The sequence below is a fragment of the Chelonoidis abingdonii genome, chromosome 1 (assembly GCF_003597395.2).
Source record: "Chelonoidis abingdonii isolate Lonesome George chromosome 1, CheloAbing_2.0, whole genome shotgun sequence".
NCBI classification, from domain to species: Eukaryota; Metazoa; Chordata; order Testudines; family Testudinidae; genus Chelonoidis; species Chelonoidis abingdonii.
The window spans coordinates 203,348,988-203,637,345 of NC_133769.1; the positions used below are offsets into that span (position 1 = coordinate 203,348,988).

A 288,358-nucleotide genomic window follows, 5' to 3' on the forward strand; every position below is an offset into this window, starting at 1 on the left:
ATGGTGGGGCTGCTGGAGGGTGCTGAGCACCCACTATTTTTTTTCCAGGGATGCTCAGCTCTGGAGTACCCACGGAGTCAGTGCCTATGCTGGTTGGACAGCCCTGGTGAGAACTGTGCTCTGTGTAGCAGCAGAATACATACAGCATGGGCAATAGCAGAACAAGCTTCCCTGCTCTGCCCTGCCAATTTGACCCAGTACTGACTTGGAAAGGCCACTCCTAGGGGTCCATGTCTATTCAGCTCTTGACCACTCTGCAGAGATTCTCAACAAGAGTGTGTCACAAGGCAGGACTCCTCCCCAGCTTGCTCTTAGACAGTTTCATTGTTCATGCTTAAACAAACAGTGGCTCAGTTCACATGGTACATCTCAGGCTCTCACTGCCTCCCCTGCCTGGAGACTCAAGCAGTCCTGCAGCTTCCTAGTGCTCACTTCTGATGTACTGGTTCTCTCTGACCCTTTATAGCCCCAGATGCAGTCTCCATCCCCTTAACTGGCCTACCTGAGAGCACAGGGATGCTGTACCTCCTTCCATTACAGGGGCCAGTGACTATTACTGCTAATTGTGGGGCCTGTTAAATGAAATGAACACATCTCCACTAGGAACGGCGGGAGATCTTCATGAAGTATGGCCTTTGTTAAGCCAGGATGTGGATTTTGTTTGCCAGAATGATTTTTTTTTTTAAATCAGTTTTTGCTGTTTACAGATTGACAGGACAGGATGTTTGTTACAAAACATGTCTGCAGTTTGTCTGCCATCCCTGGATAATTTGCCTGATCACTTCAAAGGGTGGATTGGAATTTCTGGATCAGCACCACATGGACTTTGAATGCATTTATGCCAGCACTGCTTGGCCTATTACTTTTGTGTGTTTGCTCTTCAGGAACACCCATGGTAAACTGAGTTTCTCTCTGATTTGTCCTTTACTTCTTAGCGATGGGGCTGAATCAGAGCCCCCGAACTGAACCCCCTGTATTTTTGAGGGACAAGGTGGGGAAGGTAGTATCTTTTATCCAATCAACTTCTGTTGGGTTTTTGCATGATATATGGATCTGAGTCAGAACTTCACCAGCTAGTGCTCATCTCTAATTGATTTTAAAATTGCCTGGTTCCTCTTGGTGGTTCCATTTATAGAGATGGGCTTTACTACTGCAAACAAGCCAATGAACAAATTTATTTGTCATTTCTATTGATTCTGGGGAGGTGAAAATATGTCTGCACTTGAATGTATGCAAACATTTAACAAGCAGAACGCCACTAAGAGAAATGTTCTGATTGTCACCTGGATTGCTTTGTGCCTTTAGTCTGTGCAATTTGTGCTAGTTCTGGTTCCACCAGAGAAAATCACAAATCTTAGGTAGAGGCGGCTCTAGGTTTTTGCTGCCCCAAACACAGCAGGCAGGCTGCCTTTGGTGGCTTGCCTGCGGGAGGTCCGCCGAATCTGTGGGACCAGCGGCCCCTCTGCAGACATGCTGCCGAAGGCAACCTGCCTGCTGCCCTCGCGGTGACCGGCAGAGCGCTCCCCGCGGCTTGCCGCCCCAGGCACCTGCTTGGCGTGCTGGTGCCTGGAGCCGCCCCTGATCTCAGGGTCACCACATCAGACTTGATGGGATCCCACCCCACCCACATTGTCACAGCATTAAAACAGTCCTTAGAAACCTGCAGCCATGCAGACCAAGGATCACAGACTGCTGATTTCCCTGACCTCCAGACGTTAGGATCTGAAAGAGCTGGAGGCAACTACTGGGCAGTAATGTTCTGAATGTTGTCAGTGAAACAGGAATTGTGCTGCTTGCAAAGTACTTTAGAAGGCCTGTACAATGCTGAGCCATGGCATCTGATGCATAGCTGTGGCAACTGCCCTGTATAATCTTGCCAGAGAATTTATCCTATTTGCCTTAAGCCTGGAATTATAATCAGGTCTTGACTTCTTCAGAGCCTCCTTGCTCTGGGTTTTCAAAACCTGAAAATAAACCCTGAGACCCATTACCTTAGCACAAGGACTCTGCTGTATGGAGGGGAGTTTTTATAACCCTTTCCCATTTGGAAGTTTTTGATGGATTTTGATACTTTTGACCCACTCCCTTACTTCTTGAAATGTTACCCTGCATTGGCTTCCATGGTTCTGCCCTCTGGTGGTTCTCCTCCAACCTGTCTGATCATTCTTTCAGAGTTTCATTTTGTAGGTCATCCACTTCTCTTCTTCCTGTTTTCTGAAAGTGCCCCTAGAGGCTCCATCCTTGCCCCCCATCCTCCTTATCCTATTTCTAGGTGCTCCTAGCCACAAGCATGTCTTTAGCAACCACCCTTATACTGATAGCTCACCACTTCTGAGATGGATTTCTGAGTTATCTCCTTTCATCTGTTCTCAGCCTGTCTTCTGACATATCTGCAAGGATGTCCAGGCATTGTCTTAAACTCAGCCAGGGCCGGCTCCAGGCACCAGTGCAGCAAGCAGGTGCTTGGGGTGGCCAATACCAGTGGCCAATGCCAGATGCTTCAGAGACAATGAATAGAACAGGTAATCATCAAATGATCCACCACCTTTACTCTCTCCCTTCTTTTTCTGTCTCTGTGTACAGTGACATTATGCTCCCAGTCACTCAGGCCAATGATCTGGATGTCATCTTTACTTGGCCCTTTCACTGGACCCACATATTCATGCCTTTGTTACACATCATCTCTAAAATCTGACCTTTCCTCTCTATCCACACAGTCAAAACTCTCCTCCAAGTCCTCATCACTTCACATCTTGACTACTGAAACCACCTCTTTTCTGGACTAGATTACTGAACCTTGCTGGCTTCAACTCTGATCAGAATCCTGCTGCCAAAAGAATTTTCTTTGCTTGTCACTCTGACCACACTAATGCCCTCTTTGTTTCCCTTCACCCATTCCCCCTTCAACACTACATTACATACAACCTGTGTATCTTTTACCACATCACAATTTACACACACACCCCGATACCCTAAGTTGACCTACACACCTGTCATGACGTTGACCTTGCCAGCATTCACCGTCCTCCAGTCAGCCGCTCCCTCTGGGTTTTCTCCCATGCTGCCCAATGTGCATGGGGAAACTCCTTGATAAAATCCAAACAGCCACTAACTTCCTCATCCCTTCTTAAGACTCACCTGTCATGATGCCTACAATATCTGGCCTGCTGACCATGGCTAGGCAGAGCTAAGATGTGACCACTTTTCTCTTCCCCTTCTTTCCATGTCCTACTCCCTTCCTCTGTACTTTCCCAGAGGCTTGTTTGTTACTTTAAAAAAGTAACAAAATTGTGCCAGTTCTGCACTACGTTTGTTTGCATGTTTGCTGTATCCCCATCCACCTATCCTTTATCTCTGTGTTTCTTTAGATTGTAAGGCCTTCAGGGTGAGTTTTATCTCTTTTCTCTGTTCATACTGCATCTGGCACCATGGGGCATCCATCCTTATTGGGCCTTTTGCATGCTACTATAATACAAACATTTACCTTTAATAATAATGGAAGGACCAGAGTCTAGAAAACTTGTTCACTTAGTCTCAACCTCTAATTTCTTTTATGGTGCCCATTACCTTGCTCTCTCAGGCCCCAGTTTTGCCATGCTCACACTGCACAGAGTTAAAAATTACACAGATTACTCACAGTGTATAAAGTTATATACGAGCGTAAATCAGCATGTCAGTGCTGCCTCTCAATGATAAAGCACACACTCAAAGATATATAGTGTTATTCTGTCTCTTCCTTCGGACAGCAAGGCCTGGACTTAGTTTATTAGGATGCTTATTGTGGGAAGTCTAGGCCAAAAAGTGGCTTTTGCTTTTTGCTCTGCAGGCTCAGAGGTGCCTAGTCACTCTGCCTGTAAAATCCATATGGTCTCAATTATATCCCTGCTTTTTTCGCACTGAGTTTGTACTTCCCCCATTCCCGAATTAAAAGTTGTTTCATTGCATCAATCATCACTTGCTTTATTTTCAGCCCAAACGTATAGCAATGCTCAGATAGGCCACAAGGTGGCACTACATCACAACGGGCCACTTGTCTCTTCCGCATGTACAGAAGTAAAACAAAATCAGAGAAAAGTGTAGAGAAGGGGGACAGGATCCGTGGTTGAGATGTTCAAAGCAGTGTGGGAGAGTGAGCCACATGTTTTCCATTCATTTTAACAGAAGTTGCATGACTACATCCCCTTTGCTGCTGTGGAAACTGTTTAGCTAAATCCCTTGGCACTGCTTTGAATATCTCAACCACCATCATTCAGTACACTAGATTGAGATGGGTTTACCAACAAGGTCAATTAACTTTTTACTTAGTTCTATCCGAAAAAAGAAGCACGTGTTTATTCTTACTAGAGCCACCACTAAAACATTTCATTCATTCCCCTAGTTAGTTCGGTGTCACAGTTTATCCGATTTGGAGGCTCATGAACTATAGCTGGATCTGTGCAGCATGGTAGAGATCTGTCTGACTCGCAGTTGCAGTTTTCCATTCAGTGCTGGCACTAGTTACTAGTTCTTACAATGACCTTCTCAACTTAAACTCAGCAAGCCAGCTCCACGTGAACCAGGAAAATATCTGCTAAGCTCACAGACGACAAGCAAACTTTGCAAACACTTCTCCCAACTTTATTGATTTGCCAGCATGCCAAACAGCATTCAGATTCCCAGCACATAGCTCAGCTCTGTTTGAGAGGTTGGGCTTCCATTAAATTTAATTGCTGACAATTACTTATATTTGCTTCATTTCAGTTACTGTTGCTTTGTCAGTGCCACAATGCTTAAACTTCCAGTGGCTGATGATCAAGCCTTCGAAAGTGTAGTATAAGGATAACTCATGATATTTTAGATGTCTCTACTAGAACCTTTTGTCCAAAATGACCACAAAATGCTTCATAACTAGGCACTCAGAGTATTAGTGGAATGGGTAGTGGCCAACTGAGTGCCACACAGGGTGGAGAGAGGGGAAATTCTGATACCATAGCAAACCTTTGCTAGTGACATGGGTTTTTTTTTAATGTCCATACAGTGCAGGGAAGACCTCTGTTTTAAAGTCTCAGGCACCTTTTATTCACATAGTAAACAGCATGGCTCACAATGTATCTATTGCAAATAGATGAAGGACTGAGACAACAGTGCTAGGATTTGACCCTGATAGTCAAAGAAATCTCGATATTTCAAAGCAGATGCATAGAACCTTGAGTCATTCTTTATCTAACTAGATATTTACATGCCCCCCCACCCCACCCCGACGCTACAACCACTGTAGCATCTTGGTACATAACCATCATTAGTGCACACAGCCCCATGACACTCCTGTGAGGGAGGGAGGTATTAGTGCTCTAGTTTCACAGATGGGGAAATGAGGACCAGAGAGAGGTTAAATGATTTGCCCAAAGTCACCCTGAAAGACTACAGCAAAACTGGAAATTGAACTGAGGTCTCCTGAGTTCCAAGACACTGCCTTAACCACAAGACCATCTTTCCTCCATCTCAGCTGGGCTGATGCCTCATTTTCAGGGGAAGGAGCAGTGGTGGTGCTGTGCTTGTGCAATCATATCTTTTGGGGAAACACTGCTGAAATGAGGGGGATGAGAAGAAAAGAATAAAATCAGGTATAATATCAGGTAGCTGCCTAGGGTCCTTTGGGATCACCAGTTCTTGTCAACCAATAGCACAATAGTTTCCATATATCTGGGTTTAGGGTGACCAGATGTCCCAGTTTTATAGCGACAGTCCTGGTTTTTGGGTCTTTTTCTTATATAGGTTCCTATTCCTCCCCGCCTTCCTTCCGATTTTTCACATTTGCTGTCTGGTCACCCTATCTGGGCTGCTCTCTCTCTCTATATATATATAAACACAGACACACAGAGGTTTTAGCTCACTCACCATTTTAATCTTAGTAACTCCCCAATCTGAATGTATATTTCATGTGGTGTTTAACATGTGTAACAGCTTAGTATATGTTATTGTGAAATGACAAATCTATTGTATTAAGCACGTTGTGGAAACTGCTGTACCTTCCCAGAGTTAACAATGACTGCCCTCTAGTGGTGCAATTACCAACCACTTGTCTTTCTGCCTACAGGACTACATGGCACACTTCCTTCAGCAGTGTGTACTGTACACATACATAGCCCCCCTAACAGGGGTATCAATGGCAGCGTAGAAATGACACACAGCTTAGGCAAGTAGAGAAAAGATGCGCCTGAAGGGTGTAGGTACATCCTGGAGTACATACCCGACACAGCTCTCGACTCCCTCAAGCTGCACCTTCCTTTCTATGTTGCTATTTTTAGCAATGTAATGTCCTGCTGTTAGAGCTTCTCCTCTCAGCAGGGGAAGACTCTGGCAGCTCCCCACCGCTGGAGCCTTAACCTGCTGCCTCCTCTCTGTCAGAGCCTTTCACTGACACGCAGCTACATACTGCAGTGTGGATGCGGTGTGCTTTTCCCTGGAGTGCCTAGCACATGACGCGCTGCCACAAGCAGTGTGTAGTGTGGGTGTCATCTCAGAGGTTTGCTAGTGTAGTTTCTTAGTGTAGCAACCGCGAGCTGAGTTCACAGCAGGATAAAATAATGACTTCAGAGAGGAGGAGGAGGAGGGATGGTGACATTTTAAATGAAAACTGTAGCTCTGTAGTCTGCCCTGAGGAGTTAGTAAAGTTAATAACCACGTTAGGCACAAACACAGGAGAGCACGCTGGTGAGAGATTCACACAGCATAAATTGCTGCTTGAATGAAGAACAAGCAGGTCATGTTGCTTCATCAGGCCTTTATTACTCCAGCATCTTCAGTCCATGTGTACCAAACGTTTTGCCCTTCGATGCACGTGTTCAGCGCCTGCTGAAGTCAAGTAGTTCAAGAGTTTTTCAGTGGGAGACAAAAGCTTCTAAGGGCAGAATGTCTAAAGTTTAACGTCTTTGAAGTCTTAAGCAATGTTATTGCACTCTCACTTTGTTATTTCACACACTGGGTCTGTCTTCCCTCATCCTCTGTCTTCTCCTCCCCATTGCCCCCTGGCTTCTATGCTAGGTGTCTTCTCTGCCCTTTATGTTGTTTCTCTTTTTCTGGAGAGTTTCTCTAGCTTCTCGCCCGAAATCTGTAGTTTCTCACCTTTTCACTTCTTCCCACCCCTGTCTCCCCTTCCTGACGTCACAGTGTTTCCTTTAGAGCCTGATCCAAAGCCCACTAAGTCTGTGGGAGTTTTTCCATTGCCTCTAGTGGGTTTGGATCAGGTCCTTTGTTAGGGGACCCAGGTGGTCTGCAACTGACCTATAAAAGTGCATGCAGAGAGCACAGCTGCAGAAAGGGGAGAAACTGAACTCCTTTCTTTCCCTTTCAGCAAGGGCTCTCGCATATTGGAGTGTACATGCGAGTAAAGGATTTGCTACTTGGACCAAGATGTTGTTATGTTCACAGCATACACATGGAGAAGCTAGCTAAAATCATAAATACTCTTGCTGGCAGTTGCAACATTACACTACTGTGTTTCTTAGAATTCAGAATGATAACACACAAGAACCCCAAAACAGAGGGACACCAAGTAGGCTGTTCCCTAAAGCAGAGAGGCACAATTCACCCCACCTTACTATCCACTGTCTGTCTGCAGATAGGTTTCACTATAGAGCTTCCGAGTCTGAAAGCTCCCCCCTCTTAGAGTGATAGCTTACAATTCCAGTACAATCCTCAATACACCACATATCTATAATGGTTGAACTAAAACAAAAAACCCTTGAACATTGGGGATGAGATATACTTGGCCCCTTTCCTATTTTACTAATTCTGTTATGTTGCTTCAAAAAGAGGCACCTAAGAAATTAAGCTATCCTAACTTACCCTGGCATGGTTACGGGGAGTAGAAGGGAAAGTTGACGGCAGAAGAATACGAGGCAACAAAAGAAGATCTCAGATGGATGATGTGATGTCCTGGGCAGATCAAAAGGGCTATTCATCCACAAAGAGATTAGCAGTAGATCACAGTGAATGGCCTACCATGATTGCAAACCTCCAGTAATGGAGATACCACAAAAGAAGGAACAACCTAGGTCAAATTCTAGAGGCAAGTCCAATCTCCTACAGTGGGAGATGCATATGTGTAGCGGAAGGCAATATTTAACACTGTGTGACTTGCTTCTTTCTAAAGTAATGCAGCTTCTTCAAAAATATTGCCTCTAGAGCTCTTTTCTCTCAGAATTGAGGTATCAGGAAGTCATAGATTTTAAGGCCAGAGTGGACCATAATGATCCTCCAGGTTGACCTCCTGCATTGGACAGACCATCAGTACAAGTTCTATTTAACTTCTCTATAGAGGGGCCAATGCAGGGGACTGGGGTGTGGTAATATCCTAAGCTTTTATTTCCTCAAGGCCTGGGTTCATGGAGGTAACAAAACACCTCATTAAATCACTCTGCACACAAGCAGGGAAGAGTAATTCACTCATCTATACAATAGACTCAGGCAATTGCTCAGCAAGACCTGAGTCAGATGTTTGGTACCTGAACCAAATACCTGAGGAAGGTGGAGTGAAAGGAGGCATGTGCTGGAGGGAGATACACAGTTACTAAACTAGAGCGAAACAAGATCTAAAGCAAGAGATGGAAGTTATTAAAGCAAGTGGGAAATGCTGATGAGGGAAATTCTTCTTCTATTCAGTCACCGGACTTCATAGCAAATGAACCTTCTTTACCATCAGTGAAGGAAAATTTACTGGTGTGTTTTGAAGTGGCAGATGTTGAAGTAAGGTTCTAAAGTGGGAGGTGAGCTAATGAGATGGTTAACCCCTATTCAAGCTGGTCACGGATATTGAATCTTTCCTTTATGTTGTGCGTGGATAAATGTGAAAGCAAGAAAAAGGTGTGCGTGTGTGTGCCAGTGATAATTGGACAAGGGTAGGGGAAAGATAATGATTCCAAAGAACTGAAAAGTACTAGAAAAATCTGCACTTAAAGCCACATAACCATGGTCAATGCAATAATCAGGTCCCTGGATCTATGTAGTTTCTAATGATGAGTAATTGCCAGTAATTGAGAGACTGGATCATACAATTGTACAATTTGCATGGGCTGTGATACACAGAACACTGTAAGGGCCCAGTCCCGAGAGGTACTGTGTCCCAATCAGGGCCGGCTCCAGGGATTTTGCCGCCCCAAGCAGCCAAAAAAAAAAAAATAAGCCGTGATTGCGATCTGCGGCAATTCAGCGGGAGGTCCTTCGCTCCGAGCCGGCGTGAGGGACCCTGCGCTGAATTGCCGCCGAATACCTGAAAGTGCCGCCCCACTCCCGAGTTGCCGCCCCAAGCATCTGCTTGATAAGCTGGTGCCTGGAGCTGGCCCTGGTCCCAATATAAAATGCTGAGCACACACTTAAGTCCTCTTGGCTTCAGTGGGAGTTGAAGGTCCTCAGCGCCTTGTAGGATCTTACCTTGTAGTGACACAAAGGAGAATATAACCCACTGGATAGTTTTGCTATAATGGTTTATGATGAGCTGTTTATTTTATCAGGGATATAAAACAAAATGAAGGGGAGTGGGGTTCTCATCAGTTATTTACTGCCCTGTTCATGCACTCCTAGGAGCAATTAGCCTTTAGACACTGGGCTTTTCATTGCATCTTGGCCACAGTGATTCATAAGTCTACATTCTATTTTTCCCTTTCTTTCCTGATGTTACTTTACTTTTCTAGTCAGAAAACAGATGTGGGAAGTAAAGGATGCAGAAAAAATATTTTTTGTTTAAACAGGTCAAATGTAAGAAAAGCAAGATCCTGAGCCAAATCCTGCTTCCCTTACTCACATGATTAGCCACCCCATTGAAGCCAGGCATCCAGGATTTGAAAGGTGAACAGGATTTGACCTTTTATGTGCTTATAATTATTATAGCAAACAGGGCTTAAAAACATTGCACAGTCCAGGGTCGCACCCAGGAATGACACAAGAGAAACCTCTCCTTCAGTCTTTTTACCTTACCTGCTGTAGTCAAAGCAATAGCAGTTGGTGACATCGGCCACTGCAGATGGAGGACCTGAATGAATGACTGACCTCCCAATCATGCAATGTGATTCACTGAATCAAAGTCTGGTATCATCCTGGCCACTGAACGTATGGGTATACATGGTAGGGCAAGGCCTGGACAAATTTTTGGCCCAAAGACCCTAAAATCTGACCAACATGTCCTGAAGAGTCATAGCTCAGTCACCCGTTAAGAGACAGGAAGTAATGGAGACAGACAGCACTTCTGACAACAAAGATTGCCTCCTGGGCATTTCTGGAGAACATCTCCCCTTTAAGAACTGTGCACTCACTATGTTTCATTGCTTTTCACCCATAGCTTTCTTCCGTCTCAATAATGCTTAATAAGACTTTGGGGCAATAGGAAGCAGAAAATCAGACATGACTCTGCAATGAAATATAGCGGCAAAATGCCAGTGCAATTATGGATTGCCCATGGAGAAGCATCAAATTACAAAGCAGGGAATTGATAGTCCTGGATTATCGCCACCCTGCCTATCCTCTCTTGTATGCTGTTTGGATGTTGACTCCTCCCTCTGTTCTCTGTTCTCACTTCATTGCCTGTGTGTTAAATTTTCCAAGAACCACCTTTGGTGGTTTCTCCCAAGCTGCCACTAAGCATGGGAGGAGCTCCGTGTAAACATCCTCAATGCCACCGTGTTATCTCTTATCTCCTCTGCTGTGATGCTGTGACGAAGTGGGAATGTTCTTAATGTTTCCTCTGAATACTGTAGGGGTGCCTCAGTTTCCCCTATGCATTTCTTAAGGATCTTGGTGGGCGGATCAGGGTGTATAATGGTTGCAGAGCCAATGGTTGCAACAATGGTTGCAGAGCCCCTGTGATACTATGTGCACAGAGAATGGCTGACACTCTGTTTCCTGGCAACTAATGGCCTAGGCCCCTCCCCTACAAAGATGCCAACTGAAGGTGTTGGAAAACAAAGAAATCAGGTGATCTCCTGGCCCAAGAAAGAGACAAAGGCCAGAGAGGAGGGGCTGGAGAGAGTCAGTTTGGGGCTGGCTGGGGATGTGGAGTGAATGCAGATGTGGGTGTCTGGCTCTCTGCTGCCCAAAATGGACCTGGCTGAGGGGTCCTGTTCTCTGTACCTACAAGCTCTGTTTTAGACCGTGTTCCTGTCATCTAATAAACTTCTCTTTTACTGGCTGGCTAAGAGTCATGTCTGACTGTGAAGCAGGGGTGCAGGACCTTCTGGCTTCCCCAGGACTCTGCCAGATGCCTGCAAGACACTGAACAGTGGGTAGGGAAGCTGGTGTGGTGAGACCATTGTGACCATTGTGCTAACCAGTATCGTCTTTTTGTTACCTTGTGTTCCTCCCATCTCTTCCTCATACCCACCTGCTCTCTATAGAATTACTCTTAGATTGTAAACTCTTTGGGGCAGGAGTCATCTTTTTATTGCCTGTTAGTACAGCAGCAATGGGGCCGCCATCATTCCCACAATACAAGTAATACACCATAATAATAATAATAGTCCCCCTTTGAGTAGTTTTGGTGAGACTACAGGTGAAATATGGCATGCGCTTCTGGGCATCCCAACGCCACAAATGTCCTGGGGAGGAAACTAGACTTGCACAGAAGGAATGCCAGGTCTCCTCTATGAGAGATATTAGTATTCCAGGGAAAACTGGTTGAGATTTGGCAGTTAGGAGGCATTGGCCATCATCGCTTGTGCCTGCGCAAAATGGGCAAATTTCCCCTCATGCAGAGGGACAGCACAAGGCCAATGCACCATTTCAGCCCTCAAAGTAGCTTTTCAGTGCTACGTAGGCTGTGTGGTGATCCTCCGCGCAGGAGTGAGCATCATCCCCTATTGTTAACCATGGTCTCCCGTGTTCAGCAGGGAGGTAGGCTGTGCGGGGCATGCATGGAGCATAGCTTCCCAGCCAACATGCTCAACCTCCAGGGTGCACCTTGGGACCCTGCCTCATGAGCTACACAGGGAATATGGGATCCTATTTCAGTCACAGCATGCTAACCTGTAGATTCCACAAGACAAGGGCTGTATTTCTTCTGTTTGTGTAGCACTGAGCATAACAATGGCACTCCATACTCAGAGAATTATAAGATGGTGAAATAGCCTCCAAAAGAAAAGTCACAGATGCTCCCTCACTAAGTTGGGACACTTAAAACTACATTGGACAGAAGCACTTTTAACTGCGTGATAGGAAGCAGTCCTGTGTGGCATTATATGGGCCATATGACGTGATATAAGTTGTCCATCTCTATTTTTTTTTATGACTCTTTGTTTTGTGAAGCCCTGAAATTGAGCATAACCCTCTCACAGCTTCAAAAGCACGTTGTGTTTGAAAACACTATATTAGCTTTTCTTTCTAATTTGTTTTATCCTCCTCTTGCAAACCCAAACAATTCCTAGACAGTGACTCGCAATGACTAATGCAGTCTGGGAGACTTCTAGGTGTCCCTGTAACTTAAAACCAGAAAACAAGCTCCCTAATTCAGTAGCTAGACATTCCATTGAAGACCTGTAGCTTCTGAGTTTTTATTTTCCTTCTCCTCAGGGTTAAACACGCTTTTATCTACAGCTCGTCTCCCTCCCACACAAAGGGATAATGTCAGATCTGCAGTAGTTTAAGACAAGCTGTAATTCAAACATTCTTTGGCTACAGTGCTGCCTACATTCTAAGTTCTACTGCACTGGGGAGCTCCCGGACATAGTTAAAAAAATGAAATGTGCTGTGATCTTGCAGTAAAGAAGGGTGGGAAACCATAGTTTAGGCATGTTCCCAAATCATTCTACAGCTCTGCAAGACCCCAAACCTGTCACATAAAGCGAGAGGAAGTTTAAAATACAGTTTGGGCCCATTTACACTGCCATGGCTTAGCCTTGTTAGGAAACCAGGGTGTCACAAGCCAGTCTTCCACCATGGTAGAAATGATAGTGTTAATGGAACCTTACAACGTAAACTCTGTGAATAAGGGCCTCTCTATGCACAAGAGGATTTTACTGAGTTTGTAGCCAGGTGTGTGTCCTCATCAGCCATGGTTATAATGTGATTTTTAACTATTTGGGTATACCGGGATGTTTCATGCCTGCTCACGAGAAGGGTTATAACTTGATGTCCAGGCTCAAACCAACTGTAACACCAGCATCAGCCTCCAAACTTGCCAACGTGTGAGACAAACCAGGGAAATGTGTGACCAAAATTTGGCGCACATCTGTGCTTTGTTGTGTGTTGTCTCCATGGCTGACAGGGTTTAATGGCTTCTAACCTGTGTTTAAGGAAGTTTTTTCTCACTGCTTGAATTAAACTGCAAAACTGGTTCATTATTTGATGCATACAGTGAGGAAACCTCCTTAACAATAGGCTTTATAATTATAAGCCATTAAAATCTGTCATTCACAGTGTGACATGCAACCAAATGCAACAGTTCATTTGTCCACCATGTCATTCCTCCTCTCACGAACAGCCACTTCTGTCCTTTGTCTCCATCACTTTCCCCACTTGGCACCCTCTCCCAGTTCTTTACCCTCTTCCTGCCCTTCCCAAATCAGCCAAAGGCTGAAGACCAGAGTGCTCTTACTCCACTCCCAAAATAAGGTATCAGGGAACTACCTGGAGCTATCAGGGAACAGCAAGAGTGGAGTATTCTGGTGGCAATGGCTCCTCTTGAAGCTCTCACCTTCCTTCTTATCTGTCCAGACAGCAAGCTCATCTTGGGAGGTGGAAGGCATAGGCATCTCCTCAGAGTCCTTCGCAGCTCCACACTTCCTTGGGAGATAGCTGGGCAGCAGATGGTGGCTTGCAATGTCTCCTTCCATGTGCATGAAGAGGGAAGGTGCTGCCAACACACACCTGGGACCTGCACATAGTGATGTCACCTCCACAACCACACAAGCCCAGGGCATGCTCCTTGGACAATGTCTCTTCCTTCCACCCCCACACCAGTTGGCAGCCATTGTGGACTATTGTCCAAGCTGCTTCAGTCCAGTTTACATTGTCAACTTTAGCAATACTGCAGGACTGGGAGTCTCAAGGGGCTCCAAAGTGAAACTTATTGTGAAATGTGTTATGGTTGAAAGCTCTGGTTTGGATCCCCCTAGACTTGTCTAGCAAGGCCACTCTCACCCCCTCCTATCAACCTAAGCAAGCTGAGAGTGCCACTCTATTAGCCTCAGTATTGTTTTCAAGAACTAAGACAAATATTTTCACTGAACGTGCCCTTGATATAACAGTGTTTGCTAAATGGTGTTTGTTGCCTCCCTGCTTGGCATATTTAAGCGAGAAACCAAATGAATAGATTCTCGGTACCTCACCCATTTTTCTACAAGTGCACTCACTACGGTTGTGTGGCTTTTCCCAGGCAAAGGAGGAAAATTTTTGTGGGGGACCTGTGCTGAAATAGCAGCAGCCCAATACTGGCTGACATGTGTTTGTGCTGGGGAAAGTGCTGCTATGGGGTCATACTGAACTGAGTTACCAGTAATTCTGTCAGACGAGCATGTCAGAGCAAGCTTCCATAGAACATGGTTCTGTCTGGAGTGTGGCTTATATGGTTACTGTGGCCAGTAAGAGAGTTTAACCATCTGGAATTTGGAAACAGTTTTCACTTAGTTCATGTTTCTGACCATAATTTTACAGGGATTACATGAATCATCACATGAGGGACTGTGTGGTGTCTGACAAGGTGTAATATAGCAGAACAGATTCTCTTTATATTGGCTTGTTCTGTAGATCTCATTGACAGCATAAACGAAGGCAAATCTGATATATACTGTACTGCACCTTGCTGTATGGAAAGACGTATAAGTGGCTTAATTTGTATTATATGATATAGTGTACTCATAAATTTAGAGTGAAGCTACAAAAACATATTTTAAAATATATGCACAAATGGAAGATTTAAGATTGAACTTTCAGTCTTAGCTCTGTTGATCCACTTGATTCCCTGACATTAATGTTTCATTAATGCTGGTCGTAGGCATAAAATTTCATTTATTTTTTTTAAATTGCCAATGCCCCTTGTGAGTTACTTTATCTAGAACTATTTGTTTTGCTGCTTCCTGAATTAAAGTACTGCTCAGCAGAGCCAGACCGAATGCATCCTACTAAGCCAAATGAAGTGGTGGAAGAGATAAAATACTGTCGAAACACCTACTGAAGACAGCAAGTCTCTTCTGAAACAGGGAAAATTTACTGTAATGTTTTGTATTTGAAGAAAATCTAGAGTGGGAGAGAAGATATAGGACCTCTTGGAAAGTTCTGATTTAATTAAGAAGCCAGAAACTTAATTCAATTGTTAGGTCTCCGCAGCACTTAAAGTTCTATTTTGAAGACTCAAGAGGCCTAATAGGTCTTGTGCTGGCCTTCTCTAGAAGGGTATGGAATTTAAAAAAAAAAAAAAAAGAGTAAGCATGTCAGCATATGACTGGCAAACTATAAGGAAAATCTTTCTGAAATTGTGACTGATACCTTGCCAATGGCCTTTCACTATTGGAGTTATAGGCTATTCCCTTCCTAATAAAAGAACAAACCAATACAGTGTGCATACTTGTCAAACATTTTATTTGTCATTCACACTAATTATAATATTGAATTTACAGAAGAAACTGTGGTACAAAGAAAGAAAGCAAGTCTCCATTAGAACTAAGTTAGCAGTCCAGCTGCTCGGCATGCTAGTCATCATGAATTGTCCTGTAGCACTGGACACTGCCTTCCCTATGTACAGTAAGTGTCTACTTTGACATGGTATCTAGAGACATCTTGTAGTGGGGGAAATCTACTCCATTTTCTTTTCCTATCTGGTTAAAAAAACAACAGCAACAAATAAACCACCAGTGCTTAAAAGTTTCCCCTTCTGAAAAAGTTCAGGGTGACAGTGTTGAAGGAAAATGTGACCATTCCAGTACATGCAACATCTGTTTTGTAAACATATCCAGTAAATGCTGAACAAATATACTCTGATGCTGTTCTGATAGGATCACATTTCCTATTGCGTTTTCTATCAGATTTACCATACAGTCATTTCAGACTGAAAGTTTCTTTTTTTAAATGAAGTCATAACTGTCACAGCCAGAAAACCACAAAGAACCCACAGGTTTTTGCACATTCATTTCTTCCCTACAAAAAAAATAAAATAAAATAAAAAAGTGAAGTGTGTTTGACAGAGACCATGCTATAACTGTTTATAAAAGTGAATAAAATGTAGTTAATTTTGAAGCCTAAAATAACTAAGTTGAAAAGAAACAAGCTTCACTTTAGTATTTTGCCAACACAAGGATTTCATTAAAAACACAGAAAAATTTTAAAAATGCAGAGTAATTACAAGCACTAACAATATTTTGCTATGTAGCTTTTAAGTCTATTTACAATAAATACAAGTCTGTTGATGCAACTCTTCTATAGTAAGGAGAAAAAAATGCCAAGTGATCAGTACTGACCAAGCTAAATTAAGAAAAAATGTTATGATGCAGGTAAATAAGAAAGTATTTTGCTCAAATAAAAAATAATCTATTATTTCTGAATTTTCAAACAAATCAATGAAAAAGATCACTCAAAATATAATAATGTATGTTTCAAGGACACAGGTAAACCAGGACACATATCAACTGTCTCAGACTGTGGGCCACTTTCTGGAAATTGCTTGTCTCCTTTCCAAAAAATGATTTATCATAATTATGCATAAAATCCTCAGTAGCAGTAAGACAGGATGGGCCTGACTGCCACTTACATGAAGGACTGCTCTGCTGTATAACGGGGGGACTTAGAGTACGTAGAAATGTAATTTATAGAGCAGTGGAAAGGGGCCGTCATGCAAATGAGAGTCAAGTCCTATATTTACTCAAGTCTAAGAGTAATTTGACTGCTAAGCCGGGTTGTTTCAAACATGGTTACAAATTATATTTTGCAAAAGGAACATTCAAACCCAACCCTTGGGGGAAAATATGAATAATTGTCTATTTTAGTGGGATTAGAATCCTGAACTGTCTGCAGGGGCAGAACAGTTTGTAGGGAAATGGAATTGTCCTTTTAGGTTTAATTCCACAACGGGAATGATAAAACTGAATTAATCTGAGAGGCACGAATACAGGAAATGTCTTGCTTAAACTTCTTTCTTTTACCTGCTAAGTGCTTTTGTACAGTCTCAAAGATATGCCACATATATTGTCCTCATCATTTGTTGATGATCAAGACAATTCCTTAAAAACAAAGTATGTGGCTACTGGGCATGAAGGGGGGGGATGGTTTTCAAAAGACAGATGTGGTTTGTTTTCTGGCCAATTTATGATTTTTCACGAGGACTTGTGTGGATTCCAGTCTAAGCAGTGAAGGAGGACTTTTTTCAAGGTCACTGGAGACAAGAGACACTGACTATGCAAAGTGTCACAAAGGCAAGTTAAAGTTCAGTATGGACACTGTACTTTCAAAATATACTTTAACACTTTGTGTCTTCCACTTCTTTTGTTCTTAGCAAATTTAATATATAATTATGCTGAACTAAAAGGACAATGCCAATTTACTTATTTTAAATAATAAGAAAACAACTTTGAGCTTCCACTGATATCCTTTGAAACATTCCCCCATTTTCTGCATGAGAATAACCTTATTGACCATGTTAGATGCTTCAATCTGTAACTTGTTTTATTCCAAAGTGCTTCTGCATCTGACCAAAACAAAGAAGCAAAACCTAACATATATATATATATTTATATAAAGAAAACTCAAAAAAAATTGTTTTAAATAAGTCCAGCTGTTTTGCTGCCTGCAGCCAAGGATCTTTGTAATTCAAATCCTTTAAAAAAAAATTTTAAACATCGAACACTGATCTGAAGTCCTGCTTTCAAATACTCTTCTGAGTTGACCTGCAATTGTTTCACTAATTTAAGAGGTACATTAAATAACAATCAGATCATTTTGAATGCACACATGTCAACATCAGCAGTTTGTAATTAACGAGTAGTACAACAAATGCATTCAGACCAAACCCTCTAATAAAATAGTGCCTTAAAATTTACAGTGACATCTGATATGTTTGTGCTGTTAACGATGGGCAACAGTGATGATTCCATAATAGCAGATTAGTACTCTTATAATGCATTTAAAATTTTCTACAGGACAGAATATTCTGTGCACCAGTTTTGAATATTCTTTTTCCTTCAGAACTATATGACTACAAAACTTTTAAACTCCACTTGTTTGATATTCTGCTTTCCAGTTGAGTCTGATAGCACTTTTCAGCTCCATTTACTTGTGATTTCTTAATTTCTTTATTTTTAGTACACTGGTATGTAGAGTATTGTGCTGGAAACATTGGATGAAATCCTGACCCCATTTAAGTCAATGGCAAATCTCCAATTGACTTAAATGGCACCAGGATTTCACGCGTGGAATGCCAGCTACATGCTAGATTCTGTCCTTGAATGAGTACTTGACTCCTACTAAAGTCAATAAGAAGCCCAAACAAGATCAATAGCAGAATATGGCCCTAAATATTTGGTTGCCCAGAGATGCTTGATACCATTATGTCTGCTTTACAAATTATATACTTCCATACTGCTGATCCTTCAAGTGACCGTTGGTGCTGAAAGACCAGCAGAGGAAAAGAATGACTTTATAGGGTTTCAAGTGGCAAATTAAATAAATGGAGCAAAATGTAAACAATATGGCTAGATAACTAGACAACACATTACCCATCGTTATCTCAGCCTTTTTTCAATGTTATAAATTTAACTTTGGCTGCTACCAAAAAAAAAAGAGCATATTTAAATAATAATAGTATCAAAAAATAAGAAAAGTCTAAACATCAAGCATAAATATTGAGGAGATCATAATAGTACAGTAGTTGAAAATGACCTAAGGCTGTAGCCATTGCATTACACAAAGTCCAAAAGAAAGAAAGTTAAATTACCTCATTGAAAAGGGGCTGATTCTTTCAGCTGACAAAGCAATAAAGAAGCAAGCATGATTTTTTTTTAAAAAATGAATTTTTTTTGCAATATATAAGGTGCCAAAAAAGAAATAAAAGAAGTTAGATGCAAAGCAGGATGAGTTGCATCCTTAAAAAATTAATAATAATAAAAAAAATCCATATTCTTTGGAATATATAACTTGGTAAAAAAAAGTCAATGTCCAAGATATAAAACTTCTCATTCACAGCATTGCTAAATCAGAAGCATTCACAGTTTCCCTCTGGGAATCTTCCTATACTTCCTTATAACTAACACGTCCATATGATTAAGTATACTCACTAAAATTGTGTTAGATTTAAGTCTTAAAATTAGAAGTGAACTAAAGCACTTTTTAGGACTTTGGAGACCTCCAAAATCAAGGATGTTTGGAGGCCATTGGTCTGAAAACAGCCTGGGTGTCTATCTACCCACCTTCCCTATCTCTAGACCAGCTTAAATGTTCTCCTTTCCAGAAGTTCAGCCCTTGAAAAAGGCTACTTTTCTGGAATGACATCCCTTCACTGATTGGCTAACACCATGACATCATTCCTGAAGTACTGACTTTTGGATCGTTTGCTTATGAAAGTGATGTATAAACATGGCAGTGCCCACAGGCAAGAAAGGTATTTATGGGATACCTATGGGCATCAGCAGATAAAAAGCACTTTAGTCCTGGCCCATCTCTACTTATAATTAATTCAATATGGTCGCCATACTGCTTCTTCCAGCCTTGCTGTGGTGACCATGTTGGTAGGGGAGTTGCTGTGACTACCTTCTGCCTCCACCACATCGCTTTGGTTTGGAAGATTGGGGTTGAGGAGAGTAGACCCTGTGGAAGCATTAGTGCAAGGAGGGAGGATACGTGGGGGTGACCGATCTCCCCCAGACATCATGGAGAACTGGTATGACCCTGCTGATGTTCCATAATAGAGATGGTAAGAAGGTGAGCTGGTCTGAAATGGGCTACCTTGAGACTGAGAAGAGCCAGGATATGGAGGAGGGAGATAAGTGTGATATCTTGTGGCTGTGGTCATAGCAGACATACCAATTCCTATTCCTGAACTGACAGGCGTTGGGGTGTAGGTGAATGCTCCAGGATAGTGCATACGAGGATCAGAAATTGAAGGAAGAGTAGAGAACGGGCGATCAATTCCCACCCTGGGATCACTGAATGCTGTTAGGTCAGAAGCACCTAGTTTTTGAGAGAAGAAAAACAAACCAATTTTAAATGGAAGGAACAAGATTTTAATGAGTCAAGAAAGGACAATGCTTTCTCATGGTGGATCAGTGATAGGGTATTGGTAACACTGACTATCTGAAACATTTGAATTCATTTCAGTAAAGGGGCAATTAAGAGGATTGCCCATGCCTTATAGGTTTATATTTGTTTTTTTGTTCTCATAGCACTTACAGCCTATGCAACATTTCCAGCTTCAGAGTGCTCTATAAACATTAACAAAATAGTCATCACAGTGCCTATGTGAAGCAGAAACATAATAGTAACAAGTAGTTTTGGAGAGGGGGAAACCGAGACACCAAAGCTAAGTAATTTGCCAAGGACCACACATTGGCAGAGATGGGACATTGAATGCAGGTGTTGCAGGTTTTCAGTCCAGTGCTCAGTCTCTTGTTGTAACTGCCTTATCTGTCTGTCTTAAAGATGGAAAGCTCCTTGGAGCAGATTCTGTTTTTAGGTATACATATGTGAGTTCCGCACACTACTACTAATAATAGTGGTCCATGTTGTCTATCAGCCTTACTGAAGTTAAGAAAAATCAGGTCTCTTTAAGGTGTATGAAGTTGGACACTGAAAAATGGAATGTCCTGAAATCACGACTGACTTTTGAAAATCTTGGCTTTAAGAAGTCAATAAAATGACATCTATTGCAGATTTGTTTCCAAGCAGGATACTTTGGGATTAAAAGATTGAACTGTTTTTTTTAATGGAAATGTTTCACACCTGACTGAGCTGAACATCTGATATAACAGCTAAACTCTGCTCCCATTGGTTTGACACATATGAAAGTGGGCTCTCCCACACTATCGCCTCCTCCAAAGGGATTAAATAACCTGAACAGATAATGGCCTCCTTAAAAGGGTCTTCATCCTGACTCAAATGAATGGAAGCTGTCAGTCACCTGAGGTGGCAGCTATCAAAATAACAATAATAAGAAAACTTTCCCAAAAACAACTCTTTTCAGACAAGAGGTGGAGTCTATATGAAAGGAGAGTGTGTACAGAAGGAAGCATTAGTATGTGGAAGAAGGAAAACAAAGCGGTCTGCTCTGACTGGATTGAAAGGTAGAGCAGATATACTACAGTGTCAGGTTCTGAACGTTTGTCATAGCCGGATTTCTTCAATGAGTTTCTAAACCTTTCTTAGTTCCTTAGAGTATTTTTGTGTGCAAGTGTGAATTTTACTGGGGGAGTTACAATGATACAAAGAGATATTTTATGTTAATATGGAAGAGTATTTAAAATATAAATAATATCCCACAAACAAAAAACTTAATTACAAACAAGTTAAGGTTGCTTGAAGGCAAAACGCACCCAACTAGACCCATGAAAGCAAGGAAATTGCAAGTGAAAGAAGCACTCAGTTATCACACTAACTCTGGTCACTGACAGATTCTGCATCTCAACAGGGAAACCACTTCCACCTCCAATAGATACAGAAACAAATGACACCCCCCAAATTCATCTGATGTGCTATAATGTAAAACCTTCTCACAGCTTCCCACAAAAAATATCTCATCATACAGTAACCTAGTGTGCGTATTTCTATAGTAACTATAAGTGAATTTCCTTGTGGTCAGAGTTAAGGTTTTGTAATACGGTCTGAGTGAGATGAACTCAGGGCATGTGGTGTATTTCTTTATCTGTTGGAGTTGGAAGTGATTTTCCTGTCAGTGATAATGTTACGCTGGAGTGGTAAGGGAAGATGAAAGAGTGTTGCCTTTACATAGACACCTATATGCATGTATGAACCGGAAAAAAATGGGGGCAAAAATATGTCTTTAAAAAAAAGAGTTTAAATTAGTTATCCTACCATCTTTAACACACACACACACACACACACAATCTGTATGTTAAAGGTGGTCAAAATGTTTGGTTCCAAAACAATTTTCAACCAAAAAATGTTTTTTCATTGGTAAATAAAATCTTTCCTGAACAATTTTAGTTCTGTCTGAAAATTTCTGGTTAGTCAGCAAATGATTTTTTTCCCATTTTTTCTTTTTTCTTTCTCACTTTTTTTATTTTGCTCGTGGATAAGGGGGCGGTGGGAGGAAAAAAAGGAGAGAAAAAGGGAGAAAAAACAAAAATAACCAAAATGTTTCATTGCTTTGGTTTTAGCTTGTCAATGAAAAACCAAACAAAAACATTTCACAGAAGATTTTTTTTAAAATAAAGTTTTAATTGTCTACAAAAATCCATTAGCAATTTCCAGCCTGCTCTAATATCTAGCTGTCCCCTAATCTTAACAAAATAACCTACTTCTACTAAGAAGCCCAGATAAGGATAGGTGAGTGATTAAAAAGTGCATCTTTGAAAACAGTATTTTTAAGCAGGTACAACCCACTACAAGTCCAACAGCAGCATAGACTATAGGCCACTCAAGGGGTCCCATTGAGGTCAGAAAGATCTCTAGCTACTCCAGCAAGGCCAAAATTTGCTGCCATGGAGTAAAGTGTAGAATTCATGATGGTGAACACCCAAATGTTGATTCAAGATGTGGGGTTTAATGTCAGTAGATGGACTGTGGTAAATGATACAAAACCAAGTGGTAAGTGTTCATTTAGAGATACCATTTTTATGTTGGCCTGTAAAGTTCTGCAGTGCAATTCAACAAAGACATAACATAATACAGTAAAACACAACACTTAAAATGTCAAAAACCCACCATCCTCTCTTCAGCTGTAAGCCCCTAATCTGCTGTGATCTGTTCTGAATTTAGAGTGAGGAAGGAAGCAGAGATGAAACATCCGCAGCATTCATTTCTTGGCAGATATTGCAGCTCTCCAGCTATCTAAACTATTTGTATAGTTCTGCATATCTCCTATTTCAAAGCAGCTAAAATTAATTTCTCTTTTGGTTTTTGACAGTGACATTCTGGATTTCCCCATCACCTAGCTAAAGCCAAGTAAACACTTGAAAATTTTTTCTTGCAGACTCAAAATGTATTTCATCCCAATTTGAGTAAAAAGGTACCAACATGCTAAGAAGCTCCAACCACTGGTATCACTGTGGTTTGGAAACAGCCACATGGCTATGGTGGTACCTGTTTAGTGTGAATAACTTTTAGGTACTTACTTGAGAGTCGGCTTGAGAGCTCCGCAGTGAGGGATGTCATGCCACTAGCTCTCCCAGGTGAAATTGGAGTGGCAGGGTGCACTGAGGGAGTGGCGATTGATCCCAAGTACTGGTAGGACTGATCATAGGACCATGGAGGAGATGGCTGTACTTGCCTTGTATCTGCAAAGAAAAAGAAGAGTTGTGAGGTTATTTTTAGTCTCTAAACACCATGATCAAACATAGGAACTGAACCAAATGGTTTATACAGAAACTTATCATTACAATTCACTTCAAACATTCCCCTTTATTAAGACACCCTCAGATGAATCGCTTTTTAAAATGTTATTTGTGCTGCTGTGATTTTTGATCAGATGAAGCTTTTTGATAATTCACATTGATGGTGATCAGGGAAAAGCGGATTAAACTTCCCAAGGTGAAAGTGTCAATGCACAAACTGTTCATGGTTGAGATACCTTAGTATTTCAGTCAGGCAGTGTTGTTGCTACTGTGCCACAAAAGTAAGACTCGCATGCCACTGAGTAGAAGACAGCTATACTAAACTGTGACAATTTAGACTGGGATTTTCAAAGGATCCTAAGGGAGTTAGGTGCCCAGTTCAAAAGGATGTGGGTATCTAATGCCCTCAAGCTTACTTGAAAATTCCAGTCTTAGTTCTGTGACAATTAATTTTGTTAGAGATAGTGATTACAGAAGGTCTGTTACTAGAGAAGAATGCAACTACTAGAGCTGGATGAACTTCAGAATTAGGAGTTCTTGTGCAAACCTCTTGGAACTGAAAAATTGGGAAAACAGGATATTTCATTATTTTTGGTGCTTCTAGGTGAAATCTGGAAATGCAAACAGTTTATTTTTTTAAATAGAGACAAAAGATAACCAATTATTTTTTAGCCTCAGAACTAGTTTGGCTTAAGTTTGGGGTCAAAGGTTTGCAGCAGGGATGAGAGGTAGTATTTATATTTGTCCAAAGCAGTGTGTCCATAGTACGAACCACCTCTTTTTGCCACATGCGTCTGATGAAGTCGGTATTCACCCACGAAAGCTCATGCTCCAAAACGTCTGTTAGTCTATAAGGTGCCACAGGATTCTTTGCTGTTTTTGCCACATGAGCATCCACATCTGGAACTGGCATTTTCCCCATCTGCACAAGCTGCCTTTTTACTTTCAGAAAAAAACACAAAGCAAGAATGGAAATTGTCTCTTTTTCCCACAAATCTGTGGTTTCTCACTAGTTTTCCCAGCTATGAGAATTTTCTCCTACTGCTCAAACTGACTAATTGTCTCTTTGAAAGAAGCAAATATCAGAGCGGCAAAAAGCTGATACTATGCACAGAATGGATACCAGCATGGAAAGAAATGCTCAAGTTCAAGGTGAAGGACTTTGAGCTTCCATAAGAAACCACATTTGAAGGTTTGTTGAGAATTATGGAGATGAGATTTAAATTTTGTTTCTTTCATTTGTTTGGAAGTGGAGATTTATCCAAAAGCAGAGTGGAGTAACCTGGCCTTTTAAAAAATTACTTGTACGACCACTTGCAGATTAAACCTACTAAATCAATCTAGTCCCATTGATTTCAATATGTTTATTCACCTGAGTACCAGGATAATTGGATCCTGGAAGGACCAATTCTAGCAGGGAAACTGTATAGTTCAGTCTTTTTGCCCATTCAGCCTTGGTGAATCTGCTGAGACTGCTATCCCAGAAGCCAATTTTTTTTACCTATTTTATCTGAAGGGTTTTCTAATACCCACACCACTGCAGAAGAAGGTCCTAGTGAGTTTCCTGGACTCTCTGCTTTTCTTCTTTCCTTGGAGGGAGGACGCTCCACTTCATTTGTATTTGCTTCTGTTTTCCTTCACCACCAGTTATGGTAGGAAAACTATTTCAAAGAGGGAAGGATCTTGTAGCATGCCCTAAAAGTGGTCATACTCTGAATTATTCTAATCTGCCCTGGAAGTTTGTTTCACAGCGGAACCCCCACAACTCAGCATACTTATCTCCTGGTCTCACGTGCTCTGTCTTGGCCTGTAGGTATTGAAGAAAAGTGAGGAAGGATCTCTACCTATGGGATTGACATGTGACTGCCTTTGGGAAGGAGCTGCAGCTATCTCTCATCATTCTCTGGCTCTTCATGGAGAGGAACGATGGGAGGCATTGTCACACCACCTATTCCAGTTATGCCATGTAGATGGGTCAGCACCACCTTCTCACTGATTGTGTCTAAAACTGAAGGAGTTGGCAGTTTGAACACTGAGATATGAACTCTACCCTTCTTTTAATGCCAGTATGACTACCTCAGTACTGTGCCCTGGCCAGAAACCCAAGAGTGGTGTATTTTGTGATGCAGGCACATGTCCATTAGCAACTGGACAGAGGCTACCAATATATTGGATCTAGCTCATTCAAGATCCACTGTCAATTACTATTGACCTGAGATGGATTTGAAGCAGTGACCAAGAGATGAAAGGCTCTGTATCCCGTTACTAACCCCATAACCCATCTAAGTTTTCCTCAGGTAAAAAAAAATATAAGTGCCAAAAATCAACCTTATATTTTGTTACATGAATTCCCAAACACATAATTTTCATTAGTACTTGTCCTAGAATGGCCTTAAAAATGAAGAGCTCTGATTGGTTAACAAATTGCATACCATTCTATAATGCTAATACAGCATAACCACCGTACTGGGTTAGAAACTCACTGACCCCATCTGCCTCTTCCTTCAGTCATTTACTACCAAATAAAGCAATGAAAATATCACTGGAAAATTCTGTAGGGTTTTTTTTTGCTGGGAGGGGGGTGGGGGTGCGGGGAAGGGTAGACTTCTGTCACTGTTTCAGCATTTAGGGCTTCGTTCAACTCCCACGGTCAATGGGAGCATTTCCACTGACTTCAAAGGGAGCTGGAAATATTTCTGATATCCTTCTTCAGCTATCTTAACTTAAACTGGAACCACAAACTGCCACAGTTTAAAGAAATACACCCCCCCCCCAACTCACCATTCTCTTCCCAATCAGAGTAAAGATTTAAATGTTTCAAAATGTAGCAACCTGGGGTGGGGAAATTGGTATGTTGGGGAGAGGTGTTGGGGGGCGGGTGTGTGAGAGAGAGAGAGAGAGAGAGAAGTTAAATATATGAAAACCTGCTTTAAAAAAATCTGAGTTTCTTCCCAAACCACAGTGTCTCCAAAAGAATCTGCAGAGAGAGCTAGAGGTACTCCAGTTTAAGTTGAAAATAATAGGGGCTTTAGGGGATTTGGGGTCTTAAAGCCAAATAGGATTGCAGAATTATTTAAAAGGAGAGCAAAACAGCATGAAGTCAGTGGAGCTGCAGTTGTTTACACCAATCTGAAGATCTGGGCCCAATTCTTCCTGCATTTCTTCTATTAGCATGTACTTTCATTTCTGCTTTTCATCATAGGAGAAAATATATTTTAAAAAATGAAAACAGTTACTAATTGCAATAAAACACTCCAGGGCAATAATTACAGCACAGTAATTCACACCTTGTTGTGTAGTCACTAGCTCTCGGCTTCCTGCCTACCATCTTTCATGGACCATCTTTCATGCCTTGTCATGTTGCAGTGTCATGAAAAAGTTGTGGTGTTTGGCTTTTTAGAAAACACCCTTGTAATGAAACAGTGCCAATATTGTTTAATGGTTAATAAAATAAGCTTTGGTAAAAGACTCAGGTAAGAGGGTTAAAATCTCTTTCCTTCCATGTTGCTTCTTGGGGTCTCATATATAGCATTTTTCTAATGATTGTTGCAGTGGAAAATCAAAGCCTAATTTGCAGAAGGTTGGCACCTTCACAGAATGTTGGTAGTAATTCTGCCTTCTGACCTGAGATTTCACTGTCAATAGTATGTCAGCAGGTGGCGCTGGAGAACTTTTTGCACTGCCCTCATAACTGTTAGCACATATTCCAGCTAATATGTGCTTGGCACCAAATAATTGCACTACAGAAGTATCATGCTTCAACAGTGGTGATTTTCCAGTACTCTCTGACCCACGATTGCAAACGGTAGTAAGTTTGGCTTTGAGCCCACATGCAAAATGCCATGCAACTATCCCAAGAACTGTCTAAGCTATTTATATAATACTTGTAACGCTCTTTAGTCCAGTACAACCCACAACACCTCTGGTGCAGTTTCTTTAAGTACAACTGTACTCTGAAAAGTGACTGCGTAAACGTAGTGCCTTCTTACTTAGCAGATCTGTTCCCTGTGGGTATTCACTCTCATTTGCTGACTTTAGGGACTTTTTCTCCTTTTTTACTGTTTGTTAGCACTGCAGAACAAGAGTGAGCAAATACCTGCCAGGCAATGGAGTTGCACAGCTATAAATCAAGGCAAAATTTGGCCTACAGAACCTTTATTAATGGCGAGGATGCATGAGGAGGACAGAATTCAGTTTGGCTTCAGAGCCCAAAGTGATTTTGTGGGACAGTCATTAAAAAACCTCCCAAATAGCTTTTTATCTGTAAACTGAGCACACATGACATAGAAATCAGTGAGACACAACAAACCCAGAGCTCCATGATGCCGTTTCTATAGAAGCACTTTTCAGAGCAGACTTACACTTCAAAATGCACAGCAAAATAAAGCCAGATGCTGGCTGGTGTAAATCAGCACAGTTCCACAGACTTCAATAGTACTGTGCCAATTTACCCAAGCTGAGATTTTGGCCCCTTTGTTGTGGTTGAGGGTGGGGTCTGTTTTATTCACCCACTCATTTCTAAGGTAAAAAAAGATCTTACAATCTGAAACTTCTTAATCATTGTGGTATAAAACTAATTCCTTAAAGAGATTGGAAGTTTTAAGTTTAAATGGTCAATCAGATATGGAAATCAGATAGCAGGTACCACTGTGCCTATGAGAATGAAGAGAACTTGCTTAATGATTATGTGAATTTCTGTCTTGTCTGTGTTTGGAAGGACACAATCTGCCTTTGGAGCGGCTTTGTGCCACCATAGTACAGAGTGAGACAGCAACTCAGTGTGTCATTGTAGATCAGACATTACAGTCTGATCTTAGCCAAGTGGAGCAATGTGAGCCAAATCTCACTATGACATAGTGTGTTTACTGGAAGCTTCAGCAAGGAGCTGCAGGATGTGAGTCAGTACTTTATGGTGCGAGTCAGGATTGAGAATGATGCATCAGTAATCAGCAAGGTAATAGGTACCCCCTAGACTAGATTTGGGTGCATTTTACCTGGACACCCCTGGCTAAACTAGGGTAATTCCAAAGGCACCACGGGAAAATAATGTTTCATTCCCACAAACAATACATACCTAGCTAAAAAGTCTTATTATCTTGACATCTTGCCTTCCAGAAATGATTTTACAGCACAGGGTCAATGGGTAAAAGGGAGTCACCCACAAGTATATACAAGTCGCAAGTAGTTGCTTAGCCAGATATCTGTATCAGTTAAAATTCCATAATAACATGAGTCAGTTGCCGGGATAGCATGCTGCAGACAAAATGTGAAACAGCCTCTGCAGTTGCCAGCCATTTCTCTCAAGTTACAAAAATGTCTGTCAGTCACATGCAAAAATTTCTACCAGTCACATAATGTCAAGCTTTGCAACTCCTCCACCATCCTGGCTAACACCTTAACGGGAACAAAAGATGGGATGAAGGAAGGGTGGGATCCCATCTCAATGGCTGAGCAGGGGCTCCCCCCTACTAAACTATATCCCCTAAGTCCTGAACCCACCGAGCTGGATTCCACCACGTGAGGGTCATCCTGTCCTCATTACCCGGCCCGCCTACTGTAATCATGGCTATGTGTAACCCATTATATGAGCGATGTACCCTCACTGCTCCCCTACTGTATCTTGACCTCACCCACCATACACCCCGCATTGGGGACATTACAGACTGTATATATTATATGCTAACCAATAACCAAATACCAACGTCCCCTATACTCTGTATGTTACCCCCGATGACTAATAACTGACGCATCAAACTCTGTGTATCATCTTTATTTAAATATTCTCTAATGAACATTTAAATGTCATCCCAGAGGGAGATAAGAAATGACTAGGGCCATCAACTACTTTACAAAGCTTCACTGACTCCAGTATTCATTTGCTTTTTCCCCACTGCCTGCATGATTTGCCAAACTTTCCAAAGGGAAGCCGTTCTCATAATGCAAATTTCCCTCTCTGCCAGTGTGAGTAAGTCAGGAATGGTCTTGATTAGACACATTCATTCAGAGAGGTTTCTTGCCAAACAGGGGCAATGGGCTGAGAAGAGGGAAGTTTTAGGCCTCAGGAAAAAAATGAAGACATTTTGCAAAGTTCTTTTCATTTTTTTTCTCTCATCCTCTTTCCTTTTACTCTCCCTTATTTCTCCATAATCTTTCACATGCCTTTCTCCGCTTCATCCACTGCTACCCTCATCATCTCCCATCTTCCGTTTACTCCTTCCAACCCCAGGTGCGCAAAGGACAGACTGGGGCCCTACAATCTTGCATTGATTTGACCTGATCTCCCATCCTGCAGCATAACCAACATGGCTCCATCACTCTCTCCCTTTCCTACCAACGTGGGGCCCAACAACTCACAAAGACAAGCCCTAAATCCCAGCCTACAGCAGCACTTTGGAAAGCTGTGTCACCTATCAGCAGCTGAAAGGATTAGTCAGTTGCTTTGAGAAGGTGGCACTTTCCAAAGGGCAAGGTCATCGCTGGCAGCAGCAGACACACAAGGCAAACATTCTAATGCTTCTCAGTGCTGGAAGATGAGGAACTGGAAAATTACAGAGCAAACTGTAAAAATTCCCCCCTCTGCTATTTCGTTATTCAGGGTGCTTCCCCTGAGCATGACACATGGTGGAAACTACTACGCTGCTCTGCCACACCACAGAGCCATTTCCCAGTGTAACAGCTGAGGAGATGTTTGGGATTCATGGAAGTGGGCACAAATTTTAGGGACAGGACTTTTAAAGCCACATAAGGGCTTGAAAATTGGAAATGAACGGGAATTGGACATCCAAATCCCCACTGCAGCTTTGAAAACCTCACTCTACATTTGCAATGGTTGACAATGGGTCTTTCGGCTGAGAATTCCAGTGACTGCCACCACTCCATTGTCTTTACATGCTTAAGGTTGAGCTGCCTGTTCCACATCAACTTCACTGCCTTCCTCCATGGGAGCCCGCTTTATATGCACTTCACAGCACACTGTTGGCTTGAAATCTCTGATTGTGTGGAGCCCCCAAATTACCTCATACCTTCCACTATATGAACCAGTGTAAATGAAGGCCACATCGGGCTATGGTGCACATCATGTTTTCATGGCACTGCCAAAACTACTCATTCTCCATAAAAGGCACCTTCAGCACTGGCCTCATACCCCAATATTTACTTTTATTTCAGTGCTTCTGAGGTTTTGTGAAATGTTCAAACTGTTCAAGGCGTCTGAGCCTCGTCTCCCATGGGACCATGACATGCATGCAGCTCCACACAATTCCTGCAATAGCATCAATTCTTAGGTTTTAGAGCAGAGTATGGGCTAGAGTGGCAACCTTTCAAAAGGTTGCACCCTATTAATTTACTTTTACTGTGTTTTTTGTGGAATTCCCTACGCTTATTATTAATTATCATTGTTATTAATATTGTTATTGCCACAGTTGCCAAAATATGCTGGTTGTTCTACAGCTATGTAAGAAGATACAGTCTCTACAAAGTGGGCATCCTATAATGTGAGAGACAAAAAAGAAACACATATTGTGGAGGATGAGACACAACAGGCCAAGAGGCTGAGGTGATGGCTGGAAGTTCCAGTGTTAGTTCTGCTTTTTATTTATTTTCTGTGTATCATCAGTCCCCAGCTTCCCCTCTATGGAGCACTAATTTGTCAGTTGGCTATTTTCTTTTAGGCATTGCCGCAGAAATGAGTCTTTAGGAGGCAAATCCCGCAGTGCCTCTCACTGCTGGGAATCATAATCCTCCAGTTTTTAATCCCCCCCACCACTGCAATTTTGCAAAATAACACATGAACAATTTCGACTACTTCTTCTTTAAAAATGGGTGGGACTGGGGATGTCACTGGGTGGCTGGCCCCAGTAAATGAAGTAGGTCCAGAGCCCTGTGCCAGAGCAAGTTCTCCTATTTGGCTGATTAAGACCAGCATTGCAGCTGGAGGCTGAAAAGGATCAAGGAACGACCCAGTAAAGTCCATGAAGGAAGTTAGGAAATAGAGTCCCAGTGAGTCAGAGCAGACTGGTTCAGTCAGAGGCAGGTGAGAGCTGTCAGAGGGACTGGAGAATGTCCCAGAAGGAAGCAGAAGGTGTTTCTAAAGTCAAGGAAAGCAGCAAGGGGGGATTGCTGACTGGTGTCTTCAAGCCAGAGAGTCAGGGCTGGAAAGGGCTGAAGGCAGGAAGAGCAGCAGAGGGAGATGCCTGCTGGCTCTGAGCCAGAGCCAAGGGCCAGAGAGGGCTCAAGGCAGGGGTACAGTGGAGGGACTTACCCGCTGACATCTCCAGGGCTGGAGAGCTGGGCCCAGAGTCACCATGAGAGGTGATGCTCCACTGCTAGGATGCTCCCAGCATAGAGGCTGAGGGGGTTACCACTAGGAAAAGCAGGGATGCATCCCAGGACAGGAAAGGACTAGGCTGAGTGCTGGGGTGTGGTGAGGGAAGCTGGGGCTGTGGTGAGGAATGCCAGGGTTGTATGTTGCTCTTACAGTTTGGACTATGCTGGAGGACTGCTGGTTTATGGTGCTGGGACAGGTTCTGTTATGATTTAGTGGCACAGTACTTTTGGAATACATGAACTCCACACAGGCTATGTATATATTTGGGCAAATGCTTTGGACTATTTCTGGGGACTTAGAAGAGGTGGAAACTAAGGGCAGGTGCACTTGCCACATGAGGGTGCTCTGGTAAGGCTGCCCTCTTACAGAAGGGAAAAAACAAGCACTCCCTAACATTTTGTTTTAACTTGTTTCACTGTATTCCAGGCCATGCCAGCAAGTGAATGCTGCAAAATAGCAAAAATGCCAAGAGGATACCAAAGGCAATGGAAGAAAGTACTTGTTGAAGGGATCTCCCCACCCTCTACATTCTTCTACACTGCAGCTTAGGGCCTCCCTAATGAACTGTCCAAGCTAGAAGCCGAGAACAGCTTGCATGCTGCATTGTACTGCCAAATAAATACATAAATAATAATGAGAGAATGTTTATGAAATAGTGATTGTCTGGGGTCCCCCGGGAATCTTCTGCAGTTCTTCTTGCTAACCTGATACCAACACTGGGAGGCGCAACAGAGCAAGCACCGAACTGTGAAAACTGTGATTTCACAATCAATGTGTGTGCTGTTCTAGCAGGTTAGTACATAAGCTGCTCAGATGAAATATAAACCATCTCTCCCACTGAGTAAGCACACTCTTCCTGGGCTGGCGTCACTGTTGCTTTGAAGAACACGACTGTGTTATGTGCAAGCGGCAGAGTCTCGCAGTGCCAGCGACACACAGAAATCAGAAAGCTGAGTTTTGTAAATTAAGGACGCATTGTTTTTTGTTTTCTGAGGTATGACTCACCCTGGAGAGTTATTTATTTATTTATTCATTCAAAAAACTATTCCTTCTATGCACCCCACCATCTTCCTCACTCTCCAAAAAAGAATATTAACAATGAGTGAAATCAAAGAATTCAACCCTGACCTCCATTTTTTTGGCCTCTTGTGAAAGGCACTCAAGCAGACTCTGGCATGTTGCAGTTTCCCCCCCTCCCTGTCCCCAAATTCTCTCCTAGAGCATAAAAAGAATTGCTAGAAAATCACAGCTCTAAGAGTCGGGAGTCAAAGAATACCTTGGCTACCCTGACAGTTTCACACAAGCTATTGCTGTACTCTTTGTAATAAGACATGGCATATAACTGACCCTTATTATTAATTATTATTATTATTATTATTATTATTATTATTATTATTTGTAGTACTGTAGCTCTTAGGAGCCCCAATCATACACCAGGCCCCCAGTGGGCTAAGCACTGTACAAACATTACTATTGGCCCCACCTTGCAGCTCCACTGCTTCAAACATCTGTTTATCTAGGCACTGGTATGTTCCTCATCATTGTAGAATTTTAGCACCTCACACATGTTCATGAATTTACCCTCACACCACACCCATGAGGAGGGACAATATTATTATAATCCTCAGTTTTACAGATAGGGAATTGGAGCACAAAGATAGCAAGACTCTAGTTCAGCAAAGCACATAAGTGGGTGCTTAAATGCTTTGCTGAATCAAAGCTTAAGCTCAGTCTGTAGCAGCGCCATCTAGCTAGAGTACTGGTTCTGTGCCCTAACCACAATACCATCCTGTCTTCTAGTGACTACTACAATACTTTTCTTGCACAAGAGAGGGGAGATTCAAGGAATTCACCAATTGCCTTCTGGTGCCAGTCCATGGGGAATGGCGGAGGAGGAATAGAGGAGTGATTAGCAGAAGTGGTGTTGCTCTGATTTCCTACTTCCAACATGCCGTGCGGGCTCTCAGAAGCCCTGGGCTAAGGGTCACTGGAAACGTAATTTGCCAGTGCCAGACCACTAAGACATCTTCTTGAAAGGTCAGAGAAGGATTTGGGCCCTTGTGTTCGAAAGAACAGTCATGAAGACATACAGCCTGGTTTTAATTCCTGTGGAATTGCCTCCTATTTCTATACATATGTTTGAAGACCATTCAATTTGAGGTTGGACATTCCTTAGAGGAATTATTCCCCTTGGAAATAAAGAGTAGCAAGGAACCAAGTAACCTCAACAAGTCTATACAGACTGCTGTGGGACACAGTGACAAATGAATGACTACAACACGGCATCAGGTGTCTCACAGGTAGCTCCTGAAGATGTGAACTAATTACCCCATATTAAAATTCTCTAGCCCACAGATAAGCAAAGACCCCTTCCCAATCCCATCTTTCATATCTTCAGCACGTCTCTCTCCCTCTTTCTCCACATGAAAGCTGCATAAGAAAAAACTTGCTCTCTGGAGTTTGCAGTCATTTTATCCACCACAAAACTCTGACCTTGATGTGTACTAATTAGGATTGAAATAGACTAATAACACAGGTTGGCAAGGTGGAGCTTTGTCAGTATAAAAGAGGCCTTTGAAGATAACAGCCATTTACACTTTCATGATCTCATCCCTAGTGCTCAGAAGAGAGAACATAAACTAATAATGTGGAACTCATCTAGGGGCATTCTACACACAGCAGCAGAATATCATGCCCCCCTCCCAACTTTTATTCAGGATAGCAAATTAAATCTGCCTGGATTCTTTTAAATTCCAACACAGATTATGATTAAAAAAACCTTTTGTTAACAAGCAGACCTCTGATGATCTAAAGATGCACTGGTTCATTTTATTGACTTGGAGAAAGTAAATGACATATCAAATGCAACCTTCATACTTTAATAGATGAAGTCACCTTGAGAAAAATGATACCTAGCACAGTAGTATGAAACCGCTCTCCAGAGTATAGCTTTGATTTACAAGGTGAAGTAAAGTCTCCATCATGTGAACATATATTTTTAAAGTTACTTTGGCTTAGAGTGTACCGTGGGCTTTTTAAAGTAGATGACCATGAAACTGTTGCTCATTAAAGTACTAAATGAAGTGGGTGACTTGTGAAGAAAACAATAGCTCTTGAAAACAGTATTAAAGTCTCTGCTTTTCTAAACACTGAGCTAATGATTTACATCAAACTGGTTTACAGAAGATCTGCAAAGCTGAAATGAAAAATGAGTTAAGCCCAGAAAAATGTGCTGAAAGCCTCAACTAACTGGGCTGTGGGACACATTCAACCCATAAATACATTTAACATACCTTTTAAGAAATGCTTTCCTCTCTCTGTGAAATCCTCTGGCACTTCCTGTTTAGTTGAGGAATGCATCTTACTGTAACATTGTGGATATCAGAAATTCCATGCAGCTCTATGGCACCAGTGAAGTCACAGAAAGCTGTATCTTGTGATTCTTTAGGCAATCAGAAAATGCCAGAGGATTTCATTTAGAGCAAGAAAGTAGTAAAAGAAAGGTAAGCGAAAATGTAATGGCCTCCCCTCCACCCCTAGGTCATATAAGTGGGGGTATCAGCACTAGTATCTAGGTTTATTTCAAAGTTAATACTAACTTTGCAATTCACTTTTCAATGCTACATTGACTAATTTCAGATCAGGACAAATCTAAATCTGAAGGAGAAGAGACATAAGCCGTAAACTTTGAAGTCCAATTGTGGGATTCTCAAAAGCACCATGGAGTTTACACTCCTAAGTCACTTTTTGAAAATCCCATCCAAAGTGACAAACTGAACCACGTGCACAAGTCTTTGTAGGACTGGAGCCATTGGCCAGTATCTGCAAAGTTAAGTGCCTAAAGTTAGGCGCCTAAATATGTGGCCCGAGTTTCAAAAGTGCAGACCACTCTCGGCTCCTCCTGGCTCCCAGTCACTTGCTGTCATTTCATCTCTTAGCAATTTGATGTCAGTGGGAGCTGTGGGGGCTCAGCACCTTTCAAAAACAGGCCATTTAATATAAGTGATGAAATATGGATTTGTGCTCCTAACTGTAGGTCCCTCCATTTAAAAAGAATGGCCTTCATTTCCATTTTGTGCCCAGGTGGTATTACAATAGACTAGAAAATGAAAATAAATGTACATATAGCTGGAACTACACAGTATAATGAATATTGTAACATAATATAAAACAATGTTAATCTTAATATCTGATTACTATTTACTAAAAAATGTTACAAAATGGCACATATGAAGACATGAATAATTAACACTAGTAATTAACAAGGAGCCAGAACTTTGCCAGTCTGAGGATATCATTTTTTTTCCATAGCTCAGCATGAATAAGGAAAACTATTGTATGTTCTGCATTAAACCACTGATAAAGTAACCACAACTCTTTTCAAAACAACTTGGAAATGCTCCTCCCGCCTCCATGTTTCAGGAAGATGAATTGCACTTCCTGTGTCTCAAATTATGTCATCTGACTAGACTTTCTGCTGGAAAAGATCAGTAATATAATAGCTCTTATCATACTCATGGATACTTACACACCGGCAGCTATATCTAAAACTTGACTGATCCCAGTTAAGCCCCCCTGAACTCATTGAAGCCAGTGGTTTTGCCGGGGTAAGGAGTGCACAATAAGGTCATTGGAAAATGATTGCTTAACTCTTTAAGAAATCACCTCAAAACTGAAGGAATCTTGATATGCAGTTTCCTGCTTTATTTAAAACGGTATGTCAAGACTGGTAAACCCCAAATTTGACCTACTGTACATTTTTGTTAATGCCTGTGTGGAAAGTCCAGGAACTGTGTGTGTTTAGTTTTAAAAATAAATACTTCAAAGCTCATTATTTCTAATGGGGGGAAATAATGGCAGTGGCTGAGCACTCATATGTAACCTGGTCTGTGTGTACAATGGAACAAAAAACAATTTCAATCAGAAAATGTATTTCATTTTCAAGACTCCTAAGAGTTCTTATAAACAACAGTAAGAACAAAACTGATCAAAGCTATTCTGACTGTCTTTTTAAAATGACCTAAAACTGCAAAGTGACAGCAAGAAGCCAATTTAAATTCCTTTAAAAGAAAATGCCATATTTTACATATTTTGCGAACATGATCCCAAAATGATGAGTTAGCTACCCTTGTATTAGTCTCTCTTGCAAGTGAATTAAATACAAAATAGCTTGCTCCCACCCCATCCTCACATGCTCCTTTAGCCAGTCTGAACCTATAGATAAGCTGATGATGAGACACTAAAAGGCAAAAGCAGACAATTACCTAGGCAAATGTTTGAAGGATTTGGGCCCTGGAGCAAAATGCTGTTTACTCAAGACTGAAAGCGCCATTTATACTTAGCACAACCAAGTCTGTCTGAACTCTGTCGTTCTGGATAGTGGCCACCAGTGGACTCGGAGCAAGGTTTATAGGTGTGAGATAACATCACACTCCTGTCTGTGTTTCATTGCCTCAGGGCTTTTGCAGTATTTTTAAACAAGAAAATGCAAGCACCAACAAAAGCATATTATAACATCTGTCTTTATGTTCACTTCTTGCACTGGTTAATCATTTATTTTTATGCTGCAGATCATCCTGTCAAGATTCAGAGCCAGATCCTCAGGTGATGTAAATCTGCGTAGCTCTCTTGAAGTCAGTGGAGCGATGCCAGTTTACATCAGCTGACAATCTGCTCCATAGTTTTCACTTAATTTCATCTCTTTCAAATCTTACTGCAAACCAATACGGTTTCCAATACATACATCTTTCTTCTTTTCCTTTAAAAACCCCTTGGAAACATACATATTGGTCAGTTTGTGGAAAGAGTGCAGAGAGATTAGTAAAAGGGAAGGTAGGGAGAGATAAGGGACTTTGCAGCATACGGGCCACCCCTTCCCTCTCCACTTCTCTCCACACTTCATATACACATTCATCTCTGCATGGTTATTATCATTGATGATATGGACAGAAAATGGAGGAGTCAGGGCATAAATGGAGGGGATAAAAAGATGGTAGGAAAATTGTTGCGCAGATGAGCAATCTTCCATCTGTATTATGACCCAGCACCATAATATCTGAGAGTTGCATATTAGTGGCTGTGTCTTCACAACATGCTTATGAGGTAGGGAAATGCTTTTGTCCCTATTTTACAGATGAAAACTGAGACAAAGAGAGATTAAGTAACTTGAACAAGACCTCACAGGAAGGTTGTTGCAGAATTAGAAACGAAACCCATATCCCTTTAATTCCAAACAAGTGCTTTAACCCCAAGATCATTCTTCCTCTCCACCCTCCTGGTGGAGGAAACATTCCCATTAACATACCTGACAGAAAATAAACCTTGATGGACCATGGGCCACAATTCCCTTTTCCTCCACATCTGAAAGACCTTGAAAAGAAAAGTACAGCAGAAAAGGCATGTATCGGCACAGGGTTAGGACCAATAACAGGAAAAGAACAGAGCCAGAGAACAAATCAGAACCTGACTCTGACATAACATTTTAATATGCAGGACAAGGACTAGCCAATAGCAGAGTTTCTGAAGGTCACAAGTCTATCTATGGTTATGTCTACACTACAGACACTACAGCAGCACAGCTACAGCATTGCAGCTGTAGCCCTATAATGCCATTAAATTGCTACAGCGATGGAAGGGGTTTTGCCATTGCTGTAATTAATTCAGCCTCTCAGGAGACAGTAGCAAGGTCTATGGAAGTATTCTTACATCGACCTAGCAGTGTTTATACCAAGGTTTAAGTCCACTTGATAGCTCTGGCAGGGGTGTGAGTGATGTAGCGAGGTTGACCTATGTTTTAGGCATAGGCCAGGCCTAAGATACCTGAACAGGAGAACTGGGGCAGGGAGGGGACAAGAGAACAGAGAACCAAAGATTGATGGAAGATGAGTTGATGGCAAAGGGAAGCTTGGATTGCACTTGCCTATGTTTGTGCCACCTCTGTGTCAACAAATTGACAGCCTTGGGGACTGGAGTACTCTAACATCACACCCCAAGCACTAAATTCTCAAGAAATGGAAGGAGCAGCAGCAGCAGAAACACAAGACAAAGCCATGGGAAGATACTGATAATACTAAAGCAGCAGAAGGTATGTTTTCAGTGATTGTGTGACAAACTAGATGCATGTCTCCCATGTCCAATCCACCAGCACAGTCCTATAAAATTGCCCTTAGAGGATAGCCGTCCCTTATGTTTTACTGCAGGATTAAGCTATTTTTGTTTTATAAATCCATTTTCCCTTAATTTTTTTTTAAAGGATGCTGCATCAGAGGATCAGGAACGTGTCTTTTAAAGAGACAGCATTTCCTCAGTCTCCCCTCTATTCCCCCCCCTCTCCAAATGTGAAAAATAAGTAATAAGACAGACTTTGCTGGAGATGTGTCTAACAAGGCCTTCATTGTTTCAGACAGGTGTGAGACTGGAACTGATTCAGAACCAACAACCCCAGTCTCAGAGCCAGCTCTGTGAGCTGAAAACATGCACCAACCATCCAGTAATACCACTGCAGCCAGCCAGAGACTCAACAATTTAAGGCTTAACACACACACAACATAAATCAGACGAGGATGTACCAGCCAACCGTCAGCTTCTTGGGCAGATGCCTGCAGACTGTCTGTGCAGATCAGACCCTGCCTGTTTGGGTTATTAGAAACATTTTTTTTTGTCATATAAAGAGAGGCTGGGTGGAGCAGCTAGCACAGACACATTTATGTTTGCCCTATCTTGTTCCAACAGCCCTCGTACGTATGCTGTTTGTGAGGTAGTACTTCTTGTAAAGTTGCTTTATTCAAAGCACAGGAGGGAAAGAATTACATCTTAGGGAAATGTTTAATGTCTAGAACTCACACGTACATGCTACTCTCTCAAAGAAAATTATTCCCTGTCCATGGGCTTTTATGAGGCTCTGAACATGACCAAACAAGCACAAGAATTAACACAGTTGCTTACTCTCATATACATTTCCTCCACTTTTCTAGGAAAATCAGATTTTACTCTCTCATCTCCATCTCCTGATACCTGCTTTGAACTTGTCCCTAATCTGCATTTGGCTATAATTTTGTTCACTCTCAGGACAGGTCAGAGCAATAATTTAGACTCTGGGACTAAGGAACCTCTCGGTTATGCTTGGTTATCCACAGTCTCATAAACCTCCCAAAGAATTATTCCTCCTGCTGGTTTTGGAGGTGCCAAGAACGCAGAGCTGTAATAAAGGTGTGATATACAGGAGTGCTGATGAGAGACTCAGCTTTGATTCCTGGCCCCAATCAGATGGACAAGATAGAAAATTTCACTCAGCATTCTCTGCTATACTACTTGCTTTCTGGAAAATGATGGAACCCCGTGGCCACCTCCTCCAGGTTCTTTTCCAGATTCAGGTGGCTTCATTTGCTCTATTTTTAGTGATAAGATTCCATTTATTTCTGATGCCATGTGACAAAGGTGTGACACACAGAAGTGCTAGTAACAGACCGGTCTTTATCTCTTGTCATGTCACATGTGCCAGTCCTGCCTCTCTGCACCCTTCAGTGGCTGTGTCCAGTGTTTGAAACCCTGACTCGCTAATGGCTGTTGTTTGGAACAGCAACAGCAGCTCTAGATCTCGACAGCCATTTTTGGCTGCCCCAGACTTCGCAGCCCTTACCTTCTAGTGACTGCTCGCTGATAATGTAGTCAGGGCTCTGTGCACCCCTCAGAAGCCAGGACTGGGCTCTGAAGTCCTGATTTCTTTGTGGCTACAACAACCCCTCTGAATGACTCTTCTATCCCAGGGCAGCTAACTAAGCCATGCACGGCTCTCTTTGCGATTCCTCTGCTTCTGTAACACTTATTGTCAGTGCTCACTTTCCCTTGTAGAGTGAAAGTCAACAGGCTGGCTGCTGCTCCCCCAATTCAGAGTCGATTCATAGCCTCTCCAATAATAGATCAAGGCACTCACAGCTGTGGAGCTGTGGCCATTTTCCTGTCACACACACCTGTTTGGTTTTATGCTTTTGGCTGGACAGTTTGAGCCACAGCTGCGAGTGGCCTTTGAAGGGTAGAGTCTCCTGAGTGGAATCAACATGATAGTCTGGCACAAGCAGCGAGGTATGCACTTAAAATAATAAAGAAGCTGAAAGTGAGTTTACAGAAGTATTTGGGGGGCGGGGGAATGCCAACATGCTAATAATCAACGCATGTTTATATGCAAGGCAGGCAAATATAGTTTGCAAGTCCTGATTTGCAATCTTTACCTGACTATCTTCTTTATGCTCATTAATAAAGTTTTCACTTTTATAATGTATATAGCAGCTGCAGACATTTCTAGGTGATATTGTTGTTCATAAACTATGTAATATAGGGCCCAAATATGCTAATACTGTTGCTTGTAAATTTGCACATGTGTATAGTCTCATTGATGTCAAACAGACTGTTCCTCTGAGTAAAATTACTCATATGCATATGTGTGTGCAGTCATTGGGCATATTTTGTAATCAGGATGTTTAAAATAAAATATGCTGTATTTCAATACCTTTGTACATGGAGTTCCTGAGTAACTCAGAGGGACAACTGAAATCAGCTTAAATGGTATGTTAGCCTAGCTTTAAACCATATTATACAAATAAATAATCACTTTGTCAAAGTGTTGCTATTTCTACAATTCTGCTTGACAAAACAATATACTAAAGAAAAGAGGAGCTTATAACAACTTCTCTGAATACTGAACAACTTAGCAGTGAATAAAACAAAGATCAAATGACATTTGATTAGATTTTATTTTTGATCTTCAAGAAATTAAGAGAATCTATAACTGATCAAGTCGCCTCTAAAAGTTTTCATGATTATGAATGATCAAAAGAGCAAACAATTTAAATTACTGTGGCCCGAATTTTCAAAAGTGAGTGGTGATCCATTTCCATTGCTGGATGCTCATCTGAAAATCTTGAAGTGTCTTATTTTTCAGAAGGTGGGTGATCTGCAGTTTCTGAAAACCAGGCCCCTTTAAGGTGTCTCAGGATGGTCATCCAAAAATGGAGGCAACCCAAATCACTACTCACTAGTGAAAATCTCAGCCGATCGATAAAAATTAAGAAATCTCTGAAACAGAGACAGAAAGAAAACACTTGTTAGAAATGTCAACTTTCTTTGTTAGTGTAGATTTCACACAATGTCTCTGAGTACGTTTCCCACTACATCAATTCTTATATTTGAGATGTGTTAATGGAGAAAGAATGGTCATATTGCGACAATAATCTTGTTCAGTCCATAATATGCTCTTCTTCATACAATTTACTGTTTTTCATGATTTATCCAATCACATTTTGTTTTGTATGTAATCAAGCCCCTCTTTCCTTATGCACCACATGTATGGGATGCATAGGGAGCCTCTAAAGACAGGCAGACTCCAATGGTTTGGGTGGCTGCAGTGGTGTGCCTATTTATAGCTATGCTAAGTGCTCAATGTGTATTTGTTATGCTATTCATGGAGAGAGTTCTGTAAGCCCCTCAGGACCATGACAGTAACTCTGTCCACACAGCCTCTTGTAAAGGCCACACCTGCTAATGTGACAAGGGAAATGTGCACTTTATATTTTATTTTAAGAGAAAAAATCTAGTGCATAATCTCCTCCCTTAAAGAAAGCAGAAATAGTGAAACTCTTATCTGCAACAGGAAAGTAGAATGAGCAGTCCAGATTGTTTCACGGCAAGAATCTCTGTATGAACAGATTCATTATATTTGCACATTGCAGATCTGAAATTCACCCTCATGCAGAGGGCCAACACAAGCCCCGCCATGCTATTTAAACCCTAGTGTGTGTAGGTGAGGGCTCATGGGTGAAAAGGAGGGTGCTGCACTTCTGTGTGCTATAGATTGGGGAGCAGTCATGCCAGCTCAAATAGTCTTGTATGGAGGCAGAACTGTGGGGGTGAACCTGGGAGGGGTCATTGGATCCATGATTATGTGGATTTAGCATGTAACCCGTATCCATACTCTGCACTCTATTGAATATTTGTATAAAATATGCCTTTTGAGGTATCATTTGGAAATTTAGAATTTGCTGGTCATTATTGTCCTGATAAAATGTGTGGGGCAATGTCGTATATGAAGTTATAAGATTCCACATAATCATGTTCTTAATACATGTTCCAAACTGAGGCTGTCAAACAGGCCTGTCTCAAGCAAAGGAATATGTGCTCTGCTTAATTTGCATTTCAGCACTAAACAGAGTCATTAAGCAGGAAGGGAAATAAAGGGCGCTCAAACAAGTGAAGAAAAAGCAGCAGGGAACATGCTTCCCTATACACTCTTTGTCTCCTGAATGTCAGCTGGAAATGTTTTTCAAGAGGGGAACTGACACTATAAAAAGGAAGGACAAACACCCCCACAGCACTCCCCATCTCTCTGCCCATCACCGTCACAGCACCTGAAGAACGAAGGCAGTAGCACTGGACTGGGGGAAGGGTCCTGACCTAAGAAGTTTGGTCTGTAAGCCTGCTGAGAGCATGTGGTGAGAAAACTTTGTTTTGAGTTTAACAATAGTTTGGTATATTTTTCTTATAACCATTTCTGACTTTTATGCCTCATTATCTGTACTCACTTAAAATCTCTCTCTTTGTAGTTAATAAATTTGTTTCATTGCTTTATCTAATCTAGTGTGTTTAAACCAAAGTGTCTGGGAAACTCCATTTGTGGTGGCAAATTCTGTGCATATTATTTCTATTAAAGCAATAATGGACTTTATATAAGCTTGTATTGTCCAGAACAGGCCTCGGCAGCACAGGGCATAAATGTCTGGGGGAAAACCTAGTACTGGAGGTGTGTTGGGGTCACCCTGCAGTATAACCAAGGCTAGTAAGAGCCAAGGTGTGTCTGTCTGGCTGCGGCGCACACACAGACATAGCTGGGAGTGACTTGCATGATGGAGGCTGTTTGTGAGCTGTCCAGGCTGGAGGCTACAGCCACAAAGCATTGTAAAGGGCACCCCGGGTTAGAGGGCAGGGTTGATCCTTAATCCGGATTGCACCCTGTTTTGTCACATATGGCTTGGGGGGCAGTCATGCCAGCTCAGACAGTCTTGTCTGGCGGTGGAGTTGTGGGGGTGAACCTGGGAGGGGTCCTTGGATCCGTGACTATGTGGATTTAGCGGTGTGGATCTCACACACCGTGGATGTGTAGACTGTGGTTGCTACTCCAGCTAATAGGAATTGTAGCCTCCTGAGCTACCTGTAGGTGGGTTGACTTTGTCCCCGGGCTAGTCTTGTTTGTATATAGAGAGGGGAGAATTTCACTCAGGGTAAAGTCATCATGGGAAATATCTGACTTCTGCTGGACTCATTTACAGTCAAAAGAAAGACATATCTAAAACTTACAATTAAAACAATATTCGCATCATTTTATCTTTATTTTAATGTAATTATAACATTTAGAGATGTTTGTGATTTGCATGGCACAGCTGCTGAGCATTTCAGCAATTTGGAGAATATCTACACAGTACAACCTGGAAAAAAAATCAGTTGCAGAATCAAATTGGTATCTTCTGGCACATGAGTGCCATCAGATGAATAATAAGCTAGTTTCAGCTGGTTTTATTTTTTAGGATCAGGAGCTCTTTTTTATTTTTTGTTTATTTTATTTACCATGCAAGGTAATTTGAGCTCTGGTATCAAACATGAAGTGTTCTGCCAAGAAGGGATTAAAAGGAGCAAATTCTATGGAAAGAAACTGGGTTTGTCAGTAAAAGACTAAGAGATTTTATTTACCAGAGTTTTGCAATCAGCACTTCTAATCTTCATCACAATTGGGCTATTCAAAGGCCAAGAACATGCTTCAAAGGCCATTAAAGAATAATCCAAAAACTAGTGGGTGTAGGACTTGAATGTGAAAATGTGATCAGATAGGCAACAGCTTGTGAGTGTCTGAAGTCCAGGATAGTCAGTGCACCTGCTTGTTAGGCAGGAAGGTATTTTCACTGTCAGCAAGTTCACTGTGTTAATGTGAAAGGTGAGAGTAGTGGGAGAAGGAGCTGTGCAAGAGCTCCAGAATCAGGTTGTCTAGTGAAAGAATACTAATTGCTCAGTGGCACAGTTGATCTGAATGGCAAATATGAAACTCAAATAAATAATAGCGTGACTTAAATAATTGCATTAAGGGCTCAACCTTGCATGGTACTGAGCACTGTTAACTCCCACTGAAGGCAACAGGGAGGAAGCGAAATCAGAACCTCTAAGTGCTCAGAATCTTGCAGGATCAAGCCAGAAATTATTTTGGCACTGTGGTAAAAGTGTAATGGTGTTAAGGAAGCATGAAATTAATCTAAATTATTTCAACTCTTCTCTTTTGAAAACTGAAGGCAACAGCAACTAGTGAGAGTGCGAACCAGTGCAATATCCCAGGCCAGATTCTGTTCTCAGCTGCACTGTAAGGTCAGGAGAACTCCTTGTGACTCTAGTTTTGTGATGGTGCAAATGAGAACAGTTTGGCTCAGTAAGCCTATAAATTACAAAAAAAAAAATTGTGATGTTAATTAAAGACTGAAACAAGGATATTTGTTCCTACCTGAAAATTGGATTTCTGTAAAAAGTCTTCACCAATCTGACATCATGCTTAGCTCCACCTTATCTTGGGATAGACCAGACAGAAAATTTTGTGGCCAGGTCTCAAGGGCCAGATTTTTTAAGCTATTTAGACACCTAAAGATGCAAATAGGTGGGGTTTTCAAAAATGCTTAGGTATCGAATTCCCACTAGGCTACTATCTGCATCTTTAAGTGCCTAAATAGCTTTTAAAATCTGGCCCTAAATGACTTGCCCAAAGACACACAGGAAGTCTGTTGCAGACCTGGAAACAAAATCCAGGTTTCTGCCTTTAACCCAAGACTATCATTCCTCCAGTCAGATTTGCTCTTTCTGCTAGGACCTTCCTGTGAACACAGGGAATGGAACAGATAAGAGAGAGCTTGGGTAGCAGAAGACCTTGCTAGGGGACTGAGAAGCCATTATTGCCTCGCCTATAATACCTTTGTATCTTTGGAATTTCAGAGCCATTGGAATATGAAGACAAATATCCTTTAAACCTACAAGCATCAGGAAATTGCCTGGCTTACCCCACACTATGATGGGCCTACCTCTCTCCATCAGAGTCTGCAGTTGATTAAATAGCTGAATCACTTCAAGTCCAGCACAGAACTTTTTTGGAATTGAAAATAAGGGGATAGAATATATTCCTGAGAAAGGCTTCTGCCATGGGGCTGGATGTACTCTCTGGACCCCTGCCAGTTGATGAAGAGCTTGTTTCATTGCTCTGCTCTTCCCCAGGTGAGAGAAGATGGAGGAGAGATAAGTCTATGCTGTAGAGCAGCGGTTCCCAAACCTTGGGACGTGTACCCCAAAAGTATGCAAGCCATCTCTGGCAGGTATGCAGGAGAAATTGTGTAAAAGTAGATTTTTATTGCACTTTCATAATAGGCTACTCACACGAAGCTTTAAAACTCTCTGGGAATTTGTTATATAAAATACGGTAGTTAATGTTCTTCAGGATGTATCAATGAGAACACAGACACGCCGAGACCCTGAGGTGCAGACCCCTCACCTCCAATCACTGTACAGAGTGGGTTCAGTTGCCCAGCAACTGTCCAGTCTAACTGAGCTCAGAACTTACTCAGGGTTCTGTTTTTTTTCAGTTGTATATGTCGTACTGTAACTATATCTGTATGTAACGGTGAAATATGGACAGGCGGTGAAAGACAGGTAGTGTTAAGAAGAACACACAAAGTATCAGTGATGAGAAGGATAGGGGTACATGAACAGCTGGTACATCTGTAAGGGGGTACACGGGCAGCGGGTAGACCTGAAGGGGGGTATGCAATAAGAAAAGTTTGGGAACGTCTGGTTACAGGGAAAGAGTGGAGCTGCATGAAGCACACTGAAATGATGATAGGCAGAACACATTGGACATCTGTGAGGAAAACGCACTAGTTTGAAATGAAGTTTTCCCTTTAACAGGCAAAGTGAGAGAGTTACACTTCTGGCATCAAAAACTCTTAGCTGGCTTTGGTTTATTCCAGCAGCTCTGGTGTTAGATAGCTGATTGAACCTGTATCTGAAATAAGATTTATTCAACGAGCTCCAGAATATTTGGCAATCTAAGTGGAAATAAGAAATGTCTGGGGAGTTCACAGAGATTTTATCTCATCCTGGAGATTTACAAAGCATAGTCCAGGGAATTCCCAAGCAGTTTAATGCCCATAAATAGGACTCCAATTTGTCATTGTTTTGACTGAATGAAAACATAGGGTGAGATTATTGGTCGGTAGCAGCAAAGCAGTGACCCGTCTGACAGAGCGAGACTTTTTAGGCCTTGTCTACACTACACAGTTTTGTAGTGGAGCTGTACACATTGAAATGCTCCTCTTGACGATGTAACTCCCCTACTACGCTGACATAATAAGCCCCAGGCCTCTCATCAATGTGGTTTTATGTCGGTAGAGTTGAGGCGATGCAGTGTCTAATCACACAAACCCAAACACCCTTGCCCCGCCTCCTGCCCCACCCCTTCCCCTTTCTCTGAGAGGGAGTTTGGATTCAGGAGAGGGATCAGGGCTGGGGCAGAAGTATAGGAGGAGGTGAGGGGTGTGGGGCTTTGGCTGGGAGGCGCTTACCTCAGGCAGCTCCTGATTGGTGGCGCAGCAGGGCTAAGGCAGGCTCCCTGCATGCCCTGCTCCTGTGCTGCTCCCAGAAGAGGCCAAGATGTCCCTCTACCAGAACGCTAATATAGCTACAGTGGTAGTATGCTTATCATGTCTTACAAGAGCTATTTTGTGACACAATAAATACATTTGATATTGAGGATTTGGTTCTTTTGTAGAACACCACTGTTCATTTTTTAAAAGACAAACTGCTGAGATGATTTATATCAATTTAACTGATCAGCACTTAAATGTGAGTCAAAGAAACACATTGTACTCTTGGAAAAAACAGATTTCTCTGTCTGACATTCACTAACACATTTAAAAGATAAGTGAAGAGATCATTCCTCTTAGGCCTGAAGAAATCTCTTTGCCCTATTCATGAAAATCTATAGAGTTGGATTTTGGCTGCCAGGCATACACAGGTATGTGCGCACACTACACACACAATCATGAGTCCATAAGGAAGACAGGGTGCATGGGACAAAAGTTTTCCAAACCTCTCTTGAATTGTCTCCAAAGCTGTGGAGAGGATGCTCTGCAAACCATCTGCAACAGGAATGATGGGAGAACGTTCTGGGGTTAGGAGTGAGGCAAAGGTCCATACCTTGGTTTTCAAATATCCTTTGACCCAGTGGCAATGGCAACTATATTTTCCTTCCACCAAAGCAGATTTGTCATGCTCCTAACAGGAATAATCTGTATCAAATGTATTTGAATATTGCTGCTTAGAATACTGTACAGGTGTAGGTATGGAGAGACATTGGTGTAGGAATGCAGGCAAATGTGTACACTTGTTCTTCCAGCCATTGCCTAAGGAAATCTGAATTTGATCCACACCCCTCATTATCCATTTCTTTTTTTAGATTATATAATTATCACAATCACAGATGCAAAGAAACCAGCATAAATGTACAATCAAAAATTGTTTGAAAATATAGTGCAGACATGTAATCGGTAATGTTAAGGTATGAGATCTCATGTTTAACCTTTTTTATATAGCTTTAGTGGTAGAAGTACAAAGTATGCAATTACATGACCTATGGGGTATAAATAATCATAATAAACTACTCAGATTAATACAAAAAAACATGATATTCCATTAATAAGCTATATACTCATTGTAAGCATCCACAATTAAAGGAAAATATATTAATCGAAAAAGAGGGAGCTGCAGAGTCACCCAGAGAGAACATATTTAGAAAAATAAAAGTATTTTTATATATTACACAGTGAAAAAACAATTCACTGTCCTGGTTTTGAGTGTCTGCCTGTCTGTCTGCAGTAAGATATCAGTCAATTCAAACTCTCTAAAGTGCCTTAAAAATTACATTTTACACTTAAGCCAAAGACATTCTCAGCAGCAAATGTCACTGACTGCCGGGCCATTCTGAAACCCTACCCTATGAACACTTCTAACACTGTTAACCTATTAGAGAAACAAGGTGGGATCAACACGGCTACAACAACACTGCAAACTACTAGCCTATGACCTATCAAGCTGATTTAAAAGTGGGGGGAAAAGTTTGGGACAGCATACAGTTGTAATAGGAGCAAAGCCATTTAAATTCCTTGTGCTTACACATAGCTCTTGATTCCACTACAGTGTTTCTTTAGTACATGGGAACCCTGATAAACAGGGCTATTTTCAGTGGAACAAGATTATGATAGTATGGACCTTGAAATGTCTCTTAAACAAAGCATACTGGGAGAAGACAAAAGGCTGGGTGGTAACAAGAAAATCTCAGTTTTAATGTTCCTTACTCATCCAAAGAGTAGATCTTTACATTAATAAAATAAGCACATAAATAAATAAAAGTCTTTGTTTTGTTTATAAACTGCAGCATTGGTTAAAAGTCTGTCAACATTTTTATTACGAATTCTTCTTTCCAGGGTCTTTAAACTTGGCCATAAAAATGTAGTCCCAGATGAAACTTAACATATTAGGTTACAATTTTTTTAAAAAAGCTCTGATTTTTTAAGGCTCTCAAGGTGTAAAAAGAACCAGAAGTGTGTTGTTGAAGATGATTATTTGCTTTTTCTAGACAGGAAAAATAGCTCTCTCTTATTTATTTTTCAAATTTATGGGTGATTAATAAATTGTGAGTTGGAAACACTGTTTTGGCTAATTTAAATTAACCAAAACTATGAAGTTCTTTCATTGGAAATATATGTAAATATATTTTACCCCTTAAAATGGCTTATGGTAGTTACTGTGCATTGGCTCAACTCTAATGGCCTCACAGGAGAAGATTCTTGGGTCAATGATCTACAAATTTAAAAATATTTATGTTGGCCCTGACAAGACAAATTGTAATGGAACCATATAATCCATATTTTTCAAACTTTCTAATTATGTATCCACCTACTCCAGTCAACATTATGAATCACAAGCTTACTAGTTATATATTTACTCACTAGTCCAGAATGACACCACAGGAAACTCAATCACAAAAGTATATTCTTAAATCATAGTAAAAGGCCATACCTAACCTTTCAAAAGCAACAATCTGGGCCCAGCTCACCCTGCTCTGCCTGTTTTTAGTTTCTTTTGTTTTCTCTGCACAAAAAGAGGGTGAGTTAAGGCTGAATAGTTATCTGGATTTTCAGCCTTAACTGAATTTCCTTGTTTTTGGGATGTTCGGTCAGGTCATTAACATTATAGGCTTAGTACTAGCACAAAGTAATCTTTCAACTTGAAACATGTGTGATGTGGTAACCGCTCTTCTCCCCCCACCAGCTTTTGTCGGTGAACTGGTATGGTTAGATCTTTCAAATGAACAGGTGTACTTTCTCCCTTCTTGTGATATGAAAGAAACATAAAACTTGATTATAGCAATTTATGATCTCCTAACTTGCATGGACTTGTATCCATGACACAAGCAGCTTTACGTTCAAATTCAAGACCTGGTAAAATAGGAAGTTAAAATTAACCTCAACCCCTTTATAGATGAAAATCTCAACAAATAAACAGTGGTTTAGTGGCATGGCAACCTGCCCCTTTAAATCTATAAACTAGCCCAAGATGTCTATTTTGAGTTAGTTGTTTTTTAAAAAAAGTCAGATTCTGATGAACAGAGGAGTAGCCTGTGATTCATACTGGGGTGAGTTAAAGCAAAGTTTAACAGTACCAATTAAAAGCCTGCACTATACCTTTCTCTTGTCTATAAAAAGCCTAATGCTCTCTTCATTCAATAGGTGGTTACATAAAGTATGTGAAGCTGCAAATATTTACACATCAGAAGAGTAATAATACGGAAGATGTCAGAGGTATTTCATTTCTGTTGGGCTATATTTTGCAATTTAATGATGTTATTTACAAAAAAAACACACCCTCAAAACCCTGGCTCCTTAAATGTAACATCGGAGCTCAGTCTGGAAATCAGACATTCTTCCGATTTTGAGAAATATATCAAAGCTCTGCTTCTCATTGACTTGAAAGCCTCTTTACACTGCTGGAATAGCTTGGCCTCAAAATGGGTGTAAACAAAAAGGAGTCTTTGCATAAATAGCCCTAAATTTTGACCGAAAGAGGCTTTAGCTTTAGCCTTATTTTACTGTTAGTGGCTACAAGTCTCACCAAGCTGTTCAAATTGTGGACAGGCTAATGTGCAATTTTCATGGCGGGGTTAAAAAACAACTAAACTGGTGATTTAGCATGAGAATATCAATGAGGAAACATTAGAAGTTCAATTGCGCTCATTTTCTGACCTATTCCTATAAATTCACAGGCTAAATGTATCAAAATTGTATTTTAAGAAGCAAAGCAATATACTAAATACATTTCCGGAAGTAGCAGCTGAATCCCTAGAGGAGTGTGAAAGAGTTATATTGCTCTGAAGTTGCACTGCTGAAGAGTTTTAAAACAGAACAAGAAAAGAGGGATACTTGACGTTAAACCTGATACTCTGCTACGCATATAGTGTTCCAAAGTAGTTGAAGAATGCAAGTCTGCTACTAATACCTCCACCCATGTAGCCATAATAATACATTCATTTTCTTTTATAGGCATATATCTGAAGGCAGAAGAAATCAAACTTACTTTGTTCTCCAAATCAGACTCTAAGCAAGGGTGACTGCCTAAAGCCGTTAGAGAAGTAAGACCAGATCCTCTGCTGGTGTAAATTGGAGCAGCTCCAGGAAGGACCTGTGTGGTCCATGAACTTTTCTGCATACTATTTTTTGCAATGCAATTCATGATAGCATATTGACTTAATTCAACAACTCACTTACTTCTCAATAGTGGCCAGACCCAGACCCCGTACGCACTGAAGTCAATGGGAGGTTTGCAAGTGACTTCAATGGGCCCACGATCAGGCCCGAGAAGATAAGGATACATAACGAACACTTTAGTTATGGAAGTAATACACTTTTCTACAAGCAGTGCAAAGAGTGCTGCACACTAACCCTGATTTTTAAAAATAGAACACTAAAGAAAAACTATTGATTTAAAACCACTATAACTAGTTCTACAGAGAACACCAAGGGAGAAGCTTGATCAAATCTATTTCATTCTGACTGGAAGGACAAAGTTCAATTCCATCAAGCAACGGCATTTGCTAAGATAAATACGGTCATTTACCTTAATTTTAGATGTGTTTAATTTTGCATCTGCATTTTTGACAATTTTGTAAAATGTACAGTAGTTATCAGGATAGTTATCCGATTCAATGCCCACTGAATTTCACCTGATTTAATGGATGCAAAGTAAGAAGTTTTAATTCAAATAAAAGCTATAGAATATCCTTTTATCACACGTTTGCTCTTTCTAGCAGTGCAAGTACTTAGTTCTAGATTGGTCTTCTCTGCTAAACAATGGGCTCAGAGAGCTTTTGCGTGTGAATGGTTTCTTAGGAAAACCACTGCAAGCTGTTGACAATGTCTCCTTCACACATGCATATAATTAACTGACTAAATATTCATCAGGGAATACAGCTACATATACAAAAAGATCCAAGAACATAGTTTTTTTTTTCCTAAGAAGGCTTGAAGAATTACAGTACCAAGACATCTGAGGATAACAGAATGAACTCTACTGTCCAGGTGAAAGTTGCTACAGTAGATGCATGTTCAAAAGGTGCTAGACTTTAAAAAAAAATATTGTCACTTGTTAGAAAAAAGCCCACAGCTTTGTAAGGTAAGCGAAGAAAATCTGTTCTATGTGCCTTTCTCACCCCTATCTTCCTCCCACTGTGTTTAATCAAAACTTCACAAGTGACCTTTGGAAATGGCATTGCCATTAGTGAGGTAAGATGGAGCAGGTAATATCTTTCATGGATCAACTTCTGTTGGTAAGAGGAACAAGCTTTTGAGCTACATAGAGCTCTTCCTCCGGTCCTGAAGAACTGCTTTTCATGTAGGCCTCCCTACCATCGTAGTTACTGTGCTGTCTTCCATGCATCTCCTGGTTACCAAAACAACATTGTGTCAGGGGGAAAAGCATCCTGAAGGGCCCTCTAGTACTGCAAAATGTGTTAAGACTCTGATGACCAACAGTGGTTCCTTCACTGTAGGGGAGGGTTTCAGGTACTTACCCTGAATCTGACTCTGAGGCTGAGGGTTAAAAGCAGTGGTGTGGCTCAAGGAAGCTCGTGGGTTAGGTGTGGGGGCTGGGTGATGTGGGCTGACCCTCATGGCTGTGCGACGCAACTGCTCCAGTTCACTCAGACGCTCTGAAAAGGACAAGCTCCCGGGCTTTGTCTGCTCATCTAGTTTCTGACGATGTCCTAGTGTGGGAGGGGGGGAAAAAGATCAGAAAATCTCACTGACATATGCCTTTTTTTTCCCGTGATCCATTGGCAATGTACCTAACGGGCTAGTGGCCATCTGAAATTCAGCAAAAACTATTTGCTCTGTATTAACAGGAGACACAATCAAGTCATGCACAATAATTGTATCACAAAGTGGTGTAACTCCTATGAAGTATGGACTACTCACAAAAAAAATCTGCTACAAGTCACAGTGCCCTATTATTGTATATAAAAAAGGAGCATTTGGTGTGGCGAGGGCCTTTAAAATACATATTTTCAGCTTTTCTGACCTAAACCTGTACCATAGTAGTTCCTCAAGCATTCAAACCTAGATTGTCATAATTCACTGCAATTAGACAAATATATGATACTACAGAAATAAAACTCCAACCCCAAACAAATAATGGTCTAGGATGCCTTAGGAACTGCTCTTTACAAATAAACAGGAAAGGAATACAAGAAACAGTGTTTAACAAATGGAAATTATGGGGAAACAAAGTGTCTTTTACTAATATCGGGAGTTTCCAAAACATTAAGGGTTGGACTGTCCCCTCCCCTGCTGTGCCCTGAAGAATATCTTCTTGCTAGGTAATTCTGATGTATTCATTGCTATCTTAAGTGGTGTAAGCCAGTGCACAGTATGCTCAGCCACCATCCCATGGAAGTTTCAGGGCCAGTGGCTATGGGGGAAGCCCTGGTGAGCCCTGCTCCAGCCTCCTCGTAAAACTTTGTGGGACTGCTGGTGGTGGGAGAATGAGGTTTGGAGAATGTGTGCTTGGGAGACAGCCTTTGGAGAAAGCAGAAAGCAGGGGAATGGCATAGATCCAGCACAGAACTTCCAAGATCTATTGGTTCAGGGTATGAAAGCCCTGTTCAGAGGCACAAGAGCACCATGAAAGGACAACATTGCTTCATCTCTTTCCCGCTTCCTGGGGTGAAGAGGAGTTCACTAGTTGCCTAAAAGTTTACACACTGTCACCACTTTCCATCCCATTTCTGTCCCTTTGCTTCCAGTTCTATATGATTAAGCTCACTGTCTACGTATCTCGTCATGAGAGCCCGACATCATGTTGTTGAATGGAAATGAAAGATTCCAGGTCACTTGTTTCAATGTGGCCCAGTTTGAGAGTGACCAACCCTGTTTGCCAGACAGCGTTTAAAATATAAACATATAGCTACCAATGTTGCACCTGAGACATATCACCAAATGAACAGAAAGTGATCTCTGAAAAGTTTTGTCTGTCCCCTACTGTATACACTCTTTCCCACAGCTCTAACACTTTAATCAAGACATAGGCATTTTTTTCATTCTAGAGGGGAAATGTACATTTAAAAGCAGTTCCCAGTAGCTGCAATTCTAAAATTAAATTCTATAACTCGCATTATGGTTCCAAATCTCACTGGCTCAGTTTTCTTCCTCCTACCAGATCCTTTGGCACAGCTTGCACTTTCTCAGATTCCACACTGCACTATAAATTATCCCAGGGAAAAAAAAATTAAAAAGACACAGTACAGAGTCGTGATTTTATCATTAAGAAGGCTTCAAGGGGAAAAAAAGAAAGAAAGACTTTCATCCAACACTTTAGTAGTTCAAACACAACTTTCTTTCATTTGCCAGCAATGCAAATCTGGATTCTGATTCAAGTCCTTAGCTTATGGCACTTGACTTGAATGCAAACACACTGAGTCACGCAAGCTGTGTACATATGTAAAAATGTCTCGTACATTCTGATTATATTAAACATGAGCCTGCTGGATTGAAGGTCCTGGGCCAGGATTCAGAGTCTATTGCCGTAATATACATTATTCTCAATCTGAAGTTCAAATCAATCAGTTTATGCTTTTAATTTAGTGCTCTGTGTAATGTTTTACCCCTTTAGCCTCTCTCCTTCTCTGTCAGGTGCTGCTCTCATGGCATCACATATTTCTCCTGTGGCATGGAAACTAAGGGCTTGTCTGTACAACCCCTAAGTACCTGGTGATCACTTGAGTAACCCCACTGAAGTTAGTGGGATGAGGGCTGGATAAAAGCTGGTGAGATGAGAGCTCCCCTTCCTGTTTCAATTTAATTTAAGCACTGTGAGAGTGCCCCTGCTCCAGTACCTAGGGTTCTTTAAACCCATTCACAAAATCCTCTCTCTAAGGCCAGGTCTACACTTAAAAATTAGATTGACCTAGCTACATCACTCCAGGCTGTGAAAAAATTGTGTGCCCTGGGGAGGGATAGCTCAGTGGTTTGAGCATTGGCCTGCTGCACTCAGGGTTGTGAATTCAATCCTTGAGGGGGCCATTTAGGGATTTGGGGTAAAAATCTGTCTGGGGATTGGTCCTGCTTTGAGCAGGGGTTTGGACTAGATGACCTCCTGAGGTCCCTTCCAACCCTAATATTCTATGATCAACCTAACCACCTGTGTAGACGTGGCTAGGTTGACAGAAGAATTCTTCCATTGGCCTGGAACCTCTCTGAGAGGTGGATTAACAACATTGACAGGACAAACCCTTTCCATCAATGTGTGATAATGGGAAACCTGTGGCCTAAGTTAGCAGTGCAGTTCAGTGTGAAAGCCTGGCAGCAGGAATCTCTGTGGCAAGAGCAACGGATTAGAAGGGGAGGATTCAAACTGGGACTTTTAAAATTCCATTGATGTAAATGTTATTTAGAAGAATTACGGGATCCCACTGGCTCCATCTTGAGGAAACTGTCATTTGTTTTGTGTGGCAGGTTTGTGACGCGAGCTACTGAGGTATCACTGGAAACGTCATTTCAGGTAAGTGCCACTTACTGCAAAAGTGGGTTGTTGTTGTTTTTTAATCAGCTGAGCTACTCAGCCTTTTTCTACTAGATGACCCTGGCAGGCAGCAGTATAAGAACTTTAACTTCACAAAAGCCTACAGTATCAGCATGCAGTATCAGAAAAATATAACTAATATAAATGGTTTCCCCAAGCTAGAAAAATGCATGGACTGAGCATTGCTAGAATGACGTGTCTATTTATTAGCTTTACTCTGAGCAGTTTCCACACATTGGTAATTGTATCCTCATATCATCTCTGTGAGGGAGGGATTTATTATTATCTCCATTTTATAGATGGGGGAATTGAGTCACAGAAAGAAGAATTGACTTGCCCACGGTCACAGAGTGAGTGGCAGACTCCTGACTCCTAATTTAGTGCTTAATCACAAAACCATCCTTCCTCTCCATGCGAGGGTGGAGAATGATGGAACAGGAATTCATTCACAAAACAGTCCCCTCACACTTTATAGCCCATGAAAATAGTGGCAGTATTGAGGTTAAAGGGAACAAAGGGAACCAGTCACAGCAGAGAGGCGGGGAGAAAATAACAGAGAGGTAATAATATTAAGGGTGAACATCAAAATGTTTAGGTGTTCTGCAGTTATAAAAGAATCATTTTGTGGCAGGTCACTTGCCAGACAGTGATTTGTTTTCCCCTAACATGGGTTAGTCAATTTAATAGTCTTCTTCTTGTTATCTTGTGGGCCAGATCCTCAGCTGCTATCAATTGGTGCAGTTCCATTGATTTTAATGGAGCTGAAGCTTTATAGCAGTTTAGGATTTGGCCCTGAGAATCTGATTCTCGTCTCACTCCAGCTTGTGTAAATCAGAAGTAACTCCACTGAAATCAGTGAGGTGGAAAACTGATGTAAGAAAGAGGAGAATTGGGCTCAGCGCTTGTAGTGCCAAATGATAGATTACACTTGACATTGGGGCCCAATCCTCCATTCTTTGCCTTCTCAAAACTCCCTCTGCTCTGTTGTGTCAAGTGTCCTTTGAACACAGAGAGGGAAGAAAGGGGTGGCAGGTTTTTTCCTGAACTGCAAGGTCATGCTATTAATGCAATATTTAGGACTCTATTTAGAATAAACAGGGCATCCAATCTGGTTGAAACACATTTTTTATATCCCTTTTAAATGTCATCTTCTTTGCACAGAATCTGAAATAAGGTGCATAGTGAAAACACTAACTTTCCTGATATTTTTATTGAAATACAACATGAAAGTCATTTTCTTCTTAATGGGGGAAAATGCACTTTTATAGGCTTTAAGAGACTGTAGAGCATTCAGCTTGGACTGAGTCCATCTGGCTGAAACACTGGATTTTGAAAATATCTTGGCAGCCCCCATTTTTCTGCACACTGAATGTTAATTGTAAATGTTTACTCATTTAGTGTTTAATATTGTGGCTGGCCATAGGGATACAATGTCAGCATTTCTAGCTGTCTCTTGAGGTGTGCAAAAAGAAATAAACTCCAGAATTATCTTCCTTTAAACTTATTTTATTATTTATTTCTTTAAACTTGTTCTATATTTATACTTACAGAATCAGGTGAAAAAAGAAGAGAAGATAACAAGATATAAAATATAAATATGTTTAGTCTTCCAGTCCAAAACCTCAAGCTACATTAACTCCTCTTTGAAATTGCATATTACTTTAAGAGTAGCCTTGGCAGAATTCAATTTTTATTTTTTAAATAATTCCGATGGACAATATCTATGTTTATTTTTAAGCACATTTTTCAATTTTTATCAATTAAAATTTTCACTATTGTGGTACATTGGAAGGGGGAAGGTCAGACAAGAATTATTTTATGACAGTAGACATTGAAATTCAAAAAGTTAAAGCTTCATAACCATTACAACACAAATTGTTAACACCACATGTCAAAATATGCAAAGTAAATATCCTTAAATCAAACTTTATAAGTTCTCAAGCAGCATTTTTCTTTCTTTGCCTACCTATACATTTCAGTGATCCTCAGTGGAATTGTTTCTCCATCAGTTTGTGTGCATACGGTGAAATCGACATTTACTGACATTGACCATTAAAAGGCTAATCCTTCCAAGCCAATTTATGAGTAAACAATATGACAATGATTTACAGAAGATAGATAGGAATATCCTTCAGTTTCATATCTCAGTTCCAATTATTGTTACAGTGACAAAAAAGTGGGTGGAGGAGGGAATCATGCATTCAATTTAGCACATGGCAGCAATAATGGTTGTGGTTTTTTTTTTAAGTACTATACATCCCTAATGTCCACCTTCCAGATGGTAGTAATATCAAGGTAGATACAGTTTTTTCCCAAACAGCTTTGCATTGTGTCTATAATTCTGACTAGATTCAGTTATGTCAGTTATCCATTATATCCAAACTGACCACAGTCCTGTGGGTGCTGGGAAGTGCATGAATAGGCTGGATATTACGTACGTGTGACATTCCCCTGAGCACTCACTGGCACCCAGATGGTCACCTAAAGTGGAATGTCTAGTGATGTCACCACAGAGTAAAGCCAAATACAAACTAACTGATACTGTGACATCATTCCTAGATGCATCTTTTTTGGCCATTCACATAGCCAACCTCATCCATCTGGGGTCCTTTTGGGAGGACAGCTTATTTTTGTGGGTATCTGCAAGCATTTATAGATATTAGACATTCCCACTATGATCCCTCTCTACTATGGGACTCAGACTTCACAACCTTAGCCGCCTTTTGGCAGCTCCTGAACTTGTCTGGGCATTTCTATTTCTCCACCCTGATAATCCAACTTGTACATGTGTTAAATTAGTTTTCCATGTTTTTTTTCCCCCATCCTCCTGTTTAAACCTATTCTGTTAAAAAAAAGTACATGTTGGGTGGACAAGTACTGTACAGCTGTGGTTCTCAACCAGGGGTCCGCGGCCCGGTGGGGGTCCATGAACCCTTTCAGGGGGGGCCGCGAAGCCTTGCGGCTGAAACCCAGTGCCCTGAGCCCCAGTGCTGAAGCTGGGAGTGGCACAGGGTTGAAGGCGGAATTCCTCCCCCCAGTGCTGGAAACAGCTCAAGGATGAAGCTGGCGGCCCCACTCAAACCAGGAGTGGCACAGGGCTAAGGCCAGCACCCCCGCCCTCAAGCCCCTGAAGCTGGGAGCAGGGCAGGGCTGAAGCTGGCAAACTCCCTCCTCCCCCCCCCCAACAAGCCAAGAGAAGCAGGGGGCTGAAGCCAGAAGCCCCAGCACCTACCTCCAAAGCTGGAAGCCCACACTTGGAGTCCCCCCCCCACAGCCCCTAGTTACCCCCTCCCTGCACCCCGAGCTACCCCGTTGCATGCACACAGGCCCTAGTTACCCCTCTCCCTGCACTCTGAGCGGTTTTGAAACTTTTTGAACTGAGTCCCCACTTGGAGTTACATTTTTTGGTTACGTCTCCACAGCCCAGACAGGCTGGGTGGCCTCCTGAGTGGAGGTGGTGCTCCCTCCCTAGATCCCGCCTTGCAGAGCTGGCTTGAGCCCTTGCCCCCCAAATAGAAGTAAAGATAGGTCTATGCCCAAGGGTCCCCCATCCCTCTCGACCAGCCCACAGCCCCTGCTGGGCCCTGGTGTTTTTATAGCATGTTGAGAGTGGCCTCAGCAAGAAAATGGTTGAGAGCCCTTGCTGTACAGCACTAACTGGTAGCTAGAATATATCCTACCTAAACCTTAACAAAAAGTGAATTTGTTTTGCTTCCCATTCCTCCACCAATGGTTCTACTGAATGGTGACATATATAGATATGGCTGCTGGCAGGCCAGGTGCCAGTTCATGCTAAGGTCCTCACGTCTCAACAGGACAATGACAGATACAGAGCTGGAATCTGACTGGCTCACTTGTGAGTTAATACTGATAAAATAGGTATCGGAATTATAAGAAAGTGTTTAGTATTAGACTTTACTGAATGCTTGTGAGTTGCTGCGTGCATTAATCTCACTTGTAATATCTGTGCTCCATTTGGTAATGTAATATTTGAGCAGTTGTATGGTGAGCCTCTGTGACTGTGTGAATTGCCGTCCAGGAGAGGGACACTAACTGGTTTGAAGAGCTGCTTTTCTACAGAAATTGTTACGCCATTCCCGAAAAAGAAGGCCCATCAATACCAGACAGGCTATAGCTGCATCTTACCCTCCCTACATGTTGATTGAGACACCAGCAACAAAAAGACTAAAGACTATTCTGCTCTTCTCCCCATGAGTCATGTAAGTGGACTTCTCCCATCAACTGAGTTTGCATATAACAGGAGGGGCATAAAACCCCCAAATCAAAGGTAGTTGGAGGGAGAGGCAAGGTATTTCTGGGGATAAGCAAGAGATCTCCAGCTGCTTAGCCTGGGTTAGCCCTAAAGGACAAATGGAGCTTGCTGGTTATAGAAACCTATATTACCTTTCGAAACCTAAGACAGTAACTCATTTGTGTGACTGTGTGTGCTTGCTTTAACCTTGTAAAAACCTCTCTAAATTTCCTTTTGCTATTTAATAAGTTTTCATATAGTTTACTGGAGGACTGGCTACAAGCATTGTCTCTGGTGTGAGACCTAAAGCGCGATTGACCTGGGGGTAAGGGACTGGTCCTTTGGGATTAGGAGTACCCTGAATATTGCTGTGATTCATGTTACACGGGGCCATCTATCACAGAGATACGCTCTCCTGGGTGGCAAGACAGACCAGAGTACCAAAGAGGACTGTCTGGGACTCCATGTTAAGGCTGTTAAAGTGCTTGAAGTTCTGCACTTGATGTAGTTGATTGGTGAAATCTAAGTTCAGAACTCACCAAAAAGTTGGAGTTTGTGCCCTGGTTTTTAACCATCTGCCCTGAGGCTGGTACTCATGCTTGTGCATCACTGTTGGGAGCAACACAAGGTTCATATGTGGAAATAGGCCAGCTCACTGAAGTAACAATAATGCAACAGAGCATAAGGAATGTTTTAAAGAAGAATCAGTTCATGGAAGTTACATTAGTTTGCAAAATTATACCCTCATCTTAATTTTTTTTACCACAACATATGTACTTTTAAAACAGCTAATCCCTGCCAAGGTTAGAACACGAGCAACACACTGCCAAAAGCCTCCTTTATTTCTTTATTGTTTGCATTTTTCCTCACAAAAACTGCCTTAAAAATATACTCCAGACATGGGGCTAAGGCCTGGTTCACACTTAAAAGTTAGGTCAACATGGCTACTGCACTCAGTGGTGTGAAAAATCCACACTCCTGAGCACAATAGCTATGCCAGTGTACCCCTAGTGGTGACATAGTGAGGTTGATGGAAGAATGCTACCATCACTCAGGGCGGCAGCATTCCTACACTGACAGAAAAACCACTTCCATTGCTGTAGGCTGCATCTACACTATAGGGTTATGCCAGCAGAGCTACAGAACTTTAGCTATGTAATGATAGTCCCTGGAGTGTAGATGTAGCCTAAGACATAATTGCCGGCAACATGAATAAATGAACAGGTGTGGAAACAAAACAAAAGTATAAAATGATAGCTCTGTCCAAAGTAAAAATCTGAAGAGACATTAGTTTCTAAGACCTGGCCTAAAATTAAAGTTAGTTAAGGAAAAATTCCCATTCCCACCTAACCCCAAATGTAGGCGCAGCTTTGTCGATGGAAGAGTCCCTCCATCAACCTAGCTACTGTTGTTTGGGGGAGGGATAGCTCAGTGGTTTGAGCATTAGCCTGCTAAACTTAGGGTTGTGAGTTCAGTCCTTGAGGGGGCCACTTAGGGAATCTTGGGCAAAAACTGCTCCTGTTAGTAAAGGCAGGGGGCTGGACTCAACGACCTTCCAGTTCTAGGAGATTGATATATCTCCAATTTTTTTGGGGGGGGGGAATGTGGCATTCCTCCCCCTACAGAAAAAGCCTTCCGTCAGCGTTGACTGCATCCACATTACGGGATTATGCCTGCATTGCTGTAATAACCATTGCTCATGCTCCGAGTCTAAGCCATGTTATGGAGAATTACAACAGGAAAAGTAAATTTCCTCACCTTAGATGTTTACCGTTCAAACTTGGACAACACATGAAAACATAATTCCCTGAAAAAATTAGCTACACTATTTGTTTGCCTTGAACAAAATATATATATATCTTTGCATTCATTGAGTACATGGAAAATAATTTAACTCACGATTGTTTTGCTGTGCAATAGTTCCGAATACCTGACTTTTCAGTGAAATGGTTTGAACATTTTCTTCTTTGACTTAACAGTCCCTCCACTGTAGTAATACTATGTAGTGCCCAAGCAAGATTCCAGCTCATTGAGAGCTCATAAATTTCTTGTGCTTCTGCCTAGTCTTTATTTTATATTTTTGCACCACTTTTATTTCCTTCATTTTCTTTGCAGCTGCACAGAGATATAGTAAGCTACTGTAAAGTATTTTGAAAGCAGGGCCTCTGAGTAGTTTCCAAACTGCACACAAGCAAGTTATTCTTTAAGCTTGTTTTCTTTGGCTTGGTGTTAGCAGCACAGAATGAGTCAAACAGTATTAACTTTCAACAGGGAAGTGATGTGGTCAACCAAAACTGTTCGCGGCTAGATTGTGAAGATAGGTAGAGCAGGTAACCAAGACCAGCCCATAATGCAATGGGTAGGCAGGAAAGGCAGGCAGATTCTTAGTAATTAAGTCAATGTTACAGCCTAAACTTTTCTGCCAGTTTGTGTTAAGGTTACACCGTAGGCTTACAGTTCCTGATCAGTCAGTCTTAGAAAACTGGTCAAATTAGTTCCTTGCCTCAAACTATTTACTTTGATGAAAAGTTTGATGCTGTACAAAGAAATGGGAGCACTTTCCGTCACTGGCTGGTTTAACTTCCCTCACATATCTCCTCTCCTCCGTTTGTACGTACTAATCCTCACCTGTTCAGGGCTAAGGAGAACAAACAAGTTGCTCTTTCTGTGATATGCAGGCTAATATTGTTTCAGACATCGACAGAGTGTGCTGTAGGACAGACAAATCTTTCTCAGTTACTTCACAGACAGAAGTACGCAGCCTCCTCTATACACCATTCTCGCTCTCTTAGAACATAGGAGTCAAACTCCTTTGGCTGAGGCCATTGCACAACCAACACGTGAACAGCCTGGTCCCCATGAAACACATTTTAACATTTGTTAAAACTCAACTGCTTCTTCATTTTGCCCATCATGGCTGATAGGCAAAAGGCAAGAATCTGAATCACCTCTGGAACAGAATCCTTTTCCAGGAACTTGTTCATTCCAGTGTATCAGAGAAGGATACAACGATGACAGCCTCCAGTGTTTCTGTGTGTGTCTACATGAAGGAAACAACTACAGCGTCTAATACCAGAAGACAAGTTTTGCTCTGACTCCAGCATAAAAGCATTTTTACTTCTGGAAATTAACCCCAATGTGAAAAACATGGCTGCTCACTGAGAAGCAACGACGTTGTGCAGACACAAAGCTATGCCTTCACCCTGAGAGCCTACCACTCTGTTAAACCCCATAACTAAGAAAACTTCTTACTAATCAGGACTCCAGAAAAGCTCTGCATTTACAGCAGATTGTTTTGAATAACACAGCGTGGTGTAGGAATATTTGACAATTTTTGCTTTTAAATTCCGGTTCTCAGGGGCACAACTCCCCACTCCTAGTCCCACTCTGGAAGTAAGTGACAGGGCCTGGAAAGCAGAAGAACCACAGGTATTCTGCTGCATGGAGATGGAGAGACGAAGTGGACTGTGGAGATGTCGTGTTACAGGACTTGGTGGAACTCCCTGGCACACACCACTGGACTCCGCTTCAGGGCAGCTCTCTCAACAGCAGTGCAGAAGGCATTTGGGGGAGGATGCAGAACAGGACAGAGGCAATGCCAGTAGGTCCACAAACTATATCGATCCATTGGCTAACCACCCTATGTGGTAGGTGCATAGAGAGTTTATGTGCTCCAGCCTGGAAACTGCAGTTAGTTGATTGCACAGCACATCCTAGGCTTGATTCCATTTCCCCCAACCCCCTGCAAGGCCTCTACAGAAGCTTGAACCTCTCATTGCCTGAGGCTTTAAATCAAGGATCAGAATATGGTCCTTAATGACAAAGGAAGACTAAGGAAAGACAAGACCGATAAAATCTGAAAGAGTTAAACTGCCCGGTCTTGTGAGTTGCTGAGCAACCTCACTCAACATTGATTTCAGTGGAAGTTGAGAGTATTCAGCACTCTATAGGAATGGTTCCTAAGTGACAAGGAACAATCAACACGTATATATCCAGCTGTCTACTTTGTGCTCTTTTTTCTGCCTGCTAAAGTTAATATATTATGTTAAATAAAATAACTTGATTAGGTTGCCTATTAAACACCTTTGCTTACGCACAAGTCTACTTGGTATTTCCCCATATTCCTATGGAACAGTCAGAAAGACGTACTTGTTCACCAGCCTTAACACTACAAGGTTCTCCTTGGATAAATGATGATCACCTCTCCTCTGTGCACTGCAGGGGTTTGGCAGTGCTGCAGAGTCATCTGGTGAGGAAGTGGAGAATTTACTGCTTTTTTAGGGAGGGATTTTCAAATGCACTTGCACTGGCCTAACTCTGCTCCAATTGACCTTATTGAAAGTTCTACCAAGACTTCAGTGGGAGCCAAGTTAGACCAATGTTGAACACATCTGAAGATCCCAGAATTCAAATACAAGTACAAATAAACACTTAAAAATATGTACTATGTCAATAAATGAGAACTATGGTTGTAAAAGCAAATACCCACTACAGAAATGAGATCAACAAGAATGAAAAGATTTAAGAGAAATTGAAAGATTTGGTGACTGTTTTAGATTGAAAATTGAACAGTTTGAAGAAAGATGAATCAAGTAGGATGAACTGATGATTACAGAAAATAACTGAAATAACTTTTATAACAAAATGTATTCTTACTGCAATTCCATCCCTATACTCCCTCAACTCTGCTATACATCTGACATCCTCTCATTTACTGCTCATGTAAGAATGGAACTTGTACTGTCAGCAAAACTAGAGACAAAGAGGTTGAGGTAATATCTTTTATTGGACCAACTTCTGTTGGTGAGAGAGACGAGCTTTTGAGCTTATACAGAGCTCTTCTTGAGGTCTGGGAAAAGGACTCAGGGTACGTCTACACTACTTGCTGGATCGGCGGGTAGTATTGATCTATCGGGGATCGATTTATTGCATCTAGTGTAGATGCGATAAAATCGATCCCCGATCGCTCTGCCATCGACTCTGGAACTCCACTGCGCTGAGAGGCAGAAGCAGAATTGACTGGGGAGCAGCAGTGGTCAACTCGCCACCGTCCTCACAGCCAGGGAAATCGACCTAAGATACGCCGACTTCAGCTATGCTATTTGCGTAGCTGAAGTTGTGTATCTTAGGTCAACCTTCCCCTCCTGCCCCCTCCCCCAGCCCAGTGTAGACCTAGCCTCAGAGTGCCACAGCTAAATACAAGCTGGAACAGATAAGGAGTAAACACATGTTGCAAGACACCATTCAAGGTGAAGTGGGCAGTTAACACTTCTACAGCTGCAGATTGTTGTAATGAGCCACAAATCATTTTGGTGTCTATCAGAGTTATGAATTTAAGCTCTCAGGCTCTTGAAGATGTTGTGCAAGTTTCCTTTCAGTGGTCAGATATGGAGTGATCATTTCATAACAAGTGTTCACCCATGGATGAAATGGTATTTCTGTCTTTTATCCTTTTTCTGTGTGAGTTCATTTGAGAGCGTAGTGATTGTTCTGTTTCATCTACATAGTTGTTGTTGGGGCATTTAATGAACTGAATGAGGTACATCACATGTTGTGATAGGCATGTGTATGACCCAAAGATCTTGAAAGGTGTGTTGTAGGGGGTATCGATCACTATTGCAATGGAGATATGTCTGCGGATTTTCCATCTGTTGTTATGCTAGATTCTGGTACTGCTTTGAGTTGGTGTCCTGGTCTGTGGGGAGTTTGCTTCTAATGATGAGCTTGGTGAGGTTGGAGGGCTGTTCAGGTTCCAGTGTGGGGTGTAGGGGACAACTATCAGTGGGCAGTCAGAGGTCTTTATCTCCTGTATTAAAGCGAGTTCTCCTGGGATATCTGCAATCTACCTTGCCTTCACCAAACAAGAGCATTCCACCAGAGGTTTTAAGTGTGTTAAGGTGTGTATCCCGGACTTTCTCCTTGGAGCATGTTCCGTAGTATCAGAGTGCCTGGACAGAAGATTTCTTGGTGTGTTTGGGGTGGTTACTTGATCGGTGAAGTAATCTGTGTGTTTCTTGTTTTATCTTCAAAGTACTTTACAAACAACAGTCGACTGATCCTCTCGTGAAGTAGGTGCTGCAATTAGCTACACCTAGGTATGTAGACGGGTAGAGCTTGTATATACTGAAGTTTTTTGCACAAGTGTATCTACAACAGCATGAATGTTGACTTACACTAGTACAACTTATCCCACAATAAGTTGCACTGCTGCAAGTCATGGCTTATACCAGTGTAGCATATCTACACTAGGGATTTGCTATAGTGAAGCTACATCAATTTACCTTCACTGGTGCAAAAAGCTCACTGTAAACAAAGTCTTGGTATTAATTTACCATTGTGCAGGTAACAAAAATATAAGACACAAAAGGGTTAAGAGATTTGCCTAAGATCACACATAGATGCACGGCTAAGGAAGGACTAGAACTCTGGAATTACTGTCTTTCAGGTCTGGTCTTTCCTATGGGGAGATTGACGCTGCTGCAGGAATCGATTTAGCAGGTCTAAGACCTGCTAAATTGATGGCAGAGCACTCTCCGGTTGCCCCCAGTACTTCAGCTCTTCGAGAAGAGTAAGGGAAGTTGACCAGAGAGTGTCTCCCATGGACACAGCACAGTGACGACATCAGGGTAAGTCAACCTAAGCTACGTTGACTCTAGCTACATTATTCATGTAATTCATGTTATTCATGTAACTTAGGTTGACTTACCCCATAGTGAAGAAAAGCCCTTAGTCTCATGCTCTTACCACTGGAACATGTCTTGTCTCACACCATGAGTCACTATACCTAGCTTACTCCTAAAATAAAATATTTTCTCAATGAAATGCAAACACACATGTCAGTGTAGCATTTATAAAGCTGTTTATATTAGTATAAAATAGGTGTCTATCACAAATGACAGCAGAAAAATACCCCACATTGAATAGATCTAAATTACCAGTCATATCACTTTGTTACGGTCTAAGAATAGATGGGCCTTGTCCCATGCCCTGAAAGTCAACAGACTTAGGCCCCACCAGCCTGGTGGAGAGTTTCAAAGTAAAGGGCTTTCCACTGAGAACACCCTGTCACTGGCCACAAGACATTCAAACCTTGAGACTATCATGAAGAGTGGCCTAGCACACCTCAACTGTTGCAGTATCACATAAGGAGAGGGGAGAAGAGGTCTCTTCAGGTAGCCAGGATCCAAACCACAAAGGCCCTTATAGATCAGTTTCAATACCGGAAACTGCACCTTCAATGAGAAGTCAGTTCAGACTTTGAAGAATTGACTTAATATTAACCTCTGAAGCTGCCACTGCCAAGCAGGTAGCCAGCAACATTCCGTACCAACAACGTCTTCCAGATGGTCCTAAAATGCAAGCCCTTGTAGAGCACGTTGCTATAATTCAGTGCCATCCTGTAAACACGTGTGTGTCATAGGCAGACCTATTTCCTCATAATTCAGATTCTTTTCAGAACATACTATCACTAGTCACAAACTGACAACACAATTTATTTCTTTTACCTCTCTTGCTCTCATTAAGTCCTACAGCAAAATGATTTTATTAACAAAATAATTTTAAAAATTAGAGGGTGGAATGGGCAGTATACATACTTGGGAGGGACAATTAGCATCTGCATGACATGAATTTTATCTTTTGTGCTAATATTTCCTTGCTGCTCTGGGAGAATGCAAAGCAATCCAAGCGATTGATAGATTGCTGGGAATGCCCTGCATTTTCCATCTGTTGAGATATCTTTTCTTTAGCATGCCATGTTTCCTTTTGTATATGCTCACATAGGGCAGTGTTTTATTCTGCTTAAAGCTGAACTTAGTCACTGTTCCTGAATGGTTTCTCCAACATGACTCACATACGGAAAAAAATGTAAAAAGAACACAAGTAATGAAATGTGTATTATATATATATGAAGACAACATACATATTAAGCTGTATAGTTGAGATTTGAGCTAGAATGTTTTGTAATTTCACACTGCTGCTGTACACTTCTATATGAAAATTATATAAGCTGTTTAAAAAAGTCTTTGTTGTGTACTCATAACTTAAACCCAGAAATCCTACTCCCCACTAAGTATTAATAATACAAGAAAATACATGAATACAGAATATGCACACATCAGTGCTCAATCATTTGTGTTCATTGCATTCTTTGTCTATACATGATTTATTTACATTGGAAGCTCTTAGGGGAAAAGTACCTTGGCCAAGATTTTTTAAAAGTGACCAGCAATGCTGGGTGCTGATCTTTAGAGGACAAATGATCTGTGTAGTGCTTAGCACACAACTGGCTCTATAGAAGTAATAAGATTCTGACTCACTGTCTCATTTTGTTGTCTAGCAAGCCAAAAATATCATTTAATTTGTTCATTTGAATTTTCTGCCAAATAATTTGTGAAATATTATAAATCTCCAGGTGAATGAAAGGGTCTGATAAGTAATTGGTGAAATCCTGGGGGGTACCATCATTTTATGATGGTGACACAGCCACTTATTCATATGTGATTTCTACATTACAGTTTGATACAAATCTTTTCTTAAAAATTAGTCTCAGTTCCAAAGAAGGAAAGAAAGGATTTGAAGGCATTTAACATTATTTTAGTTCATTGAGACAAAAAGGAAGACTTGAAAAATGTTTTGGCTTTCAGTCAAAGCTGTGTTTAATAGAAACCGAGTACAGACACAGAAGTCCCAAACTAATTTGTCTTAATTAATTTACTCTATAGAGTTCTAGGGAGTTAGTAGATTAATGCAATATAACTAGTAAAATAAGTTTTCACTTTTGGGACCTAAAGCTTTTATCTAATCCTCACTTGACAAAATCTAACATATTGTCAAGTCAGGTTGTACAATACAGTAGGTCCCAACGCAATGCAATAGTTTTTCCTTGTATACAAGCCCTAAAGCAAGGTTTAAAAATGGTAGTTGTATAAAAACCCAGTGAGATCATCCATCCCAGATGTGAATGCTCAGGGGACCATTTATGCACAGATCTCCCAGTTGCCCTGGGAAAGAGAGGCAGAGGTGATGACTTTCTGAGTTCCTAGGGGGTGCTCAACCCCTGCTCTGCCCCAGACCCTGCCCCCACTCCACCCCATCCCCCAAGTCTCTACCCCTATCCGCCTCTTTCCGCCCTGCGGAACAGATGATTGTGGAGGGTGAGAAGTGCTCGGAGAGAGTGAGAGGAGCTGATCCGCATGGCAGAGTGGGGGTGGGAGGGCTCGGGGGGAGGAGCAGATCCACAGAGCTGCTGATGGGTGCTGAGCACACACTATTTTTTTCCCATAGGTACTCCAGCCCTGGAACACCCACAAAGTCGGTGCCTATGAAGAGAGGTATCATCCAGTTGTGTGGCACTGCCCACTCTCCTCCAAGCCCTGTGGAAGGTGCTCTGTGGATCCAGGGTCTGTATGGAGTGGGGAACAGACTGCACAGGTCTAGGGAAGGAATGGACTGGCCAGACACACAATGTCTCCTCTCCAGCCCTGGGAAGAATTCCCAGAAAAGATACCTGGGAGAGAAGGAGGGGCAATCACCCAACGAAAAGGTCTCCATAAGAGGATCCTTGGAGAGTTCCTTCCTCAGAGGCACCTTCCACAGGTTTTTCCATGGAAAGGTATGATCTGATCCCTGATCTTTACAGCTGGGATTTAATCACTTACTAGCCTCCGGACAAGCTGCTATCTTGCACTTAAATACACTGACTGATCAAAGGTGGATCACAACTGATCAAAGGTGGAGAATGAATACTGGCCTCACTCTTCTTGTTAATGCTGCCAGCTGGCAATAGAATTGGATAATGTCTGTCTGGCCAGCCTCTTTGCCCTGGTCTGCACTACACAGTTAGGTCAACATAAGGCAGTTTATGTTGACCTAACCATGTCAGTGTAGACACTAGAGCCTTGCTCCCTAATACATGAGCCGAACTACACAGACATAATGAATCTGCCTTCACAAGAGGGATAGGGCTGATGTTGGTGTAGTTAGGGTTACTTACAGCAGCCTTTGGTTGTCATTCTTGCCAATTTCATGACTCCATGATGGAGCTGTGAAATTGACAAGAAAGTCCTCCACACTCTCAGCCCAGCTGCTGCTGTGCTCCTTGCTGAGAACCTGCTGGGAACCCGGGCAGCTGCCCCCCTCTCAGTGAGGAGCGGGCAGGCAAGAGCCAGATGGGTGTCCCACCCCAGGTGGGGAGCATGGAGCCGAGAGTGGGGGGGGGCACACTGGGTCTCCCAGCGGGGAGCAGGGAACAGAGAATGGGGAGGCAGCTGGCGTGGAGCTTTTCAGCACAGACCTGCCCTTTGTGACATTCTTCCTCAAGTTCTGCTCAGCAACCTACACCCCAGACTGCTCCTTGAGAGGAGTTCCTTCAGTTAATTATGTATGGCCAAAATTAATTGGGACAACCATATATTCATGCTGGATAAACATCTTTAACATTCAGCTTTTGCCCGGACAACTCAGCTTAAAAAAAAAAAAGTCTGGCATAAATCTACAAATCCTTTTGAATTTACACAGTGCCTTCAGCAGACAGCTCTACTAGGGAATCACTTCAGAGCTGTGAAGTTAAAACAATCCAAAAGGAGGAACAAAAAGAAGTCAAAGGAAGGAAAATTATTTTTAAGAGCAGCCATATGTCAGACAGCCTTAGGGCCATATTTAATTTCAGAATCATCATCATAATATTTCTATCAAGTTTCCAGGAGCAATTCTCTTGATCTAGATACTGCTAATGATTTTTCCCATGGACTTAGTTCATAGAAACGTAACTTGCTTTATGAGTCATAAAATCAGAGAAGATGGAGTTCAAAATGTGCTCTTAGGTCATCCTATCTACTTGCCAGTGTAGGATGTTTCCCTCTTATACAAAAGTCAAAAATAAGCATTTATGAAAAACTGGAAAATGAAAACTTTTAAAAAATAAATAAAGTAGTGGAGGAAGAGTTATGTCCTTTTGTGACTTGGCTCTATGCACTACAATAATTTTACAAGAAACACTGCATAGATATACATATCCAGAAAGGCAGAAAAAAAATTTAAAACCAGACACAATTCTGAACTAATTTGTACATGCAGTTACCACACATGGAAATCTGGTATTTACATATGCAAATTGACTAGTAAACAAATAATTGGCCATTTCCACGCTCCATCATTGTAATCAAGTACCCATAAAGTACATAATTGTGCAAGCATTTCAGGATCCACATCTGAGAAATCTGGTTTTGTACATATCTATGCAGACATGCACTCACAGTAGTACGTGGCATATTATTTACACCTTTACACATAACAAATACTTAATTAAAAAAAATCCAGGAGATAATGAATAATGCTTTTACATCCCTGGACATCTGTACTTTCCTACTTGACAAAAATAGCTTAAGATCACGTTACATGTTCTTGTTATACCTTTTGCCCATCCTCTGCACATAAATTAAGGAGGCAGACAGCTTTCATTATAAAGCCCTAATACGACACCTCTATAACTCTGCGTCAGACGTGTTTGACGAAATAATCACTGAAGACAAGAGAGCACATTTCTGCAAAGTTTGAAGACAGTTTGTTGACAGTTTGGGTTTTTTTAAGTTAAAGCTCATTAAAAATTATCCTGGTTTGAATTTTGACCTTTGTCTTAAATGTATTCTTAGCTCAAAAATGGCTTGCTGCTGCTTTTTTAAACTTTCCATACAGTGGAAAACTATATTTGATGACTATAAAGTAATTATATTGTAAGTATAAAACAAACAAAGTTAGTAACAATTTTTGTTGTTGATAGGTTTAGACCTAATTCTGCACCTATTGATTTCTATGGGAGTTAAGGGCCTAGTCTTGTTCCCATTAATGTTAGGGCTTGTCTACATTACCCACAGGATCAACGAGCAGCAATCAATCCAGTGGGGGTCAATTTATCACGTCTAATGAAGACACGATAAATCGACTGCCGAGTGCTCTCTTGTCGACTCTGGTACTCCACTGGAGTGAGAGGCTCAGGTGGAGTTGATGGGGGGGGGTGTCAGCTGTCGATTCACCATTGTGAAGACACCACGGTGAGTAGATCTAAGTACCTCAACTTCAACTACGTTATTCACGTAGTGGGAAATATTAGCCATTGATTTCTGTTGGAGCAGGACTGGGTTCTGTGTGTGAAAATGTTGCCTTCTGTTGATTGATTTCCACTTAAGGTATGTCTACACTTATGGCATGGGTATAAATAGCAGTATGGACAGTAAGGCACATCTTAGGCAAGCAGGGTGCCCTATACATATGAACCCTCAGAGTACATACACTCCGTGGCTCTCTAGCTGCCAAAGCAATACCTCCAAAGTCTACAGTGCTATTTTTTACACTGCCTCCTTGCTGCCAGAGCCTTTCCCTGCTGCTTCCCCACTGTCAAGAGAGTTTCACTGCCATGGGTAGCTACACACTGCAGTGACAAGTGTGGACACAGTCTGCCTTTCACTGTGACACATAACTACGTATACTCTGTGTGCTGCTGCAAGCATAGACAAGATCTTAGAAAGAACATCAAGGTATTTATACAAGAAGTAGTTCATAGAGGTATTCCTTGGGCTCAAGTGGTAGAGGCTTGTGGTTTTAGTCTTGAAGGATCGGGGTTCAAGGATCAACTGTGCAGGTGTGTGTTGATTTATTGTAAAGAGGGGATAACCTTTCCAAAGTTAATGTTGCAACCACAGCCCCATTATAAGGCTGATTTTGTGCTCTTGTAATTCTGAAGGCAGGTGAAAAAAAGAAAAGAAAACACCATAACAAGTTCCTCATGTTTTCAAATATTTAGGGTTAAAACTCATTGGTAACCAGAACAATTAAAATTTTGTATTAGGATTACTACCTTAACTCCGCCCCAGCAGAGGTGTCAGCCTGCTATTGTGAAAAGTAAAATATGAGAATTGACATTTTTCTGTCTGATCCTTGGGTACCAGACCAATGCTTGGGAGAGATTACCAGTCCTGAAAGCACTCTTAGTAGTGTGCCTGCCCAAGTGTTTCTAGCCCTGGCAGGCTGCAAAATACTGCACCTTAAAATCGTATTATTTTGATTACCATCTTGGGTTTTATTTCCCCCCTTAAAGTTCAACTTGATGTTTGCACCCAATATATCACAAGCCACTAGAGTTAGAGATGAGAGACACTGTCAAGTCAAATTTGACCCTCAATTTAAATGTCATAAAAATAGGTTTTTACAAAATACAAAACAAATTAAAAAAAGCCCATCCCTTAAGACAACCAGAAACAAGACCACGACTTTAAAGATTTCCAATAAAAATATAACCCCTTTCCCTACACACTTTTATTTAGGCCCCAATTCAGCAAATCCTTGCAGTAGGTATAGCACATTGGGCAAGGCTATTTGCGTGTCAATGAAAATGCAACCTTAGGCTATGTATGAGCGTATGTAAGGCTAAGCACCAGGGACAAGCCTCCAGAATGGGCACTGATATACCTCCCATGTTACCTGCAAGTGCACAGAGTTTGAAAAAAAAGTGTAAAGGAAAATGTGCATATCTGAGGGACTCTGGGGAAGGCGTGCTCATGAAGCAGTTAGCTATGTCCTGCAGACACTTATGCATGTATGTAATTTTACTCATGTCAATAAAGTTTGTACTGTTTCCTTTTTAAGTTGCAAACTGATTGTGAACTATTTATTTCTAAGCAGTGCTTCTTTTGATCTGGTCCAGGTCTGAACATAGCAAAGCTCTGACTTGGAACAGTGTGATTTTCAATCCCTGCAACACATGGCATGGAGTACAAGGAACCCCTTAAAATATGTTTATGCAGATAGCAGTAATGCAAGCTATTTTTTGCACAGATGACTGCATTTGATCTAATTGATTCAAGAAATCCAAAGCGCCATAATCACAGAGTGAGAGAGTATAGAAAAATAAGGTATGCTTCAGTACTGCCTCAATTGCCTGAATGTTATGAGACACTGAACAGAATTAGACAGTGGAAGGAATTTTCAGCCTAGTTAATAAAAATCAAGTGACATTACATGGTTTAGGAAAACCGAGGTTTACCCATAAGCCTGTTATAACGTATGCTCTGGGTAGCATCTCTTCACTGCATTGACTGGGGCTGGATTAGGCCCATATAGTCAAACACTTTGCTGCATGTTACTCAACTATCTAAAGAGTATTGCAGATATCAAATATATGTAACAGTTGCTGCAATTCAAGAAACTCTTGATTGGATATCAAACTACAGTACTTAGTAGCAAATGTTCTGTTCTTTTATATACAACAGATTATCTGGCAATAATGGGAGTTATGTGTCTCTATCAAAACAAAATTTGACCCTTTAGTACTATGTGCATAAAACTTCCTTGTGTGTATTACTCATCTTATATGTTTGACTTCCCTATGACAAATTGAAATTGCATACAAAAAGGCTTTTACATGTGTTTGAGTTGTGAAGATACATATGTAGCTTCAGTAGGGATGATTTCTTTACTTCCTCCCTTAAATGAAAAAGCTTATTAAATATTAACTATCATGCCAACTGAGCAATTGATCTAAACCAGCAGGCAGATCAGCAAAATGATATTGTTTCTTAGAACTCTATCAGACACATATTCAAAAAACCTAAGGCCGACCTGATATCTGTAAAATCTGAACATGGCCAGGTGACTGTGCATGCAGATCTGGTATTTGCATATACAAATACCTGTTTTGCATGCACAGTTGGTTGTTTTCTAGAGATATTTCTCAGGAACCATGTATACACCCATTCAAAAAAAAAAATCAAAACATCAGCACCACACAAAAGGAAAGGAAAGAAAAGAAAAGAAAAGAAAAGAAAAGAAAAGAAAAGAAAAGAAAAGGTCCTCTGTGTTTCAAAGGCTGGTCTCAAATCCTAAAAACCCAGGGACCTGATCTTCAATACATTAGTCTAGCTGCAAATGCTAATTTACACCTGCTGAGGATCTAGCCCATAATTGCAGGCAATTATTAAGAATAAAAGGCGGCTGAAAGCCTGAGAGTTTTCTAACCTACTATATTTATACATTTGAACCTCACTATTCTTCCAACACTCAGTAAATAACCCTGGCTTACAAGGATCACCCCCTAGTGGGTGTTCGTTTCTTTCTGTTCTCCTCTCCTGGGATGACTTCTCTTAAGCAACAGTTAGAACCTATGCCAAATGTGCAGAGGGAATAAAAGAAGGAAACCACAAACCTCAATTTACATCAGGGCATTTTGATAAAAAATATGAAAATTCTACATGAAGGTTAGTGACTGAGGTTAATTATTGCCCATGGTAATAAGCAGAGCACACGTTGCACAAGCATCTGATGACTGTACATCTGTTTTTTCCGAAAACTGTACTTGTGTGAAATTTGTGGATTTGTCCCTACAGATAGCAAATCTTTCATCTTCTATTCATACTTAATGCTTTAAAAAAAATTGGCAAGAACGACTGTCTGTGAAAATGTGTGCCCCAGTGGAGTAAATTCCATCTGTCTGTTTGAAGGGCTGTTTTTAACAATTACAGTTTTCCTAAGTTATAAACCAGCATGAGGCACAATAAACTATATACAAGAACATTGGTTGTCATCTTTCTGATTTTTTTTTTGCTTTTGTCTGCCAACTTTGAAAAGTTAGACTAACGGCATCTTGGGTTCTAAAGTTAAAAATCCTTTGACCATCTGAAAGTCAAAGTGACCAGAAAATGCTGCATAATGTACATCCTGTCCTCTTTTTACCCAATATCCCTTCGGTCTTATGTACTATACAAATCATACCTGAGTTTGTTGCCTTCAAGTGCAGAGCACTTCAAATACTTTTTTGAACAACAGAATACACTCGTGCAGAACTAAGCTCTAGAGAGGCATATTTAAAATCATTAGTGGATAGCCTTAGCTCAAAGTACATCCATTGCTCCCAATGAATCTTATATTTTTCTGCATTTAATTTGACAGGTGATGAACCCCTGTTCTAATATGGAATCTCACACCTGCATTACCATTGTTGCCAGATCACTTACTTCTGGGTTCTCGAGGTCCATCCACCGTTATCTTGATGGCTCTGTGATACGTGGCTACTTGCGGAGGATTTGTGAAGACTGTGATGGTTAGGGTGAAGCTCTTCCCTGCAACAGGAAAGCACATTACTCTCTTGCTGATAACTACAATACAACATGCACTGAGAAAATTTGTATCTGTCATTTTCAACAGCTCGAAAACACATCATATTTTATTCTCTATATATTATATATGTGCCCATACAGTGAAGCATTTCACATGCACTTCAGGGCAATCCAAGGCTGTGTATATTCCATACACGGCTACTGCTCCACGCATGTATAATGAATTGATTTACATTTAATGTTATTTATACTTCGTATAATACACAGTTTACAGCTGGACAGTTATATTTTAAATTATCCACACTACCACTTACAAATTATCTATGTTTGTTAAGGGTGTTAGTTCACAGAGCCCTATAAATGAAGGCTGAGTTCCAAAGCAGCCTAAGGAATCTGAACACACAATTCCCATTAAATCAAAGGGATGTTCAAGTTCTCTAGGAAGTGTTGAAAATCCCATGGTAGATGGTTCAAGCTAGTGTTAGATCAATTCTACAGAATAAACAAGAATCCTTTAAAATACAGAGAAATCTACTACCATAGCTCCAAGAAATTATAGACAAGATAAAAAAAGATCTGTATAGTTTGTCTGAAGGGAATTAAAGAGTTCCATGAAGACATAACAGAGATCTGATTGTTCTGGATTTCCTCCACTTCCTCCCCCTTGTTTTAAACCTGGACAAGAATATTTTATACAAACTCAGCTTTTTTATTTTATCCCTTTGTGGGTAAAAACTTGCTTCCTGGATTTCTATGGAAAGTTTTGCTAAGATATTATGATGGGTTTCATTATAATTCAAAGGGAAGACTTTTCAGATATAGTATGTGCATGCCATATTTCTGAGTTTTGAAAATTAGTCCTTTGGTGGTTCAAAGGGAGATAAGAAATTATGAGATATGCCCTCATGATTATAATGTATTTAAATATTTCTGCTTCTGTTTTGGTGCAAACTCCTTTTACTCTCATTTGTAAAATGGGGATACTACTCCTGCTTGCCTAGTGTCCTTCAGATTATTTAGTTATTGGATGTGTGGCATATTGACCATGTAAAGCACTGTATAAATATTAATTATTACTTTGGCATTTACAGAAATAAAAGGCTGACAACACTACCTGTAGCCAATTTTAGCAGAGTTCTCTGAATGTCATGGGGGACATGGATAATCATAGAATTTTCAAGAAACTCGGCCCTGATTTGGACAATGGGGAATTTCAGATAATTGAGGTTATACTTGCATAGGCATGTGTTGTACAAACTTTCCCACACACCTCTACAGAAAGCACCTCATTGCTGGTCTCCAGCATTCCTGTCAACCAAGTCTCAGGGTTCTTCTGATGAAAGCTTCCCATTGTTACAGTTTGCCTTGTTTACCTAGATGTAGGTATTCATCCACATGTGACGAGAATAAGATAGTTTCACTTTCAATAGTATCTGAACTCAGTTCTTATCTAGGTATCGGTATAGCCCTCAGCACTAATATCTGAGCATTTCATAATCTTTAATGGTTTCTATCCTCACAATGTCCCTGTGAATTAGGATGGAGCAGTAAAGCACAGGTTAAATAACGACTTGTTTACACAGTGGTGCAATGCGCTCTACAGGGGTGTGAATTCTAGAGCACACCAATGTGTTGTGCACTAACTGGCCCATGTAGATCCTGCTGACATGCACTAAAAGTTCCCTAGTGCATGCTAATTAGTTCCTTTCCAAACAGTAGTACATTAATGTGCCCTAGGGAACTTTCAGTGCACACCAGCAGGTTCTACACGGGCAGTTAGAGCACAGTGTGTTGATGTGCTTTAGAATTTGCACCCCTCTAGTCTGCATTGCTACAAGCCCTAAGTGTCTCAGCCAATGTCACACAAGTCCGTATCTGAGCTTGGAATTAAAACTCAATTCTTCTGCATTCCACTCCTGTGCCTTCCTAATACCCTTCCAACCTCTGCTGAAAAGTAGCTTCAGGTATCAAGAGGAGCTGTAAAGGTGGCATAAAGGGCACCTTTGATCCATGCCTCAAGACCGTTGACCCCTAGCTTGGGTCCACTCAGCCAGACTCAAGGCCAATGTGTTTTTGACATTTTCTAAATACCAAATTGTATGATAGATCATAACAATTATGTTGCCAATACTCAGACTTTTCTATGAAGGATCAAAAATAACTACTATTAAAAACTCCCCAAGAAAATTAACACCCAAAACATGAGATTTTAACTAAGATCAAAGGGACATAATCAAGCCAAAACATATCCTGCTTCTTTAAGAAAATATTTTACATACTGTTATTATAAATAGCACCTAAAATGCCCATAACTGAAAGAGATTAGAGAAAAATAATATTTTTCTATTTATTAATCTATTTCTAGCTATAATGTTTCCAGTTTATTTACTTGGGACATTTGATAGCACTTAATGGGGCATTTTCACTGTTTCCCTAACACACTCAATCAGTCCCCCTGTTGTTTCTGTAGGATTTTCACACAGCACAAGGAGCGAGAAAAATATTTTTAATGGTTAAATGTGATTGTAAAATCAAAAAAATTACCATAGAGAATCAGGGCCAGATGCAATATTTGTAACTGCTTTAAAGATATTCTTCAAAACTTACTAGATTTCAAAATGATGGTGCCTGTTGTGACACAATTTGGCAAAAGCAGGAAGACACCCGCTTACCTTTTACTGTTTATAGAAGTCTACTTATTAACCACATGCTGGTTAACCACAGGACTTACATAACCATATGCCTATGTGTCACTTACTGTTACTCTGTGATAATTCCACTGTAGTTCTCTGGCCATTTTGTTTAATTTGCATTTAGTTTTACTCATTACACTTGTATTAACTACATGTCTGGTTGATTCAGGTAAAATTAGCTAGAAATGTATCCAACCTAATTTTACGTGAATAAATTCATAGGATGATTGCACACCCAAACTTTCCCCTTCAATCTGTGCATTAGCATGCAGCCTAAATCTGTGATCTCATTTTTTCCTAGATACACATGTACCTATTACACAAAGAGATGTATACAAACACACATGATCTGTCAAAACTGGTTATTAATATCAGCTTAGTTTCTTGATAAATGAAAGTCAGATTTCCCCAGTACACAGCCCTTTGTTAGCTAATGGGAAGAGATGAGACCCCTGTTTTAAACTATCCACAAAGCACAAATGGAAAGACTATGCACAAATGGACTAGCAATCATGCACACACAATATGTGGTAATTAAAACTGGAAATTACTGTGCATATGTAGGTGTACTGGGTGAGAACAGTGAAATGATCTCCTATGAGGTCACAGAATATCAGGGTTGGAAGGGACCTCAGGTGGTCATTTAGTCCAACCCCCTGCTCAAAGCAGGACCAATCCCCAGGCAGATTTTTTTAACCCCAATTCCCTAAATGGCCCCCTCAAGGATTGAACTCACAACCCTGAGCTTAGCAGGCCAATGCTCAAACCACTGAGTGATCCCTCCCTCCAGCCCCCTTTCTTTAATACTGCTAATGAGCAAGATTTAGAGACTGCCACTCCCTCTGTAATTATCCATGGCAGCTCCTAACATTAAGGATGCGGAAGCTCTTGGTCCCAAGGATAAAACTTTCAGGAGCCTGGGGCTTTTTCAACAGCGGGCCCTTGGCTCTGGAATATACTCCCAGCAACAATAAAATAAGCCCAAATCTTGCATCTTTAAAAGGTACGGTACAAAATTCACTGTTTCAGTAAATCAGATCTGTCCCCAGTATTAGGGTAGCACAACTGCCTGGCTATGATTCACTTGAAAAAACAATTTAACACAGGGAAGAGAACTAGTTGTATTTCTGGACAGGCAATAAGTAACACTTAATTTTGTATATGGTGCCTAGATACTACGTTGATGGCTACATTAGAAACTACACAGGAATGCTCTCTAGAGCCACTGGTGATGAAAACATTAAAGGAAAAGATAGATTTAAAAAATCTTCTAAAAATCATAGCTTGATGGTCCAATGATAGTGCACTGCTCTGCCAGACAGGCATCTATACTTGTGTCCTGAGTTCAGTCATTTCCAGTCTGACAGGGACTGGAAATACAGTGAGAACCAGGGAAAAGTGAGACACTTGAAGTGCCGTCCCTGTGCACCTTCTGGATGATGCTTGACGTAGTGCTGAAGGGCTCTTCAGGGAGCTGCATTCCAGCCTCTTCAGCTGGAGAGGGGGTTGCTGTAATCTGAGGCCTCTGCAGCTTTTGAGAGGGAATGAAGTAAAGGTGGGAAAATAACGAATCCCAGACAACAACCTGGTAACATGCAAAGAGGTTTTGTGTATTGCATTAGTCATCCCTGAGAGATGTAATTAAAAGAACGAGATGGCTCTATGCATGGGAGGCATTTTTTAGAATGTGTGTGGATGCAAAGCAGCACACCCAGGCCAACTACAGAGAATGGCAAACAGAAAGTAGCACAGAAGACATGTGGCCCCCAGGGCTCACCAGATGTTTTTAAAGGATGGTTCTCTGTCTTCTCATGTGTGTTGTGGTTGTGGAAGAGAAATAAGTGGAGGAGACGAGAAAAGAATTTTAGAGATTACAAACCATATTATGAATGCCCCTTTCCATTTTTATTCAGTCTTTTCTCAGACAAAACTCCCAGCTCAATCCATTGGGGGGAGGGGGAGTGTCTGAATGAGGATTGGACAAAAATGTAGTAAAAGCTTCAGGATTGGGCCAATACAGTGCGGAAGGGAAAAAAAGGAAGAGAAGCTGGTGATATGGTTACAATAGCTATATGCTGCCTTAGGATTTCTTTTGTCACAGAATATTATTGGTTTTCTTAAGTAATTACAATGCATTATTTTAACAAACTGGAAAAGAAGCAAAAATGGGAAAGCAGCCAAGAATGTTTGCGCTGACAAGGCCAAGCAATATGGACGAAAAAATATGAAATGTAAAACAAAAATACACACTACAACACAGATGATATTATGCCTAATTTTATGATGTCTGAGAGAGGTTTCCACATTGTAGTAAGAGAAATTATGGTACAATAGTTTCTGCTACTACTTTTTCATACTTATGTGTTCATCTGATTTTATTAAACTGTGCTAAATGATTGTTGTTTTATATCTTTCAAAACTTCCCATGACACTTCCCTAGGTATCTGCCAAAGTGCCAATGTAAAGATGTCTACTATTTTTTTTTATAATGCGTGTGGCTGTATGTACATGCAATATATACACACATATGAACATGCGCGCACACTCCCCCCCCCCCACAACATTAACAACTATACATTAGGGAAACATTTTGCCACTCTTGATTGAGTAATAGCTTGCTACTTGAATAATCTCATTGAAATTGATGGGATGAGTAAGAGTAGAAGAACTGACCCTTAATTAGCTGTTGCTTAGTGCATGGTTTATTTTTTTTAAATGCTTCACCTAATTGTGTGACAGTCTAGAAAAAACTAAACAAGGTAAAATTCTGTCCTCAAATGTCTGTCATGTTCCTGTTGTCTTCAGTGGCAGTTTCATACAACTAAGGACACAACTTTGCCAATCGCATTTCATTCAGTGGGCATCTCATAGGAGAACAATTATAGTTAAAGTAGAAGATATTAAAGAGTTAACTTTTGTTAACCATTATCACAAAAATACCACACACAGCTATTATTTCAAGCACAAGAGAAACTACAGTAACTTCATATACTACCTTGTGGTACCTGTTGTCAAATACAGAATTTTTAATGGTGACCACTGCACTATAAGCCAAATTTGACAATGAGAGCACAATGGGTATGCCTGCAAAACAGTGTACAAATGATTATTTCCACCTAGAAACCAAATAACTGTGTGCACAAACAGGTAGTTGCATGTACAACAGGCCAGTTCTTTTTTCACATGAAATGTCAGATTTTGGAGATGCAGCTGTTGCACCCTTCCAGCCAAGTGATCCCATCAGCTTAACCTTATGGCCATATTCTGCAACATTTCTGCTGGATAATTCCAAGTGTCTCATTGCACAAAGTTCTTACGTCTACATTTACCCGTATAAGGTGAAATCCTGTCCCCAATTAAATCAATAGATGTTTTGCTATTGACTTCAGTAGGGTCAGAATTTCACCCATTTCACCCTTCCTTCTCTGCCCCAAATAAGAACCACAGAATTTAATCCACTGTGATAGGATTCTGAATCATCTGAATACTAATGGCTCAGAAACACAGATACTAGTAATTTGGGTGCAACTCAGCTACTGGCTTCCACTCCTTGCTTTCATTTCTATTCCCTGCAGCACTCCATAAAGTATGTCTACTCTGGAGCTGGAAGGTGTAGATTCCAGTTTACAGAGTCAGATCCATGCTAGTTCTGATCAAGTTAGGAGGCTAAAAATATAGTGTGGCTTAAGTAGTAATAGGGGCTAGCTGCCCTGAGTGTGCACCCAGGTCTCACATGGGAATGTACTTGGCAGGGGAGGCTAGCTCACTGCAGCTACACCCCTTATTTTAGTATGCTAGCTCAGAGCTAGCGTGGCTTTGTCTCCTTAAGTGGAATTTATATCTTCCAGCTTCTGTGTAGACATACCCATACACTGACCAACAATAGATGCAAGCTGTACTCTCACATTTCTCCGCCCATACACCCACCTTTTCTACAGTGAACAAATCAAATGCTTTCTGGATTTATAATTAATTTTCCTGCATTTTGAATTAGATGGATTTTCTCAACATTTTTCAGAATATGTGCGGTGGCAGGGAGAGGGAGTATTTGGATTGAAACAATCTTCACTTTATTATGTTGTGAATCATAAATAGGTGTGTTTACCTCACTCTGTTAGAAGCATGGTGTGTATATTAAGTCATTGAACTCCAAAAGTGAAATTAAGTGATACCAACCTTTTTTGGGTCCTAGAATCCAATCTACCTTAAAAAACATTACTCATATGGTAAAGATTTTCATTAATCCTATGTTTTAAGAGAGCCATCCCTCTACAAACAATTTTTTTTAAATGCACAATTTTGACATAAAATATTAAAACTAATAGATCCAGATCTTGGGGCCAGTCAGAGGCTGGTTCAGCCCCCAGAACAACTTAGAACAAATACAAAGGTCTAAAAACATGTCTGGCTCTCCACACCCCCTGGGGCTATTCTGGCAGACAGATATTGCTGGTGTACAACAGTGCTCTGGCCACAGCACCAGCCATGTCCCTGGTGCTACCACCGCTATACACTACCTGAGGAATCCTCTTACACTGGCGAATCCCCAGGTAGCTAGTTAAAATGGATTTTTTTTCCTTACCCTTTGCCCTGCAGTAGCAGAGTTGATAATCTGTCCTAGTGTGTGAATACCTCCTCTTTTCTTCAAAAAGAAGTAGACTAGTATCCCTGAGTAGTACACATTCCAACTAGCATAACTGAGGATGCTAGCATACTGACAATAAATGGGACATGGTGAACTCAAATATCAAATTTCTGTCTGAACACTTTTTTATGTATTACTGTAACAACTATTGCCTTAGGGTTTGATCCTGCAATTCTTGGAAGAGCAATCCTTGCTGACAAAAATGAGGATTACTCATGTAAGAGCTGCACGACTGGGCCCTCTGATTATGAACAGTGACAGATTTTCTCTCTATATACTTTTCAGTTGTTTACTTTTTCATGTAACAGTGTTTTATATAGAGTCAGTTTCATTTCTGCATTGATGGTTAGTTTCACTTCTCAGTCTCAGGCACTAGCATGAGGCCATCCTTCTCCTTCACTGCTTGGGGAGTCCCTATGTCCAAGTTTTCCCTGCCACTCTGAGAATGTGTGTCAATTGGTGCTGCTGTTCCATTGTTTGCCTGGCAGAGACTTGATAACCCTTTTCCCACTTAAGAATTGAGATTATTCATTTATCAGTTTTTAAATATTGATGTTTTAAATAAATGTGAATTCCATAAAGCTTAATTTCATTCTGATTTTTTTTTAAATGTAAATCTTGTTTATATTTTATGAATTTTGGAACAGGACAAGTGAATTGACTAAATCAATTGGTCTCTACATGACCAATGCACGATTTCCACACTTGTCAAGATACCAAATGGTGGTTGTTAGAAGACTCCGGCTGGCTCTACTATCACCATGTTCTTAGAGACCTCCCTCCTGCCATCCTGGTCTCAGACCCATAGACCTCATGCATAATCTCCTCCCTTTTGCTCAGTTATTTCCTGATACATGTCTTCCCTCGTGATTTGTCTGCATACTAACATCCTTAGTTATGCTAGCTGGATAAAGTCCACAGCCACTTATCAGGCAGGAGGCAGTGGGAGGAAAGAAGTATAACAGGAAGTAACGGAGCAAAAGGGAGATTATGCATGAGGTCTACAGATCTGGGACCAGGGCGGTAAGAAGGAGGTCTTTGAGATCATGGTGAGAGTAGAATAATTATCTTACACTGAATCACTGATTACCTATGGAGAATTACATCAACATCAGCAGTACTCTCCCCTGCAAAAAAACCAATATATCTGGAGATGACATCATGGCATTGGTCAAGTTCATAGGTCAGGTTTTATTGGGGGTACCTGCAGGAATTTGGCTAGCTGCGTATATTTGTTCATTGACATCTTTAATTTTATGTGTTTCAACTTTTAAACATTCCAGCAGTGAGGTGTAGTATAGTGTAGTGTACGTTGGAAAGAAGAATGATGTTGGAAACCAGAAAAAAAAAGAAAAGAAAAGAAATATATTTCATCCTGCCCTAAGAAACAGCAGATCCACTTTATAGGGAATGTTGTATGGGAATGCTTTGTTAGGCTGGAGGCCTGCAGATCAAGTTTTCCATGTGAATTAAAGCATTTGATAAAAGAGTTCTTAATGGAGAAGCCAAGCAGCCTTGAACTGTAAGTAGAGTGCTGCAGCGCCTCTATAAAATTTTTAGGAACATGGGTGGAGACAATAATTACAGTACAGGAAGAATGAGAAGCTGTTGGGTGCCCAACTTGGGTGGCACAGTGGCAGTACAAAGGGATTAGATGGCTTTATTGCTAAAATGTGATGTTTATTTCAAAAATATTATTGAGCACTGAAAGGCATATGTGGACTTCATAAATATTTGCATGTTACTAATGTTTGTAAAAGGAGTTGGGAGGGTTGAATTACAGAAGAGTGATTTTTTTCCCACAAAGATTAGCCTGACATATAGCACTTCATTTCTGCCATTCAGTAGCTAATTTACTGCTCAAGATACTGGCTTGGTCCTTTTGAGTTATGGCCACTTATGTATGCAGAAGTGCTGCTTTTTTAGACTCATCCATCATAATGTTTTACATTTACAAAGACCTTTTCACTGCAAAAGAGCCTCCCAGTACTTTACAAATATCCTGAAGTCACTTAGTCCACCAGTGAAATGCAGACATCTCTGGGGTGGAATGCAGCAGCTGTTTAGCAGAGAGCTGTGATGCTACACAACAGTATAAGGGGGGGAAAACCCACTGTAAAAAAATGAAATGGAGAGGAAAACTCAGGGAGGCAGAATAAAATTACAATGTGGCCTTATCCTTGGGATCATTAATTCTAATAATAGTATTTAAACCTTCTGTAACACTTCATAATTTCAAAATGTTAATGTGTTGTTACAACAGCTCTGGAGGTAGAGATTAGCATTCCCATTTTATAAGTGACCAGACACACTCTAAAAGGCTAAGTGATTTGCCAAAGGTCACAGAACAAGTCAATAGCAGCGGTAGAATAAGACCTCAGGAATTCCTGTCTCCCAGCCCTGTACATGCTAAAATATTGCTAGACTTGGAAACATTAGATTTTTATTGAGGAATACTGGTAAATGTTGATTTCACTGTACATATGCAAACAGATAAAAAATTCCATCTATAATAATCAAAATATACAGCTAAACAAAGTACAAAAAATGCTGCTGGAGAACTCATTAGACTTAGGATGGATATTGAATTAGGCTGGTTACAAATAGATTAGCAAATGAATGGTAAAAATAAGTATCATGTGTTGATTTAAGGATATTGACTTTTTATATTTTGACCCATGACGTTGACAATTTGCATTAACAGTCTATAAAGCTTTAACTTTTTGAATCACAACGTCTATTGCCATTAAATAATTGTCTGGCCCTCCCCCATAATTTCCCACTACTTTGAAAATTTAAATGGATACAGATCTTTAAAAGTAATTAAAAATAAACATTGCTTTGATCCATCAAAATTATATTAAAAAAAACAAAGAATTGAATTCTGCCAAGCCTAAATATTGCCTCTCTTTCAGAATCATGTTTGGAAAAACCTCAATTTTTCCATGTAAAAGATGGCATTTTCCACATCTCAGTATGACCTATTCTTGGCCTGGGGTGCTTATTGTGTAATAGCTTAAAGAGTACCAGTTATTGATTCACTTGCTGTAATCCTTACTGATTTTGTCTTGGCTCCTTGCCCTTTTGTCTGCACTGGTTTTCACTTTGGACAAATCCCAGTTCAACCACCTGTTCAGACAGATACTGCAAGATCTTAGTATTTTGGTAATTAGTTCCCAGCTGGGATTGGGCACACTTCTCACCCTGCAGAACAATGAAGCCAATGACCACCACATGGCTCCAGGCAGACACATGAACAAAGATGGTGTCAGTACACAGGCTTCAAAAGAGTGGCATGCTGAATATGGCTGGCAAATGGTACCTGTATGTTTGTCAGCACTAGTTGAATAAGTGAGTGACCTCCAGCCCAGATGACCCCAGAACAGTGGAATGTAGAAAGATGACCAGAGAGGTGAGTTCTGCAGTGAGTGGTGCAAGTATGGAACATCAACAGGAGGACTGTTTGCAATGAGTCATTTATCGTGGAAGTAGGACGCATCTACACTGGCATTACACTGATCTAACACCCGCTGATGCACAGCTCGGGGTAACTTGCATTAATGGATATCCAAGAACCATTGATACAGATACATTTCTGTATGAACACCAGGCACCTCCCACTAATAGAAAGTTCCTTAAAGGGACTTTCTAATGTAGCTAAGTCTTCAATAAGACTTCAAAGCATGGACATTACTATTTTAGCTTTTAGAGCTATGGTGCATAACCTGTCAATTATACATGGCCACCTATCAACGTGTTTCCTGCAGCTTCTCACCGAACTTCAGGAAACTGGACCGGAAACTCACTGCATGCACTTCCCTGTAGAGCTCTAGTAGCTTCATTCCTTCATTCCAGTAGCTGCTCCTCCCCACTTTCCCTTTGTAGGCCTCCAGGAGCTCCTTCTGCTCCCACTCCTGCCACCCAATGCCTCTCCCTTCCTTGCATAGTATTAGAAGCAACCCCTTGCCCACAAGGAGGGAGAAGAAGTACTACTGCTAGTTCACTAGGTGAGGCTAAAAACTAGAGGGCCTTATTTTCATCGACATGAAAGCCATTTTGGTACTTTCCCTAGCACAGTGGGGCCCAACCTGCTTGTCGTCTTTAGGTTTTACCACAATCTAAACATTAAATAACAATAATTTATACCACCTAAGCAGGGTAAAGCAGCTGTACTGTAAAGGAGAATCAGGCACAAAGTGCCTGAAGCTGGTAGCGTAAGAAACCAGAGCTGAGCTTCAGGCTACAATTGGCCTGGGAAGAGGCACCTTGAAGGCAATGGGTAAAACCCAGGCCCACTGGAGTCAATGACAGAACTCCCATTGATTACAATGGGGTCAGAATTTCACTCAGTGGCTCTAGGACAAGAAATGGTGGGGGATAGTAATAGAGTAATAGAGGAGCAGGAATAAGAGAAAAAGTGAGATGGAGAACACAGAAAAAGAGGAGAGACTTTAGTTAAAGAGATAGAGAACAAAAGGGAAAGATAAATGGTCTGAGAAGGAAAGTCGTAGTCAAAAAGAGAGAAAAAGGATTAAAAATAGGAGAAAAGAGAAGCAAAAATTTAAGATTAAACAAAATGTCTGTCCCGCCCTGCCATTTACTCTAAATGCTATATGAGGGGACATTACAAACTGACCTCAAATTGCTGAAGGCTTATGTAAGTTTATATGCACATTATATTACCGTGGCCCTCTGTATGTCAACAGTTGTGTGCCACTGATTTAGAACACCCTCAGTTCTTTTGTTAAGTACAAGAGAGTTGATGAGAGCTGCACACTTTAGAGTAGTCATTTGAAGTTCATTAAAGTGCCCTGAGGCCAGAGCATTAATTATTTTTCTCTTAATGATTTTATTTTGACTACAAATCAGCAGCTGTTCTTGATGTGACTTTTTTTCCCAGACAGTTTTGCTTGAGAAGATGTCTAAAAGAGGGCACACAAGAAAGAAAAGCAAACCAAACCAAACACAAAACAAAAAATGCTTAAAGGCAAACAGATTTCTTGAAACAATGTAACCTCTTCTTTCAGTGAGATACTTTGTTCTCCATAAACAGTATCCTACTAAGATGAACTTCTTTTACAATGGTACAAAATAAGAAAACTCTCAGAGAACAACACGCTATCTCATCATCGAGATCATCGTCATTATCTGAAGTTTAAAGCAAAATGTTCAAGCATGGCTTCATGCAACCAAAAAGTAGATGTATTATTATTGGAACTAGGCCAGTAGTTCAGCAGTTGGCATGATCGCTGTTTACAACCATAATGCTCCCGGAGACAGGAAGCTCTAAAAATCACTCTACCATTATTTTTCTCCTATTGACACTTTCTGATCGAAACTTCTTCTGCCCAGACCAAATTTAAGTAACCCAATAAAACGTCTGTCAGCTGGCAAAGACAGCAGGAGTCATGCTGAACCCTCCAGACCACATGATGTTTTCAATTCAAATATCCTCACTGAACTGTATCGTATACTTCCTTAACAATCAGCAATTCATACAGAAATGTCTACAGTTATATATTCAATGCAAACATAAGTCAGTTTTGGTTGTACAGTTTTACAAAGAATTCTCCCCTCTTCCCACTAAGTTTCCAATGAAAGCTTGCACCAAGAAAGTGACTTTGTCTAAAGGACTATGTTATTAATTAATATAATTTGCCTATCTTTCCCCACACTGATGGATCACCACTATTTGATTTGCAAAATCTATGATACATTATATAAATGCAGAGAGTTTTCATGTCAGATTTTGCCATGACACTTAATTTTACAGAGAAATCTAAAAGAATACTTCAATCCTACCTGAAATGATGAGCTGAAACTTGCTTATATTGTATTTCATCTCTGTGCTTACATATGTTACTCACATGGCATAGTATCATTCATAATACATATTTGTTAAGCACTAAGAACATGCTAGATGCTGTACAAAGTTAAAGACAGTCCCCGTCCTACAGAGTCCTGCTTTCTAATAATTTCTTTACTAACAACTTTTACTTTCCCAGTTTTAAAAGGTCAATGACTTTTGAGTAGCTCTCTACAAATAAACAAAGAGAACAAGAAAACCAGAAAAAATGTTTTAACCAATTGAAAAAACAAACAGTTTACAATAATATTAACAAATAGCTGCAGACAGCCTTGTGAATAAACACCCCCCCCCCCCATATCTCTCTTAGGGTGATATTCATTTTACTCATACAAAGCGTGAATAATCAAACTTAATGCAGGTGAAATATGCAAACAGTAGGAGGCAAAATTTACCCCCTCTAACCCAGACCCAGGGTCTGCATCTGTAGTCCAATATGCTGTGGTGACCACAACCTATGGGCTGGAGTAGTGGCCACAGCCCCTTTACCACTTGCAACAAGTCTTAGGGACACTGGATTGGCACACTCAAAATATCCCAAGGCTCCTCCCCAAGCTACCCTCCAGCACCACTTTCCACATGACACAGGGAAACACACCTTCTTTCAGTCACAACTCCCTGTACCCCCCCCCCCCAGCAGAGTCCCATTCTGTAGCATCAGTGGTGTGCTGGCCCTCCAGGCAGGCATAGCCATTTTGCCACTCCAAGCACGGCGGCACGCCTCAGGGGGTGCTCTGCCGCTTGCCAGCCCCGCGACTGCGCTGGACCTCCCACAGGCGTCCGTGCGGAGGGTCCGCCAGTCCCTGCAGAGGGTCTGCCAGTCCCACGGATCTGTGCCTGCGGATGCTCCACCGGAGCCGCGGGACCAGCGGACCCTCCACAGGCACGCCTGCGGGAGGTCCACCGGAGCCACCTGCCGCCCTCCTGGCAACCAGCAAAGCGCCCCCTGCGGCATGCCGCCCCAAGCACACGCTTGGTGTACTGGGGCCTGGAGCCGGCCCTGCATGCAGGGATGAATTTCACCCTTCAGAAAGTTAGTGATTGAGGATGATACTAACTTGACAGATCCGGAATCAGAAGTCCTTTATTAATACACAGATTGTGAACAACACAAGCAACAGATAGTGCTGGCTTTGTATCCTATTATCGAACCCCTGGACCATCACCTCCTCTGTCTGTCCTGCTGTTTATCACAATGTTGTGTTATACAACAATGTTATTTTTAGACTGCAACTTTTCTTTTTCAAATACACTGATGTTACTTTTCTTCTCTTTTGCTCTGATCAATTCTAATACAGTGAAATCTATATAAGAGGCCATCCTTCTCAGGAAACCTCCTGTTTCAAGAGACTCCCCTCCCCATATTTTAAAATCCCAATTAATTGTTATCCAAGGGTCTGATACAAAACCAACTGAAGTCAATGGGAGTCTTTCCATCAATGTCAACAGGTTTGGATCAGGCCCCAGGTAATTGCTTAAGACGAGTTTTACGGCTTTTTATAATCTGTTGAGTTCCAGTCTGCACTCTGAATACTATTATAATTTTAAATGAATTTAACTTTTAGTAACAGCAAAGTTTAACAAAAATGCCCTTAAATAATATGTCAGAAAATGAAGCTACATGGAATGCATCAAATTCTGCCATTAGAAGGTAAGTCAAAACCAAATGAACTCAGAATCTGGCCCAGTAACTTGTTAGCACATTTCTGTCATCTACATTCCAGTTTAAATTGAGCTTTCTTCCTCAAATTTATGTCTTGAAGAAAGAGACCTAAAACGAATATCTCTGATTATGTTTTGTAATATCCTCCAAGTGTTCTCATATAGGCTAGTGAAGTGAAAACCAGTGGCACAGACTTACATTTTCTTATGTTTCATAGAAATGAAAAATGGCATATTCTTATCTGCCAAATTATTTATGTGGTTCTGACCCTGTCAATTGCTGAATTTTTAAATTTCATTTTTATTTCTTTAAAAAAAACAATTAAAGAAGATCTTGCAATAAAACTAGTTATAATAATCATTAAACTCCAGAAAAATGTTTAAAGGTAAGATTGACAGCTTCTGCAGGTAAACCAAGATACATTCACATCAATTACTAATATATTAACCCATTCAAAGTAGTTTTCACCCAGAAAACAAAAAAAATGTTACCACCTACAAAGCAGACAGTTATTTGGCTAAATGATTCCATGTGGAATCAATGTAGTGTCCACCAGACCTTGAAACTTTCCCTCTCTAAAATAATTATTTCTTTTTAATTTTGGCCAATGAGCTTCCCGTGTGATATCTGGCTTTTTGTGTTAGCTTTATTTCATCATAATAAGCTTTATTAAGATAGCTACATACTTTGCATTGGTACAGAATAATGACATTTGAAAAATGAATGAAGGGAAAATTTGGGAGAAAAAAATTAAGGAAGATGTTTACCAGATTGTCAGGCAGAGAAGTTTAAAGTTTCTCAAGTCTTAAACTACATTGTTCTTTTAGAAATTACTTACTAAGGCCTACAAGCCAGACAGGCAGGTTTTCCCAGTGGCATTCTGAACTGAGGGTGAGGAATAGTAATCCTGGACATCAGCCAATTCCAATGCAAATCTGCTTTGTACTGGAGGGCAAGCCAAGTCTCCTAAATACAACATCCTGGTGTTTCTGAAGATCTGTGATATTCTCACCTTCCTGTGTTGGTATCGAGAAAATCAAGTATTTTTTTTTTAAATAATGAAGATCACATTGCATGCCCAGCAATAGTGATACAGGCCTGTTGCTTCACTATTAAATGTAAAATGAACATCGAAATGTAGCTCAGTTATTTGATTATCTTTCAGTCACTATTTGGCACACACTTGTGCATCAATGTGCACACAGGTCCAGATCCTCAAGTGGAGTAAACTAGTGTAATTCTATTAAAGTCAATGGAGCATTGTCAATTTACATAGATGAGAATCTGACCTATGATCTTAAACAAGGACTCATGAAATAACAGCTATAGTTACCTATATTTACAGTTAATGTCTCACATTCCTTTTACAGCACCGCTGAGGGTCAGAATTAAGGGTAATTGTTAAAATTAGTGAGAATGATTATTTTCTATCCTCTGAAAATGAGAAGTGGATTGTCAACATTTCTGTGAGGTTTTTAACAGTGATGTTTACACCTCCGACGAAAACTGACACATCATAAGAGAAAGTGAGGCATGAACTTGAATTGTCACAGTGTAAAGCCCTTCTTTGTTACATCAGAGTAGTGATTTCAAGTAATTCAAACCACACAAATGGTATCCACAATAACCATAACTGACTCAAGCTTCCAGTGGCAGTTCATGTATAACTGGCATCACATTACCACTGTTAGGAGCTGAATTTACCCAAGCTTAAATATTACACAGCAAACAGAGTTTCACTTGATTTTCCTACACTAAAGAATCAAAAGAAGCAATGTGCTTTGATGCAGCAGCTACCTTAATATTTAGGCTTTATGCACATGCAACAGAACATAACATCAGAAATCATGCACCCAAATGCAAACAAGCCACACCTTTGGAAAACAGTTCAGTGTTGTATGAGTAAACAAAAACATATATTAGTCATTCACTCAAAATTTGAATAGCTAATGGAGTTTATGAGATTAAACCTCCAAGACTGATTAGTAGCATTCAAGGTCCCCATATAACTTTTTTTATCTAAGATATCACAGCAAGCACAGTATTTTTTTTAAATAAAACTTCTAATTGTATGTAAATGATCGTTGTTATTAGCAGCCAAAAGGTATTAGCAAAGTAAATGGTTACAAAAATCTTCCCTACAAGGTTTTTCTTTTGGACAACTAGTGTTCTCCCTCAGCTATCAAATTTTGACCTTGAAAAATCACACAGACCACAGTTGTGATTTCTAGCTTCATTAGCATGGCCAGGAACCAAACTGCAAGTCTATTTTTATTAGCTTCTCAACCACTTTGCCAGCTATTCATTTGAATCTTCAAAATGTTTTCTAAACACTCATCTCTGAATCATAATGCAAATACCATTTACTGAAAAGGTGGAACCTTTAATATAATAAATGAACATGTTTAATGACTGATACATTTATGCATTACAGCATCTCTTATATTTTCAGTAAATGGATATAATTATCCCTGCATTACCCTATTATTATCCTTCCTTAGCATTACTAAGCTACATTTTCAACTGCAGTTTTTCCCCTCTACCAACTGGATTGTGAAGCTGACCCAAACAACTGGCTTTGAATAATATCAGGCTAATGAAGTTACAGGACATTTCAGGTCTGGTTGGATATTTTACACATAAAATGTATTTGCTTTCTGAATGTATGTCTCATCTTTAAATCTGTTCCAGGGGGTATGTTTTTCTCAAATTGTACATGGATTTTATATAAGAAAAAAAATCTACAAAATACGAGTTTCATTTCAAAAGCAAATAAATTCTGCTGTCTATAATTAGCGTAACTTCCTCATCAAAAGACTGATCGCACTCCCACTGTAATTATGAAGCTTTGCAAGGAACAGGAATGGGCCAGCTATGCAATCCTCCTGAAGTATGCTTATAACACCGTTCATGTTTATAGGAGTTATGCACACACATATCAGGAGGAGACTAGGTCACTCAGAGAGTACACAGATGAATAAAAAATGGAGGTGAGGAAGAACAATAAGCCAGAAAGGGCTCTGTCCAGTTCCAAAGAGACAACAGATCTCAAAACAACTAGTAAAATTAACCTACTTGACTGCATCAGATAATGTCAGTTTTCGTTTATAAATTTTACAACACTGAACTATCCTTAACTGACAATATAGTATTTAGTCAGCCAAATCTTATGTTTTGACTTCACATTAGGATAAGAACTTAACAGAAGAACAATATATTTGTAAGCATTTTATGAAAGCATACTGAATATGAAGTATTTTTTAGTGCCTTACCCTAAAACTGGAAGGCCATATTTTCAAATTTTCATCAACTTTTCTCTTATGAGCCTGATCCAGCCATCCTTACTCAGGCAAACAGACCCTATTCACATGAACAGTTCATGGGACTAATTACATGAGTTAGGAGAACAGTGTAAGACGAGTTCATAAAATTATCTCGTTATATAAACATGGCTGTTTACCATTTGGGTTTTCTATGATTATGGGCTTGAACTAAAGCCCACTGAAGTCAATTCCCATTGAAGCAGGCCCTGTATCATCTGTTCATGTATTAATGAATGAACTGTGTGTGTGCTAATACTATAATTTATGGATTTTAGCATCTTTTGGGGGTGGAATTATGTTCTATATCAATTTCAAATCTCAGTTGTTACATATAGCAATGACGCCTTATTATTCTTACTTGGAATTAAAAGTTACCAAAGAGATACAGAGGACCAGATCCTCAGCCAGTGAAGTCTTCCATTCTAGTCTATTCAGGTTCTTATACCATGCTCATCACTGTAGTATCTCAGTGCCCTACATTAATCAATGTAACTAACATCTGCCATGTCTCCTCCTCTACCCAGTGGGATAAGTGTGTGCAGTGGAGTGTTTTGTGGCGGAATTTATATGTAAAATATATATGTAAAAAACCTGTATGGATACCCCTCCCCCCACATACATATACACACATGTTGCTATATGGTTAAAGTCAGAGAAAGCAAGATCAAGGAAGCGCATGTTGCACTTGGAGCAGAAGATGGGGAAGGTCTGGAATGGTTCTGAGCGAGCTCATTCCACAGCCTGGGGGGAAGGACCCTGCACCCTCCCCCCGCCCCCCACACACACCCAGAACATTGACTCCTGCACAAACAAGTTTTATCCTTACCATAGAAAGATTTATTGTCCCTTAGGAGTGGAGTTATCAACCATTGTTTTGGACAATAGAGTCATGTTGATTTACATTAGCTGAAGCTGTGGCCCTTTTCACAAATTAATATAATCTGAAGTAGGGGCTATGTTCAGCCCTTAGTTACACCAATGAAATCATCTTGATTTCAGTGAAGCTGATGAGCTTGCACCATGTAACTAAGGGCACAATCAGGATAGTCTTTTGGATATGTTTTTAAACAAGAACACTGCTAGGAAGTGTAGGGCATAATGAGGATTGCCTTATGTAAAACAATAAAAATGTGTGCTCAGTTTCTGTACTGTGAGAGTCTGCACAAGCCAGATCTTGCAGGATTTTCCAGTGCCGAAGTTGGACAAATCTTGTGTTCAAATTGTCCCTAAGTAATTGAAACTTGACTCAAGTAGTAAACATAGTCAAAATATAGCTGTGAGCAAATACGTACCTCTTCCACTTCTACCCACAAATCTAAGGTCATTGAACCTTGCTGCTTGGTTTTTCATGGCAGCTGTGGCATTTCTGAGCTCTGCAGAGTAGTTTTCATCATTTCCAGCCATTACTGTGACCAGTGTCCCATCAGGGACATCACCTAAGGCCACCACCTGAAAGATTAAATAGAAGAATCCTCAGTCATCGTAAGTTAAATGTATCAGTAAATAACCTGATGAAAAGGGGAAAAGCAACAATTTATATAAACTAAAAAGCTACTTGGAATAAATAAGATATATTTCCAAATGTAGCTTACAGAGCCAGATACAAATATGTGTAACTATATATGTCTAAACCACCTAAATGCACATAAATATGTACAATACACATAACATGCATACATTTATATTTACTAATACACAAATAAATCAAAACTCAAAACAACAGGGCCTGATTCTGATCTCAATTACATCAGAGTAGGACCGGAATAACTCCAGCAAAGTCAATAGAATTACACTGGTATAAAATTAGTGCAAGAGCAAAACCAGGTCTATTGTCTCTTGGACATAACAGAATTGATTCCACACAGTGTCAATCCAGTTTTGTGCCATGTAATTTCATTGATTTCAATGCTGATAAACCAGTGCAAAGCTGTGGGAAATCAGATCCAAAATATACATTTGATCACTGTTCACAAAACCATTTCTTTTTTCCTTTTAGAAACAAGAAAGCAAGTTAATGAAATTAGAATGGTCCCAAACCTTTGTTAAAATTGTAATGTGAACTGATAAAACCCAAAACATTTAAATTGAAGGCTTAAGCTCTGTCACTAATGTTTCCATTGTGTTTCAGCAGTGCCAATATCTACAAAATATCACCTAATATTTAAGAACATACATGATTCTACATTTCTGACACAATGTGCTACATGACATTTAGATTTCTAGCTTCAACTTTCCTGATTTCTCTCAACTGTGTCACAGTGCTCATGTTCATTAACCATTTTAGTATTTAATTTCATCTTAAACTCTTGTGCAAGACCCAGTTCTGACCACGCTTAGACCAGTTGTACATCAGTGAAATAATAAAATAAAATAAAATGATAATAATAAAATCTAGCCCTTTTTAGTTTCCTCTTTTATAGATTTTAAGGGGAAGTAAGTAGTCCTGCTTCATGTCCTCAGAGGTACTGCTTGATTTTTTCTCTTCCTCTTAGCATTTTCTAGTTCATGTTCATGTAGTTCAAATGTCTCATTAATTTTCACAACCCATTTTATGTGTTTCTCTCACATCACACTGATATTTCTAAACAGGTCCACAGGTCCTATACCTATTCCCTTTATTATACTTATTTCTTACTCATAATAATTCCCATACCATTTCAAAAGTCTCTGATCTCCCCTTCCCTTACATAGGCTACACTCTGCACCTTAATGTTCTCCGATGTGTTCTAAACAGACTATAACCCTTATTCTTGATTCCACATATGGAGTTGTGCTTATTGTGTTGAAATTCCTTCTTTGTGCATATATTTCTACTTCCTCTTCCCCAGCCCTCTTCAGCAGCCCATGCTTTAGTTTTTTGTTCTCATCTGTACATAAATGCTGTATTATCACCACTATGTATTTCAAATCCTCCTGTTCTTGGCATGCAATGTTTTCTCTCTCCAGACTATTGTGTGATGTGGCAATTTGGCTCGCAAAATCCATAATCATGAACCACAATCATGATGTGCTTACCAAGTTTTTTTTATTTAAAGCCTGTCATAAAATAATTATTCTACATTTATTAAAGACTTCAGGTATAAGGAAGATCATCTAGGAAAACCCTGTTTTACATGAGTGAGTATTTGTGTGATGATTTAAGGAATTTTGAATGCGTATATTAAGTGGAGAACAAACCTTCATGAATTACTGAGATAATGCCCTTAAATTGAAAAAGAATATGTTTAAAATTCACCATATTTACAATTCACCAAAGACAACTTCTATGATAAGCTATTTGAAGAAACTGCTATAAAAATAATATAAAAACATGCGTGCGTACACACAAGAAAAAAGAAAAACTGGAATGAAAAGTCATAAACGATAGGCACTGACGAAATACAAACATTTACATTACAAAACAGACTAAACAAATAAGTAGGAACTTGCTGACTGGAGATATCTAGTATTTTATTTTACTGTTCAGCTTTTAAAAATATATCTTCAGAGAGCTGGGCAGAATATCAGCAAACCCATGCCACAGCCATCTAAACCTCCCAATCTTGGTCCATCAACAAACAAAATTGGTCTTTTTAAATTAGGATTCAGATGATTTCCTAGTATGTTGAATAATTAACCTATATTACAATTTGTTATTAAACTTCATCAATCATTGCAATTTACAATATTTAAATTCCTTATAACTTTCCTTTATTTTGAAAGAAAATCCTCGATGTTTTTGGTTTAAAATGGAATTCTGATTCTAAAGACTATATGCAATAAGTTATTTTTAAAAAAATCTATTTTATTTCATTGTGTGGAATGTAAGAACAGTGTATCAATCTGTAGAAATCTCTTGGTTTGTATGAATATTACCAAGTACCCTAAAAATCCCACTCCTATATTTGAGCATAGGATCTTGATGATTTGAACCGAACTCTGTGCAACTAGGTATTATGTGTTACCCAGTTTTCGCACGATATAGATTATTTTCAAGTGGATCGGAACACTTTCAAAAGGGACGATTTGGAAAACACACAGTAATCTTTACAATCAGATTGCGTTTGTTTTTTTAATCAGTCAAATAGGTCTCATTTCATTCCCCTGCAGTTCCCACTAGCCGGGGAGTTTTAGTGACGGTGAGCAGGGAGTGGAGTTGCAGAGCTAGTCAAAAAGCAGGTGGACACATACCATAGGATTTCAGAGGTTCACCAGGAAACGCTGTACCTTTGCTTGTATGTGTGTGTGGTTTAATGCTAGAAATGAATAATTTTGCCAGGTTAGAGCGTTTGACTCCCCTACTTTGCTCATAAATGTAGCAGGGGGGTAGTTATTTAAAACACAACGCGCGAGTTCCTAACAGAAAAGAAGCTGAGGGTAGGTTACCCCATCAATCTACCCTCCCTTCCCCGCCTCCAAGCCTGGCGGTTCACCTGGCTGAGCTCTCTCTCCATTCAAACATCTCATTACAAACGATCCGCTCAGAAACAGGAGCGCGGAACTGAGCCCTTTTAGCTGCTGAGCTGTCAGCTCTAGAAAGGACCAGACAGCAAAATTTCGGAGGCACTAGGGGAGAAAAGGTGGCTGAGTGGAAATACTATGCGCTCAGTCTACGTTTAGAAGGAGCGGGGCAGGCGTTGGGTATGAATCACATTATTGATTCATTCGCCTTCTAATACAGGGTAAGAGAAAAAGGTTTCAAACACGCCACGCTGGGCAGCCTGTGCCGAGGAGGGCATTGAAATAGGAGTGAATTCAAAAGTATCAGCCAGATTTCGAGACTTCGCTTCTCTAGCTCCCTTAGGGACCCAGAGGGGTTTTTTTTTTCAGTCTATTTTAAAGCAATAACTTTGCCTTGTAGTGTTATAGCGTCCCAGCTACTTAACTGCAGTTGTGTACAGGTTAGTATGGTTAATGGTATAAAAATTCATCAAAGTGCGTGAAGGGGGATTTGGTTTTCGGAACTGATCATTCCGACTTGATCTTCCTTTCTCCCACCTCTCCCCTCTCTTCCTAAACAAAACCTTTGGGAAGCAAAATAAACACTTGTGCTTATCCTAAAAGCCCTGTTCTGATACGTATTAAAGCTTTAAGAGCTCAACTGATTACCCCACATGATCAGTGGATACTGCTCTGATCTGGTTTGGCAGCGGTGAACTTGGTGGAAAGAAGCCTGTCCCGTGTGAAAGGAACAGGCTAATTCAAACTGTCCTACCCCCGATCTTAAATGTAACCATTAAAGGCTTTAGGGAGTAAAGGGGACTCATCCTTGGGGACAATTAAAAACGTTTGGTTGTTTTTTTCATGGTTGGAGACATATACATCAATGGGAGGGAGTTCAGCATTATAAACAATTTTTTTTATAGGCCAAAGTCTTTAAAAAAACAAAACGGGCAAGGGGGACTGAGTACTTGAATCCAAATAAGAGGCACTCGGACCATATAGACAAGAAAAGCTGTAGCAATTATATTCTAAATGTAAAAGCAGCAGAGAATTCTAAATGTAATCTACATTATTTACTCTTCTTGATTGTAAAAGACACACTGTACTGATTATCCAGGGAGGCAGACACAAAACTTTACCTCGATTTCAGCATATAGAACAAGCATATCTCTTAGATGGGTCCTGCTAAAGTTTTACACGTATGGGTTTTTGTTTCTTTGTTTTTGTTTTAAGAAAAAGGTCATACGTTTTCAGACAGGCTGGTAAGTGCACTACAGTAACTCCAAGTACGAATAAAATCAAAAGAGAAAAAGAGCTTTTAAACTTCTCTCTCTTCTCGGTTAATTTTAAACCACCACCCTCGGTGGAAAGTTGATGGTCTATGAAACCGCGAGATCATGCATCCTTTTTGTGCAAGAACTGCAGCATTCATAAATAAGTGGCCTTACGCGAGTGTTTCGAACTCCCATCAGAAGTTTTAGTGACTTCCATCAGAAGAAAAACCAGCACCTTTCATAGATGGAGCTGCCAAAGGTGGGCTTGAGTTAAAAAATAATCTGGAAAAACACTGATATATTTAACAACAAACGAATTATTTTCTAACTCGCTATTTGCTCAGAATAAACCGCTGCCTAAGCAAGGTACCAAAATAAAAAAGAGCTGACTTTTAAAAGGGGTGAGCACCTGCTACTCTACACAAATGGAGGCTTAGCACCTCTTAGTTTCCATTATTTAGGCGTCTTCAACACAGTGTAAGTGCGAAACTTTACACAGAACTTTGAACACTGTGGCCTGTAATACTTCATGGTTTTACAGACATATTAATCAAGAAGTACCCCAAACTGCGATGCTTTAAATGTGCCCTGTTCCCATTGTCGCGGGTTATTTCTATGTACAAAACACACTACCGTCCAGAAAGGGTCATTTTAGGCTATTGATACTTGTATCCACCCTGTGATTGATTGTGTTGCATCCTGTTACACAAGGTATGGAGACACACTCAGCTCCTTGTTCTTTGCTGTTTATAGAACCACTCCTTAATGGTATGTTTATGAATTATATGAGATGAAGAGACAGACCGGTTGGAGAGAGAGTCTCCAAAGCTAGTGTTCTGCCCCCACGCTTCTCTTCTCCCAGCTCTACAAAAAGTAACTCATGTTAGCAAATCAATAAACTAATACTGTTAAATAGGCGGGCCCGCTATACTCACCAGTGCACCCACATTGCATAAGGGGCAACACAGTGAATTCGGATACACAAAGCCGGTCCTTATAGCAACTCCGGCCTCCTTATGTGGGACTACGCCTAAAATACATCTCTAAACTCCACGAGCCCCACTAAAAGGGGGCCAGATTAACAGCCCCGCTCCGGGAAGGAGTTACATGAGATGCACGCTGCATTTCTAGTCTGACCGTGTGCATACCACAGGAGTTTGTATATTGTCCCGATTTCCCCCCGGCTCCCACTGATTCCCCCCCTCCGGTTTAATGCCTCCCTCAGAGAAGTGTTGAAAGGCCAAATACCTTGAAAGCAATCGGCAGCGTCTTGTTGCACCTCCAGTGCGTTGGGAGCACTGAGCAGAGGAAGTTGGGGCTGTCGGTGCGGACCAGTTCCCCGGGGTGATCCGCTAGCACCTCCACCATGCTGCGGTCTGCAGTTCTCAGCTTCCCCACCAGGGCGCCGCTGTTCTCCTGGCCGGCCAGCGGGAGCGCCTCGCTCATCTTCCCCGGACTCAGAGTGGTGGAGGGCGGCGTGAAGCGGCGGCTGGTGCTGGTATCTACGGGGATACGCATCACAACAAGCCTGTTGAGTGAAAAATCTCCCAAGAGTTCTTACAAAGCAGCGACACGAGTGTAACTCTTCAGCGATCAGCCCTCTGGAGACCAACATAAACGGATACAGGCTTAGCACTGGGGAGGGGGGGAGGGTATCGTTTCTATGCCTGGCTCCAAAGTTAATTTTTCTGAACAGTCTGAGGCAGCGAATAAACTGAGCTTTAACTCTTTGGCGTCCTCGGCCTGCGAAACAGAAGAGTTATTCCAATAATCGAAACAATCTTCCGCACGGGAGTGTACTGTGAAGGCTGCACAGTTAGTCTTTGGCTGGTACAAGAGTTATTAGAGGCAAAGCTCCCTCCAAAAATCCCGCACACCGAGGAAATGTTAGGCAGGGGAAAGCTAAGACATACGTTCAGACACTCAAGCAAAACCTGGGGCTTCCCAGAAGTTAATTCCCTATCAGTTTCTTCCAGGTGATTTTTCTAAAGTCCCAATAGAATACAAAATACATCAGTGTCTTCCATAGACAACAGCCGCTCTCTAAAATGGCGAAAATCGGCTTCAGTCTTCAAAGAGTACAATGCGCGAGCTACGATTGTCAAAGGTCAGCTGACTATAGCAATGTATATATACACAGACACACACATACTGTACTTCATCAAATATTTACAGTATAATCTGTAGAGAATTTAAACACAATAGAAATCCATTAATGGTCTCGGCAGGGTTTTTTTTTTAAGTAGCCTTGAAAATCAGCTCCAGTAGTTCGACTTGCGTTGCTCTAGAAGTACTCGTGTCATGATCTGTCAGTAATTTTGAAAAAATGTTCAGTGCATGGAATTCAATATAGATATAAATGCCTTTGGTACAAATTCTCTCCTAAGTCTTAGAAAGGTCGCAGCCGATCTCAAGCTCTGAGGCTAAAAAGTCCACACATGAAAACGTGGGTTTGGGGATGTTGGTCAAATTGTGGGTTCTCTCTGTGGTTTGGTGTGTGCAACAGCTCTCTTGCGCTCTCTCGCTCTCTCTCTCACACACACACTCTTCAGAAGTCAACTAACAATCTGCAGCAGTTTGGTGAGTCACTGCCAACTTTTTTTTTTTCTTGCAATCTCTGAGACAATCTTCCTCTAATTCGGCCACAGCAGCCAGCTGCTTGACAATATTTTAACCACAGCAGGTGGAACTCTGCTTTCGGAGACACGCTTTTTTCTCTTTTCGCCTCAACGAGATCGATACTGAAAGCTGGCAACCAAAAACTAATGCCTGCTTGCAAAGGACTGCGAGCGTCCCTTCCGAAAAGAAAGAGGAGCTGAAGCGCGCACACACACACACACACACAAAGAAAACAATGACAAAAGTTCACAGACGCGGTAGAAATTAAAATATCCAGCCCAGGAGATAGCTCTGAAAAAAGCCCATTTCCAAAGCTGAGACAGCTTGAAAGTCTTCACGTGATCACAGGAATCAAAGGGAAAGCGTCTTCATGGCTGCCTACTGAACACAGGCTACCCAGCTTTATGGCCTTCTGTGAGGAGCTGTTTGTTTGCTCATGCTGATCTGGAAAGCCTGGTCCTCCCACCTTCCTTGCGCCCTTCTGGCTCTATGAATGGAGATTGACTGGAAATGAATTTGCTTTTACTGTAAGAGTGCGGAGGAATGTCATTCCCTCAGCTCTTTTGCATATGAGGAGGACGCCGGCCAATCAGATCCCTTTCCGGTATCGGCCAGGGCGCGGCTCCAGTCCTGGAGCTCCTGGAATTGGCCCGGGCGCTGCCACCGGAGCTACTGTAAAGACCCCAAGCGTCAATGGGATGCCGCGGCCACCACAACACACACACAGAGGCAGAGACCATGTGCGGCTGCTGGTGCTCCTCAGACCCCCACCGCAAACACCGGCTGCTGGGGCAGCGGCAGTAGCCCTGTGCGCAATGCACTCAGCTCCCTAACTGTGGTTTGCTAATGCTAAAGGATATTGTATGAAGTGACACCAGCACCAAGAATGGCAGCTGACAAGCAACCCCCTAGCCTAAGCCAGCCCTTCAGAATCCTCCCCTCCCCAGGGTTTCACTGCAGTTTTATCTGAAAAGGCCACCTCTACTAGGCAATGGATGATTGGTGTGTTCCTGGGATGTCGATTAGGGCAGGGTTAACTGTACCTAATCAGTCTTGCGTTGAAAAATTACTCTCCCAGGCACCAAATATAATCACTTGAACTTTAGCACGACTGACTATATTGAAATGTGTAATGATATTTGCACCCACTTGCTCCAAAATACACAGTCTGGACAAACACAATTTTGCAAGGCTATGCCGCCCTCTGCCACCCCTACTTTAATCTGTCACTTCTTCCTCCCTCCCTCCCTCTACGGGTCCTTTCAGGTTTATACAATTTCAATGTCCTCCATACTCCTGAGCTTTTAACATGTGCACAACAGAAGCTGGTCCAATAAAAGGTATTACCTCACCCACCTTGTCTCTCTAGAATCTCTTTCATAGGGGAGGCCAGGACAATTGCAGTCTTTGGCAAATGGCCACTATAGATATGGCTGCAAATCACGTTTTAAAAAGGCATAAATCATGCTATTTCAGTCACAAAATATTCAGCCAGCAAGGGGTTATGGCAATTCAGGGGTGAATGGCACTACCTATGTTCCCCACCATGCCCTCCTGCTGTTACACAGTCCCAGAGATAAATGAGGTTTGAGTAACATTGTGGGCCCAGCAAACTATAGCTTGCACAAGCATTCACTTCCTTTTTTTTCTTTTTTTTTTTAACCACAGCAGAGTTTGTTCCAACTGTCCTTTCACCTGGCCTGCTTAGGATCTCCTATCACTCCTGAGAGCCCAGTGACTCCCCCAGTCTAGCAACAGCTAGGGGCCCCTACCCTGCCTCTCAAAACTACTATTATAGTCCCCTTTTGCCTCTCCCTCTCAGGATCTGCCCCTGCATGACCACTCTGGTAGTGCCATCGTCACAGCTCAAGTCATAGACCCAGCCAAAAAATACAGTTTCCTCTGCATCACTATGGTGGGGTTGGTGATCCAGTCACTTCTAAAACACAGCTCTCCAATTTTCAAACAGGGAGCACAGCACTGGCCACCCTGCATCCAGGGTATTTTCCTTTACAAGTCCTGCTTATTTTAGGACATGAAGGTAAGCAATGCTGTTAGACTGCCCATAGTCAAAATGGAAGTAGTGGGATTTCTGTTCATAGCATTTCACTCTGGACATTGATGGCATGGGTTTAGTTTGTTTTTTCTTCTGTTTTCTTTTTTTTTTTTTAAGCTGTTGCCCTTTGCCAAATACAAATCACTCCTGGCAGAGGATGCTGCAAAGCCCTGGCTGCCCTCCCTCATGACTATGTCCTGGCTAGCCTTGCCCCCCTGAAATTTCACACTCTTGTGAGCTAAATAAAACAGGGGTTACCAAGGCTGGCTTCTGCTGGTGCTTTTTCTACACTAGTGCTCCTCCTGCTGATAGGGCTGGGGGAGCTGAATTGGTAGCAAAGATGTGACATTTTGTGGGGGAAAATGCCAAGTATAGACAAGGCCAACATGAGCTAACACTTGGCAGAAACTGTTTGGCCCATACCCTCCTTGCCACCACCAGCATTTAAACAAGCCGTGCCCTAAAACTGTGCTAATCATTTAATGAAATTACATCTCTGGGCCATGCCAGAGCCAGCACTCCTTTGAGATAACAACCCTTCCTCTGCCTCCTTATCCTTCCCAGGAGATACCCCACTGGCCTTAGAGGCCACAAAGTTGTCCTCTGCTTCTTCCCTGAAGCTGCTCCTTTCCCCTCCACCCCCGTCTTTCTCTGTGTCACATCAAGGGCTATTTCCTTACCCTCCACCCCACGCCTGGCCTCAGCTGCAAGGGAGGGCCCAGCAGTTGCTCCCATACACAGGGATATATGCGGTATGGTGCAGGGGAGACTGCAGTTCAGAACAGGGATGAGGGCGAGCAGAAACAGCTGGTCCCCCAATGGCTGAGGGGAAGTGGGGGAGCAGGCACGTTCGTTAATACAAACCATTGCTAAAAGCTGTACTGTGGTAACGGGAGGGACAGGCCCTGCCTTTAACAGCAAAGAGGAAGCGAGCTGGAGGCTTGTGCCTTGAGTCTCTGAGCTGCCTACGGTTTATTGCGCAATGTGGGAGGAGGGAGCGGGGAACCACCAAGCCAACCCCCTAATACAAAAGCAAACAGCAAATAAACCCCAAGGAAGGGGGTGGCGCTGCACCGCCTCCCCCCGGCAGCAATGCGGAGCCGACAGTAGAGGGGGCCAGCAGCCTTTTTTCCTCAGCATTCTCCTGCAAAGCCGCAGGGCGCAGGCGGGGAACGAGCCCGGCTCTCCTTTGCCCTGTGCTATGGGACAAGCTGGCTCCGCATGTACAGGGAGCCGCAGCAGCTCAGCCCGCTCTGGTGCAAAACATGCCGGAGCTAGGCCAGGTCTTTCCCCACAGCTTCGCACGGGCTACACACACCCACAGAAAGGCTGCCCGAGACACACACAGCACCCTCTCCCCAGAGAAAGGCTGCCCGAGAGCAGATCCCGAGCAGAATAAAGGAGCCCGGGTGATGAACGCTGCCATGTATCTAGCGCTCGGCTGAGCCAGGCTCTGGGCGAAATGCCTCTTTCCCCAGTTCACATCTGCAAAGTGTGGCACTGCTGAGCGGGTAACTGGTAAAGCGCGATCCTCGCCTGGCGGCTCAGCTAGCCAGGGTGGGGGCCATTGCTGCGAGGGGTTCACTAGTTCCCCCCTCCAGCCCTAACAAGCCGGGAACCAGGGACAGGATCAGGTGGCGGCGCAAAACTGTTTGATCCCGGAGCACACAACTAAGAGCTCAGGGGTTCAACTCGCAGGACGCGTCCCTGGCAGCGCCCGCTCTGGGGGCGAGAAGACGTGGCTGGAAGAGGAACAACCGTGTTAGGCGTGTTTAGCCGCTCTCACAACCCCCCATTAGTCGTGTCCCCTGCGGCCAGCACCGCCAGGGCGATCTCGTTCCGCGCTGTCATTCCCTGCGCCAGCCAAGCCTGGGCTGCGCAAGAAGCGCAGGGCAACACACCCGTTCCCCACGTGAAAGCAGCTGTTATGATGGCGTGTGCCACCCAAGTTACAGAAAGGGGCACATTCCACACTCCGCACCCCGCCGGCTCAATCGCCAGCCGCTGTCCAGCTCGCAGTGCCCTTCTGTTCATGACAGAAGAGGGAAAAGTTCAACCGGGCTAACACTTCCCATTCAAACACAACCAGAGCCCAGGCGAGGAGCTTTACAAGGCTGGTGCTAGGAATATAATTTTTTTTTTAGCAAAAGGAAAAGCACTAAAGTTGCGCCGGATCTTGTTTACACAAAATGAAGCTAACATGGATTATTTCTCAGTGTAATTCTCCCAGAGACGTGAAATTCATGTCCTTTCTTAGCATGTTTGGGGGGGGGGGTTAATTCCTAATATGCCGCCTGTTTGGTTAGCCAATAATCCTCTGCAGAAGGCTTCCGATGGGTATTTAATTCAACAGAGATGAGCACAGCCTGTTATCTTTCAAATTCACTAGACATTTGTTTTAAATTTGCTCCGTTGTTGCATGTAGGAACATTCTCACACTTCATATTTTCATGATCCGGCTTCTTGTATACTGCACGGTGTCTCCCAGAAGCTGCATTTCCCCTTTACTGGGAGCTAAACGTTATTGGAAAGCAGAAGCTGCATACTCTCCCCGCGTTGCAAACACACTACCACCACATTTACGACGCGTCCTGAGCGGTATCTCCCGTTCCCTAACGAAAAGTTTCTTATCCATCATACAGACGCAGTTCTTTCTATACAAGGGAACAACTTTTTCATTTTAGAATGGCTTTTCGTCTCTCTATAGTTTCCAGTTTTTTTAGTAACATATATAGGTGATGCAATTTTAGTATTTCCCCCAGAACTAACAGGGTAGGATCTTGATAGGTGTTCGAAATGTGTTTACAACACAGTATCTTCACAGAACTTTCAGTGCCAAATATAAAATATATTCTTAAATAACAAAATGAATGAAGGATACATGGGTTACTAAATATACTTATTAAGCAATAATAAGGTCGAGGATTTAATCAAAAAGCTATTTAAAACCTCATCATTTAACAAGAACAGGTTTTGTGTGTTTTTTTTTAATTCTGCCACTTGTAGTATTAAATCATTGCAGTGAACTGTTCACTGTTCAACTTTCCCTTGTGCTAAATTATCTCAAGCCTAAATTACTTCTGATCTATTTCATTATAATTTCAGGAGCAATTAAAAAGGTAAGTGGGGATTTATAAAATACTATGTTTATTATATATGGGGTATATTAGTGGTGGAGAACTTTTTTATAGACACTGAATAGATAAGGAGAATAATTTCAGTGATGTAACATCTGCATATTTGTACAATACACACACCTACAGAATTCGATTGTTTTTTTGGATCAGATAGGATTCTTCAGTTTTAGTCAGGTGGTTGAGAGACATTTTAGTTTTAAAATTCATTAGTATACTGAGCTGAATTTCACTCATTAGTGATCCTTTCTTAATCTGAATTAGTCGGTTGAAATGGAAATGAAATAGAAACACAAAGGAAAATGGAAACACAAAATTTCCATGTTTAATAGAAGACATGGGAAATATTTCATCCTTTTAACCCTGCACCAATTAGCTGGCATTATCCATGTTGAAAAGAAATGTATTACTAACCCAAGAGTAATAATAAAGCATTTTTAATAGTTTGAAGCCAGGCTTTATATTAAAATAAGCTGTAACAAGGAGTCATATAAGACTGGAGTCGATGTGGTAAATACTATGATGGAGATAATTCATAAAGTTAAACTTGAATGTTGTATATTACATGTCTATCAGGGTTAAGGCAGTAGTAAGAATGTTTTAATCTTTTGGTTAATTTAATTTATCATCTTCGATTTTACTGATCTGTGCATGATGAACAGAGAAATATAATTTGAATCTACTGTATGGTGAAAATCTCTGGATGGACTCATTCTCTGTAAATACTCTGAAATAATAGAAGTTAATGAAATAAACAGGCTGAATGAATAAAATGACAGTTAGTAGTGAAATGATGGTTGTTATATATGAATGTAAATTATACATATATTAAGCAACATTTTTTGCTAAGATAATCTTTCTTAGTGTTCCAAAGGCTAAGAATTGTCATAAGATATTGTGAAGGTTACGCGTAAGAATCAGTTCAGAGCAGAAGTCACAACTTGTATTTTATTGATTAACAGTTAGCATACTGCACTGCTTATATTTGTATTTTAATATCAGTTTATTACAGCTGTAAACAAACCACATATGACTCTCTAGCTACTATGGGTTGTTTCTGTCATACAGGATTGCTAGACCACAAAGCACTGAGCTTTTTAAACTAATGCAGTTAAGCAAAAGCTTTGGAAATATGAGAAAGCAGATTTAGGAATGAATTTTAAACAATATAAATTGCTCAGGGAAAACTGAGCATGAATGCAATGCAAGTTACAGCTACTGCATGCAAATAGTCTAAGGGCAAACATGAAGAAAAATATACTTGTTCTGAATTGCTTAAATGCTTGTGTTTTTGAGCATATTTTACAGAGGAAAAGGAGCAAGGAAAAATATTGAGAAAAGAAAAAAGATGTAGACCTTAACAGAATTGGCCCATATAAAATAAAAGTACAATCTATCAAAAAAAAAAAAAAAAAAGGCTCAAGTCCCCAATCCTGCAAACACTTACACACCTGTGTAACTTTACTCTGGGGAGTGGTCCCTGTGAAATTAATGGGACTGCTCATATGAATAAAATTATACACATGCCTAATTGTTTGAAGGATTGGGGCCTAAAATAGAACTATTCTCTGGGTCAGCTATTGTCTGAATTGTTTAGCTTGTCTGTTAAGGTCCTGGTGCCAAAAACTTTTAATTGTGTGAGAAATCTTTGCTTCTACATGTGATATATTGAAGGACTGCTCATGTGAATAAAGATTTGTAGGATCAGGCCTTTACAACTGATCCTGCAAACACCTAATGCTAGGAATAGCAATTGTTATCATAAGTAGTCTGATTGAATTGGCTAAAAACAACTACTCTGTTATTTAACATATTAAAATATTTTTGTGCTGCTTGCCTTTGAGTTTTATGATTAAAAACAGCATTGAGAAAAGCAGTATTCTATAGTTATAGCCATATAATCCTCACTATATCCCACAATGGCCTTGTGTATACATTGAAATATATATATTTAATCAAAGTAAGTTAATGTGCAGGAGAGGCCATTGAGACAAAATGGGATGAGAGGTCTCCAATATGTGGAAGACATTTCCCTCTATATATTTAATTGGACTGGCTGGTGCTTATCCATTGTTATGCCTGGATTTTGGCTTGGAAGAAGGTAACTTGGCTGCAATTCAATCCAGGTAGGCTGAGGTTGTGTAGGTATGTTGGGGGCCAACTAGAGAAATGGCACAGTTGATATGAACTCTGGACATCTGCCTACCTTTTGTTGGTCAGGTTTGCAGCAAAGGGAATATTATTATTGAATCCCCAACCATTTTTCAATACAAAAGTACCAGCAGCGGCCAAAAGCACATTGACGCTATGCCCAGCTCATGAGACAGCTCATGGTGTCCAATTCCTCTTTTCTCCAGGGAGGAGGCAAAGGTGTAGTAATTTGCTGCTGGTCTACACCAGCAGTCAATTATGGATACTCCTCAATGGTGGCTCAACTTTTCTGGCAGGTTTGTCAGGGGTCAAAGCCGAGGTTCTGCTCATTCCTGGCCGCTTCCTGCTCACCTGCTTCAGAGTGTGTGAGAATAACTGGGTGTCCAGTCCATGCGGACACCAGCATGCCCCGATCCAAGATCTGCATAGCTCAGGCAGGGGCATAGGACATTCTTACTCCTCTCTAGTCAACTGCACATGGATGTAGCTCAAGTCACAAACTGGCCCTATATATACTATAAACTTTTTGTATACAGGATATTTTTACTTTGTGTGCTACACTGATGTCCATAAACTGGCATGCTGCAGTGAAGGATTGGTCAAAGTTTCCATCGCAAAGCCATCCTTCTGCAGTTTCTAATTTGTGCATTCCATATTGTGTTGGCTAGAAATTTGAAATGCAGGTTAGATGCAACTTTAAAAAAATAAAGTTGGTTACTCAAGGCAATGCTGTAGACTAAGCCAAGAAGTGCTGTTTTGAAATGCATAAATAGAGGTATCCCACCAAGGAGGCAACAATTCCCCCTTTCTCAGCACTCAAATCACAGCAGGAGCAATGCAGTTAGTTCTGGGCATCATACTATTGGCTATATATCAGTAAATGAGGCAGATTCCAGAGAAGGGAACTACAGCGATTAAAGGTCTGGAAAGAACTACCTATAAGGAAAGATTAAAGGAATAAAATATCTCCATATATTTCAGGTAAAAAAGAAAGCCAAAGGGGACAGTGTGACTGAGGTTTACAAGTACATAAAAGGGTACTATAAAAAGGAAGGGGAGGAACTGTTTTCATTAGTTTAAAAATGATAAGACAAGAAATAACAGATGCAAACTGAAGGAAAATAAGGTCAGCTTTAATACCAGGGGCAATTCTGATCATAAGATCAAATCGACAGTGGAATATGCTGCAACATCACTTGAACTTTTCAAGTCACAGCTGAGAAGTATCTTTACAGACAAAATTTAGTGGTGCCAAAAAAAGCAGTGATGCAAGATGACTTGGAAGCCCTAATGATTTTAAGCCAATTTACAGATGCTCTAAAAATGAGCTTATACAAATACTCTCTGGTTTCTGATGATTTCTTTCTTTGCACAGAAATAAATAAATAAATATAATAAAGGATTGAATTAAGAATTTCCCTTTAATATTATAACGTTGTAGCTAATCTGAGAGTAGAAGCCCAGTTACTTGAGATACATAGGATTGTGGGGTGTAGAGAGCATGGAAGTGAGTGAATCTGAATAATTACTACTGTGTATGTGTAGCAACTGGTTTTGAAGACTTAAATGGGGAGTGCATACCATTATATTGTGAGTTACATGTCTCTGTTAGTATAGATAACATCTTTCACACCTAGTGATTTCAGTGGCACCTTTCTATACTAAGGTTTACATAATATCAACCTACACGGGTTCATTGTAAGGTTTAGGCTTTTGATGGGGTTTCATATACTGTGGTTGCAAGGAGAGAGTGAATTGCTTTCTCCCCTTTCTTTCTCCCTCCACATCTGGAACATTGGTTCTAGGGTGAGGAGACAAGGGAATACTGGCAGCTCCTTCACTTAGCTGCCCATAGCAGAAAACGCTCCTCAGTGAATTTGCTTAGCATTTTCAATACTGTTTCACAAGTGAGCATCATGGAAATTGATTGTGCTTTGTGATCTTCCTGGAGTTCAAGGAGAGTGTGGATAAGACACACAGTGACAAGCGATTGCATCATGAGCCTCAGCTTTAATTTTATTGACTGAGATATAAGGCTGCCATTCTGTCTCTAATCCACTTTGCTATTTCAATTACAATAGAAGACATAATGTAGTAGTTATGTACCCCTCTGACATCTCAGCAACACCCAGGATCTGCAGAGTGAGGTATGCACACAACATAAAAGTCTTAGCTCCAGTTACATTTCTCACGAAAATGAGTGTATGTATCACAGGACAGATTCTGCCACCTTTACTCACACTGACTATTACCTTTAGTGTGATGGAATAAACCCTTGTATTCACACGCTACCCACTACAGGAATACTCTTTGTACAAAGTATGCCTTGTGAGATATCATTTGAAACTCATAATTTGATGGTCAGCATTATCCTGATAAAATATGTGTAGTAACACTGAATGTGAAGTTATAAGATCCGGCTCTCTCTGTCCCTGCCCGCTGCATTTTCTACACCTGAGAAGACAATAGGAAACAGCTGTTGGACTCTGGGGGGAGGGAGGTTCTGACTGAAGAGTTTGATCAGTAATTTTGCTGGAAGAATGTGGTGAGAAATTTGGCTTGAATCTAATATAGTTTGTTAAGTTAGGCACTAGTAAGCTATTTATCTTTATTTTTCTTGTATCAGTTTCTGACTTTTATGCCTCAACATTAACAAGTCACTGGGACCACATGGCATTCACCCAAGAGTTCTGAAAGAACTTAAATGTGAAGTTGCAGAACTATTAACTAAGGTTTGTAACCTGTCCTTTAAATCGACTTTGGTACCCAATGATTGGAAGTTAGCTAATGTAACGCCAATATTTAAAAAGGGCTCTAGAGGCAATCCCGGCAACTACAGACCGGTAAGTCTAATGTCGTTACTGGGCAAATCAGTCGAAACAATAGTTAAAAATAAAATTGTCAGGCACATAGAAAAACATAAACTGTTGAGCAATAGTCAAAATAGTTTCTGTAAAGGGAAATCGTGTCTTACTAATCTATTAGAGTTCTTTGAAGGGGTCAACAAACATGTGGACAAGGGGGATCCAGTGGACACAGTGTACTTAGATTTCCAGAAAGCCTTTGACAAGGTCCCTCACCAAAGGCTCTTACGTAAATTAAGTTGTCATGGGATAAAAGGGAAGGTCCTTTCATGGACTGAGAAACTGGTTAAAAGACAGTGGACAACAAGGGTAGGATATTAAGGAAAATCTCAGAATGGGAGGGGTAACTTAGTGGATGTTCCCAAGGGTCAGTCTAGGACCAATCCTATTCAATTATTCCATAAATGATCTGGAGAAAGGGTAAACAGTGAGGTGGCAAAGTTTGCAGTATGATACTCAATCCTAACTCAAGATAGTTAAGACCAAAGCAGATTGTGGAAGAACTTCAAAAGGATTAATCTCACACAACTATAAGTGATTGGAGCAACAAAATGGCAATGTAAATTTAATGGGATAAATGATAGATAATGCACATTTGGAAAAAAATAACTCCAACTATAAGCATATTAATACGGAATGGGGCAAATTTAGCTACAACGAGTCCAGGAAAAAGATCTTTGAATCATTGTGGATAGTTTCTCTGAGATGTCCACGCAGCTGCAGTAGGCTGATCAAAAAAAGCAAAACAGGATGTATAGGAATCATTAAAAAGGGATTAAGAGAAATAAGACTGAGAATATATTAATTGCCTCTATATATAATCCATGGTACGCCCACATCTCGTAATTTCTGTGATACAGATGTTGGACTCCTCACCATCAAAAAGATATTCTTAGCACTAGAAAGAGGTTTCAGAAAAGGGGCAGCTTTAAAATGATTTTGGGGTTTGGAGAGGTCCCACTGAGGAAAAATTAAAGAGGATTAGGACTGTTACAGGACCTTGGAAGAAGAGAGAGACTAAGGGGGGATATGATAGAGGTATATAAAATCATGAGTGATGTGGAGAAAGTGGATAAGGAAAAGTTATTTACTTATTCCCATAATACAAGAACTAGGGGTCACCAAATGAAATTAATAGGCAGCAGGTTTAAAACAAATAAAAGGAAGTTCTTCTTCACGCAGCGCACAGTCAACTTGTGGAACTCCTTACCTGAGGAGGTTGTGAAGGCTGGGACTATAACAATGTTTAAAAGGGAACTGGATAAATTCATGGTGGCTAAGTCCATAAATGGCTATTAGCCAGGATGGTAAAGAATGGTGTCCCTAGCCTCTGTTCGTCAGAGGATGGAGCTGGATGGCAGGAGAGAGATCACTTGATCATTGCCTGTTAGGTTTACTTCCTCTGGAGCACCTGGCATTGGTTACTGTCGGTAGACAGATACTGGGCTAGATGGACCTTTGGTCTGACCTGGTACGGCCGTTCTTATGTTCTCCATGCTGATTAGGCCTCAACTGGAGTATTGTGTCGAGTTCTGGGGGTCTCATTTCAGGAAAGATATGGACAAATTGAAGAAAGTCCACAGAAGAGCAACAAAAATGATTAAAGGTCTAGAAAACATGACCTATCAGGGAAGGTTGAAAAAAATATTGGGTTTGTTTAGTTTGGAGAAGAGAAGACTGAGAAGGGACATGATAACAGTTTTCAAGTATATAAAAGGTTGTTACAAGAAGGAAGGAAAACAATTATTCTCCTTAACCTCTGAGGATAGAACAAGAAGGAATGGGCTTAAATTGCAGCACGGGAAGTTTAGGTTGAACATTGGGAAAAACTTCCTAACTGTCAGAGTTGTTACGCACTGGAATAAATTGCCCAGGGAGGTTGTGGAATCTCCATCATTGGAGGTTTTTAAGAGCAGGTTAGACAAATCCGTCTAGATAAGGGTCTAGATAATAGTCCTGCCATAAGTGCAGGAGACTGGACTAGATGACCTCTCAAGGTCCCTTCCAGTCCTATGATTCTATAAAGCCCATGATTGGGAGTGTGTTGGGGTCACCCTGCCATATAACCCAGGCAGGCTGCAGTTAAAGACATCTGGTAGTGACCTGCATGCTGGTATCTGGTTGTGAGCAGTCCAGATTGGAGGCTACAACACAAGACATTTCAAGGCACCCCAGATTACAGGGTAGGGGTGACATAGTACATACTCCACTGGTCTGGATTGTACTCTGGTATGTCACACTGACTCCACAAGTAGACAATATGGGACACTACTCACAGAGTCTATACTCAATACACCTACTTTTAATATACACATGACAAGGAGATTTGTTGAACTACTGAGAAGGAGTTCTGAGAATGTCCATTTCTTATTCTTCTGTAGAGCATACCAGACTTCAGATAGTCAGGTGCAAAAAAGCTCCCAGACCCAGCAATTGAGTTGCATGTCATCCACATACCACTGCCTTGGTGAACCTAACATTTATTCCTTCTAACATTCGTGGTGCACATCTAAAAATGACGCTCCACAGAGAAGGCATTTTTGACTCCGAGCTGTTAAGGGACCATGCTTGGGATTTTTACCACAAGATCATTTGCCTGAATCAGAGATGGAGGAAGAAAGCCTAACTGAAATGCAAAGGCCTATTAACCACGATCATCACCACTAATGCATTTTCACAGCCACAGACGAAGCCGCAAGTTAATCTCATAAATTGTTTCTTTTCCACTTAACATTCCACCTGCAACTGATTGCTCAGTGTACCACTTAGATGCTCTAGGCTCTGATACATTGTCGCCAGTCTTATGATAGCTTTTTCCCCACTATGGAACAGCTTCAGTATAAAATTTAGTTTACGGTAACGTATATGCAACAGGATGAAGAAAAAGGTCGTTTCAAATAATCAAGATACAGACTTTAATGTTATTAATAATTGGAAAGTATTTGGATTATAATGAATATTTTACATACATATGTAAGATGAATTCCGGTTAAATGCTGATTTGTTTAATCCAAGAAATGAACGTAATTTTAATATATCAATATTTCACCTTCTTCTGGAATTCATCTCATAAGATTGTTTGTAATGCTGGCATGAGTGTGTACATGTTATGTAGAGTGTAGAGAGGGATGAAGCTATTAAGTCATTTAGTCCATCTTCTTGCCAGTGTAAGAAAACATTATCATGTTTTGTCTGGTTTAGTGGTTTTTTGTTTTGTGTTGTTTGAAATATGGCTGTGGACTTTTGCTCTGTGTTCATACAGCATCTAGCACAATGGGGTCCTGGTTCATGACTGGGGCTCCTAGGTGTGGCCACAAAACAAGTAACAACAATAAAAGGGATTTACAGGCAGGATTTGCCATATGTATTGTGATAGACCCAGGCCAGTTGGGAACAGCAGAGTAGCAGAAGGGAGATATACTGGCCACTGGATAAGTAGTTTTCTGTTCACTGAGTGACCAGAGCAGGGGTGCTCCAGGCTAATGAGAACACCTGACTCCAATTAACCTGCTAAGAGTCAGGTGAGGCTGTTAAGCAACTGACTCTAATTAAGGCCCCTCTGATGCTATAAAAGGGCTCACTTCAGTCAGGTCAGAGGGAGCCAAGGGAGAGGAAGTGCATGCGTGGAACTGGGAGCAAGAGGTGTGCAAGAAGCTGAGAGTGAGTAGGCAGGGGCGGCTCCAGGCACCAGCATGACAAGTGCGTGCCTGGGGCGGCAAGCAACGGGGGGTGCTCTGCCGGTCGCCGCGAGGGTGGCAGACAGGTTGCCTTTGGCGGCATGTCTGCAGAGGGTCCTCTGGTCCCGCGGCTTTGTGCCGCCGAATCCGCGGGACCGGGGACCTCCCACAGGCAAGCTGCTGAAGGCGGCCTGCCTGTCGTGCTTGGGGTGGCAAAATACCTAGAGCCACCCCTGTGAGTAGGCATACTGCTGGAGGACTGAGAGGTACAAGCGTTATCAGACATCAGGAGGGAAAGTCCTGTGGTGAGGATACAGAAGGTGTTGGGAGGAGGCCATGGGGAAGTAGCCCAAGGAGTTGTAACTGTTGTGCAACTGTACCAGGAGGCACTCTAGACAGCTGCAGTCCACAGGGCCCTGGGCTGGAACCCGGACCAGAGGGTGGGCCGGGGTTCCCCCCAAACCTCCCAACTCCTGATCAAAAATAGGAGGAATTGACCTGGCTTCTACCAGAGGGGAAGGTCTCTGGGCTGTTTCCTGACCCATAGGGTGAATCTGTGAGGTGAGCAAATCCACCAAGGACAGGACCCACCAAGGTAGAGGAGGAACTTTGTCACAGTATATGTATGCACATTGTGACAGGGTGCTGGGCAAAGGGTTGCAGATTCAGCCCTCTGTCACGCGTACTCCTCTTTAGGGGAACAAATTAGAGCAGGCTGGAAGTAACCTGGCCCTAATTGAAGAGTCGGAGACAGCTGCTACCTAACTAGCCTGGGGCTGCATAAAAGCCACAGGGGAAGGAAGCCAGGGGAGAGCAGGAGAAAAGGAAAAAGGCAGGGAACGGAAGCAGGGAAGTAGCTCTCCACTCCCTCCTGCCTGCAGATGGTCAATGGTAATTTGTACATGGTGAAATGGTGGTGGGAACGAGCCTGAAAATAAAGTACACCAGTGGTTACTAAACACAGGGTCTCCAAGTGACTTTATCAACCCAACAGGGGCAGGAGCCAAGAGGGCCCTGCCATCCCCTGCTATACACCCTCACACTTTTATATACAACATACTCCTAGTCTTTTAAGAGCTCATGTTGTTAATTATATTTCACTAGTGATTGTATATAATTGCATTTATTTGCTAGCTGTGCATTTATTTGTTTTTAGTGAATCTGAAGTCAGTGGGCCAGATCATCAGCTGGCATAATTCAACATTGCTCCATTGATGTAAACGTTGATCAATTGGCAGCTATGCCAATTTACACTAGCTGTGAATCTGTATTTAAAAATAACTCTTTATTGGGTCTTTTCACCTTTGGAAATTACAAGCATTGCAAGATACAAGGTACTTTACCAAAAATTCTAACACAATTGCCTCCACAGTAGCATGAGTGAATAGAGGGAGGTTTGCAAAGCAGTGTATATCCTGCATATCAAAACAATAAAGTATAATAACAGAAAAGATGCATATAAGGGCCTGATTCTGTATTCCTCATGCAACTGAGTCTCCCACTGAATCAAATGTGGACCCAGGCAATGCAGAATTCTGGCCTTTCATGATGCTTTTTATGGCATGAAATCTTTTTCTAATCTTTATGTTTGTTAAAGTGTCTAATGATAGGAGCTTATTCTTTCCCCATATTATTTACATTTTTTATTTCTCATAATCTTCTCTTTTTCAAATGGTCCTCAGTTCTCAATAGTATCCTTACAGTGTAACCCACTAGAACAGTTTTATTTGACACTTCATTAGCTATTATTCAATTATTTTTTGGGCTGACGCATGCAAGCATCTGCAGTACTTTATATGTCAGTGGGCTGTGGCTACATTAGGACTTTTTTTTATCAAGCAGTGATAGGAAATACTGGTCTCCACCAGCACAAAAAAGCTAGGGGAATTTTAAACAGGTCTGGATATCCAGAACCATGAATCCAATGAGGAATTCATTCTGGAGATGGATTAATTTTTATTTAACCCTCCTCCCCACAAATATCTATCTTTATTGCTATAGAGAGAAATGTTTTTGAGCCTTCAGAATCAGGACAGAAGATACTGCACAAGTTGTGGCAATTCCCTTTAGCTCTCCATGATCGAACACTCCCCCTCTTTCCAACTCCAACACAAGAAGAAAAGACCCAATCCTCAACTGATGTAAATCAATACAGTTCCATTCACACTAGCCAAGGATTGGGGCCAGAGTTGCATTTCTGACATTGGCTGTTTATGAAGCCAAAATCTGACCTTCTGAAGACACATTCAATAGGGTATAGATGGCCCCCAGCCATTTTAGATAAGAGCACAAAGAGTAGCAGAGATAACATTTTAAAATAACGGTACACTGTCTGGCTCAGTAAACTGTTAGTGGGATAGGAGAGAAGTTGTGAGATTCATGGTTCAAGCCCAGGTCAATAGAGAACAGCTATTTGGGTAGTTTGTGTGAAACAGATGATGGTATCAGTTCATTTTCCACTGGACAAGGTAGCCCCAAAATAGTCATTCCAGTGGGTAGCCTTAGCAGAACAGTCATAGACTGAACTGCTCTTTGACCTTCCAAGGTGGGGTTGAGGCATTCTGGTAGGGCAAGAACTTACATTGTTGCTGTCTATTCTAATAAATACAGGATTGTATCCTCCTAGACTGTCAATCAGGCACCTCAAAATATTAAATTGACTTCAAATATGCATAAATAAGGATAGAATTTTGGCACAGAGGTCACAGAAATAGCAACTTTGAATAAAATCAGTGAAATCTTGGAAATGGCTTGTGAAATCACAGTTGCTTAGGCCCCCAGGTTGAGTGGCATTGTGACTTGGTGCACAGGGTTGCAGTGCCACTCAGGTTGGGCCATCTGCATAGATGGATATGGAGGGGAGGAGTAGCCAAACCTGAGTTGCACTAAGACTCTGTATGCCAGATTACAACATCCGGAGTTGGGAGCCAGCCTCAGCCCCATGAGACAGGAGCCACCACTGCAGGGTGGACTTGCTTTCCAGCATCCCTCCTCCCTGCCCTGGCCTTATTTTTCAGCACCTCCACTATACTCCTGTGTATGCTGCTGTACCAAAACCTATATTATTTGGTGACCTTTCTGTGACTTTTTGTTTTTTTTCCCCACATCCCTTCTGTGAAATTTACTAAAAATTTCCATGCAAAAATCGTAGCTTTAAAAACAAATAATCACAAAAAAAGGATTACTTTGTTTTGATTGGAAACCATCAAAATTTCTTCAGGAAGCTTGTTTTTTAAAATACGTTTTTTCTTTATCTAGTTAGGTTGCTATAACAGCTTCAATCTACAATAGATCTCCTGTGGAGGTCACAGCGAATCATAATAGACAACACTGGACACTTCCTCTCAAGTCTCCCACCCTCATCTGTCCATGATAAGATCTGTACATGACAGAAAGATGAGATACACTCCTCAGTGAGAGAGATGTGAAAATTATCCCGTTATCTGTGGAAGCGGGATTCTGAGACACATGATGTGAGAACAGAGTGGGTTAGACTAACATAATGCTGTCTTCTCATCCTTTCATGTAATTGTCACAGAAAATGAAGAAATCCAACAAGGATAACCAGTTTAGGTTTCCTAACTCAAGTGTACAATATTTTAAATAATCTTAACTATAAAATCTTACTGAGCCTGATTATCTGATCCATTAACCCCAAGTGTAACTCCACAGTGATTTAGTAGAGATCTTCTTGTTTTACACCGGTTCAAGTCAAAGGAAAATTGAGCTATTTGAGTTTAGTTGTGTTAAAATAAAAAATCTGCAGTTTCAATTGATTAGTTACAAATCAACTCTCAAATAACTATTAAAAGTACAGAACATTTATAAGCATGAACAAATCTGTATAGGGTAGCAAGACATAGTGAATTGTACACCAACTATCTTAATATTAGCCACTCCGTAAGCTACATTTATTTAAAAGGGAATTTACCGTATATTCTGGCAAATAGTTTAGCAAGTTTGGCTGGGGAGCATATCTGTTTACAGCCTTTCATTAGCCGATGTGGTGTATGATACCAGTGACACAATGGGTTATCTATAAATTGCCAAGTTTATTTTGAGCACAATGCTACACTGTAATCTGTTTTTCCCTTCAGTACTTACGAAGGATTATAAAGTTACGCATTAAAAGCGCTTTAGCCCTGTTCTGTGTTAGGCAATAGTCAAGCCTTTCTTAGCCAATGTGTATTTTGTTTGCATGGTTTTAAAATGGGAATTATAAAACTGGGAGTGCCAAGAGGAAGAATGATCACCGCTAAATTGAGCCTAAACATAACTGTGTCAAACAACTTTATCTACTCATGTGATTTAGCACTAAACAAAGCATTTCTCATGCAGTCCACTTAGGAATCCTATTTATTTACAGTGTATCAAAAGGGATGTTTTTTCAATCTACTGGACAACAAGAATTACACCCATCACCTGAAAACTAAATCTAAAATACAGCAGATCTTTCCAACTTTTATCATTTTATCAAAGCTTAATGTGTATGCAGTAGTTATATAGTGCATGGACACCAACAGTTTATGGTGTTGCCTCCTGATCACTTCCCTCCCACCACCTCATAAATCACTTCTTAGACCATGGTGCTGGAGAAAGCACTCTCTAGAAGGACAACATGTCGCTGCTTTAGAAGGCAAAAAAATATTCTTCAGATGTTGCAAACTACTTCAGGCATAGGGTAAGTTTATCACTTGCACTCTGCCCTGAAAGAAACATTGGGATGGTGTCTCATTTTCTTGGCTGAATGCTATTTTTGAAAAAATGTACCAAACTTCACATTTTCTGTCATTATTTTTTGTCCTTCTCCTCAGTACATGCAAAAGAATGCTACTGGTGGGAAAAAAAAACTAGAATAGCAACTCTTACAGACTGAACTGGTATATGTCTTATAATTTTACAGCCATATGCCATGTATTATGTCTTAAAGCCCATATGGAAAATTAGCATTGTTGAACTCTGTTCAGTATGTGCATGTTATCACCAAATGATTAAACAATACCTCCAAAACACTGTATAATGGAACAAGGAGCATACCCCTCTCTTGACAGAACAATAGTATATGTTCACTTCAGCACAGAATTTGGCCCCGAATCTCTGATTTAGAACCAATGAGATTAGGACTTTGAAAGGGTAGCATGAGGTAGAAATCAGTACAGAATGTATTCCCTTGTTTAGTTTAAATATAACCTTTATAATGTTAACAGTAAACACCTGAGAATCACTCCGTGCCAACTGGTTGAAACAGAAATCAATAGGAAGAAAGTGAAGGATTGTAAAATGGGAATTAAAAATAATAGATATGAAAATATTATTCTACTATTCCTAATCCTTATTCTGGCCTCCTATCCTTGTTCAGTATGGTTTTGAGTAGAGCAATAACTAGTCATATTAATAATCATACCAGGGTCATATTATGCAACTCAGGTCCCTTTTACACCACAATGCTGTATTGTATAGTTATGGATATAATTAGTGGAAAGGGACAGCTAAGAGCAGTGATAATACCAGGATGATGTAAAAGGAAACAAAATTTGCATGCTGTCAAATATATGAAAGACCGAATATGTTGTATTTTATTCTGGCAAATGATTCATTTGAAAAGCACCATAAATAACATTCTCAGCCTATATAGAACTACAACAGAAATTGATCTAAGTGGAACCTACTGAATTGACCAATGTGTCATTCAAGCCAAGTTATTCTGTCAAATTATATATTTTTCTTTAGCTTTGATATGAAACAAAAACTCTTTTTTATTCCATCAATATTTTTTGAAGGATTTAAAGACATAATATATGGGCCTAGAGTGACCAGATATCCCAATTTTATAGGGACAGTCCCAATTTTTGGGTTTTTTTCTTATATAGGCTCCTATGACCACTCATTCCCATCCCGATTTTTCACATTTGCTCTCTGGTCACTCTATATGGGCTAGACCTTCAGCTGGTGTAAATCAGCATAGCCAATCAGCATAGCTCCATAGATTTTAATATACATTTATTGACAATTCTCATTTACACAAGTTGCCCCTGTAGGATAACACTGCTTTTCTGAAGTAGCTAAAATGTCAAACAGCAAGTACAACCTAATGAACTCAATCCTAGCCCTAAAGTCAGTGGCAAAATCCCCACTGACCTTGATGGAACCCAAATCCATAGTGTGATAATGAAAATTACCTTTAAATTTCTTCAGAGGAAACAACTCATTTTTAAAAATCTTACAACATATTTAACAGTCTAGTGAAAGCCAATGTATATACACTAATATATTTTCATATTACTTTTAAGCTCTTTCCCATCAAATAGTTCCCATGTTTACACAGTAGTAGAGATCTCCATGATAACACACCAACAAAAACTTTTGAATAGAAAGATAAAATAAACCTTTACCAAAGATACCAGTGGTTGCTCTGTTTTTCCTCATCAGGTACATGGCCCAGGATAGAGGAGATGACATGCCAAACTGTCCATGGTTCATGTTTAAATTTAATGTGATAACCAAGAAGTAGCCAGACTCTGCAAAAGACCAGGAAAAACTAAACAAGACCAGAGTGGAGCTCTTCCTTTTCACTTCACTCTTTTTCTGCCCTAGAGATCATTATTTAACACAAGCAAATTGAAAAATGACATGCAGTCATGCTTAAATATGCTTTTTTTTCTTTTCACTAACCAAACTCACAAGAGACTTCACTTTTTTTTTTTGCCTCAGGCACTTATAGACTGGAAATTTTCATTTAGCTACTCATATGATTTTTCCCCCTTACTCAGTCAGAGTGGAAATGGATGAAGGTTTACAGTTTACAGGTTTGCTGCTGGAAATGAGGTTGGAACTGCTTTGTGGAATATTTTGTTGTTGTTTTTGCTGATAGATTTTCTTCAGGATATATCCATTATCAGTAGACAAAGTAATAAATAATAATAACAATAATGATTTTAATGTAGTGTTTTCATACTCAGAGTACTTCACAGTCATGAACACCATATAGTGGTACCATAATAGTACTTTTATTTACAAAGAGAAGATTATTTCAGGGACTATATTATGCAAGTTAGGGCCAAACCCTGCTCAGCCTATTCATGGGAATAATCCTATTGGAGACACTGGGACAAGTACTTGCATGAGTCAGGAGAGAAGGATTTGGCCATTACTTCATGCTGATAATTGTAAAACAGCACAAGAACAAAAGTTAGCCGGTACCCGTGCAGCTTGCAACTGTACTAACAGACAAAGTTATACACTTTACTACTCTAGAATGTAGAAGGATATTATCCTTCACAGGAGCATATGAATTAACATGATAGACTGAAAAAAAATATTACATCTGTTCTGTCACTATGAAATTCAGTGACTTCACAGAGGAGAGCATAAGTGCTCATGAAAATGTGTATTTGTGAATTTTTGAAAATGTTAAGCCAGATTCACCAGTACATTCCCCTTCTTTTGCAAGCCAGATTTAACACTGCTTTATGTCACTGAAGTGGAGCAAGGAGGCAGGGCATACCAGTGAATCTGGCCTCCTGACTTCACAATGTGAATTTATATTGCACTGTACTTAGGGTAAATCATGTTTTGAATGACACAGACACTATTAGCACAATGAGTGTGTAGTTCAGGGTAGCAGTCATGAACTCAGCAGCTCATATGGTGGTTGACATTTGATTTTTGACTTTTTTTAAAGAAAGGGAATTTTGACTAGAAAGCTAAACATATTCCCTGTTTGTCTTCACTTAATCTTTTGTGCCTCATTTCTCCATCTGTAAAATGGAGAGACAATTATATACTGTGGTGACAAGGAGGATATAAGTATCTAGATAAGCAATGGTAAATTGCACCTGGAAAATGTCAGACAGGCTGAAAGGACATTGCTTTAAGGAGACAGTAAAACAGAACTTCATCAAGAGCAGGCCCGAAGGGCCAGATCCCAAACCACTGAAATCAAAGCGAGGCTTTTAATTGACTTCAGTGGGCTTTGGATCACACCCTTAATGATAACCATACAGAAGCCCGCCTTTGGACTGCACTGCTGACTGGGTAGCAGCCCACATGCTGCTATATAAACATTTCTAAGGACTTCTTTTTTTTTTTTAGGAAGTGTATATGATCATTTTATCATATCAGGATTTAGGGTATTTTATTTTTTTAATAGCATGGAGAAAGTAACTGCTCATGTATTGAATTTTGAGTTTCAAAATATTGGCTCAATCCTTGCTGTCATTCAGAATGTGGTGCCTTACTGAAGTCTATTGGTGGGTGTGTATGGATTGAGGCAAGCATTAGGCCCTTAGATTTATTATGGATTTGTCACTTACCAAAATTCACATTTCAAGTCGAAGCCACTGTTGAGTTTTTATATATGATATAAATTAAAAAACTTCTTTGTAGCTGTAATTTGATGTAAAATTTCGGCTAACAGATTTTATGATCAATGCCCTGATCCAACAAACACCTACATTTAAATTACATATAATTTTTTAAACTCCTGTTACATATCAGGAATAGCACCATAGCTACCACAAAAGATGCAACAAATTTTAAATTTATGGCTGGCTAAAACTGATATACAGATTTGTGTAGTAGCTGTTTGTCTTTTCATCTCATACTGACCAGAAACACAAGCAGCATTATTATTTTTCTTCTTTATTGTAACAGTCTTTCTTAGGTAGCAGGAAACAGATCTTTACAAGCAGTGCACCTAATTTTCCCAGGAAAAAAAATGGAGAAGGGGAAAAAATGACACAAAATTCTACAGCACAACCTTTACCATCCTAGTCACTGTTGCACAAGCTTGTGTTGTAACAGTATTCAACTGTAACAGAAGGACTGGGAGGGACCTCAAGCAAATGTTTCATCAGCTGCATAGCAAGATGTTTCCTGGGTTTTGCAGACAGTGGTTCAGTGAAGGTACAATAATCTCTGTTGCCGACCAGATAAAGCACCCCTGCCAGCCACTATCTTCAAATGCTAACAATATGGATAAGATTCTTTCTTCCCATGCCATTGGCTCCGAGCTTTCGCAATTTACAGATCTTTATTACTAGACTCCTTCATTCATGTTTATCAGACAGTTTTCATCTTCCTTTTCCTAATGCTTGTTACCTCTCTATCAGAGTTTGAGCATCTTGTGTACATTTACATGAAGATAAGAAATGCTGGGGCTGCATAATGGACACCTTTGTTGTCACCAGAATGCATAGCCGTCTAGGGAAAATGGAGTTCAGATTGTTAATGGAGTTGGGGTTTTTGTTTGTTTTTAAATTTGTCATTGTAATATAATGTTTTTGGTTGAGCCTGGTGATATAGTAAACTGAGTAGGATTTGAAAGACTTTTACTTCAATTTCATTTTATTTTGTGGTTTCTGCTATGTAGAGGAAGCTTTCAATTCTTGCAAGAGAAAATTTTCACCCCCCATTAAATGAGCTTTGGCAGTCTTATATATGAGAATGAGACCCCAATTGTATTCTTATTGCCTCAGACGTGCTCACAAGTCCATAGGCCCCATCTCAGATGTTGGCAACAGAAATGGCATAGCCAGAAGAGAGGTGATAGTGGCATTCTTAATTCCTATATATTCACAGAGAAAATCTTTTTTATGCTAATTCTAGACCCCGTGCATATTTAAGCACAATAGGCTAAGACAGTCGTTTCAACATTTGGGACCTAAGTTTCAAAGGTGCTGTGTATCTGCAACTCTCATTGACTTCAGCTGGAGATGTGAGTGCTCAGCACTTCTGAAAATCTGGCCTTTGATAATGTTTTCACTGAAGATGGTATCACAATAAGCAAGGACACAGCATGCAGTTTACAGCTAATCCACAATGGTTTTCACAAATTATTTCCTAAAGCAAAAATATACATACCAGGTTAAAATAAGAGAGAGTAGTAGAGAACAAGAATGTCCTATCTTGTGGTGCTCCATTTGTATGCATATGAAAAGGAAGTACAAAACAGTGGTGGATTCAGGTTTCCAATCTGACGGTGACATTAGCAATATATCTTCAAAGTTTTGATCTTAAAAATCAGTCAGTTAACAAAAACTGGTACTTTCCAAAGTCACACAGTATTTTAAGTGTCATCTTAGACGTCTGTTCTCAAAGTTCAGAGTCACCCTAAATCTATTTATTTACTTGTAACGTTGATGTTTAATCAAAAATGTTATTGGGTTCTATATAGGAGTAACTGCCTGAAATTCTATGGCCTGTGTCATCTAGGAGGTCAGAGTGAGGCATTAATCGTCTCTTCCAGCCTTAAAATCTATCTTAAAAAAAATGCCAGAAAGATTATCCAAGATGGTATTGAGAACCTTACTTTCTGGTAAAAAGTATTTTTAGGTTTCTCTGAACTGAGCTAAGTGAATTACATATTTTAAAGTATAATTCCAACAAAAAGAGAGGCAGGTAAGAATAAAACAGGATGTACTACATGTCCTGTTTTCAATGTACAGCACCATCTTTAACTGGCATTGAACCACTGAATCCTTTTTGCAGAGTGTTTAGCAACTCTCCATTGAAGCAGGTTATTTTTCTAAATGCTAGATGTCTCATGCATTCTCTGTTGATTCTGACAGGATTGGTAAAGTGCGGTCGAGGGTGAGATTCCCTAACAAATCCATAGAGCTACTGTGTAAAATCCTAAAGACAATGACTTTTTTGTTGAGATGTTTGCACAGGCTTCCACTGTGCAGAAACTGGGCATACTCTTCTAAGAGGCCACACCTTGAGAGACAGTTTGAAGCTGCAGATGTTTCATTTTATTTATTTTTTGGCACCTTACTGAATATTTAAAAGTTATCAAAAGCTAATATTTTGGCAGGCTCTTTTTTTTTTCCCATTAATGCCTCCTTTAAAAATGGTCTAAGCTGTAAACTTGTTACTTTCAGAAAAATACCAGTATTTCAAATCTGCAGTAACACATTTATTGTGTTTCCTGTGAAGAACAACAGTCTGGAATGATGTGCCTGAACAGTCCAAAATGCTGAAGTTTAAGTATGAAATAGCATCATTTAAGCTATATCATGAAAGGCAGCTTCTCGTGTAGAATCTACATTTTTTTTTTTTTTTTTTACTTCTCATTCTTGCCTTCATGGCTTCTGCTGACCATTACTGCAGATTTGCCCAGAAGCAGGAAAATATTGCTTCAAGTGCACATATCGGCCAGGAGGGGGAGCTCCTTAATGACCAGCCAGGCCAGCAATCCCCAAATCAGCTAGCTATATCCACTGCCAAGTGACAACTTACTGTTTGTCTCAGAGAATCTGGGCAACCTCTACATCTCTTCTTTGATGTCTGCAGAGACAGAGCTCTACACTGACAAGTAGTTTCCATCTATCCTCAGCTAACAACTATTATCACGAGAGAACTGCTGTGCAGTAATATACAAGTGGTGAGTACACCTGTAAACACACACACACTTTTCTCAAGCCAAGCTTAAATTCAGTACACAAGATTTTCTGCTTATATCAAACAAACTTAACCTGTAATTGCTGAGGTACCAAAAGACTGAGATAGGGTCAAAGTCTGCTGGCACAACTCCAATGATTTTACTGGAGTAATGCCAGCAGAGAACTTGGCCCATAGAGTCAGAACTGTCACCTGAACTGATTTAAAATAAAGGTAGCACTGATGTGCCTAAAGAAACCTCAGCATGGTCAAATGTGGAGGCTGCAACTTTATTATCCTCTAATATCAAACCAGGGCAAATCACCCAGCAGGCTTGTTCTTGTATGGATTTCAACTGGCACCAATAGCCCCAGGCACCCTCAAACTGAGGGGGAGTATGAAGGCCATGCTCCCTCTACACCCTTAGGTCAGGCAAGAGATCCTGACTGGAAGCCAGAGTCCCAACCTTCTCCATGCCAGAGGTAGAAGAGATAAGAGAAGCCACAAGTGCACCAGACACAGAGGCCAGGCCACTATTGCCCAGGCAGGCCACTGGGTTTTAGAGTCCTTCACTGGTCCCTTTCAAACCCACCAACTGCACTGGAAATCACCAAAGCTAGGACAATTGTAATTTAACCCCTCAAAACCAGAGCTCCTGGATGTAGAGTGCAAGGTGAAAAAACTCACACAGCAGCTCACCAGTTTTGCCCTATGGGAAAAATCCCTTCCAGACACCAAAACTGGGAACCAGCCTAACCTGCAGCATTGTACAGATTTAGCAACCTTTTGAAAGGTGGAAAGGGTAGCGCTGAAACAGACAGCTTCCCCACCCAGGAAAAATACTGTACACTCTTTCACCCCCGCCCCCTACATCAGATGGGAGTCAATCATTTGGTCCCACACCATCCCTACTGCCCTATGGCTGCTGGTACGTGGGACAAGCTCCAGAGCCTGGACTGGGATGCAGCATGTAACCCCCCCATGCTATGTCACACAAGGAAGGCGGAGGTGGGGAGAACTGTCTCCATATGCCTGAGGTGAAGAAATGGAAGGGGCATGTGGGCCATGTGCCTCAGTTGTTCCATCCAAGATCCTGCCCCAACAGTATCTTCACAGGCCCCATCTCCACCAAAGCTCCCTCCTGGCTAACAGGCTGAGTATTTTAAAACTGAGCATACTAGTTATTTTAGAACCTTAGCCTGCTTGTTTCCTCAAACTGAAAATTTAAGGAGGGGCCACATCACACAGAGCAGCCTGATGGATTTTGGATAGAAAATATCTTGTAATCGTAGAGGGATGACAGGTGTGCCATCTGCCTCTAAACAGTGCTCCTCCATGGCTTGCTGTGAGGGCTGAACAGAGAGAGTCACAGTCAAAATTTTATTAGATAACCAATTTAAAAAAAAAACAAAACTACACAGCAGGTCAACAAGGGAGAGAACAAGTCATGGGATATGAGAGCAAAGGTAGAAACTGCCATATTCCAGTGAAACGTCTTGAAATGTGATTTACACTTATAAGGCTTTATTTTGGCTTTCACATTAAGGGCCTGCATTGGAGAAAGGGGAGGCTGTTCCATCTCAGCACCAGTCTCTAGAAGCATTCTGGCTGGATCAGCTTGTATTCTTCTGGGAGTCCATGGCAGAGAGTGAGTTGAAAGGGGGAATGCACACTCCCTTCTTTGCTGGTCCTACTCCACTGACAGGTGTGGAGAATGCTACTGCTATTCTTCCCAATCTCACATGCTATGGAGCATCTAGTTCTTATTAACGGGGATCCGGCCAGGTCGTGAGATTGCAGATGAATTCAGACTACCCAGAGTGTAATTGCCTTTAGGTGCTTTACACTGCAAGACCTTGTTCTGTGAAAAAGCTTTCCCACAACGATCAAAAACAAAATCCCATCCCTCTCAATCCTAATCCCTGTCCCCCACACACAACCCCCAGCAACCTACCAAAATAGGGTCCCCTACACCCAGGGAAGGGAGAAGAACAGAAAGCTTCTTGAAGTCCACTAGGGACCTCACCATGCATCCCTAGTTTATCTACAAGTACCTATGACAGGAGGAGCACAAGAACCTAGATTGAGGATGCCCCTTGTGAAGTTCTGTTAGGGGATGAAGGACTGGTTGTGCCCTCCTCACATAGCCTGGATCTCCAAAGATTCATAGAATAGTCTTCATGGTTATTCTCAGTGGGAGACTCTCTCATGCTATCAAAACTTTCTAATTCCTTTAACAGCTGCCTTTACCTGGCAATCCAGCATTTTCACAATTTCGTACCTTCCACCACTCTTTCTGCCCCTGTAGCCTATTCAATAATGTTGATTAGGCTTCAGGGCAGAAGCAGCATTTTGCACTTTCTTCTAGGGCAGGATTTCAGTTGGGGAGAAAGCTCAATCTTGCTTTCTTTAATAATTCAAATGGCAGTATTGTGTGGATACTCTTAACTGCTACTTAAAAGTAATTAATTGATTTTCTGACATATCAGTTAACAATGTATTGCACTGACATGAAGTTGTGATTTTGCTGTTGATTGGGCTAGATGACTAGATGCATCATACTCAGTTCAGGAGTTTAGCTTAGAAGTCTCTAAAAATATTCAGCTATAAAAGGAAAGGCATTTTACAAGTAGTGTTGACTAAAACTTGAACCCATATGCAACTTTAACTGTTCTCAAATTAAAGTATTGCATTGTTATTGCAGTGGACTGATCATATTTAAATTTAGAACATTCAGTAGGTATGAAAACACACACACTGAATTTAAACAAGAATGATATCTACAGATGTGTTTTCTGTATCACACACACACACCCCGTACTGAGAGAAGTTACTGAAGTTTCTATATTGTTTATGATAAGCCTAGTACTCCATTTGAAACTCCTGAATGCTGAGGACATATATGGATGACTCTGAAGCACCAGCAGAAAGAAGGAAAACAAAGAGATAAATCCTGGGGTCAGGAGATGGGCTATATAGACTTTCATCTCTATTGCAGGTCATCACTTCCAATCAACTCCAAGTTAGCAGTGACTAGAACTTGTGCTTGTCTCTATAAATATGTGCAGCAGTCACAGGGTTAAATAAATTGTATGAACCAAGGCCAACCTTTTCAAACCTGGTATATAAAATTAGGCACCTATACTAAAAGAGAGATGATTTTCTGCACCTTTAGCGCCCCTTGACTTCGATGGGATTTTTTTCACTAACTGAAAATCAGGCCCCTGTTACTTAGCTACCTAATCCTGGATTCAGAAGTTTACTTTAAGGTACTCATGTCTGAAAATTTTGGCCTGAATACACAGTGGGGAAGATCCTATCAGAAATATTTTCACTTGTTAGGGATGATGTTACATTAGGAACATAAGAACACCCATACTGGGTCAGACCAAAGATACATCTAGCCCAATATCCTGTCTTCCGATAGTGGCCAATGCCAGATGCCCCAGAGGGAATGAACAGAACAGGTAATCATCAAGTGATCCATCCCCATCACCCATTCCCAGCTTCTGGCAAACAGAAGCTAAGGACATCATCCTTGCCCATCCTGCTAACAGCCATTGATGGACCTATCCTCCATGAACGTATCTAGTTCTTTTTACCCATTTGTGGCTCTGCTTTGCTCCGTCATGTGTAAATCATACAATCAAATGCCTAACTTTTAAAAATACTTCTGATAATACTTCACACTACTTAGTATAGATTTGCCATTATCTTCAAAGGGATACCTATTCTCCATCTCTTGCCCCTGCTTACACAACAGCAAAAGAACACAACTTAAAGGAACAACTCAAATTTGCCTCCAAATTTAGACTTTTACAAGCACAAGCTATTACTGGCTATGTTATTTCTTTTCCATGTTTATTTCAAGAAAACCCTCCATTTTTGGATTTACTTGATGCTGCCACAGAATTTCCAGTTTGCCACAGGTTTTGCACTGCAATGCTACAAAGCCTGGGGCCTTGCAGTAGAATGTCGATCCATTCGTTCACATAGTCCCTGGGTCTTGAGCCTATATAAGAAAAGTGCTTGACAGAACTTGAGTTGTTAATACATGCTTCAGGTTAAAATTTTCTCCTACAGTTTTAGTAAGTCATTCTTGTTAAGAAGATGCCAACAGCTTCCTGCATTCCATCATATACCCAGCCACACTGGCCACTGAACCAGGAAGCCTTCAGCCACTAATAAACTAAATTCTCCATGACCGTCATCCCTGTGAAAATATGCTGATATGTGAACTTCACTGTGCATGCAATGCATAGAACAGAGCTTAACATAGTGAAATATGAAATAGCTTAACATTCAGAATTATTTATTATCGGTCTTTTCCAATGTTTTCTTTTGGCTGCTAAAAAGCTTTGAATTACCAGACATTGTATCCTGACTTACTTAAACTTCAGAAGAATGGTAACAGGAGAACCAAGGCAGATTCAGTAATGCATATTCTGTGAGGTGTTTAGGTTAAGAATAGATGAGTTCTGAAAAAGAAGAGAGGCCATAAATAATTAACGTCCCTCTCTGTAGATGGGAGAAAAGTATCAAGATTTTGCTGAAGTCATTGATTGATTTTCTGACACAACAACTGAAAAGATGTGAAAGCAGCCACTTGGAGTGCAGTGTCAGATATGCAATCCATTGTTAAATGGAATTCTGCATTTTAGTTACTAACACAGCTTGTGTTCCACTGATGACATTATTATAGAGTACACATTAAACTTAACAGAAATGAAAGACTGAGGAAAATATAGGCCAAATGGACAACTAGATGTTTGAATTAAAAAAAACAAAAACAAAAACCCTAACAACCCAAAACAGAAAAGAGAAGTGTTGCTTTATAAACAAGGTACTGTTACACTGATGGGGAAACTGTATTCACTTCTATTTACAAGCAGTTTATTGCCTTGAATATCTGATTTCATATATCACGTCATTAATAGGAGATAGAACACTGAATGAATTAATTGGTCACTAATGACAGCATCCTTTCATTTCTTCCTTTTTCAGTACAAATTCAGATACGAAAAGATCTGTTATATGCAAACAGGTGAAAAAAATTCCTGTGGAGTCAAACCTTATCATGTATATCCTACAACACACTGTGCCTTTTTTATATTATTCATGTCAATCTGAATCAGAGGTCAAATGAACAGAGCATAGGCACATCTGAGCTAACAGCAGTATTGAAGAGAAACATGGACCTCTTAAGACTACAATTTATTGTTCATTATGAAGTCTTCCTTATTCCACTTTTCTTCACAGTGCCTGAATTTAGCAACTGTATATTACGAATGTATATGTAGGAAGGCATAATTCCATGTGCTAAACATACATTCCCCCAAACCCAACATTTCATATGGTGTAAAGGGAAGGTTTTGTTTTGTTGGTTGCCTTCACCAATCACTGGTGCACTCACAGCAAAATGAAACTTACTAGTACATTTGATCTTTGGTATCTGGTCTGGTGTTTATATAGCTATTTCGAAGCAATCAGATGGTGCATGATGATAAGCCTACTTTACAAAATTTGGAGGAGGATGTAGGATCAAAAGGAAAAGGAGAAAAAGAAATGAATGGGCTGTGTACACAGATTTATACTGGTTAGTAGACTCCAAAATGAACTAGATGAAGCTATTATATAAAACATCAAAACCCAAAAACTATATCGAGTTTAACATGTTTGAATTATTCCTGTTGAATCCCTGGAAAAGTTAGATAGTCTTTCTTTTCTTGATATAATATCGACTATTAGTTATTACTTGTTAACCAGTGCCAAACGGTTAGTACTATGCATGACACAAAATAAATCAGTCTCTGTCCTGAAGACCTTACAATCTAGCAGATTCTTCTGTAGTACAGGGAAATAGTTAATTGAAAGTGTTGTGTGGGCTCCTCCCTTCCCACTCACAATCATACAATATCCTTGTGGTTCCTACACAGTTACACACATGAAAAGGTAACATTAGGAAAACATTTAGGGCTTGATTCTTAATTACACAAAGGCCTCTTTGCTCTGCTCTAGGAACATAATGTAGCTTATAATCCATATTAAGACCCTTGTACATTGTCAGAGTGGTGTAAAAGGGCCTTAGATAAATGAAAATCTGACGCTTAATGTACTTTAATATGATTGAGCAGCGGCAAAACCGGAAAAACCAGCACTTAATGAGCAGCCACCTTTCTGCAGACCACCAACGAGAGTTCTATGACCACCAGTGGTCCACAAAGCACAGCTTTGGAACCTTTGCAATAGGGAAAGAAATGGTACACACTGGAAAGCCTAGAGGGTGAAATAATTTATAGTGTTGGGGTATTTTAAAATGTTCATTCACTTCTCCTGGGCAACCCGAAGAAGAGAGTCTTTAGATGGGACATGAATGCCGAGAAGGTGGGACACAGTGAAGTAGGAGATGGAAAAAGATATGAAGATGGAAAGAAGAAAAGACAAAAAGGGCACTGACGGCTGCTCTTGATTGCTGACAAAATGAACAGGCTGGGAGAACGCATTAGTGGCCATGTGGACAATAAGTTCAACCAGTGAAATCCTGGACCTATCGGCAAAACTCCCATTGACTTTAATAGGGCCAGGATTTCACCCAAGATATTTAAATGTAACACAGTGGACAATGGGAAGCCAATGAAGGAACTGAAAAAGGTGGAGATTACACAATCTGGTAATATATTATTAAAATAACAGTCACATCACATCACAGTATATGAGAAGAAAATACTTAGAAATTCTTCTGTCTTTTTGCCATATCCTGTCATTTGTCTATATCCCAAAGTCCTCTTGACCTCAGTCAGAATTCTGTAATGGCTTCTGAGTATTAGCATTTGGAGTCCTGCTCTTGCTCAGGTGACTGGGGCAAGGAAATTAGTTTATTTGTCTTCCCAAGACTTCCAAGTGCCATGGGGATTCTTGGTTTTTCCTCCTCTCAGAAGGGAGGCTAGTAGAAAATACCACATGAACAGAATTTCTGGTGGTATTCCAGCATTCAGGTAGCAGCTGACTAACAACAGGAAATGCACACTCAAAAAATGGGAAAAAAAAAAAAGGTAAATAGTAAACGTTAAACTTATTTGAAAGTTTGATTCTCGTTTAATTGGGCCAGTTCACCAACTCTACAGAAAAGACAGGTGCAAAGTAATTAGCTAGTATCACATTATTTTAACTTTCAGCATAAGCACTATAAGTAAAGGGAAACAGATAAGAGACTTGCCAGTTAAATCTCATACTGGCTCTGTAGGATCTGTGTATAATTATTTTACAATACCACAAAGTATTGTGTGTGTGTGGGGGGGGCATCATACAAACCCTCAAGCAAATAGATCAGCTGGTCTATTTGTGTAAGAAAGGATTTGCTGGACTGGACCCTGGGGCAGTTGCTGAATGGCATGCTTATCTAAAACACAGAGAGCCAATCATTTTTGAACAATTATGACAATAGATAAAAGCGAGACAGACTCTGATTTAAATGCCTGATAATAAAAGCTTACACTGAGAGATGGTCAATAAAAACTTAGTAACAATAATAAAAATTTAGTCTCGACTCTACAAGAAAATGCATTAGATGTGAACACGGCATGATATCGTGATACTGAGGAAAAGATGGGTGATCCATACAGAAGTCTGTAATCTATTTCCAGTGCTACCAGGAACACAAAACCACTCTCTGTTTATCAGGTACCAGTGAGATTGTCTGAAAATAAGTGAGTTTGGTGGTTTCTGTTCATTTCTCAATGGTTTGTAATCTACCACATATCTATCCATTTCCAATGGAGCCTAACTGCTGAGGAAAAAATCATTTACCAATTAGCATGGAGATAAAAATATTTCTGTCTCCAATTGGGTGGTCTCTTTTACAGCTGAAATGAAATTAGATCCAGGACATGGCAGGTATGTCTTAGGTTAAAGCTCATAATACTGAATATAAAATTCAGTTTGGCCTAAGACAACTATTACAGAATTCTAGGAGACACTGAGTTTGGAACTTTGCACACATATGATTTGTGAAATACAAAGTGAGAAGTATTATGATACAGAATAAAACTTGGCAGGTTGATTTGTGTTGCCACAGCTTTTCTGCAAGTCTTGCTACTTTAATATGACATGAATTATGTAGCTATAGACTAAATATACATTACACATATGAGTCAAATATATAGGAAAATCCAACTGCTGTAAACAAACAACCTTCAAATCATAACTTTAACATCAGTAACCATGGGGCAGATTATTATACCTTTATTGGCGCTGAATAGTAAGGGTATTCCATTAATTTCAATTGAACTTCTTTTCAAGTAAGTATGGTAAGAATATTGCAATCCATCTCAATGACAGTTACTTTTCACTAATGCAAATATGACTTTTCATTGCCTCAAATTCAGTCTCGGAATTTTGCCCTCTGTTTTGTGCATGTTGCACAAACATAAACAATCAGAACAAAGAAAAGTTAGACAAGTTATATATGCTATATATAAGTTATAAGCATGTGTTACCAGGCTTTGCTCCAAAAGGATTTTCTGGAAATACTGCTGGTGGGCCCTCTCCCTCCTAGGACAGCAGACATTCGTATGGGAAACCACTGCTAGCCCTAAGTCGCTCCCACCAGGAGAGATTCTTGTATAAAAACTACTGGTGGCCTACATACCCCTCCATCAGTAGGTCCAATTTACATTTGTTGCCCAGTGCTACATGAACTTTTTAACTGCATTAGGTTATGGTATGAGTTATAGGACCTATCCCTATGTGATTTAATGCAGGGCAGTATGAATCAACATTTAAAGCTGATTCGTTTTTTAAACACAGACAGAAGCAGGTAACTGATATGCCAACACGTATTTTGATGTTATCCTTCATTAGGTAGCAGGCATTCCACTATGGTTACAGTTTTTATATGTGTACAGTCAACACTCAATGAAAAACAACAAAAGTATGAGAAAGTATTTGAAGAATGCTTGTAAATGGTGGCTCAGCAGACTTACGATAATTTCTCTGATGTACAAATCCCTGCTCCTGAAAGCATAGAATCTTTTAGCAAAGTCTAAGTGATGCAAAAGGTCAGCAGTTTGATCTAGGTGTTAAATGCTAAAGAATTCTGTTGAATACACACAGAGAATTACTGAAGCATAAGTGAAAAAAGTGTGTGAATTCAAGCATCACAGACAACTTTACTCCTGCTTTGCAAAAGAATTTAAAAAAAAAGCCCTCATAAAAATATGATCCAATTACAGCATTGGGATTTATGGAATTGCACAGGCATAGAAATTCATGTACAGTACTTTATCCTCACAAAACAACTCTGAAGAATTAAAGGGCTCCTTACAGATGCTCTGACCTCATTTTCCCATACTCCTGTGGGCTGCATACTGTGGGCTAGCCACACAGACATCAGTCGGAGTTGTGTGTGTGAGTCAAAGGTAATATATGGCCAATTGGTTGTCAAGGTCCCCTACTTGGCTAATTGTTACTGCTAACTTGAAGACAGGTCTACAGTGAAAAAAATATTCATGAATATTTTGATGATTTTCTAACTAGAATTTTGCTCCAGACATGTTTGTAGCCTCCTTTTGAATTAGCTTTTTTTCATAGACACTTGTGTAAGATCTATAGAAGCCTAGAAGAAATATTTCCGAACACCAGCAGTAACCATTATTTTCAAGGCTAGTTTTTGAAGAGAGCATGCAGTACTACTGTCAGTGTCTGCAGTCATTAATACTTTTGCTTTCTAATGAAAACAATGGCATGTAGTGTTCTGAAAGCCCAGCACAGTGGAAGCTAATGGTTATTACAATACTGTATGTAAATACAACACAAATTTGCCAGGTTTCTTGCAAACTATTAGTATACAAACTGGTGTATTGGTAGGCAACAGCAGATAATACATTCTGCAGTACAAGCAATGCAAATTTAAAATATTTAATGTATGGCTTTATTGTGTAGGTCGTTGTGAAGCAGACCTAGGGAAATTCAGTTTCTTAGATCAACATCCCAAAACTCATCTGTCCCAAACCAGGTAGCTTGATGCTATCTAGTTCTAAGAATAAACTTCTATATAAAGTACAGTGTAACATAACTTAGTAAGTGAGCCTGATTTACCCTTATGAGCCAGAGTTTACCTGGTCCTTGCATATGTTTGTAAGTGTGGGAGATGGTGTTAGAAGTCTCTCCTTCCACCTGTGCCCGAATGGCTGACAAGAATCACATTGGGAAGCATAGTGTCTATTCCTCCTAGCACTACCTAGGCAATCAGTAGATGTACAAAAATGGGGAAGGCTGAAGCGCAGTGACTTGCCTCTCTGTCCCTACACATGCCTGCAAAGTTGGGACCGCAGCTCGGGTAGCTACTGTTCTGGTGTGAGTGCCCCAAGAAGAATTCTGGCTGAGTCGTATCATCTTCAGCCTCATTGCAACCTCTCTACACTGTCACTATTTAAATAAATGATTACACATATACCTATATACATATAGAGGCAGGTTAAGGCGAAAACTGAAAGTACACCTAGCTAGCTTTGGAATATTTTCAAAGTAATGTGTGCTCCTTGGGTTTAGCTATGTGACTTGTGTGAGCATGAGGTGCAGAGTAGAATCCAGAAAACATGCATGGCGTGGTTGTAGTATTTTATGGATATAAATAGCAAGGATTCTCCATAGTTTGAGACTGTAACTCAGTTTTCAGAATTCATATTCCCCATTTACTTTACGCTGGAGGCCAATGTAAAGAGCACTTAAAGTTTCATAATGAGAGCATTGAGTTTCTGCTTCTTAACCAGTGTGCTGTGTCGTCCAACAGAGAAGGCAGCAGTTCCATTAAAGTTAGCTTAAGAAGAAACAGGAGTGATTTGTTGACAGAGCTTAACAATACGGATCCACATTTCCTTCACCAAGAATAGTTACTGTCTGTTTTGTCACTTTAGAAATGTGATTTGCGGGGGCATAATTTTGTGAATCCACAGAGGGAAAATATAAAACGCATAGAGAAGAAACTTAAGCTGAGCAGCTGAATGTTTGGAATGAGCTGCTGAACTGTTCTTAGAATACTCTTTACATTCTAATGTCTCAGATACTTCTTGCAAGCAGTCTTTATCTTTCAACCTGCTCAATGCCAAGGGGCAGATGAGAAGGTCAGACAGCATCTTTGGTGAAATGTTGTAAGTTTGTCACAGGACTTTATGTAATTTCTGAATCAAAACCAAAGCACAGTAACAGATGTGAGTATATAAAAATATGCAGATATCGGATGAAATCCTGGCCTTGTGGAAACCAATGGCAAAACTCCCACTGACTTCAGCGGAGCTAGGATTTCACCCACAAATTGCAAAAATATCACATATTTAGAAACATAAGAATTGCTGCACCAGATCAAGAATCTCCCACAACCTAGACAAGTGGGCTATGGAGATGCTCTCTCACTCTCTCATTTTTTTCCATGAAAAATTCTGAAAGATCTCATTTTCATTCTTTTACCAAACTTAAATAAATTTTAAAACCTTTATAACATTTCTTGTTTTCTAGCCAGCCCTATTCAATATCCAGTCTCCAAGAGTGGCCAGACCCACCTGCTGCAGAGGAAGGCGCATAAAGCACAATGATGGCAGCTGTGGAATGGACAAGGCCAAATACTAGTTTACTATATGTCCAGAATCATAGATTCTGAGGTCAGAAGGGACCACTGTGATCATCCAGCCTGACCTCCTATATAACAGGGGCCATAGAACTTCCCCAAAATAATTCCTAGAGCAGAGCTTTAGAGAAACATCCAATATTAATTTAAAAATTGTCAGTGATGGACAATCCACCGCAGCCCTTGGTAAACTGTTTCAATGGTTAATTACCCTCATTGTGAAAAATGGATCACGTTATACCTTTGGATCACGTTATACCTTTCTCAGCTAGACTGAAAAGCCCATTATTAAATATTTGTTCCCCAGATAGGTACTTCTAAATTGCAATCAAGTCACCCCAGAACCTTCTCTTTGTTAAGCTAAACAGATTGAGCTCTTTAAGTCTATCACTGTCAGGCATGTTTTCTAACCCTTTAATCATTCTCATGGCTCTTCTCTGAACCCTCTCCCATTTATAACCATTCTGGAATCAGGATTCCAGCAGTCATTGCACCAGTGCCAAATACAGGTCAAATAAATACTTTACTCCTGCTTGAGACTTCCCTGTTTATGCACTTCAGGATTACATTACCTATTTTGGTCACAGTGTCAGCTGATTATCCACCACAACCTCCAAATCGCATAGATTTATATACTCTCCAAAGTTGTTTGTTTGTTAGTTCTGATAATTCTGTGTAATGTAAGCATGGAAACACCCCTCCTATTGACTTCAGTAGAAGCTGGACTGGTCTCTGACAGCATTGTAGAAGCCCTTGCAGTGGGTGAGTGGGGGCAGGTAAGTACAACTACCTGATCTACATTTATCACAGTTTCTGTTCATATTAATCAGAGATAAACTGGTGAACACAGATGTAATATAAGAGACATTGTGCTTACTTATTTTATACATTTGTAATATCTACCCAGAAAGCTTTTTTTTAAAAAAAAATACTGTCATTTTCATAAAATGTTTCAGATTAGTGAAGATCTTGCCTATATTTAGCTCTTATGGGAGAAAGGATAAAACATAATCAACTGTTTAAAGGATAAAACACAAACCACATGAAGCACTGAAACTTGTTGGCGAGAAATCTAACAGTAGTGCTTGGTAGCAACCCCATCTCCTGTGGAGCAGATGTTCAGGATTTTACATGGAAATAGAAACTGCACTAATATAAAATGCTTTAGTGATTGAAAAACTGATAAATGTTAAATGTTGTCCTTCAGTTAATGACACTATTTTTCTGATTGCCTAAAGATGCCCTAAGAAACACTGGGGTGGAAATATAAAAAAAGCAGCAGCAGCAGCAGCAGCGGCAACTAAAATATTGACAGATTAAAAAAAATATCTAGTAATATTTCTCTGGCTTCAGGTATCTTTTAGTACAGTCTGAATGGCTAACTATTGCCAGCAATGGGGAAAAAGCTGGATTGCAAGCATATGATTGTTAAGCCCTGGAAATATTAAGCTCTGGTTTCAGTAGAGCCATATATAACATGCTATAATTTCAATTTAAATATTTTTGTCAAAAAAGCCTGGATTTACAAATGAATGTTTGTATTGTTACAAGTAGGTGACATTACAAAACCTAAGTTTTGTTACAAAAGGTGGCTGTTTCATTTCTGATCTTAGGGGTGGGACTATGGCCTGATTTTTCACGGATAACTTCAATAAGAGTCTTAGGAGTTCAGCACCTCTGAAAATTAGACCATTAGATTTTAGGGTAACTAGACAAAATGAAGATGGTAGCTGTATTGCACCCTCAAATCCATATGTGCAATGTGAATTGGAGTGACGCTCTGAGATCAACTGTTCAACGTGTCCTTACAGCTTGAATTAATGCGTTGGGCTGGATTCAGTATGGGTATGCTTATTCAAAATAATCATTTTGTTCCATCTATTTGTAAAACAGAATACTGGTTTAGAGCTTGGATAAGCACTATTGACAGTGTGGAAAAGCATTTTTTGGGTGTCCAGCGAGATTCCGTTGGTTAAACCTACCAAAACAAGGACAGCTGAAATGGCACAGCAGACTACTTGAATTTTCTATGTGAGTGTTCACGTTTTATATCAGCATGCGATACCGTGCAGTTTCATACAAAGAAAGACATCAGTCCCTGCCACACACACCCAGCAGCCAAACAGATGTTGCACAGAGCCCACATCTCACCAAAATTTTCCAGTAGTTAAAATAGAAAATATCAGGCCAAATTTAGCCTCCTCAGACTGATAGTGCTTTCTCTTTGATTCAGTTATCTTGACATATGGTTTCTCTCCCCACCCCCCTTCACATTTTAAACTTAAATAGAGACAATAAATTTAATATAAATATTTGTGATCGACACCAACAAAAAGGATATAGAAAATCAAGGAAGATGCTTTAAAGAGCAGATCAAAAGTAGGGAACAGTTTAAACTCTCATTAAAATCATCAGGAGTTTCTCAGTGATGTGAGCTGAAGAAGGAGAAGGAGCCTTGATTTAGAATTAGCATCATACTATGTAGCAATCTGCCACTGGATCAGGAATGTGTGGTAATGACAAATGGACCCGTGGAATCAAAAATCTATTTTACATTTTCTTATTTCAAGTTGGATTAAACAGATTTTTGCTGAAAGTAAAGAAAAAATGAATTCCTTCTGTGTCTGAGAAACTGCATTACAAATTTCAGCCTGGAGCAAAGTGTGTCCATCCTTATCCCCAAGTAAATAAATATGGTAGCTAGTAATACTGAATTGTGTATAATCTGAAAATGAATTTAAATCATATAACAGAACTGGCAAAAAAAAAAAGATGAAAAGTCTCTCTTCCTCTAACCAAGTTCCAATATTTGTATGTATGATTGCTACTGTTTTGTCCTTCTGTGAAGGTATGAAAATTCAATGAAAAAATTTAAGCTATATTTTCTGCACCTCATTTTCCATGTTTTCATATTTGATGACTTTTTCCCCCTTTTATCATCATTATAGCAATTTACATTTATATGGCACTTTAAATCCCAAAGGAGCCTATTGAGCCTTCCAGAATAAACAGAATAAAGCATCATTTCACCCTCATCCTCACCTCAGAAGAAGTGCAACCGCACCTGAGGAGGAATGCAGGAACTGTTTAATCAGGATAGTTTCACACAGGAATAAATTATCCAACAACCTAGAGGGGGAATTAAGGTAGGCATAATGCAGTTACCCTCACTGGAACCAGGGCTAACTTAGCTTAGTGCCATGGGATCTTCAATGATCAGTCAAGTGCACATGACCTTGGTTCTGGTTCTCATCACGATATGGCAACTCTAGCAACACAGCACTCCTTTAAGCTTCATACACAAAAATCACTAGCAAAATTAGGGGCAGAATTTTCCTACTGGAGGTCTGTTACCCAAGTCTGCTTACCTTGCTGTGCTTAGTTTATGAAAGTTGATGAAATCTCCATCCAGTGTGGCAAGGATGAAAATATAATGATGATAATTTATCTGCAGTTTTATGGCCCAACGCTTATATAAGTAACATAATATCAATCATTTGCACTCATGAGTCTTTCTTCAATCTTCATGTTTTCCCTTCTGTTTTTTTTTAATTTAATGTAATGTGACCAGCTGGACACAACGCATAAAAGAAGCATGATACTGGAACATTCCATTCGAAGATTTTTTTTTCTGTAAATTTTTTTTCTTAGGTTTCATTGGGATCCAGACAATACTTAATATCTCAATGCTCTGAGACTAGCGTGAGATGGGACTTATTGTCTGAATATGGTGTCTGAGAATGTTGATAAATTGAGAGTGCTGAATGGCTGCTGGAGCTTTAATGATTTGAAATATAATTAATAATAGTAGATTCTACTTTAGCTTAGGTTCCAAATCCTTCAGATGAAAGGAAAGAAGAACATGTGGTCTACCATGTGCTAAGTATTCATCTGTCCTTGAATGTCCCTCTTTAAATGTGTTCTGAATTAAAGATATCCAAACTCCATGAATACTGTATTTTATTTTATGTATCCCTTAGTAACTAAAAATAATCGGAAGTGATAAATAATAATGGCAACACAGTGGAACCTGCTTTTAGTGAACTCAGATATGTTGAAACTCTGCCTGTAGTGAAGAGGAGTGAAAGTGCCAAATTGTTCATTGCATTTCCATGGAATTTCTTTCCATCTAAGGGCAACACTCATGCTAGAAGAGTTAAGAGATTTGGTTTAGGCCCCTTAGGGCAGAATGTTTGCCTTCTCCATACCATAATGAATAGGGTGTTTAGCCCCCAAAACCAATGGATTCTTCTACGTATCTCAAAATTGAGGAAGAAGGCCATCTTAGTTTAAAAAAAAACTGACCTGGTTTAGAGAGGAAGCTATAAATCTATATAACAAATGGAAGAAAGGGAAAGTTGATAGTAATGAATATAAATCAGAAGCTAAAAAATTGTAGAAAATTGATAAGGGAAGCAAAGGGAGCACAAGGAGAAATCTAAAGTCAGCAGAGTTAAGGACAATAAGAAGGACTTTTTGAAGTATATTAGGAACAAAAAGAATCCTAACAATCATACTGGTCCATTACTAGATTGAAATGGTAGAATTATCAAAAGTAATGCAGAAAAGGAATAAGTGTTCAATAAATATTTCTGTTCTGTATTTGGGGAAAAAACAGATGATGTAGTCATATCATATGATGATAACATTCTTTCCATTCCACTAGTATCTCAGGAGGATGTTAAAAAGCAGCTACTACAGTTAGACATTTCAAAAAGGCAGGTCTGGATCATGTGCATACAAGAATTTTAAAGAGCTGGCTGAGGAGTTTGCTGGACCCTTAAGGTTGATTTTCAATAAGTCTTGGAATACTGGGAAAGTTTCAGAAGCCTGGAAAAAAAAACTAGCATTGTACCAATATTTAAAAAGGGTAAATAGGTTGACTCAGGAAATTATAGACTTGTTATGACAACATTGATCCCGAGCAAGATAATGGAACAGTTTATATGGAATTTGATTAATAAATAATTAAAGGAGGGCAATACAATTAATGCAAATCAATATAGGTTTATGGAAAATAGAGCCTATCAAATTTGATATCTTTTTTGATGAGATTACAAATTTGGTTGATAAAAGTAATAGTGTTGATGTAATATACTTAGATTTCTGTAAGGCATTTGACTTGGTACTGAATGACATCTTGATGAAAAAACTAGCAAGATTTAAAATTAACATGGCATACTTTAAATGAATTAAAAGCTGGCTAACAAAATGTAATTGTAAACAAGGAATCGTCACTGAACAGATATATTTCTAATGGGGTCCCACAGGGATCAGTTCTTAGTCGTATGCTATTTAACACATTTATTAATAACCTGGAAGAAAACATAAAATTATCACTGATAAAGTTTTCATGACACAAAAATTGGGGGAGTAGTAAATAATGAGCAGGGCTGGTCACTCACTGATAAGGAACAAAGGATGTGGGCCATACTTACACAGTGGAGAACTCTATCCTGGGAAACAGTGACTCTGAAAACGATTTGGGTGTCATGAGGAATAATCAGTTGAACATGAGCTACCAGTGTGACACTGTGCACAAAAGGGCTAATGCAATCCATGGATGCATAAACAAGAGAATCTCAAGTAGGAGAAGAAATGTTTGTTTGCCTCTGTAATTGGCACTGGTGCAACCACTGCTGGAATGCCGTGTTCAGTTCTGGTGTTCACCATTCCAGAAGGATGTTGATAATTGGAAAGGGTTCAGAGAAGAGCTCTGAGAATGATAAAAAGATTAGAAAACATGCACTCCAGAGACAGACTCAAGGAGTTTAATCTATTTAGTTTAACAGCGAGAAGGTTAAGGGGTAACTTGATTATAGCCTAGAAGTACCTAAATGGGGAACAAATGTTTAATAATGGGCTCTTCAATGTAGCAGAGAAAGGTATGACATGATCTAATAGTTGGAAGTTGAAGCTAGAACAATTCAGACTGGAAATAAGGCATACATTTTTAATTGTGAGGGTAATTAACTATTGGAACAACTTATCAAAAGTCATGGTGGACTGTCCAACACTGACCATTTTTAAATCAAGACAATGTTTTTCTAAAAGATCTGCTCTAGGAATTATTCTGGGGAACTTCTATGGCCTGTGTTATACAGTACGGTCAGACTAGATGATCACAATGCTCTCTTTTGGCCGTGGAATCTATGAAAACAAGAGTTGAGTTGGGTTGGGTTTCCAGGGAACTTCAAGGAGGAAAAGACTATCCACAGAGAGGCTCAATGCCTTTTGTACAACCTCTGATTGCCCTGGTAGCAAATCTCTATAATATCTTGAACTGTGATCTGCTTAGACTTCATAGTTACACTGGTTTAATATTTGCCAGCATATGGACAGAAGATATTTTAGGAAGAGATAAAGGTGACATGTTTCTTTGCACATTTTCTTCTAAAGTAGAAGGAACCAATGAGTTGAGTTACAGCAGGTGCCATTATGATGGATTGTAAACAAAGTCATAAATTGAGGTGGGCTTGAACAAAGAACCCCACACTAAGCCTCCTTTGAACTTTGGAAAAAATGTAGATCCATCACCTAACTTTGCAGTTGGGGCCCATCTCTAGCTATAATAATTTATGGTGTTCAAAGACATTATGTGAGAGACGCCATTTCTGATATCCTGGCTAAGTTCTTATTCTCACATACTCAAATTTCTTATTTACTGTAGATTCATTTGGACAAGTTCTTCTTCACTTCCTAACCTACAACATCTCTGGCACTGACAAATTACCCAGAAGTGGCTGCATTTTATCATTCTATAAAACATCTTGGGATCTGGTTCCTATGGATGAAAGACAGTACAGAAATGTAAGGCATTATTATTTTACAAATATAGGGGTCTCAGATTTGACACATCTCCACTTGCATACCTCTTGCAAATAATTTATGTCAATGTACAATCTATTTGATGGTTTTACAGCCTAAAGATGATGTTGTATCTTTTCCACTTCAGTATATACATTTTAAAAAATGTCTTCAAGACATCCAGATATCAAAATAAAAGTCCTTTCCTTGACTGAGCAACTGATCTTTTTATCTCCCAGACTTTCTTTAAAAATCATTACTTCTGCATGTGTGATGTTATGTTGATTACAGTAAAACTGGAGAATTCTCTTAAATGTCAGGCTGTCTACTCCACAGCAAATGCTTCAGTGCTTTATTCATTCAAACTCTTTTTGAAGGTCACTTTACTAAAACCAAATAACAGTAAGATTAATGCAGGGGTTCTCATTCCTTAATGGCCTAGAAAGCTAATGATAATTTTATTGTTTGATGTTCTGCTCTAGACAATGATTTTTGATGGTGGTGGAGGGGGTTTTGTGAAGATCAGGGATGGATTATTTAATGGAAAACATATGTAGTAACTTAAGCCTGGTAAGCTAAGATTGTCTCTGTATCCTACAAAATGATGCTAAATCCTTTGATTTATGTGTGGTGTTCTGAACCACACAATATAATTATCTTAACCATTGTAGAGAATGAAAAAAAAAGCACTTGAGTTTACACATAGAATGCAACCCAATATTTAATTTGCACACACGATCAAAACTACATTAATTGAATTTCTGCTAAGATTTGCAAGCTTTCCCTCAAACTTCAGCATGACAAAATCATTAACTAATCACCGCAATAACCACACTCCATTCACTTATCCACAATGTTTTACTATAAACACAGAAGTTTCAGTTTCTATTCAACATTTCTTATGCTTTCAGTGTTTTTCTTTCTGGTTGTGGTGCAAAGGAACTCTTCAGTAATGAAGATTTTTGTTCTAAGTACAAAACTTGATCTTCTACCATTCTGTTTAGGATTATATATTTTCATAATTAATGCACTGTCCTAAAAACTGTGACTGAAAGATTAGTAAACAGGATTGTTTTTATGTTAGACGATATTATGGGATTATATGACAGACAAGAACTGTCTAAACTGGAGCTGCAGAAGTGCAATTAGGTATAAATACAAATTTTGCAGGCACAATTTAAAAGGCTCATTTTAAATGTTGTTGGCCTATAATGGCACTTAGCACTCATGGTTTTCTTGATAAAATTGGGAGTGGAACTGAATGGCTGGCTCAAGTCCACAGTTTGTTTTAAGACATAGGATTCCTCTTGGCTTTTAAAATGTAGGGATCCAAGATTTTGTTTTTTTTAATTACATTTCTTTTCAGACTGGACGTAAGTTTAGTGATTAAACTTCCTGTTTCCTGGTTTATGCAAATACATGCCAATATTAAGATGAATGAGTTCATAACTCATGTAGAAAAATCAATAATAAATAGTAAATTGTGTGATCAGAAAATGTTTTACGGAGAACTATGAATAGTAGTTGGGTGAAATAACTCATTTCAGCTAGAAATATTTAAACTAAGACACTGGTAATGAACCCATCACCACAGTAGTCTGCAGGCACTGAGGTTATGCCTACACAGGGCTAAAAAAATTGCAGCTGACCCAGGCCAGGCAAGTTTTGTTTTTTAAAATCCCTGTGTAGGCATACTCTGAACGTAGCAACAAAATGGCCAGTCCTACACTAGTGAAGTCAATCAGAGTTTCTACATTAACTTAATTGGCAATAGGATCACCGCATAATACTGCAGTTAAAAGGAGTCTACAGTTCTTAGCTTTATGAGCACTATGTCTCACTATCAGTCTGGTCCAAGCCTCATTGACTTCAATCAAAAGACTCCTATGGACTTCAAATAGCTTTGGGTCAGGCCTTACATATGATAATGAAACAGAAAAATGTGTTTTGAGCTACTCTTTTATCCTATCTATATTTGCAGATACAGCATCAAAAGTGAAAAAAACAAAACAAAATCAAACCCTACACTGTACAATGTGCATATTGGTGTATATGTTGCATTGTGCATTAATCCTTAAGCCTGATAATTTTGCCTTATTTGGCAACATCAGCTTTCCTAAGTATCTGTGCATTTGGCAAAAATGGATAATTAATCAGCTCTTGTTTTAAGAAACTCACAAGTTTACTGTTCTGAGCTCAGAACTCCAGAGAAGCGGTTACTGATAGAGGCCCCAATTCAGCAAAGCACGTAAGCATGTTAAAGTTAAAATTTTGCTAAAGTTTCATTCAGATCAATGGGACTTTTGCACATGCTTAAAGTTAGACATGTGCTCACATGCTTTCAATAGCAATGGACTGCTGAACTGGGGCAAAACTGTGAAGGTAGATGTGCAAAGGGAAACAAAGAAAACTGCTTCCCAAAAAGTCCCCATCACCTTTCAGGACTACATGCTGGAGAGTTTGTTGCATTTATCCAGTACAGCGTGTTTTGAAATAAATTGTCTGTGACCTGCCCTTTCAGGACAAGTCACTATTAGAGGGTCTAGACATTGACATTTTTCTGTATCACAAAACAACTATATTTTCCTGTGTAAAGAAAGATGGTGGTTACTCTGAAAAGTTATATAAATCAATTAATAGAAGTCTCATAATTGTGCAGCGTATAAACTTGCACAATACTCAGACCTTTCCCAGAAGTGTTTCGCTCTTTGATGTCTTTTTTAAAGTTCTGGTTTAGAATGTGGTAAATTTCTTATGTTTGAAAAGCAATTGTCACACTCCGGTGCATATGAGAGGAAACAGTACAGACCACCCCAGTCCAATCCTTTATGTGGACATTTAATCTCCTTCACCAACATCAAAGCCCTTGCTCTGACATCCAATTGGATTGCCGCATGTGAGGTTTCCAGTTTGTTTTCTCTCCTCTCCCCCTCCCTCCCCATCATTTGCCATATTTCTTATTATATTATTATTAAAAGGGATATTTTTCTTCCTCCTGAAAAGGCTATTACTCTTCCATTTGTATATTTATAATGGCTTCAGACACTTGATTTTTCTCTTCTGTGGCTCGGCTCAGTTAAACATCAGAAAGAACAAGTGAAACAAAACCACTTCAGGAACTATGGAAGCTAAGGATTTAAACCCATCTCCTCCCCTTTGTGTGTAACGAGGCATAAGAATGAGAGGACCTGCTGGAAAAGGTACATGGCTCCCCAGCTGTTTCCAGTCTGCTGCACCATCCCTTCTGAGAGCTGGAGCTGGGTAGCAGTGTGAATCTGAGAGGGTGCACAGGCCTCTAATTTCATTAAAGCAAAGGATCAGAGGGATTAGTGCCGGGAGAGGGAGTAGCCTGCAGATTTCAGGCCATCTATAAGTGTGTTAGGATCTCTGCTTCTGTGCCTTTCTAGTCGCATCTCCAGCCCTGGCAGTAAATACCTTGCTTCCACTGACCAGCTCCCAGCCTGCTATGTATGTCACCCTCTGTCTTCAGCAGAGGGAATTATTACCTCACTCCAAATGATGCTGCTCTGAGAGGAGAATATACTATAGTCACCATTCCCCAACTCCTCCTCTGCCATGAATCACTCTGATTGGACATTAAGACTGCAAAGAGGACAGTTGCTATGATGTGTTGGGAGATGTTGCTAATCCATAGCTGCCTTCCTCACCTGGTCTCTGATCCCATTTCTGCAACATTTGCATGATCTGGTTTCCCCCACATCTCCTAGTGAAAACTGACGCTGCACTGCAGAAACAGTGAATATATTTTGCTTACTGTTACCTGACCAGGAAAAGGAGATGGGCTAGAAGGAAAAAGGGGCTGTGATGAGAGAACTCCAAAAAGTGCTTCATGATGCCATAATCCCTGACTGGAAGTAAGTCTTCCAGTACAGCTCCTGCTGATGGGCAGCCAATGCACACAGAAGATGCAATGTAATTGAATGACATGGGTGGAAATATTTCAAATTTTGAAAATATTCAAGAAAAAAGGGACAATTTTTTGAGAACATTTTTATGGAAGCTGATAAAAAAATTCAACATTTTTGACAAAAAAGGGACTTTCAAAACAACTTGCAAAATATGCTTCCATTTTTCAGCTAGCTCTGCATTTGAATTGTGTTCATGCATATTTGCTGTATTATAGGCCGCAGCATGACTGTAACATATAATAACAAGGCAAATGAATACATTAGAAATTAAACATCTTTCCATATAACTTACTTACTGGCAGTTTGTGTTAGCAATGGAAATGACACAGCAAGCATACAAGAGATAGCAAAATAGAATTCAGTCGCTCAGGTCACAGCGGATGAAATTCACTTTAAATATGAGCCTTTGCAGCATTTTTGTTTGTTTTGTAATTTTTATGAGAAATTCATAGTATTGGCAGCATTTGGAATAAGAAAAATATATTTATCAAAAGCTAGAAGTTAAAACCTACCAAAGTGAAATGAGAAAACTACAAAATTTACTGCACAAATCCAAACTCCCTACTGACTTAACTAAGACACTCAGGGCATGTCTACCTGCCCCACAGTTCAGATTATGGGATGATTAGCAATGCACACTAAAGTGCTATTCTGTAACTCCCTGGTGTGGAGGCTGCGGGTGCAAACTTAAAAGTTCCTATTTGCACTAATGTAGTCCTCTTCAAACAGGATTATATAAATGTGAACTAGGAACCTTTTCATTCAAACTTGCAGCAACCACCTAGGGGAGTTACAGTGCAGCATTTTGGTGTGCACTGAAGTTCACATCCCATAGTCCAAACTGAGAGGCATTGTAGACATGCCCTCATTAACCTCAGTGATGAATGTAGTATAAGTGTCCTATAAACTCCTATGAATGGGAACAAACTCAGTGGAATTACTCATGGGAGTAAAGTGTTTACAGGCTCAGCCTGCAATAGACAGATAAAAAGATAGAAACTCTACACAGACACTTACTGCACTACAAATCCAATAGTGGAGTCTGGGGCATCACGTGCAAGGGCAGTTCACAGCTCTTGGTAGGCAACTCAAGTGAGTCCAGTGCCCTCTCATAGCCAGAGCGACAATTGCAAATATCAACTTTCTAGAGGAAAGATCGTTGCATTAACTCCTCTCCTTACTACTACTAATGCAGTTTGTCTCAACTACAAGTCATAGAATCATGGAACTCGAAGGGACCTCGAGAGGTCATCTAGTCCAGTCCCCTGCACTCAAGGCAGGACTAAGTATTATCTAGACCATCCCCGACAGGTGTTTGTCCAACTTGCTCTTAAAAATCCTCAAGTCACAAACCTTTATAATATTACATGTGGAAGGATTGGGCCTTTGAAAAATAAACTGCAAACACAGGATGCATTTCTCCTCTCTGTCTGCATCGTAGATCCAAAAGGAGAGAGAACTCTGCTCCTGATAAACTAAGGAGGAGAATGAACAAACCAAAACATCTGGGACAGCCCCTGTGAATTATATTTTCCCCAGATATGACAATGCACATGTTCAAATTCATTTTAATGCGAGGCTAGAAAGCTGCAGTGTGGGGTAGATTAAGGACGGTGCATCTTTGAGGCCAACTACGAATTAATTTGTTCACTTTTGGATTGGTGCTTTTGCACATTAGACTTTGCTCACATCATTCCACATTTAACGATAGCACAAATGCACCAATGCTAATTAGTGCCCTTTTTGTCACCCTTAACTGAGAAGCTCAGGACTGAAAGGGCAGAGCCTGAACTACAGGCTCTCACTCTTTTAGATGTGCTACTTCGAGAACAAAGTTGAGACACATTGTTAGCATGTGCAGGGCGAGGAGGCTTTGCACTGTCACAGCCTGTGCAGTACCTGTTTTGTGAACAAAGGATGGTCATTGTCAGGGCTCACACTCTGATACATTACACTTAATTGGATTTAAAAAAAAAAGTAGAAAATAGTGGATATGTCACAAATGTATAACATTGACCCGTAGCCCTGATTCTTCTTTCTCCTGCACGAGTTTTACACCAGTGTAACTCCACTGAGTTAAATGGAGTTGCTCTGGAGCTACACTGGGCTGAGTTAGATGAGAACCAGGCGCCACGTGTGCACTCTCTAATAATACAGATGGGTAAGAGGCAGGAGGCTAAGCCACAGAATAGGGAATCCAGTTATGGTTCCATTTGTAAATCCTCTGCTGATATGTATTAGATTCCTGCCTACAGCCGCATCCTTTAACAGCATTATACCACATACTAGCAAAAGCATTAGTAATCATTTGTGAACCGATGACTTCACATTTCTCCAAAATGCATCAAACATCTTTAACCCTTGTGACATACCCAGACCAGTGGGGTACAGGAGTCTGGTAGAGGGCAAATATACTGGTCACTGGATGAGTAGTTTTCTGTTCCCTGAGTGACCAGAGCATACTCCAATATGTCTGTTAGTCTATAAGGTGCCACAGGACACATTGCTGCTTTTACAGATCCAGACTAACAAGACCACCCTTCTGATACTTGAGTGAATAGATAGGTGACCAACGTATTTTTGGACTCAGGGGATTCAGCAATACAGCAGAGAGGCATCTGTTACAATTGGCCAGGAGTTTTCAGGAATAAGGGTGAACATTTGTTGGACATGGCTACAGGATGTGATGGAATGAACTGGACAGGAATTGTGATACCTGGCAGCGTGGCTGGTTGGGTGGGGGGAGCAAACAAGCTAGTCGCCAGAACTCCCTGTGGTGGGTAAGAGAATAAAATGAACGGTTCCCAGAGGTAAAAGACCTGGAATTTTGGTGATGGGCCTATGACTCATGTGATAGGTTGATACCTTGTAGTCCTTGCAGTCCAAAGTCCCCACTCTGCTGCACCCTCTGTCCTCCTAGCAGGGGGGAAAGGCTGCTTGGACTCAGACAGAGCTGAGTCCTAGGGGGTCGGTTGAGGGTACCCTACCCCATACTATTGGTTATATGGTAAGCACTATGACCCCCATAGTGGAACCAATTAAATGCCTCGTATAGGACGGTATGGGTGATCGGTGGGCAGTGCCTCTGCCTTGTGCTAAAAGTTTATTAAAAATTGCAGCCTGCTGTTTAATTCCGTGCATATGTCTTTCCTCATTTTGCTGCTCTGTCCACATAAAAAATCCTATCTTAAAAGTAGCCTTCTTTACTCTTAAAATATTCACAAAATGGTATTATAAACAAATAGGTGGGTCTGTATAATTTCAGTTCTCAGAGATGTATTTTAATGTACAAGGCACTGCACAGCAATATACATATCAGAGATTTCATCAGTTTTTGGCTAAGCAAGCAAGGGTGTGAACAGAGCTGTGCTGACTTTTTGCTTTGCTGGCCATTCTGAAAAATAAAATAAAAACAAATAAAAATTGGTGAACTAAAAGATTGACCTTTTTGGTTTTGAATTAAGCCAAATGTTTTGGTCAACCCCAAATGAAATTTTTTTTAAATAAAATTGAGATTAAATTTCAAAACAAAAAAATTATTTTGAATCAAAAATCAAAATGTTTAATTTAAAAATGTCAAAATGAAATGTTTTGATTTTTGTCTTGTTTTGCTTCAGTTTTACACTGACTGAAACAATCTAGCATATTTGACACGAGTTCATGAAATGTTTTGGCCAACTTGAATTTGCATTTTTTAGCAAAAAACCCAATTTTTAGTCAAACATTTTTACCCAGCTCTAGTTGTGAATGACTTAGGTTCCCATTGCCTTCAGTGAGAGTAGCAGGCGCACAGCACCACACAAGTTCAGGCCTACACACAACACAATATTATGAATTAATTTCTTTACAATTTTTATGAGGTGCAAGACAGCTCTAGCAGTCTTCCCAATATGACACATAAAGAATGTATTTATATATTGCATATAACAAGATCAGTGAATTGTGACGGAAAATATTCAACCCTTAATAGAGCCAATACTTACTGCTGTGTCCAAGATGTAAACAGTACTCAAATTTTAATGGGTAAAAAGAGCTCACATGATTATGAAATATTTAGGCCCCAAAGACTTACACATAAGCTTAACTTAAGCAGGTGAAAGTAGCCCCACTGGTTTCATATGTGAAGGTATTTGCAGCATCATGACCTTGGGTTGTAAGCTCGTCAAGACAGGGCCTATTACCTACTTTGTGTTTATAATGCATTTAGTACAAGGGGGTCTTGATCTTAGTCAGGATCTCTAGGCACTACTGTAAGATAACGTGTCCAGGCTTTTCCTTGTGCCTGTCACTGTGCACTATATGAGCACTTCTTTGGCTTTGTAAAATGGTATGTTACCCAGTCTCATGGATCTGTTTTTCCCCTTCAGGCAATATTTTATTGCTAGTAGCTTCAGAGGCTATCGGCACTTGTATATGTATAATATCTATACAATACTATATATTTCTATTTAATATGCACTGAACATTTAAAGTGCTATAACGTTCATATACGAGAGTGAGTCTGTAAATTGCTTTGCGATGGGGGATTCTATATTTGTAAGTGTCACAAACAGATAGCTAAGGGTTAATGCCTCTTTTACCTGTAAAGGGTTAAGAAGTTCACCTAGCCTAGCTGACACCTGACCAGAGGAACCAATGGGGGAACAAGATGTTCCAAAAGGAAGGAGGGAAGTTTCCTTTGTTTAGTCAGTTTTCAGTTTCAGCCGGAGTGAAAAAGATCAAGGAACCAGCCTCTTATCAGAGTAGTAAGTTTTAGAAAGGAATAAATAGGTTTATGTTTATTTTCGTTTGTGACTTGTCTTGGTGCCATTAAGGGAATTATCAAATTGGATATTCTTGTGTGTATTAAGATTTCTGCCCAGGGGAACATCTTGTGTTTTCAATCTATTGTCTGTGAGATACACTGGTATGCTGTCTCCCAGAGGGTTTATTTTTTTTCTTTCTTTTTCCTTTCTTTTCTTTAATTAAAAGCCTTCTTTTTAAGAACCTGATTGATTTTTCCCCTGTTTTTTTAGATCCAAGGGAATTGGATCTGGACTCACCAGGGATTGGTGGGGGGGGGGAGAGGGAAGAGTAAATTCTCCTTGTTTGTGATCAAGGCGAATTGGATCTGGACTCACAGGGAATTGGTGGAGAGCTCTTCAAGGCGCCCAGGAGAGGAGGTTTTGGGGGAAAGGAAGTGATCCAGGTACATTCAGAAAATTCGGATGGTGGCAGTGAGACCAGATCTAGGCTGGTATTAGCTTAGAAGTGTCCATGCAGGTCCGCATCTGTACCCTAAGTTCAGAGTAGGGTGAGACCTGTGACAGTAAGGTATTAACTATTGGTAGAATAATAAATTGGAACATATAACACACTGTTGTATGAGAAATATGTACTGTTGCCACTGAGAGAAAGCACCAAGTTCTCCAAATGGAAATAGTACTGGAGTATAGTTTTGTTGTAAATAATATAGTTTCAGTTTAAACGTCGCTTGCTTTTCTAATTTATAAACCCTAATTCCAAGAGCTGGCAACAAATAAGAACATAAGACCATAAACATAAACAAGATAATGGCCATACTGGGGTCAGACATCAAAGGTCGCATTCCGGCCCAGTATCCTGTTCTACCGACAGTGGCCATGACAGGTTGCCCCAGAGGGGGTGAACTGTATCAGATATGATTAAGTGATCTCTCTTCTGCGCCCCATCTCCACCCTCTGACAAACAGAGGCTAGGGACACCATTCCTTACCCCCCCTTGCTAATGCCATTAATGGACTTTTAAACCTCCATGACATTTATCCTGTTCTCTTTTAATGATCCTGTTATAGTCCTAGCTTTCACACACCTCCTCAGGCAGGAATTCCCACAGTTACTGTACGCTGTGTGATACAGAACGTTCCTTTTTTTGTTTAAACCTCGCTGCCACATTAATCTTCATTTGGGTTGCCCCTTTTGTGGGAACAAGTAAATAACTCTTCCTTATTCACTTTTCCAATCAGTCATGATTTTATATACCTCTATTATATCCCCCCTAGTCTCCTGCTTTTTTCCAGGCTGAAAAGCCCTAGCCTCTTAATCTCTCCCTCATATGGGACCTGTTCCAAACTCTTTTTTTATTGTTTACTTTTCTCTTTTTTTTTTTACTCTTATTTTTCTTTATTTATTTTATATAATTGTTTGCCCCTCTCTGAACCTTTCTATGCTAGTATATAATTTTTTGAGATGAGGAAGACTCACAGTCTGTACACAGTTATCGATGTGGGCGTTACAATGGATTAATATAAGGGCAATAAGATATTCTCAATCTTATCTCATATCCCTTTTTAATGTTCCGAACATCCTGTTTGCTTTTTGACTGTGGCGTGCACACTGCATGGATGTCTTGGAGAACCTAATCTATGGTGACTCCAAGATCTTTTTCCTGATTAGTTGTAGGCTAAATTAGCCCCCCATCCATTGTATGTAAAGTTGGGGTTATTTTTTCCAATGGTGCATTACTTTACATTTATCCACATTAAATTTCATTTGCCATTTTGTTGTCCAATCACTTAGTTTTGTCTGTCTTTTTGAAGTTCTTCAACAGTCCCTTGGACTTAACTTTCTGGAGCAGTTTAGTAGCATCTGCACTTTGCCACTCACTTTTTACCCCCTTCTCCAGATCAAATACACCTGAAAAGGTGAAACTTGGTGATGTTTGCCTCAATTTAATTCTTAAAAGGCCACTCAGTTAATCATCTGCCCTCCCTTCTCCCTTGCCCTGAGATAGGACTTTTTAAAAATAAGTTTCTAGGCAGTTTTAATGGCTATTTTACTTTGACCACTAACTCAATCCCAGCTAGTATAGGAAGAATTGGATGACTTTGTGCATTGTACTGTGCTGGAATACCTAGGTGTATTGAGTTAGGAGCTTTCGTCTAGCATTCAAGCAAGCACTGTAAATCAGGTAACTCTGGGTGGTATTTTCAACCTGGATGCTGACCCATCATGGGATCTTTGGCAAATTATTTAAATTTCCTTGTCAGTTTAACCTCTATCTGTGAAACAGGTTAAAATCTCCTTGTAAGCGAGGCGGTGTGGCTCCCTCCTCCACAGGGAGGGTTGAGCCCCGTCCATCTTCCCCCAGGGCGGAACTTCCGGGCAGAAGCCCGCCCTCAAAGGGTCAGGTGGCGACCCGGAAGTATAAAGCCGGGCGCCGGCCTTCAGTTGGAGCTCAGCAGCGGCGAGAGCAGATGTGCCGGACGACCTCGTCGTGGAGGCTGCCGAGCTCGAGACAGGGTACCAGGCCTTGCCGGAACCGACCTGCAGCAACCACGACCTGAGCTGCGGGAACTACCGCCGCATCCCAGCCCAACTATGGCTTGGAGAACTATCGGACCGGACCTGGCCCAGCTACCCAGGTAGTACCCCCGGATCTACCTAGCCCGGACTGGAGGAACCATGACGGTAGACGACCGGCGGACCCAGGTAGGGAGCGAAGGGGGATGAAAGTAGCCCGGGGGCGCTGACCACAGTCAAGCCGCAGAAGGCCCGAGCCGTGACCGTGTGTGTCGGTCCAGGATCCCACATGACCGCGCTGTCAGTGTGTTTCGTTAGGATCCCGCCGAGCACTCTGTCAGTGTGTTTCGGCTGATCCCACTGACTGCACTAGCGGCGACGGCCGCTACTAGGGCCCGGGCTGGAACGGCAGAGGAGTGGGTGGCCTGCGTTCCCCTGCCCCGCTTAGCCGGGTGGCAGTATCCCCCTTCGCCCCACAGCTACGTGTGTTGCGCTCTGCCCTGCCCAAAGCCAGAGCCCCTGACTTGTGCTGCTCTGTCCTGCCCCAAGGGCCAGAGCTTAGTGTATTGTTTTGGTGCCCTGTCCTGAACCAAGGGCTGGCCCTATTGACTCTGTCTTGCTCGCCCTGCCCAAAAGGGCCAGAGCCAGCTGACTGTTTGTTGCTCGGCCCTGCCCCAAAGGGCCAGAGCAGCTGACTGTTTGTTGCTCGCCCTGCCCCAAAGGGCCAGAGCAGCTGCTGTTTGTTGCTCTGCCGGCTCAAAGGGCAGAGCCCCCTGACTATTTGCTGCTCCTGCCTGCCCCAAAGCCAGAGCCATCTGACTGTTTGTTGCTCGGCCTGCCCCACAGGGCAGAGCCAGCTGACTGTTTTGTGCTCTACCTGCCCAAAAGACAGAGCCTAGTGTACGTGCCTTGGAGCCCGCCCGAATCCAAGGCTGGCCCCGATTAACTTTGTCTCTGCTCGTCCTGCCCAAAGGGACAGAGCCTAGTGCACTGTGTGTGGCGCCCGCCTGTATCCAAGGCGGGGCCCCACTGACTTTGCTGTGTCCCAGTCCGCTCCACAGAGACCGAACGTCCGGACAGTGGACCGTGGACCTGAGGGACAAGACCCGGTGAGGACAGGATGAGGCCGGTGTGGCTCCCCTCCTCCACAGGGAGGGTTGAGCCCCGGCTTCCCTCGTCACACTCCTGTACCACAGGGCATTGTGAAGCTCAGTGAATGTCAGTAAAGCGCTTTGAGTTCCTTGGATGAAAGGCATTGTAATGGAAAGAGTTATTATGTTAGTACTCTAGCTAGGAATGGAGCAGTAGCCTATGCTCTGGATTTCCTTACTAAACTTATTCTGGCATGCCTGGACCTTTATACCAACTGAACGCCAGGGAATGTGCCAGGAGAGCAGCCATTCGAGGTGCTTCACAAGCCCTGCATCCAAGACATGGTTCTGTACTTAGACTGTAAACTCTTTAGGACAAGGACTGTCTTTCTCCTCGTTTTTGTACAGCACCTAGCACAATGAGATCCCAGTCCATGACTTGTATTATTACACAAATAACAAACAAACAGTAATAATATGCTGGGCTAGTATAGAGAGAGCTAGGGAAAGGCCAAGGAATCCATATTCACTCTGATGCAGCACCCATAGCAGCTTGTGCCAGTGGAGCAGAGGGGCTGGAGATGCTCTTTCAGCCCATAGTGTCCAGAAGGGTTAGGTTGTACCTCTGTGACCTGACCCCAGATTAGCTCTGTGTTCACAAATCCAATATACTTCAGTGACATGAGCCTAACTTTCGGTGGGTGGAGTGAATTTCACCCCTGATGTCAATTAAACAAGTTTTTGGAAATTAACCTGTACTCTTATGATTTGCTTTAGCAGCTCAGTACAATGCCATGAAACTAATCAGTCACTTCATTGTTATGATGCTAGCCACATGGAAGACAAATCACAAGGTCATACTTTAAAGAATAAATTCTGCACACAGCATATTGAGGCCTTCATCCACTTGACAGGGTCTCAGTTTGCGTGGCAAATAGGAAAGCACCTCATTTGTACCTAAAACTGTGGATTAAAAAAGCAGTCAGGAGTATAGGAAGTCTCAATATAACACAATATGACTTAAATGGAGGCTTGATGTAAAACATCATGATGTGCTGCATATTCAATAATGAAAAAACATTCTGGAAATTGATGAAGGAAAAGGTCATTCGCATACCAGTGAAATCCCTTAAGATTCTTAAGACTTTGCTGGGTGCATTTTTAAGCATTGATGGAAATGTGTTAATGACCATGTAAAGATGTGGGCAGATGCTGACCACCAGACCTGAGGGTTTGTGCAAAATTATTGACAGCTATATGGCTTATTCTTGTAGCGGTTAAGAAATGAAATGCCTTTCGCTAATCAAGTAATTGCATTAAGCAACTGCTGGGAACATTTTGCTGCTTTTCTTTAATAGTCCAGAAGTCAAGTGTATTTCATATTTGTTAACTGTCAAGTTATTTTTTAAAACTAAAATAACATGGTCATTTCTTCTGCCCTTTCAAGTAAAGCCTTTTTTTTTTAAAGTCAACTAGCAAACATACAGAAGTGAAAAGTTTGAGCAGATTTCCAAATGTCAGCAAAAAGGAATCCCACAAAGGAAGTTTTAAGCAGACTTGAACACTGCAGCAGTGACGTTAGAATAAGAATAAGAGCTGTAATTAAAGACATGAAGTTGTTGATTACTGGCAGATGTCATGCTGCTAAGAATGTTTATTGTCTGTCTCTCTCTTTCGCTCTCTGTTGCCACAAGGGCACTGGTTCATTTCAGTGATTAGGGATTGTTTAAGCTGCAGTATTTCCCTTTTAATTAATTATCATTTTCATTCCAATGAACACCAAGAAAAAACCAATGTCAATACAACATAAGGAAGAGCCACTTTCCTGTTCATTCTCATGGTTTTTTGAGGCTGAACTTTGGTTTTATTATGCCAGCATGCCACATGCTAATATGGCAGGGTGGTCAGCCTGCTCCATTTGTCACTTATTTTAAACCGTCTACATTACAACCAAACCAACTGTTTAGATTACTGACAGAGCTGCAGTGAAGCATTAGCCTTTTTGGTGAAATCTTAAAGTTCATCAGGTTACTTCCACTCACGAAGCCAGATCACTCCTTATCATCAGAATAAGATGCCAATGAGGCTCATGTGGTAGAATGAGTCTGAAAATCATTTAGGGCTACATTCTGCTCCACTTAAATCAACAGGAGTGTTGCCACGGACCAAAAATAGGTGCAGGACAAGACCTTCAGCCATTTTAGTGTGTCATGATGCACCCGATTTTGTAACTGCAAAATGAACAGCCAGCTAGGCTTTGTTATACATCTGTCATTGCTCATTGGAAGGGCCTGCCTTCCATGTAAGCGTGCTGCTGTCACTTAGGAGTTATGGTGGACCCCCACTGAAAGAATTAAATGTATATAGATGAGTGAAATAGTAAATGACAAGTAAAACTCCGCAAAACTCAAGGTTGCCTCCACCCTCTCCTCTCAATTCTTGAGAACACCCAAGTAAACAGATTTATCTAACATTTGTCCACCAGGTTTTTGAACTTCTTGTTCAACACCGGTCCTTTCCCCCAGTGAAAATATTTCAGTCCGAAGAGAAAGATGACAAAATTAAACAGCATGTTCCCTAGGGTTACGATGGAAAAATACTGGTTTTGCGGAAGAGGTAACTGTAAGAGATGCAGTCGTTTCTTTAGAATCTATCTTGATTTGCTTCAATGCAAGATATTTCCTTGCATTTCTATGTACGCTGTATACACTGGTAGCCAAGTAGCACAGGTCTACCCAACACTGTAATGTAATGCAATGTAATATATTCATTCCTATCCATATTGCTGTATGTAGTGATGTATTCACTTTGGCAGCACATTATTTCTCATGCTAATAAAGATACCATTATTGACATTTAATCTTGAACCAGTTCCTCCCAAACCGCCAAATGGGGGACACAAGAAAATGTTTACACCTTTTTTTGCATTTTTTCAGGATGTTTTAAAAAGCATAATTACAATTTTCTATACATTTATGTATTCCTTCCATTTACATGCTATGCCTATCAAAAATCTTCTGGGTGTTTGTAAAATTTATAATAAAACAGGTTATTAATAAAGGTAAGTCTTTTTGCGGGGGCCTCATCACCATGGTATCTGAGTACCTTTGTTCCATGATTGTACATTATTCTACAGGTCAGATGTAAATTAATTTACATAATAAAAGTGAGGAACAGATGCAACTTGGGAGCTAAAGAGAGGGGCAGCCAAGAGGTATAATCTAGCTGCGCATGTCTGCTACAGTCTTCTCACTTTAGTCTGATGTGCAAAAAACTGACCTCCGCTTGCACACTCAAAAGCATGCACTTTTGAGGGCTATGCAAGAAAGAGGTTTGACAGTGGATCAACTGCAGGTTATTTAGGCCAGCTGGTTGTCATGGTGAGATATTAGGAAAATCTGCAATGTACAACTGCCCTCCGATCCTGAGGGCAACAAGAGACTACATACATGGCGAACTGAAGCACTGCAGGGATCTTTGATAGTATTCCTATCACCTCTCTGTTTTCATTTTGTCCTCTCTCTCAATCATGAAACATAGAAACAGTTTTGGGGACAATTAAAAAGTTATTTCCCATTGCTGTACAATCCTAGTAAGGTATTTATCCTTTTATGAACCCCAGCTCACTTTCTTAATTTCGTTAGGGTCCAGATCTCTAGGGTCCTGATTCAAAGCCCTTGCAGGAAATGGCACTTCAATGGACATCAGCTCAGGCCTCAAATCAGAGGAAGAACGCTCTGCAACAGGCAGATCCTTAACAAAAATCATTTTACGTTTAAAAGAGGGAGGCTGTGGGTGCATAAAACTACTGGGGAGAAAGTGCGAAAGAATGAGGATTTGCATGATTGCTTTTTTATTTTATTTTACACGTGTTTTCTGCATGTGCTGGCAATAAGAATAAGGACCCCTAATATTTTATTGTATGAACATGGACATCCGTGAAAGTTCCCTCTTAATACTTCACAATATGGTAAATAAAGCTGAATTTTCAAAGCACAGTGAAAATGTAATGTAACTTGTCTTTCCTAAGTAACTTATTCCAATCCACATTGTAAACTAACATATTAAACATATGTTTTCTAAAGCAAATTTTTCACTGGAGGTTCTGTTTTGAGTGATGGAATTATTTATGAACTCTTAATCAGCAGGTCATTTCAGTTTGTAAGCACTGCAGTCATTCACTCATTCTCATAAATATGTCATCAAGGATGCAGTTTAGTGAGCATCTGTAGCCACACACACCACCCTGCTCTGTAACTGGCGAGCTACAGAACAACAGTTTAATAGGCATCTTCTCTGATCAGACAAGAACAATTGTTATGTTCACAGTTGACATTACCGTGGGAGAAAAAAAAATCTACTTTGGCTCTTTGCAAACAGAGAACATATTTTCTACATTTAAAAAAGTTCCCAAGCCTCTCGGAGGAGTGCTATGGAGCAAAGTCACAGGTCCATGACTGTCAAATGACAGTCAATATTATAGTAATAATAATGCAATAAAACTGATTGCTCTCATAGTTCTGGGATCCTGCTGGGCTTCCTGTGTAAGTACATCACAGTGGGGACTTAATGATCAATTAAACCACTATTATCCAGTCACTTCTGGCCAGCAATCCTCTGTTTCTGTGAACTTTTTTATACAACTGAAAAGCCCTGCTAATGCAAATCACATCAGAACTGATTCACCTATTCTACTGACCACCCAGCATGGAAAGCTCCAATCAGACAGTTAACAATTTTAAAGCTTTTTAACAGATTTAAAAATTTTATTAAAGGAAATGTTTGAAATGAAATATACACAGGTTGAGAGGGAAGGTACTGTACATCTGGGATCAGGCTTGGGTTATGGGGGGTTATCGATATTGTTTGCAAGGATGAAAAGATACATACATATCGCGTAACCAGCATAGACCCAGATTGGGGTGGAAGGGTTTTTTAAAGTGTCAGTGAATAAGTAGGCTCAGGTTCGCCACCCATGGAATGAATAAGGAGTCCAAATCAGTGTCGATGGAGCAGATAGGTACATGGGTGGGGTGCGCCCCTTGGTCCCTCAGGGAAGGAAGTGGATTATTTCCCTGATTGGCTGTCTCAATTACTCAGTGTGGTATTGGCGGTAAGAGGCAGAGAGCATAGAATTGTTGATCGCTTTAGAGTCTCACTTTCTTTTGTAAGTAGTTTATTGTAAATATCAGGATTGGGGTTTCACATTTTGGCTTAAATTTGGTCAGAAAAAATGATGACAAAGCCAATAATGTGGGCAACCATGAATTATCCGATTTGGGCCATGAAACTAACCATGAAATGTTCTTGCTGTGCTAATCCTAAGAGAGAACAAAAGTTTTCTATTACTGAGTGAACTAGGACTCAGGCTTCTTATATTAAAGAGTATATTTTGCTTGAAAAGGCAGTTCAGTTTTCATTTATCTTTTGGGTTTTTTGAAGTACACTCCTCTGTCTTTGTTTAAGGGTCTAAAACAGAGATTGTAAAATGAAAAACGTTTTTTTTTTGTTTCCTCACAGGAAAGCCAAGCCTAAAGAGGCAGCAATTTTCCAAACATTCAAGACATATTCAGGAGTCTGGTTTTATAAAGCGAGAGACAATTACCAGAGAATATCTAAAGCAAGCCCAGTGTGGTATGTTAATGTATTGGCAGGGAAGTCAAAGAAAACGGCTTATGCTAAAGGAGGATAGACAGAGAGGGATTTCTAGGAGGAGCTGAAAGCCATAAGCCAAGCTCCACTTCTAAACCTTTGGCTAACAGCTGATTCTTGCTCATCAGGACCAACCCAGAAAGAGAGAAAGAAAAGATGAAAAGAGGAAACATAGGAAAGGAAAATGAAAAGAGCTTTATTAGTAAGGTTCTTCTCCTGCCTGACCCAATTATCAGATTTTGCATTTAAGTTTAAGACAGTAGATCAAACAACAAGAGCCACTTTGTACTTTTGCCAGGAGACCATATGATATCTCTCAGTGACTCTCCTGCATGCCAGGAATAAGAAACTGTGCCTCTATGTTAGTTTGTCTTACATATGGTGCAATGTGCAAAAAATAGCAAAATTCATAAATGACTGCACTCAGGGATGATGTCCAGGATTTATGGTACTTTATCAGTTAGGAGAAGGAAAATCTAATTACAAGTTTCCACAAATAAGCTAAAAAGGAATGAGAACTGAAAGAAAGTCCAAAGGTTGGTGTCATACTAACTTAGCAAAAGAAATTGTCTAGTTATTTTCAATGAGCAATTTACAATGGTCAGCTCAGAATCTATTCTGGATATTAGGACATTTTTGCAGGGACTAAAAATCTATTATATAAATTAATCTGCAAACAGAGCAGAACTGTAGCTGTAAAATTACGATTGCGTAAATGTTAAGGCTTTCATCCTCACTAGGCTTTTTAAATATTATTTTAAGTTCACCAGCTTTTTTTGCGACACTATCTAGGTTGTGGTATTTTAGGTTTGGAATATTTTAAGGTTGGAGTGCAGGAGGTGCCCTGAAAAGTGCATGTTCCTCACTTAATCCTTTTGCATCAGCATTTTTGGTAACAGTGGTAACCATCAGAAAAACCTGACACTCAGCACAGTACGGGTAAAGTACCATTCTCTGCCATGATATTTGGTAGTTCATAAAATACAATATGGTTCTTTCACTTCTGTGAATGAAAGCAGAGTATCACCTGTTCAGTATTTTAGTGTGTCTGTCTAATGCACAACAGAGCCAAATCTTTCTTAAGGGATTTTATGTGTACAGCAAGATTCAGATACCTCTCACCATTGCCTTCTTTGCTTATGCTTGGGCAAGGTAGACATCTTGCTCCAGTGCAAGTACTTTTTTCTCCAAGGACAACTGATCCTGGCATGTCTACACATTTGTTTCCTGTGTTATTTTTTATTTCTAGTGCATTTCATTAACGCTTTAGCTGGTTAATGTAATATCAAGTTTTGTTTTTAGAAGAAAACCTTCTTCTTGTATTTGTGGGATCATTTGGATTGGAAGAGACTTTTTAACGGGCATTGTGGCAGGGACCCTAAACCATTCCTTGGTGAAGATCATCTAACCTATCTTTCACTATCTCAACAATAACTCATTCTGAACTTGTTCCATCACTGAATTGTTCTGGTACACTTGCACCTAGATTTCCTTTTCCATACCTTAAGCCAGTAACTTTGTTTTGGTCTAATTGACTAGCAACAATAACTTAGCCTTATCATTTTACAATTTTCCTTTATGTGTAGATCTGTGGGACAATGGTGTCATCTTAGCTACCTTTTCTCCAAACTTCATATAACCAGTTTTATTACAAACCTTTTATTGTTGCTGTTCCTCTCCTCTGAGTCTTCTGATTAGCTGTGTACTTTCTGAAATGATGTGTCCAGATATGAATGGGGAGTGTTTGGGAGGCTGACCCTGGTGACAGGAGAAATGGATGTGAGTTTGTAGCAGGGAGGAGTTGGCACTGAGGGAGTAGTAGGAGGTCCTTGTTACATGGATTCACATGGCTCCTCATGTCAGCAAGGGCTAAAAAGTGGCTGCCAGTGGAATAAAAAGTTAAACTTGTTTCTTTGCTTATCAGCTGAGGTGCTCCTCACTCACCCTCCTTGAGTTTGCCCAAGGAGGGACCTTTTCTTCCGTGTAAACATACAAATTTGCTTAAGTTGGGTTTTGTATGACAATTGCTTTCACACTGTTGGGGTCATACAGTCTTATCCCCACTCACATGCTAAGAGTGAAGATGATCACCATCATATAGAGCTGAGGAGAACTTTCCCCTCACCACACAGTGGGAAAATTAATTTCCACCTTCCACTGGAGCATCCATCAGGGAACAAGAAGACTGAAAGATCACAGTGGGTACATATGGGCTGAAGGCAGCATTAGCGAAAAATGATATTCAGGTACTTGCCCTATTCAGGACAAGTTCCCTTCCCTGATACACTTAGGTTATGGAGGCTGGGACAGTTGTTAATGCTTCAGCTTGACAGGTAGGAATTCCCTGCAGTAAGAGATGATATTCTGGGAAAGGTGGCCAGGACTATGGCTATTTGCTATGGTTCAGAAACAGATGTGCCAAAGAGGGAATGTCTGAGAGAAGACACAGTAGTCCCTTCCCCATCCTATGTAGAGCTCAGGCACTGCCCCTTCCTCCCCATGTTCATCCCCACTACTGCTATGATCTGGGAATTACTGCTTATGGAGGAAAGCTGTTTCTCCATTGTGGGTGCCCTCATGCTGGATGATTACTTACTGCCAGGGCCTACTGGCTGCCAGGTAACCCTGCAGTTTGATATAGGTGTTCCTTTAATTCAGTCCCCAATGTGTTGTGTTTTCTTTCCACGTCATCCAGAATGGCATCAGTAATGATGTGGTTCTGGAAGGTAATTATTTTTGTTGGAAAGACCTTGGCTTGCCTATGACAGCTCCTTGTATTGCAGCTATGTATTTCTTGGTTAAAAACAATAATCCGTTCACCATTTGCTAAGGGCTTTTTTGTGAGCCACATTTGAGTAAGAAAATATAGAAATTTAAGAACATCTGTTGAAATGTAATTTAAGAACTGACAGAAGTTTTTGCCAGTTCTACTGACAGCAAAGAGAGCTGGTTCATTATTTGAACACTCATCTGCCTAAACGTTCTGTTAGGATACCATGCTACTGAAAGCAATCGACTTATGCCTAATGAGCATTTATACTGTATATGTGAGCACTAGTTTTGTCATGTGAAGTCTCGTGTTAGATCAAAGGAAAAATATCTTCTCATATATGCTAAACAAGGCCTCTATTTTCCAAAGGAAAAAGAAGTTAACTACATAAAGGGGACATATAAGGTAACTCTACTTTGCTTGATATTTTGCAGTGACTTCTGCCTATGGTGGCTAGGATGTTAGCATGTGCTTTGCTAATAGGAAACAGGCCATTATGAGGCAATACTACCTGTTCCAAAGCATCTGGAGGAGTAGGGGTGGCTGGCACTTTGCCCTATCTTAACACACAGTTGGAAACTGGGGCATCCAAGGGTTGAATCAAGCTGTATATGTCCAGGAAGCCTTTGACCCTGGGGTCTATTGGTGACCTGTAGTGGCCACATGAGGAAGTATTCATTTACAGACCCCACAAAGACAAGAAGTGACCACATCATCTCCTACAATAACAATGCAAACTTCAGGCGTATATCATGAGGAGTCGGTGCTAAGCATAAACAAGCAATTGCTTAGTCTAGGGCCTTAAGCAGCTCATCCCCACACCCACCATTAATTATTAGTGTGTGTAGTGTGTGCGAAAATATTCCTGCTTAGGGCCCCCAGTGGGCTGGCACAGACACTGATTTATGTACATGGTTAAGGATACATCACTATGCATTTACTGAAACACAGAAACATATGCACAGAGCAGAGAGGTCAAAATAACTAAGAGAGACCTGAAGACAAAGGGAAGGTGGATCACCCCAATGGACATGAAATCTGAATGAACTAGCAGTTGCCTGCACTACACATTAGCCTTGACTGGCAATCAGGAAAAGGTCAAACTCATGTAACTTACCTTAAAGTGGTAAAGAACCTAATATAAGTGAAATAGCTTTCTATACTATTTTGCAAAATATACCTTAAAATCCCTCTTTCGGTGAAGAAATACAGGAACAACAGGGAGGAAAAGTCAGTCCTGTTACAGTTCTGCATTGCTTGGATGTTATGTTTTTATAGCAGCACTCTACCATGTTTTATGCTATAGATACTGACCCAATGACAGATACCTTACTTTTCTCCTGTCTGCAGAGTTGCAGATATTTATATCTCCTGGTTATTATACTCAATGTACTAAATTTGAAAACACCAAGACAATTTGAATAACGAAGTGGAAACTGGAAAATATAACCACTCAAAAGAAAAAGGTCTCGACTTCAAAATGAAGCAATATGGAATTTCATTTCTGTTGAGTCTTCTCTTCCAAGCCCACCCTCTAGTATCCCAAAGGAAACAGTTTTCCCCATGACTGATGGAAATTTAAGTCTCCTCATAGGAAGGATTTCCCTTCCAGAAATCTAAAACTTAAAAGAGGTATCAGGTAACATGATTCTGTGCCAAAGAACAGAACTTTCCAAAGATTTAAATGGAATAATCTCTTTGTTTTACATGGCAGACAAAATCTACATGGAAAGCAAACACAAAGGAGTGGAAAATGCAAAAACTAGAATAATAAGCCTAAAAGCCAACTTATTTCATGTTGGAAAACTTGGAAATGACCATATGTTAATAACTCAACAAGAGAAAACAAAACATGAGTACATCACAAGTTTCAAGATACAATTTATGTGTAAAGCTAAACAATGGATTTTGAGTATCATGTTGAAAAGCTACTTCAGTGAATTTGCCAGTTTAGAATGGTGGAAAATTTCAAAGTCCTCTAGCCACACCATTCTCATTGAGGTCAGTGGGAGATGTGCAATTAAATCTCTGCATTCCATTTTGAAAATTTACTCCACAAGGAGTGTGACTTCACTCCTAAAATATCACAGGTTTGCAACTAAACATAATGGGGTAGATCCTCAGCTGATATAAACTGGCATAGTTCCGTTCAATCAGCTGGGATCTGGCTCAGTGTTTTATTATCTGAATTTCACTGCTCTCACAGTGAAATTCAGCGCAACTATTTTAACTTTAGTGATGAATATGGAAACTCACATCTCATAAAGGGAACATATTTAAAACCTTAGCACTGCAACAGAAATTTGAACTTCAGCTACAGAAGTGCAATAGAACCTTCTAGTAGCTTTATAGGTTCCTTTCCCTCCAATTTTCGTCTCCCAGAAGTTGTATGCATGACTTGGGAAGCTTTCAAGCTTAGAAGACAATGGATCTGTTTCTCATTTACATCAAGAGTGCTTTATACTATATGGTTTATAGTATCTAGTCTTAAAGTGTATGTAAATAGTGTAGATAAGAATCTGGCCCATTCATGAATACAGCACCATTAATTGCAAACTACAGCAATTGAACCTAATGTCCATTTTAGTTCTCCAATTGAATGAGTGTTTATTTGCCCTCAACTGTAAGCTGGTAATTTTATAAGAATAAAAAGATCTGAATTTCGGAAAAATGTTAAAAAGTCTAAAGGAACCAGACGATAACAAACATGAACAAAGATGTGTAGATCACAGTGTCTGTAGGCCCTTTTCCAGCAAGTAATAATATTGCAATATTCATCTCAAGATGTTGATCTTTGGGCCAAATCCTATTTTCCCTTAAGTGAACAGGATCTGGATTGGCAATTTTTTTCTTAAAATTTGATTATTCCACGAAATAAGAGAATTCTCATTTTCAGTGTAAACTGAGTTAAGTTTAAATTTAACCCTGAACATTTCTTTAATCTTTTTATGTGGTTTATTTCCTGTTTATTTTTCTCTCTTCTTTTAGATTACTATTAAAGAAAACAAAAAAACTAAAAACTAAGGGTCAATACACAGAAAACTCTTTTTTGGTACAGAGTGTTACACAATCAGTTGAGGATTATTGCATAAATGTGTGTTATAGGGTGTTTATCTCATACCCCCCCTGAAGGGGTGAAAATGGCTCTAAAGTGGCTAATTGAAAGGATAGGCTGCAGCAAAGGTGGGATTGTCAGATCTCTAGGCTGGAACCCAGTGTAGAGGGAGGGACTGCGTTCCCCTATCAGCCACTAGGGGGAGTGGCTAATGGGAGCTGCAGGGGCAGTACCTGTGGGGCAGTGTGCAGAGCCGCCTGGCAGTGCCTTCATTTAGTAGCCGGAGAGGGGACATGCCACTGCTTCCAGGAGCTATCTGAGGTAAGCGCTGCCTTGATCTTGCCCCCCTCCCGGGCCCCAACCTCCTGCCCTAGCCTGATCCAATTCCTGCCCTTCAGTCCCAACCTGGAGCACCCTCCTGCACCCCAGACCCTTCATCCTCAGCCCCACCCCTGATTCTGCACCCCCAGCCATAGCCCTTACACCCCTCACGCTCAAACTCCCTTTCCCAGCCCTGATCCCCCTCCTGCACCCGGAACACTTCAGTCCCAGCCCAGAGCCCCCTCCTGCACACCAAACTCCTCATCCTAAGCCCCACCCCAGAGCCTGCACCCCCAGCCGGAGCCTACACCCCAACCCCAGCCCTGATCTCTCTCCTGCCCTCTGAACTCCTCGGTCCCAGCCCAGAGCCCCCTCCTTCACCCCAAATCCCTCATCCCCAACCCCACACTAGAATCCACACCTCCAGCCAGAGCCCTCACACCCCCCAAACCCCTGCCCAGAGCCCCCTCCCACATTACGAACCCCTCAGCCCCAGCCCGGAGCCCCTCCTGCACACCAAATCCTTCATCCCCTGCCCCACATCAGAGCCTGCACCCCCAGCCAGATTCCTGAGTAGTACAATACTGAGTAGTACAATACTCTGAACAATAACAACAGACAGTATCTAGCTCTTATACAGCCCTTTTCATCAGGGGATTTCCAAGTATTTCACAAAGGAGGTCAGTATCATTAGCCCCATCTTACAGTTGGTGAAACTGAGACACAGGGAGGGAAAGTGACCTCCTCAGGGTGACCCAGCAATAGATTTCAACAGGCCTATTTGTGAAGTAAGGTGCTACTCCACATGAGTAAGAGTAGTAGAATCTGGCCCTTAATACTTGATTTTTGGTAATGTTACTTCTACACACACACACACACACACACACACACAAAGTACTATGGGCAACCCTACAAGGTGCTGAACAGTCTAGCTCCAATCCATGCTTCGCTCTATTGATGTCTGTGGGGGCACTCCTACTTAAAGTTAAACATGTGCTTCATGCTGTGTAGGATCACAGCCACAGCGCTCAGCATTTTACAGGATTGAGCCCTAGAGATGCTTTGCAGATAAAGTCACTACAGACCATTCTGAATTCACTTACTGAATATGGGTTTAAATAAATTTTGGTGGATCTCCACTGAATGAACAAGATCCCATAAACACTGGAGGTGCTGGAGTTTGGCATATCAGTGTTCACATTACAGATTGCCTCTGGGTAAAAAAATGGTGTTAGAGTACATCTTGGGGACTGAAGTGAGAGCTGAAGCCAGAGATTGACACTGTGGAAGTCCGCTATGTTAATCTGTCTCCCAATGTGCAAGGGCTCCTTCTGGCCTGTGCCACAAACAGAGGACTAAATTACGCTTCTTCCTGTGCTGGAGTGCTGCAGGGGGTAAGGGTGCAGGGAGCACACCCCTTCTGGTGCACTTGTCAGTGCCAGGCATAGTCTGCAGTGGTAAAATGGGGCCAACTAGCAATCCCATCAGCATTAGTAGCCACAGAGGGATTGTTTCTAGGTAGGAAGAGGGTGGGATCAAGGCCTTCCGCTGTTCCCCACAAACCTGGCAGTATGGCCTGCTTGCAAAGGTGCAGTAAGGGGCCCCCGTTACTTGCATTTTCATCTACCACTGCCCATCAGATGATGTCCCATCACCTCCTCCTCCTGTTCCTAAGCATGGGTCAGCCTCATAAAAGCCATCAATTGTGCCAATTTATACAAGCTCAGCACCCATCCAATGATCTGAGTGCATGGATGTTCGTAATAAAATCAATGTCAAGGACCAGATCTCTCCACAACTACAACTCTTCCAACACTCCCTCCAGTCTTTCCTCCTCTTCTCCTTCTTCCCCCGCTCCCCAGCCCCTCCCAAAAGTCTGGCAGAACTAATAGGCCATGCAGATTGACCCAAAGGTCAACACATTTGGGCTTTGGCAAAACAAACAGCAAACTCCACAGCTGAGGACCCCTCATTGAAAACTGAATTGAGCTTTAATAGAGTCCAGACCCCATGCAGCCACATTAAGAGTGTTGTAGTAGCAAGTACTGACACCATCATAAGTGTGTATAATCCCGCTATGCAGTTGCTGCCATTACGAGCTATACCCCCTATACTTAGAAAAGAAAATAGCTCTGGTAACTGGTGGCAAATGCTGACTTTTTACAGGTAGTCACAGTGTGACAACACAAATCTGGGTTTTCTTATCCCCATGCCCTTTAAAATAAAAAGAAACAAACTTTTGGGGCATGGAAGTTGGGCTGGGAGCTTAATGACCATTTGGGAGGAAATTCAAGCTTTCCACTAGTCTGGCCTTGTGCAGTGCTGTCACCAAGTTCCTGCTTGCCATTCGCCTTGCACTAGCCCAGGAAACATGCAACACTCCGTGAAATTTGCTCAACTGTTCACTCTTACTAGAAGGCATCCCATCCACCCTCTCATTCAATCCCTCCAGAATGTCACTGCTCCTGATAGCCGCAGTTAAAGCAGAAATAATGTACTGAGTCCAAGTGGATTCAGGTGTAATTTGATGTTAAACACGACAGCTAATAGAATGAATCCCTGTCTTGGCTGTGTATAGCAAGCTGAAGGGTTGTCCGCTACCTACATGATTTTCAGTTGTTCAAGCATGTGTTTCCTGAAGCGTAGCATCAATATTATACTAGCCCTAAAAGGTGGAAGTATTGATCCCCAAACGTTCATGTTAACACAGTACAGTTAATGTGACTTTGAACTTCAATCAGTGCCAGACCAGTAAACTTCATTTAGACCATGCTGACTGTCCCACAAACTCCTTGCTGTGAGAAGTCCTGGTCAGACACAGTCAGATCTTGTTCAGTGAATCATTGCATAAAGATTCAATTAAATCCAGTTTAGTCTGCTCTGTAGCCACAGTCTTTGTCTTTGTGAGAACACGAGTGTTTAACAAGTTACCAGGGAAGAGCCAGACATGCAAGGGGTAGAGAGTGCTGACACACAGGCAGGGAGCATGGGGATTAGGGCTCTGTGATGTGTGTGGCTAATGAAGTCACTATGCATTATAAGTTCCAAGGACAGCACCTGGTTCCTGACGCACTATTTTAGGCTCCCTTAGGAGAAAGAAAAGGAGGATGAAAAACCCTTTGTTTAATCAACTGAGGGAGGTTATACCTCAGGAGAAGAGAAGAGGGTGGCGCACAATTTTCCTCTATTGTAGAGAAATAGAAAAACTTGACATTTTAACATAAAACTTTATGAATTTTGAGGATGAACTGCATAGGGTGAAAATTTCCAAAGTCTGTATATTGGTTTTATATATTGGATATGTATATACTGGATATATATATTGGATATTGGATTCTGTCAAATACACACAGCACCCACAAACTTAGCCCATGCCCCAGTGCACACCAGCATAGCTCTGCCATACAACCAGGCACATTTCATTTCAGAATTTTGATTGGCTGTTTAATTACCCTTGGAATCAAACCGAACATCAGGTCCTCTGCTGCTACCTGTACCACCACCCTTCTGCTGAAATAGACAAAGCAACATCCCTTATGTGGCATCCTCTCTGAATTTCATTCAGAAAACTGTAAAGCCTGTGCTTTGTCAATAAACCAATAAACTAGAAAGTGCTCATCTGATGTCATAGGAATGTGCTTTGGATATAGATCAATATAACTGTTTGTTTCTAAATATGAAAACTCAGGTTATGAGTTGATTCTTTCCCATGAAAAAACTGAGTAAGCTTCCAAGTGGCTACTGCATCAGACTGAACAACAAATGAGGGTGGGGCATTCCCTTTGCAAAGTCCCACACCAGGAGGAGAGAATCCCAATTTGAGCTCCTCGAAAGAGGTGACGAGAGTAAATAAAATCTGAGGCCCATATGCAGCTATCAGTTCAATGGAGTTGTGCCTGCTTAGCCCTCCAGTGAAAGAAGGGATTACAGTCAGGTATATTTACCCCGCACCCATGTTTGTTCAAGAAATTGGGGTTTGTTGCTGGGATTGTGCTCTTTAATTAACACTGTTCTGCTTAGCTTTGGATTTTTGCTTTTCAGAATGTGCATTTCTAACCCATGGGAAGGCCGGCTCCAGGCACCAGCAAAGGAAGCAGATGCTTGGGGTGGCCAACAGAGAGGGACGGTATGTCCGGGTCTTCAGCGCAATTCGGCGACGAGTCCCTCACCCCCTCTCTGAGGGAAGGACCTGCCACTGAATTGCTGCCAAAGAATGAACTGGTGCAGTAGAGCTGCCGTTGAAGTGCCATTGGTCGCGGCTTTTTGTTTGTTTGTTTGTTTTGGCTTCGCCACTTGGAGTGGCAAAAAAGCTGCAGCCAGCCCTGCCCATGGGTGAGTGTTACAGATCACCCTTCTGTACCCAGTCCATGGAGGGTGAGAGTCTATTACAGCCCTGGCTAGAGTCTCTTTGTTCTTTAGTTCAAGCTGTAGTAGCTCATGCTTTTAGCTCTGGAGGTCCCTGGTTTAATCTCTGTGTCAATCTGTGTTCAACCATGTGTCAATCTCTACAAGATACTCAGCATATTATGAAATAACAGAGTCTTATACAGCAGAGTCTCAGGTGCATTTTACTGTTTGATATGATACTGCAGCTCACCTTAACAGGAGAGGCACAAGCCCATCCACATCTCCTCTAGGGGTTCCAGTCCAATACACATGCAAACAGAGCACCTGAATATAGCGCCCCTTTGGCAGCCAAAGCACTGAGGCTGAGAGCAGCAGCAATAGACTGTTTTTTAAAACAGGAAGATGAAAGTGGTGAGAACAGAAGGCTCGTCAGCAGGACAAGGATGGGCACTGGAAGTACAGACGTGAGGGAAGGGAAAAAATAGCACCATGTCCCTCTGCTTATGGCAATCCTCTGCTTGCTCTACAATGACTGGTACTGATTTCTTCCATCAATAAACACTACGCAATGAACAGACTACTTTCTATGTGACATTTTTCACGCTGAGAGAGAGAGAGAGAAAGGAAAAGAAACTCAGCTACTTTTCTTAGGAGACCTCTCATTTTTACTGAGAATTGTATGAAGAATAAATAGGCAGCTTTCTTGCTCTACATTCGGGTTCAAGGTTTGGGACAGAGATTTGAGGCTGAGATTTCAATGGAGCTTAAGGTAGGCATGTGCTACGATGCCCACTGAAATTCAGTGGGTGTTGGGCAGTTGACTTCCCCTGGCTCCTTTTCAAGCCCAGCCTTAAATGCCAATGTCACTGAAGAAGACATGAGGAAGAGCTCTGTGTCAGGTCAGAAGCTTGTCTCTCTCTCCAGCAGAAGTTGGTCCAATAAAAGATATTACTTCCCCCACCTTGTCTCTCTAATGGCACCGAATGACACAAATTCGGTGTGTATGATGTTTCCAAACACTTCCCACTAATTAACAGCCTAACAGTGTCTAATGCCAGACAGGGGATCCAAGTTGAAGCCCCAAGCTTGAGTCTTTGCTTTCTGAGCCAGTGAAAGGGGATTACTCCAGAATCAGCATGCCCTGTCTCTGTTTTTGAACTATCAGCACTGGCTACTATAGGAGTGGTTTAGAATGAGCCTTTAGAGAAGGAATCTCAGCTAGAAGATTTGATTGACCTACCCAGGACCTTGGAGGGGAAGCAATAAAAAGAAGGAAAAAACAACATCCATTTCAAATAGTAGGTTTTTAGTTTGTGTGTTTAATATGTTTCAGAGAATGACTGGTTGGGTTTTAATTTTTGAGACAGAGATCAATTGGGAACATTCCCGCTCCAGTACTGGATGCAGAACGCAACACTTTTTGGACAACAAACTACCTCGTCTTACAGTGAACAGTGCAGTACATGTACAGGCACTGAACAGAAATACAAATACAACTCTACAGTCTCCAGCTATTCCAGTCTGATAATAATTGCCAACACATAACTACATTCAGTGAAAAGAAAAAAAGGATCTCATGCTCAAGGAACTATCTTAAGAAGATGTATGTGAATTCACTTGCTTTTTGGCATAACTAAGTAGGATTCATACATTTGAGATCATTACTAATCTATAGTTATACCTTAAGTAGTATCTTGATTACACTGGAGACAATAGTCCAGCAGTGCTTAGTGACAGCAGTCCCAACTAGGTGAAGCAGCTTTGTGATCAATGCACCATAGTCTAGTTTGCTGAACTCAGAAAAGGAAGACAGGTGCTGCTGAGTACTATTTCTGGCCATATGACCTTTGGCGTAACTATGTCCTATAAAATATGCTGCTGCTCGGAGACAGAAAGCAGCAGAGCTGCCTACCAGTTCCTCCCCACTACCAGCCCCACTGTACGGGACTGTGGGGCACAATAGAGCAGGTTCTTGATACACAGGGCACCTTGTGTTAATTTATAAAACCACATAGACATCTCTATTGCAAATATCCACAACCTACCACTCCACCAAAAATTACAAACATTTCTCCGTCCATCTTCATCCTCAAAGAAAGTCTGACAATGTCAACAGGCCTTGCAGTATTCCCAGAAGGTCAATAAATCTAGATCTGACCAAGCAGAATCAAGGACTTTTCACTGAAAACATCCTCCTTCCAGCATTTAAACCAGGAGACAGTAAGCTTGAGCATCTCATTTGATCACAACTGCCATGTTATCACATTAAGATAGAAGTACCGTTGAAAGCAAACAAAGACCCAAGCCATTTAGGTGTGTATAAGTTAAAATACCTTCCTCTTCACCAGAATTGCATTCCAAACATTCTGATTTATTTTATCAGCGCTAAGGAAACATCATTCATTTCCTATAGCAAAATCTATTCTGTTCAACTTGTCACTGAGTTCAAACTAATCAAATTGAAGTTGGGTCTGGTTTATGAGATCAAATCTCAAAACACAAGTCTTAATTAGGAACTACCAGAAAGTTGTGGACAGGTATGTGATTATCTTTATAACTAGGGCTCTACTAAATTCACAGTCCATTTTGGTCAATTTCACAGTAATAGAATTTTAAAAATCGTAAATTTCATTATTTATTATTTAAATCTGAAGTTTCACGGTGTTGTAATTGTAGGGGTCCTGACCCAAAAATGAGTTGTGTGTGTGTGTGTGGGGAGGTGGGGGGTCCCAGGGTGGTTGCTGAAGTGCTACTCTTACTTCTGTGGTGATGCTGGCAGCAGCACTGCCTTCAGAGCTGGGCTGCCAGCAGCAGCACAGAAGTAAGGGTGGCAATACCGTGACTCCCCCTAAAGTAACCTTGCGACTTTCTTGCAATTCACTTTTGGGTGAGGACCCCAATTTGAGAAACGCTGGTTTCCCGCTGTGAAATCTGTATAGTATAGGATAAAATCACACAAAAGACCAGATTTCACAGTCCGTGACGTGTTTTTCATGGCTATGAATTTGGTAGGGCCCTATTTATAAACTTTTCGTCTTGTTTCTTTATTGCTATGACAGACAGAATGAATGGGACTATAGAAAATTAAGCCCGGGGCATAGGTCTCTGCAGAACTGGGGACTAAAAGACAAAGCATTACTACAGAGCAGCTTAGGAGGGGAGACCCACGTTGCTGAAAGTTATGCAAACTCTGAAGCTGGCCTAGAGTGAATATTAAACATTAGAAATAGTTTGAAGAAAAGACTTCCATTGCATCCACCCTGTTTCACCTCCCCACTTTCCATTGCAAACTTGACTCAAACCCAACCAAATGTTTTCTATATTTTATAAAAGTTTATTTTATCTTTCTTCACATTATATATTCCTTTTTGCACATCTGTGGATTCCAGATTCTAGCCAGGATTAGAAATGGAAGTGCCAGAATACTTAGATATGTACCATTCTCATGGTATTTCTGGCCCTGCGGAAGCAGGAAGTGCTGGGAAGCCCCAAGAAATCCTATTCTCATGAAAATTCCATCCCAGTTCTGAAGGCCTAAGAGTTATGCTTAGTTCAGATAAGCAGCCTTGCAAACTCAAACTTCAAATCTGCTGACGGCTTACCCCTCATTTACAGATGCTGCTTCTGTTTAAGACAGCTGTTTTATGAAAGTGGGGGGAAAAAATTACACCTGGTCTATTTTAGGGCTGTCTGCACAAACAGGAACATGTTTCTAATTCAACTTCATTGTGTTTCAAAACCGAGTTTCCAAGTCTGTTAGCTGGATTTGTGCAGAACATATTGGCAGGAATTCTGATGTATTACACAGCAGTTCAAAGGCACTGATTTACAGGGTGGTAACCAGCAACAAGGGAAAACAGGTCAGAAGGGCAGGCTGTGGAGGGATGAGTTTCCCGGCAGAATGGCTGTAGAAGAGGCCAAGACTTGCTCCTCTCAAATATCTGAGATGGTCTTCAGCAACCAACAACTACCTCTCTGGCACACTGCCTCCCAGTGGTGTTACAAGCTTTCCGTAAATTGGTCTCTTCCCACGTGATAAATATCAAATAATTAGTTAGCTTCCTTAGGACTAAAGAGATACTGACAGTCTTTGAAATTCTATGCATTCTTCCTGCTAAGCAGAGTTAAAATGTTAAGATGAGAGAGGGACAGTGGCATTCTTGTCTGCTTCCATCTTGCCAAGCTAATTGGTTTTCAAAGGAAAGTTAGCAAAAAATATTGGTAAAATATCTATGGTCATTCTGTCTGAATCCAATTCGATCACATTTCAGGTCTATCTCAGTTTAAAAAATAACAATTAGAATCATAGGCCTGATCCAATGACCAATGGATTCCCATGACTTCAGTGGGCTTTGGATCAGAAACCAGGAGAGCAAGATGATAATGGCCCACAGAGAGAAACCCTGGTCAATAAATACAACACAACCCACAGGTCTCAATTTCTTCAGTCATAATCTTGTAAAACAATTTGTCATGGGTGCAGAACTTAGTTGATGTGACAAAGTTTAGTTTTCCTTTTGCCCCTAAATCAACACAACAAAAAGATTCAAATGCTGGGATAAGTCCTGGTGTCTTCATAATCCATAGAAAAAGTTTACATGGACTTCAGTAGGACCAAGATTTGGTTCCTTTTGTACATCTGTATTATATGTATGTAGATCTATAAAATCAGCATTTATAAATAATGGTTGGAATGTTTTGGTGCTAGGTGCTGGTGCTGTAATTGTCTTGTGTTGCCTTGTTATTATTATTATTAGGATGGGGAAGATTGTTTATTCAAAGAATGCTCCCCATACCCTCCAATGTATGCTCAATCAAATTAGGTAGGCTAATGTGACAAAATTTTAACCACCTTGAAAAACCAACCACTGGCAATAGCCAAACAAAATTTTAGTGACGAGCACAGCTCATAGTGACACAGCACTTCACAACTTCAGAGCACTAAGTTATACCGTAACTAATTACATCTTCAATAGAAGGTAGGTACTGTAAGTATGATCTCCATTTTACAGGGGAGGAAACAGGTAGAGAGAGCTAAGTGACATAGCAAGTCAGTGGGGAGCTGGAATTAGAACTCAAGAGTACCTTCTTCTAGTCTCACACTCAGCCCACTAGCCTACACTATCGCTTTTATAAAAGTACTTTCTGGCAGTTCAGCTGTAAACTTCCATAACACTGAAGCGTCAGCACTGAAACCCAGTCCAATATTTGGCATGCAACTTGAAATCAAATTGCTGGGCTTCAGGGGAATCAGATTCTACTTGACTATTCTAACATATCAACGCAATCACTTACTGATGGCTTGACAGGCATTTGTAATTCATTATACTGTAATAAAAGTATAGGAAAATTGTATCTAGTTTATTGCATCCCTCTCCCAATACACTTTGTACATCACATGTTTTGTTAAATTGCAAGCTCTTTTGAAGGAGGGGCCATGTCTTCATATGTGATATGGAGCACCTAGCACAGTAGTTTTCAACCAGGGGTCCACGGACCCCTGGAGGTCTGTAGACAATGTGTAAGGGGTCTGTGAAAGGTTGCAACTACCATAGAAAAATGGTTTTCAACCTATGGTCTGTGGACCTCTGGGGGTCCACAGTCTATGTCTAAGGTTTCCAAAAGGGTCTGCACTTCCATTTGAAATTTTGTAGAGGTCTGCAGATGAAAAAAGGTTGAAAACCACTGGCCTAGGTTCAATTCCTGAGTGTGCCCCCTGGACATGCATTTACTATAACAGAAATATGAAATAAGTAGTAATAATCATAGTCAAACAATACATTTAAAATTTCTGTCAACAGCCTTATAACCTTCCTTTCCAAAATTAGTTTCATAACTATGATGGTATTTATTTTTTTCTGGCCTTCTCTTTATAATGCTTGACTTTATTATAATGATCGCAGTCTAACAGGAAAACAATAGCATAATCTCCTAAAATCCCCTAAATTTACCAAGCAATTGCACAAGGTTTTAGGTATGCAACACCCATTAAACCCAGTGGGAATCCCATGGCTAATACCCCATGCTCTTTTTTGGAAATGTGCATTCTAATTGGTTTTCCAGTCTGTAAAAGCAGTTACCACAGACAGGTTAATATTAAAGTGAAATGTTGATAAGTTGGAGTGTATATTATGTTATATGCACAATGCCAAAATTGCAGAGTTTAAATATATATAAGCAAATCTTGGATCTTTTGGAGCAGCAGGACAGCTGGTAGTGAAATCACTGGTACACATGCAAGTGAGTCAGAGAGGAGCAAGGGTAATGGGAGACTCCCACAAGTGGGAAACTCAGTACATTTAGACACAACTGTGCCAAACAAATTTACAATTGCACATAGTTAAGCTGTGATTTGCACTTCAATGATGAGTGAACAAGAAGGGAAAAAGCTGCCTGTAAGAAGTGACTCATCCATTTCTGCTTCATTTTAATCTTGTGAAAGAGTGCTCCTGCATGATATCACCAGCGTTAGAAATATACAGGAGTCCTTTCTTGTAAAACAGTTACAAGGCTATGGCTTTGTCATTAGCTGCCCTGAACAGCAACATAGCCAACTCGGGAGGAGACTTCTCAGACGCTGAATTCCAATCACATCCCATTTATTCCCGGGGAAAATGGATGTAGAAAAGATTCAGGTGCCACTTGGAACACTTAATACTAACTAAAAATAATCAACTCCCATTTTGGGGCATATGTGGAAACAGCCTCCTAAAAGATTCAGAAGATTCTCTCTAGGTTTATTTTGGGAAATGTTTCTGGGATTGAGTGATTTGAGATGCTCAGAGGCAAGGTGCTACCTTAATGCAAAGTATGCCTCATCTGAAAATGTGGGTACTGTACCACAGATAATAGCTAAAGGGACATAAAAAGTCTACTCTTTCACTGAAATAGAGCAAACATTAGCTTGTCCTTATCTGAGGGCGCAGGTGGGGAGGGACTAGAAGGCCATTGCTGGCCACACATCTAACAGAATAGGCATTTATGCTCTAAGGGGCTGGTCAGCTTTGTTGGGCCACTGCAGTGTGCTGCCAGGCACTGTTTCCTATCCTATGTGGACATGGAATTTCTGTTGTTGGCTTTGGCATACGCACAGCCACCATATACAGGTTCAAGCACAACAGCAGCTGCCACCAGCTGAGGAACTAGACACACCTCCTAATGAAAGCGGCAAAGAGTCCTGCAGCACCTTATAGACTAACAAACGTATTGGAGCATGAGCTTTCGTGGGTGAATACGCACTTCGTCAGACGCATGTAGTGGACATTTCCAGAGGCAGGTATAAATATGCAAGCAAGAATCAGGCTAGAGATAATGAGGTTAGTGCAATCAGGGACATGAGGCCCTCTTCTAGCAGTTGAGGTGTGAACATCAAGGGAGGAGAAACTGCTTTTGTAGTTGGCTAGCCATTCACAGTCTTTGTTTAATCCTGAGCAGTTTCTCCTCCCTTAGTGTTCACACCTCAACTGCTAGAAGAGGGCCTCATCTCCCTGATTGAACTAACTTCATTATCTCTAGCCTGATTCTTGCCTGCATATTTATACCTGCCTCTGGAAATTTCCACTACATGCGTCTGACGAAGAGGGTATTCACCCACAAAAGCTCATGCTCCAATATGTTTGTTAGTCTATAAGGTGCCACAGGACTCTTTGCTGCTTCTGCAGATCCAGATTAACACGGCTACCCCTCGGATACTTGACTTCCTAATGAGACACCATGTCCTGTTGAGGATATGACACCTGCCCTAGTATGCTACCTGCCTGGGCACTTCTCTGTGCTAAGGAACATCTAAGTGCATGGGAAGTAAAGACCCCTCTGCCCTTTCCACATCTTGCACACCAGAGGGCAGGATTTAGCCATCTGTAACCTATGTGCTTAATCTATGATTGTACGTAGCATGTCCTTCAATTTAGCATTTTATATACATATACATATATAAAGAGATAGCTGTTGATTACTAGGAGATTAATGAGGCAGACAAGACATTCTTTTAACTTGGCCTTGGAATAACTAATATTTAGATAGAGCTGGACTGTGTAACCCTAACTCACATGAGCAGTCCCACTGGTTTCAATGGGACTACAAGTCAGTGATCACTTAGGCACAATCCAGTCCATACAGCACATGGATCTTCTGGCATCTGTTGGGGGGATTTCTGTGATGAAGTGCAGCTGTGCCTCTGATTCACCCTAAAAAAAGAAGCAGTCTTGGCTCATCTACCCAGTTATCCTCATCCTTAGTCAGACTAGTGTGGTCTTTTCTGCTATCAGACTTCATTGTAATGAGATATTGTCTAAAAGTCTAATTTTACATGGAAACTCAAATGTGTTTTATGACAGGCCACCTCAGTGTAAACAGCCTATTTGTTTTAGATGCCTTCTCTTGCCAAAAAATAGTATGTAATCATTTGACTGAGTAACATGAAACCCCTACCAGTACGGTGGGATTTCTATTTCCAGGCATGGAACCAAAGCAGCCACACTAGGGTCTGCTAAGGTGGATGCTCAAATGGACTTCTGTGTATTCAGGCTACAGGTATCTAAAGGAGAAATCTGCAGGATGTGGGATGGGGGTGTTCAGGGAGAATAGAAGAGTTCATGGACTGGGGAGTCACTGAAATATAGGTGGGCATAACAGGAAGTAGGTGGCAGAGCTAGGGATAGAACCTTTATTGCTAGGCTCCCAGTTTTGTGCTTTAGCCCCAAGACTATGCTTCACCCCCCATTAGGAAACATATCCAGGGTACTCCTGCACGAAATCGTACAGAGAACAATATTTCAGGTGCTCCTTCAAACATTCACCATAGGCTAAATTCTATCAATGAGGTTGCACTGATTGTATGTGAAGGTAGAATCTGGACCTGTATTATTTACTGTGATATACAGACCATTTCTACCTCTTTAGGAGCAACAACAATGTTCAGCAAGGAATTACAATCTGGAGTAGTGACTAAATATGTTTTTTTGAAAAGGAGGATAACTCAAAGATTTGTTAGTGTTGTCCAACACTTCTCCTTTTAGATTTCATTCTTGTGAGCTTTCTGGTATTTTTCTTCTTGTCTTTATTTATCACATAACCTCCTTCCCATCAGGTGGCTTGGAAACACCTATGTTAGCACGAATGCTTGTGGTGTTGGTACATCACAGCATGCAATCATAAGCACCTGCACCAAAGTATTAATATAAAATAGCATTTGGTGTGTATCCAAATTTCTCACTTGTGAAAAGGTGCTTCATGGACAGCCATGGAAACTAAAACAGGTGGCAACGGTGCAAGTGTCTCCCCACGGCCTCACTGGTGTGTCCCTACCTACTTTTGGAAGGACCACCTTCAATGGCAGTAAGGAGTTCAGCCTGCATACATGTTCAGTCAGTGGCCTCCCTGCTGGGACTTCCAGCAAGGGTGTCAATCAGTGCCAATGTGAACACACAACTCAGACACCTAATTGTTCATTGGCCTGTCAGAGGATAACAGCTTTCAGACACTACTGGTGAGAGCTGGATTGGACCTGGTGATCTACAGGTGAGAAGTCCATCTATGTCTCTGGGAGTGGTGACTGCCTCTTCCTCTGATTGTACAGTGCCCAAACAACAGAGCCCCAAAACTGATTGGGGCCTTTCAGCATTGCTAGAATATCAGTGATTAATATTCAGCTATGTAGATACTTATTTAGCCTTCATCTGAGTGCTTCCCGAGAATTTAAAACACAACTATAACAATCTCTTTTTCTCTTCCTTCACGGCCCATAGGAGAAATAACTTTCTTAGTTTATAAGGGTTTACTTATTGCTTGTTTATAGTACTGAATTACAGATTCATAGAAATGTATGGCTGGAAGGGACCTCATGAAGGCACCTAGTTCACGAATGTGTCTGTATAGAAATGACTAATTCTCTGAGACTTCCAGTCCTGAAAACTGGCATTCACTTTAAGAACACAGCAGATTTACAGTAAAGCTGTCTGCTGTTGGGCTTCCCCAGATGTATGACGGCTGTTGTGCGGCTCTCAGTACTGATCACCACCAGAGCTCCCCTTTGCACACACGGCAGAAAGATGCAGGCTCACAGTACACCCCCTCAGAGAGAACGTGTGTACCTTGGAGATGACTCTCAGAGAACATTACAAATCCTCCTGGAAATCTGCCACAAAGTCCAGTTTATTTTTTTAAGGTTTTTACCTTTTGTCTCAGAACAACAGCTTGTCTGCAGTCCTGGAAACACCATTAGGGGTCTGTGTGACTCAATTTATGACTCAGGAAACTGCCTATTCTGTCCTTCAAAGCACCACATTTTTGGTTGCAGATTTCAGTCAAATTGAAGTAGATCAAACTGATTTTTTTTCCTGCTCTGAGTAATTTAATTAGTCTGCACATAAAAAAAGCTAAATTTTACAACAAATATCCATTGATTTACTTATTTTACATTGGGCACTCTTATTATTTATACCATCTTTATTGTGTAAACCTCCCGCTCCCTAGAATTAGAGCAATCCCTCCCCAACCCCAGGGCTGCGTGGGGGGGAGAGGGCAAGTGGGACAATTTGCCCTGGGGCCCTGTGAGCCATGGCCTGGCGTGGTCCAGGCCTTCAGCCAGCATTTCGGCAGCGAGGGACCTTTCAGTGCTGCCGAAGACCTGGAGTGACTAAAGGCCCCCCCGCCGCCGAAATGCCCCGCGAGCCCTGGCCTGGTGGTGGTCTGGGTCTTTGGTGGCATTTCGGTGGCGAGGGGCCCGTCAGTCGCTCCAGGTCTTCGGCAGCATTTCGGCGGCGGGGGGCCTTTCAGTGCTGCCAAAGACGCGGCGCAACTAAAGGGCCTCCTGCCACCGAAATGCTGCCGAAGACCCGGACCGCCGCCAGGTGAGTACAAGTGCCGCAGCTCCCCCGCTTTGCCCCAGGCCCCCTGAATCCTCTGGGCAGCCTTGCCCAACCCCATTGCCTGGAACCCATGGATATTTTACGGCTACACATACATCCACAAGTATGTTATACAGCTGTGCTTTGACATCATGCTCAGAAGTTCTGCTTCCAAGCTGGAGCACTTTCAGAAATGAAGTTACAGTGCAATTTAGTCTTAGTGCTTCTAATGATGCAAATTCTTCCTTAGGCCGGGGTAGACAAAGCAAGTCGCTTAATTAGAGTCCAGGAGCAAATCATTGCCCTGCTTTTGGTGTGCTGCCTGCAACTAATAAAGCAGCATGAAAAAATGGTTCCATGTTCTCAATTTATCCCCACTCCATTACACAGTTGCATTAACGAAAGTCCAGTATTTTCATCTTCCAACTTTCAGCTACAGCAATTTCCGTTTTGTAAGGTTCTTGAAAGGGAAAATTCCTCTCTCATGCTGTCGATATCAATAGTGAAAAATTTTTCTGAAAACTTTACTGGACTTGTACTGAGATCGTCAGAGTTATCAGGATGACCTTCCAGAGCTTTTACATTGAGCATTGAACTGTTTCTCATTCTTTCTGCCATGCTGATCCAATTTCTAATTTCCCTTGAAAATGACAGACAGACGTAAAAGCACATTGATATTTCTGTCTGTTCCTCTAACAACTTAACAGCTACCATGATGGAGAAATCCACTCTAGTTTAACAGTTTGGTATAGATGCATACACACACACCATGAAGGATGGGCCTTATTCCCACTATTTACAGATGTACACACACCAAAAACAGAGCCTGAGCCTCAAATTTGAGATCTGGAGGTTTATTTTATGCCCAGCTCTTGAATACACTGTGTGTTTGTAATAAATACACTATGATACATGTGTGGGAATTATATACCAGTAATACTGCACAACAAAACCTAATTATACACAAATGACTTTAAAAAGGCCACATTACTCATGAGCAGTCAAACCACGGCTGAGGTCATCTCAAATGAGTGCCAATAACATCTTTATGCTACACCATCGTGTCTTCTGTGCATGACACACATCTTGCAGGAAAGCTACTTTAGATTTTTTTAAAACAGAAACCGCTCCTTAAAGCATTATTTTTCATCTCTCTTTGGTAAATTCAGGCTCTTTTAGTACTATGAATCTGGCAGTAGAAAAGTAGAGGAAGAAGAAATTATACCTAATATATTTTAGACACCTCCAAAAATTACCTAAAGCAGCTTTTCCATACAATGGTATGTGAAGCTCTGATTCACACAGTGCAGAATAAAAGACTTTTTTCATGGTAGAAAGGGTAAGAATAGACAAAAGGGTGATTCACACCCTGGGCCTGAAATTGCTTCTCTTTGCCTAGGTAAGGGAAAGAAAAAAAGCCAATGAGAAAGTAGATGAGGTTGTGGAAGGAGAGTAGTGGCTTTGTTCCATGCTACATACTTACCCCCCTATTGGTTGGAGCTCTGTGCATACATAGGACACGAAAGCTGGGGAGAATCTTCATCACATGTTACTCCACACCAGATTTTCTAGCAGAAATTCTGGCAGTATTAATTCCTCCTCGGAACCATCCAGCCACTCAGCAGAATGTTAGGGGACCACCAGTGGGGCTACCGTGATTCCTAAGGAAGACATGCTGCCAAGTGGCTGGAGAGCATCATGGCAGTGTTTATTTTTTGCTGGCTGTCCAGCTCGTGGTCACAGTCCAGGAGCTAACATAGTACCCAAGTTGTGCACCTATGTTTCAAAAGGCAGTCAGATTTTCTATCAATGAGCCATGCTGATACAAATTCTGCCAACTCTAATGGCTGCTTCTCCCAGCCCAACAACATTATCTCTGCTGGGAACAGGGATTATGGGATGAAATGGAGTGAAAGAAAATTTAGAACAAATATTAGGAAAATTTGCCAGTGGTGTAGTCTATTTAGGCTACAGAACAGGCTCCCAGGGGAAACGATCAGAAGACCCATTGTTTAAGTAATTTGAAACTAGACAGGAGAAAACAGTTAAGAACACACAGCAGGAAACTATCTTGCATTGGCAATGGGGGTATTTGGAGTACTGTATATGAGTTTGGTGCTGAGTTTCCAGATGGCTATGAAAACGAGACAAGACCGAGATGACAACAACCACTTCAGACTTTGTAAAACCCAAACAACGCAAAACTCTTGAGAATCTGGAAGATAAGGTTTTCTGTCCAGGTCAGATATTGAGTCCATTGTATATACCTCACCTGCTCACGGGGGGGAAAAAACACCGTAAAGTTTAATACATTTGAAGGGAAGAATGGTTTTATGGTTAGGTTGCTGGTCTGAGGCCTAGTCCACACTACGCCGTTAAATCGATTTTAACAGCGTTAAATCGATTTAACGCTGTACCCGTCCACACTACAGTGCTCTTTAAATCAATTTAAAGGGCTCTTTAAATCGATTTGCTGTACTCACACAAAATTGAGAAGGAGAAATAACGCTAAATCGATAGTATTACTTCGGAATACTGTTAGTTGTGGACGGAAATCACATTTATTGGCCTCCGGGAGTACCCACAGTGACCACTGACTGGCTCTGACAGCAATCTGAACTCGACGCAGTGGGCAGGTAAACAGGAAAAAGCCGCTGAACTTTGTTACATTTCCCTGTTTGCCCAGCATGGAGCTCTGATCAGCACGGGTGGCGATGCAGTCCCAAATCCAAAAGAGCTCCCAGCATGGACCGTAACGGGAGATAGTGGATCTGTTGCTGTATGGGAGACAATTCTGTTCTATTCAGAGTCTCCGTTACGGAAGACGAGAATGCCAAAGCATTTGGAAAAAAAATCTCCAGGCTTACACAGTGCGCGTGACAAGCGAACGGGAAGCCAGAGACTCAAATGGCACTCATGAAGGACGGAGGGAGTGGGTATGAGGACGATCCAGCTATCCACAGTCCACAGCGTCTCGAAAAGTATTTGCATTCTTGGCTGAGCTCCCAATGACTGTTGGGTCAAACACATTGTCCAGCGTGGTTCAGGGAATAGCTCGTCAATTTATCCCCCCCCCCCGCAACAAAGAAAAGGGAAATAAATAGTTTCTTGACTTCTTTCAATGTCACCCTATGTCTACTGATGCTGCTGTAGACGCGATGCTGCAGCAGTGAAGAGCAGTTCCGGCTCTTCTCCCCTCCTGGTGGCAGATGGTGCAATATGACTGATATTCATCATTACCATCAGCCGTGAGTGCTCCTGGCTGGCCTCAGTGTAAGGCTAGCCGGGGCGCTGAGTAAAAATAGGAATGACTCCCAGTCATTCCCAGTAGATGGTGCAGAATGGCTGGTAACCGTCTTCATCATAGCAACTGGGGGCTGAGCTTTCATCAGCCCCCTCCCTTTCCTGTGTTAAAGAAAAGATTCTGTACTGCCTGGACTCTCATAGCAAGCAGCATGCTGGGCTCCTCTCCCCTGCACCGATAATAATGATTCTGCACCGGAAAAAACATAAAGACACCGAGAAGGCAATGCCTCCCTCATTTTAGTCACATAAAAAACAGAGTGTTTCTTATTCCAGCATTCTTATTAACTTCATGAACACAAAATGGGCGGAAACACTGACCACAGTAGCCAGAGAAGGGTTGGAGGAGGGAAGCAAAGGGTGGGTATGTTGCAGGGGCACCCCTGTGAATACTGACAACGGAGACAGCTGCCCTGATCACTGGTCCTCTAGTTACACTTGCCCCATATCTAGGCGGGACTGACTCTATTTGAGAAACCATAAAGGAGGATTGACTCGGGGAGTCATTCCCAGTTTTGTTTGCGCCCCTGGCCGATCTCAGCCAGGGGCACTCAGATAGCAGGAGACAGTACAGAGGAGGAGAGATTAACTGTCATCTCATTGCCAGTTTACTCGGCCCAGTAACGGTACAAACGACTGCAACCATCTCTGCTATCATGCAAAAGCAATGAATGGTGCTGTGTCGCTGGAGTATCCCTCTGTCCGCGGCATCTAGTACCACATTATGGTGACTGTAAAAAAAAAAAGCTGAAACGGCTCCATGGTTGCCGTGCTATGGCATCGCCAGGGCAATCCAGGAAAAAGGCGCGAAGGATGTCTGCTGTTGTTTTCCGGAGAAGAATGACTGACGACATTTACCCAGAACACCCGCGACAATGATTCAACCCAGAATTCCAAGGGCGGGGAGACTGCGGGAACTATGGGATAGCTATGGAATAGCTACCCACAATGCAACGCTCCAGAATCGACGCTAGTCTCGGACCATGGACGCACACTGCCGAATTACTGTGCCTAGTGTGGCCGCGTTAAATCGAATTTATAATATCTGTTTTATAAAACCGGTTTAATGTAATTCGGAATTATCCTGTAGTGTAGACGTAGCCTGAGACATGAGAGGTCTAGGTTCAATTCTCTGTGCTGCCACAGACTTCCTGTGTAACCTGGTGCAAGTCATGCATTCTCTTTGTACCTCAGTTCCCTCTATCTGTAAACTCGAGGTAATGCCATCTCTCTTCGTCAGTTTTGCCTGTTCAGATTGTAAGCTCTCTGAGGTAGAGATTCTCTCATACTAAAAGTGCCTAGCTCAATGAAGCCTTAGTTTTGGTTGAGGTCTCTAGTATTATCATAGATAGTGGGCCAAATTCTTAACTCCACTGAGCTTGGGAGGAAATCCAGGAGCTGTATAGGTATATGTGGCCCTGTGCTGTCCTGCCTCATAGCATAGGACAGATTGGCCATTCTTACTCCCAGCACTTTGTGCTATGTGGAATAGATCATTTCCAGCCACAAGGAAGCTTACATAAATCAGAGCAGCTCCCGGGGATGCTCTAATTTATGCCAGAAGCTGCACTGGCCTCCAGTACAGACAGATTTTATGCAGGAGATAGGTGCCTTAAAGCCACCCAGGACTGGCGCTAGTGTTTTTGGCACCCTAGGCACATGGCCATTTCGCCGCCCTGCGCGCTGCTCCGGCGGCTCCGGTGGACCCGCTGTAGGTCCACCAGAGCTGCGGGACCAGCGGACCCTCCGCAGGCATGCCTGTGACAGGTCCACCGGAGCCGCCTGCCGCCCCCCCGGCAAAATGCCGCCCCCTAATAATCCTGGCGCCCTAGGTGATTGCCTAGGTTGCCTAAATGGAAGCGCCGGCCCTGAAGCCACCTTTGCCATCATTTCACCTGGACTGCACCTTTTCTCTTGTGCCTCTGAGGAGGCACAGCATAGAATCTAGCCTCGTAACTGTTCTTGAAAAAGTAGTAACATATTTAGCAGGTGCTAGAAATAGCAAGTGAGTGCATGCTGCTAAATCAAATGAATAAGACCACAGTGATTACAGCATGATAATCAATGGGTTTGAACAAGAGAGGTTTGACGCACAAGATGAAATTTCACTATGTTAAGATATCAAACAGGAACATACATAAAAAGAGCCACTGGTCAAAAAAAAAAGTCTCATGATTGTAATTGAGAGGCAGATGCAGGGCTTTCGGAGAGAAAGCCAGTCGTGTGTGCATTGAATAACAGGCAATTATCAGTGGTTTTACTGTTTGCCCTAAAGAATTTAGAACAGCGTCAAATGGAAATTTGATCTAGGAGAGGGAAAACAGTACTGCATCTCTTTAACCCTGTGCCAGTTTGGTTGGGCTGGGGACTAATTTGTTTCCATAGTGAAGTTTGTTTGTGCAAAAAGTTTTGCTACAAAAACTCAGTGTGATATAAAGTTATCTAGAGCAAACATATTTTTAACAGTTAGACCTTCAAGGGAAAAATGCTGGGATAAATACATTGGAACCACAAGCATGAATCAGAAAGGCTTTAAACACAGCTGCTGTTTTAATTCCAGTGTAAGGGCCAGGCCAGATCGCATTGAAGTCTATGGGCTTTTGTTCAGCCCCTTAAATGCCCTAGGGATAGACGGGAGTGTGAAAGTCATGACCATTCATTCTTAAGCATTGGGCCAATGAAAATATATTTTAAGCATGTTTACCACAAATAAATACAAAGTTGAAATAAACATATTTCAGGGCCAAATGATTTTGCAGCTCCTTTAGGCACTTAGGGTACATCTACGCTGCAGTTAGACACTTGTGGTTGGCCTGTGCCAGCTGGCTCAGCATGCAGGGCTCAGGCTAAGGGGCTGTCTAACTTCAAAGTGGGAGGGTCCCAGAGCTGGGGCTGCAGCCCGAGCCTGAACATCTACATTGCAGTTAAACAGCCCCTTAGCCTGAGCCACTTCGCATGAGGCAGCTGGCACAGGCCAACCACGATATGGAAAATATTAACCAGGATGGATAAGGAATGGTGTCCCTAGCCTCTGTTTGTCAGAGGGTGGAGATGGATGGCAGAAGAGAGATCACTTGATCATTGCCTGTTAGGTTCACTCCCTCGGGGGCACCTGGCATTGGCCACTGTCGGTAGACAGGATACTGGGCTGGATGGACCTTTGGTCTGACCCGGTACAGCCGTTCTTCCTTTCTTATGATATCTAATTGCAGTGTAGACATACTCTGACTGTACTGACTAGCTTTTAAATTCTCAGTGAAAATTAGTGATTCTTACTGTTAAAGTGACTGGAAACTAATTGATTTTTATTTCCTTTTCCACAGACTGTGATGTCCTAACACTGACCCCAGCTTGTGTCCTGGAAAGCCATTCCCTTTAAAGCTACTATATATTCAGTTATGCTAATTACATTGAAGACTGGAGTAGTGATCATGCAAAAAGTGGGTATGTACTTGGGATTCATCATTTATGAACTAAAATTGCCTGTTTTCAGTGGTGTGTTTCAGCGACCCTGGATCTGAACCACGTTTTTCTTCTCTTTTAGTGACAATCAGTAGATCACAACAATTTACCAGATGGTTAGCATCTCCCTCCTCTGCAAAAAAATCTTCATACAAAAATTGTTTGGGATTAGAACTCATTGAAAGATAGAAAAACAGTTTCATGAAATTCTGAAGGTGTCTGATACGGACCTTTTAAAAAAAATGAAATACAATTTCCCCCCCAAAATATTCTAATATTTAGGTTCCCCTCCCTTTCTTCCCCATTTTTCCCTTTTGCTACTGAGTGCAATAAAATGTATGATGTCCAGGGTCCTTTCTCCCATTTTTTCATGTTTCATTTCTTCTTTTACTAATGCTGTAATTTTTCAAATCTTTTTTAACTTTGAAAAAGTTATAGACTGGCAAAGGGAAAAATGAGACAGAATCTCTGGCATTGTGCAACTTTTCCAAACTTGACATCAGTGAGTATGTTCCTAGGCAGACTGAAAGGAGTATATGGCCCTGTCTGTGCAAGTATCCCAGTGTCTCTGATAGGGATTTTTAAAAGGACCCTAAGGGAGTTATGAGATCAACTCCATTACCTAATGCCCTTGGGATCCTTTGAAAATCCCAGTCCATCTCCTCAAATAGACCAACATTGTGTTTCATGTTTCAAGTTACATCAGAACACGCCAGCATCATCAATAGTGGACTCTGCCTTGTGGAAGGTTGAGCCTTTATTGTGATGAAATATAATATACAATTTAAGGTCTCTTGCTAATACCAGTTACTAAGATGTGTCAAATTAAAGCCTAGACATTCTTCTTGGCTTGCTTTTAAAATAGTTCTTTTTCGTGAGCTTTTGTATGTACTGTATTTTTTTCCAGTCTTGAAATAAAGTCTATAGACAGCCACAAGAGAGATCTGGACCCTATACTTTGGAAGCCTAACGGATTCTAGTGAGCAGCTGGCTTGTAATATGAGTCACACTGCAGACTCTCTTTTGTATGTTTGCCTCTGAACTAAAGAGTAGGTTATTGGATGTCCTATGGCAGGTGCTATTAGATTAAGGACGTAGCTGGCCAGGAACAAACTTTGAATTAGTGTTTTTTAGTTAGTTAGTAAATCTGATCTGTTGGCATAATCCCCCTTATCTAGCATCAGGTTCAGATATAATGATGTTGTATTCCCCTGCATACTTTTCAAATAACTGTACAAGGTTTTTTTTTTATCTGCTAGTGATATTGAAAACTAATGAGAAACAACATACACCTCTACTCTGATATAATGCTGTCCTCGGAAGCCAAAAAATCTTACTGTGTTATAGGTAAAATTGCGTTATATTGAACTTTCTTTGATCCACCAGAGTGCACAGCCCTGCTCGCCCGGAGCACTGTTTTACTGCATTATATCCAAATTAGTGTTCTATCAGGGTAGAGGTGTATATACTTCTGTCTTAAATCTATCTGCTTCACCAGCTTCTACTGCAAATACACCCCAGATACAGGGTGAAAATGACTCTAGGCCTTTATAGGAGCAAGAACCATTTTTGGCATCAGTGATGCAAACTTATATTAAAGATGATTGCAAAGCAAGGCTAAGTTCACTTGGTCTGAACTTTGCTGTCTTGTAGGGAAATGGAATTAAAGGGATAGCTTCTCTCTGAGGTTGTAGCAGGGATGTTGTTGTCTGTGCTGAATACAAAGCTGTAGATATCAGCACAGTAGAATACTGAGCACCAGTCAACCTTGAGCAAAATACATGAAAATCATTTCCCTTGTAGCAACCCAGCTAGAAGGGTAAGAAACTCCTGATAGAATCTTCAGTGAGGTCAGCCCTCGTGCTTCCCTGGCCTTCCATTCTGCAACCATTTACCTCTCTCAAGACACTCTTCATCTGCTCCATCCCACTGCCGTTCGCTAGTTCCCCATCCCCTCTTCTCTCCCCTGTAAGACAGCCCTTCCTGATGATCCCTTCAACTGCCCATCTCACACCCTCCAAAAGTATCTCCTATTGCATCATCCCCTCTGAGCCAACCCACCTCCACAATCCCTTTTGAAGCTGCCTCAGCCATCCTCAACAACTCCCTCTTTTGATGGGACTAGGTATCAATTTGAGCAGCCTAACACAGAGTTTGAGCAGCCCATTGAGGCATCTGCACTTGAAGGCTAGGCCAGAAGAAGCAGATATAGATTCATGACTAAAGGATCCACGTCAGCCTCAAAAATCATCCATGTAACACCACAGTATGAATTTTATATTAATATGTTGTTCTTACAGCAAACAAGCCTTGCAAATCAGGACAGGAGACTTTTCCAGCCTACAAAGTAGTATGGCTAATTTGTTGTAATGGGGCAGCACAGCGAGGCCACCCATGTTATGGGAGTCAAAGAGAGACAGTGCCTCTGTTTAGGGTTAATTGTTTAACTTTTATAGTCTTTAAAGGGATATCTCTTTAAAACTATGCAAATTACAAACTCCTCCATAAGCGATGCACAAGTTCACCTCGGAATGAATGTGTAATGCAGAGACCGTGCATCACATCTTTACAATGAAAGCCAATACACCTGCCCTCGTTGCATATGCTGCCGCTCCTTCGCAGTTCACTCTGTGGTCGAAGACTCTTAAAACAAGCCTCATGATACCTATTTTTTCACATATTTAAATTGTTATATGTGAACGCACAGAAAAACCACTTCCCTCAACCACGCCAAAAGAAACGTACCGACAGCAGCAGTGAAAGTCTTGTGAGCCAGAACAGAGTTCTACATGTTTACAGTGTAGCCCAGAATACTCAAAACAGCCCACTGCGGCACACCACAAAGAGACATGTGAGGATGAGGGGTAGGGAACAGTACACGCTTCCCGATTTACACAGTAGCTATATGGCTCAGTCGTATTCAGAAGCTCTTACAATATTTCTGGTATTTTATTAACTGCACGTTAGGATGCAGCATAAAAAAATGCATGACTAAACAGAAGAATTCATCAGATAAACAACAGGTAGGTAAGAGTCTACCCCTGTAGCTCTATAAAGCTATCAGTACCTGTCATGTTATGAATTTAGACTAAACAGGTTCAACGTAACTCCCATAACCCTATCATCCTGGACAAGAGCACCATGAACTGCACTGTTGCACAATACAATCTTTTGTCCCTGACTGACTAGGCTAAATGGATTCAGTATTCTGAGAGAGACAGGGGAGTCTGGTGGCTGGGATTCTAGACTAAAAGCCAGTCTAGATTCAATTCCCTACTCTGCCACAGGCTTTTTGTATGACTTTGGGCAAGTCACTTAGTCTCTGTGCCTCAGTCCTCATCTGTAACATGGGATTTGTGAGGTTAAATACATTAAAGACTGTGAGGCACTCAGATACTATGTGATGGGAGCCATATAAATACCTAGAATGGATCTAAGGAGTTACTCCAATAGATACTGCACACATCTTAAGGATTCACTAATATTTTGTCACATGCCTAAATAGACTTTTCCTCTCAGCTGGGCCACCTTCCCAACTAACACTTATTTCTTGCCTGAGTCTGATACCCCAATTACTCCTGCCTGCTCCCAAATAGGGTAAGGATTGGATAATATTAATGGAGACAATTACCCTATTTACCCTTCCAAAAAAGGCTTGATTACTAGTAGGGCAATGTGGGAAGTGAGCGCTGTTGCCTCTCCTCTATTGGTTCTGTGGACAGAGGATTTTGATTTCCAGTGCTCTTAAGCGGGAACCTTTCAAGAACACAAAGGTGTTATTTATTTGTCTAAAGAGGGCAATGAACTCATTTAGTCAGTCCTTCACTTTTCACACACATTCGAGATGGTCTGGAACAGCCTGACTACGTAGTGATTGCTAAGTATCTATTCTACAGAGCACTTCTAAAAGGCTTGATGATATAACATGCTGCTTGGGGATGTCTCAGCTTCTATGAATGGCACCAAGAACTTGTGGCACCCACCAATGTTCTAGGAGGGAACGTATCTGCATTCAAAGGTACTGTTTGCAATTGCCTCAAAAGATCCTTTCAGAAATTCTCTAGACTAAATAATTCCTCTTTGACTTCCTTGAAATCCCTGCTGAAAGGCTCTGTTAGGCTGGTCATTAATACAAACTGTCTTCTGTACAGGTTTCTGTTAAGAAAGTAAAATACTCAGACCAGCAACACAACAAAGAGATAATGCTGCCACTTGCCATTTAACTTCTCCTGTAAGGGAGACAATCTAACTTTCCACTGTAACTAAAGTTAACAATCATGTGGCTGTCTGAGCGGAAAAATACCTTATCAGAAGAAAGTCATTATATGGCAAATTAGGCAGTAGGGAATAGACAGCAAACCACCATACAATTGGCTTTAGAACCTATTAATAGATGTTCAGGGTTTATTCATCAGCCTCTCTCTTATAGGGTCAAGAAATGAAAATCCTACTCTACAAGCTTCGGTCTCCATCATATAAGGTTACAGATCGGCCAATGCTGGATCCTCAACTCTGAACTCCTTAACATTTCAGAGAGGAAAGGAGAGTTGGATTTAAAACCTCGTATCTGACCCTGTCTATAAAGTAAAGGAGAGCCCATGCATATTCAAGAGAGGTGGAAGTTGGTGGGGAATGGAGGAAAAGAAGCTGGCAGGAGAGAACCTTGAGGTGGGATAGTGGTGCATGGAACTTGGTTAGAAGACCTCAAATATTTGGACAAATTAAATAACTGAAGTCTGACAAAACTGAAGTCTGAACAAGGTGAGGTTCATCCAGCACTAATTAAAAGATAGCTATCATCTATGCACAATAGGTTTTTTGCATGTGTATATATCTATTATTATAGAGTTTTTTTTCTCCCAAAATTGATCATTGCATTTGTTTAAAGAAATGATTTTTTTTAGCAAGAAGAATAAAAAAAATAAATAAATGTATATGTTTGTATTCCCTAGAGAAAATCAGTGATACCGAGTATAAATCAAGGCAGAATTTCTTCCTTTATTAGGTGCATTTTTAAATTGGCTGATGCCAAGTTTTTGGGGAAAAAAAAACCCACCACCACCAAAAAACAAAAAAATCTATTCCCTAAGCCCTTTTGTACCAGGTTTCACCCCAGAGTGAAGTTTGCCATATCAACACTATTTCTGAGTGCTTTTTTGGGGTACAGGGCACTACAACTCTCTGCTGCTCGGAAGGACACATGGAAAGATATATGAGGAGACAGACAACTTAAATCTGATATATTTAAGTGCTGAAATATTGTCAGAAAAAATGAGGTCAACTGGCAATATCTGCGGCCTAACACAATACCCAGTTTACCTTCATCCTGGCCTATCATCAGCAACCGGGGAATGATTGTGGTGGAATTAGTGGTGTACGTGGCTTTTGCTTTCCCACAAGAGAAAACCTAATACTTGTGTGGCTTCACTTTCTCTGTAACTCATCAGGATAAACATCATCACATTCACTTCTCTGGCAATTACTAAATGAAACCAAAGGCAATCATGGCTTTATAAAGTTAGACCCATTGATTAGCATTGTGGTACTGGATTTCTTTTAAGTGTTTGCTCTTCAGAAAATTAAATAAAATAAAAACTACACCAAGCAAAAGCCATGTGCATGTTTCAGCAGCAATTGAAAAAACAGCATGTTCAGTTAGGGTTCAATCCTGCAATGTACAGAGCATCTTTAACACCCATCAGCATCAATGGGCATTGAATGTGCTTACCACCTTGTATGGGTGCTCATCAGCATGACTGGGGAGGCAGTGTGGCCTAGTAGATAGAGCACTAGCCTGTGACTCAGGAGACCTAGGCTCTAGTCTTGGCACTGGTCTGGCGAGCGATCTTGGCCATGTAACTTGTGCCTCAGTTTCCCTACCAGTAAAATGGAGATAGTGTAACTGACCTCCTTCGTAAAGCATTTTGGTTTATACTGATGAAAATGCTAGAAAAGAACATCTGTTGGAAGAAATGCATTTGATGTGCGTACCTGGTGCATTCATCATGGACAGGCTGAATTGGGATAAGCATGATGTAAATGGGTAAGTAGAAAGGAAATAGTTCCATTATTTGAGAATTCTGCAGTGTTGAGCATGCTGTTGTGTTTTCTTGCATTAGCAGCCAAGTTCATACCTGTAGCTTTCCTTAACAGAGTAAAGACATGTGAACTGAAGGGAGGAAGAGAAGAAAAAGTGTACTTTATACTGGCTAGTCAGGCACCTTGACAAATGCCTTTACTGTCAATGCAATGGGCAGCTGTCTCTTATATTCCACTACCAAAACCACCCCACCAGCCCTGTTTCTGTTCTCCCCAACGCACCCTTACATACACACACATTCTCCCTCCTTGTGTACATCAGCGAAGGGACTGATTGCTCCATCATCTGCTCTCCCCATCAAAACCAGAAGTCTTAGAAATGCTGAACAAATTTAAAAACAAATTTTAAAAAAAATCACAGCAGAAAAATATGGTTCTAACCTTTCAGAATCACCCCTCACATCCCTGTGATTTGTCATACAAGCCTAAGTCAGGGGAGCATGTTGTCAGCTCTATTACAGTGCTTTCCGCCCAGTGTCCTATTGGGATGAATGCTAAATTGCTTTGTTCCACCCAGCATTTGGGTCTCCAGGAGCCAGCCCTGACAAATATATCCAAAGAAAAATAATCTTCATCCTAGAGAATCACATTCTGCACAAAAATAGCCAATGCAATTTCAGACTGCAAACCACTGACTTATCACAAAGCAATGAGTGAATCATCTCTCTTTATATAAATAAAGTACAGTTGTGCCAGGAACATCAGGCCAGGTTCTCCGCGGACTGCACACACTTTGTGTCACTCCTATGGTGCAAAGGGAGCAGACTGGCTACATTCCCCTAGCTGGGGATTGCCTAGCCATTGGATAGCCCCCTTTAGCCTCTGTCATACAGGGCATGTCGGGGGCATGGCTCGACCATTGCACTTTAACAGTCCCCAGGTGGAGGGTGAGCCCAGGCAGATCATCACCAGCTGCTGGAATTTAGAACAGCCTCCGCAGGGGGCCATAGCTAGTGCCAAAGTGGCCTCACAATCAGGGAGCTACAACTGGTTTCCTAACAACCATCCGTCTCTGGAGCTCCCGCAGGATGTTAGCGCTGGATCCTTTTTACCAGAAAGACAATTTGGAGGGAGTTTAAAAGAGGGCAAGAATAGTGGTCAGGATGCTGCAGGAGAAAATTAAAGGTGGTGTGGGGGGAGAGAATAATTTGCAGAGGAAGAGGTGCTTTTACACTTCTTCAAACATTAGTTACACTGATGTGAGCTCTATTCAAAACAATTTATCTTTCTGTTTCGTTTCAAGCTGCACGCATGCTTCAGTCTTTGCAGTATCAATGTGTCTGCTTGTATGGTATGCACCTTTTGCCTGACCTTTTGCATTGGTCCCTTTTCTAGATTGTAAACTCATTGGTGTGGGAACTATGTCCTCCTTCTTATATGTTTGCCCAGCTTCTAGGGGCCAGGAGCCAGATCTAGAGCTGGCTGAAACTGACAAAAAAGTCTTTGAGGAACATCTGAAAATTCCAGAATGGATGAAATTTAAACCCTTTTGGTTGGTCGGTCCCTCCCCACAAACTGTATTGAAATTTTATTAAAATAGCCAAAATTTATTTTCTGAAAGCTGCATTTCTATATTGAAAACAAAAATTCCCTATGCTGAGTTTGAAACTGATGGCAATAAAAATGTTAATATAATATCAATAAAATATCTATTAAAGATGTTGCTGTTTTTATGTGCATAAAACCAGAACATTTTAATAATGTTAACAAATTTTCATGAAACATTTGGTTTATAATAAAAGACCATTTTACAATGAAAAACAAAAAATCTTCCACCATCTCTATCAAGCAGCTTTACTGAAGCTAATGGAGTTACGCCACTTTATACCACCTGAGTATTGAGCGCTATGGTCAAAATGTTCAAACCTGGGGGCCTACAGTTAGTCACCCAAATCTATATTTAGGCACTAAATAAATTGTCTAGTTTTCAATGGTGCAGAACACCCACAGTTCTCATTTTATTTTGGTGGGAGCTACAGATGCCCAGCATCTTTGCAACACAGGTCACAGTTAATTAGACCCTTCACATACTTAATGTGTGTGTAATTTTAAACACATGAGTAGTTCCAGGGAGAGATCACTTACACATTTAAAGTTAATGCTGCAAATACAAACACTTATGTGTGTTCTTAACTTTACTGCCATCAGCAATACCATTAAAATCAATGGATCTACTCATGGTAATAAATTTCAGCACATGCATAAGTGTTTGCATTATCGGGATCTACGTTTGTGCAAGATCAAGGCCTAAATATGGATTTAGATACCTAAATTTAGGTCCCCAGATTTGAAAATTTTGCCTGTCTTGAGATATTGGATTTTTCTTCCAAATGTATTTTGAGTGTAAGGTTGGATGATACTGACTTCCTTCATACAACACTTTGAGATCTAAGGATGAAAAGTCTTGTGTAAGAGCTAGCTATATTATTAATTATTATTATTATTATTATTAAAGATACAACAACATTTTAAAAGGAGTACAACTGCACATGCAGTTCTCTTCTTGGGATGAGGGCCTTAGACTCCTAAATTCTAAAATTTCTGGACACCTGTGGTTCCCACTGTAGTCATTTAACAAATGTAATCATCGTTTTCAAGGGTCAGACACAGCCTGCTCTGTGCCTGTCACTCTGTTTACAGCAGTGGAGGATACTTTGAAAAATGAGCAAGTAACTGAAAAAATGTGGCATAAATTAACAGCAAGAAACGGCAGTGCTAAAAAGCGTGAAACAGGAAAGAGCCAGTGACACTTGAGCATTTTTTTCATCAGTGTTTAGTAGGGACGGAACTTCTGCAAAAGCTGCTGAGGCCTGTTATCAGCTTAGCTCAGAGATCTGTGGTTTTCTCGCTCTTGCAACCCTGCTTTAACTGTCAGTTGTTTTTCAACAAACAGGATACCTCCCTCTAAGCTGTCAGCTTCCCTGTCACTTCACAGAAAGAGGCAGTACAGCTCCACCTCAGTGGCAACGCTTATCCACTTTTTGTTTCAGGGGAGTTTCTTCAGGTCCATCACAAATAAAAGAAGGAACGAGGAGCAAATGATCTCCTCTTTGGAACAACCAATTAAAACAAACAACAAACCTGTGTTCTGGATTCTTTGCTGTTTGGAGTTACAAAGTCCATGCTTCATATTACAGGATTCCAAAGCGTTGTTTTAGATCAGACTGTAATTTCTATTGCTGCTGTTTTCTAAAGCATTACATTTTGATTACTGGGGCAAATCTCATCCTTCCCCAACTCCTCCCGATCTGCAAAAAGGGTCAGTGTGACAACTTAGTGCAGTGGAATGGAGGCAACACATTTTGATATGAAGCCAGTTCCATAAAGGCTCCCTCTGCATCATTACATAGTGGGGTTTGGGGGCAGAACAGGTTGACTATGCAGATGCATTAACAGTTGGTCCCAGAGAGCAGAGATCCAGCAGCAGCAACTATGGCTTTGCCTGGGCTGTGGATTAGCTCTTCCTGAGGCTCCTTTCTGTCTTCCTCCTTCCCAGCCTTATGGAATCCCCTGCACCAAGCTTTGCTACTCGGGTTGGGGCGGGGGAGATGTGTCTACTGGAGGTCATTTAGCCTATCTTAATTACAATTCTTTTGTATCTACATGAGCACTTAAGCACATGGGCAAGGTAAGGCAAGCATGGATTTCTATTCAGAAGTTAGATATGAGCAAAGGGAAATGCTTTTTTGCCCAGGGTCCAGTGATCACAATGCCAACACTTATCCTTTATGTACCGCCTGGGTCTTACCAGGAGCAAAACTTGCTTTTCAGATTTTAATTACACATTCTTCTCTCAGAACCGGTGTTAAACTAGCGATGGAAAGCTGAATTCTACAACTGCAGAGTATGCCTTGGAGAGCAGCAGCAGAAATCTTGATCTTTTCAAAAATGCCCATCACTATAGTAGTTCTGTGCTTCTGAAGGAACATTTTTCCCTAAAGCAAAAGTTTTTCTTTGAAACGTTTCATGTCAGAAAAAAATGTGAAACGTATGTCTAGTTGCTTCTGTCCCTACCCACCCCCCAAGCACCACCTACACCTCCTGATTTCTTGAAAAATTCTGTGCATCTTTTAGTGGTGCACTTTTTAACTGGCTTGGTTCATTTTTGTGGCATAGAACCATAGAATCATAGAATATCAGGGTTGGAAGGGACCTCAGGAGGTCATCTAGTCTAACCCCCTGCTCAAAGCAGGACCAATTCCCAACTAAATCATCCCATCCAGGGCTTTGTCAAGCCTGACCTTAAAAGCTTCTAAGGAAGGAGATTCCACACCTCCCTAGCTACCCATTCGGTGCTTCACCACCCTCCGTAGTGAAAATTTTTCTAATCATCCAACCTAAACCTCCTGCACTTGCAACTTGAGCATTACTCCTTGTTCTTCATCTGCTACCACTGAGAACAGTCTAGATCCATCAACCCGTTTCAGGTAGTTGAAAGCAGCTATCAAATCCCCCCTCATTCTTTTCTTCTGCAGACTAAATAATCCCAGTTCCTGCAGCCTGTCCTCATAAGTCATGTGCTCCAGCCCCCTAATCATTTTTGTTGCCCTCTGCTGGACTCTTTCCAATATTTCCACATCCTTCTTGTAGTGTGGGGCCCAAAACTGGACACAGTACTCCAGATGAGGCCTCAACAATGTTGAATAGAGGAGAATGATCACGTTCCTAGATCTGCTGGCAATGCCCCTATTTATAGAGCCCAAAATGCCGTTAGCCTTCTTGGCAACAAGAGCACATTGTTGACTCATATCCAGCTTCTCGTCCACTGTAATCCCTGTGGAACAGGGCAAACAGTGGAGAGGCCAAGAGAGGGAGTTTGACTGGGATCTGTCCGAGAGGAGGTATGCTAAGTGCTGCATAGCATGTCTGGCTTTTCTGATTGACTGAGCCTATCCCATGTGCTCAAGACGCTCAGAAAGGCCAGCAAAAGCCATTTTGAATGGTGGAAAAATATGATGTTTTTAAACCAATCCAGAGAAAACCCTAGTGAGTTATTTTTCCTGTATATGAGATTTTAAACACTTCCAGCAGAGCTGAGGAAATAATATATAATGAATTATTTTTTCAACAAGTGTTCCTTCTTTTCCTGTTTGGAGAAAGTCCACAAACAGCTCTCAGTTTTTTAAAAAATTATCTGTTCAAAATTATTGGACTACATTTTCATGAATTTCCATTAGTTTATGCCTTGCTTTTTGAGCTGGGTTGCTCAGGTGTGATTGAGCTTCTAAATTTCTGTACCCTTCTGAGATGATTATAACTCTAAATTAGGTTTCTGGTGGGAATAGTCACTCTAGCAAATTGAAAATTCAAAGCACAGAAGAAGGATGCTCTTGTAGATACTCAGGCACTGAACTGTGCCTCAAGAGACTAAGGTTCTGTTCCCACTTCTACCACACACTTCCTTGGGAAAGTCACATAATCTATCAGTTCTCTGACTGGAAAATGGGGAGAATGCTACTGCCCTGCCACTTTAAGATGTTTCCAGAAATTACATCCTGTGTGTAATCTGTTACACAAGCTCAAGATAGATAGCCAACTCCTCTTTTTTCACCCTCCCCCTCATTTTAGGTGTAAGACTTCAAAAAACTGGGCCAAATTGGCACATACAGTGCATGACAAACCAAACTGTTCACATGCCCTTTTCTTGCACACAAACTAGATTTTTGTGCATTCAAATTAAATTAACCACTCCCCCAAAAAGGAGAAAGCTTCTGTCCGAAATTTCACCAACCCCATATTTTCACGAAAGAGAATGTCCACATTTTTTCATGCTTTCCTTTGAGAAAAAAACATCAACCAGCCTCCTGAAATTTCCCAGTGAAGTAAAATGTTGCAGATTCAGTAACAACCAGGGAAAAAAACAGTAAATATTCTAATGAAAACTTTTCCACAGCTCTAATAAAAAGAGCCTTTCCCAGTACTGTCATCATTGTACTGAATGAGCATACTAACAACATGGTGAGAGTATTTACATTCAACATTGTCATTATCTACTGTGCTTGAGGCAGATCTCAATATATTCCAATACAAAGAGCTTCTCTAGCAATATTGCTAAAATGAGTTAGTGTAGCAACATGGTGGAGATGTAGGCTAACATCATTCAAAGCATCTCAGCAACATGAAGGAGCGGGAGAAGGACACTGCCCAACCCTCACAAAGGATAATTATCTTAAAACATTAATTAACAAGCACAGATATTTTAGCAGCAATGATTATAAGGTACCAGGTACAGGAACACCACTCTCTAATCCCTGAGCCAGCTTCTGACTGGCACATCACGGGAATTTTATCTTGGTGGTTGACTTCAGTGTCGGCCCAGGACAGAATATGACCAAAAATGTACATACATTATTTGTTTACTGCAAGCCACACATTTCAATTTCTTTTTTTATTTACCACTGCAGCATGGATTAATAGAGAGAAAAACCCTAAAGCCTGAAATATGACAGACATAACCTTCCGTATGTTGCTTCAGTCAAGCATTTGGTTTAACAACCTTGTTAATCTCTGTCTACTACATTATATGTTGCTTCGGTACCCAAATCTCTCATTTTCTTGGCACAAATTTTATATGAAAGGACGTAAGAATAACTTTCTACTTTTTTTTTTTAGAACCACTTCTGTCTCTGCATTGATTTAATTGCCTTAGCACATCACAAGTGACACCAGTAGGGCCACCACCTTTCCAGCAAAAAACATCCTCAGACATTAGTATGCTGCTTTTATTGATAAGGCCATCTGAACACAAAACCCAATGGTACTCTCTGGAGCATGCAAAATTTGGAACTGCGGGATCTGAAACTCAGCAGAAAGGCTAACAGAACAGCTGGACCATATAAAGGTAGTGGATGAATATGCATTTTACTGGGCCAGTGCCAGCTGTGAACTTGGAAAACCAACTACTAAACATCATCACTGCCAGAGGCCTATTTTTCTATCCCCTTTTCTCTCTTACTCTCTGTACCAACTTGAAAGAGCCCAAGATGTATTGCAGAAATAACAAACAAAGGGGAGCTATAACAGGTGTTAGGCCTGGAAGCACTGCTTTATTTTACCACCTGTATCTATCTAATTCTAACCAAAATATCTGTGAAGAAAGGGAGAGAATTTAATAGGTACATGAAATGGGGCTGAGAACAGTGGCCCTAATTCAATCACCAAGCTTGTTAAAAGATGGCTAAATGCCAATGGATTACTCTCCCCGTACAGCAACTATGGGAGTTACTTATATTCCACTATTGTGGCTGATGCTGGCTACCTAGCAAAGGCAACTTTAAACACCTGTGTATCAGATATCAACAGCCATATATGTTTCTACCTCCAGCCCCCAAAATGTGCCAGTCAGAGTTGGTTGGGAGATGGAAATGGAGAGTCTGATTCTGAACTCAGTGAGAACGGTAAACACCAAGGTTACTCCACTGAGGCCAACAGAACTTCTCCTGGCATGTTGCAATGTGACAATGAAATCAGGCCTTCACAATAAAACAGATCTTCCCTTCTTGCTGTATTCTTTACAGTGCTTCTGTGTTGGATTCTGATGACAGGAAAAATTTAGTGCAGTTATTTTCATGCATACTCCTTGAATATCAAAGACATGATCCACCTACTTAGGATTTGATTATGGCTCACATTATCTGATTAACTACTGTAGGGTGACCAGATGACCCAATTTAATATAAGGGACAGTCCTTATATTTGGGGCTTTTTCTTAAATAAGCATCTATTACTCCTCCCACCCAGTCTCGATATTTCACACTTGCTATCTAGTCACCCTAAACTAATGGTATATTAGTCTCCATGTGCCTGACTGGATGTTAATACATCTCTACTTCGATATAATGCTGTCCTTGGGAGCCAAAAAATCTTACCACGTTATAGGTGAAACCACATTATATCGAACTTGCTTTGACCCACTGGAGCACACAGCCCCGCCCCCCCAGAGCGCTGCTTAACCGCGTTATATCCAAATTTGTGTTATATTGGGTGCCGTTATATCAAGGCAGCGGTTATTGTAATACAAGCAAATCTCACAACGCAGTACAGGTACTAGAAATGTGCCGGATTATTTACTCAAGGAGCCTCTGAAATGGGGAAACAGTAGAAAAACCTCAATGTTAGAGTAATTTATCTCATCTGTAAGGAAATAATAGAGGAGAAGAAGAGACCAAAATTAATTACCACTTAAAACAGGACAAACAGTTTTCTTTGTTTATTTTAGATGGGTTATTGTGTTGATTCTTATTTCAACCCCTCCCTGAACAGCAGTGTGAATGATGTACAAGTAGCGGCATTTTAAATAAGAATTTTTTTAATATTTCACATAACAAAACTTGTGATGAATACTCTTACAAAAAAAGAAGCTGAAATGTTAAGGCAAAAATTACTTCCACACACAGAGGATCTTCCCTCTGATCCATCTATTCAGTTATGCAAAATCAGGGGAAGATGAGGATGCCCAATAACTGGATGAAGACTGGACATTGAAAATTCAGACAGCAAGACACAGGCAATTAAAAATGGACGTGCCTGCTCTGTGCCCAGTACACTTCCAGCAATATTGTATAATGCCCAGTATGCTTGATAACAAATGCTTAGAGCAGAAAATAGGCAGCACTCTGGCTTAGCAGGTCTTTTCAGAACTTTAAAAAATAAACCATATTTTTAAAGTGTACTCTAGTTTTAAAGTGTGTGGCATGTAGCTTGTAGGATACTAGGTTAATCCACTGTGACACAGCAGGGGTTGTCAAAGCTGATCCAGGGCAACAGCATGCAGTGTGGGCCTGTTGTATTTTCTAATCCCTTTGGCTGGAGTGGGTTTTTTGAAAGCCGAAAAGGAAGATGAAAGTCTAAAAAAACCCCTCCAACTGCTTCTGTTTAAATAATGCTTTTGATCTTAAACTGCTGCCGTTTAGTCAAAGCAGGACTCAGAGAGGGGCTGGAACATGCTGAAAGCATGAAACTCTCATAGGAGAGAGATGGAAACAGGGGAAGTAAGAGAGAGAAAGGGAGCAGGGGGAGGCTGATCTAATGAGCATGTAAAAAGGAGTCTTGCAGTCAGCTGGCAGCCTGAAATGTGATCTCCAATATATACAATGGCATTTTTATTTAATGGCCCTGGCAAACACTATAAAAAGGAGCGAAACTGCTTCAGAGGTAGGGGGCAATGAAGAGGAGGGGGCAATGAAGAGGAATTAGCCTCCCTACTTTTTCTTTTGCACTCATTTGTTTATATAGTTGCGGGATGAGAGACTGCTGAATTGAGCTGCATTAGCACTGTACCCTTATTTTGGGTGGTTAACACTCTTACTTTTAAATGGTGGGAGCTGCCCACTAGAGGCCTGATCCAAAGCTGACTGAAGTCAATGGGAGTCTTTCCACTGACATCAATGGATTTTGAATCTGGACTTGACTACACCTACCATGTTAATGATACCAATATAGTTAGAACCAGAATAAGCACCTTTAGACAGATAGAGCAGGGTCCATCCTGGGAGGTTGTACGGCTTTAGCTTTAGGGGTGTAGTTCAAGTGGTGAATGCCCTCCCTCCCGCAAATGTGAATGCAGTTATGAGAATATATCGATATAGTTTATTCCCATATGGTAAGGAGAAAAAACTATACCAGTATATGGCACCTTAATTACAGTCTGGTAAATTACAATTGCATCCATGCCAGGGCTTGTATGAGCATAATTATACCTGTGTAAGAAAAAAAGTCACACTCCCACTAGTACAATTTTCAAGTGTAAAAACCAAATGAGTAGACAGCACTTGTCAACTACTGCAATCTAAACAGAAGAAAAAAATTCTTCCAGAACTAAAGCTACCATGAAGAACAGCATGCATAGATTTAGACACTTCAAATGGGGATTTTCATTCATTAAAACAATTTACTGTAACTGCGAGCTTAGCACAGAACTGCACGGGGATCAGATTATCACAATAAAGCTTTAGCAGTTTACCCCATAACTTCACACATGAAAATGTGAGATCTCCTTCTTAATCTTCTGTTTTCATGATAGCCTGGCATACTGTAACCAGGAGACTTCCCACATTTACTTGGGAGATTAACCCTATTAATGGAGGGTGTGGGGGGAGGACTAGATGGCTAAGGGGACTGGATAGTGAGATATTACTCATCTCTCTCACTTCTAGGTTATGTGCTCCAGTGCAGCCTAGGCCAATGGTGATCAAAATATGTTAGTGTTGGTGTGTGAAACAATAATACCTAGCTCTCATATAGCACTTCTCGTCAGTAGAAATCAAAATACCTCACAATCTTTAGACTCACAACACTCCTGTGAAGCAGGGCAGTGCTATGATCCCCATTTTACAGATGGGAACTGAGGCCTAGAGAGATGAAGTGACTTGCCCAAGGTTACACAGAAAGTCTTTGGTGGATCGGGGAATTGAAGCTGGGTCGCCCTAGGCCTAGACCAGTGCCCCAGTCCCTGGACTATCCACAGTACTGATTTTTATCAGCTGGTGTCCAGTATCAAACACCCACTGCTCATTAGTACTTTAGACAGTCTCAACATAAAGGCCGAAAACATGAATGGGCGTGTAGCCCATTTGTTCCTCGAAGCGGTCCCTGCAGGTCTGGCTATTGAGGTGCACTAGCAGGTGGATGGAGGGACTTTTGCACTGCTTCCCTCCTGTGTGGTACTTGTTCCTGGGATAAGATGACACTACTGTCTATCTGTCTTTGAAAGGCACCAAATTCACTTAACTCTCCTGAAAGCATGTGTCTCTACTGTCTGGCTAGACTTCCAGCATTTAATTCAGCTATAACTGTTCTCGCTAAATCAGGTTATATCTCCATTTACAGCAGTGCTCCTACTGCCACACAAGTCCAGGGCTTTATAAATTCTTCACATGGATTTGGCAGCCCACAGTCACAACCTGTTGTTGGTTTTGCTCCTTGGGCTATGAATTTTGTTACACCCAGTTTAGGCAAAATCAGAAACATTTACATGCAGGCCTTAAAACAAACAAACACACAAAACCCAGTAACACTATATTGACTATATTGTAACACTCAGTTGCACTTCGGATGGCCTAGGGGTAATATGTATTTACATTTCAGTGTTCTCCATATGGCAATGTGCAATAGGGACAGAATTTCAAGTTCCACTCACAAAATTCCTGTTATAAATGTTAAAGGACCATATCCTCATATTGCTCTTTTGCGTAGAGCTCATACTTATATCAGAGGGGGTTTCTATATATGCTAGAGAACAGTATGTGATAAAGAAAGGCTCGTATCAAGACTCCTACAATGCTCACACTGTTTAGTTCAGGACCACCACCATACCAGGCCAGTCACTTAGTAACTTTTCTCCTTTTTAACTTTTAAAAAATAATCAAATAACTACGAGTAGGAAAAAGTTACTCCTAAACTTGCTGTATAACATATGTTGTGTATAATTGTTTAGGGCAAAGATGTTATGGATTAACTTCCCCGCCATGCACACTCCAGCAACAATTCTGACAATCCCATTTTCACCAGTTCAAGACATCTGTGACTTTATGACAATTCTCTTGGCTCCACTAGGAGACACTCAGAGGTTCAAAGTTAACCTTGTTCCCACCTTTGAATTTTTCTTCAGGTTTTTATATATAGTTATTACAAGATTAAAGGGCAAAAACTTGGCCTCACTTTAGTCAATGGGAGTTTTGCCATTAACTTCAGCGAGGACAGGACTGCACGCTAAGAATTATGCCATGAGTAACTTTTCAACCTGTTACTCTTTGATGTGTAAAGTATAAATACAGATGTATCTATTAAGAGGTGAAAAAGCTCATATGCACATTGGAAACGGTGTGAAACTACATGCTTCATACTAAGCTCAACATGCTAACAGAAGCTGTGTTATCTGATTATAAATTAATGTAGGTTTGTACATGAAGCTTTATCATATGGTTGTTGATATAGACATCTTTATATATTTTTTAAAAGATGCTAAATAATTTTAAAGCTAGTATGAATGTCTGATTAACCCAAAGCCACATGCTTTGCCTGAACACCACAGGTGTGCACCATACAAGTAGTTAAAATGCAATGAGATGAGGGTGTGACCAGGGTTTAGAATGCGTAATATATTTGTCGCAAGGGGAACTTGTGCATCTGTTGCACATTGTGGGACTGTACTTGTAGCTTTAAAAATATTTTAATAGATGGACATCTTTCCCCTTTAAAGACAATAAAAGGGCAAATTAAAGGGTCAAGGATCTGATAGGGTCAATGGGTTGACAAGGGTAGGTTGGCTGAAATGTTTGCAGCAAATCACAGGAAATCCAGCTGGTTTCAGGTTTCCTTAAACTCAGACCACATTCATGGAAAGATTTGCTACAAGATGCAAGTCTTTCAACGGTACCCTACCCCAGTCACAACCAAACCTGAGGACAGACTATGAGTGTGTCTCAAAATCATGATCATTTCATGACTTCAGAATGAAATCAGACCAATAAAAAAACCCTAAACTATTTGAGTGAGTTTTGGGTTCACTGGAATTTGAAACTCAAAACAAAATATTTGGGGTAAAAAACCCAGACAGATCAAAACCATAGAACATGGTTTCACAAGTCCCTGTGAAGTGAAACTGATAAATTTCACACAGCTTTCCTCACAAGCAGAAGTGGTGGCACTGAAGATGGTATGAAGGATGAACTGGAAGCATTGCTGTAAGGTTAGCAACTGCATGTTCTCTACTTGCTCAGACTTATGATCAAATCTACTAAATGCCATTTTAAGATATTCCAGTTTCATAGTGAATTCTGTATTTTACACTAATAAATATCTTGTACTTAAACCCGTAATTTATCCTGCTGGGACCAACGTGGAAGAAAAGTCATTTACTTTGAAGACTTTATATTGGCAACCCAGAAATTTCTAGCCTCATTTCCATCTCTAACTCTCAGTTTACCAGAGGCAAAGCTGCTGGTATGGTGCTCTTCTAGGGACTAGACAGATACTTGTTCAGACAAGTCTGAAGTTGTCAAATACATGGGAGATACCGAATTACTACAGGCCTTTATGGGCATTCTATTAGTCTGCCACAGCTCCATATACATATTATATACACTCACAAGATCAGAAGGGAGGTGGTGGAGAGGGTATTAGTGTAATACATGTTTGTGGCTTGTCACAGGAACATAGGCGTTATTTGCTGAATTAGACCCGAGGTACATCTAGTCAAGTATCCTGGCTCTGACAGTGGCTAGCTCCAGAGAGAAAAGAGCAGTAATCCTTCAGAAGGCAATTTTGGAATAACCTGCCTATAAGGGAAAATTTCTTCCTACCCATCAATCAGTAGAGGTTGGCCTATGCCCTGAAACATTTTTGTTTTGTTTTGTTTTGGGTTTTTTGGGGGGGGAGGATGTTAATAACCCTTCCAAAGCTCCTGTTCTTTTAATAATTGCTATCTGAAGTCTGAATACTGTTATCCGTATAAATGTCCAGTCCTTTTACAAATCCTGCAAATTCTTGCCCCCAACAGTATCCTGTACCAATGAGCTCTAGAGGCTAATGACACATTCTTTGAAAAACTATTTCTGGTATAGCATCTGAGATACGAATGAATTTACATCCTCTCGATGACCTGTTTCACAATGTGCTCCTCCTCACCATAAAGAGTAAGAACTGGATGTGTGTATGTAACTTTGAAAAAAAAATCAGACCTCACTCTGAATAAACTTTTAGATTTTCAAACTGCAATACACAGAGTTGTATAAAATCTGAAGGCTTCAGCGAAGAGGTTGTGTGGTATGTCACTAGCTCTGACTGCACTTTGAAACCCTAGAGAATATTTTGTTAACATTAAGAGCCTTATGCTGGCACATTAATTACACCAGTAATTCCACACAGGTTAATTGAAACCAAAATCCTACTTTGAGGCCTGCAGCCTCACAGTGAATACTGAGGGATTTGGTAGGACTCAAATTTAAAGTGCAGTTACGCTCAGTGATGTGTATACTGTACCTTTTTATTCAACACTGATTTGCTTTCCTATTAAGTCAGAGTTGCTTGCTTTACCAACTAGACTAGCTTCTTACTCCTTCAAAGATAATAAGATAAAGAGAACGCCTGCTTCTGCTTCACAATAAAATACTTAATTTACCTTTCACCACCATGAACTTGCCAACATCATAGGCCTATAAATGTCATTTAAAAATAAGCATATTGTTCTTATTATGGTCAATTAGTACTGAACCTTTGCTGTGTAGAACCAATATAGGAGTACACATTGGCCACAGAGCCAGCACTGGGCATAAGCAGACTAAACAATGGCTTAGGGCCCTGAGTGGCTGAAGGGGTCCCCTATTTGCTTTTATAAGTATGTGTTGTAGGGGAAGGGGGCCAAAAATATTCCTGCTTAAGGCCCCCAATGAGCTAGCATCACCTTTCATTGGCAATGAAACTGTACAATGCTCCTCCAGGTTTTAGATCTGTCAAAATAATATGAAATGTAACCCAGAGACACTGCTGGTGACAGAATAAAGAGTGAGACAATCTTGGGTATCTGTAAATCAGTCATATCCAGTGGCTTGTGAATCTTGGCTAACCCTGCCACCACAGCACATCATTTCTTTTAACGCTTGCTTAGACACTAAATTTCGTGTCCAGGCCCAGTATGTGATCTTTCAGTCTTACTAAACCAGAGAATTAATCTTTTCTTTAAGATGCTTTACCTGTTTCTTCACAGTGATTCCTGTGTTCTGGTTTCTCAGTGTTATTCAAGCCTTTTAAATAAACACACACAGTCACTCACTCGTGTGTGTGTGTGTATACACATAGATATATAGATATATAAAATGAGTCTAACACAGAGGGGAGGCTGTGTAAATCAGACATTGTGTAAGTCTTTTCTTTTAGTACACCGCGGTTTTTATGAGATTCTTTAGCTCAACTTCCTTTTCACAAGATAGACTACTAACTCAATAGTACTCACATCCATTAACTTTTTGTTACAGCTCTGACAGTCTGCAAAGAACAGAAACTGTCTTTACCTCTTGTCACCACTCAGTGGCAATGTGTTTTTTTTTCTATTTTGAAAATATACAGTTGTTTTACTCACCCTTAAAAAAAGTCACTGACCTGGGGCAAGAGGAGGAAAAGAGTTTTCCAAATTAGTATTAATTTAAAGTCAGGTGCTGTATATCTCTCAGGGGAAAAAATGCCTTTTCTACAGAGATATTCCCAATATTTACAATATATGAATCCTCTGAATAATGTACTGGGTTCTAGTGGGCTGATATCATCAACTGTCTTCATTTATTTCTTTCCCTTCTGAAAATTCTCCAAGGATCAACACCCCCACAGATGAGCCATGCAGTGATCAGCATTTGGGAAGGGAGCAGAATTTGGAATGGGAAACACATCTTAACACTGAAGGGACCCCAAATATCAGCAGATTGTCTCTGAAGTCCATAAACTACTTTGTGGGTTGGATGCTATGCCATCCATCATCAAAGTTCTTTCTTTCTTTCTTTCTTTCTTTGGCATGCTTACAGGAAATGTTTGTTACAGTATTGGATGCTTCATACTGGAAATCAACTTTGTATGTGGATATTCTCACAAATGTGCAATCCCCAAACGTATACATGCAGCAAAACTATGTTAGAACTAAAAGTTCAATCATGGAAACACCAATAAGGATGGTGATTATTACCATGATTAGTACCCTTGACTGCAGTCAATGAGTGTATTTATTTACACTGCTAAGTATAAGCCATGCCACATATATCATTCAACATCTAGATTCGAAGAGGGATATCAAGAAAGCTATTCAGGTAACCTGCCTTTATGATAGGTGTTGGAGGACATATTATACCACCATTAGTCCAAAATATTTTAGAGACAAATATTGAGATGAAAGGAAGTCTTGTACTCTCTAACAAGAGAAGCTATTGAGTGAGTCATAACCAGGGGATACGCATAATCTAGACTCAAATAATAGAGAATTTCTGATTAGACAGACTCTTTTGACCCGAGGAGAACTACTCACGTCCTGGATCCAACTGCAGGACAAGTCAGAGCTATGGACTTTAATGAGCAAAGATAAGCACATGCGTAAGTGTCTTCAAGAGCTGGGCCTTAACTGAAAACTATTTAAAGCAAGGTCGGTAAGATTTTTGTACATTACTCAGAATAAAAGGGTCCCAATCTGGACACTACCATAATAAAAATTATAAGTAATAAGACAGTGGCGAGTCATGTACTTTTCTAAGAGAATTGCACCTATCCACAAGCTTTAAGTGCCTTAATTAAAAAACAAAGAGACAATCTAGAAGCAACCTCTTCCATATATGGAAATAACTAGCCAGACCTCAAACAAAGGGAAGATGAGGAGATATAACCTACACTTCCACAATATTCCATGCTACATGCATCTCCCTAAAAACCCCTACAAAAAGACTTGTGATTCTCTTTTTCATAACAGGCAAAATTATTAGGCCGCATTAGGGAATAGTAACTTTTTTTTTTATTCCAAGAATGCAAGGAAACAGCTTTAAAATCCCTATTTTATATATTATTTAACCACAAGAAATTCCGAGGGAATTCATTTTCATGGTCTCTCTGCTCCAAAAATACCATTGTTGCAATCTCATTGATATAACCTGCATGGGATGTTTCTAGCAGAGAGAAAACCTTCACAGTAATAGGGGGTTACACAGGAAGAACAGATCAGACACAGACTACAACAAAAAAACCTTAATGATATAATCCCATATTCGACAAAAAGATGGGTTGAGTGCTTTCTGCTGGCTGCAGTTTAGCAAGACTCTTAGGAGCACTCTTCCCTTATAATCCTGCCATCCACCCCAAACTTGCATTGAAATCATACAACTAGGAAAATAAGGCACTCATTAGAAGTAGTCCTGACAAACATTTTAATGTGTTCAGCATGCATGATGCTCCAGCAGAAGTTTCAATACAATCTTCATTTCTTTACCTAGTGGCACCAGGGAGGACCTGGTGTGGTGCGATAGAAAAAGGGCCATATCCTTTGTGGTGTACCACATTAAATTAATATGTCAGGCTTTCTACATCTGTCACTGTTCACAGACGGTGAAACAATTGTTTTGCTTCCCCACTCCCCTCTTTTTTTTCCCAATTTTTGCATAGTATCACGCTAAAAAAGAGTTATGGATTTCCTTCTGAGAGGACTGCATGGACTGATAAAGTAAATTCAGGGCAGAAAACAACTTGTTATTTTCCCTTTTACCTCATAATTTCACTTAAGAGAGAAAGTGCAATAAATTTTGGCGGGAAAAAAAAAGACCATTTTGGACATTTTTAATGACTAGTCTGTGTAAACACTATTGAGAAATACGGGTGAGAACAATTCGTCCAGAGGAATGATTATTTTTCTTGCCTCGAGGCCCTAAACAGCAGTTTTGTTAAGTATTTTAAATTGTCTGAAGTTCATTTAAGCAGAGGAAGAAGCAAAAAAAGCATGTTTGGGAAACTCTCATAGGCTTTCACGTTTAAATGTTTTATTCTTTGGTGATTATGAAACATTCACTTTCTAACTCAACTGAAGAACTGTTGCCCAGACTTTCCTAACGTACAGTTAGCGGGCCATTTTGATCTCACTTACTTTGGATATATATCAGAATAGCCGAGTCCATGCAACATCTAGAACAATGGGGTCCTGGTCCCAGACTGGTGCCCAAGGGGCTACGATGAGATAAATAATGAATAATAATACAGTTGGACACACTTGCCATGCACACAATTTGTTGGAGCTAAATTCCCTGCTAGTGTAAACTTGCACAGCTCCACTGCCTGTCATGGAGCTTCAGCAATTCATGCCTGCAAAGAATTTGGCCCTTGGTCTTTAGTGTTTTACTAGCTTCCCTGACACTACTTAAATATGGTGCCTCCGTACAGCTCCTGTTGTCTCCAGAACTCTGCTACAGGCTGGCTGGGCATTACTACTTCAAGCACTGCCCCACAGGGTTCACTCTTCATTATCTTATCAAATGAACAAAATTTCCATAATAAGTCTTCCTGTACTGCAGATAAAATAGCAAACAAACATTTGGGTGAGTTAAAAAAAAAAGCTGACTAAATGCAGGAAGATCCTTCTTGTTATTCTACCAATATTGCTTCCTTTGCTTATTAGTAGCCCAAAGGAAATGCTAGTTCAGAGGGAGCCAGGGGAGCAGTTAGCAGCTTCTTGCTAGAGCTTCAGTATCTCTGCTGCACAGGCTAGAAGATGCTGTAAGAATGTGTGACTCATACAGCTCATCACGACTGAAAACTCCTCTGATGCTACTAGAAATGTACTTAAAATCTTTCATTTGCAGGGCAAAAAGAGAGTGGCAATGACATATTTCTTCTGCACATTAACCCTGTGTTCAAATCAAAGGGGCCCCAAGCTGCAGCAGCAACAGGGTGCTTGCAATGTAGCTGGTTGTGACAAGGCAGCTGACAAGCCTTCCGCATTCCACAGCTTGATTATTAATATGAATAACTAATGACTCACGCTGACACTACTGAGGCCGGGAAACTTTCTGTAGCTGAAGAGTTATAAAATGTTATTCTCCCACAGCACCACCGCCAAATCGATGAGTGATCTCTGTATGGTTTTGCATTCATTTCAAACAGAATATTCATGTCCCTGCACACATGGCTTGAAACAGTCAGAAGACTGGTGTTTAGGGGAAAGAGTTCAGTTGTATCAGGCTATTTAGGGGGCTATCTGCAAGAATGCAGGGACATTTCTCACACTAGTCCACTTGCTTACTAATATGAAAAACTAATGATTAAAGCATCTGATCTACCGAGGGCTGTGAGATTATTAGACCAAGCTTGTGAAACTTTTTTGTCACTGTCTGGAAAAGTCAGACTTCTCTGGATGTTGCAGTTGAATTTTTTTCCCCTCCTCAGAGGATGTGGTATGGCTTCAGCCAATAATTCAGAATCATCAGAGAGTGACACGGCATCAAAGCAACACTAAATGTACAGATCCTCTTCTTCGCCTGGGCTATGTGAGTTGCAACTACCTTTAAGCAAGTTTCTGAGCTTTTCTTACTTGTTTCCAGTGAACATGCTTCTTCCTTTACCCAGACTGACAAAGTAGCAAAAATGAGACAGTATCACGCTCTGCTGGTTGTATGTATGAGCTTGCTCTTCATTCAGTACTGTGCTCGTTTTAGTCTGTGATATGTGTAGAATACCGTTCATTGGCTGTTATTTTTAATGGCTGTAGCTCAAAAGCAATGATTCTGCCAAAAGAACCAAAAAGGTTGATGCTACTGCTATTGTAGTGTGTGTAACTCATATGAATAGTATAACATGCTTGGATTTACAAAAGGAAAATTTGTGAGGATGCCATGACTATTTGAACAGCTTAAGTGAATTATAATAATATCGCTAAAGAATTAACAAATAATGAGCTAATAAACCAATAACCTCAGACATTAGCTTCAGTAAGAATTTTTCAAAGAAAACATAAGTGGAAAACTATATATTGTAAGCGTTTCCTGAACTGTGCAACAAACATGCATTTTCTTAAACATGGGACAGTCCAAAGTATATTTAATAGCACTGAATAGCACTTACCTCTCATGAAGCACTGCTGGTAAGAAGGAAATGACTCAAATACGCTGTTTGAAGCCATAGTTTCCTCTTTAAAACTTACTCTCTCTTTAAAGTGGGGGAATATATGATTTCTTTCACCTTGAGAAGTGAAAAAGTAAGAATGGTCATTGTTATAACCCTCCTCCTGGCCATTGCTTTCTATTTTATCTTAGTGCCTTTGAAGCAACATAAGCCAGATAATAAGATTCTTTTTCTAAAAAAAAACACTGAAATTGTTAAAAAAAAAAATAGCGGATCAGTTGTGGTTTGATGATGCTTACCACTCTATGAAACTCTGTGGTTTGCAGTCAAAACGATTTGCCCTGTCTGCTGACCAATATCCCGGACCCGCTCTTGTGTGACTGCCTCTGTACCCAACTTGTGGTTCTGTGGTTGTTTATGAGGCCCAAAGAAGTGTTTCACACAACCAAAATTACAAATTTAACTGTTCCCCTTTCCACAACCTGTCTCAATTGGTCTGTGCCGATCACATGATTTGAGTGATGTCGACTTAAAAAAAAACACAAAACTTTCTAAGCAATGCCCTCCCCACTCCACCTGCCCTCCCCTAGGCTGAGAAAAGAAACAGAGTAGTTTTTGCAGAGGGAGGGGGAAAAAAGTGACTCACTGCCCCTCATTCTGCAAATGGTCTTGCTGATTTAGTACAACTCTGCTTGTTTTGTTGTTTGTGGTTTTTGGAACTACCGATTATTTTGATAGAGATTTCATTGCTGCTTATTCAATAGTAATTCAAACCCTGATATTAGTCGGCTGCTAAAGGAGGATGCATATGTCATCATTTAAAACCTTAGGAATCAGCTGTAGGAAAAATCCACTAGCAGATGAAGAAGAATATAAATGGATATAAATCTGCAGTGTAAAAATTAAAAGAAGAAATTATGAATTTCAACCTACAGAATCTGTAACAAAGGACTTGAAGGAAGTCAGTCTGTATAAGCTGGCAACAAAGACTGGTATCATTGTAAATTACTGCCAAAGGGTCAAATCCTGCAGTCCTTTCCCAGGCAAAGCTCCCATTGACCTCAGAAGGAGTTCTACCTGAGTGAAAACTGAGTAAAGACTCATCAGTTTTTAGTATATAGTGAATAAGAGATTGATCAAAGAACACAACATTCTAAATTTCTGTCTAAAACAGTGGAGCTCCTTTACAAACAGAATAGCCCAGCCCATGCTTGTCTGCCTCTGGTCAGAGCACTACAGAGAAAAAAAATAACTACTTATTTCAGAACAATGAAGTGACTGTTATGCCAGCTATTGTCTCCTTTCTCCCCTCTTCTGAACACTGGACAACTACCTTTTTGCACTTCAATGCAAATCAATATGATACCTCACACCTGTACAGAAGCCTGGAGCTCAACAGGTTTTTTAAGCTATTAAACATTTGCCAAGGAACCAGTAACAATAGAGGAAACAAACCAATTCACACAGCAGATCAGAAAGAGTATTGTCCTGCACATGCAATGTGACAAATACAGTTAAAAGTGTAGCCTGAAGAAAAAGTAGTACACATGTGCTATGTTGCTATTATTTGCATTGCAGTCGTTACAGGGGACCCCTATTTGGATCACGGCCCATTGAACTGGGTGCTGCACAAACACAAAGGAACACAAAGTCCCTCCCCTGAAGAGCTGACAATCTAAGTCCACAGTACAGCAGTTGGACTCATGCACACAGACTCTAACACCACAGAGCCCCTCTGACATCCATGAGGCTCCACACAGGAATAAGGATTCCCTCACCTGAATCATATCCTCATTACATAATAACAAACACATACTTTCAATACTTTTGGCTTTTTCCCTAGACTAATTTTGTTGTGTGAAAATAAAACCTCTTCCCCTCCTTGACTTTGTCCTTTCCATTTGGCTAACGTTGACTTATCTCTTGTGTTTCTAAAGCAGCTGCAATTTACATGGTGCTGTCGGCCCATTTTCTTGCTTGATGCTTGAGTGTGACTGATGATACAAGTCTCAACACAGAGCTGGGAACAGCATCAGGTTGGTAATTGCTATGTCTGAACCAGCAGAGGGAGCTCAGAAGGGTCCTACAAGAACATTGGGATTGGGATGTGGACGCTAGGTATTTTCCCCCTCTATAATCCATTAAACAAAAAGGTTGGCCAAATATTGAGAGTCTAAATTACTTGATAATAGAGTTAGATGAATAATTCAGAAATACTTCCTTGGGTCCAGCATCCCAGCATCTATCCTAATTTTTTTAAACAAATTCACTTTTATATTTCTAATATTTCCTCCTTTTTTGTGTTCCTTTTCCATGAACACTCATGCAAATAGGTTTTACTTTGTGAATACCCATTGGAAAATGCGGTTTATGCTTACCCATCTGACCACTCATAAAAAGCAAATTCCAAATTCACTTTCTACAAGCCTTTTCTCCAAAAACCTGGTTGTGAGAATTAAGGTCAGCTAATTAGACAACAGAAACAGTATCATGTGGCTCATTCAGCCAATCATACACAGCAACACACCTCACAATTTGGCCAAACAAGCCACAAAAAATACATTTTAAATTCTTATTTTGATAAGGAACACACAAAAGCCATAGTCTGTTCACAGGCATGCAAAGGACATGCAAGATTCAAGGCAAAATGGGTTGAATAAGTTATATGTTATGACTTATTAGCTCAGTTCAGTTTGATAAAGTCATTTCAAAATAGAATGTGCATTTCTTTTAGGAAGTTCTTACCAAGAGGATACATGGTTTTCTAGCTAAATCAATGTATGGAAATTCTGAAGGGCTATGGAGGGCAGTGCTTGGACCAACTTACTTTTACAGAAAGTGGAAAAAAATCAGTTTTGTCCACTTTGCCAGATTCTTGCTTCTATCCCATTGTCTAGATTACCAAGCAAGAGAAGCTTCCACAAGGAGCCCTAGTAACTCAATGCTATAAAACGCACCAATGATTCCAGTCTTAAGGTATAACTAAAACCACTTTTTATTTCTCTTGTTCTAATAATCACAGGGATGGGAAAGCTCACAGACACCCAGGCAGCTAGATACTCAGACAGCCGTAGCATTTGCTATAATGGTCAGCAGGCTGTGGGCATAGCACTAGGACAAAGTGCCACTGCATGCTGAATGTTAGCTATGTTAATGCCTTCACCTCAGTCATTTGCCACGCCAGCCATGGCATAACTATGCTATGTGAGAAACAACAACTGGGCTGGTTTTAACATCTCAGAATTACTGCAGATGACGCAAGAGAAAAAACGGAGTGTTTCAACATGTATCCTGCCACTGCAGTTTCCACTCTGCCACAAAACACAGCATCTGAAAATGCTTGTTAACATCCACACATTTTTAACTTTAGGGAAAGGGATCATAGAACAGCACACTGGAACTCAGATTTGAGTGTTGCTTTTCAGGTCCATTCTAAACTTTAAACTGAAGAATTAACTACTATATTCCTAGGCCTTTGTTATGGTAGTTAAGGAAGCTCTCCATTAATACTAACAAAGATGGGTTACACCTGGCAGTTCTTAGCAGAAATACTGAACGTGTTGAGGTATGATTCTGTAGTGGCGTTAGGTAAAACGTAATGGAAATGCTATAGTTATAGTTATATATGTCATTATTTATTGCCAGGTTATATGGCAATGTACAAAAGAAAGGAAGATACTGAAGAATTTCTCACAACGACAATCCCTGCCCCAAGGAGTTTATGAAAATACTACTATTGTCACTGCATTCTAATTGAGATTGGTCTCTGCTGGATTTTTTAAATCTGGACTCTGGCTCTTCTAAATAAAGTTCTGCATAACAATCAGATGACTATTATCTAGAGTTCTTTGCTTTCTACTAACAGCTTTTTAACATTTTGGTAATATCATACTTAATTCTGGAAACTGACACATCATGAAGCAAATTGTCAAGTGGCCACATGACACTATGAAAGAGCAAATTAATGTGCTATTAGTCATTTGTTTAATTTGGTATATGGTGTATTGGGCAGGGGTCAAAGATCTAGTGATGTTAAAGAATTTATTTCCCATCGTTGACTGAGGAACATGACCCCATTAGCTAGAGTCATTAGCTGAACATGACTTCAAGCAAATAGGTCTCGACATTGTACATGTCTAAATACTGTGAAATCTGACTCTAAGTTAAAGGTGAACATGTCCTCTTCAAACTCCGGTGGTGTTTCCAAATTTTGAAAAAGTAAAGAAGTCACAGGATAAAACTAACAGTTGATATTTTTAAGGGCAAATCCTTTTTGCTTTGAGAATTTCATTCAACGGCTAAATTAGGAACATGATCTCATTAGATAAATTATGTGGATATGTGAAAATGCCCACATCAACAGTATTTTTCTCTTAGGGTACATCTACACAAGGAAAAAAGAACCTATCCTGGGTCAGCTAACTCAGGCTTGTGGGGCCCGAACATCTACACAGCAATTTTCAGCCTGGAGCCAGAACCTTGTAAGATGACCCGAGACCACTGGGTTTTTTTTATCCCCATGTAGACGTAGCCTTAGAGTGCCCAATCTCTATGTTGAAACTATTTGTTTCCTTGAAGAGCATAGTAACTAATGGCAAATCATCACCCAGCTGCAGAAAGTCAGAGGCTGCTGAGATACCCAAGGCAGAATGATTTGGGGATTACACTGGCCTATCTCAGGAGGAGTCTCAAGGTCAGGTTTTCAGTTTGAGGTTTGACACAACAATGTAGGGAGTCCTACATTTTTCCATCTGCCCTACAAGTGACCAGTTGTACATGAACAAAAGGGTTTCTTTTCTCCAGTGACGCCAGGCTCTCAGTTTTCACCCTTCTTTCAATTTAGAATCACTTTAATCCCTTGAGGTCTTCCAGACACACAACATACATCTAATTCAGTACCACTTATTGGGCCCTTGGGTATAGTTTGCATATTAGACACATCCTGTTGCTACAGTGAAAAGCAAGGGCTCATGCTCTCAGATGTGTGATGCTTGGTGTGCTAACTAGTCATGGGCAACCTCAGTAAGGTTTGGCTCAACACATAGAAGTATAAATAAGTAGGGAAAGGCTTCAGACCAAGCTGCATGAATAACCACCTCCAAAAGGTCATTAGGTATAAGCAGAGAGCCTACAAAGAATGGAAAAAGGGCTTGATCAGAAAAGGAAACTACGCCATGGAGGTTAGAAAACATAGGACTAAAGTGAGAACTGTTAAAAGTTGAGCTGAATTAGCTCTTGCAAAGGAAATTAAAATAAATAGGAGTTTTTTTAAAGTTATATAAATAAAAAGAGAATAAGGAAGGGTGAGGTTGGGCTGTTATGTGGTGTGGATGAGTTTAAAGGTAATCCAGGTCTGGCCCAAAACTAAATAAATATTGTGCCTCAGTTTTCGATAAGGTTGATAAATATGGACCATGTGCATGAAGGCAGTATGCTTGATAGAAATGCATGTCTAGAAATGGAAGTTGCTACATCTGAGGTAGAAGAAAATCTTAAAGAGTTTAATGCTCTCAGTTTGGAGGGACCAGATCATTTCCATCCCAGAAAACTGAAAGAAGTGGCACATGAGATTGCTAATCCAGTAGCAAGGATTTTTTAAATAATCTACCTATTTGGGGGTAGTACCATATGACTGGAGAATAACTAACATTGGACCTATGTTTAAAAAAGGGTGAAAAAATGATCCAGGCAATTACAGACTTCTTAGTCTGACCTCAGCATTTTGCAAGGCTTTAGACCAAATTGTGAAGGAAAGAACAAGTAAATCCATAGAGGTAAATGGTAAAGGGGATGTAATGTGACATGGGTTTATCAAAAGTAGTTCATGCCAAACTAACCTGATTTCCTTCTTTAAGAAAATAACTGATTTTTTTTATAAGAGAAATGCAGTAGATCTAATAGATGTGGATTTCAGTAAAGCATATGACAGTACCACATGGCACATGGGAAATTTTTAGTTACATTAGAGAAGATAGGGATCAGTATAAAAATTGTAAGATGGAGAAGGAACTGGCTAACAGGACGGGGAAGGCAACAAGCTGTGCTGAAAGATGAATTACCGAACTGGAGAGAGGTTACCCATGGAGTTCCTCAAGGACTGGTTTTGGGACGAATTTTATTCAATAATTTTATTAATAACCTTGGCACAAAAAGCAGGAGTGGGCTACTGAAATGTGCAGATGATACGAAGTTGGGAGGCATTGTCAGTACAGAGGAGGATTGGAATACTACACCGGAAGAGCTGTATGACCTTGAAGACTGGCGCTTGATAGAAATGGGATGAAATTCAATAGCACAAAGTGCAAAGTCATCCATTTAAGGTCTAATCATAAGAATTTCTGCTACAAGCTAGGTGCTCATCAGTTGGAAGCGACAGAGGAGGAGAGAGACCTGGGTGTGTGGGTCCATCACAGGGTGATTATGAGCCACCAACGTAATGCGTCTGTAAAAAATGTGATCTTAGGATGTATCAGGCGAGGCATTTTCAGTAGAGACAGAGAAATATTACTGTAATTGTACAAGACATTAGTAAGACCCCATTTGGAATACTGTGTACAACTCTGATCACCCATGTTCGAGAAAGATTAATTTAAACTGGAGCAAGTACAGAGACGAGCATGTTTAGGGGAATGGAGAGCCTATCCTATGAGAGGAGACTGGAAGAGCTTGGCTTGTTTAGTCTAGCAAAAAGAAGGATGGGATGGGAGGGGATTGCTGTCTATAAATACATCCAGAGGGTAAACAACAGAGAGGGTGAAGTGATACTTAAGCTAATGGACGGTGTCAGCACCAAGAACAAGTGGATATAAACTGGCCACGAACAAATTCAGGCTGGAAATTGGAAGGTTTCTAACTACCAGAGGGGTGAGGTTCTGGAATAGCCAGGAGTTGTCAGGGCAAACTACAGTATTTAATTAGTCTGAAGAGAGAGCTGGACCAGTGGCATAGCCAGGACAGAAAAACTGGTTGGGCCTCGATTTTCAGGTGAGCGGGCAATGACAAGGGGCAGCGGAACAGGAGGGATCAGGGGACACCTCTCCCCAGCCAGCCCTTACTACTCAGCAGGCACCAGAAGATGAGGTTCTGTCCCTACTATGCCTGGACATCATGCCCCCTCCCCCAGCTGTCTGCAAGGAATGGACAGTGTGCCCTAACATGACTTCTTCCAGCTCCACTATCGTGTGGCAAGGCTTCCTTTGGATTTTGCGAAGGGAAGGTGGATGGGGTGGAAGATAGGACTGATGAGAAGCTGCTCACATCTGCTGCTTTTGAGACATTTTATCCTTTTAAACTCTCATTTGTCTACCTTTTTGCTGGAAGGAGATATAAAGACTTAAATGTTCTGGCTTTTCTCTTAATCCTCTCCCACCCAGCACAATATTAGAATGAGACCTGTAGATTTCCTCTGACTTTTAAATGGAAAAGCCACCACTGTAAACACTAAACCTCATCATGCTTACAAGCCAGATGCCACTGAGTTAAAGCATTAGAAACCTTAAGTCAGAATTTTGTTATTGAATTATCTGAATGGCTAGATATGTCAATGGGCCATAGTAACCTGGAAAAGCCATACAATGTTGCAAAGCATGAAATATGAAACAGAAATGGTTTGAGCATTGGCCTGCTAAACCCAGGGTTGTGAGTTCAATCCTTGAGGGGGTGATTTGGGGATTGGTCCTGCTTTGAGCAGGGGGTTGGACTAGATGATCTCTTGAGGTTCCTTCCAACCCTAATGATACCTAAATAAACTTTTCAGGGCATGCCTCAACATACAAGAGTTACTAGCGAATTGCGCAAGTGTGGGAGGAGCAGGCCATCTGTCTCTCATCTAGGATGGTAAGTGGCTCAGTAAAGCTTACGGCACATTTTTAAGCACTGTAGTCCTGAACTGCTAGGACAGCTTAAAAACTAAGAGTTTTCATGAGAAATGTCCAACATTCTGAAATAATTTTCATTCTGCAGGTTTTGAAAAGGAAAGACTTTTCTTTCATTTGAAAATTTTCTTTTTGAAAATTTTTCATTTTTCTGGCTTTGGAGTTTTAATTTATTCCCTCATCTCTCTCAATTCACACTTTCTGCTTTTTCTTTTTTCCCCATATTGCCACTGAAAAAGGGTGAGAATGAGGAGAGGAGAAAAATAACATTTTTTTTCTTTTTGGGAGGAGATTGGGAGTGAGGGAGAAACAGAAAATTTCCAAAAAATTAACATTCCTTAAAAAAAATAATCAATTGGAATATGTTGACCACTTCAAGTGGGCACCTCTATGTTTATATATAAACATCTATCTCTGAAGTTTTCTCCTTCTATTGACAGCTAGCAGGCTACTAATAGACATATGAATTTTATAACTGGCAGATCATTTGGGGGGTTAAATTTTATCAAATAAATGACATTTCCTAATTATCATAAGTATTTGCTTTTGTGTTTTGAACACCTTTTTAAAGGCATAATTTTCAATATTTAAAGCTCCCTCCATCACTTATCAATAAACATAAAAATAATTAAACTACAGCTGTTTAATAAAAATTAAAAGTAGATAACTATCCAAATTATTCATTAACATTGTAAAAACCCTTCACATTAGATATCTACTACATGTTCAGACAGCATTGCTCAGCAGCCACTTTTCATAGGAGATGATCATAGGAACAATCTTACTTTACCTATCAGGCAGAAATGCTTGTAACAGTTAAGAGCTATCTCCATCACTGTGAGAAGTTTAGTACAACAGTGATGGATCCATAATTGTTGAAATACAATAGGAAAAGAACTTTGCCAGCTCCCAGTCCAGCACTAGAACAACTTGTCTCCTTAGCATGTCCACTACTATTGATGTCTCTGTACTATTTCTGTTTTTTTCCTTTCCATAATTCTCCAATCATGCACACAACTGCCAAATCCAACACAGTTAAGTTTCTCCTCCTTAGCACATTTTTTTTTTATTTCCCACAGATTGGGATCTTGCCCAGCTAAGAATGAATTCCATTTTGATGACTAGTCAAATGCAACCAGATAAAATGGTGATGGGCAGCTTAAAAATATCTAAATATACAGTGGTTTGAAGTTGTATTATATTATTTTGGTTGTGGGAGTGCCTACAATCCCCAGACTAAGGAGAAAGGCCTGACTGTGCTAGACAGTGTATGTGCACGTAATAAAAAGTCCCTGCTCCAGAAGAACTCACAAAGACAAGCAGCATATAAAGGCTGGGGGCAGAATTTTTAAAAATGGATTTATCAGGGTAAAATTTTCAAACATATCCAGTGAATTTCATTGGGAACTGGGCACATAACTTGGGTAAGTGCCTTTCAAAATTTTCACACTTAACCTCCCTAATTGGCCTTCTACCTAGCCATTGTTAGAGGGCAATTTTCACATAGGCACTGGTGTAGAAATTGGTGTTGAGGAGGGATTCGAAGAGAGAAAAGGAAGGCCTTATGCACTAGTTCAGGGAAGATGTTCTATGCACAGGCAGCACGGAAGAAAGTTCCAAGATGGTTGTGGGAGAAGTTGGTAATCAGCGGATTGAAGCTGGTATTATTGCTACAGTAGGGAGCAGGAGCCATGATAAAGAGACAAGAGCAGAAAAGTAGGGAAGGGAAAAGTCATGAAGGGTCTTGAAGCTGAAGACACAAAACTTGACTTTGATGCAGCAAAAAGTGGGACACCAGGGATGAGAGAGGGATGAGGTCAGAGTAATGGCCAAGGAAGAGGGTCTTAGTAGCTGTGTTTCACATACAGTGGAGTGGAGGTGACTGTTGGGGAGGAGGTTGAGTGATATGCCAGACCTTCATGAAAAAATTTACCTGATAGCACATAAATGAACCTTTATTGCTAAATAAATCAGAGGAATGCTGTCATTCAAGTAGACTTAAGATGAAAGAGTGTGTCAGTGCCTAGTTGCCTGGAACCCCTGCAAAAAGTTATCATCACAGTTCTTTTAAAGGCAGGGTTTAATGCCATGATTGGATTGCTGGGGACTAGCTTAACAAAAGGAAAGAATGGTTAAAGGGATCATTTACCGTGTTTTCCATGCTGGATTTGCCTGCTTTTTCTTCCATGTGCACTCCTTATGGCATTGTCTGCGTTTGTTCCTTTTCCACAAAGTGAAACACTTAAGAGAGTTAATTGCAGGTTTGGAGATGTGTTAAATTGAAGCGGATGGCAGCTGTGAACTGGGCGCATCCTGCAAGAAAAGGTTTGAGTTTCCTTTGTAGTCAAACACATAATAATTTACTATTCCATCTGCTACTAACTTTTTGTTGGCCCTCAGTAAGGGCTCTGGCAGAGAAAATAATGCCCTTTCACTTTGTTTACAGCAAAAGTTAGTATAGCCAGTATAGTGTCATTACCTGTATTTCCTCAAGGGCTTCACCTGTACTTTACAGGCTCCAAATCAGAATGGACTCTAAATACATGGACACCCATTGACTGACATTATTGGGCCTAATCTAACCCTCACTAAAGTCAGAGTCCTGCAACTGACTTCTAAGTGGTGTTGGATCTGGCATATAGCTAGTCATCAAACTGTCTTTTGGGGGGAGAGATAGCTCAGTGTTTTGTGCATTGGCCTGCTAAACCCAGGGTTGTTGAGTTCAATCCTTGAGGGGGCCATTTAGGGAACTGGGGTAAAAATCTGTCTGGGAATTAGGCTTGCTTTGAGCAGCAGGATAGACTAGATGACTTCTAAAGGTCCCTTTTAACCCTGATATTCTTAAACAGAATAAGATTTTGCCTCTTTTCTAGAACCTACTGTCCTTTCTCCCCAAAATACCCACCACATACCATGTGAGGTAGATTAGTTAATTTAGAATAGAACAGTGTTTAGGCAGGTAGCTCAGTAGCAGAGTGGTTATTAACCTTGCTTTATATGCAGAAGATTAGACCCTGACCCCACACCCCCAATGCAGCCAGCAACTCCTTATCTGATGTCCCAGACACTATGGCAATATGCACTACAGAAATCAACGTAATCATTTCTTTCCTTTTCTTCACTGTGGTATACATGTGCCATGCAGTTTGCTTTACACTGTGGAGCACAGTACTTGGCAATATGATGAAGTAAATGGAACACTTCATTATGAGAGTTTCCCTTAACATGAAGTTAGTTTAAGCTTTAAACCTGACAGAAAACTGCATTTTGAATAGGTGGATGGGATACCACATGGTTGAGATATCCCATCATCAGTCAAAAAGTGCCCTTCATGTCACTTAAAAAGCTGATCATACATTGGCCAATGTACAGAGAGGAACAAGGTTTCCTACAAGCAGAAGAGAGTGCTGAGCATTCAAAATGCAGACACAAGAGTGAAAGGGAATCTGAAAATAAAATCTTTAGGGGGAGGAAAAATACCCTTGATTCATAATTTACAACTACTGAGTCACTTTCCAACTACCAGGTCAAATTCTACTCTCACGTACAGCACGTAGACATAGAGCAAATCCACTGTTTTAATGGAGTTACTCTGGAGCAATTGGGAACAGAATTTGACTCTAATACCTGTGATTTGCCCCCCTCTCCCCAGCAACTCTGGAAAACATGAGGAAATCTTTCCTCACAGTATCAAATCAGGATCCTCTTCTTCCTGCTGCATGACTTATAAATGATGACAGCACAAAAGATAACAGTATGAAAAGGCTGGTTTTTGGATCCATATAGATTGAACCCTGTGTGCTTGGTACAGTTTTGAAAAAAGCACCATGGTGTTTTGGTCCTTTCTCCCACACCCCAGTTTATATTAAATTAATTTCTTGATCATACATTATATTTTCTATGATTTGAGTTTCATGTCTTGGGATTTCTTATTGAAAATAATTAATGATATAACTAACAAAACCACAGGTTCATGTACAACAGAGATCAGTGAAATTCAGAGCGTTTCCTTGCTTGTATGGAAATACTGTTTTAATTAAGAAGATTTCTATAGACTTGAAGGCTAAGAATTTCAAAAGTGACTAGCAATTTTGGGTGTTCATTTTGGGCCACAACAAAAAGGCCTGATTTTCAGAAGGCTGGTGCTCAGCACTTTCTGAGATCAGGCCCCTTTGAGGTGGCTCAAGATGGGTACCCAAAGGCTGATACACTCAAAATCAGTAGTTGCTTTTGAAAATTGTGACCATGGAGTATATCCATCTACCTAATTAATGGGTGGCCTTATTCCTAGCAATCACTGAGAGGGTGATGACTGCTTGGTATCACTCAAATGTGTGGGCAAGGTGCAATAGCTTTAAAAATAAATCATGGCAGTAGAACTCTCTCATTTCCCTCCTTAATTTTTACTATTACTATTATTTCTATTCTGAAAGCATTTTTATTCTTGATGTAGACTTGGTGAACATTCCATTTGAGCAGTGAAAGTTGGACCTGTATCCTAAGGCTCTCCCCTTGCTCAAGGTGTACCAATGGTCCTTAATCTCCTAGATCCTAAATGTGGAATGCAGTATGGTACTCAGCTCCAGAATGCAAAACAAGAGGAGCAACAATCTCCAAATCATAAGAGTCTGGGTGGTTCGATCTAATGGGGTAGAGAGTCAAAACACTTATTAACTGAATACTGTTGGATGGAGTGAGTTTGTGGTTTCATATTAATTTCTAGAAGACAAGTAAGTGCCCAACACAAAAACCACTAACACTGACACCTTTTTTGGTCACTTAGTCAGAGGAGACAAGATTGGACTGACGAGGAAACCACGAATCCTCATATCACAAAAAGTGGTCCCTTCCAGGGCCGCCCAGGGGCGTTGGAGGGGGGAGTGGGGCAATTTTCTCCAGGCCCCAGGCCCCACAGAGACCCCCACGAGAATATAGTATTCCATAGTATTGCAACTTTCTTTTTATGGAAGGGGCCCCCGAAATTGCTTTGCCCCAGGCCCCCGAATCCTCTGGGTAGCCATGTCCCTTCAGGTTAGAACTGAGGAGTAGCAGGGCAGTGGATACATGTTTGCACTGTTGAGACATAATATGCTGTACACACCCATACTGAGGATAAAAAGAGGGCTTCACTCTCAGGATGCCATCTCTAAGAGGGTTATTAAATGCAACTAAAAGAAATAAGCCCTTTCTCCCACACCTAAAATATGATCAATTAATTTCTTAAATCATAGACAATATAATGTACGATTGAGTTTCCTGTTTTCAGATTTCTTATTGAAAATAATTTACAATAATATAACTAAGAGAACCACAGGTTCATGTATGGCAGAGATCATAGTGAATTAGGAGCACTCGCTTGCTTGCATGACATCTAAGTCCCACACTGTACTCTGAACTCTGAAAACCTATATCTAAATGCAGCTCAAAGATTTTTTTTCTGTAGAAAATCCCATGAGAAATACCCTCAGGTGAGGTCACTTGTGAAATCCCTGGAATTCCTCCTGGATATCAGTCACACAGCACATCAATTTCTAGAATAATGGCTGTCAATGTACAGTCTGAAAACCACATGAACAAATAGAATGCCAAGGGAAGGAGGTTTGCAACCGGTTCTCTTTAGCAAGGAGATCTGTATAAACTGCCACTCCAAAAGACTAAAGGCTGGTATAATGCCTATGAATGCAGTGGAAGGAATCCAAATAACTTCAATAAGCAATGGATTGGGCCCAGGGGTTTTAAAATGTATTTTACAATCAAACCCATGTAGTTTGCATTTTGTTTTTGTCCTCCAGAGCCCTCAGTAGCAAGTTTGTTTAATAGAGTTTGCACTGCTGTTCAGGACTTCTTAGGAAAAACATTCTGACACTGCAGCCTGATACCATTGTTTTGAGAGTTAATCCTGGTGGATCTAGAGTAATAGCTACAGGTCCTTCATTCTGCTTTGTTCCTTTGAAAAGCCATTTACACTTTCAGACTATATAGGGCTGCAAATGCCTCTTTGAATAAAAGCATTCTGTATATGCTAGCCAAAGTAAGAAAACATGGGGTCAAATTCATCCTTGGTGAGACTCCACTGAATCTAACCATCTTTCATTAGGGATGAACATGGCTCGTTTTGTTTCCTTTTAAAAATATGAAATGCACTTGTCTAAATGGCTTGATTTCACTTCCTTTTATTTGATGTTTTAGAAGTAGGAACATAAATATCGGTCAGAATCATATGCGTTATTTCCTGTTGTGCCGCCCCAGCGCAATAAAAGAGAGAAGATTAAGAAATAGCATAATTAAACACTTGAAGAAATTCTTGCTTTCACTGAAGTCACTGGAAATTTTCCATTGACCACAACAGTTTGAGGAGTGGGCATCCTCTGGATATTGCAGGTCTGGTAGTTTTATAAATGAGCTTCCGCTTTCTGCTATGAGAACACATTACCTCCACCCACATCACAAAAAGATTTCCTGTGAAGTCCATACTGGCTGTTGTCATGAGCCTCAACACAGTGTTCCGCTTTTGCTAGCTGATATACATAGCAAAAGTGAAATATTCTGCAGAAGCTGTATAAGGAGGAGGGTAGGAAGGCTACAGTATGTACCCTGTGCTAAAATCTTGCCCAGCAAGGAAGTAACCCACTGCTCTAGTCCATAATTGTATAGTTATGACAACTGAAGTTATTCCAAACATTGTCCCAATTCCAAGTTGTTCAGGAGCGGACTGCTGATGTTACAACCTACACTCTAGTTCATGAAGTCATTCCAGAGATCCAGATGCACGTGAAATTAATACACTGGAAGTTAAATGCTACACTTGAAGTGACAAACTGCTCTTAAGAGGAGACCATGACAGATTAGTTAGCCTGTCTCTGATTCACATTTGATAGAATGCAGAAGAAATGTTAAGAATGAATTTTACAATTATATAAACCGTGCATCTTTTAAAGAAGATTTAGTTGGTCTTAGTAACACTTCAAAGCATGGTTATTAAGGCCAGCACAAAAAAGTAGATAGTCGGGATGACACGACGCAGAGGTAGAACAGAAGGTCAGGAACTGAAACTGTTTAGAAACCAGCACCCAATACATCCCTGCATGAATCTGGGGACAGACCACAGCAAACACCAGTTGGGCATGGGGGAGAGAAAGGGCTGGAGCACCCATGGAAAAAAAAATAGTGGATGTTTAGCATCCACTGGCAGCCAGCTCCTCCCTCGAGCGCCTCCCATCTGGCAGCATGCCCCACTGATCAACTCCTCCCCCTCCCTCCCCGTGCCTCCAGCCCGCCATGATCAGCTGTTCCGCAGTGTTCAGGAGGTGCTGGGAGCGAGGGGAGCAGTGGGGGACGGGGCACACTCACGAGAGGAGTGGAACTGGGCAGGAAGAGGTGGCACTAGAGTGGGGGCTTGGAAGAAGGGGTGGAGTGGAGATGGGGCCTGGGGTGGAGCAGGGGTTGAGCACTCCTAGGGCAAGGTACAAGCCAAGACCAGTGTGTGGAAAGGCATAGTTGGACTGTAAGAAGTAAAGAGAGGGGAAAACCAAGAAGGATGTGTCTGAGATAGGTGGTGAGAAAAGCAGAAAGCCCTCTGATAAAGTGGCTATTTTGTACTTCTACCACTAAACCAAGATCCACTACTTCTTATTTATTATTTATATTATAATAGGGCATAGGGCCCCATCCCAGATCAAGGCTCCCTTATGCTAGGCACTGTACAAACACATTGTATGTGAGAGTTCCTGCCTCAAAGAGTCTACCAGCTAAACAGATAAGACAGACAAAAAATGGAAAACTGAGACAGAAAGGCTAAATGATTAGCCTAGAGTCACACAGGAGTCTGTGGTAGAATAAAGTACTGAACCCCAATCACCTGAGCCACAATTTATTGTCTTAACCACAAGCCCGCCCTTCCCGTCTGCTTTCCATAGCTTTATTCTTGCTGAGTACAGGGTTAGATACGTGAGAGGTACCTTTTTGTTTGTTTGTTTTAAGTTTATTTTCTCTCTTTTCACTTAACTCTTGTTTTTAATTACACCACTTGAGCCTTAAGTTACATTGATGTAAAGTCACTACAGTACATCCTTGAAAGGGACGACAACCTTCTGACCTCTTCTGAAAGGTAATCAGGGATAAAACAGTATGTATCCTGGAAGACTGGCCTGAGGCAATCATGTAAGAATTGTCCCTGAGGGTATGGCTACACTTGAAATTTCAAAGCGCTGCCGCGGCAGCGCTGCGGAGCGCTGCCACAGCAGCGCTTTGAAGTGTGAGTGTGGTCGGAGCACCAGCGCTGGGAGAGAGCTCTCCCAGCACTGCATGTAAACCACATCCTCTACGGGTGTAGCGTGCAGCGCTGCCGCACTGATTACACTGAGGCTTTACAGCGCTGTATCTTGCAGTGCTCGGGGGGGGGGTTCACACCCCTGAGCGCAAAAGTTGCAGCGCTGTAAAGTGCCAGTGTAGCCATACCCTGAGATACTGGCTCATTCAGTGTGGTAGCCAGTGAGCCAAGAGGAGTGGCTAGATAGTTATGTCTCAATATCAGCGACTGGACAACAGCCATGAAATTGTCTAAATTGAGGAATATGTGAACAAAACTCACTTTGATCTAATCCCCCAAGTAAAAGACAATCCCCAGTTACATTTTTTTTAAAATCATGGTCTGGTTTAAATTAGACACAGGTCAGGTTCATTATGAAAATGTCTACTTAGGTAATATTTTACTTTGCTCACCAGATCCATACGTCCAACTTGGGAATGCAGGTGTGGTTTACACAAGCATGCTGTCGCTGTCACATCAGATGGGAGAAGCTTTGTTTTAACTCCTTAAGGCACGTGTGAAAATGGCAATTATATCTGGGATGCATTCCATTCCCCCCCCCCCCTTTTTTTATTTGTAGGAATAAGGAAGAAAGTAGCTTTATAGGGTTAAATTGTGGCTGTTAGGCATGGCCAGCTGGCCGCAAGGGGTGGTACAGAGAAGCAGTGTGCTAGGAGGCATCCTGCATCAGACAAGACCAATTAGCTCTTGAAGCCTTCTGTTTTTACAGAAGAGGTGGTGGTGGTGATGGTGGTAAACAGTAATTTAATACTACCATTTAAAGGATGCATACTCTTCCCTTTCTCTCTCCCCCTCCACCCACTGCCATAGACAGTGAAGTCTGTTCGCTGACACCAGGGTAGAAGTCGTTGTTTAAGAATGTGGATGAGGCTGTAGAGAGCAAAGGTCATCCTCCATTTTGGAAGGCATAGCTCTGGATTGCAATCAACACCAAGCTCTGATTGCTGTTATGTCGGTAGAATTGCCAACCCCATTCCATTCAGAGATCAAGAGTCAGGTCCCCCAAACTCATGAGATAGGCTTTAAAATACATTTTAAGTTCTTTTAATTTGGTTAATTAATTTGGTTAATGTTCAGGTTTTTGAGCCTTTAGATTACACTGTGGTCACATTTTCAAACTTCTTCCTGCAACCATAGGTGCTCGAAATGTCCTTTTGGAGTTAATTTTAAATGAAAGCCAAGATTCTCATAGAATCATTTGTCTTCAGGATTTGCGGCTTTCTGAAAACCACCAAATATTGCAAGACTCACCAGAAGGTTGTGAGAGTAGGCCAGGCTGTGTTAGCTATAAGATGTGTAAATAAAAAATAATGTAAGTGTTAAAAAATTCTCTGTGCCGTAATAAAGAGATGGGGGGGCCTAAGGGCAAAGGACTCTGCCTACTCCTCTTCCTCTTTCTAGGAAGTTGCTGCCAAAGGGTAGCAACTCAGTTGCAGTCCTTATAACCAAACTACCCTTTCTTCCTTTCTCCTGCCCTTCCCCAACGCCCACGCACACACTGCGTGGTGCAATTTGATTATACCTACAGAAAGACACAAAAGAATAACACTATCACCTCTTGCCACAGCATTTCAGCCCTTTGACTGGAAGCTTTTCTTTCCCACTCAATGCTCTTTGGAGATTCATATGAAGAGAAGTTTTGCATAATGATTCCTAAGAACCAGAACACAGACAATAGTTTACAAAGGGCAAACATTTTGCTAGCGTTTGTGCATCCAAGTCAAATGCAAATAGCAGGGTATCAGCAGATCTGAGATATGACGTGCAATGAAAGAGGGTCAAAAAGCTTAATTTACATGGTCTGATAATATTTTCATGCTATTTTGTTCTTTTATTTTCTGCACATAAAACAGAAAAAAAAAGTATTTTCTTTTCTTTTTCAGGAAAAGAGCATTTTAAGTGTTACCTTTAAAAGTACTGTACTTGTTAAAAATACACATTCTTCATTGCAATGCAAATCAAAAGTAACAATAATGCCATGTTTTATAAAAAAGCTTTTCTATTGTTGCCAAATAGCCAAAAAGATTTGCATGCCTTCACAAGGAACATTAGCACATAACGTATAATCTAACGCCTATACACCACACACACACACACACACACACGAAGGGCATGCCAGTTGTTCCTTCTATTTCTCTCCTTCTCTTGGCATTGACAAAACTCCATGATGTTGCAGAGGACCTCAGAATCATTTTATTACCCTGGGCTGTGCAACATTATTCAGATTAAATCTGCAGAGTCCCTTCTCCCTTTGATATAATCCTGTTACAATATGTCTCTGCATGAGAACACACTTGACTCTGGCTTTCAAAAGGCTCAGATCACTTACCTCCAATCAGCACTAACCTTTAGGACTGGGGAGGGGACCCACCTCTCAATTCATATCATCTCAGAGACCCCATCGGGAATAGAGACAAAAAAAACCAACAGGCAGCTTGCCCTGATGACATTCAGCTAGCTACCAGCAGCACGAGGTTAGAACGACAGAGCTATCCTTTCTTCATTAAGTGTATTTATAAACATGCAGTACATAAGCATTTTTCCTTTCTTCACAGTGACGGGTGATTATATGTCTATGAAAGGTTTTCATTTATTTGGCGCCAGAGTAATCAAAATCAGTTGAAACTGTGGCAAAAGAAGGGAAAGAAAACAAGTAGGCGTGGGATTGACTGTGCCTCTCTCTCTGGGCCTTCCAAGGGTAGTAGCTGGCAAAAGTGTATCCACTGCAGATGAACCTCTCCTTCAGCTGGTAATTGCTCCCAGTCCTGTTCATGGCTTCTGTCCATTGAGGATGTAGCCCTGCATAACTTTAAAAGCAATCGGCTCTGCTCTGGAAACACTGTGGGAGCTTCTGAGCCAGCATGTGCGTGACTGTTTAGGCTTATAAAAAAAACACAAGTGGTCCCAAAAAACCTTTGTGAATGAAATTTTCAGGCTTTCATGTCTGTCCCGGCACAGATTCTGGGTCAGTCCTTGTGATCTCAAACATCCTGTTTAAACTGGTGTTTTCCACTACATACATACAAAAATATTTCCATTATAAGCTTTTCATGGTTGTGCACGGGCAAGCAAAATGACTTAGGTAAGGAAAGAAAGTTAACGGGTCTGTGTAAAAATAAAACAAATATATAAAATAAATAATAACAATAATAAAAATATTGTTTTTTTTCCCATGAGTCTCCCTGGTTGTTAAATTCCTTAAATTCATCTTGTAAGGCCAGATGTTGAAGAGTTCAGTGACAAAGTTTGTGTTTTCATTCCTTTTTCTCCCCCTCACTTTCATAATTATGCACCAAAAATACAGTGATTACCCTAACACTACAAACATTCTGCATTAGATGAAAAGGTGGCACAACATAATTGCTTCCAAAATTATCCTTTGAGGGAGTTTCCAACCCTCTTCGGTGAGAGAGAGGCACAGCGACACAGTTTTCTGCCACTCCATGGAGGATATTCTAATCTAATGAGCCATTTTACATACAGTAGAACACCTATTTTCAGAACAGGACATCACTGCCCTCAGAATAGGGCATCAGCCAAATACAAACATTTTCCTGTTGCAGACTAAGTATCTTGACACTGTTGCTGAGAGAAAGCCATGCAGCACAATGCAACTTACTGACCGCTAGCAAAGGGACTGCTAGTTACTGGCCATTCTAACAAATAATACAGCAGGGATAGTCAATTATACTTTGTCAATTTTCTTGGTCAAGGGATAGTCAAGGTCCAGACTCCAGAGAAAAAAATAATAATAAAAAATCCAAAGAATAATGATAATAAGAAGTAAATAAAAAGGTTTCAGGGTCTGCTCAAAAGTAAACTGCTAGGTTTGAATCCCATTTTATATTTGCCTTTTCTATTTCTACATCCTTAAACTTCAAAATAAAAGGCCTGGGGCTCTCCTCTACTATGGGCCTAATCTGAAGACCACTGAAGTCAGTAAGAGTCTTTCCAGTGACATCAATGGGTTTTGCATCAGGCCCCATATGGGCACAGCTATCCACATAGCTATGAAAGTATACACGTCAAGGGCTTATCTACACAGTGCGGTAGCATGCACCAGCTCGGGTGTAAATTCAGTGCACACACTACTACATCAACAGGCAGTAGGGATCTTTAAGTGCATGCCAGCATGGTCCACATGGACAGTGAGTGCACAACACACTGGTACACACTAGAATTTACATCTCAGCTAGTGAGCACTAACATACTGTGTAGACAGGCCCCTCGTGGTCAAAGCACAGGCCTGGGTATTAGATCCGTGTTTGCTTGCTGGTTCTTCCAAAACAGACTTGCTGGGTAGCTCTCTGCAAATCATTTAACCTTGCTACCTCAATTTCCCCATCTGCAAAATAGGGACCGTAATGCCTCATTACCTCGCAGAGGAGATGTGAGGCTTAATTCGTTTGTTTGTAAAGTGTTTTGAGATCTTCAGATGAAAAGTGCTGTAGGTACTAAGTCTTATTTGTTAAGTATTGAGTTTTATGCATGACCGTTGCTCTGGAGCATGATACTGGGCGGCTGATCCTCAACTGGTATAAATGGCTATTGCTCCACTGGCACTATGACAATTTATACCTGCAAAGGAACCACCTCTACTGCTTTGATAGGTTTCTCCAATAACACAGTGCATAATTTGATTTATACAGTCATCTCAGAGTCACACATATCCCACTTATACTTGATAGCTTGTGAGTTTAATTAAAATCTCTCCTTTCGCCCCAAAATAAGTTCAGTCAGTGTTAAGGATGTGAAATAAATCCACAAAAGCAAACAAGTCCTTCCCTCTGCCCACAATATGCCTTGGCACGGTTTCACAGCATAGATATACACTATAAGATATTTGAGTGTTTGGAAGTCATTTTAACACAGAGGTTTGAGGGAATGTAAATCTGGTCAATTTGATCTTCAAGTGACTGTAGCAGACTAACTTCAAATTGTCTTGCTCCGTGGGCTTAGTCAGATACTTAATGGTATTTGAACATAACTGTTTATGATTTATTTTCCCTCTTAGGGTGTTTTGTTAAGAAGGGAGTGGGACAGAATGAGCACACTGCGAACTCTGCTCTGTGCTGTCAATGCATACAACCTATAGAGTATGATGGAACTAGAATACTGAACACATAGGAACCGTAAGAGCTAATACCTAAATCTGATTCTAAGCACTTTTAAAACATTAGCTAACTAAACCTCTCAATAACCCTATGAGGCAGGCAAAAATTATCCTAGAAAGGGGAAACAGAGGCAAATAGGCTAAGGGTTTGGGGGTCTTTCCAAAAAAATCAGGCCATTCTGATTTGACGGGGTATAAGTGACCAAACACAGGGCACTGATGTTTGAAAATGTGGGTCTTTATTCTTTTTAAAATAATTGGTACAACTTAAATAGCGCTGTTTTAACAGTGACAACTACAGCATGGTGGGAAATTTTCTAAATCAAAAGTTCTCAAACTGATCTGCAGAGCTGCTTCTGTCACAAAAGCCACAGGGAAATTACGTCTCTGAGCTGACTTTAGAGGTAAAATTTTCAAAGACATACTTAGAAACATAGGTCCCAAAATGAATTTAGGTACTTAGGAGCCAACAGTCAGCTTCTAAGTCACTTTTAAAAATGGGACTCAGGTGCTTCTGAAAATATTATCCTAGCACACTGGAGGTCCTGGGAGGCCATGCTCCTCTCACATAATGCAACTTGTAAAAACAGTCACTGAACAGGTGAAGTAGGGACTGACTAAAAACTGTTACATACTGGTCATTTAATTTTTTTGGAGAGACAAAACCAGAACTGACCAGTTCTAATATAGCATATCCACATTTCACTTTTCAATTACAGGAGGGAAGTATCTTTACTGTGTTCCATTAGCAAATATCTGTTTGCACTTTTGTAACAAACATTACCAAACCGATTCACCAGTGTATTACCACAATCTTATATCACTGGAGTTACACTGGCATAAAACTAGTGTAACACAATGGTGAATCAGAGCCTTAGTCTCTCTGTAATGAGATTTCAACCTCAAAGGAACAAAACCCCATCCTTTATTAATTTGTGTGCATGCCTCTGCTGAACAGAACAAAGCTCTCAAATGTGCCAGATTGGTTATGAGATACATGCACACAGGGCACTGAGTTAGGAACATATTGGTTTTAATGTACGAATTAACTCAAGATTGAACCCATATAATTAGAGGGGGAAATCTAGTGCACCAACGCACTAACCCCTCTGCTCTTACCCCACGCCATCTTGCCCTTTCCAGTAACAAACAAGTGCTGCTGCACTGAATCTGTTCCTTAAAGCAGTCACTAATGACCACAGATAGTGAGGGTTCATCTGGTTTTCATATAAATGTGATCTTTGTTATTAATTGCTGAACTTCTTTTAGAATGGCCAGTCATTCCAGTGTTCTCAGTTCATCTCTTTCTGCTTAAGTTTCTTTCCAGGTTTAGGCTCTGAACCACACCAAAACATTAAGTTTTTTTCCCCTCAGAAGTTGCTGGACTCTCAGTGGAAACAGATTAAGTTTGCTGGGTTTTGCTTTCCTTGCAAATCCTATTTGTTAACAGACAAACAACTGGATAAAAAGAGCTGGCTCACTCTACCTGGTTCATTGGAGCGCTCACAAACGCTTCTTGGGGCTGCACCCTGGGGTCAAATGTTTGTTAAGGGAGGGGAGTGGTTATTTAATAGCTGAAGTTACAGTGAGGTCTGGCGAACAGCAGCACCTCTGGCTTATCAGGTTCTTGCACTTGTTTTTAATTTTGTAGTCACAGAAGCAGTGGCTGAAAGGATTGCAGTAGTACAAACGTGACCCCAGACTGATGGAGTAGTCTGGGTGAGACCAAGGAAAGAAAACCTCTTTCAAGAAACAGGATCATACATCCAGACTCTCACACTGGCCCTGAAGAACAATGTAGTGTGTTCAGCTTGGCTGTTTGTTGCTTTTGTCTTTCACAATAAAATAATAATAAATAATAATAATAATAATAATAATAATAAAAAATGAAAACATATTGTTCCCTTCTACAAAGAGCTAAGAACCCCTCTCCTCCATGTTTCCTCCTGACAAATAAAGGCCAGATCATGTTCTCAATTAGACTTATTGGAGTTTTGCCATTGATTTTAGTAAGAGCAAGACTGAATGATTGTTTTTATTGTTGGATCCTGGGCTATAGCAGAACTCTCTCGGAGCAGCTAAAGACCCTGCGGTGGGAGCCAAATTTCATTATTATAATAATACATTTAGGACTTCATACATCACAGTAGAATCCCCAGTGATGGCAATGGAGGTTTGTACAAAGAATAAGAGAAAAATAGGCCTCTATGTAGTAACTAAATGCCATCATTATTTATTATTTGTTAAGTGCCATAATTTTGTATTCATCATCACTTAGTGGGAAAATAATCTTTAGGATCCTTGTTATTTTGACCCCGTTTGTGCTTCTCTTCCTTTGCCATCTCTCACTCTCTCTCTTTCCCACTCCCCACTACCTTTCCTGTCTCTGTGTTTATCCTTTCTTTTCTTCACATTTTTTTTTTTACTGCAGTAACTTCCAATCCTGATCCTCTGTGGCTTTAGCTCCCACTACCCCACCCCAACAGTGAAATAGGTAATGGTGAGATCTGAGTGTCACTGTTAGTGTAACTGCCTCCTGTTAGATTAATGGAAGGTGGGGGAGTTCATGCCTTGCAGAGCCATTGGGTCCAGGCTATCTGGAGACTAAGACAACATTGCATTGCACTTCACCTTGGAAAGGTATGCTCTGCAACCATGGGGCTAAAAACATAATTAGGAAAAAAAAAAGCTGAGACTCAGCCCAATCTGAATATACTGTACAAGCCACATAATGCATCGAGCAGACTGGATACAGGCTAGGAGTCCCAAATCTGACACCTTTGCACATACGGGGTATTTTCAGTAGAGATCACTTGGTTCCTCTGACGGCTCACCAGAGCCAGCACTGGGAAGTGTTCGGGGCAGTGTAAGGTGAATATGATTAGGCAAGTTTAGGTGAGTTTAGATGTACAGAATCAGGTAGGAAGAGCAGTTATTAGGCCAAAGTAGTAGTGGATGATATTGTTCACTTGAATTGTACCCTGTATGATTTTAAATCTAGAGAGGTGCCCTATAAAATCCATCATGGCGTTAAAACACAAACTTCTAACATAACATAACAAAAACTTCATTTTTCTCCCTAGGAAATAACTTGCATTCCTGGAGAGAGAAAGGGGAGGATTAATATAACATGTTGTGGCAAGAAAGTAATATTAATAATATGACCTCTAAGAATTCTCAGTCTCTCTGCAGAATGAAGGCCCCAGATTGTTCAGCAATGCTCTATTGCCTCGACTTGGGTCTTTGTTCTCAGCACTCACATCTCCTTCCCTGAGTCCAGGCCTGATGCTTTTCTCTGCATTCAGGTTCCCCTACCTTGGCCTCTCCACCTTCAGCCTCCGTTTGTTCCTGGGCTTTCATCCTCTTTCTGTCCACTGCCTGAACCTCACCTTTCTCTTTATTTCTGTCTGTCTGCTTCCTAAGTACTGAAACTCTATGTTCTGCTTTCACTCTCCCTGTTCCCACAAGTCATTTTCCCATCCTTGGGCTCCAACAGCCAAATTCACTACTGATGTCAGTAGCTTCAGTTCCACTAAAATTAACAGAATTGCACCCATTTATAGCACTACTGAGCTTGCCTCTGTTCTGTTTCCATGTTATTTTTTTGTACTCGTGCTGCCTTTCTTTGATTTAGGCCTTTTCTCATTATTCCTATTTGTTCCTATAACAGAAGCATCTAGAGTCTTCAAGCAAGATCAAGCCTTCATTGTACTAGGCATTGTACATACTCAGAGTGAGAGACACAAAGGAGCTTACACTCTGAACATAAAAGACAGATGGAGAGTGGGAGAAAGTATTAGTTTTATCATCCCTATTTTGCAGATGGGGGAACTGAGTCTCAGAGGGATAAGTGACTTTCCTAGCTCAAACAGAAGGCCTGTGGCAGAGCTGGGACTTGAACTAAGATAGCTTCAGGCCCAGAAATTGCAAGGCTACCTTTTCTCCTTTCTCTCATCCTCTCTCTCTCTCTTTTCTGATCTTTTCATTCAGCTTGGCTTCTCTGCATTAATTTCCAGTGTTGATGCTCATGAGCAGTGCATTCCTTCCTTCATAAGTGCTAATCACATGACCTTTTCAATACACCAAAGAGCATAGCATGTTTCACATGATATTTAATACACTGCTGCGATAATTTTTTTAAATTCTTATGTGTAAACTCAAGGTCTTTTGTGGGTGAGCAGCACTCAGTGTCACAATGAGTTGGATTCAGAGAGCATGAAACCTTAAAAGGCTCAGTTCTCTCACTGAATTTTGAATCAGTCAAGTAAATAGGTTTATAGCATGTCCTCCCACACCTGTTTTTTGACATATGAATGGAGTATGTTTTGGGTATGAATAGAGACTGTGCAATGTGTCTCTTCATCGTCCTCCCTAAAAGAGTTTTGATGCAAACACAAATGCCTACAAGTCAGAATTTCACATCCTAACTCAACTAAAAAAGAAAGTATTGTTAGAAAGCAGGATGTTTGCACAGATATTTGCATGGTCACTGTGCAAAAGGCCTCATGCATGTAATTTAGAGCGAGTCTAAGAATGGTAACAGCTCCATAGCCATAGTGACCAAAGACAGGGCAGTTCTACTCAATATGGTCAAGGATGGCAAAGACTAGTCTAATTTGGTCTGCATCCTACTAATTTAATGTGAAGAAAATATATTACAATGAATCAGAGATGGGTCCAAACCCAAAGCCTGTATCTTCACATTATTCTCCCTAAACATTGGAGAAATCCAGCTTCAGATCAGAACTTTAGGATTGTCTGTCTCTCTCTAATGGGCCAATGTCAAATACTCCCAACATTTGGGGAAGTTTGACTACAAGACTAAACATTGTGGGTTGGATCTATTTCTACAAGAAGGACATGATCCTGCTGTCATGGAAAAACTCCCATTGATTTTAATGGAGCAGGATCAAGCGCTGAATGAGAATGAGTTACAGTAATTAATATATGCAGAGCTTTTTCAGGACAGTCATAAGACACCATAAAAATTCATAAATGGACAGATACCATTTTCCTGTTCTGAAACACTAAAAAGATATTCACTCAAGAGGAAGTGTAGGAAGAGTCCTGTCCCAGACCTTGAATAAACATAGCTGCATTGTGATCAAACTGCATCGTCTCAGACTGATTTACAGTTATCTGGACCAGTCTAGTGGCAGTAATCTCCACCACTATACAAAAGACAAATTCCATTCCTGATATATTGTACCACGCTCCCCAGACCAACAGTGCAGTAAAACCTGGACACTCAGTACATGGGAATAGAAGAAATCCTTTGTGTATTTCACTCCAGACTCTTTCAGTTGACTCTGTCAGGAAGCTTTTCATATCTTGTCCATCAAACAGATCATGTCCATGAAGCAGGGGTCTTAGGAAGAGTGGGAGGGAAAAGAATAGGCTTTCATCATTGTGGCTTCTGTGCACGTTGGGATTATTGTGTAGGAAGATTTCTCTTGTTCTGCAACCCCTACATTACCCAGCTCCATTAAAGTCAGTGAAGCAGGGGTGAATGTGGCCTAAAATATTTAATAATTCAGCATTTCTCAAACTGAATCTTGCAACTCTCCCCACCAATCTTCTGGGGAAATGCATGGGAGAGTCACAGGCCTGTTTCCATTTCCTGTCTCCAGTGCCCCGCTGTAAGTGGATTGGTTCACCTGGTATCTATCAAGTGCCTGAAGCACCCTGTAAACGGCTGTATTGATTCCTGGCAGTGCCACTTACAGAGCACCAGAAGAATCAGCACAAAGAATTCTGGGACACACTTGAAGAGAGCTATGCATGTGTGATGGAGTGTGGACTGATGGAAGGAAAAGGATTGATAACGTCTGTAAATAGTTTCAGCATGGTGGGCTAGGTGATGGGCATATTCAGATCTCGACTAGGTAATAAATGAAAGAGTCCGGGGGTCTCAGACTATCGAGTCACTAGTCAACATAAATTCCTCATAGACAGTAGTAAAATTGGATCACTATTCAAGTCTCTATTTCTCCACCTGTGCCTCGTGACTGCTTTTTTGTCCCCTTTTCCCACTCTCCTCTTTGTGATTTCTTCTGTGCCAACCACTATACTCTAGAACTCCCTCCCTGTTCCTGTGTGCCAGGTACTGTCCCTTTCCACATTCAGATACTTCCACAAAACAAACTTCTTCCTCAGGCTAACCCCCAGGCACTGGAGAGGTAATTAAAAGGAGAGAAGGAAAAAAGTAATTTTTTAAAAACAATTGCGCCTTCATGAAGCAGTCTTGATCCATCTATATTGTACATCTCATGTCTACTTATTCTTGTCATGTGTGCTGGGATGTACTAATGAGGTCTAATTTAGACTGTATGCTCCTTGAGGCACAGATCATATCTCCAGATTTTGGATCACACTGAGTACACATCAATACTATACAGAGGTTTAGAATCAGAATAACTAGGACATAGCAGATTAAGGCGAGGCAGTATAATTCACCTCTGTACAGAGGACTAGCACCACTTAAATCTCATTTAGGTCCTCAAAACAGGCCTTAAAATAGACGTGAATGGTGTCCGTGGCGTGTGCTGGCCCTCTGCACAGGGATGAAATTCGCTCAAGGTGCATTGGCAGAGCTGTGTGGAGAAGCCTGCGCAGCACCTCCCTGCATTTTGAAAGGCTGAAGCTAGTATGTGGTGACTGTGAGCTAGGCTCACATTCACCACAAACTTCAAGAAGAGTAAAAACTATTTTCAACATAAAGCATGTGTGATATCAGCAACTCTGTAATCACAGAGCAGATTTTAAAAATGGGTAAGGCTTGATGTAAGACAGTTCCCATGTGTAGCACAGATGAACATCACTGCAGGCTCTCCTGAAGCATGAAAAAAGGTGACCTTTGGAAACTGTACCTATTTCCCTGTCAGACTTAGCATTTAATTTTGGTGGATAAGGATGTTACCACACAAAAGAAAGAGTAATAGAATTTCCAGTCTTTCCTGGAGCTCCCTGACCTACCAGAATCATCATGAAGTAAGGAGAACCCAAGTCCTATGATGATTTTAATCTTTATCATGTATCTAAGCAAGTTTGGTAGCCCGCCAACTGGAAAAATACAGAGAAGAGTTTAAAACTGAGGTCACTCTTTCAAATGCTGCTAAAGACATGTTGGCTAATTCATTCCCTTGCACTGGGTAGATCCCAGAAATTCCATTTCCCAGAAAGTTCATTTAAAAATAGAGCCTAGGGACTAAACCGCCGTTCTACTCCCAACTTCTTCATATCTCAAATGAAGAATTGAGTTAAGACAGTCAACAAAATCCTTAAAGATCTGCTTTAAATTGCATCAGCTTCTTCCATAATCTTAGGTTTCAGAGTAGCAGCTGTGTTAGTCTGAATCCGCAAAAAGAACAGGAGTCCTTGTAGAGACAAACCTTAGAGACAAACAAATTTATTTCAGCATAAGCTTTCATGGGCTACAGCTCACTTCTTCAGATGCATAGAATGGAACACATAGACAGGAAATATTTATATATACAGAGAACATGAAAAGGTGGAAGTACGCATAGCAACTGGAAGAGTCCAATCAATTGAGATGAGCTATCGTCAGCAGGAGAAAAAAAAACCTTTGAAGTGATAATTGAGATGACCCATAGAAGGTGTGAGGAGAACTTAACATAGGGAAATAGAATCAATTAGTGTAATGACCCAACCATTCCCAGTCTCTGTTTAAACCTAAGTTAATTGTATCTGCTGTAGCCCATGAAAGCTTATGCTGAAATAAATTTGTTAGTCTCTAAGGTGCCACAAATACTCCTGTTCTTTTTCCATAATCTTGTGTGAGTTTTCCTTATGAAATCAAGGGTCAAAGTCACAGAGTATGCACTAGCAAACTCTTTGTGCTTTCAGAAGAACAGCTACACATTAGCTTCATGCCCATGCAGGTGTCTGACCACATGGAGTTCACTGCAGGCTTTAATTACTAAGGTCTGATTTGGCAAAGATGCTTAAGCACAAGTGTAACCCTAAGCACACAAGTAGTCCCATTGGTCCAGCTGTTTGGCATTGTTGGGTGACATGGACATCAATGAGACTTGGGCATGCTTGAAGTTATGTAAGTGTTTCAGACCTGTGCTGAATCAGGGCCCAATTGAGAAATTACATACAAGTGCAAATGAAACTAAATAAAATAGCAACATTGTTCTGCTAATGGGTAATTCACTTTCTGCTCCTAATTGATTATTTCTGTTGTTCACTTTCACCTACTAGACCATCATTTCTGCCAAATACACTGAGTTACTGTAAATAAAATACAGCCACATTTTTATTCAGAAGGTCTCCCTATGAAAGCGGATCACTGCTAATAAGTTACAGATTGCTGAATGCCACAGTGTTGGCTGGTACGCTTTATTAAATAAAGGACATAGTTTAACATGTCAAAAAAGAGTTGTGTTATCATGGAACACTATAAAAAAGCACGACTCAGTTCTTTCCCCAATATTTATTTTGTTACCATGGATATCTTCAACTTTCCCCGAGGACAGCACCCAAATCATTCCAGTGAGGCTTTTTTCTTTGTCAGACATATGAAAAGGTTTTATATGGAATGCATTAAAACAGAGATTGCAGCTGTGAAGAGGAGCCTTCTGAGTTAACCTTTGAGACCGCTGGATCTGTACATTGTTGTTTTACTGGCAAGTCTAATATCTGGGTTTTCCGCTGAGCTATAAATTTGACGCTGATTGAATGTTTGCCAATGACTTCAGTGGGAGCAGGATCAGACCCCATACTCCCTCCTTTGTGTGTAACATTCAACATTCAATCACAGTCAAATTTACAGCTCAGCAGACAATCCAGATATTAGACTTGCCAATAAAGCAACAATGTACAGCTCCAGCAAGACTGAATGTCTTGCAGCAGGATTGTGACTTATGTCCTCTCATTTGTACTTCTGCGCAGTTTTTGGACTAAGAGAGTATCAGAAAGTTACCAATCATTTATATCAATTATGCATTGAGAGAGAATTAAATTATTCTGTTCCCACACTATTACTAGCCTTTACATTAGAGCTCGTTGAAATTCCCTGAATTTTGTGTTTCATAAATTTTGTCACTGAAAATTCGATTTTTGACAAAACCCCTCCCACGCCCCACAAAATGTTTTGTTGGAAAATTTGGAGTTTTTCCAGTCAGCTTTAGAGCTGTTTCGCATGTACTGACATTTAACCCAATTTGGATGGAATTTCAAATGTTGTGAATTTTTTTTTAAGTAGAGCATTTAGAAAAATTCCCACTATGCTTTTTACTTTTTCTTTGAGGAGAGGAGCTCAAACTGAGTTACAATTGTTTACATACTTGCATATTCTAGACATGGTCTTTGCACCACACTTACGTGATCTTTGCATATTTGCCACTCTGGAGTCATAAATTTACATTAGTTGAATTACTCTTTATTTTCTTAAAAGACCCGTTTCTGCTGTGCTGCCTATAGTGAATCTAGTTGAATTGTATATAAATACCCTGTTTTATTCTTTAACTGTCTGATATGTAGAGACATAAGAATGAAAGATACTACTTCGTTATAGGCAGACCAAGGAATGTTAGGGAATATGCCAAGTGTTTCGGGGTGAGAGCTATATACCAGAGGGCTGACCGGAAAGTGTGAATATTGCTATCTTTGTCCAGAAAAGGAATCTTTAAAACCGCAAGGCCTTGATCCTGAATGGTGCTGAGTAGCTACAACTTACATTGTCTACAGGATCAGGTCATGAGAGTTCTGTGCCTCTGATAACATTGTCCCTTTAAAATGAACAGAAGAATCTAGGCTTTCAAGAACAGAATACATAATGCCTCTTGTGAGTAATATAACATAATATCATTTCCTTACTGGTGGAAATAAATAGCTTCATACCACCACTCACCATAACAATATCATCAATTGCAAATCTCGGCCTTAAGGGAAAACTACTCTAGGAAATGGAACAGGTGCTTTTTAGCTTTGGATTGAATAGAGTCTGTCCAATCTTTTGAAAATATCCAACTGGAATGAGGTTAGGTGCCTTTTCTTGAAATCCCGAACACAGAATTCAGAAATTAGCTCTGTGTAATTTATTGGAGTATTGGAATTATTGGAGTATTAGCTCTGTGTAATTTATTGGAGTATTAAGAAGTAATGGTCTGCAATGTGAAATACTGCTTTATTTCCATTTATGTTTACTTTTTTCTGTTTAGCACAACACATGTAAGTTTGACAGAAACAAAAGTGATAGTCTGTTCTAATAGCTGCCTTGTAGATTCTTATTACGAAACTTACATGTGCACAGTCATAACTTCCTAGAGCACCAAAACTGAATAGATTTATTTTATAAACACAGTGCTTTCTCAGCCTTTGCTATGTGGCTTGAAAAGCCTCATTACTTGGACTTTACACATTAGTTTTTGTTTTGTTTTTTAATTCTCGGTCCATCTAAATTAAGACCTTCATCTGAACAATAGAAATGAAGGGGGTGGGAGAAAAGATCATTCAGAGGCAGGGTGTAATTAACTGAGTGTTCCTGAGGCTGTGGTAGGTCTGAGCTTCCCAGAACTCAATAGAAGGTTAACCTAAATCAGTGCAACTAGAAAGTTCTTAAAATTTTTCTATCCTGCTCAATTACATGACTGAATATTCTAATGAATTATCTTATTAAACTAAAGAGATAATCCATTCTATTGCGAGGTTGGCTGCCAAAGAGTTCAAGTTGTTAGAGGAAATGAAGGGGTTCAGCACTCCATGCTATTAACATGCCAAAACAACAACAAGAACACCACCACAATCTTTTCTCATGGTCCAGAATGTTAAACAGACACAACTAACTTTCATTAAAAAGCCACATTTTCTGCACAGTGCATTCCCCAGAGATGAACATTTCTTTTTCATAAGTTGGATGAGTTTTGCACTTCATTAAATATCTTGATCTTTTCATCACATTAGTCTTCAATCCAGCAACATAATATAAATTTGCCTGGATTAATGATTATGACAAACGTGTGTGAGGAACAGGGGGTGGGAGAAATTTAAGAGGTCCTTAAAAAAGTTATAGAGAGTGAAAACACCAAATTCAATGCTAAGTTTTCTTAAAAGAAACAGTTAATTTATAATGGATATTTTAAAACTTTTATTTTAGTGGGGTTAGGGTGACCAGATGCCCCGATATTATCGGGAGCATCCTAATATTAGGGGCTTTGTCTTATATATGCTATTACACCCTGTCCCAATTTTTCACACTTGCTATCTAGTCACCCTAAGGCAGATTGCTAACTAACTACTTCTAACATGGCTTCCCCCATTGTAGTATCCAAATACCTTGTAATCAGGGTCTATGGCTCCAATCAAAATCAGATTCCCTTTATGCTGGCATTGTACAAATACATAGTAAAAAATAGTCTCTACCTCATGACAGCACGCTGCTATTTGAGATGATATGCAACAAACAGTTGTGACAAAAAAAAGGAAGAGGGTTATGAAATTAAGAAAACGTAGGTAGTTAAACTACAGATTTGTGATTTGTGATGTATGTTAAAAAGTTAAACTGGACCAGTTACTGTGGCCAAGATTAAACTTTAGAAAGATACTGAGCAATGTTTGTGGGTAATCTGTATGGCTCTCATATGATTCAGGGTGGAATTTGGCTGACATCACATTTTGTTTCAAAACAAAACTCTGGATGACATGTGGATCTGGAAATCCACTCCATTTCAGAGATAGCATTATACTAGCAAAGCCAAAATGTGATGCGGAAGCTGCTGTCATGATTTATAAACACAGGAATAAATACCACCAAATTTCAGGGACCCACAGTGCAGATCTGACACTACCATATGCCTTTAATAATCCAGGCAATGTGTTTTCAATCTGGATATTGCAGTGAAATAAAGATACAGTAAAAATCTCAGGCTCCAATTCTGCAAACACTTACATATGCACTTAGCTTTAAGCTGTGAATCGTTCCATTGATTTCAGTGAAACTATTCAGGCAAGTAAAGTTAAACATATGGATACATTTGCAAGATCGAGGCTTTAAATACCTTGACTGCTTGTAGTCTAGCATATATCCCTAAAATACTTCAATTTCCTGTCACAGCCTTGCCAACTATTCCCAATAAATAACTTAACCACGTGAAAGGTTGTATTTTTTCATAACAGTTCTTAAATGAATAAAAATTAAGGGAAACAAATTTCTAGAAAGATATGTCTGATAATCAAACTCCTGAAAGTCTTTAAATATTGTATGGTATAGATTTTAAGGATACAAATTATCCTTAAAAGGTGTTGCTTTGAAATGTGGAAGGGAAGGAGAGCAGTAATTATTATTTTTCAGTCCATGACACAGTTTGTAGTTGCGGAGTTTGGAAATAATATTTGAACATTTCCTGATTCATGTGTTGGTCCATGTAGTCACATGTGTAAATATATTAAAAAAGAAGTTTGGGGAAAGCTATATTAAAAGCTCAATCACATTGAATAAGGTGCACTGATCAAATAAACCCAAATCAAAAAAATGTTTACCGGGAATGCACACAAATGTAATTAGGGCCAGATCTACAGTAGAATATCAGTGAGGGCTGTGATTATTTATGACTTTTTTATACTGGCAACAAGCCAGAGTGTAGATGCATCTTATACTGGGAAGAGTTCTTTCTGACAGTATTGTTTATACCTGCTTCCCAAGCAATGTAAGCTATACCGACAAAAACACTTTTTTGCCAGTATAACTGCATCTACACTAGAGCTTTTTGCCAGTATAACAATCACACCCCTAAGTGATATTATATTGGCAAAAGTTTCTAGTTTAGAACTGGCCTTAAATTACATTTAAAACCCAGAAATACAGGAACAATGATGCTGGGTCCAAGCATTGCTACTTAATATTTATTATAAAGGCCCCAACTCTTAGGCAGGTATCTAACTTTACTCACGTGGGTAGTAGCCCTACTGACTTCAAGTACCTTGCTGAATCAGAACTCTACTGGGGCCTGCTGTAGACATTTAAGACCAAATCCACAGCTCATTGATATTACTTGTAATCACTGATTGACTAAGGTGAGCTTTGGATCATGCCTTTAGGATGTGATCCTGAACTAATGGGTTCAATGGGTGTTTTACCAGCAATATTAGGTGCTAAGTGACTACTTCAGACAGCCAGGCTAATTATAATTCTGCAAGGTTTGGGTTTGTGCAGGTATGCCGGTCGGCAAAGTGTGACTGATCTAGCCAGAACCAGTGTACAGCCTGTGAATTTATGATGCTATTTGTTCTCTATAAATGAAAATGTCCCATTTAGGAAATACGACTTTTTCTCTTTTCAACAGAAATTAAAGATACACTGGTATAGTGGTTAATGCTTCAAATTCATGGACAGTAACAAAAATAATGTTGCCCAGAAAGCAGCAGGAGGCATGCTGGATGGAGGACAAGAGACAGGCCAAAAGAATGAATAGAAATGTTTGCATCGTCAGGTGGATGAGCAGGCTGATTATTGTACTTGGCTTGCTCAGCTCTTCAGTGGCAGAGGACTTTCTAGGTAATTGTACACAATGTATCTGGATATGAAAATGGGACTGCCCCAAAAGAAACAAAAACCCATGGGATTGCAGAAGGATTTAGTGAAAGAAATGGATGCATAATGTTGTCATGATCTCTGACTGCTCTCATTCTCTTCCCACCCTTTCTGTCTCTGTTTCTCTCTCCCAGACATGCTAAAGTATTCAGATGAATCAGCATTAATTAAATCCACTTGGGCAGTCTTACATTAGCTCTAAAAAAAAACCACCAAAAAAATCTATGATGAAGTAATAATATCTTACTGAAATTAACAAAAGAATTCTGAGTTAAGGGTGAAACTCCTCCTTCAGTGATCATACTATAAATGTGTAGGTAAAGTCTTATATGTACAGCCATCATTGTTTAGGACTGACTGCTAAACCTGAACACAGTGGTAAGTTAAAAATATAATTTCAGCCTTTAATCTGGATTTTCTGTTTGCTTTTGTTGGTTTAACTCAAAATCTTTTTGTTTACTTGAGTGTAATATGTCATGATTTGTAACAGATTTAAAATAAATTTTAAGTTTTAATAAAAGAGAAAAAAATCAGAACAATACTTGTATACACTATATTGCTGTTAAGCATGCAGTAAATCAATCCCAACTTGGTAATGGTTTCTCCCATTGCTGTTTGTCAGAGAGGAAGAGGTACAGCACAGTATCGCCTTACAGTGACTTCTCATTATCATTAATGGAACTTTAATCAAGCAGAGAGCATTCCTTACAGAATTCAACGTTTTTAATGAGCTGCTGGAAACACATAGTTTCTGTACTATATCATACGTGGGATATTCTCTACAATAAATCTTTTGTTTGATTACCAAAGGAGAAGTAGCATAACACATATAGAATACCTTTAATCTCACCTGCCATTTCTCATCACCCTCCCACGGTTCTTCCTTCAGGTGCTCTAGAAGGTAGGAGGAGCACAACACAACAGACCCTTGTTGGGTTTTTGTTTTCAGGGTGGTTTTTATTAAAAAAAAACAATTCTACACCCATCAAATTTATTTAGAACACAGACTGGGATCATCATTTCCTTCACCTTGTCTTCTTCAATTTCTTGACACTCAGCTTATCTTAGAGCCTTTTGTTTGGTCTCATAATTGAGCAGTGAGTCAGTAGCCCACAAGTATTGTGAGTGGAGCCAGACATGATCAGCATGATCACTGACCACCTGTTCCAAGCAGTTTCCTGTGTGGGCGGCCAAGTTCAGAGGCACTTAAAATATGAGTTACGGTAAGTTCTCTTTAAACTTCTGTACACACTAGAGAAACTCTGAGTAGTTAAAACTGGAAGGAATTTTACTTGATTACTGTGGGCCTGATTCTCCTCTTGCTTACACCAGTTTAGCTTTGCTGACTTCAATAGAGTTACTCCAAATTCTATGACAGGGTAAGTAAGAACAAGAATCGGGTGCTAAATAATCAGTCCAGCCACATTTCATTGCCATTGTTTGCACATATACTATTGGTTCTTGTACCATTGGCCTCGTCTTCCTGTCACTCCCCACAGTCAATCAGTTGTCTCCATGCCCCTACTGACTGCAGCAAGTGTCAATGTGACATTTCTTAGGGTGTTGCCTAACCGCATATTGCAGGACAAGTACTGTTTTCTCCCTCTCTGCTCCTCACAAGAGGCGGGTTGATGGATCTCCCTTGAAGACATACTAAGAAGACTTTATGTTAACATACTTTAGGACTGAAACAGTCCCATCAAAAAACAAGAAAGAAAAACAGAGATTAAAATTATCAAACCAAAAGGGACAGGGGAAGGATATGTATAACATATCTAGTCTTAACCTTTGCCAAAGGTGTCATAAGTAAGTACCATTCATGAAGTATTCACCTTTTCTCTCTGACTCTTTTGGGAGTCTGTATACCAGGGACACACCCTCTAGTCTCATGTTGTTCTTGCCCCAAATTTGATTCATAGCATTGTTATACTTTTCAGGCTTCTTGGATGTGCCTGGCTTATTATAATACTAAACTCCAGAGAGAGATATACCTGAGTGTGTCTCTGCAGATATTGGAGACACAAAGTGGGTGAAGTAAAATCTTTCATTGAACCAACCTCTGTTGGTGAGAGACACAAACACAACAGAAATTGGTCCATTATTATCTCACCCACCTTGTCCCTTTAATATCCTGGGACCAACACAGCTACAACACTGCACAGGGCCGGCTTTAGGAAGGGCGGGGCCCAATTCGAACACTTTCGATGGGGCCCCAGCAGGGATGACTGAAAAAAAAACCACATGTAAAAAAACACGCGGGGCTTGTACTCACCAGGCGGTGCTCCGAGTCTTCGGCGGCACTTTGGTGGCGGGTCCTTCACTTGCTTCAGGTCTTTGGAAGTACTGAAGGACCCACCGCCGAAGCGCCGCTGAAAACCCGGGGTGCCGCCAGGTGAGTAAAAATTAAAAAGGCACCTCTAGCCAGGGAAGGGATTCTCACTGGGCATGCGGCCCAATTCGGGGGAATTGGTGGAATAGGCCTAAAGCCGGCCCTGACAACGCATATAACAATTTGCAGATCTTGGTTCATCACTCATGGGTCACGGTCACCATGCCGGCACGTTCCCCCCAGTCATTTGCTATTGCAGTCACTGCTTTGGACAAACAGTTTAGGTTTCTGTTTTTCTGCACACCTTTCACGTCTTATGTCCAAATAAGCCTCCTGCAATTCCACTGACTAACTGCCCTTTGTTCTGGCCTAACAACTATGCTTCACCATGTGAATTGTCCTGGCTGCTGAGGAGTAATTGAATTCAGCTCAGACTGACTTTAAAGAGACAAGACCCATATCTTCTTCTTGTTGCCTCTTAACTTTACCCTATTCTACATCAGGATGAATTATTGCCAGGTTAATGCCAATCTGTCACAGCTATGTTTGTATAGACAAAGTTTTCTATAGAAAATTAGCTATGCTCTCCTTTGTAAAATTACTGTGTATAATATTATAGATGATACTAAAGTATGTATAAAATATATATCATTGAATGTTTGGAGGTGGATGGACATGCTATTTTAAAAGCTTTTGCACAAGGATGTGTCAGCTAATTAATTGTGACAGTGAGAGTATCAAATAGAAGTCAAAGCCCTAAACATACATGACTGTTATTCAAGTTATTATTAATACTACTTTAACACCAGAGCTGGGCCAAAAAGGTGAGGATTTTTTGGAAAAAAAAATTCAAAAGTGTGGACTTTTCTGTTTGATTTGAAATTGAGACTTTTTCATTTTTCTAGATGAAAAACGTTGTTTAGTTTTGGAATTCCTGACTCCTGGCCTAGAACATGCTTGTCACCCCTAATTCTTGTTTATCCAACTTCCTACTGTAACTGATAGTCTAGGGTCATTCTCAGTTACACTATGGCCCATTTACAACGCTCTGGCAGTGTAAAGAGGGCTTTAAAGTAGGTGTAAGTGTAATTTCCTCGGACTAAAGATTTCAAAGTCCACCACTAGAGAGGGAATATATGTAACATCACAGTGAGGTTAGACTGCTAGTGCTCATGCCCAAGGTTTACAGAACCCCACTGATGTTTGGATAAAACTGCACAATCTGTTATTTCTGAAGCAATAGCTGCCTATAAATACCCAAAGCTGTAACTTATCAGAACAATTTGTTAACATGTGAAAGCAAACCATGCTTAGGAATGTCATTCATTCACCAATGTTTGAAATATTGAAAGATCTATTCATTGAGTGTTCTTGAATATGGCCCTATTGCTAAATCCTACTCAAAGGTCGTGCTTGAATTGGGCAGGGAGGGGGTAGGGAGAGGAGTTGGGTCTGGTAAACTCTCCACCAAGACTGATGGTGTGTTCCTGCGTTTTTCCTCCATGAGAAACAATGGGTATGGCAAAAACTAGCTATAACCCCTACTTCCCCACTAGCAATCCATGCACTGGTCATAGGGCTTGAGAACTGGTCTCGTAGGGCTGTGATGAAAAAAGAGCACATCCAACAGTTACCTCCAGAATCTAGGAAAGAGCATGAACTATGAATATTTTATAGCTGACTGTTTTGATTTCTCTCTTTCTTTATGCTGCTCAACAAGAGCCAATGTCATCTTTCTCTCACACACACTGACCTATGTCCTTCAGCAAAGGAATCTTTGCATATGCCACTTTGATAAAAAAAAAAAAATCGCTTTCCCTTGCTGCAGTCAGTGTTCTTGCTTATTGTCAAGGAGCTCAGCATGTTGTCACGGTTGTGAGTGAACATATCTCGCTGAACTCCAAGGGCAAGTGAAAAATAAATCAACCAAGTAATTGTCATTTAATCATTTTGGCACCACACGGAGACAACTGTGGAAAAAGTGGTGGCTGGGCTATGAGGAGGGGAACAGTGGCTGTAATGTTCCTGCCACAGAACTGCTTTCCTCCCTTCTATGAAGGCATGTAGAAAAAATGGGAGGAAAAAAGGAGGATACATCACATGATCCCCTTGGGGCATTGATTGATTAATTAAATAAATAAAATGATTTAATAAGTGATTAAATAAATAATACCTAAATAAATGATTAAACAAATAATTAAATAAATAAAATAAATTTGCAAAAAGATTAGTAAGCACTGCTCTAATCCTATGTGCTCTGGCTCAAATTCTGGTCCAGTTGCATTCCACAGCAAAACTCTCGTTATTTTCAAGACCAAGATTGGGCCCCCTGTGACTCAAGAATCACAGAACACAGCCAATACCTTAGAAGCCAACCAGGAGCAATCATGCTGCCATTTTGTGAGGGCAAGGAAGGAGTATAGAGGGAACATATCTCTGCATTGCTGGCTCGAGTTGGGAATAGCATTTCCCACTGATCTCCTCTGCAATACTTTATTGGGCCTCTTCACCCATCCAATCCACATCCTTACGAGTCCCACAAAACCAGGGGAATGGATGGGAAACTGGCCTTTCCTCTCACCTCTTTTCCCTCATGATATTCTGGAGAGCTGTTTGAAAATGTGTGAAATGTGAAACTTCTACATTTTTCATCTAAATTTTGAATTTCAATTAAAAAGCAAGTTGAAATTGTCTGTGGAAACACATGGGAAAATGTGTTGAATTTTTCACTAGTTATAGAGCTGGTAGAAATTTTTCAATATTTGACATTTTGGTGGCCTGGTTCATCAACATTTCAAATTTTAACACAAAAAAGGGACAATTTGGGGGAACATTTTCTTGAAAATAACTTCCCACTTTTAACCAGATTCAATGTTCGGTGACCATGTTTTTCATGTACAAATCACTTCAACATTGGACGGAAACTGTGGGGGCGTTAATATTTTCTTTTGTTACAGACAAAGACCTGGTATGGCAGCTGTGGGTCTTTAATTATCTGCTCCTCCTCCCTAAACCTACAGAGGTCACCAATGAAATCTTTACAATTCTGCCTTCATAGGTAATTAATGTGACCACTGCATGCTCTGCACTTACTTTAGGCAATCTCTAGGGCATCTGGAGAAGTCTGCAGTAATGTCAATTATTTGCAACAGGTATTTATTAAAATGTCCATAGTGATTGCACTACTGACCCACTCTCTTTGCCCCATATGACTCTCTCTCAACCTCACCACTATGACAATTTGTCCCATTTTCCCAAACTGTGCCTGTATCACAGCCTCCCAGCTGTTGCTCCCCCAGACTATTCCTCTCCCTCAACTGCATGTCACTTCCATTCTCTGCTTCTTCTTTCAGCTTCCGAGTGAATGATGGAAGGTCCACTCCCACTCCTCCTCTCTCTTCCTGGCTGGGGTGAAGAAGGCAAGCTCTTCTCATAACTAGAATCTCTTTCTCTCCTCTCCTCCCTAAATGGGAGAAGGTCCCTGGTTTTGTATTCCCCCTCCCCCCCTTTTTGCTCTCAGCATGGTAAAGCAAGAAACCACTAGAGGAAAAAATTGCTTGCTGTCATCCTTATTATTACAAAAACAGAACTTTGCAAAGCACCGGCAGAGGGTGAGTGCAAACATTTTCACTCAAAATATGCAACACTGTGTATTAATCTTAAGAGGGACCATTGACTTCAGTTAACATTTTGCAGGGGCTGAATGACTGGAAAACCTATGGAATGACTAAATATTTCTAGTACTTTGGTGTTTCTTTACAGCAACCTAATCTGCAAAAATCATAACTTGATCCAAATAGGAGTAATCTCCACAAATGAGTCAGAATAAAAATTGATTATATGATGTACAAATCATAAACCTCATAAGGGAGGTTTTGTCATTCTGAGAAAGTATGTGGTAAAACTGATTCTGAAAAATGAGTTATTTAATTTTTCCAGGAAGAAGATAAGCCAGGATTTTCCTTAGACCTAGCTAAGGATTTCCCTAATTTTCCATTTTGCGATCTGGGGCTACTTAATCAATTGGTTAAAACAATTAAATTAAAATGGTGAAGTGTAGCGATGACAAATGAGCCATGTAGCCAAATGATAATCACATTTTGGTGTTTCCATTCTGTCCCTAGTTATGATACCTAATATTGCTAAACATGGTACTATGAGTATTATGTACAGAGGAGTCTAAAACAGAATACAGGAGCCAAACCTCAATGACTTATGCAAAAGTTTGGATCTGACTCTGAGCTTTGCAGGTTGGATTTTTCCTCTATAATGAGCCCAAACTGCAATTCTTAACTTGGGGGCGAGGGGATGAGTAGGAGCTCAGATCCAGGACAGAAGTTCATAGTTCGGGTCTGTTTCCCGTATCATCATTATCTAACTGATACATGATGGGAAAAGTCAATGGGAGCAATGCCCACTTTTGCCAATATTGAATTTGGTCCAGTATTTTTCTTCTGTGGTATTCTTACACTTAATTACACTGGTGTGAATGTGGATTAATCCCAGTGAAACCCACATACTTAAATCAGATGTATCCTGATGTAAACAAGAGCAGAATTTGGCCGCTAGTTTTCCTGTCAAACTTAGTTTGTCACCAAAATTGTAAAAGAAAAACCTTGAGTTTTGGTTCTCAGGGGTGTGTGTAAACTTTGATTTAAATTCAGTCTGAGTGGATTTGCACTCTACAAATCAGATGTCAATCTCATTTACATCTGTGTAAATCCTGAATAACTCCATTAAATTTATTAGGTCTTATTTTCCACTGCCTTACACCTGGTGTAATCATTTACACTTGTTAAAAAAATGAGTATAAAGTGCTACCATACTAGAATGGTCATGTTTTATACCTTCCTTGCAGATGTTTAAATGCCTACCAGGGTAAGGCACTGGAGATTCAAGGCACTGGAGATACTAAGATTCAAAGATGGCCCATGATTTCTTGTTTTTTAGCAGGTTTTTTTAAACATTCAGACTGAAATAAATTCAAAGTGAAATTCAGTTGAATGCATATCCTCACATTCTGTTGGGTCTGACTACCAGTCGTGCCAGGTCCACTTGAAAAGAGACCCGGATTTGCTAGAAAAGTTTGCAAATCGTCATAAACTTTTGGATGGACCTGTGCTGAGTTTTAGGTTTGTAGTGAGAGATGAATTCAGACAAGCTTCACATGGTCTTGGGTTCTGTCATATATGTTTCACAGCTTCACTTCCTATTTGAATAATTAATTCAAATGATGCTTGAAGGACTCAAGCCAACCTCTAACTAGGTCAAGGATGAAACTTTAATGGCTGACAGATTATCTTGTACCTTCTTCTGAACCATCTGGTGCTGGCCACTCTCAGAGACAGGATATTGAACTAGATGGGCCATGGGTTCATCCAGGCAATGGCTATGTTAACACAACCACATGGATTGAAAATGGCTAATATTCTCAAAAGATGAAACTGTAGCATCCTTAACTGGCTGATGTGTGAAGCTCCTCCTTCCTCATGATGTTAGCCACAGCAAAAGAATGCAGATTTAGCAGCCCAAAAACCACAGCTCTAAGGAGCTAAGAAAGCAAGATGAGAAAGCTCTTCAGTTGTGTTACCATGATTTACACTCGCTGGGGATCTGGCCTTTGGAGTCTAACTCCGGCATACTGGTCCAGACTAACCGCTGTCTTTAGAACTGGCATAAGATTCCAACTGTTAGATGGAGAAAAGTGAAGGCATGATCCAGGAGGAGTTCAGTGCTGAAAGGCTTTGTGAAAGCAAATGAGTTTTAATGAGGAATGTGAAGGGAGAAGGAGAGGTAACTTGGCCTCCCAGTAAAGCGCTTTATAAGGGAAACGGCATTATATTTTTAAATAAACATTGCTGCAGTACAAGGACTTTTTTAACAAAATGAAATAAAAATAAAAATGAACAGCTTCCATCCTAACTTAGCTTGAAGTAAAAGGGCACAGGCTAACAGCTAGAATTTAATCAGATTCGGGTGGGGGGAGGAGGAATCAGTAGGGACTCTTCTCAGTCAGCGTCGTTAATGAACTGACAAGCAATTAGAAAGAACTCCTGGCATGCAGTACTATCATATGCACATTTTACAGTAGAGTATTAGACAAAGACTTCCAAAAGGTCACTAGACAGTGTGAATACAATGCTAGTGAGAGACTGTTTTCTGGGAAACTGAATTAAGTTGTTCACTAAAATTTCACTGCCATGAACTACAAAAAATTCCAATACATTTCAGCCATTACTTGCAGAATGAGACATTATTTGGTTCCTGCTCACAGCTACACAAAGCTGGTTTGAATTATATGGTACCCGCACAGTGGTAGTCTGCTATGCTGTTATAACTTTAAACATGAACATGGCTGGATAGGAATTAAATAGGATCACATCACTGGCCTGGTTTTATCAAGGCTTAAGCTATGGCCAAAGTTTTCAAACCTGGGAATTCCTAACTCCATAGTTAGGCAGCTAAATAAAATTATCCTGACTTTGAAAGATGCTGAGTTCCTGCCATTGACTTTAATGTTATTTGGTATTATTCAGCACCTCTAAAAATCAGACCACTCCTATTTAAGTACCTAAATATGGTATTAGGAACTTAACTTTGGGCACCTATTTCAGAGGGGTAGCTGTGTTAGTCTGTATCAGCAAAAACAATGAGGAGTCCTTGTGGCACCTTAGAGACTAACACATTTATTTGGGCATAAGCTTTCATGGGCTAAAAGCCACTTCATCAGATGCATGGAGTGGAAAATACAGTAGGGAGGTATAAATACGCAGCATATGAAAAGATGAGACTTGCCTTATCAAAGTGGGGGTTAGTGCTAATGAGCCAATTCAATCAAGGTGGAAGTGGGCTATTCTCAACAGTTGACAAGAAGGTGTGAGTATCAGCAGGGACATATTAGTTTTTGTAGTGACCCATCTACTTCCAGTCTTTATTGAGGCCTAATTTGATGATGTTCAGTTTGCAAATTAATTCCAGTTTTGCAGTTTCTCATTGGAGTCTGTTTCCGAAGTTTTTTTGTTGAAGAATTGCCACTTTTAAGTCTGTTATTGAGTGTCTAGGGAGATTGAAGTGTTCTCCTATTGGTTTTTGAATGTTATAATTCTTCATGTCACATTTGTGACCATTTATTCTTTTGTGTAGAGATTGTCCGGTTTGGCCAATGTGCATGGCAGAGGGGCATTGCTGGCACATGATGGCATATATCACTTTGGCAGATGTGCAGGTGAACCAGTCCCTGATGGCGTGGCTGATGTGAATAGGTCCTATGATGGTGTCCCTTGAATAGATATGCAGACAGAGTTGGCACCGGGATTTGTTACAGGGTTTAGTTCCTGGGTTAGTGTTTTTGTATGTGGTATGTAGTTGCTGGTGAGAATTTGCTTCAAGTTGGGGGGCTGTCTGTAAGCGAGGACTGGCCTGTCTCCCAAGGTCTGTGAGAGTAAGAGATTGTCCTTCAGGATATCTTTCAGAGCACCTAGACACTTTAGATATGACTGATTCATCTGGAGCCACAGCGCCACATGGGGATGGAGATGGGTAGCCATGAGCACAGAGTTCCTGAGTCCTCTGTCTCCATTCTGTGGGAAGTGATCCTATAGTTTGTTTAAAATAACTCCATAATGGGACCAAAAATATGACTTTTTGCACTCCATTCAGAGTGCACCACAAGTGTGAAATGCAGCCTTTTCAAGGCTGACTTATAAAGAGTGAGGCATGAAGAGAATCTGTTACCCTCACTCTGCTTCTGGTATTCACCTGTAGACCTATGGAGCTACAACCCCATGGGCTTCCAAATAGCACCTCTGTTGTGAGGGGAGGGGATGATTCCCACATGCATTCTACAACCCAATTCTGCACTATTTTTGCCTTTCTGTTCACATAAAAGTCTCTAGAAGCTGTCAATGAAAATATCAAGTCCAGGGCTTGACAATATCTCCTGCTCTTAGTATGAACCCCTTAAACTCCATAATAGTCTCAGCTTCCCCGCAACCCCAGAAAATGGAGATTAATCTCTCCCAATCTTCATCAGGAATTCACTCATCATCCTTAAACAACTGCTTTCACAGGGCCTCTCAAACATTAGGGACTTTGGGCTCAATTGTTCCTTGGCCTATGTCACCACACAGGGGCAGAATAGGAGTTAAATTTTCCCCTTTCAGACACTGCCTCCCACTCCTCCCCCCAACACATGTACAAGGGTGGGTTAGTAAGTGAGTGGAGCCTTGATTAGGCCCCTCGCACATTGGGCAACATGAATTACAATCCCTCATCCCCTGAGCAGAGGGGAAGCAGAGGTCCGGGTCCTCCTTTATGTTGATCCTCGAGTGACACAGCTACATGATAGTCAAGGCATGTGGCAAAGCTTCAGTCTACTCTTAGAAAATACCAAAGCATCTCATCTGCTGAGCAGATAGTACTGAAAAGAGGCCATGCAAAATAAAAGGTCCCTCAAGTTGGTAAGCATTTACACATCAATAGGCCCTCTTGCACAAGTACTGCTCACATATATGGACAACGATTCCACAATTGGTTCACAGCAGATAGTCATCTACTTTTTTCCTCAGCTAGGACTTGACCGTGCATCTCTAACTCATTTTGGCTTAGTCACACAAGTAGCCTGTTGAGGTCAAGTACTACTCAGTGTGAGTTAGAGTAGCAGAATCAGGCCTCATATGTCTTATTGAGGGAGATAGTTTAGAAGCTCTTTGGCTGACACTGGCTACTAAGTTTTGTAATACTTTGCTGATAGCTTTGGACCGTTCATTGTTGTCTACATAGGGCAGATACTTCACAGACTTTCTCTCTCCCCTTGATTCTGGTACCTCTTCTTGCCACCCTGTAGTATTTCCTGGACATTTTCCATTCTCTTCAAATGTTGTAGGGGTAAAAAAATCAGCTATGTAGCACTGAGGCATTATGCATTGCCATATCTGACCTGACTCATGCCACGTTGCAAAGTGGAACAGAAAGCAAATGTAATGGAATGAGTTTTAAGTAAGTTTTGTGACTAAGACACGGAATGTTTAGAGCATGAAAAAGGCTACCCTAAAAAAAGTATTCACACTCCATAGTTGCTTTCAGGTTAACTATATAGTCAAACCAAACTAGGGCAACATTCTGCCAACAGGCCCTTCTATTTCATTACAAAAAACAAAAGAAAACAAAAAAACCCCCACACTGTAACTTATCCAAACCACCTTTTGTTTCATTTCTTGGATTTCTATACTGGAGATGTTACCATCAAACCAAGTCTTTCTACATATCATTTTTCACTATAGTGCAGTAGCAGTACCCCCCCAGGAAACTAGTTTCTGTGGTGTAATCCCACAATCATCTTAAAAATTTGACTGTCTTTCTAATCAAAGACTTGCTGAAATAATAAAGAAAGCCAGCAGTACATATTTCTCCTCAGGAATATTTACTCTATGTACAAGTCAGGACTGTATTACCTACAGTCAGTACATGCAGCTGGGTAGGATAATGTGAGATGCTCAAATATTTATTTGGTCCGCATCACCAATATAAGGGTGAGGATTTTCAGTAGCAATAAGGGTTTTACAATGAAGTTTAATGAGAGCAAAGTTAGGCAAACAGAGTACCTTAGAAAATCTCATCTCAAATAAACAGATGGAGGATTTGAGTGGTTAAGCACACCAATATTTGTTTTAGAGCAAAAGTTTATCCACAGCAATCCTTTAAGATGAGAAGCATAAAGATGGAGGACATATAGTAGTTATTGCTACAGATGGACACGGCATACATTTGTATGCAGTGTTGTTGAGCCATGTTGGTCCCAGAATATTAGAGAGACAAAGTGAGTGAGGTAATACCTTTTATTGGACCAACTTCTGTTGGTGAAAGAGATGAGCTTTCGAGTTTATGCAGAGCTCTTCTTCAGGTCTGAAAAATGAACTCAGGGGGTATGCCTACATGGCAATTAAAAAACCCACATCTTGCTCATGTCAGCTGACTGAGCCCTGGTCTACACTGGGGGGATCGATCTAAGGGACACAACTTCAGCTACGTGAATAAAAATGTACTTAGATCGACTTACCGTGGTGTCTTCTGCCGCTCCTCAATCGACTCTGACTGAGCCTCTCGTGGCGCTGGAGTACAGGAGTCGACAGGAGAGGGCTTGGGGGTTGATTTATTGCATCTAGACTAGACGCAATAAACCGATCCCCACTGGATCGATCACTGCCTGCCAATCTGGCGGGTAGTGTAGATATACCCTTAGGCTCACAGAGCTTGGGCTGCAAAATTGGGTGTAGGCATTCAGGCTTGGGCTGCAGCCTGAGCTCTGAGACCTTGAGAGTGTGAAGAAACCTTATAGACAACTATATGCAAGGAACCCATGAATCACCATGCCTACCTACACAAATCCAGTAAATCTCTCCTGAACACCATGATCTGGGCTTCAAACAATCAACCTCCCAATCACATCATCAGAAGCAAACTCCCCAGAGACCAAAACATCAGCTCAAAGCAGCACCAGACCCTGAGAGAACAACAGATGCAAAACCTGTAGAAAAATCTGCATGCTACAATGATCAACGCCCCCCTCACACACACACACACAACACTCCTTTTAAGACCCATGGGTACTAAACAACACGAGTACCTCCTTCAGTGTACTAAATGCTCCAATAGCAACTATGTGGGTGAAACCAGACAGACAATCACTACTCTTCTGAATGAACTCACACAGAAAAACGATAGACCAAAAGTCCACATCACCTGTGGCCGAACACTTCACAAAGTGATCACTCTATATCTGACCTCTCAATTCTCATCCTCAAAGGAAACCTGCACAACACTTTTTTTTAAAAAAATGAGCCTGGGAGCTTAAATTCATAACTCTGCTAGACACTAAAAATCATGGACTGAATAGAGACAATGGATTTATGACTTATTACAACAATCTATAACTCAATAACAACCCCTCCCAGCTTTTTTTCTCTCTCTTCTCCACCCTGCTATGACTCAAGGGATGTTAACAGGTCACATCACCTTTAATTGTCCTTTGAAATATGTGTTAACTACTGTTGCTAAACACTATGTTCCAGCTTGTATTTAGCTGTGACCCTCTGGCCAGGTCTACACTCAAAAGTTAAGTCGACCCAGCTACATTACTCAGGGGTGTGAAAAATCCATACCTGAGTGACATAGTTAAAGTGACCTAACTCCCACTGTAGACAGTGTTAGGCTGACAGAAGAATTCTTCCATCAACCTAGCTATTGCCTCTTTGGGAGGTGAATTAATTATGCTGAGAGGAGAACCCTGCCCCTCTGCAGGAACTGGCATGCTAAAAATAGCAGTGTGGATGTTACACCATAGGATAGCCACCCAAAATCGGACCCAGGGAGTCAGGTGGGTTTATACGGGGGAACTAGCCTATGCCATTGCCTGTGTCACAACTGCCACATGGCTATTTTTAGCTGGATATTTTAAGAGGACCTAGCACAAGTCTGTCTATCCAGGCTGTGATGTATGCTCCCAGCTATAATGTAGACATATCCTTAGGGAAACAGTGCATTCCTGTATGTTTGCACAGTGCCCAGCACAATAGGGCCTTAATCCTGATTCAAGAGCTACCACAATACAAGTATTAAATATATGATAAATAAACTACCTGAACCTATGAATGCAAAATTGGCTTAGAAATCCCACCAGTATGGAGTCATGGGATTTTGTGCTCTTGGTCAATTACAAATACTACAAGAAGAGTCGCTCTGGCATCATTTTAGCACTTTTCTGGACCTATCACTCCCCTGTGCCATCCTGAAGAATCTCACAGACAGCTGTGGTGGTGGTGATGCCCAGAAAGAGGGCAGATTTCAGTGACTGGTCCTGGCCCTTTCCCACACAACAGATGGGCCATTCCCATTGCAGTAGGAGGTTTGCATGCCCATGGATGAAGACACTGGCACTCCACGCCACTAATATATCTGTCCCGCAGGAATTCATCATTCACTAAAACCTCCATTCAGCAAAGCACCTAAGCAACTGAGCATGTGCTTATGTACACCGCTGAATAAAGATGGACTTAAGCACCTGCTTAAGTGCTATGTTGAACAGAGCCCTAACTGCTACAGCTAAGTATCCTTCTCACTGTAGTATCCAATATTTCACTATATAAACAGTTATGTCTTCTCCCGCCTGCCCCCCACCCCCACTTTTAAAATATCTATGATGCCGTTCTGCAGAAAAAGACAGCCATTTTTGGAGGACACCTGCAGCCTGTAACAGAGGAGATACACACTGTACTCTCTAGCAGAGGCCTTGTTTTTGTTCTTTCACTGCCTTGCACTTTGTTTAGTTATTTACACCTGTGCAAGGTCAGTAAACAGTGAGTGCTAAAAGTTACCTCTCTGGTCAGATTGTCTATCACACCTAGTCTGTATTCAGTCTGCTCAGGTGTAAATGTTTCCACAAGGTGCAAAGCAGTCGATAAGCAGGTCAATTATATGAGCACTGCCATCTAGTAATGAATTGCAGATAAACACATTTAAGAGTAATATATCACACAGTCAAAGTATTAAAATAATTGTATCTGCCATGGGGTTTGGTCTACTTCCAAGAGTGGAAGGATGACTTTTTCTATAAAGCCCATGTTCTGGGTCCTTTTCCTTCAGGTGTGGACGTGAAATTGCATACCGTCTACTTTTGTAATAATAGGACCACACAGCTTCCTGTCAACACAACACTTTCTGTCACCTTTCAACATCTTGCACTTTCTGCACAGTTCACACACTAAAACAATGTGTAAAAGTGGTGTTCAAGAGAAAACAAGCACATAAGACCAGTAAACTGAGATTCTCAGTGGTGTTTTTTCCCCCCTGTATGTGCTGGAAGAGTCAAAGCTCCCCAACCAGCACATCTGGATGAAGCCGAATTAAGGTAAAGAAATCTTTCACTTACTATGCAGTTGCTGTTTTCTATTCTGTGACTTACATTAATCTCCGCATAACAAAAGTACCTTTGTCATATGGCGGGACCGGATTAGTTTAAAAAGAAAACATTTATCATAAAGAAAGGAAAAGCAGAGCACTGTCTAGGTATGGTATACTTCTGGCATGTCTCACCTGCGTATGTCTTTTTAATACAGCAAATAATTAAACAAATTGAGCAAATGGTTCACTCCCAGGTCTGTTAATTGCATGATACAATACTTTGTTTGCCCTTCATTCTTTTTACAAGGTTCAAAATACACTGACTAGCAGCTAGTCATCTAAGTGTTTGTTTGCTTGTGATGTTTACTAACAGTCCTACAAAGTCAAAAAGAGACTATTGCAATCAGACTGTCTTTTAAATGTAAGTGGGTGGTGTAAACATAACATGAATTTCATTAAATTAGAGCTTTGACTTTGATCTCCATATAGAAATAATATTCTCTGTATGTAAGGCACCTTCACTTAGGGTACGGCTACACTTGAAACTTCAAAGCGCTGCCACGAGCGAGTGTGGTCGCAGCGCCAGCGCTGGGAGAGAGCTCTCCCAGCATTGCACGTACTCCACATCCTCTACGGGTGTAGCTTACGTCAAAGACAGTTTGCCAAGCTGAGTGACTTTGCGTAAGTGACATAGATTCATAGATTCATAGACTCTAGGACTGGAAGGGACCTCGAGAGGTCATCAAGTCCAGTCCCTTGCCCTCATGGCAGGACCAAATACTGTCTAGACCATTTTTGTGCCCCTGTTCATCATATTTTGGGACTTAATCTAAGATTTTTGTTTTGTTTTGTTTTGTCTTTCAAAATAAATTCACGCTGACAGAGCTGGATAATCTTTCCAAAATCCAGAATAGCAAACTCAAACTAAGGATTGATACAGTGCATTTTCATTAACTTCAGTGATAGCTGAGAGCACTTAGTCACTCTGAAAACCAGCTCACTTTTATTTAGGTGCCTATTTCTGGACTTAGGTGTCTAACTTTCCATAAGAGCATAAATACTTCCATATTGGGTCAAACCAATCTTGTCCAGTATCCTGTCTCCATCAGTGGTCCCAGCCTGAGCTTCAGGGAAGTGTACAGAACAGGGCAATTTTGGAGTAACCCACTTCTGTTTTGCACTCTCAGTTTCTAGAAGTCAGAAGTTTAGGATTGCCCCAAGCACAGGTTTGCATCATTGACCATTTTGGCTAATAGCCATTGATGGACTTATCCTCCATGAACTTACCTAGTGTGATGTTGTATGATTGAAGTGGACTGTTTATGTCATAGATATTGCCACTGTTATACAGTTGCAACAAATGTTGTACAAAGTGTATCACGTAAGGTGTCATGTGAAAAAAGTTACAATTTGTCAAGTATGATTATTCTGGTTAAATGCATTCATCATCATCTGAAGTTATGAATATTGACTATGTATTTGTATCTTAAATGTGTTTGTTCTTGAGGTGACACCCACAAGGTAGTTTATCTCCAGTCTTGCCAGCCTATTGTGAATGGACCATTCAAGTTTGATGGGCCATTAAGAAGAATCAACTCTCAAGATAACTCTTCCTGAGGATGCCTGAGACAGCAAGGAGCCAATGGCCATCCCATGATTCAGGAAAACATGCAAGGTCATGTGATGTGGACATATGACCACAGATTCCATCTTTTTTTCTGTCACTTTCCATTCACAGGGGCAGTGGGCATTGTTTGAGACAGTAAATTTCCATGCTATGGCAGAGGATATAAAAGACTCCTGAGACATCTCCATTTTGCCTTGTTCCTGCTTTTGCAAGCCAGCAGTCTTGCTTTTCCTTGCTTTTGACTTTTGCAAGCCAGCAGTCTATTCTATCACTGCTACAAACCTAATCTGAGGTCTTTGTTATCATTTGCATGTATATGAGCTTTTAACAATTTATAACTCTATTCTTTCCCTTTTTAAAAATAAATTCTTAGCTAATTTACTAAGGATTGTCTGGCAGTGTGATATTTGGGTAAGATCTGAGATTCATATTGACCTGGAGGTAAGTGTCTCATCCTTTGGGATTGGTAAAACCTCACATATGTTGAATTGGGTTTTCAATAACCTCTCACTATATTACACCAGTTTGTCTGTATGGAAACCAAGGACTGGAGTGCCTAAAGAGGACTGTGTTTGGCTTGTTGTTAACCAGTGTGGTGCTACAGAAGCTCGTGTTGCTGGTTTGGTGAATCTAATTGTAGTATAACCCACCAGTTTTTGGAGTGTGCCTGCTCTGTTTCTTGCACTCTCTCCTGAGTGTGGAACGCTCAGTGTGGTTTGTCCCAGGCACCCCGTCCTTTTTCGATCCCATTTATATTTTTGGCCATCATAACATTCCATGGCAATGAGTTCCACAGATCAGTTGTGCATTGTGTGAAAAAGTACTTCCTCCTGTTTGTGTTATATATCACTTAAGGCTCAAGAATGTGAACATTTTGGCCTTAAATATTTCCCAAACAAACTGACATTAAAAACAAACAAACCGACAACAAATCATCAAGCCTGGGTCTAATTTATGAAATATCTCTAGGTGTTTTGAACTCAAGATAATACATACAAACAGTGCTATGCTGCACATATTTCTCAGATATTCTCTTCCAAACACACATATACTTTATATAAATTATGGTATTTGATTAGGGGCGCAACCTATCTCGGCAACTAAACTGGTATATTTCATAGGTCTATGAGTTTTTGTACTGAAAAAATAATACAAAAATACACCTCCTTAAAAGATTCCTGGTTTCCTGTCAGTAACCAATTTCTTCTTGATAGATCTCCTTGATGAATATAAAAAAGTCCTCTCTCAAGGAATTCATGTTGCCTTCATTTACCTTTTGCATAACAAAAGTTCAGACTAATTCTGAATAGATGTTTTGTGTAGTTGCACCAGGTGTCTTGCTTGGAAAGACAGAACACTAAAAGTCAGCAAAATGCCAATTTGCTCTGTTTCAAAATATTTTGTTTCAATTGTTGCCAAAGCCTGGGGCAAAAACACTGCATTCTGTTTTAAGTGTCTCTGTTTTTCAATCAGCAAGTTTTTAAGTTTTTCTTTTTATTTATCAGCATACTCAAGAGAGAGTTTCACCTAATCCTATTTATCTGGTACAGATTTTAATAAGTAAAACCATAGCTGCTTGGAATCATGACCACAAGAAATCAGAACAATGAATATGGTCATTATTTTCAACATAATTAGTAAACACATTGGGGGAAAGATCAGAAATACATGTGTCTGGATTAGAAGAATTTAAATGCTTGTGTTAAGGTCAATGATTCTCATCATCTGGAAATTGTAACCCAGATTTCTATCTGTGCATTGTACATTTAGTCTCAGTAACTGATTATTTAATCAGAATTTAAACAAATATTGCATGATTATGTTGTATGATCACATACTGCATATAGCTATATAGCCCTCAATTTAGCAAAACATTTAGGACAGATTTGAAGCTATCCCTATTCAGCAAAATATATTGAAGTTATTCATTGGGACTTAATGCACGTGCTTTGCTGAAGAGGGATGGACTTAAATACACTCAGGCTTAAAATCAAATACTGACTGAAGGGCTTTGCTGAATTGTTGCAACAGTAAGAATATTTTAAAACCCTGACTCTAGAAACACGCTTGCATGTATTTAATTTTATGCACATGAGCAGATCCATGGAATTCAATGGGTCCGCTCATATGTGTGAGTATTTGCAGATTCAGAGCCTTAACTATTACTAAGCTACTCTGTATTATTAAGTATAGCAGAACTTCATTTAGAGTTTCATTCCCACTAAAATTATGTGGGTTTAGTATTTCCCACATGAACTAAAGTGTCTGAGTTTCATATGGCCTTAGTTTGCTGGGAATGAGAGGAGTCTGGAGTCTAGCTGAATCATCTATGTCCGACAACTAATCTGAGTATCATTATTAGGGCTGTGCCTTTATCACTGCTGTTACTGCTGTGACACAACCCATGACAAGAAATGAGTGAATAGATGAAAAACAATTTCCATTAATTTTCATTTACAGTCAACAGCAAGTTTCAATTTTACTGGGCTTAACACCTTTTCTATAAATACTCAAAAACAAATCTTTAGGGAAAATTAATTTCAAATTGGAAATTCAGTGGAAAAAATCACAGATCCTGCTATGGTGCTAGTTAGTTACATGTAATATACTATTATTTCTGTTCCCTGATTGAATTATACGTAACACACCAACACAGCAAATATTACAATCAAATACACAACTTAAAATTCTCAGTGTCCTGGTAGTTATAGAACCATAGAGACATCAGGCTCAAAGACTCATCAAGAGGCTATCTAGTCCAGCCCCCTGTGCTGAGGGAAGACCAAGTATACCTAGACATCCCTGACAGGTATTTTTTCCAACCTGTTCTTAAAAGCCTCCAATAATGGGGATTGCACAACCTCCTTTGGAAGCCTGTTCCAGTGTTTAACTTTTCTTGCTGTTAGAAAGTTTTCCCTAAGACCTCTCTTGATGCAGATTAAGCCCATTACTTCTTAACCTATGTTCAGTGGACACAGAGAACAATTGATCACTGTCCTTGTATTAGCAGCAGAGAATCCTGTGGCACCTTATAGACTAAGAGACGTTTTGGAGCGTGAGCTTTCGTGGGTGTCCTTGTATTAGAGCCCTTACCATATGTCAAGACTGTTATCATGTCCCCCCCCAGTCTTCCTTTCTCAAGATTAAAAATGCCCAGGTTTTTTTAATCTTTCCTCGTAGGTCAGGTTTTCTAAACCCTTTCTTATTTTTGCTGCTCTTCTCTGGACATTCCAATTTGTCCCCATTTTCCTTAACAAGTGTGAGCCAGAACTGGACACAGTACTACAGCCGAAGCCTCATCAGTGTCAAGCAAAGTAGGACAATTACTTCCTATGTCTTTCTTACAACATTCCTGTGAATAGACCCCAGAATGATACCAGCCTTTTCGCAAATGCTTAACATTGTTGACTCATCAACTGCAGCCCCCAGACCCTTCCAGCAGTACCACTACTACTTAGCCAGTTATTCCCCAGGTTTGTATTTGTGCATTTCATTTTTTCTTCCTCAGTGAAATACTCTGCACTTGTCTTTATTAAACTTCATCTTATTGGTTTCAGACCAATTCTCCAATTTGTCAAAGGTATTTTGAATTCTAATCCAATCCTACAAAGTGCTACCAATATCTTCTCAGGTCAGCGTTCTCCACAAATTTTATAAGCACACTCTTCATTCCACTATCAAGCCATTATGAAAATATTGAATAGTACCTGTCCCAGGACTGACCCCTGTGGGACCCCACTAGACACGCCAACCCAATTTGACAGCAAACCATTGACGACTACTCTTTGAGTAGGGCCTTTCAACCACTTTTGCATCCACTTTACACAAATTTCATCTAGACCACATTTCTCTAGTTGACTCACAAGAATGTCATGTGGGACTGTGCACAAGCCTTATTAAAATCAAGATATGTCACGTCTAGTCCTTTCCACCCATCCATTAGACCATTAACCTCATCAAAGAAGGAAATTAGTTTGGCTTGGAATAATTTGTTCTTGACAAATCCATGTTGGCTGTTACTTATAACCCTATTATCTGCTGGGTGCTTACAAAATGATCATTTATTTGTTTCAGTATGTTTCCAAGTCTTGAAGTCAGGCTGACAGGTCTGTATTTCCCCAGGTTCTCTTTGCTCCCCGTTTTTAAAGATAGGTACTGTGCTTGTTCTTCTCCAGTCCTCTGGGACCCACCTCATCCATCCTCCACTTATCTCAAAGATAAGTTGTGAAAGTCATTTAAATAAGATGGTCACATAGATTACACATTGAACTGCAGCTTGCATATTCATCTGTAATAATCACATTTTGAATGATTTACAGGTGTTTGTTTTTTTGCTGAAGAAAATTGTGAATATTTTAAAATTACCATTTCTTCAGACAATTTGGACCTACTTCCAACCAACTGAAACCAATGGAAAGATTACCATTGACTTCAACTGGTGTTGAATCAAGCCCTGAGGGAAGAAAATATCATTATTATTGAATTCAAAGAAATTATTTATTACCAATTATTCATTCAGCTCTACCTATGATTTAGGGCTCCATCCCACTCAAAGCAAAATGAAGTCTCTTCCACTGAGTTCAATGGGAACTGAATCAAGCCCCCACCTTTGAACTGCAAATCACTGCTAGTTTAGATTAGGCTATATTAATGGTCTCTATATCCAGAGGACAGTGAACAGATGCTCTTAGCTTTACAGAGACTGGCTGTTGTCAGAGGGATTGCATTCTGGAGTGCAGTAAAGATCATACAACTACTCTGTGATTCTGGCAACATGACTCACCCCTGATTTCCCCCCAAAAGCCGCTATAACTAAGACACACTTTTAATCTTGGGCTAGAGTTTTACAGACACTTAAATGGTTTCAAATAAGCTTTTAATTTAGGTATAATAAAGCAATTACTGCATATTAAATATTGATTGTTTAAGAAGCACTTAGTAAAGTATATTAAACAAAGTACATGGCTTCTATCTAATTGCCATTACAATTATATGAGCAATGAATGTTATTGCACATTTATCAATTTATTAAATGACATGCATATCCACTTTAAATGCATTAAATGTGAAAGCTATGCTAATACTTTTTGCTCACTACAAATATCTAAGTAACACTTACACATCAGTAGCTTGTTCAGTTAAACACTAGATTACTATAAAAGCTCTTTAACCTATGACCCTATCATACTAACTTCTGGACTAGCAGTACCACTTAACAATGTTAATATGACAGCAGGCTTGCATTGCCGTACTCATGCCATGAATCCAAAGATGATTAATTTTTTATCACAAGACAGTATTTGTAACTTATAACATTAAAAGCAAGCTAGGTTAAAAAAACCCTGAATTTTGAGGTTAGATTTAAAAATTACACATCATTGGTAGTTGTTTTTGCATAATATTCAGTCTTCTGTACACACATCCATTAAAAGGATCCCTTTTTCTAGAAAATCCTTGACAATACTTAAAAATGCAATCATAAAACTGACCACTTCTGCAGCTCCCCTTCAATTGTTAACAAATTAACACAGAAATTCATAGACAGATTCTGAGCCCAGAATGAACCATTGTGATCATCTAGTCTGATCTTGTATATTACTCAAGACAGACAACTCCCCCAAAATAATTCCTAGAGCATTTATTTTAGAGGAACATCCAATCTTGATTGAAAAATTGTCAGTGATGGGCAATCAACCACAACCCTTAGTAAATTGTTCCAATGGTTTAATTACTTCTCCATTAAAAATTTACACTTTATTTCCAGTCTGAATTTGTCTAACTTCAACTTCCAGCCACTGGATCGTGTTATATCTTTCTCTGCTAGACTGAAGAGCCCACTATTAAATATTTGTTCCCCAGGTAGGTGTTTCTAGACTGTAATCAAGTCACCCCTTAACCTCCTCTTTGCTAAAATAAATAGATTGAGCTCCGGCATGTTTTCTAATCATTTAATCATTCTCCTGACTCTTCTCTGAACCCTCTCCAATTTATCAACATCCTTCTTGAATTGTGGACATGAGAACTGGCCACAGTATTCTAGCAGATATTGCACCAGTGCCAAACACAGAGGTAAAATAACTTCTCTATTCCCACTCAAGACTCCCCTGTTTATGCATCCCAGGATGGCAATAGCTGTTCCACAGCATCCCACTGGAAACTCATATTCAGCTCCTTAACTACCATGACTCCCCAAACCTTTTTCAGAGTTACTGTTTCCCAGGATAGAGTCCCCTTTCCATAAATATGGCCTACATTTCTCGCTATTAGATATACGCATTTACACAGCCTTATTAAAATGTGTCTTGTTTGCCTATGCTCAATTTACCAAGTGATCCAGATTCCTCTTCATTATTTACCACTCCCCTAAGTCTTGTGTTATCTGCAAATTTTATCAGTGATGACTTTATGTTTTCTTTCAGGCCATTCATAAAAAAATCTTAGATAGTGTAGGGTCAAGAACCAACCCAGTGGAATCCCACTAGACAAAGATCTGGGCAACAAAATGGCAGACAGAATTCAATGTTGATAAACGCAAAATAACACACACTGGAAAAAATAATCCCAATTATGCATTCAAAATGATGGAGTCTAAATTAGCTGTTACTACTGAAGAACGATCTTGGGATCATTGTGGATTATTCTCTGAAAACACCTATTCAATGTGTACTGGCAGTCAAAAAAGCTAACAATGTTAGGAACCATTAGGAAAGGGATGGACAAGACAGAAAACGTCATAATGCCACTGTATAAATCCACAGTATGCCCACAGCTTGAATAGTGTGTGCCGTTCTGGTTGCTCCACCTCAAAAAACATATTAAAATTGGAAAATGTACAGAGAAGGGTAACAAAAATGATTAGCGGTATGGAACAGCTTCTATATGAGGAAAGATCAAAAAGACTGGGACTGTTCATCTTGGAAAAGAGAAAACTGAGGGAAGATATGAGAAGGGGTCTATAAAATCATGAATGTGTTGAAGAAAGTGAATAAGGAAGTGTTTTTTACCCCTTTATATAACTAACAAACCAGTATTCACCCAGTGAAATTAATAGGCAGCAGGTTTAAAACAAACATAAGGAAGTACTCCTTCACGGAAGAACAGTCAACCTGTGGAATTTGTGAAGGCCCAAAGTATAACTGAGTTCAAAAAGAATTAGCTCAGTTCCTATATTAGATCAGTTCCTGACGGTTAGATCAATCAGTGGTCCATCAATGTCCCTAAACCTCTGAGTGTCAGAAGCTGAGACTGAACAAGAAGGGATGGATCCCTCAATATTTGCCCTTTTCTGTTCACGCTCTCTGAAGAATCTGGCACCAGCCACTGTCGGAAGACAGGATCCTGGGCTAGATGGACCATCTGTCTGACCCAATATGGCTGTTCTTATGTTCTTCTGACTATAATCTGTTTGTTTCTCAGATACAAAACAGATATTATTGAACACTATTGCCTTTTTTTCACCATAGAAGCATAACCAGCTCTCAAACAGGAAGTCACTGCATAGCAGTGCTGGTGCCATTTTTGATTAGTCATTAATGTTCTCTGTAGGGATAATTTTTATAGAATTTCTACTGTAACCCATTACTTTGAACTGACCAACTGAAATTCCAGTTAGGGATGAGATGAAGCTATAAACACAAGGAGTGGGTGGGTGGGTACTGTAAGTGGAAAATTCTGTTCCCTTTCTGCCTTTCAACACAGCATGTAGGCTGTCTGTCTCTGGAAACAGGACTTGGTGTACATTCTTTGTAAATAAACAGGATTGTACCAAAGAAATACACAGGTATCCCTGCTGATCACAACTGTGGAAGTATGGCACATGAAAAGAGGTGGTACTTCAGACGATAAGCTCACACACTTTTTACTGTTTTATTGGTAAAAAGTATCACCTAAATTTCTACCAGGTACTTTGCAATCACCAGGGCAAAACCAAAGTCTCTGGGGTAGTGTGCTAGCAGCAAACTACACCCTGTAATAACCAGCTGAATTCTGTATCAGCTTCACTTTCCAGATAGATTTAAGATGTAGCCTCATGTAGAACATGCTGCAGTAGTCTGCTTTGGTGGTAATAAGGCACAGATGATAACAGCATGGTCACCATCTCAAAGAAATAGAGGTAATCTCCTGGCTGTACCTAGATGGGAAAAAAAAGCTGATCTGGAATCTGGCTATAGCTACTACCTCATCTTTTAATAGCAGCTGGTAGTACAAACTCCTTGATTGTGCACCTGTCACAAATGTTAGGTGAACCATCTAAGTACAAATATAATCTCTTCCATCATTTCTGGTTGCTTTTCCCAACCAGTAATCTTTTCCATCTTCTTCAGATCAAGTCTAAGCCAACTAGCTCTTATGCATGTGTCATAAACAGATGGTTAAGGGTTAATGTCTCTTTTACCTGTAAAGGGTTAAGAAGCTCAGTGAACCTGGCTGACACCTGACCAGAGAACCAATGGGGGGACAAGATATTTCAATTTGCGTGAGGGATCTCTGTTTGTCTGTGTTGTTCGTTTGCGGCTCTTGGGCTAAAGAGGACCAGACGTGCAACCAGGTCTTTCTCTAATCTTTCTGAAACAGTCTCTCATGTTCAAAATATGTAAGTACTAGCTAGAAAAGGTGGATAGTCTATGTTTGTTTTCTAACTTGTGAATGTGTATTTTGCTGAAGGATTTTACCTCTATTTGCTGTAAACTTGAATCTCAGGCTAGGGGAGGGAGTCCTCTAGGCTATATAATCTGAATACCTGGTAAACATTTTCCATCCTGATTTACAGAGATAATTTTAACTTTTATTCTTTAATTAAAAGCTTTCTTTTTTAAGAACCTGATTGATTGTTTTTCCTTGTTTAAGACCAAGGGATTTGGTCTGAACTCACACAGGGATTGGTGGTGGGAAAAAGGCGTGGGGGGAAGGTAATTCCTCCTGTTTTTAAGATCCAAGGAGTTTGGATCAGTGTAGCCTCTCAGGGTAACCCAGGAGGGAAAGTCAGGAGGGGGAAAGGAGGGGGATGGTTTATTTCTCCTAGTTTTAAGACCAGAAAGGGGCTTGGGTCTTGGGTTCCCCAGGGAAGGTTTTGGGGGAACAGACAGTGTGCCAAACACTATATTTTGGCTGCTGGCAGTGCTATCAGATCTAAGCTAGGAATTAAGCTTAGAATGGTCCATGTAGGTCCCCACTTTTGGACGCTAAAGTTCAAACTGGGGGAAAAATACCTTGACAGCATGTCTCAATCTCATCCAAAGATTAGGTAAGGCAATCAGTTTCACTGTGTGGATAAGGGATTTGGAATACATTTTTCCAAACACATCAAGTTGGTGTTTGACTTAGCCTTCTATTTAAAATGTACTTAACCTTACTAAGAAGGGATTGCATAGACTCCATTCACACTGTCCCTAACTTCCATAACTTCTTGTTATCCTGTTGCTTTTTCATGTCTTTGTGTCATTTTTTTACTTTTTAAAATTAAACTAGGCTGATCTTCCCCACCAAAAATACAAATTTCAGATAAGTGGGAAAATGTTACGCTTATTGTAAAATTCATCCCAGCTGTTGCTCGTTTGGATTCAATGGAGTTACGCTAGGCATAAATTTGGCTCATTCTCTTCACTGAACAACAGCGGACATAGACACCACTCCCTCCCACCACCACCCCGCAACCCCATTGCTCATGGACATTGTTTGGATTCTGAATGGAAGAGCCAATAGAGTTGACTTTATTTAGAAATATGATTTAAGTCATGGAAACCAAGTACAGGGTAAAATGCATCAAGTAAAAATAAGTACTTACAAAGGGGGAGAACAAGTTTGATGAATTGCATGGAAATAGTAAATTAGACAGAAAATCCTTTGGAAGCTGTACAAAGCTCTTTATGAATAGAGCTGTCTGTGGAATCTGACCAATAAATCCAAACTCTCAAATATATAGAAACACAACTAATTTCATCCAGTTTTCATTAGAGGATTCCATGATTGACAGCGAACAGCTAAATAGTTTAAATGCAGTAATACATCAATCTTAACCTGGCTTCTTTTGACAAAAAGAAGAAAACGTTTGCAGTGTTTTCCTGGCCTTTAGTATAGAATTATTAACTTTTCAAGACAATATCAATTTCATATTGTCTATATTTTTACAACTTTTTGGAGCTAAAGAATGGTGCCTGATTAAAGAAAAAAGTTAAGTCCTTATTATTAGAGTAGTAAAAAAAGATCTATGAAGATATTTGATATTTGAGAACATTTGAATATCAAATAACTTTTGGCTGAAAAGAATAATTAATTCAATTTTGAAATACTGCCTTGGTGTCTCATGGGAATTGTAGTTTGCATGCCTGAAGCTGCCGTTGTCTGGTTTCCTTGAACTCTGCATCTATCAGTCTGTCTCCATCTGTTCTTGTCTTATTCTTAGATTGTAAGCTCCTCGGGCTGAGACTCTGTTTTGTTCTGTGTTTCTACAGAGTCTAGTGCAATGGGATCCTGGATGTTATAATACAAATAAATAATAACACTAATATAATCTGGGCTCCCCTACCCAATTATTTCTCCCAGGATGCACCATGGTCTCCTTTATTGGACTTGGGAAATGTTGCATCACAGGCATTTCTGGCAATGGTGCATGTAGTCCAGCCAGGGAGTGCAGTCTATAAAGTAAAATAGGGACATGAGCAACTGAACTGCAATTCACATGAGGCAGTGAGGCAGCGTTTCCAAATTAAAACATTATACTTTTCAGTTTCTGAGCAAAAAAAAATTAGATGTTTTCTGCAGAAAGTAGACATTTTTTCACAAGAAATTGTCTTTAGTCAAAAACTAAAAACAAAAACTAATTATCCATCAATAAACAGTCTGAATGGAACATTTTCAATCCACCCTACTTGGTATATCCACTGAACAGGAGCAGCAGCAATAGAAGCGTCCTCACATTCTCCTGCCATATCCCCATTCCAGGTATACTTTAACCTTAGAATCATAGACATTTAGGTCTGGAAGGGAGCTCAAGAGGTCATTGAGTCCAGACCTCTGCATGGAAACAGGACCAAATAAACCTAGACCATCCCTGACAGGTATTCAGTGGACACAGAGAATAATCAATCATCATGCTCTTTGCCTTCCTCCACAGCATGGGGCATGGGTCACTTGCCCATTTAAATTAATATAAATGATTAATTCTCTGTAACTTGAATTCTCTAAAACATGATTTGAGGACTTCAGTAACTCAGCCAGAGGTTATAGGTCAATTACAGGAGTGGGTGGGTGAGGTTCTGTGGCCTGCAATGTGCAGGAGGTCAGACTAGATGATCATGATGATCCCTTCTGTCCTTAAAGTCTGAGTCTGAGTTTATGTGTCTGAGTCTTTATTACAGCCCCTAATATATCTGAAGACTATCAGGCCCCCACCTTCAGGCTTCTTTACTCAAGACTAAAGATACCTAGCTTTTTAAACCTTTCCCCATGGGTGAGGTTTTCTAAACATTTTATAATCTTTGTTGCTCTTCTCTGGACTATCTCCAATTTGTCTATATCTTTCCTAAAGTGTGGTATCCAGAATTTGACACAGTACTTCAGCTAAGGCCTCACCAGGTCCAAGTAGAGAGGGACAATTGCCTCCTGTGTCTTACATATGACACTTAATACAGCTAAAAATATTTGAGCCTTTTTCACAAGTGCTTCACATTGTTGGCTCATATTCAATTTATGTTCCACCTCAAACTTTTCAGCCATATTACAGCTTAGCCAATTATTTCCATTTTATAGTTGTGTATTTGATTTTTCCTTCCTAAATGAAGTACTTCACATTTGTCTTAATTGAATTTAATCTTGTTGATTTCAGACCAATTCTCTAATTTATCATGGTCATTCTGAATTCAGATCCTATCTGCCAAAGTACTAACAATGTCTCCTCAACTTGGTGTTATCTACAGAGTTCATAAGTATACTTTCCACCCCATTATCCAAGTGATCAATTAAAATATTACCTGACCCAGGACTGATCCCTGCAGGACCCCACTAGATGCACTCACCCAGCAAGAGAAAGAACCACTGATACCTATTCTTTGAATATGGTCTTTCAAACACTTTTGCATCCACTTCATATAAATTTTGTCTAGACCACATTTCCCTAGTTAGCTTATGAGAATGACTGTGTCAAAAGCCTAGGTAAAATCAAGATATATCACATCTAGAACTCCCCCACCCCCAACTACTAGGTCAATAACCCTGTCAAAGAAGGAAATTAGGTTGGTTTGGTATGATTGGCTCTCCACAAATCCATGTTGGCTATCTCACTTACAGTCCTATTATCCTCCAGGTGCTTATTTAAATTGGTTGTTCAAATTATTTGTTTCAGTACCTTTCCAAGTACTGAAATTAGGCTGACAGGTCTGTATTTCCCCAGATTCTCTTTGTTCCCCTTTTAAAAGATAAGTACTATGTTTGCCCTTTTCTAGTCCTCTGGGATCTCACTCATCGTCCATGAGTTTTCAAAGGTAATTGCTAAAGGTTCTGAGGTTGCTTCAACTAGTTCCTTAATTAACCTAGGATGAGTTTCATATGCTGACTTGAATGAATCTAAGTTGTCTAAACAATCTTTAACCTGTTCTTTCCCGATTTTGGCTTGTTTTTCTTTCCCTTTATTGTTAATATTAATTGTGTTGAGTATCTGATCACCATTAATCTTTTTAGTGAAGACTGAAGCATTAAACACTTCAGCCTTCTTAATGTCATCTATTATTAGCTCTCCTTGCATGCTAAGTAGAAGACCTACAATTTCCATTGTCTTTCTCTTGCTCCTAATGCATTTAAAGACTCTTCTTATTTCCTTTTATGTGTAATTCATTTTGTGCCTTTGCTCTTCTGATTTTGTCCCTACATGCTTGTGCTGCTCTTTTGTACTCCCCTTTAGCCCTTTGTCCATGTTCCCACTTTTTGTAGGATTCTTTTTTGATTTTCAGTTCATTAATGAGCTCCTGATGGGGCTATATTGGCCTCTTACTGTTCATCCTAACCTTCCTTCACATCCGAATAGAAGATCTGGTTTGAGACCAGCTCATATCACACTGGCCCCTAAGGAGCTGTCATATAACAACTATAGGCTATTACTGACTTTGACAACTTTTGAGCTCATATACAGTATGAAACAAAGTCTCAATATTTCATAACTAAATCTCTGAGCAATCCAGCCTCTCTCTGTTTTGTATTTTTAAAGAAATTGATAGATTCCCAATGCACACATTTTGCTAGATCTATGCATTTGCAAAGACTGTTAAAAAAATCAGTTTTAAATTGTTTAATTCGAAGCAAGGCTGTAAGATCCTTCCTGGATTTTGTGGGTCTAAAAATCTTGTAAAATCCCTTAGAAAGGCCAACTGAGCTCATACTTTCACTTTAACTAGATTTGTTGTAAATTTCTGCTAGTGCTTTAGCTCCCACAATAACAAAAAAAAACAACCCCTAACAAGAAACAGACCCCCCCCCCACTCCTCTCCCCACACCTATGCCGGAACATTTCACCAGGGACAGTGATCTTCCTTGTGGCTTATTGCATTTGAGCAGAGGTTTAAGAAATGCCAGTCTCAGTGAATGTTTGGCTAAGGCTGTTGTGCAAGAATGGGAGTTCTTGGAGCTACAGATTCCCAGAATGTAGGCTAGATACAAACCAGAGAGTAACCTAATTGGAGAACTATGGACAGGTCCCTGAGGCTAACCTCAACACCTAGAATCATAGACTTTAAGGTCAGAAGGGACCATTATGAGCTCCTGCACAATGCAGGCCACAGAATCTCACCCAACCACTCCTGTATCAAACTCCTAACCCAGGGATCGGCAACCTTTGACATGTGGCCCACAAAGGTAAGCACCCTGGTGGGCCGGGCTGGTTTGTTTACCTGACGCATCCTCAGGTTCAGCCAATCGCGGCTTCCACTGGCCGTGGTTAGTCACTCCAGGCCAATGGGGGCAGCAGGAAGCGGTGCCCAGCACATCCCTCGGTCCGTGCTGCTTCCTGCAACCCCATTGGCCTGGAGCGGTGAACTACAGCCAGTGGGAGCCACGATCGGTCGAACCTGCAGACGCAATAGCCAAACAAATCGACCCGGCCCGCCAGGGTGCTTACCCTGGCGGGCTGTGTGCCAAAAGTTGCCGATCCCTGCCCTAACCTATGTCTGAGCTACTGAAGTCCTCAAATCGTGGTTTAAAGACTTCAAGGTGCAGAGAATCCTTCAGCAAGTGACCTGTGCCCCACACTGCAGAGGAAGGCGAAAAACCCCCAGGGCCTCTGCCAATCTGCCCTGGAGGAAAATTCCTTCCCGACCCCAAATATGGTGATCAGGGACATTGTGCAGAAAGACTTCAGGGCAGCACTTAAGAAATAGACTCATGCTTATATCTGTTTCCATGTAGTGATCCCCTGCCAATAAAATTGAAGCTTCTGGAAATAATACAGCTAGACTTTGTTGAAACATAAATTGCACAGCATGGGGACAAGAGGGAGGGGAAGCAGGCATGAGGCATCAATACTGACATTTTATAAAAGTGATAGTTCTTAATTTTAATTCTTAATTATAAAAGCGATAGTTCTTATTTTTTCAACTGAATGGAATGCTTATAAATAGTGGCAGACTGACATCAATGTGAAGGAAAAGCCCTGCACGTGTTCAAAGTGTAGCTACAGTAGAGGCATCAGAAATTAAAGCTTCCTTTTCAGGATTTCACTCTCGCTCTCTCTAGGGGTTAATTTATTCTGGCAAGTTTGGGAAAATCTCCCAATGCTGCACTAGCACTTGTGCAGCTCCACCTTCCACCAGCAGTAACAACAGTTGGAGCAATAGCGTAGAGTGGCTCGTGCATTTTTACTGCAATGTGTTCTATGCAGAGATAGACACAGAGGTAAAAATGTCACTGGTTGCTGGATACTAGCATTCGCATGAGTGCAAGCACCATTGGAGCTACACATTTAGTACTAGTATAAACAATTGGAGATTTTCCAAAACTTGGCAGAATAGACAGGATTCCAAAATTCTCAGCATAGAGGCAGCCTGGTTGTGAGAAGGTACTGCCTTATCCACAGTAGTTTAAACCTTGGTCTTTTTGCAAAAACTACTTAAAAGGTGCATATTGGTGTCAATTTGAACACTGACCCTTGTTTGCCTTGATCACCATTTTCTTTTACATAGGCCAAACAAAGTCACAAGGGTTGTGCATCTCAGGTGCAAAGCCAATTAACATTAATGGGAATCTTTAATTTCAATAAACTTTGTATTTACCCTTAAGTCATAAATGACCCGGGTTGGATTTCATTGGATTCCCTCTCTATATGGATGGAAGGGGATTGGCAATGGAACAGAGAGCCTAAACTATCCAGTCCTGTCATAACTGCTTTTTCATATAGGATGTCACGTATTAGACTGGGCAATTAAGAACATTACATGAACATTTTGATTTCCTTTGTCTCTTTGTACCTCTGTTTATTTAGAAAAAATTGAATGGAAGAGTTTTTGCAAATAATGTCTACATAGTTCTTTTAGATAAAGAATTTTGAAGTCTGCATTAAAAATCAGTCTTCTTATTCTTGGCAACATGATCTTTCACTTAGATCCTATGAAAACAACCAGAAGAGAAACATATGCTAAACAACTTGGGCTGAAGTCAGCTCTCAAATCTTCTACTCTAATCAGTGATAATGTCAGTCCTTAGTTGCATGTGTGTTCAAAAGACTAATCGTGTGGATCAAAACAAAATTTTGTCCTTAAACTCTCATATTGTATAGAAATGAGGAATTAGCATTAGCTATCTTTAAAATGAAGTAACATTGGTACAAAGATTACTGTATGTGGTAACTTCTGCATTCTGGTGTGACAGAGGGAGCAGCACTGATCAAAAAGCTAAGGAATCAGATTGCTCATGAAAGTAACTCATTCCATTATTGGATTTTTTCAATACAGACATTGTTTTGTGTAAGTCTGTTTGGGTTGGAGTGATACCTTAAAAAACAAAAAACTAAACTGCAGTTTAGGGCATACTGTAGTGGATAAACAATCTGCAAGTATTTACAATAAAATTCTCTCTGCTGCAAAGGGTCTATTAAGTCCAAGCAGCAATGCCCTCTGATAAGCCACAAAGAGAAAATGTTCTTTTCATAAGTGGGAGGAGTGAAGTGGGAAGCTTATCTACTTCAGAGTCCTCCAACATGTACAGTACCTTAATCATAGCTACAGGACGGTGCATCATGATGTATTACTCACCAAATAGATTTCCCCTCATGATGTCATATATGTCTCCCTCAGGGACTACATTGTTTAATAAACAATTTTTATTTTCTGTTTGGAAGCTGCCTTAGGATGTGGGGAAGTTTTACTGGGCTTCTGAGTCTTGTAAAATAATACGGCTTTTCTCAGACAGTTCTTCAGATCCAGCTGGGAGGCCTCTCTCTATGGGACGTGGTAGAAATTTTGGCTTGCTAGTCAAGCCTGACACAAATATTATATAATGTGCATAATATATTGCATGTACATAATATACACATAAAATGTTTAATGCACAATATGCACACACACGAGTAAAGATAGGTTCAGTAAATTAGTATATCTATTGCATTAACCCTATACCATGCATCAAGTAAATCTGTTCCTGCTGTATGCAAAACACACATTTGAATGTGTGAAGCAAATAGAAAACATATTTCCCAGTAAAAATTAGAGCCTAAAGTTTCATGAAAATCTCCATGTGTCTTTTTAATTCATCTCATGTTTCCACTGTTATTTGAATCCCCCTGGGTGCAGACAGCTTTGGCTGTTTGTAGAGCTATGGCTTTGAGTGATTTAGTGTATAGTAGTGTTTTCGCACTGAAACCTTTAGGTTTTTCCTTCAAAAAAATAGGTAGAATCCTCCTTTGCTGAGTAAGACACTCCTACAGAAAAGGAAAGACCCTCCCCACCCAATTATAAAATAGTCAGGCTGTGGTCCAAAAGCCATAGAAATTAGAGGTGGAAGTGACCTATTAAGTCATCTAGCCCCTACTCAGTGGGTTAGTACATCATATATTCAGTATTACCGGGCAGTATTTAGGTAATGGGCCAATGAAATGAAGATGCTGGTGATAAATTGTACTGTATAACCCAATATCTGTACAAGAGCCTGGTTGATAAAGCATCTTGTCTTTTGGCAGCCTTTTTCAGTGGTCACTTCTATATTAGGCAGCAGCACAAGTCTTCTAATGCAAGCTCTTTTACCTTAACAGGGAACTAGAGTAACTTCCATTAGCACAATAAAATTGAACATTTTGGTCAACAGCCCATGTCTTTTGGCCAGAAACTTCTGCCTTGATACCTTCTGCAGATTGTTTCTGTACTCATTCACTTGCATCAGTTATAAAGGTCAGATCCTTACATGCCATTTTAAAGTTCATAGGATTGCAAATCAATTTTATTTGTTATATTATGGTACTGAAGTCTCAGAATCAAGAATGAGAAGAGAACAATCTAAAGGAGCAACAGCAAAACATATGAATGAGCAAATCAAAACAAAAATAAAAAATCATCTGTGTGTCTCCACACCTCCACCCCTCAATTCCTGGATATTGCTCCAGGCCATGGCCAATCCAGAACCTGTTGCTATACCACTTATTGAAATAGCATGGCAAGCAAACTAGTCTCCACATTTCCACTTCTTAGAGCACTCCTTATGTACAGAAATACTCATATTATATCAAACTGGCTGATCTGTAATTTGCATTTAGCCGAATGATTACAGTGAGAACATGTAACAGTATGATATGAATTTGTTCTCATAGTGAGGCTGTCACGAAAAGTAGCAAGGTGCAAGCCTAATCTATTCCTGTTACAGTTTTGAGATTAATAATCTTGTGGTCTTGTTGGGATGCCATCATATGCTTTGAACTTTGGTTCAAACTATTTCCATATTCATCCTCTTTCTTCCATGAGGACAGACACCAAACATGACAATGCACTAGAAATCATTCTGTTTAAAGTCACCGAAAAATGAGGGAAGGAGGAAAGAGAAGAGAGAATATTTGGTCTGCTGTTAATTAAAACCATCTGATTACGTGCAATGATTTGTCTGAAGCACTTCTGAGCTGTACCCATTTCTGTTTACACTTGACAGCTGTACATTCTTTACTGCCTGTAATGTTTGAACTATGTCCAACAGTGCAATCATTAAATCTTTGATAGTTGATTTTTAAAAACAAAAATGACTTTTTGAGAGAGAGAGAGACAGACATTTGTGTTTATTACATCATACTCTCTCGTCCTCTCTCTCGCTCTCTCTCTGCATTGCAGTCCAGTGCCTCTGGTCATTTCTGGATTGCTTATTGAGAATTTTTCATGTTCCTCACATCTGCTCAGAGAAAAATCATCATCCTGTGATCCCTTCTCTTTGGGAATGCTT

General features: G+C 40.6%; 1 protein-coding gene and 1 long non-coding RNA gene across 9 annotated transcripts; one reads left to right on the top strand and one right to left on the bottom strand.

The window, feature by feature from the left end:
* Positions 1-15,526: 15,526 nt before the first annotated feature.
* RUNX1 (RUNX family transcription factor 1) lies at positions 15,527-218,786 on the bottom strand. 5 transcript variants are annotated; one of them, XM_032778410.2, is made up of 9 exons: positions 218,538-218,782; positions 218,239-218,355; positions 166,119-166,220; positions 101,473-101,726; positions 95,821-95,977; positions 76,237-76,341; positions 52,976-53,167; positions 23,238-23,399; positions 15,527-20,118 (listed from the first exon to the last, which is right to left on the bottom strand). In XM_032778410.2, the coding sequence occupies exons 2-9, from the start codon at positions 218,294-218,296 to the stop codon at positions 19,625-19,627; spliced, it is 1,524 nt and encodes a 507-aa protein (XP_032634301.1). In that variant the 5' UTR covers positions 218,297-218,355; positions 218,538-218,782; the 3' UTR covers positions 15,527-19,624. The 5 variants fall into 5 exon arrangements, with proteins under 5 accessions (XP_032634301.1, XP_032634316.1, XP_032634307.1 ...); XM_032778425.2 differs by lacking the exon at positions 52,976-53,167 and having other exon boundaries at positions 218,538-218,786; XM_032778416.2 differs by lacking the exon at positions 166,119-166,220 and having other exon boundaries at positions 218,538-218,778.
* On the top strand, positions 215,294-222,064 carry LOC116823690 (uncharacterized). 4 transcript variants are annotated; one of them, XR_012657263.1, is made up of 4 exons: positions 215,294-217,664; positions 220,179-220,274; positions 221,136-221,214; positions 221,884-222,064. It is a non-coding gene; the product is annotated as an uncharacterized LOC116823690 (long non-coding RNA). The 4 variants fall into 4 exon arrangements; XR_004373474.2 differs by having other exon boundaries at positions 215,295-217,788; positions 220,176-220,274; XR_004373479.2 differs by having other exon boundaries at positions 215,295-217,788.
* Positions 222,065-288,358: the final 66,294 nt, after the last annotated feature.

What these genes read in the sequence shown, in the direction of transcription:
- RUNX1 (XM_032778410.2), bottom strand. Translation starts at nt 218,296, where the DNA reads ATGGCTTCAAACAGCGTATTTGAGTCATTTCCTTCTTACCAGCAGTGC. An exon ending in TGTGGGTAGAAGTGGAAGAG is followed by an intron (nt 76,342 to 95,820) that starts GTACGTATTTGC and finishes TTCCTGTTGCAG; the next exon opens with GGAAGAGCTTCACCCTAACC. An exon ending in TGGACCTCGAGAACCCAGAA is followed by an intron (nt 53,168 to 76,236) that starts GTAAGTGATCTG and finishes CTCCCACACTAG; the next exon opens with GACATCGTCAGAAACTAGAT.